General features: G+C 37.5%; 2 protein-coding genes across 7 annotated transcripts in view; both read left to right on the top strand.

Annotated features, from left to right (window-relative positions):
* SALL3 (spalt like transcription factor 3) overlaps nt 1-5314 on the top strand; it is a 21212-nt gene extending 15898 nt beyond the window's left edge. The window contains exons 2-4 of one of the 2 annotated variants that reach the window (XM_086743147.1): nt 1-1720; nt 1937-2277; nt 3266-5314. The exon at nt 1-1720 is cut by the window's left edge and continues 1217 nt beyond it. In XM_086743147.1, coding sequence (XP_086599273.1) covers nt 1-1720; nt 1937-2277; nt 3266-3697 — 2493 coding nt within the window. In that variant the 3' untranslated portion in view covers nt 3698-5314. The remainder of the gene's footprint in view (nt 1721-1936; nt 2278-3265) is intronic. The other variant, XM_086743149.1, reaches the window with a different exon arrangement.
* A 42418-nt stretch (nt 5315-47732) lies between these two features.
* Nucleotides 47733-215095, top strand: ATP9B (ATPase phospholipid transporting 9B). 5 transcript variants are annotated; one of them, XM_086743144.1, is made up of 32 exons: nt 47766-47858; nt 60778-60860; nt 62609-62787; nt 64604-64777; nt 73925-74075; nt 77671-77784; nt 81387-81495; nt 92068-92126; nt 99745-99796; nt 118623-118717; nt 127533-127613; nt 136032-136107; nt 142474-142550; nt 165474-165634; nt 174402-174544; nt 183260-183372; nt 186963-187211; nt 196055-196216; nt 197640-197732; nt 198891-198974; nt 199538-199708; nt 202280-202378; nt 204333-204422; nt 204883-205027; nt 205362-205426; nt 205881-206036; nt 206192-206256; nt 207459-207567; nt 210388-210445; nt 211132-211335; nt 213811-213843; nt 214645-215095. In XM_086743144.1, the coding sequence occupies exons 4-32, from the start codon at nt 64641-64643 to the stop codon at nt 214779-214781; spliced, it is 3288 nt and encodes a 1095-aa protein (XP_086599270.1). In that variant the 5' UTR covers nt 47766-47858; nt 60778-60860; nt 62609-62787; nt 64604-64640; the 3' UTR covers nt 214782-215095. The 5 variants fall into 5 exon arrangements, with proteins under 5 accessions (XP_086599272.1, XP_086599268.1, XP_086599269.1 ...); XM_086743146.1 differs by lacking the exon at nt 60778-60860 and having other exon boundaries at nt 47733-47858; XM_086743145.1 differs by lacking the exon at nt 62609-62787.
* Nucleotides 215096-230431: the final 15336 nt, after the last annotated feature.

The raw sequence follows: 230431 nt of genomic DNA, 5'->3' as shown, positions 1-230431 counted from the left end.
GAGGATCCCTTTTTTAAACATAAATGCCGATTTTGTGCCAAGGTCTTTGGAAGTGACAGCGCTTTACAAATTCACCTCCGCTCGCATACAGGCGAAAGACCTTTTAAATGTAACATATGTGGAAATCGCTTTTCCACAAAGGGCAACCTGAAAGTTCATTTTCAGAGGCATAAAGAGAAATACCCTCATATTCAGATGAACCCTTATCCTGTTCCAGAATACCTCGATAATGTGCCCACCTGCTCTGGAATCCCATATGGGATGTCACTGCCCCCCGAGAAGCCGGTCACAACATGGTTAGACAGCAAGCCGGTTTTACCGACTGTCCCGACTTCCATTGGGCTCCAGCTGCCCCCCACTATACCCGGCATGAACAGTTACGGAGATTCTCCAAGTATCACTCCCATGAGCAGGTCACCCCAGAGGCCTTCTCCTGCCTCTAGCGAATGCACTTCTCTGTCCCCGAGCCTCAACGCTTCTGAGTCAGGTGTTCCAGCTTCTGTGGAATCCCCGCAGCCTGTTCAGAGCGGCTCGTCTCTGACCAAGGCAGAACCTGTCGCTCTGCCTCCCACGAGCACACGACTCGGGGACCTTTCTGCAGGCGGGCAGGTTTCCACAGCTTCCACGTCTTCAATTCCTACTGCTGTTACGGACAGCAGCGTTGCAACAAGCCTCGCAAACCCTGTGCTTCCAGCAGTGTCCGACCAGTTTAAGGCAAAGTTTCCATTCGGTGGTCTGCTAGACTCTATGCAAACATCAGAAACCTCAAAGCTACAACAGCTGGTGGAGAACATTGATAAGAAGATGACAGATCCAAATCAATGCGTCATTTGTCACCGTGTGCTTAGTTGTCAGAGCGCTCTCAAGATGCATTACAGAACACATACAGGAGAAAGACCATTTAAATGCAAAATTTGTGGACGTGCCTTCACTACAAAAGGCAATCTAAAAACACATTTTGGAGTTCATCGAGCGAAGCCACCACTTAGAGTACAGCACTCGTGTCCCATTTGTCAGAAGAAATTTACAAATGCAGTTGTTCTTCAGCAGCACATTCGTATGCATATGGGCGGGCAAATTCCAAACACGCCGCTACCAGAGGGCTTCCAGGACGCCATGGACTCCGAACTTTCCTACGATGAGAAGAACGTTGACACACTGAGCAACTTCGACGATGACATTGATGACAATTCTATGGAAGAGGACCCAGAGCTAAAGGACACGGCAAGTGACTCATCCAAACCCCTTATCTCTTACTCTGGGTCGTGTCCTTCTTCGCCACCTTCTGTGATCTCCAGTATTGCTGCTTTGGAGAATCAAATGAAAATGATTGATTCTGTCATGAACTGTCAGCAGCTGACCAGTTTAAAATCCATAGAAAATGGATCAGGGGAAAGTGACCATTTGAGCAATGACTCCTCATCGGCCGTTGGTGATCTTGAAAGCCAGAGTGCAGGCAGCCCTGCAATGTCAGAGTCTTCTTCCTCCATGCAAGCTTTGTCTCCTGTAAATAGCAATAGTGAAAGTTTCAGATCAAAGTCCCCAGGTCTCAGTAACCAGGAAGAACCACAAGAAATACAATTAAAGACAGAAAAACCAGACAGTCCGCCACCTGCAACTGAAAATGGAGGCGCATTAGATCTGACATCCACCAACCCGGGAAGACCGGTCATCAAAGAGGAGGCTCCTTTTAGCCTGCTGTTCCTGAACAGAGAACGTGGTAAGTTTAAAAGTACTGTTTGTAATATCTGTGGCAAGCCTTTTGCTTGTAAGAGTGCATTGGAAATTCACTACCGCAGCCATACTAAAGAACGTCCATTTGTTTGTACAGTCTGCAATCGTGGGTGTTCCACTATGGGTAATTTAAAACAGCACTTACTGACGCACAAATTAAAAGAGCTGCCTTCTCAGTTATTTGAACCCAACTTTACTCTAGGTCCCAGCCAAAGTACTCCTAGCCTGGTCACCAGTACAGCGCCTACCATGATCAAAATGGAAGTGAATGGTCACAGCAAGCCGATCTCTTTGGGTGAGGTCCCCTCGCTTCCAGCTGGAATCCAGGTTCCTGCTGCACCACAGACAGTGATGAGTCCGGGGATCACCCCTATGCTGGCACCCCCCCCTCGCCGGACTCCCAAGCAGCACAACTGTCAGTCGTGCGGGAAGACCTTCTCCTCAGCAAGTGCACTGCAGATACACGAGCGCACCCATACCGGTGAAAAACCGTTTGGTTGCACAATCTGTGGTAGAGCTTTTACCACAAAGGGGAATCTTAAGGTAAGCGGCCAAATAAAACTGTAAAGGCTCGGGGTGGGTTTAAGGCACTGTACTCGAATTTAGCAGGTTTTAGGGCTGTTGTCCCAAAGGCAGGAGAGAAGGGAGCTTCGAGGAAATGCTTGCTGTATGGTGGTGTTTGTTATGCTTCCACTGTTTTGAAGATAGAGACTGAAAAGTGACTGTGCAATGATGCAAACTTTAAAACTGGTTCCGAGTGCACGTGCACGCGCGTTTTAGTTCGCCTGACAGATGTGATGGCACATGCAGTCAGCTGATGGATGCGTTCTGGCAGTTCATGTGGACCGGTGGTGCAAAATAATCTGACTATAGACCAGAAACAGAGCTCGCTCAGCTCCTTATGTGGCTCTCTCAAACTTACATTTGCTATTCTGCTTTGCAGCCATTGCAGACTAGAAAGCTGCTTCCCACTGATTTACAGCGGGTTACTGCAGGACTGACACCTCTTATTCCCACAGTCTGTTTAACCATCAGAACATAGCCTGGGGAATACATTTTAAAATGTCTTTTTAAAGAATTATTTAGCAAAATAATTATTTAGTGAAATAATTGATGCCTCTGACACGAGATAAAATATTCTGAAAACAGATAAAGGGGAAGGGCAGAAAAAATGTCCATCTCCTAGTGAAAGTAATGCACTTGGTAATCTTCAGCATATAAGGACTTCCAGTTTGCATGGGAAATTGTCTAACCTAAGAGGATATGTGCTCTTTATTCTTGTGGCGCTGCATTTGTTTTCACTGAGAAGAAACAAATACACATTGGAAAATTACTGTGGAGCTGGGTTTTCTTTGTATAGGCTGACTGGGCCTTAGAGCTGTGTCTTAACTGGAACTGATTTGTTTTCAATGAGAATTAAAAGGTATTTTTTAAGAAAGCAAGCAATGCTGCAAGTAGCAGAAATTCAGGCCAGCCGCCTCACCAGAATGTGCTAACTTGGGGGTGCCTCTTGTCCCCGTTTGCTCCGCAGGTTCACATGGGAACTCACATGTGGAATAACGCCCCTGCGCGCCGCGGCCGCCGCCTCTCCGTGGAAAACCCCATGGCTCTGCTCGGTGGCGACGCGCTCAAGTTCTCCGAGATGTTCCAGAAGGATTTGGCAGCTCGGGCCATGAACGTTGACCCCAATTTTTGGAACCAGTATGCTGCAGCTATCACTAACGGACTTGCTATGAAGAACAATGAGATTTCTGTCATACAGAACGGAGGCATTCCCCAGCTCCCAGTAAGTCTAGGCGGAGGCGCCATCCCGCCTCTAAGTAACCTTACCGGTGGCATGGACAAAGCTCGCACAGGCAGCAGCCCTCCCATTGTCGGTCTGGACAAAGCAAGTTCTGAAACGGGAGCCAGTCGCCCATTCACCAGATTTATTGAGGATAATAAAGAGATTGGCATAAATTAAAAGCGTTCGTTTCAAATAACTGTTGGACCACCACTCGACACAACACTTGTCCTGTTCCATGTACAGCTTCTGAAACTAAGCATTAGTTTCCTGACCTAAATGCATAGGTTCCCTTTAAAGTTTCACCCATAGCAGAAATACATAACTTTGTGGCTGCTGAAAAGTTGTCTTGCAAGATCTGCATGGTACTTCTTTCAACAGTGAGTTTGACTGTTACCGAGAACTTTGAAACCTTTTAATTTAACAGAAAACAAACAAACAAATCATGGGATAACTTCATTAGAAACAGAAAGAGGCTAGCCTACGTCCACGTTGCTTCTTACAAAACTTACTATCGCCTGAGAAAGGGGGGCTTCATTACAGCATTCTGTCACACTTATTTGCTAGTTTTGTTCAAATTAGTTAGCAACTTGGACTATGTTTTTAGGAATCTTAATCTTAAATAAGTGATTTAGTACCCCAATGCTGTGTATTATTACAGTATCCTTGTCTGTAGTATTTATAATGTTAAGATTATGCGGGTAACAGACAATATACTAGCCCCAAACTTAAATGAAGCTTTTGTACTGCAAAATACATCTGGCTATGTGATTTTTCTTCTTTTTTTTTGTTTTTTTTTTTGTTTGTTTTTTTTTAAAGCAAGTTTTGGTTTACTATAAGTGGTTTATTTCAATGCAGGCAAAATTGTGAAGTTTTATTGGGAAAGATAGCATGCTTTTCATGTGCAAGTATCTGTCAGTAACAAACTTTTTTTTATTTAAGTATTTGTAGCTGCTATGTGGACAGTTGTTCTATTAAATGAAAAAGAAATGTAGTGTGGACTTTAGCTCAATGATTGGAAAACAAGTTACAGACAAACCTTAGCACCATAAATTATTCACAACATTATAAAGAGTTGTGAGTAAATACTCGATGTTATCAAAGCTGTACAATAAAAAAGTAATGTTTGTATAATGTGGTTGCAAACTCTTAATTTATACTATTGCACTTTTAGTATTTTGTATTAGGGAGGTTTGTCTATAATTTGAAACTGAACAAAGATGTAAACTATTTTATAAATAGTACTTTGACTTAAGGAATAAGGGGGAGAACCCTGTTGCAGTTTCGTGTTTTGTTTTAAGGTCAGACAATGAGAGATCTCGATTAACTAAGCAGAAAAGCCGCAGAGAACTGTCAGATCCTTAGGAAATATGGGGCCTGCCATTTCTTAAATGGAAATGATTCATATAACTTTTCTACAAAGCCCACTTAAAAGCGTGACCACCCCCGACAGAATTCTGATACATTTATCTTAGGAGTGTGATATTAATACAAGCCTAGAATAGAAGGAGGAGAACATTGTGTAGGTTTAATTTTACTGTAATCTGTTCTGTCTCTTTCACACATTACCCACGAGAAAGATGTCGACTGCCTAATAACACAGGAACAAAATAATAACTTTTGGGCAGCGTGAGCAGTAGTAACATACAAATATTCTGTATTTATTTCCAATTCTTGCTGATTATCTTCTCGAATTGCTCCAAAGCACAATGTACTCTGATTAATTGAATATAATTTTATGTTGATTGCGTTGTTTAAATTACACTGAGTCAATAAAGGGAATGGTTCCACTCATAAGCTAGGCTGGGGATGCTGAGGAGACTGGGGCTTAATCAAAACTTGAACAGTAAACGTTTTGTGTACTACCTCATTTTTGTGCATTACAAGCATGGTGGAGTTGACACTATGGACTTCCGTCCAGCAGGACTGCTTGAGGGATATTATGGGTAGCTGGGTAACAGCACAAGGAGTTTTATGCCCCTGAAGAACGAATCAGACAGTGAGGTCTTCTCAGTTGAGACTGAAAAATAGGACAATCTTTCTTACACAACAAAAACCATTACTGTAAGAGGATGGACTGTATCTGCCATCACGTAATGGAGTGAAAAGAGGTTCAAGACTTATTAGCTGTTTGTTTCTATTGGAAATGAACAATGAACTTTATAGCTCCATTTTGTACAGTGATGAGGTAGAGATATATAGATAGATATATCTATATATAAACAAAATTATACATCTGTAACGCCTCTACAATATAACATCTTTTTTTTTTTGCCACAGTGTGTGGGTGATTAGAGGTGTTTTCAAACTTTGAGAAAAAGAAAACTGAGGTGGCTTAATGTTGCTGTATTTCAGCAATTGAATGTTTTTATTTATCTGTGTCATTTTTGGTGTGACTTTTTTTTTGTTAGTATTTGGTACCATGTAGTGTTATCTCTATTCCCTAAAGGATGTGTATAACTTAAAAAAAGAAAGGAAAAAAAAAAGAGAAGAAAAAAATGAAAAAGGAAAAAAGATGTAAAGTGTTGTAAATAAGATGGTTGATGATGGTACAGTAAGACTGACCCCATTTTGTATTCAGGGTTAGGTCATTCCTCTCTGCATGGTGAAGAGAGACACTATTTTTATACTGTGATACCATGTAGGGCTAGGAGCCTCCCTGAACCAGCTGGGAATTGTTACCTAGATCCAATATTTTTTATTATTAAATCTTGTTGGCTTGACACATCTACTGATTGAAATGGATGTCTTAGTCTAGGTTACTATTTTTGTCATATGGAATTGAATAAAATGCAGGATGTAATATTATTTCTGAATTGCGTTCCTTGATTATTCTAATAACAGAGCAAGATATGAGACTAAGGTCACTTGTGGTAGATTGGTGTCAATGACTTCTAATTGTGACATCTGAAAATCGGAATAAGGTCGACACCTTATATTCAAATGCTATTCTAATATATATTAACAGTGCAAAGGGGTAGAATTATAAAGTCTCTTTTCCAATTAAAAGAAATCATAAGAACATTTCTCACAAGACAGTAGAAGAAAAAAAAATATTATGGATGGGGGGAAAACAGCCTTTGGAAGGAGTATGTTTTCAAATTGACTATTTTCTAAACACTTACCATGTACTGTCTACCAAAAAAGCCTCCTTTTCATGTTGTTTAAACATCTGCCTAATATTCATGATACACTGCATGACAAAATTTGAGAACAAATTTATCAGGAGCAGTTCAAATTCTAAAATACAAAAAAAAAAAAGAAAGAAAAGAAAAAAATTGACAACTAGCATCCATTCATTCCAAATGACATAACCTGTATGTTTAAACCCATGGCTTTGTTTCTTTTTTTTCCAAGACCCTAATTTATCAAAGCGTGTCTAACTTTAACTAAATTATTTTTTCATGTTGATTTAAATGCAAATATTTACATTCTTAAGGTTAGGCATGTGATTAAGTATCTCCTGCAAAAAAAGCTGTATGTTTGAGTATCCTTCAAGCTGTTATAATCTGGTGGTGAATGCCTGCTGCATTTAAAACGGACGAAAGATAAATAAAAGAGAAAAATCTGTATTAATCATCTTTCAGTGGCCTTGTTATGAAGATACTCTGTTTTATAAGACCTACCCAAAGATGGTATGAGTTTCCTCTGGTGATTCAATAACAATAGGTTTGTGCTTGTGTTCCTGCACACACATCCCTGAGCCTTGCTGGGAGAAAACATGATATGCAGAAGAGAAGGAAAGCAAAGGAGCACTGATAGTTACCGTTCTGTTCAAAATACAAGAGAAAAACTAGCTGCCTTCCCCTCCTCCCCCCTCAAAAAGAATGAAAGCAGAATGGTATCTATATTTAAATACATATGGGGTGTTTTTTTGTTATTATAGGAAGACATTAAATAACAAAATGTGCTACACAGATAAAAATGGTCAAAGTCTGCTGAATTACAGATGTTTAAAAATAGGGCCATGTAGGAACTCTGTATAATCAGAAAAATTGCTGGTTATGATTTTTTGAGGGGAGGGTTATTTTACAACATGAAAATTCCAGCAAGACTTTCAAGCTCTTCACTTATGTTTTTTCTATGAGGTTATTAGAAAAAAAGCATTCATGACAAATGATTGACATAACTACTTTTTGGCACTTTTTTTTTTCTTTTGTACAAATTAGCCCTCAATATGTTTTCTGTTCCTTTACCTATTTTGTCCTTTCTATCTTGGCAAATACTTTGTTTTTCTAAATCTGCATTTGCGCTGTATTTGTGTTGCCTTTAATTTACTTCTCTGCACGTGCTCTATCATTTGGAAGATACTGCGGTTTATTTTTTTCCTTTTTCTCTAATTCTGCAGAAGTCAAAAGAGCTGCCTGTTTTTTACATCTATGTGCAATACTAGCATAATGAATGACGAAGTCATCAGTGATGTGATCAGGTACGTGCGTAGCTCACAGGATTTGCTAACAAACATGCCGTTCGCGCTCTTTCCTCCAGATGAAGGCATGTTGAAGTTTGTTACTGTTGCTGGTATAGGGCAGCCACAGATGGTCCGGAGGATGAAAATTCTGATCCTAACTTCACTGCTCCCGCTTTTACACCACTGAAAACTCCATGGGCTTCAATGGACGTATTCCAGGTTTATACTGGTGCTAGAGGGACTGCTTTCAGGTTCAGATGTCTTGCTTTACTTTATGTGTCATCAAAACAATGGCTAGCTGTATAGTATATTAAAAGTGTGTTTAGGCAAAAGCATTCTGGAATTTATTTTTAAATAGAGGGAAATATAATACATATATTTTAGTACATACCCCAGGACTATCCCAGTTTTAAAGGATGTCCTGAAAGCCCAATCTCAGAAAAAGATGACTCTGCCCCTTAATACAGAATTCGATGTCATCATATGAATAATGTCTTTTTTCACATGAATGAGTAAAAGAACCTATAACTTTCATGCATAAAAGTAGAAGAATGTGAGAACCTTGTTATGGCTCTGCTACACAAGGTAGGTACTCACAGGGAAATGCCTTCCCTTCGCAGATATTAAAGGTATCAGCAGATTTATGAAAAGAAAAAATGCATGTTTATACATGTCACAGCACTGATGTATAGTATTTTATTTTTTCAGAAGACAGAATGGCTCAATCAATTGACAAAGTGACAAATGTTAAAGCCAACAGCTTCGGGCTGACACTGACATATTTTAGGGATGTGGGCAAGTCGCTAATTAGACTCTGATTCTGCTTGAGGATCAGGGGCCTTGAGGAATCAGGGAGTGAACTCCTCCTTGCAGAGTCAGCTAGCACCTTGTAGTATTAGGATGAGTTGCTCCATCAGTAAAGATGGGGTAATACTTTTGTACCTACCTCACAGGGGTGTTGTGAGGAATAGTTTTATGCTTATACAGTGTTTCAGAGATGGAAAATGCTTGGTATTACTGCTGATTTTAGAGAGTTTACAGTACATGTACTATTATTTATTATTTGTACTCCAGTAGTACCTACAGGCTCCAGTCAGGACTGAGAGGCCTTACCCTAAATGTTGTACACTCACCTACTTGGGGCTGATAAAAAAATTTTACTCAGTAACATTTTCCCATGGAGGTATTTCATTATCAAGTATCTATTTGATTACTATAGTGGGTTTAATTCAGTTATTTAGGTGTTCAGATTGGTTATCGGTTTTAGACAACAACAGAGAATTATCTGGTATCACGTTTTGTTTTGAGCTTGTATTAATTTTCAGAAAAAGTGAACCAATTTTCTATGGATAATCTAGAATCAAATCTTGCTATCAGTGGAATTCTAGTGTACTTTTTGCTATTAAAGCTAAACGTTAAAATAAATGTGTGTGTATATATTATTATACACCTATATATAATATACATGTACCTATAAACATGTATGTTTTAAATTTCTTTAGCCGCTTAGGATTAATTTCAAACTGTGTGTTGCGTATTTTGCTCAAGGGTTATCCATTTGAGATGCAACTAAAACATCATTAAATGGTGTTGGCCCTCAGTAAAGACACAAAAACTGGAAATGATGACAACAAAAGACATATTGTCACTATGATTATATTTATGAAGGCTTGTGAGGAAAGCTTCTAAATCTCAAATATGTTAAAACCTTCACTAAGTCATGAAAATCTTTACTTCGTTTAACTTGAAAGAAATTATTATATCAAGATGAGTCACTCACTGTATATAAATGTGTTAAAATAAATAATTAAATAATTTCAAAGGTAATGCTTGCTATCATTTGGATGTTGAACAGAAAATAATTTGTTTCCCAGATTGGCAATCTATAGTTAATATTTTTTTACAGATAAGAATTCTGTTTTACAGTACTATGTTAAGCAACCTCTTTAGCAACTGTTCATGTGCTAAATATATTAGCTCAATTAATTCTATTGATACTCTTGTCTTTTTTATTTCAAATAAGGAAAGTTTTTGATTTAACTTGGTTTAAGGTGTCCTCAGTGATGTTAGCCTCACTTCAGTCATGCATGTCATGGAGTAAAAGTATGAGTGACCATGGGTGAACCTAGTCTAACTAATCTTTCTTTTCCCTCTGGGAATTACTGACATCTCTCCACTGCCCCATTCTGGTTACCAGCCAGACCAGTCTGTAGGTTGTTGACTTCCTTGTGTGTCAATTAGCACAAGGATTGGCTCAGCCAATTTTGTCAATCAGTTGGCACTTTTTCTGCTACAACACGTGCTTCATATGGGACCTATAACTATACCAACATAAGTAATGTATTTAACATAGGCTGGTCATGGAGGGTGTAAGTGAACATCTATGTTGGAATTCCTATGCCATCACCTGTTGTGTGCAGCAAATAAAATGTACACCTGAAAGGATGTCATCAGGAGATGTGGGCACATTTCCATTTGGTTTCTATTACTTTACGCTCTGAAGAATGTGCCTGATATAGGAGGTTTGGTTTGGGTTTTTACTTTCTTTAGCATTCCTAGTAAGAACAGTTATAAACAGATACCTTGAATAGGGGAACATACCTTTTCAGGTAAGAGGTTTGTAGGTAAAACTTGATCCTGACTTGTCTTTTCTTCTGCCCATTTTCTTTTAAATTATTCTTCCTAACATAGCTTTCTAGATCACTTCTCAGTTAGAACTTAGTCCTTCATCCAGATTTTAGACTGCTGTCATCCCATTCCAAATAGGTTTGCTGAAACCAATGGGATTTATATTAAGACATCAGCTAATGCATCAAATGGATAGTGGAATCAAGTTCCCTGTGCATTTTGGAAATTTGCTTCAAAGAAAATTCTATTAAATCTTCAAACTGATGGTACTATCCCTTACACTGTGCAGCCCAGTACTCCACAATGTACCCTAAGTAAACTAGTGACACGTGCCAACCAGTATTACACACTAAATTTTATTTTTTTTAATATGTTATCAAGCATCCTATTACAGTAGCTGCAATTCCAGCGCCTTGCAGAAGGTAGATTAAATGAGGCTGTTAGTCTCTGCAGCCTACATTTTCCCTCTTCCCCAACCCCTACTACCTTCATGAAGCAGTTTGCCAGTATTTCTTCTGTGATAATGTATCTTCTGTTTCTCTTCTGCAAAGTAGTGCTGCTATGCTCATTTCTTTGTTTTCATTGTCTTCCTGTACGTGGCCATCTTCTTCGTGTTTTTCTTTTAAGGTAGTGTTAGATTTGCTTAATGCACACGTCTGTCCTTCTATATGTTGAGATTAATTTCTTTTTTACTTTTTGGGGCAGGCCTTAAGGTTGTCCTTACTCACATGTCCACCTAATTCCAATTAATTTCTCTCATTGGGACTATGAGTGGAAGATACTGCACAGTATACCAAAATCCAACACCCTGAAACTTGGAAGAATTTTTAAATGTTTGTCTAGCTGGGATTACTGCACACTCAGGTATTGATTCATTCACATTTATTAGCCTTAACTTTGTGCCTGTTACATGCATAACTAGTTCCACTCTTAGTTCCTTTATAGTTGGAGACTCTTTCAGGCTGATCTTGATTTTCCATACTTTTAAAAAAATAGCAGCATACTAGTTTTCCCAAAAACCTGCATCAAAATTACATTTACTTAGTGACTACTGTTTTCTATGCAACTTACAAATTGTAATAAGAAATAATCAAACATTGCTATTATTTCAGTGGAACCACTTACATAAAGTGCTGAGACGGAAGTAAAGCTCAAACGAGTACAATAAGTAGCTTTTTCTTTCTGCCTTTGTATCTCCAGTGCTAAATGGGAGAAAAATATGTGGTCATATACCGCATGAAAAGCAACCAATACAAATGTCATGACAATAGCAGTGTTAAGCACAAACACGGGTACAGTACCAGAATAATACACAACAGAAAATATAAGAATTTGTGATACTAGCACCAGATTTTAAAATTATACATAATAAAGAAGCAGAACCATATTCCTATGCAACTAACACAACAGATTTCCCTAATAACCATGAGCTTTATTTCTTCACAAGGATTCACTTCTCTGGAGTGAACAAGCGCATCTGGGGGAAGCTGAGCAGTGTGCCCCTGGGTGCAGCTTCTTGTTAAACTTTCTCATCAGCTGAGGAAATGTTTATTCTGATTTGACAAGTTCAGTTGTCAAGGTAGGGGAACTACTTAAACCAGAAGAACTGACTAGTCAGTGTGCATGAAAATCCCAACCACATTTCCAGCTTACTCCTACGCCATAGTCTTAGAGAAAAAATGGAATATTTGAGTATATCTAAAGCTTATCATAGGGCTCCAAAATAGGAATGAATATCCGGATAATCACAGCTATAAAAGGCTTCATTCTAATCTGTTTTAGCCAGCACAGATATTATTCTAATTTCTACAGAATCACTCCTGATTTATACTGGTATGAACAAAATCAAATGGTTGTAGTGACTGTATCATCACTTTTTCATCAGAGCAAAACATTTGTCCTTTTCCTTAAACCATAAATCTTTCAATGAACTTTTACTGTTACAATTCAGAGTGCATATTGTCACAAACATACTATATACAAGGTCTATCTATGCTGCTGCATGTAACAGGCCTGGGCCCATTCTGGGCCCCATTGGGCCCAGCAGAAGTTGTGTCCAGACCATCTGAAGCCCTCTTGCTCCCTTGAAAGAGGATGGTTACATCTGAAGTGAATATTGGGATTTGTCCCCAAATCATGCCTAGGTGTTGCCTGGGAGCATGTCCCTCAGTCCATCCCAAAACTGCCCGTGAAGGTGTTGCTGGCTGATGGGGCAACCCCTGGCCTCCTGCCCTGGCCATGGTCAAGGAGACTGGCAAAGCCTGTGAGGGCAACCATTTCTATCCTGAGGAGGGAAATGTGGTTTTAGGTGGAGTCGTTTTCCAGAAAGCTTTTGCATAGCTGTACTTTAAAGTCATTGGAATTAATTCTTTATTGGACCACTCATTTCAATGTCTTTCTCTCCTGCTATTAGGAATTTGACTCGTCTTGTATGGTTTCATAGTTCATGTCTCATGCTCCTGGGAAGCTGGACTTCTTCCACCAACTCCGATGTGTGAAAAGAGAATCGCTCCTTGTTGGTTTTCTGACGGGTTTCTCTAGATTCAGCTGGCAGAACGTATTTAGGATCTGTTTATTCATTGTTGTATCTAGGCATGTTATCTAGCCCATTCTTGTTCCAGCATAAGAATACACAGATGGTTATTTTGGAATAATATTTCCTGAATACTTGTGTAGACAGAGTAGTCCCTTAAGTAATGAGTTCAATTAGGCTAAGATACACTATGCAGCAATTCAATAACAGAAGTCCTGGGAGTTAGGGGGAGAAGAGCTTTGCCAATTGCTCATACACAGTATGCTGGATGACAACTAAAGGCTTCGTGCTGTGGCATATTTGGCACATGCTGGCCTGCAGTTATGCCTAGCAACTCCCGAGGTTTGAGCAGTTCCTTACTAAGGTTTTAATCAAGGAGGAAAAAAAAAAAAGCGTGGTGTGCAAATTAGTAAGACAACAGGCTCCATTTGAAATCTCTTTGGGGATGTCCAATCTTAAAGAATACCAGCATCTAAGAAAATCAATTTATCTTCCATTTTTGCCTAAAAAAATATCAATAGACAGTTTAATTTACCAATTCACTACCCTGAACACAGGCTATTGGATTCAGAACTGTAACTTTCAAAAAACATTCTCAAAACCTGAAATGCATACAGTTTTGCAGATTTGACTTGGGGATTACCATAGATTCAGCATTTAGTCTGCATTTCTCATTCCCCTTGTTAAAAAAAAATAAAGTATTTCTTCTAAGAAGGTTGATTAGCTTCATTTTAAATGGGCTAAACATTCTACCATGTTCTTAAAATTATATACCTCTGCTGTATATTCTTTTGAGAGGATAATACATTGCAAAAATGTCTAGAAATCTTCTTTGGCTCTGCCTGTAGTCCAGTGAGACTAGTCTTTTCAGTTTCCACTTCAAGTGCAATCTTGTCGTAGTTCAGCCCCGATCAGGACCAGACTACGCAGTCTGTCTCTCGCTCCCCCCACCCTCCGAGAGAATAGGAGGAGATGATATAAGAAAAACAGCTCAAGGTTTGAGATAAGGACAGGGAGAAATCCTTAAAGTTACCGTCACGGGCAAAACAGACTCGACTTGGGGAAAACTATTCATTTATTTATAAAACTAGCAGGAGAATGAGACAGGGAACAAGATAACCTCCCCCCACCACTCCCTCTTCCCAAACTTAACATTATCTCTACTACCTTCCCCCCCGAGCGGCACGGGGGGGGAAAGGGAATGGGGGTCGCGGTCAGTTCATCACGCGTTGTTTCACGCCGCTGTATCATCGTCGGGGGAAGAAGTCCTCGCATTCCTCCTCTGCTCCAGCGTGGGGTCCCTCCCACGGGCCACAGTCCTTCGTGGAACTGCTCCGGCGTGGATCATCTCTTCCACGGGGTGCAGTCCCTCTAGAACAGCTGTCCCAGCAGGCCCTCCACGGGCCACAGCCTCCTTCAGGCCTCCACCTGCTCCGGCGTGGGGTCCTCCACGGGCTGCAGGTGGATCTCTGCCCCTCCGTGGACCTTCATGGGCTGCAGGGGGACAACCCGCTCCACCATGGTCTTCACCACGAGTTGCAGGAGAATCTTGGCCAGGAGCCGTGCTACTCCTCCCCCTCCTTTTTCACTGACCTTGGCGTTTGCAGCTGTTCCTGACAACAGGCTGGCAGACGCCTCTCAGGATCCTTTTTACATCTTATTCACTTCTCATCTCCTCTCCACTTCTTGCAGCCAGGCTGGGCCGAGTTGGGCCCAGTCAGCTGCTCGGCGAGAGGCCAGAGGGTGAGGCCTGCAAGGCCCATGAGGCTCGCGCCTCCCCCTCTCTGCCCCCTGCTCAGCTGCTTCACATCTTCTCTTCTCTCTTTTTTTTCTGTTTTCCCATTCTTAAATACGTTATCGCAGAGGCGTTATCACGGGACATTCTGCTACCAATCGGCTCGGCCTTGGCCAGAAGCCCTAGGCCCGGCCGAGTCCACTAAACAAAGGGGAGCGACTTCTAGCAGTTTCTTACAGAAGCTACCACCTTAGGCCCCCCCTCACTAACAAAACCACGACAAATCTCCTCTTGAGTAACCGATCCTGTAAAATGTAGAGACATTGATCATTTTTTAGAGAAAAATCCTTCAAGATTTAAAGCCTACTTCAAATCATTATAATGACTAGTCAAATGAAAACAAAACCCAGAACCTAGAAACACTACACTAAAATAATATGGAATTGAAAAATTGTTCCGCCAATACCTCAGAGTGGTCTGCTCTTCAAGCTTCTGTTTTTGCAATAGCAATGGGATTCTGCCTGCCAGAGCGTTAAGCATTCTTCTGCAGTTTCTGAGGAGGTGGCTGCCAGTCAAACTTCTTGACTGCTGCTGGGGTTAAGTCTTAGGAGGCTTGAGATATTGATATGGATTTCTTAGCATTGATTTTTTATGGAGATTGTTAAAATGTGAAGTTTCACTCAAATGCTTCAAATCAATTGCCTTGTTTTAGTTGTCTCGAGTCACAGAGTCAAAGGAAAACTTTGGCTAATTAAATAGGAGCCAAAAGCAGATTTCAGCTGCTGAAATAATGCCACAGCTACAGAATCTGTGCTGAGATGCTACTCATAGTCTACAAAGGTTAGAACATGCCCACTAGGTTGGGATCCTTGAGCCATATCATATGTGATTGCTGAACACAGCACCCAGTAAAAGAGCAAGACCTTAACAGGGTGCCAGAAAACAGAGAAAAGTCTCTGTTGCTTCACTGCAAGACCGAGATAGGACTGTTCTCATGAGCACTTCAAATTGATGTGCTATTGTTTTCATGATTAGACCGTTACGATAGAGATGAAGCTCTGCCAGTGATTTCATATGGATTTTTCGTGTTTGTTTTTAACTCATCTATATGCCAGTTCATTAACTTGGGTAATCTTTTCTCAGCTTATATTTGACTTATGCTATTGTTATTCTAATAACTGGCTTCTTCCCATGTTATTTTATACCCTGGCAATTTGTACTTTTCTGTTCACAGTACTGAATAACTAGTTGTAGTATAAGTGAAAGCATTCACAGGAATAGCAAGCACCCGTCACATTGCTAGTTTTATTTGTTTAGACATCAGATACTGTACTCTTTTATATTCTTGCCTTTGGTTGAACAGGGTAGGTTTTTCTCCATTTTTTTCTTTCAGAGTACACCTTTAAGTAGGGCATAGCCAGTAAAATGACCTTATATTTGATAGCTGATCCTCTGTTCTGAAACCAAACAAACTCCCACTAGCTTGTGCCCAAGTCTGAAGTTTATATTACTGCTGGCGTGACGTATCTCCATTATATATTCCCCTAGAAGAAATTTTGTGGTTAATATGTAGGAACTAGGAGGGTATTTTTTTTTCCTAGAACAATTCTGAGATTTTAGTCACTTATTAAAACCTTGCTATCAAAATGATCAGAAAAGGTTGTTTGAAGTTATAGCAAAAGTTGGAGGCAATAGCTGGCAGAAAGTGATGCAGACAGCCTTACCACAGCACAGAATTAAGTAAGCAGAAGACAAGAAAGATGCATAGGAGACAGAAGAAGAGAAGGAAGGAAGGAAGGAAATGGAAAGGTGATATAAAGAAGTGATGTAGAGCTATCTAGGCTGTTACACATTTACGAAAAAGTCTCTTTTTATACAATGTCCACAAAGAATACAAGACAGCAAAAGTAATACATAGTACACATACATTGTACGCAGACTGCATGTTTTTTCATTGTTTTTAACTACTTGATTTCGCTTATATGCCTTAAGACAAACCTTACTTACAATTTATTACTTTTCCTCAGTATTTCATACTCTGAAAATCACTCATTCGTAATTATCAGCCCTGGTTTTACCTCCATGTCAAACTTTAAAGCTGTAGTTGCTCCACTGATTGCTATAAATGTTGGCCTATTGCAAGTTATAGTAGTACAATAAGAGATTACATGGCCTCATTCTGAGCATATAAAGTGCATCACAGCTGAACAAAGCACTTCTCCAGGACTATCGGCAGCACTTCAGGTCCCATTGACTGTGTTCTGGTCTCACAAAATTGGCTTTCAGCCTTACCACAAGGCTCAACTGCTGCTGTAACAATGGCAAACTGTATATTTGATGGTTTTGTTGTAATTTGGCTTTATTATTGTTGAAGAAGCCAGGTGGAGTTGCTGGGGAAAGTTCTTGAAGTGCTACTGAACAGGCTCAGGGAGAGACTCGGGATGGGCAGACGAGTGGAGTTCAGCAGAATCAGTGCAGATCTGCTCAGCTTGCACCTTGGAGAGACCAAAAGACTGAAGGAAGGACTGGGAAGCAGACAGCCAAGCCTCAGAGGTGATGGAAAAAATCTCCCTGGGATGTGGGAAAACGTGGCAGAGCTTTCTGCTTCTCAGTTACTGAACTGGCAGGAAGGAAGGACTCACCTACAAGGCTGCTGTAGGCAGAGAGAATTGAGTGGAACGTCATTTATTTTGTTTTGTCTAGATCCTTTAAGGATATTTTTCTATTTAAAAGCTTGTTGTGAGCTTTTATTCAAATAAAACTTTGCTTTCTTGAGCTTAAAATCTGAGTCGGGGAAGAGGAGGAGGAGGAGGAGGCAGCTCTGCCACAAAGCTGTAGTTGAAACAGCCCTGTCACCTTCTGTGTGTGCACAACATTGCAGGTTTCTTAGGCCACTGCCAGCTCTGGCAGACGCTCTTTCTCCTCGTTCATTCAGCCAGGGTACAAATCCAGCCAGAACACGAGGCCTGTTTCTGCACTGGTTTGAACTTCTGCAACTCCCAGTGTCTGCATCAGGTAAGGTAAGAAGGAAAGGAGGAAGGTTAACATCTGTCCGAGAGAAAATAGTAGTAGTGAAGATCTGGGGTAGCAAAGAGGTGGAAAGGGTAAGGAATATAATTCTCCATTAGCTGACATTGCCTATGCTTGGGCAGGAGGTGAAGGCATTTCTTCTAATACACGGCTCATTGCAGTTAACTGCCCCCAGGCTGACTTCTGACTTTCTGACAGTATTTGAAATGAATCAGGAAATGCATGGACGGAGAGCATGGCTTTCCAGTCCTGTAGACCTTCTTCTCATGCAGAGTGGACTATAACTGAGCCTATAATTGCATTTGCTTCCATATGGTGTGCCAGATACAATTTAAAATAGCGGTTGTAACTGATAAAGCAACAGATTCCTGGGGTGCTTTCCTCAGCAAGTGCAGTGGATCAGGTGCTGTGCTAAAGCCATCACAGACAGACCTGAGAAATGGGGGAGCAGGGTGTGGCGAGAGGATCACACTCACCACCTCTGAGCCTCCCTGGGTCTGGACTAGTTTGCTTGGAGGCATCATTCATGTTGCTGCTGTTCTTTTCTGGGGAAGCATGGATGGAGCAGCTGGGAAATTAAAAGATGGACATTGGATGAAATGAAAGTGTTCAAGTCTGGGCAGATAGGACGGATTTACCTATGGGCATTGGCCAACCCTGTTCTTGCAAAGATACAAGCATATTTTGTACCTGTACTCAAATCAGAATGATACATTTAAAAACTATATTTAAAGAATGAACAAATAATTGTTTAACTACCCCATTTCTGAAACACCTGCATTTTCTACAGTGATGACTTGTGTCTTCCTATGCCACCAACATTTGAATTCAGCTGTCTGGGTTTTGCTTTCTTCTGTATCACTTGCTTATGCCGATTTTAGGATTGATCTGCGTGTCTACTGCTATTAAGCTCCTGAATACATGCACATTTTCTACTCTCCTCCCCCACTCGTTTTTTCCCTTTTTGTTACTACCACTGTTTGTGAACCATTGTAACTCCACTTCTGCTGGTTTAATTAAATTTACCTATGGAAAACAAAGACATGAGATCTGGCAGTCAGGGAGTTCAGGGAGACAAGGTGGTCTGTTACTGAATAAAGTGATGCTTGAGAGGTGCTATTCTTTATGCATCGTCATGATCATCAGATAAGGAAGAATCATATGACGCATTGCAAGAATGCTTTGAAGAAAGGGAAATTCTAATCCTTTCCCAACATAATCATAATGATGTAAATGGATCCCTTTATATGGTGTAAAATTGATTTTTCTTTCCTGTTAACAGCTGTACAATTTCTGTTCTGCACACATTTTTCTTCAAAACTGCATCGTTCCCTCTGAGTAATTGTTGTTCTTTCCCTCCTCCTTTCTTTAAACCCATTCATTTTTTATTTATTTTATTTGCCATCCTGACCCCTGGTAAGGTTAAAATGATTATTCAGCAGTTGTGTGCTGTTGAATTACCTGTCTTTTGTTCCATGGTCTATTTTCTTGTTAGTGTATTCCATAGACGTCTTTGACTCAATTATCACTGATATTGTTAATCTCCAGGCTACTCAAGATGAATTCCCAAACTGTATAAAGATGACATTGGTCTTTTCTATTCTTAAAAGACTAATTCTTTTGACAGAAATCCAGGAAACTTCAATCTGCGAATGAATAAGGTAAAAAGGACAGAATAATGATGCGATACCTTTTATCACACTGACATTGTAACTTGATTCTATTATAACTACTCTTAGGAATCTAACTGATACCCTAGCCCAATTAAAAAGTATGGCAGCCTTTATTTTATTTAACAAAAATCTAGCTTGTTCATGTACACTGCTGGACCTCAGCTGTCAGAATTTGGTTAACGGAGTGCAAAGGGCTGTGCTCCGTTCTCAGAAATAACTTCTGTGCTTGGAAGTGTAAGGATTCCCACAGATGTCCCACAATACGTGGAAATTTTAATGATAAAACTATCTTGATTGGGGAGGGGGAAAACTATTTACTCCCGAGTTCTCACGGGGAGGCAGGTATGCTGGAATAGAGGTGTCTTACAAACTCACTGGACTTTTTCAGCAGCTTGAACTGAAGTAAAGCCTATGATTTCCTATTTTTCTTTAGAGGCTCAGTGAAAGGCCTCAACATACTTTTGGGTATATGTGTTTTGATCACTGTAAGGCTAAGGCACATGAAACACAGATAAAAGGCGGATTTTTCCATCTAGTCACTAGGCTCATTGTGGATTTAATACCACAACTCAATGCAAATGTGAATGTTAATTGTCTAAGCCCATCTCTCATCTTCTTCCTCCTTTCCGCCTTCCACTCCTCAACCTCCCCATAGATTTTTTTTTTTCATTTCTGCCTATTTCATGTTTACCTGACATAACTTTCCCTAAACCTTGTCTGTCACCTCACACCCTGCCTAAGCTTTGGCCCAATACTCAAACCTAACATCTGCCTTTCTAAAGGAACACCTCACTCCCTTGGCTCCATGTATACTATCTGCTAAACCAGGAGAAGTTTGGTATCTTTTAGACCAAGATTCATTCCCAGTTGCATCTTCTGAGGCAACTAATTATGGCCTTAGCCTGATCAGGTGGCTCACGTAAGACTTAGATACATAGCATGAAGGAGATTATTCAAAAAGGAGGATTAGTCAGATAATAGTTAAATTGGCAGAGAGGCTAATCCTGTGGATGTGCAAGAGGGACAAGTTAGCTGTCAAGGGACTTTTTCCCCTCTCATCTGTGTGGCTGCTGTGGTAAGATAGATGGGGAGGCCTGGGAGGTGAGATGGATGTGTGGAACCAAGTGGGGATTAGGCATAGATCTCTAACTCCTCCTGACGTACCCAAATTCGGACACTGAGTCCCACTGCTAGCCTTCACAGCACTCCTAAAATGGGAGTGGGCCTAACCTGTTAGAGATTGATATACATCCTGTACTAAGAGTCATCGCTTAATTTTTAGTATTTAAAAAAAATATACATAGATAGATTTGTATGTAATGTAAATATGTATCTGTAGGACCTTGTAAGATGTTTTACACCTGTACAGCTGTTTCATCTGTCTGAAACAAATTTGCCATGCTACTATAAAATAGCTATTTCCTCTGCAAGTGCACGAACAGCCAGGGATGTTTGGGTTTTTTTTTTTTGGTTTTTGGTGTTTATTTTTTTTTTAAGAGGGTGGTGGTGGTGGCATCAATAATACAGAAAAATTAAATTTTTGGCTGTAGGTACCTCAGTCACTCTCAGCAAGGCCAGAACATTGAGGCTTCTATTTGCTAAAAGGATCATAGTTTTATGTTTTTTAAAAAAGACTTTTCAACTGTCTGTCTTTGACTGTAACCTCTTTTTATTTAGTATGACTTCTTCACCAGTTTTTCTGACAGTGTACTGAACAGTGTAGATTTTTTTGTCTAATACTCTTCATCTGTAGTTTTAGGAATTACTATTATTTGGTCCTCATTGTTCCATGATGATCCTGGGTCCTCTTTTTCCCACCTAATTTTTATTCCCTTCAAAGGATGCAATGTTTGGTTTGCAAAAGTCTCTTTGCTATTCGACCATAATTGCCTTATTCTTACTTAACACACAATCATATTTGTTTCATTTTATTTTTGGTTTTGACTTGACAATGCAGAGGTCTCAGGTATCATCATTATTTACACTTTTTCATATTAGAAGGTTTCAGAGATCTTGAAAAATGAATGTTTTAATAGGTAGCCTCTCACAACACTGTCCCAGTGAAATGGAGTGAGAACCTCTCTCCCCCAGTAATACAAATTAGAATTTGCATTCTTTCTTTTTTTTTAAATTAATTTCTGCGCAATCCAATTTTTCAGGGTATTTTAAAATTGCAGCTGACTTGAAATCAAGTTGTCCTTTCCAGATTAATGCCCCATAGATCAAAACAGAGTTTAACTCCATTCAGTCTTTGAGATCCCTGGTTTCCTTTATCTTCTAAGTAGTTGTATTGTAAACGCACTCATGAAGTGAGATATGTTTACACATCATTTACAGCACAATATGGTGCTATTTACAGTTAAACTGGGATTTTGAATTTTTTATACCTGGAGAAGGACCAAACCCAAGATCTCCAGAGAGAGAGATTCATAATGCAGGCACTTGCTCAGGAGGCAGTACTGAACATGGCTCAGCCAAAATAAGCATGAGCAAAGTCCACTAAAGTGACAAAATGACTTTCCATGCATTTAAGCATAAAGATATAACTGCATCAAGAGGTGCAATTAAGATCTTATTACTTACAAGAAAACCAGCAATGAATATGATCCTATGTTAAGCTAGGCTGTCGTCTCAGAAATCTCTGTGTTGCTTGCTTGTTTGCTTCCTTTATACTATGAAGGGAGCTCAGCATCTCTTTCCACTTACTTGTGGCCTTACTTTTGTGCTGGCTTCAAGGGAAGTCAATGACTTGCTAAATAATCAGGACCATTTCCTGTATCACCTTTTTTCTCTAATTGGGTTGAACTCTGTTTAAATTGTGACAGAACTGCAACCTGGAATGATGTTTGCATAAAGATAATTTCTAAAATGTAAATGTGATGGATTCAAATTTAAAATATCTGCCAAATTAAGCACATTAGGTTGTACTCCTTATGAGTATCATTTACTTCTTTGCTATTTTTTCTAAGTCACTAGGTCTTTGCTCACTAAACAAATAAATACACCTAACTATTGTGTTGTGGAGGAGTTTCCATTTTTGAAATTATTCTGACTGACAATAAAACAGCAGTGCTGCTCAGAGAAAATAGCCAAAAGCATTGTACTTATTCTGCTATTGCATTTTCTATGTGCTTTTTTTTGAATTGTAACTATTTGCTTGATATTTAGACTGGACCTACTTGTCTATATTTACTCACACTCAGACTTTTCTGTTTTAATTTGAGTCACATTACATCTAAACATTACAAAAAATATAGGCATAACTTTACTTAATCTACTACTTTTCTTTCTTTCCTAACCAGGCTTTTTTCCTCTTCATTTTTGTGTTTGTTGTTTGCTGCCCTGAACCTAATATAGACTACTTTATATTTTCTCTTTGTCCCCACACAGTCCTGTCTCACTCGTTTTATTTGCTGTGTCCACCTCCATGGTACTGATGGCAGCCAAACTGTCTTCCTTCATGTCTTCCCACTTTTGTCTTAGAGCCACTGAGCTGGCAAAGGTAACAGCAGCCCACCCATCGACTGCAGTGAGAAACAGGTCAGCCCTCTCCATCCCTTGATCATGTATGAGAGGGAAGAAGGACAAAAAGCCACAATGAATTGCTTCTCTGGATGTCTTCTGTGTCCTGTGTTCTCTGTCCACTTCAGCTTTGTGACCTCTTTGAGGCATAGGCTTTGTTTGGGTCATCAAGATAGGAAAAATACTACTTAATGTATTCACAGATTTCAGTGAGAGCCTTAATCTTAGGGTCTGCATGTAAGATAGTATTTAAGTAATACAGATTACCCGAGGCTGAAAGGGACATCTTGAAAAAATGTGTCAAGCACAGGAAAAACAAGCGTTTAGAAGATTATGGTTGCAAGTTCTTAAGAACAGGAGTGTATTTATCCTGCTTAATTTTAAAATTAAAAATATGGAATAGCATTAATAATAATTTCAAATGTTTTTACCTATGATGAGAAAGCAAACAATGCTAAATGAGATGTTTGGTTGTCTAGGACAGTGAGCAGCCACACCTGATTTGATGTAACTGAAAACACAGCTGCCCAGTATCACTACAAAATAACTGAAATAACTAGTTTATGGATGAATAGAGATTCAAAGCAACTTTCATTCAGTACAGTAAACAAATCACCATTTTATGCTTCTTAATAGCAGGAAAATTATCTTGCAGAAAATTACATACAAAACTCTTCTCAGCTGCAACTCTGCAACTGCACTTAAGACTAAGAGGCTATTTGCAATTGTAACTGAGCACGCTTTGGCGTTCTGTGTAATAAATTACTACTTTCTAGACTACCAAATATTTATCATGTTATAGAATCATAGAACACCTTTGGTTGGAAGGGACCTTTAAAAGTCACCTAGTCTAACTCCCCTGCAAGAAGCAGGGACATCTCCAACCGGATCAGGTTGCTCAGAGCCCTGTCCAACCTGGCCTTTAATGTTTCCAGGGATGGGGCATCCACCACCTCTCTGGGCAACCTGTGCCAGTGTTCCACCACTCTCATTGTAAAAAATTTCTTCCAGATATCTAGTCTGAACCTACTGCCTTCTATTTTAAAACCATTACCCCTCATCCTATCACAACAGGCCATGCCAAAGACTTTCTCCCCATCTTTCCTGTAGGCCCCCTTTAGGTACTGGAAGACTACTATAAGGTCTCCCCGGAGCCTTCTCTTCTCCAGGCTGAACAGACCCAACTCTCTTAGCCTGTCCTCATAGGAGAGGTGCTCCAGCCCTCTGATCATCTTCGTGGCCCTCTTCTGAACCTGCTCCAACTGATCCACATCCTTCTTATGTTATTAACTTTAGGCAAATGAAAATAGACAATTTAAGCAAACCTAAGTCAAACAGCGAAGATGGTTTTCATGTATTTTTTTAGTATTAACTTAATTAATAACAATGTTAAATCAAAAGACTGCTCATTGAGAATATACCTGAATATATAGTGCTGAAACAGACAATGTACATTAATTTGGGAATAGATGGTTATCTTAAAATTCTTATTTTTAATTGCTAATGCAAGTTGGGCTTTTTTTTTTTCCCTGCACTACCTATAGGATGCATGTTCTTTAGCCATTACAGTGTCTGTGAAAATGCAACCTGACCTATATTTACATTATTCCTTAATTAAATATTATGCCTTAAATTTACTTATAAATAGGATCAGTGCATTTTTAAAAACGAGAGTTTGGAGCAAAGCTTTCTCCCTGGCTATGAAGCTTACCAGACGATGACTGTGAAGTAAACCATCCAAAAGTAATTCACCAATTTGAATGAAACTGGAAATTAAGGTAGTGATTTGCACCTGCCACTCTTGGGTATGGAGAAAGGGACAAAAGGAAGTATGAGGGAAGATAGAGACCTTATTCCAAGTCAGAAAGCTCAAGGCATTCCTGTCCACATGCAAAAATGTTAAACTCGCAATTCTTACATTAAAACCTGGAGATACATCAATGCTGGTGCCCAACGATTCAGCCCAAGGAATGTAAAGATTACTCAATACATTGTTCAAAAGTGACTGAACTTCATGGGAAACAAGATTGAAATTTAAAATACTTCCTGATCTCAAAACTCCAGGAGAAAAAGCAATAATGAAGAGCAGTTATGAAAGAAAATAAAGCTCTGGGGGGAAATGGGCACAAACTAGTATGCTTAAGCCACACATGAAATGTCGGGGTGGTTGGTGTGCCTGAATATGCAGAGGGCTTAGACCCAGAAGGTTTTTTTTACAAGCTGGCTGAAAGAGTTATTGATACAAGCCAATTTAGCTGCCCCAGTTGTGCTGGCATCTGCCAGGAGGCTTCTTGCTAAATAAACTTCTACTTCTCCCTTTCTGTGTAGTGTGCTGGTGGGTTGTGTAATTGTTTTTGTAATAAACAGGCTCCTTAAAACATCAAGAATTGCTTCTAATCTGAATTACCAAAGTTCCACTCTGGGAATATATATCCAGATTACACTATGTTACTTTTGAAGAGGAGACAGATGTTCATGGCTGTGAAACAGATATTTCAATATATTGTTTTTTCCTTGTGCAGTTCGCTACTCAGCCAGACTTCGGGTACAAGGCAATAGGCATATGGACAGATTTTAACTCCTGATGAAGCAAATATGTTTGCACAGGATCAGTGATAGTGAGATCACTGTATTTGCAGGAATGCAGAAATGAATAAATGAAAAAGATCCTCTTAGAACACTTTATGATGGAGCTGCAAAATATGGAATTAAAATATCTTCATACATAACATAGTGGATATATTTCTTTATGTGATACCTTAATTTAATTCCTAAAATAAGATTTAGAAGAAAAAATGCATACTAAAAACATAACTCAAGAAGGAAAAGAAAGAAAAATACATATGTTCTGGGAGTCACTTCCCATATAATTGTGTCGTGGCTGCATTTTAGTTACCCAGTACAGATATCAGAATACAAATTAAGAAGCAAGAGCTCCTAAAGCACATAAACCAACCATGATTCCTGTTTGCAGCCTTTATTCCTGAGATATGCTTGTGTGCACACAGAAATGTATATGTAGTCCAGTTAACTATAAGTTTTTTCCACATGAATACAATCTGTATGTTAGCGATATGGAAATCTCCTGAGGCAACCACCAAATAAATGGTACAAGAACAAGGCCACTCAACAGCAGTGGTCACCTTCTTCCATTGGGTTAACTGAAGCTAAAATGGTTTCTGTGATACAGCAGCTCTGATGGACAGAATGTTTGAATGGAGGCAAGTGAAAACATTGCTCTAGACATGACTGCTTTTAGAGGGAATGCCTCTTACTTTGATAGTGCGGGTAGTTTTTTCTACATAGACAAACCAGACCATTGTCCTCAGAACCCACGTGTGCTGATTATAATAATCATATTGCACCAATTGCTCTTTCAGGATAGATCAGTTTTTCAAAGAGGAATTAAAATCTCCTGTTCTCTGGATACGGCAAAAGGCTGCCTGGCACCCTCTTAGCAGGCAGGCACGAGGGGTTTGAGTCCTCAAAAGGTGAGGGTACTTTGGTCCCTTACCAATTTTTATTGTAACAGATTAGTAGGAAGTGTTAATATTTATATGCATTTATAAATCCCCTTTGATTTTTACAAAGCATTTACTTCAACAGTATTTTCTGACCTGGAGACCCAAAGAATAGCTATACGATGTAGAAACATGGCCAACCATCTTCAATGTGTTCTTTTTATTTCATAGGGTGTCTCCTCGATCTTGTAACCTAGTAAGAAGGAGTAACGAACTGATAGGCTTTACACTATACTGATATTATGAGAAACGTATCATGCCACCTCTTATTCATCTACCCCACAAACAGACTTAATCTCTCCACAAGTGGAATTATTTCTTGGCCTCTGATCACTTGCCTGTAAGTCCTTTTAGTTTATTGTATTTCTGCTCTGTTTTGTGAGAAGTGCTGACAGACAGTAAGCAAGATCAAAACTGAAGGGTGACTATTGATTTATAGAACCATATGATGAATGTCTTCTATAAAGTGTCTTCTATTTCATCTCTTAATACTTCCTAAAACACTCTGGTTTTGTTGTTTGTGGTTTTATTTTCATTTTTAACTTACGGCTGCACATTGAGCAGATGGCTTCATTTGAGCCACACACAATGCTGTCTAGGTCTTTTTCCTGAATGTTTACAGTTAATTTAGAACAGCCCAAAACTCCCACTGAAGTCAATGGGGAAAATAAATAAGAACTGCTGAGGAAGGCCCAAAGGCTGGCAGGATACTGCAAACTAGCAGTCTTCAGTGTAACTTGGAAAAAAAAAGAAGGCAGATTTTTTTTTCTGAGATACGAGCTTATTAAAGTGATAGCACTAATAGCTTTCTTTAGCTAAAACTGGCAATATGAGATGTAGCTATCTATTTCTCAGAAGAGATATGATGTAATTAAGAGTATTAAACATTATGAAGGTTACAGTATTTTTTTTTCCTCATTCCACAGACCAGAAGGACTTAGGACAAAATTTCCACAGCTGGATATTTCAGCAGTCTTCTGGAGGCACATGGAACCATTGGTACTTAGCATAACTGAGAACCACACACTTATTTAGGTGACTCTGCATGGAATCAGGCTCCACTTTACATACTCAGCTTTTAAGGTCTTTTGCCCTGGGTCTAATGGTAATGTTACTGAGGACAATGACTCCTTCACACAAACCACAGAAACGGAGGAGAGCCCAGCAGTAAGGAAGAGGACTATGAATAGGGCTCTTGCCATTGCTCATCTCCTCCTTCTCCAGCAAATCACACATGGAAGATGTACAATAGCATAGGACATTTTACTTAAATCTAGATGTACAGGTGTAAACAGCGATATCTCAGCTCAATAGTCTCTTGATTCCTTCAGTGGTGGGAAACAGACACCAGTTGGGTGCAATGCCTGACGTTTGGCATCTGTGTGGTCTTGACTCTCTTCATACTCAACTAGATGAGCAGAAAGCGTTTACAATATTGACCTCTACTATCCTGCCCTGAGTTAGTAAGACAGCAACAGTGTTTTAAGAGCTCTAGGCACACACATGTCCTCAGCATTGCTGACCACACACGTAGCTGAAACTCCAGTAAGATGGCAGCAATATTTCAGTAGCTGATGCAGTCCTTATGGGAACTTTGTTTAGAATTTGTGTAGAAAGCATATCATCCTCTACTAAACTCTAGTTTTATTATTGTATTCTGGTGTTTGGTCTCTAGATTTCATTACATTTCTAAAGAACTATTCATTTCTGAAATGCTTTTCCATGGCAATATAAATCTATTCAAAAGTGGTAAGTGGAATTTGCATTAGCTTAACATTTTGTTAAAGTAATCTAACCTGTGCAGTTAAAATACTACTTTTGTGTATTATTGCAGTTTTTGTTGTGCAAGTACAAACTGCAGTTGTTTGTTGGAAATAATTTGGCATTGAATAAAAGTCCTATTCTTTCTCTATCTACCTTACAAGTAATTTATGCTGATTGCTTGAAGAAAAACTACTTATATGCATTATATTCTGGAATTGATATTTTTCTTAAAAATCCATTAGGGAATTTAAGAAAACCATATTCAGTTACTGACTGTTGTGTGAGCTGATGAATAATTTGCCAGATTTATTTTTGCAAGTTAATATGTTCATAGATAATCATTTATGCCTGCTGTGGGTATTTTTGCTGTCAAAATATTTCTTCTGCAATAGGAATTTACTTAGGGAAAACCAGAGAATTCCATGACCAGCTGTCATAGGTCAGTAAATGTTTAAAAAAAGAAAATTTCAGCGAGGCTCCTAAAGACTTCCTGTATGTAGGAACCATTTTTTTTTTTCATATAGCAAAGAAAATATTCTCAGGAAAATTAAGATGAAGGCTACTTCACTGTTAAAGATAAAGATGAGTTAATTTTAGTTTTTTTATATAGAGATAGCTAGCTTGGCAGAAATCTTGTAAAATCCGTCAATAATTAAAACATCAATGAACCAATAATGTTTGCATAATAGCTCAGTGACAAGACCTGTAGTTTATGAGGGGCAAAGTTGAATGATAGAGCTAAGTTCCAAACAATTAGGAGGCTACTAGAAAGATTGGTCTAGTTCCTCTGGTCCTCTCTTGAGTAAGAGCCTTGTGCAGCAGCGTGTCCTTTCCCTTACATTTCTCTGATACATGTACATAGCAGCATGCCTAAACTAAGAAACAGCAGCTTCAAGAAATGTTAAATAACAGGCTGAAGTCATAATATTTTTTTTTTTTTAATGCTGGCATCTAAAGGAAGCAGATGAAACAGCTGGCTGTGGCCAACACAAGAAGTAGTGAACATGTTTATGTTAATTCATCCTTCTGGCCAAGATGAACAGAACTGGCTTTTTACTACAACACGAGAAGCCTTATTCTGTCTCCCATATATAAGAATGTAGTGTCATCTGAAATGCCCTCACATATCTCCCTTGGTTTGCTGGCCCCATGTAGAGGTCTTGGCCATCTTAGGCACTAGACATCTGTGTTAAGGAAAGTGAACTGTGCACGAGGTGACTGTTGTAGTAGTTTTGTTGTTATACAATATTACAGATATAGAAATAGTATGCACAGGTTTTAGTGTGTGTGTGTTTTGCAGTGTGTGTTATGGGGATGTTTAAAAAGTCTGTAAAGGACTGAAGGTAAGAAGTAGATAAGGAAAGAGGTGAGTGACAGTAATATAAACTGCCACAGCTGGTTTTGCAGTGAACAAGTCAGAGCCCCTTCTTCTTTTGCTTAGGGAGAGGAAAGTGGTGAAATTCATGGTTTTTTTTAAATTACTCTAATGTACTATTGGATAGTAACAGCTTAGATCATTACATCTTAACAATGATGCAACACTCAAACATTGTTTTTAACAAGGAGTCAAGGTATTAATTTTTAATTAGGAAAGACAAAGACAGGTTAACAGTTTATGATACTCCTATGAGTTCTTCATTTGGTTAGGCCCTTAGTTAATTATGACCTTATGGACCAAACAATATCTTCTCACCCGAACACTGTACCATTATCCCTAATTATTTGCATATTTTATAATATCTGCATTCAGGAGACAGAAGGCTGAAACATGGGTTCAGTACAAACAAATATTAGCTTTGTTTAAAGAGACAATATTCTCCAATGGCTACTCTCAATTCTATTGACTATTCCCTGTTCTTTAGCCAAAATTCTCAAGTCTACCATAAAGCTCAAACTCGAATTTCTACCCAAGATGTTAATTAAGCCTAGCTGACTTCAAATGCCTATTGAATACAAATTTCTGGCTACCTCATGGAACAGCTTTGGACTGGATTCCCTACCTTCATCAATTCTTTGGAGCTCTAACCTGTTCAGAAAAGTATACAAATCTCAGAAGGCATAGCTGGATGCCTGTTTAATGATGTTGATTAGTAGGTCAGTTTTCAGGACTACTCTCTGCTTCCCAAACAGCTCGTCCAGCACAGGTGCTTCCTGGTCTATGCTGCTGATGCTCAGGCTGGGCAGGTGATTGCTGCTGGGTATCTTCCAACTCCTGATTCTGGGTATTCTTTTTTTTTTCTTTTTGCCTCTTACTAGCTTGTTCTGTATCCAAGTGTTCTTGTTTGCCATCCAATCATCTGATTTCTGGCCAGGACCTCAATGGCTCCCCTTTGACAATTTCCAAGGCTGCAGAAAGCTGCCAAGGGGGTCATTAACACAAATCCATAAACATCTGCTGTGAAAGGATTTTTTTTTTTGCCAAGGATAGTAAAATTGCAAAGGAAGTAGAGCTGCCCCAAATAAGTCAAGGAAAGCAGCACTTCTTCTGTAAATTAAATTGAGCTCTGGTGGGAATAAGGACCTTTCCCTCTGTGTTCATATTGATGGTTCAGCAGTCTGGTGTCTGAGCAGTCTCCTGGAAACTGGAGCTGATTTGGGAGGGATTTGCTGAAGTAAGTATGACAGCTGGAAAGAGCAGTTCAGAGGCAGAAGGACAGGGTACATACATACATACTCTATCTACATACAGGTCAGGATGTGGTCATATTTATGTTGAGGTTTATACAGCTCATCTGCCCATTGCATGGTGCATAATGTTAGGTGATGAGAGTATATAGGTGCTCTGATACAGTTTTCTATCCTCCCTTCTCCTCCTTTTCTTCTACCTGATAAATTTGTGCATGATGAACGCACACAGGTGCTTGTATCTAATCCACACACTATGCGCAAGGCCAGAAAAGCAAGGAGTAGACTAGTTTCTAAGTAACTGGGATGTCAGTCAGCTCAGTACCAGATCAGTGCTCAAGTCTGCTGTCCCAGGTGAAAGACAAAGCTTTCTATCCACCTATAGCACCCAGTGGCTTATTGGGAAAGGAAGTGAATTGGAAAAAAATTATCTGCAAGTTAAGGATGTTCCCTTAACGATGGAAGCACAAAATCAATGATTATGGATGTCTGAACTTGTCCAACACCCTTCAAATCAGACTTCTAACTGCAAAAGAGATTGTACTCATCTCCAGAAGTACAGAGATCACTGAGGAGGTAAGAGAGGAAAATGTCTTATGGGATAAAAATACATATGATGGACCGCTTTGCAGGCACAATTGAACAATTGCATGATTTAGTACAGGTGAATGTAACTTCATGCACAAAGTGATAACAAATTAAGTGACATGATCTAGGGTAAAGTTAGCTTGCAAATGATTTTTTAAAAATCTGTTTCAGAAGACAGCATACTAAAATATCTACCTTTATGGATTACCATTGCTGCTGTCTTCTTTCTGAACAAATAAGTATGATAGGAAACCTAGACAGCAGCACTACCTATTTAAAGATACGCTACCTACAGCTGGAATTCTCCATGCAAGATCATGATCCTGAAATGGAGCACAGCCCAAATCACACTTTCCACTCATCTCCAAGTAAGGACATATCAGATATGTCTTTGGAATCTAGTGATAATTTTTGCCAAAGATTTTAGTATACGTAGAGTTTGTCCCTAAAAAGAATGAGGAGAATATTACAGGATTTTTTAGGTTAGCCTCTAGTGAGGGGTGGTCAATCCACATGGTATAAAGACTCTACTATCTGTTGTGTACACTTTCACTAAACTTTTAATCAAAGACATCCCCCATGGAGAATTATGAGGAGATGAGATTTATTTGCTTGCTCACTGCAAAAACATTTCTGTTGTTTCTGAAAATGAGATTAGGGAAAACATATTGCTTTGCCCACATTAATTGTGAGTAGAGCTGTTTCACTAAGATGTCCTTATGCCTTCACAGTTAGGAACAGGGACTTGAGGCTTGATGTGGCACTGCAGCATTATCTTTCAGGAATGCGTCTTTTGTCATTCTTGCACATTGACTGCCCAGATGTGGCCTCATTATGAAACTTTAGAAAATGTCAGTCTTCATACGCTCTTTGTACAGTTGTTAGGCTGGCTGCTGGAAGGGCATGTTTATAGTGAGGGTGCTCTAGCCTTTTCCAGATGTCCTTCCTGGCTCCTGTGGTAACAGAAATGAGATAAGGCACATCCCCTCTTGCCCTTTCAAGATTTACCACGTACAGAGGAGAAAGATGCCTGAGTGGACTAGGAGGGAGAAGGAACAAGGCCTCGACTAGGATGGCCTAGGAAATAAAATGGGGTTAGGAAAGGTTAAACTGGCAGATCTTGAGGTAGACTTTGACTGAGAGAGTAGAGGAGTCTGGGATTCAGACTGAGGGCAAAAGGATGCCTGAGACTTAGTAATGAATTCAGAGGTGGGCCAAAGGAGAGCATCCCATCCCTATAACCTGGAAGACTAGAACTGGGGCATCAGAGGTTAAGGTTAGCATGGAATGAAGAGGTGTGGAGAGCCTAACAGAGTTGCCTAACTTTACCTAAGCCAGGAGTTTTAAGAAAAAATAGTCTATGTTGTCTATGTTCAGTGTAGCTAAATGACGTCATAAAGCATGCAGAGCTGCATTAAGACTCTGTGGGTTTGAAGGTCAAATGATGACGTTATTTTTGTCTTGCTAAACTAGACTAACAGAGAAATGCTGAGTTTTGGGTTTTTTTACTTTGTTTGTTTTTTCTTCGTGCAACTTTGAAAGGGAATTAATTCCTTCTTTTTTTTTTCCTGACAAGCATAAAAAAAATCCTGCTCCTCAAAGTGCAAGCATTTATGAGGACTCAGTGAAAGCAAGAGCCTGAAAAGCCTAGGAACACCTATAGTGCTTGCCTTGGAGCATGTGTTACACCCTGCACGATACTAACCATCTAGAGGACTGGTGTACCGCAGCACATGCAGTGACACCCTGCAGTGTGGTCGCTTCTGATATTTATACAGCCTAGAAAACACAGAGACTCAAGGGGGAAATGATCACAGAATATAAATACTTTCTGGTAGAATAAGGAGCAATGGCCTGAAACTAAGAGAGGAAACACTTAGCCTTGCTATTAGAAAAATGTCCTTAATGGGAAGAGCAATTGGGCAGAAGAGAAGACTACAAAGAGAAAAGATCAAGGAACTGCTGCTATTTTAGACTGCATTAGATTGAAAATAATAGCAAAAGGCAACATTACCCGAGGAAGTTTACTTTAAGTGTTTCATACTTGTAAAGGGTAGGATCTTTTTATTACAATATATATTTATTAAGGAATCTCTTTTCTCCCAATTATTATTCAAAGCCGTGGATATAATACATAATGATTGCAACCAAAGGAAAATGAATGGGGAGAAAACCATAGGAAACTGAAAAAGTGCCAGAAGGGGTTCTGAAAATTCACCAGAATGAAGATACAGCACATATGCCCATAGTATTTCTTGGTTACCACTTCTGGAAATCTTTTACAGCAATGATAAGTACCATGAACTGAACTACCTGGGAGAGCTGAGCCAGCTGTGACAGGAGGGATGTGTTCTGCAGTATCCAAATCCTGTGCAATCTCAGTCTTCCACTAGGCTGAAGCTTTGCAGCTCTGAAAACTGTCTGATATGCCATGCTGGATACCTAGAGGAGTGGCCATATGGCAAAAAAAAAAAAGACTAGATGTGTTGTAGTACCGAAAATGTGTTCAATAACCGTGTCATTTAAATAAGGCACACCTCGAAAAGCTTTGTAATGTTAATAGGTTTTCTCCGGTTTGTGTGCAGCTTATTGCCTTTTGTACGTGACTTTACATTGAGCCAGATTCTCAGTCATGCACTAACATTAAATTATTACAGTAGTAATAATAAAAATACTACATAGTTACATAGTTTTGGCTTATATGATGTTCTGATATCAGAGAAATAATTACATTATTTGAAATAGAGACAAGTATAATATCCAGTGCAAGATGTTGCAGAAATAAAATAATAATCTCATAATGTTGCTTTGTTTGTGATTTTTAATAGCAGGCAACATCTGGAATAAGTAAATGTTATCTACTTTCATGAAACATTGGAAAAGCTACACACCAAACCCTTTTACTATTGAAAATAATGAATGCCTCTGGAAATATTTTTGAGTTATGACAGGAAGGAAATGTTTAGTGTTCTTAGCTACTCATTTACACTGTTAATCCATCTTTGCACAAACACTCTGAACCAAAAATAAATCATCATTTATTGAGATAAATAATGTGGTGGCTGATTGAATATAACAGCTAATGATGGTACGGGATGCTTCAAAGCCACAGCAGATGTTACGGTTCAAAGAGGATGTTCATAAAAACACGTATCTATATATCCTTTACAAAGTATTTGTGTTTTTAAGTAGCAACTTAAATTGATTAATATCCTTTACAAGAATGACAAGGGAAAAGTACCTATGGAAGTTAATAAGCTGCAAAGGTAGTTCTTGTGCCCAGAACATATTTTTTCAAGACTGATGTTTCACTGCAGATGTGATGATCCAAAGTGCCTCACCTGCTTTTTCTTACATGAAATATATGATGGCACAGGTACTTCAACTGTTTGTCACTCCAAGCAAAGAATTTCATTTCATCTCCACTATCCATTGATCACCTGACATACATTCTTTGGCTGAGCTGAACTATTTGTTTTTATAATTTAAAACCGTATTTAGGAGACACACATTTTAAACAAGCTTTTGTTGTTGCTAAGACTGTGTGCTTAACTATGCAATCACAACTAATACAGCAAACTCAATGAGGATTTCGGTGTCATCACACAAAAATAAACTTATTCCTGTGTCATGTACTCCTGGAAGCTTAATTGATGAAAGTGACCAAACTAATTTGTTCTTATCTAGACTGTCCATATTTTTATTTTGAGGAGCAGGGGTTTTTTAATGTCATTTGAAAGATCTGCTACATTACACTGTGGCTTTGCAATAAAAACTCAGTGTGGGACAGAGGAACAGCTGTGCTATCTCAGAAGCATCTTAGTGAATCTAGAATTGCTTCACTCACATTTTTTTTCTTTTTGTCAGAAACTCTGATAATGTGGCTGAGCACAGATTGAGTTTTCTTTTAGTTTTCTCAAAGCTCTTAGAAAGGCATCATCTCTTTCATCTATGGGAAAGACTTTTCAAAATATGTTTTTAATTGAGAATCCAATTTTCCATCAAAACAATTTTGTTTGCATGCTTTTGATCAGCCTAACTTAGAACCACAAACTGTCATATTTTCCTTGCTCCAGAAAGGGACTAAGGTAGTATTTCCATGTGCAAAGGCAGAACTGTGCTGGCAAGAGGAGTCAAACCTTTCTTCCAGCTTCTTCCCTCTTGCCTGGCCATACAGGGAAGTGGGAATCTGTATGCAGCAGTGGTCTGAGTATACTGCGTGCAGGGAGTAAGATACTTTGGTTTGCCACCTTGCACAAGCACATAAGTAAAAACTGGTCAATTATCATCTTGTCTTTTGATTCCTTTTTCATAAATAAGCATCCTTTCCCCTCACATATACATGTAGAAGATGGGTGAGAGTTCCCTGTAGGCCAGTCCCTGGAGGAAACACTGCATAGCTCTTAGAAGAGAGTAGGTGAGGAGTAGATTTGCAAACAAAGCAAATAGGTCCATAAAATGTGCCAAACCACAGGTCTGTAGGGTGGTTTTGTGGAGAGATAAGAGGCCACATACTAGATAATATCTGCCTTAACTCTTGAATGTGAATGATGGAAGTATTGCTCATGTTAAAACACTGGGAATGGTCCATCAATGATATGGACTGAATCCTATTGGCTCTGCTTAACCTACACAGAGCAAGGAGGGGTGTCCTGGCTACTCATTTCGAGAGGCTGGAAGAGCATAACATTGTGCTCTGCAGAGTTGTGTATAGCAAAAAAAAAGTGACTTATGGCAACATAAACTATAACAACAAAAATTTCTACCAAAACACCCAGTGGCTTCAGTATGGCAGGACTGCAACAGTATACAAGAAGGATATGGTCCACAGTAGCTTGTGAATGTTATCTGCACTTTATGTTGAATAAGATGATAGTTTAAAAATCTTTCCTTAGCAAATAGATATTTCGTTTAAAACAATTTCATTCACAGGGAAAATACAAGAATATAAGCAAGTGTCTGCAGTACAGTGAAAGTCTAAAAATAATAATAGTACAAAATTCAGCACTGCAAAGCTGATTTCTGCCTCCTGGGACCCAGACACTAGAAAATCACTGACTGCCAGATCTGCGCAGCAACATGATAAGTCTCTTTGCTGAACTGCATTAAAAAGAATAAGGCTTTTTTGGGGGGCATGCGGAGCAATTTCGTTGTTGTTATTGTATGGCTTTATAAAAATAAAATTAACACTGAGATAGGCTATACGTATGTGTTTATTATTACTATCATAATAAAATATGAATGGAAGGCTAGATTCCTCTCATTTTCTCTCCCTTCTCTGAGAGGGTGCAGCCCTGCAGTATTCTAATCTACTAATGGGCCCCATTTACCCTGAATGTACAGCATACATATTGATCATGATTCCAAGGCTCCTTGTCTTTTGGTCAATCAGTAGCATAGCATTTCTAGTCTTGTGGCTGACTGGACAACCATGAGTCTATCCCAGTCTTAACTATTTGTTAAGAGAAGGAAATATGGATAATTTTTCTTGTTTGTTACTTCTCCAATGCAATATAGGATGGAGGTTACCTGTACTAATATGCTCCATGAATCTGAGGTATGAAATAAATGAAAATACCATAATCACCCACTTGGAAATGCAGGAAGATTTAGACAGAATAATTACTGAAGCTGGAATTTAGCCAGGATGCCAAGGCTGAACACACTTCCTGCTGCAAATACTACCATGGATCCTTTCCTGACTGCGTGTGGCCAGGGCCTGATTTTTTGCGTGTGTTATAGCAAGCTGTCATCTCTTTTCACTCTTGTCCTAAATTAAGAATGACATATTACATCCAAATCATAGACCTGTATTATCAACAGCTCATAGAACAGTCTTCAACATAATCAGTGTAAGTAATTTACCAGATAAAAGAATGTTAATAGCAAGTACAGTATAATTTATGTGGACACAAATTGTACCTATCTTTCAGAAGAAGAAAGGCACTGCTGCGCACAAAAAGTGGATTAAGAGCAAGGTCAAGTGTAAGCACTTCTGTTTAACATGCACAGCCTGAAAACAGCACGTGGAGCTTTCAAAGACAGATGGAAATTATACCAATAAAGTTATTATAAATAATTGCTGTTTTTTTCTCTCCTAGTGGGTTTGATATGGGAGAGGCAGTTATAAATGGAAGACCTATTCATTAGAAGGCATTTGATGAAGACTTTCTCATTTCATCAAGTTAGAGTTGAAAGTTTACAACTTGTAATAGTAGAAAGAAATGGTCATTTTAGCTAGCTAAGTTTTTTAGTTAGCATATGTAGATATATATGTAAAAAAATGTTACAAGAGATTTTGTTCATGGTTTTTGCCTCTCAGTTATACATGTCCTGAATGCAAACACAGGTGAAATTTTGCCTTTAGATTTAAGGAGCATCTTCTCTTTCTGAAGGTACCAGTGCCTACAATGTACCAGGAATGGGCTAGGCTGTGAAAAGTATTTTCTTGATGTGTATGAGGGTTGGGTATTTGTTAGCTGCACAAAAGACCACATTTTGCCTAGACTTTTTTTCTCTCTCTTCTTTATAACTTCATCTCATAAGCAGAAATAGTGAAAGGAAACATTCAGAACTATTATGCTCTATCTTGATAGTATCTAACCACAAAGCTTCCACTTCTCTTCTCAGCAAACCTGCTCTTTGCATCATGGGGAGTTCTCCAAATCTAGCCCTTCAGCAAGGGAAGAAACCTCAGGCTCTTCACTCTGTGATGGAACATTGACTTTCTCAAACAGAGAAGAAAACGGCACTTTACTAACTCACTTTCTGAAGCCTGCTTGGGCCAGATACACTTTGTAATTGATAAGATATGGAGAATGGTAATCAAGTGTTGAAACTGCTCTCTGTGCTGTATGGAGATTATCCCAAAAATGAATTGTCTACCATTCTGAAAATCCTCATGCTTCAGAGATCAGCAATACAACGTAGTAGATGGAAGCCAATTTCTGCCTTAGGATGCTCCTTGCTGTACCTCCAGCAAGGTACATAAGCCTGGAACAAGTTGTCAGACAGATGATTTTCTGGACAAGATGCAAGACTAGGACTGAGGCAAAGTGGGTTTTGTCACTGAATTGTCCATAGATTTTCTTAGTGTTCATAACTGTTCAGTTCTGGTCCTATGCTCTTACCGCTATAGACAACTTTCAGCTCCATTCCCACATTTAATTGGGAAAAGTAGAGAATGAATGCGGCCAGATGTGTCACAGTGATCCTACCTTGTCAGCACATATAAGTTCAGTTAACTTGCTTCTGTGTTTGTACTAATTTTCACTCCATTATCTTCACATTCTTGAGCCAATACTGCGTCCAAGGGCCTGTGTCTCAGACTTGTGCCTCAGGAGCTTTGCATAGCAGATAACATATCTCATCTAGTCAATTCCCCGACACTGAGAATTTGGATTTCCCCTAAGTCTGTCTAGACTGTCAGTCATGCTCTGACCAATAGCGAAGCTGAACTGGTACATGAATAATAAGAGGTGTCAGCACTCTGCAGCAATCATAATTATTGTAACTCTCCTGACCCCAGAAATACTGCTGGTGATACAAGGGCACTCAGCTGATTTCTTCTTTTTGGAGTACACATCACGGCATGCAACAAAAGCAAACTTTCCAAACTTCATAGATGGAACAGGAATTCCAGTCACAGTACATCAGACATATTCATATACATATATGAACACACACACACACACACATATATACTGAACAAACGTAGCTGAATTAAAGGCAGCCTTCCACAAGTCCCCTTACAGGTAGGTCCCACTACAGGCCCTGTTTCTCACCATCCTCAGTTGTGTTCCTGCCTGAACTATCTGCCAAAAGATTGTATTCCTCCCTGAGATTTCTGCCAAAATCCTTTCCTGCTCTATCCACTCCAAGGGAGCAAAGACATTAGCACAAAGGCTCTTTGCTGTAAGGAGGCAAGGAGCTGACGAGGATGACTGCGAAGAAATTGAATTTCAAATCACCCACATGAACCCCATTCACCTCACAGTTTTCTCTCTCTCCATAGTTCATTCTCTCTGGTAGCACTGAGGGAAACGTAAGTGTTTTCATTGACATTTCAGAGACTCTAGCGGGGTTGAGGCATCTGCTGAATGCTTTGTTGCAATGAAGCCTAAGGCCACAGGCCCATTCTGAACTCGATCTTTTATGTACCACCGCACCCCAATTGTTCATTGTTCAGAGAGGGCCCAAGGATACATTTCTTCTTCATATCAGTAATGCTTCCATCTCAGCCCAATCCTTGAAGGGCAATCTTCCAATAACATCAGTTTTCTCTTCTGACAGAGACTATGTTGCACATTACTAGTACAAAGGGAAACCCAGTGTAAGACAGCAATTCTTATTTTCCAGAAGAAAGGTCTTTGGCCTTAAAGTTAAGTTATGCTTATTTTCTTGAAAATGTCATAAAATTTGCAGGGCACAACCCTCCTCCCCATCCCTACCCCCCCCCGCCCCTACCTTTCGAAAAACACTAATTAACTTGCCTCTATTAAGAAAGCAAACTGGATGCAACTTGAGATTTCACATGCTTCCTAGGAGATTAATATTTAATAGTAATGTAGATAACAATCCATAAATTTCATAGAAACAAGGGATAGTCCAATGATCTGAGCATGACAGCATGACTCAGTCCTAATCCCAACTGAATCTGCTAGTGGGAGGATCATTCTAATCTGTGTTGCCATACTGCACCAAAGGTCTTTGAAATTATTTTCAAGCACCTCTCTTATGTAGTGAAAACTAACCACTTATGTCTTTCTTTGTTGTAAATGGAATTTGTAGAAAGCTAAAAACAAATCAAGAAGCTAGAAAAAAGTATATAATCGCCAAACAAAAGCCCATCTTCAGCTTCAAGAGAAAATAGTCTGTCCTGTGATACTGATAAAATTCACAAAAAGGATTGTTGCTTTTTGTTTTAAATACAAAACTTATGAGAGATGAAAAATTCCCTAAGATTCGCACTTTTCCGAAAAGCTTCTTCCTTGACTCCCAGCTTTTCTCTTGCCAACAACCTTCTGACTCAAAGATGCAATGAACGTATATCTCTCTCTCTTTCCTTTCTTTTCAGTATTAGCAGCCTTCAAAAATTAATTTAATAATTTTTCCTGAAATCTATACAAGACATGGACTCATTCAGATTCCTTCCATAGATAGTTAATTTGGAGTTACAAAAATGTTGCTTTTCACCAAAAGATTGATAAATGGCAAGCCACAGCTGGCTGTCCTATCATCCTTACAGTTGTACATACAGTCTACAAAATAGATTCACATAACATGTTTTATTTCTCTTCCCTGAGCTGCTTGTTTCAGTCTTGTTTTGTCTGTTGGCTTGTCACATGTTGTAACTATAATTTTGGTTATATAACTGTTTTCACTAACATAATGGACTATGACTCCATGCCTCTGTAGACCAAGAAATTCGACCCTAGTGACTTCGGTCTCTATGTATTTCAGACTGCAGGTATTATTTCTAATCATTAAAAATTTCTAACCACTTAACTAATCCAGTTTTTGTGGATAACCTATTCTATCTGCTATATGAAACACATACTCCACTTCAGTCTTAGGGCTCTTCACAACAACATTATCTACTTCCACAAATACTGTTTGGCTACCAGTTCTTCCAGATGTAGATAAGTTAGAACTAGATAAGGATATTGCAAGCTGCAGGTGACTCATGTCTGTAGACTGATCAGTCTTTATCCTGGTACTTGGTCTGGAGACCAAAACTAATGTTCTTAATTCAGTATTATTGAGGGTAACCTGATTTTCAGTTTGCATTGTGGAAGGAAGCCAACCGTTTCCTAGTTCTGTGAAAGAGAAATGAACCAATTTTTTTTTCCATTTATGGGGAATTCACCAAGGAATGGGAGAAAACATTTTCAAATTATACAAGCAGACAAAAACCGCTGGAATTGCCTGTTGATTAGAGATGGGAAACAATCTCTCAGTGAGAAATAAATTAGTTGAGTGGGAATAGATTGCTGTTCAATGCCATACTGGGGAAAAAGCTAGAAGAAGGATGTAGAAAAAACCAAGACATTGGAAGTGATGAGCTGGGAAAATAATCTCTTCAGCTCATGCTGAGTTGATCTGAGAGTAGCTGCCATTTCCAGTACCAGAAAAAGGGTGTGGTAGCAGCCATGAGGCTAAGAATGTGTAAAATTATATTTCCTATATGGATAAGAGACACTATACAGGGAAAATCTGTAAGATTCAAACTGCTGCTTGGAGTGAAATCAGTATTAAAAAAAAAAGATGACACTTAGGTTTTAACAGCTGTGACTGGCTAAAATGAGAGAAAAGGGATTTCAGAAGCAGATCTGAGGCAAGTACAAAACATTTCTGCCATCAGCCTGAGCTGATGGCTGGGACAGACATAAAGAGATATCAGAGAAAGAGGAGATTTAAAGTAATTTGACTTTTGAAGGATATGCTATACAAGACACTAAGTATTTTGTCACTTACCATCCGGGAACTTTTTTCTTCATCTACTTCTGTATAGCTCTCAGAAAAAAAAAGACCCCCTAATACCACTTGAAGCTTTTGATCACTACTGTAACAGAAATTGCAAAAGGAAATCTGATCCAGTGAGTCTGATACCAGCAATCACAACTGAATACTCAAGTTTACACTTGGGCCTTGTTTGTCCTTCCATGACCTTTCCAAAAGCTCTGAAACAACACAAAATTTGTAATTAATCCATGGGTGTATTTTCTTTCAGTTTCAAGGAGCAGTTAAAGCAGCTGTATTTATTTATTTGAAAGATCAACAGTATGGAATTTGTTAAAATAAACCATTGAGAACACTCAAAATAATTGTGTCTTTTCAAAGTGCTGGTGTGCTTTGCTGTTGATTTTGCACCACAGATCATGGAAATATTTTATTGGATACTCTCTGGTTTTCAGAGAAGATCAGTAGTTGGTAATCCAGCTCAAAAATTTTGAGTCCACAGGCTTTTTTCTCTAATTAAAAATAAAAATCTTGCATTGAATTTAGATACCTTAAGAGCTTGAAAAATAGTATCTCAGAAGCTAACTAGAAATGAAAATGCATGGGATTTTTAAATGTATATTGACGCAATTTTTTTAACTTAGAGGTTAACATAACTGAAGAGATTCTGTGAACAATTACTAGGTAGTTCTTAATGGTCATTGTGAAAGTTCAGTAAAATACAATGAGCATTGTATTTTTAATTTTCTCCTTTTGTTTATCCACAATCAACAATTAATAGCTTAAATGAAGGCACGACTGCTATTTGTATCAGAAGTCACCAAAGTGTACCTTTGTTTCCAAACCAATTTGATCTAAGTACCCTAGGATTTGCTCAGATTTTTTTGCCTCATCTCTTGCCAAGTGAATTGGAGAAAATGCCTTTTCAGCCAGATCTGTTATTAGCTAGAAGATGTAACTCTAGCAAAATCCAAAATACAACATATACATAATTTTCCTGATTTAACTGAAGAAGATATTTCTGGTATTTTATTCTAAAAGAAAGCCTAGGTGGAATACAGGTGAAAGTGGCACACAGCTGTTGTGAAGCCGGTACTGCGGGACCCACAGTTTGGTAAGGATAAACTACAAAAGGAGGAGCAGAGATTTAGCAGCACATAAATCCTGCAGAGCTGCAGAGAGTTGACATTTACCAAAGAGAAGACCTTGAAGGAAGTTCTGAAAGAAATGTAACAGCTGGGAGCACAATTAATTGACAAACACCGAATGGTGTGAATATTAAAAATAAAATGTGTAGAAATAGAATTTTCCTTCTTGTAGATAACAGTATTTTTTTCTTAATATGTGAGTAGTGTTTTGTTTCCAGTACCTATTGCATTCCAGTTTGTTTTTATAGTATAGTAATATTTTATATGATTTATTTTTACTTCTTGTTGTGTTTTTAAACTCATTGATTTTGGTGTTTAACTGAATTGCATTGAGCTTCATTGTCTGAAATAATCTTTTAAAACACAGATCTTCTCAGAGAAAATAGTACCTCCAATTTTGTTCTTTCCCCTAGCAAGACAACATTTTGTTACATCCTACTGATATGGATGGAAGGTATGAAGGAATTCTATTAGAATTATTAAAACTGATAACTGTAGCTGGTTAAGCTCCCTCTATTTTGTATTTGTTCTGCTCCCTCAGTCTGACAGTGTAAGAATTTATTTGGTTTAGTCTTCCTTGCTGTGTTCAGCTCTTCCTATCAAGACAACAGGATTCTTTCTGTGTTGCTATGCTCAGGTTTTGCCTGTGATTTTTTTTTTTTTTTAAGCCTCTAGGTGCCTTGGACCAATTTGCAATTTGCTGAAAATCTGAAGACAGATACCAAGCTGGTTCATCAGTGATGAAAAAAAGTTCCACAATTACAATGGAAATGCAAGGCAGCTTGGAGGATGAGGTGAGGAAATACCTAGTATATAAGTAATGTAAATTTTGTAACATGTAACTCATGTGAGACTTACTGAAATGAATTTCTTTTGTTTTATTTTCAACTATTTTAGTATAACTTCCATAGATTTACTCCAGTTTAACTGATTTTATAATTTGGCTCCAAGAAGGATAGTGAAGAATTAACTAGCTTCAAATTGTCTTTCATTTCCCCCCCTTACCCCAGCCCAGACTGGATACATAAACAGGATTAGGAGGGAGGCAGTACCTAACCTTCAACATTTACACCAGAAGTAGACTGGTAGCAAAAGTATAAATTATTATAAAATGCCCTCTGGGGATATCAGGCAGAACTAGTTATAGATAGGTTCTGCACCTGTAGCAGATACATGCAACAAATGCAAAACAGTTTCCATGTCAGCTCATTCTTAGTTAAACCACGAGTTCACGAGATCCACAAATCATAGGTTCTGGATCTCTGCCACTTGTTATAAATGCAAAAAGATGTAAAAAAGAAACATCGAAAGGATGACACGGAAAGTTTATTTCAGAATGGTGTTATATTTACTTATTATTGTAAATGTATATTATCATGATATTTAAGTGACAAATGTTATTTAGCCAGTATATAGTACTGTATGCAAAAATATTAATTTCATGACATGAACAGCTTTTTTCATATAGCAAAAGAACAGCTGCCTGAGATGCCTGACTAGCAAAATCTTGATCAAAAGCAAGTTTATTCTGTGACCTTTCAAGATTTCTAAATAGAAAAAGAAATACTGTTTTCAAAATGCAGGCACATTTGCTACAGGCATCTTGAAAAGTCCCTAAGTATCATATGCCAAAGTCTCAATTTTACATTAAAAAAAAAAAACTTTTATATAAATTTTAAGAATTTTCTTTAAAAACATAAACCAGGATTACATTATAATCTAGAGGCAGAACTGAATGATGACAGATGCCACACAATCAAAGTCCCCGCCCTGAAGAGCTTTTACCGTTTTATGAAAATACTGATACAAAAAGGCAATTAGAGTGGTCTAGAAGATGAGATCCTGATAGATTTCCAGCAACTGTCTTAACTGCAAGTTTTAAACATGTATTCAAAGTAAGCAAAACTGCATGCAATTAAAATTACAGATATTCTATTTTGTTGTTTCTTGGCCATTGATTTATTTAAAAACCATCATTCTCCTCTTCTTAGAAGGCCTTCTGGTTCAAAGCCTCTCTGCACGGGATAAATACTGAAGTATTTATCTTTCAAAACCTTGAAGAATTAATAAATAAAATAATGATTTATGAATCATTAATATATGAATATATGAAACTCAGTAATAAATCAAGACTCTAAAGGTTCCTAATGATTGTCCCAAGCTGGGCCATTTACAAGTCTACCAACAGTAAACCTTTTATGCTAGATATGCTAGATCATGTATTTTTCTATACACATGGAATTTACAAGCACATACACGTAACACTGCGTATTGTGGTGCCTCAGTGCTGACCATTTCCCCTCATTCTAAGGTAGAAAGTATGTTCTAAGGTACAGCAACATTTCAGTCTGAAAGATCTGGGTCATAAGAGCAGCTTCATTTAGCACTGGTGAGTAGACACAGTACTGCAGGTGTGGCGTCATTGCTTGTCAGGCCGCACCTGAAGTACTGTGTCCAGTTCTGGTCTCCACAATTCAAGAAAGACGTGAACAGACTGGAGAGGGTTCAGAGGAGGGCCACAAAGATGATCAAAGGGCTGGAGAATCCACCCTATGAGGAAAGACTGAAGGAGGTCTTTTCTCCCTGGAGAAGAGAAGGCTTGGGGGGACCTCACCCCAGTATTCCAGTACCTAAAAGGTGGCCACAAAGAAGATGGAGGCTCTCTTGTAACAAGGAGCCACACAGCGAAGACACAGGGTAATGGGTAAAAGTTACACTGGGAGAGGTTTCATCTCTATATAAGAAAGGAATTTTTTACAGTGAGAACAATCAATCACAGGAACAACTTCCTCAGGGACACAGTGGAGTCCTCATCACTGGAGGTTTTCAAGATGCAATTGGACAGGGTGCTAGATAATTTCATCTGGGATCCATTTCCCATGAAAAGTTGGATCAGATGATCTCTAAGGTCCCTTCCAGCACAGGCTGTTCTATGGTTCTATGACTCGGAGTGCAACTCTTTCATCTATTTGTTGCTCTTGATTGCCAGTGTTACCATTACCACACCACAGACTTCTGGTGACAATCCAGCAGACTAAAGGTTTCACCTGTACCATGAAGACACTTATGCCATATGGCATCTTAAGAATAATAAGAGGAAAAAAGCCCATGTTCTACAAGACTGAAAGTGGCATCCTACTGGCACCTTTGGCTTGAGTACTTTGCATAATCACCTATACATTGCCAAAGATCTTGGTCTTGTTGCCATCTCGTGCAAGCCCTGTCATTTGTGAAATCTTTTTTCATTCCACCATATTTTGAAATTAGTAAGTTTAAGGTATTTTGCAAAATGACTGGTGTAAAACTAGGCAGTGAAACTTGGCTTCCTACTGTACTATTGCTAAGAGATCTGAAATAATCTGTAATGTAAAAACATATTATTGAAGAAAAGCAAAAACTATCAAGAAAAGCTTTTGCCATGTATCTTGCATTTAATCTTGTGTTCTGCACTTCGGACATGTTTTGCTGTCTGCTTTTGATGGAAATTTCCTTAAATGAAAATTTTTCCTGGTAGAACCTTTTAAATCTTTTATTGGATGTTTATGCTACCTTGAATAGACATTGAGAAAGAAATATATTTTCCTTTTGTGGCAAGTCTTCCATATCCATGATGGTGCTAAGCTTTTTGCTCCCCACGGCATCTGATTTCAGAGGAATACCGAGTGATAAGATCCTAAAGTAGTTCTATGAACACATCTGTCTTCCAAACCAGCTCTTGTTCTGTGGTGACTTGTGTATTAATCTTTCCCCTGCGAGGTCCCATAGGCTGGTTTATTATCCCTGACTCACGGAATGTCCATTTCCGTGTGGCAGTACCTCTGGCTCACAAAACCTGTCTCTTTTTAATGCCAGGAAACAGAGATTGTCAATTCACAGTGCTTTGATTTGTTCTTGGCGATCACGCGAACATTCGCTGACATCCAACACAGGTGACAGCCAGTCCTTGCCATCCAAGAGATGGAAAGGGAGCCCGCTTAGATCAACTTGAAAAACAGCAGGCTAACTGGAGACAACTGCTTTTGGGTTTGTCTCCTGCAATTCCTGTTCAACCCCTGAACTCTCGGGTTCCTGTGAAATGCCTGTGTGTGTGCGTGTCCTGCCCGTGCCGCCAGGCCTGCGGATCCCACGCACGTAGCCTCCGGCTCTTCCTCTTCACGGCTCATCCCGTGTGGTGCTTCAAAAGCTGAAAAACTAAACTTGGCCGACCGTAAGAAGGCTGGGGGCAAGCCCGCCCCGCCGCACCCCGCGGGCACCCCACACCGCCACGCACGGGGCGCTTCCCAACCGCCGCCAACCGCCCGAACGGCCCCGCCGCGTGCGCGACCCACGGCCCGCGCCACCCCCAGTCTTGCCCGCCCCGCCATCCCGGCCAGCCCACTCCGCCGGGCCCCACCTCCTTGTTTATCCCGAGGCCCCGCCCCGCTGGCGCTTCCTTCCTCCTGGCGTCAGGTGGAGGTGGCCGTGACGTCAGGGGTCCCGGCCGCTGCTGGCGGGCGGCGGGGGCGAGGCGGAACGGTGCCGGGCGGGGCGGGGGGAGGAGGAGGGGAAGCGGACGGGCGCGCCGGTGGAGGGGGGGGGGGGGGGGGGGGGGGGGGCGCGCCCCCAAGATGGCGGACCAGATCCCGCTGCACCCGGTACCGCGCAGCACCCAGCGGAGAGCGGCCTATTACACCAGCGCCGCCACGGCGCAGAGGCACAACAGGTACGGGCAGGGGCGGCGCGGCGGCTTCATCACCCCCCGCTAAAATCCCCCCGCCTCCCCAACGGCGGGCGGGGCGCTGTGTGCCCCTCGCCCAGCCCGGCTGTCCTGTGCGGCTCCGGGACCGTGGGGAGGGCGGGCAGGGGAATGTCGGCAGGTCCTGGCTCTTCCAGGCCTCCGCGGTCCTGGCCGCCTCTCTCGGCCCCCGCGCTTCTCCCCTCCGCCCGACAGCGGCGGGGTGCGGGGCCCGGGGCCCGGGCCGGCTGTGGCGGCTGTGGCGGGTGGTGTCGCAGGGCCCCGCGGGGGGATGCGCGGGACGGCCTCGGCCCTGCCGCTCCCGGCGCCGGCCCCGCGCCCACGGATGCGGCCTTGGTTCCTCCGGCTCCACGGGGCGCCGCCTGCACCTCCGCGCTGCGCGGGTCGTTTGCCAGGAGTTAACTTAAGGAGCGGGATGCTGTCCGCCTTGGGTGGCTTATTTGGGCGTCGTTAGTAAATATGCGGTGAGGTAGTTGCTGTGTATTAGCGCGGAAAATCTTCTTGAATGTAAGAATTAAGACAACTCCAAATTTCATGAAATGTACTGTGTTGGGGTTTAGGCAATTTGAAGGAGCCAGTTTAAAGATCTGCCATCAAATTAAGTTTTCAGGCAAAGACTGAATGTTTTTTTTTGCTTCCTGTTATTCTGAATAACTTCTGGGTATACTGTTGTTGTGAGCAAGGAAAAACTTTGCTCCGTAATTTTGGTATATCCATTGAACAGCACTCTTACAGTGGAAGATGCAAGTATGGTTAGTTGTTTAAGGGTCTTTTCTCTTGGTTTTTGTAGAACACTGGTTGTGGACACAAGGACTGGAAGGGAGCAGTTGTAGGATCTAAGTAAATGAACTTTCTGAAAACACAGTAGTTGGTACTGTTGTTCTATTTTAAATACAGTGATAAAACTGTTTTGTGAATAAAATGTGTTTATTTCTTTGTGTGAATGGAATAGCTAACAGAAAAGGTAGTTTAAAACTTGCAAAATAGGTTAGGCTTAAGTTATGTTATCTTGATTCTTAAACAAGATAAAAGTATTTTTTATGAACATTCAGGAGCTTGTAGGACAGTCTGCCATAGCAGAAATTTTCCCCATCTCAGTAATACTTGAATGTCTGACAGGTTTGTCCTCCCTTTTGAGATAGGACAGTGTTATCACGGTCATCCCTATTCCTCGGAGAATTGAAGCAGGGGAAGCTCTTGCTGGAATCTGTAAGCTTCTCAGTAGCTGTTATGCTTTGGGGGAAAAAAAAAAGGGAAAGGGGAGAGTTATGTAGGCAAAAACTTAGTTCAGACTGTGAAAGGTACCAGGTGGTTCTCTTGTAGGTTACCCAGGAGTGTTTTGGTGATTTGAAAAATGCTTATAGATATGATGAGTTGAGTTTGTAAAGGGGGTAGATACACAAGTTTATTGAAGATATGTTTGCAGGCAGTAATTACAGTTATTTATAGAAACTATTTAAACCTAGTTTCACAAACAGATTTGGCAACCTATAAGACTTAACAAGAAACTACCGATTCATCTGCTTCTTCCCCCCTCTCTTGCTTGATCAACATCACCTTCCAAAGACTGTAGATTTAATTATTTCTAGTTTAGATTACATCTCTCAGAATTATGGTCTTTCATAATCTATATCTTTCTGAAGTGCAAAAGATACATATTTAACTTATTGATCCTCTGCACAAATGATTATCTATGATTTTAATTACTTTTGTTCAACTACTTGCAGGCTTATAAAACCATTAAAAGTTGACAGGCATGTTTATTATGTTTATTTTGATCACTTGAATAAATAAATTGTTCCTTTGAGCTCTGAGAGAATACATATACGAACCTCTTCACTCACTTTAATTCTTCATATTTTTCTTAAGGTAAGTTGAATAGTTTGGTCATTCTCTTTCAAGAATTCCATGGCCTGGATTTGTGAGAGCATCTGTTGTATATTTTGGAAGGTGTCCTATAGACCTGTAACAAAAGCATGGGAATGCTTGTGTAGATTGTACCACAAGTGTCTTGTGTAAAGTCAAAGAGGAAATATGGCAGTGCAAGATACTCAGACTACAACTTGTAAGTCTTATGACTTTTTAAGCTTGTAACTGAACTACAGCTCCTATGTCTTTATGAGTGATTCATCTGCTTTTCTAATCTTTATCTTCAGCACAGACTTTGAAGAAGCCTTGCATTCCTGTGGAAACTGCAGCAAAGGTCCTGCTGTTGCAGATACTTATAAGAGTGTTGAAGTGAAGTCACTAAGATCTCTGATATGCAGAAAGTTATCACATGCATGTATACATGTGGATTTTGCCTAAAAGGGTATAATTCATACTTCTGAAGATGTCTAGAAATAAACACCGATTAAAAAAAAATGATAGAGTTGATATCTCAGGTTTAATCCAGTACTGTGGTTTCTGGGCCCTCAAGAGTCTTTGACTTGCTGTGATTTGTTTCTTCAGTGAAGAATTTACAGTCTTTTGGAATTCTTATACACAGATCCTTATCTTCAGTGTGGTAGTGTTTTTATCTCAAATTGATTGCCCTGCTACTGTGCAACATCAGTTAATACAACTAATCAGTTGCTAACCTTTAGTGGCCTCAAAGCTAATTTGTAGGGTGACTTCTTCTTAGCTAAGCAGTCTATAGTAGTCTTTCCCAGTGTTGCTGTAGTTTGCTTTGCAGTGAGAACAAAGACTTTCTATTCAGTGTTTGTCCTTAATGTGCTTTGTGGTTTTGAGATTATTTAGACAGACTTGTAGCGTGTATTTTAAAGCTGGAATATTTTTTTCCCCACATACCTAGAGAAACTTTGATGATACACACCTGCGACTGTACACTTCTGTATAAAATTGTAGCCAGTTAAGAACCATGAAATGTCCCAGGATTGTACTTCATATATAAACATGACAAGATTGATGTACTTTATATATTCACTTTGTATATGTTAAGGCTTGTTTAAGAAAAAATTAAAAAGATCTATTAAATGTTACCTATGGTTCAATGAACACATATATTCTGTTCGGCTTTTATTTCTGATGTTTAAGGGCAACTTATTACTTTTGCAGTAGAAATTCAGGTTTTATATCTTCTACCATCTTCCCCTGCCTCAGATGGACAGAGAACTGTTTGTGTGCTGCTGTTAGAAACTGGGGAAATCTTCAAGTAAAAGGTTGTTCATCTTCAAATTATTAAAAAAAAAAGCCCTTGGTATGGTTTAATATATTCAACTTTAATATCTGTAGAAAGCTTGGGGTAAAAGAGGTGATTGATTTAGAACTTAATTCAGCACTTTGTCCTTCAACACGAAGGATCTGTTACCTACAGGAAAAATAGCTGCTGCTTTTTGTTTACATTTACAAGGGAAAAGAGGACCAGAGAACATCCAGGATCACCTTAAAAGTGCAGTGAGACTTAACACACTTGTTTGTGTATGTTAGACTTTTTTTTTTTGTCATCATCAGCCCCAGAGTAATAAACTGCTGAACAGAGGAAAGAAGTTAACTGTGCTGTGCTTGTGTTGTCATGTGGGGTTGATGGAGGGAAAACAGGAAGCCTGGTGGAATTTTGAAGCTGATAAGGAGTTAAACAGTAGTCAGCTTGTATTTATCCTTAAGCAAAGTACCTGGTTTGTTCAGGTGTCCTGCACTTGCTGCTGCCAACATATGCTTGTATTTGGCCTAATACAGCAAGGTGTGAGGTGTTGGAACTCCTGAGCTGGTACCAAAAAAATCAGGTCTTATTTGCTGTGTCTGATATTACACTCAGTTGCACTCCAGGTATTCACAAAGGTGATTTCATGAAAGACACTCACTCACTGGAAGGAATCCTCTTGCATGATTACTCATAGTATGGGTCACAGCAGTGTACTTACGAATGTCCTCACTAGATATATTAGGTGGTTGCAGTAGTGCAAGTTGTGGAACAGATCAACTACTGCTGCTTGTCTCTGTGTTCTGCTCATTAATAGAGCATCTCAGTTTTAAGGCAATTGACTACACTTTTATTTTTGAGCTCTCATTCTTTTATGTTATTAACTAAAAGGAAAATCCTATGAAAGTGAGGAAAAAAAGAACCAAATAATAGGATAATATATCCTTTGTCTAGGTAAATACGGGATAGTTGTTGCTTAACAGCTGGTGGTTTGTAGCTTATTTCATGTGAAGTATGTATAATAGAAAGAAAAAAAGCTGTTCCAGGAAAAATGGAATGGAAGTCTGCAGAACTCAAAGTTCACTGAGGATTCACATGATTCCTTGATACTTGCAAATGTCAAACAATTTTTCATATTATATAGAAAGTAAGGTGATTTGATGTAGTATTACTCTTCTAATGCTTTTCATTTAAATGAAAGCTATTCACAGTGATCTTGTAGTCCTGGTTATGATTTCTCAAGGTGTTTGGCTAGATTTCGCAGCAAACTATCAAAAATGGAGACATACAAATGCCAACAAATAATACTAGATGCATGTGCAGTAATTCTGTGATTTATTTAATTTCTGATATTATCTGAAGTGAGCTTTGTTAAAATACTTCGATACCTGGTGCTCGCTTTCAGTTTTTTGTAACAAGCCTGTGTCTAGTTCTGAGCTACAGTGTGATTTTCATAGTTCAGATGCTATTCATATTCCAGAGGCAAATTGTTTGCCAAGTTTTTATATTTTAAGTGTAATAATTGAGATTAAAAACTTCCTCAAATAACTCATGTAACAATCAGAGCTAACAGGACCTAACATCTCTTGTAGAATGGTGTTTACAGAAAGCTTATAACTTAGTTTGCTCGAACTTTGGGTCTGGAAAGCCTTGCAAAATGTCCATAATTGTTCAAAAAACCAAACATTGATATGTATCAGTAGTTTACCAGTTGCATGGGTTGTATGCAGTGATAGCTGCTATTTCTTGCAGTTTTTCTAAAATGTTGCTAGTTCCTATGAATCTCTTTCCCTGGATACTTCTGAATGTTTAGAACAAAAGTTCTTTGAATATTTGAACAGACTTTTAGAGGTTTCATTTTAATCTGCTCTTTCCCCCCACACACCTGTTAATTGAGTGACTCTACATATTTCATCCTGGAAAATGAGTTTGAAAATGACAAATGAATCTGAAGGATTGACAATATTGACATTCATTTGAATTTTAGCATAGCTTCTGGGATAAAGCATTCTGAAGATGGAACTGAAGTTACTTCTGAACATTTATGTTTTAAAACTGCTGTTGCAAAGTGACAGTAACTTCTTCAAACATCTGTTGTTTGACCAGAAGCAATAAATTGTTTAGTCCAGGAACATAAACTGTAAATGTTTGTTACTTTTTTTTTAATAGAAATAACATTCTTAATGCTATTCATCCTACTACTCTGGATATGGTCACAGAAACTCCTAAGAGTTAAGAACTGTAAGAGTGTGCAGGAGTAGGTGTTGCTTGTTAATTGTCTGCATGTGTACTGGTACACTTGCTCATGGAGAAAGCTTGTGTCATCATCCCAGTTCCTATGATGTCTTTTTTTAAGTACAGCCCGTGTGTTGTGTTTTGTGTTTGTTCCCCGCCACCCCCCCCCCCCCCCCCCCCCCGCCCCACGACATGTGTATAGAACTGGCAACTAAGTAGACACACCATTACAGATTCCTCTAACCCACTTCTCTGGAGGACAGAAATTTTCTTTGCTGGAGGTAGCAACTCAGAGTGGGTTGAATTGGTTGTTACTGTGATACCCAAAATTAGATATGTTACAGGTTCAGCTGATACTTGCTAGAGGTGTCATGAACTCTGAAAGTGATATTCCTGATAAGTATATTACATTACAGGGACCAATATATAGATGTTGAAGTGTATTGGAAATGAGAATGCATTAAAATACACAACTGCATATTATGTGGATATATTCAAATGTTCATTGAAATACATCTCTATCTTTTCTTGCAGCATAAGGAGGAAAGAGTTAAATGTGATGCAAAGAAATTTCTGTAGAATGGTAGTTAGGAGAATTGTCTATACTGTTATGCCATTCTTACAGAGTAGATAATCGTGTGTGTCCTTTTGTTCTTTTTACGGGAGAACTATTTCCCCCTGTTTTTTACTGACTTGATCTGAAATTCTAAGTGTTTGTCTCTTTTTGCAAAGCAAAACTTATTTTCTTTTCATTAAAAACAATAACAGAAGTTGATGTCTCTGTCTTGCAGAGTCTGTCCTTTGTCATTAGCCTTTCCTGAATTACGGTTTTGGACAGAGATTCACCATTGCTGTTTGGAACTATGTCACTGAGTAATTTTTAGGCTGAATCTGAGGTGCTATCTCATTCTTCAAACTGGCTTGTTTCTGTGGCACCTTTGTACATGGGGCGTTGTATTTGTATAACAGTGGTTGGGTCTGTGTTTTCAAGGCTCTCTGAAGTTATGAAGTACCACTAGTTTTTAGAAAAAGAAGTTATCAGTGATTTTTTTTTTTTTTTTAACTTTCTTCACAATGTATGTTCTATGCCCATTGTTTACATATTCATATTCCTGGATTGTGCGTTGCTTTGTTTGCTGAAGACTTTGTTCATAGACGAATACTGCTTGGTGGGACTGGCACCTGATTTAGGATAGGTGTAGAATCTGAGATCTTTGCCTAGGACAAAGGTCCGAGTAGTTTGATATATAACTTCTGAAAAATGGCCTTGCCATATGGTAATGTTTTCAGAGCTTTTATGCAGGATGTGTTGTCATTTAGTTTCTGTGGCTTTTGTTTTTCAGAGCAATCTTTGATTTAATGATGCAGGTAACCATATTACAGGCATGTAAAGCTGCTCACAATAGCAACTGTAAAATATTTTTATGTACAATGACACTTTCATTGGTGTTATACCTGGGAAGTAGTTTGTAGTGCTTTGTCTACACACATAAATTTTGATGACATAGGAACTTTAAGTGATTTTAGTAATTAATTGCAGTTCTTTGACTTGATACTACTCAGAACTATGTATTTGGAAAAAGTTGTCCTTATGTTTTTTCTGCAGTAGTAATACTCTTTCACACCAAGATAGGCTTGTAGACTGTCATAATCTTTAGCTTGATTATTCTTAGAGTAATTATCCTGATCTGAATCATTTTAATCATTAGGCAAAAAGCCCTCTTCAAATTGCTATTGCAGATGATGCTGTCTCTTGCAATGAGCGCATGTAAATGCGTGTGCAGTAGAATAAACTTTGTAAATGGATTTCTGAGGTTATTCATGTTTAAGCTATTATTTTTTGCCCTGTATTTGCATGACTTCCTGGTTTGTAGTATCTAAATACAGTGATTTGTGTTGTTTGGGCAGGCATTCGGATTGCTAAGAACAGGGAGAGAAAACAATTGATTTGGCTACAATGTCAATAACAATACCCAGTGACAGTGATAAAATGGTCCTGTTGTTGTGATCAATGACGTACCCTACTAATTAAAAAAAGGGTTCTGGTGAATGTAGATGATGTTTCCTCAGGTCCTGCTGTGTATTTAGGTATTTCTGGTACCTATTTGTTAAATACAGAGACTCACTCATCTTGTTATGGGTTGAGAAAGATGTTGTATTAGGATATGTGTAGTGCTTTGTAAGGTAAGCAAAGGGGAATAAGGAAGGGTGCCTTTTTTCATGAAAGCTTCGTTGTGCAGATCTTTTGAATTTGCTTCATCTGTGTACAGCTCTGGTAAGAAAGTGTGAACTAGAAGAGAGAAAAGACAAATAGCATTCAGAATATTTGCTTTATGTAAGTGTCTAGTAGAACGTGTAGTTTGAGGATCTGTGATTTAAGCACTTTTTGATACGCTACTGATGAAAGGGAGCTGCCTTGGTAATAGCTATACAGTCTGCTTTCAGACCTTTATCTCAACAGATATAAGGGTTTTTTCCTTAGTTCTGCATGGAAGAAGATGCCATCTTTTTTTTTTTTTTTTTTTTTTTTCTTCTTGATTTAGTAGTTGATAAAAAATGCTGCATTGTGTTTTTCCTGAGTGTATTTCTGCATCATTTGTAAAAGGCTGGGGGCAACTTGATTTATTTGGTCTTACTGTAGTAAATATTATTCATCTCAGTGACACACTCAGTAATAAACTTGCCTGCATACAGTAGAAGTACTTTTTTTTTTTTGTTATCCACTGGATAAACATGCACTATCATGGAAGTATTGTAATAAGTTTTAAAAGATCGTGTTATGCAAGGACACAAAACCAAAGTTAACTATTGTAACTGCATATAAATGTTTAGCTCTACAGATCTTCAGTTTCCTTAAAAACTGTCCAAACGTGTGGTGGTGTGTTTTTTTGTTACAACTGTTGGAGTTCTGTGGTTAGTGTTGTCTTCCATGTAGAGATCTCTGGCACACCTGTCCCTGATAATGCATATGAATTTGTAATAGGCTTATTTTGTGTGTGTCTAAGGGTTTTTATTTAGGCCAGGACTTGGATTCAGAGACTTCCCAAGCCTTACTGATTAAGGATGTGCTTGCATTAGAGGCACAACTAGAGGGTGACCTTAAAGAGGGTCAAATAGTGGCAAGCACTTCTGAAATAGCTTTTTTTTTTGTGTTTTGGAGGAAGAGGCTAAAGGAAATTACTTAAATTTCATGCACTTACTTGTAGAAGGTTTTTCCATTTTCCACTTCTGTTGTAGTCTAGGAACAATATGATTGCTCTGTAGGTTAACTGTATTTACTGCTGTGTAAAGCATAGAGGTACTTGAAATAGGAGGGGAAGTAGTAACTTCCAATCTTTAGAAATGCAGAATAATATTTGAAAAAATTAAGTATTTGTTTTTTCTCAGGTAGCTTCTAGCAAAGCAATCTGTTTTATGGAGACACTGGATATGTGAATAAGAGGAGCAATTACATGAAAATATGTTGTATACTTATAAACATGGTTAGGATGAACATACATTTCTTAATAATTTTTTTTTTTCCACTGCTGTGCAGAGTTCCCTGGGGTTTTTTTTCTTTGTCACAGGACAGTGTCACAGATCTGAACAGTTACATCAGGGATATAGGCAACCTACAGCAGTTGCTGCTTTGGTGGTTTATTCTTTAAGAAACAATTCTTGCTCTTTATATAAATAAGCTTGTCCCTTTCTTCATTATTCCTCCTACTGCATCTCTACAATTTGATAGTCTCCTTCTTTATCCTATGTCTGGGAAGATGTTCACCTAGGTTAACTCTTGGAGGAATTACTGGAGGTAAAGCAGGATAAGGCTGAGAGAGATTGTGCTGCTTACTCCTTCTGTCATTCCTCTGCCAGAAGCAGAGGGAGTTCTGTGGCTGGCAGCAGCCACTGAGCCAAAGTAGTGGGATGAAACATGGTCACAGTGGCAAGTGGTGGTAGCTCAACTGCCAGTAACTGGTCTTTCTCAGCTTCTCTACTCAGATGCTCAGCTGGGACTTTTTCCACTGCTGCCTCTCTTCTGTGCCACTCGGCATCTTACAGCCATCTCCTGTGTCCGATTCCTGTGTAGACTCATGGCCACACATTCCTTTTCCGTCCCTCACTAGATTTGAGAAATACTGCTTTAAGACATCAACTTTGTTTTTGCTTTTTGTGAATTATGGTATATAGCACAGGTGATAGGCGACAAGGAAACCGTATTTATGCAGTATCTGACTCAGTGCTTATATCCTACCTGGGTCTTTTAAGCAGGCAGATAGAAAATCCATTATAGATACGGCTTCTGCATTTAGCAAGTGAGTAAAACCAGAAAAACACGCAGTCATTATTGCCCTACCCCTTGCACCTTCCTGCTGCACCCTCAAACGCTGCTCTTTTAGAACACTGCTCTTTTAGAACAGAAACCTGGCAGAAAATACAGAAATAATTATGGATTTGGTTAGGTAGGCAGATTACATTTAAATAAATTTAAATGGTTTCCATTAGCAGTTATGGCACCCATGGAACTCTGCAGCCACATCCACTCTGGCAAACTGCCATCAAAGTGGAATGATGTAGGTACAGGTGACTTGAGGCATCATTTTCACAGCAGATGTTTATATCAAAATTTCATTTAAAAGTATTTATTGTACATGGTTTCCTTTCACTTAAATCTGTTAAATGATATTTGTAATATTAGTCAGATTTTGTTGAAAGTTGTTTAATATTAATGTTCCTTTTTCCTTAGGAAACCATATTTTTGTCAAGATAGTTGTCTTCGTAGCTGATTTAGTAGCCCTCATGCTGAGAGTTGTGATGTCTTCACTCTGACTTCTTTATTCATGTTGCTTTCAGTGCTTCCCTATTTCAGTAAAAGTTGCTAGGATTATACTTAATTGATTTGTCACTCAGGGAAAATCAGCACTTCAAGCAATTAAGTACAGAAAAATACTAGGTATCAAAGACATAAAGATTTTTGTCCTCATTCTAGTTATGAAAAATCCATTATTCATTATCTTATTGTTTTTAAATACTGAAGTACAATTTTCCAACACAATAGCAAAATTGCTTTCGAAACAGAATAAATTGCTTGCCAGTTCAGAGGCTGTATTTTGAAGTCAGAATTACTAAACATTATGGTGTTTATGCTCATTATCTTCACTGCTTGGTGAAGCTTCATATTTCAAAGTGCAAACCTAGATACTGATTGTGGGGGGAAAAAAATTGTTTATAATATAATGGAAAAAAAACCCTTAAAGAAATTATGATTAGAACATCAATGTACTCTGCAAATATTACCACACTTACAAGAGTAGAATTAAATATTATGCATGTCCTGTGAATGTGTTTCTCAGCCAAGTTTTTCTCCCATAATTCCCTTGTATTAGCATGTTCCTTTCAAGAGAGACTTTAACCGTGTTTTCTGTGTTACCTTTGTATACAAAGGATATAACCTTCTGAATCGGACGCTTGTTGGCTTTGTACAGAAGGAAAAGGGGTCTGTTACTTTGCAATATCTTGCTGTATACTCCCGTACAAATTGTGATTTCACTGGAGAGTGTTACAAATACACAATTAATTGTTAGGATATCTAAAAGCAAAACACAATGCAATGGCAAGCTCTATATTAAAATTATGATAAGGTAATTTGTAAATTTAACCAGGAGAGATTATAAAAGCATTAGATGTGATTCTGTTTACAGGCCTGTCTTACTGGAAGTCTTAGCATAAAGTAATGCCTTAAGTTTTTTCTAAGCAGTGATTTTATTGTCTAGTGTTAAAATTAGTCGTCTGAGAGTAATCAATATAATTTAGCATAATATACATGTTAACCTGTAATAACTGCTCAGTTTTCTGAAGAGAATTTTTGTATAGTGCTTTTTCTTAATGACTATTGATAGTAATGTGAATGGAAAATGTATTGTGAGATTGCCATATTAAACTAACCATCAGATGCAGCTTTTTGCAAACAACATTGTTTGTGAAGATCAAGTTTTTTGTGTTTGTTTGAAATTTTATTTTCCTTTTTTTTTTTTTTTTTTTTTTTTTTTTTTTTTGTGAGGTGGGTCCTGGTGATAATAATTCTGAAAGCATTTTCCGTGCCATATTTTCATACAACTAACTTTCTGGGAATTCATAACTTTTACCAAATTAATGCAGTTTTTTAGTTTGAAACTCTTGCTGTGTGGTCTGCAGTATGGTTGTGCTTTTGCATCATTTGAAATACATAAAGATTTTTCTTCACAAGTTCTAACATGCTTAAGGTGTCAGTACTCAGTTGACTTGCAGCCAAGGGTGATGAGGAGTGTGTGTTTATCCTATTTATGCATTATTTTCTAATCTGATCTGAACACATTGTTAACATGTTAATGATGTTTGTTAACATGTTAATGATGTCCTATACCAGGTGATTCAAAGGAGGTGCAGAAATCAGAGCATCGCCTGCCAACCAAAAGACAAAGTGTCTAGCTAATGACTGGTTAACCAATAGGGGGTTTGGGGTTTTTTCCTCTCCTTCCTTATTAGATCTTCCTTCTTAACTGTGTTGATACCAATTTGTTACATAGCCAGTGTAAAGTATGTAGTGTACTTTTTCAACAGAATCTAATACTACAATACAGGCTCTCACTGCCCTGCTCACTTTTCTGGCATCCGGAAAGGTTAATAACTGCTTTAATATATTCCCGTATCCAGCAGGGCACAACACAGAAAATCTAGGGAAAAAGGAAATGGTTTCAGACTTTTGTGTGACATGGACCAGTTGGAGAGGGTACAGAGGAGGGCCACAAACATGATCAGAGGGCTGGAGCACCTCTCCTATGAGGACAGGCTGAGAGAGTTGGGGCTGTTCAGCCTGGAGAAGAGAAAGCTCTGGGGAAACCTTATAGCAGTATTCTAGTACCTGAAGGGGACCTGCAGGAAAGATGGAGAGAAACTCTTTGGCATGTCCTGTTGTGATAGGATGAGGAGTAATGGTTTTAAAATAGAGGGAGGTAGATTCAGGTTAGATATTAGGGAACATTTTTTTACAATGAGGTGGCAGAACACTGGCACAGGTTGCCCAGAGAGGTGGTGGATGCCCCATTCCTGGAAACATTCAAGGCCATGTTGGACAGGGCTCTGAGCAAACTGATGTAGTTGCAGATGTCCCTGCTCCTTGCAGGGGGGTTGGACTAGATGACCTTTAAAGGTCCCTTCCAACCCTAACCATTCTATGATACAGAGAGTTGAGAAAATGCAAATTCAGTGATGGTGCTTTTTTTTATGCTTAGTCCTGGTGTTTGTAATTTTACTTTATTCTTTTAAATACTGGGTTTGTCTATAAAGATTTTGAACTTGATAGGGTGTTGTTCTGTTTCAGCAGGGTAGTGTTCTGTTTCAGCTCAACTCCTCCCTGATCAAGCAGGACCACCTAGAGCTGGTTGCCCAGGATCATGTCACACCCTTCCTGGACAACCCTTGCCAGTGCTCAGTCATCCTCATGGTAAAAAAGTGTTTCCTGTTGTTCAGGTGGCACCTCCTGTTTTTCAGTTTGTGTGCATTGCCTCTCGTCCTGTGACTGAGCACCACTGAGGAGAGAGCTTCACTCAGCCTTCTTTGCAACCTCCTTTCAGGTATTTATAGATGTTAATAAGGTCTTGCCTATGTCGTGTCTTCTCCAGGCTGAAGAGTCCTAGCTCTCTGACTTTCCTCATAGGAGAGATGTTCCAGTCCCTTAATCACCTTCACGGCCCTTCATTGGACTCTCTCCAGTATGTCCATGTCTCTCTTTTACTAAGGAGCCCAGAGCTGGACATGGGAGTCTAGTGTGTGGCCTCACCAGTACTCAGTAGAGGGGAAGGATCTCCTCCCTTGACCCACTGACAATACTTTGCCTAACGCAGCCCAGGATGCCAGTAGTTTTCTTTATGGCAAAGGCATGTTGCTGGCTTATGTTCAATCTCATGTCCACCAGGATCCCAGGTTCTTTTCTGCCAAGCTCCTTTCCAGCTGAGTCGTCCCCACGATATACTGATGTGTGAAGTTGTTCTTCACCAGGTGCAGGACTTTGTACTTCTTGCTGAGTTTCCTGAGATTTCTGTTAACTCATTTCTCTAGCCTGTCAAGTTTGTGCTGGATGACAGCACCCCCGTCTGGCCTATCAGACACTCCTTCCAGTTTTGTGTCGTCTGCAAACTTGTTGAGGGTGCACTCAGCCGCATCATCAAGATCACTAATGAAGATGTTAAACAGGACTGGACCCAGTATGGACCCCTGGGGTACACAGCTAGTTACTGGCCTCCAAATAGATTTTGCACCACTGATGACCACACTCTGAGCCTGGCTGTTCAGCTGGTTTTCAGTCCACCTCATTGTCTGCTCATCCAGCCCTTGCATCAACAGCTTTTCTATGAGGATTTTATGGGAGACAGTGTCAAAGGGATTACTGAAATCCAAGTAGATGCTCTCCCCTCATCTACCAGGCCATTTATTTCATCGTAGAACTTTATCAAGTTCGTCAAGCATGACTTCTCCTTGGTGAAGCCATATTGACTACTCCTGATGATTTTCTTGTTCTTTGTGTGTCTGGAAATGGTTTCCAGGATGATCTGCTCCGTCACCTTCTCAGGTCTTTTGTGGTGAGACTGACAGGCCTGTAGTTCCGTGGGTGGTCCTTCTTGCCCTTCTTGAAGATAGGAGTGGTATTTGCTTTCCTCCAGTCTTCAGTCAGTTCTCCTAGTTGCCATGATTGATCCAAAGATTATTGAAAATGGCTTTCCAACGACATCTGCCAATTCTCAGCACTCATGGGTGCATCCCCTCAGGGCACATAGGCTTATTTATATATCCAGTTTGCTTAAGTGTTCCCTGGCCTTATTCTCATCTTCCTTGCTCCAGCCTTTCCCCCTGCTCTCTGAGACTTAGGACTTCTGAGAGCCAGTTTTCTAGCAAAGACTGAGGCAAAAAAGGCATTCAGTACCTCAACCCTTTCCATGTCCTATGTAATCAGGTCCCTCATCTCATTCAACAATGAGCCTACGTTTTCCCTCGTCTTCCTTTTGTCACCTGTGTGCTTACACACTTCTTGTCTTTGACATCCCTGGCCAGATTTAATTCCATCTGGACTATAGCTTTCCTAGCTTTGTCCCTGGATGCTTGAACAATGTTTTTCATTTCCTCCCAGGTTATCCATCCTTATTTCTACCCTCTGGACACTTGCTTTTTGTGTCTTGAGTTTGGACAGGAGCTCCTTGTTCATGCAGTGAGGGCTCCTGGCATTTTTGCCTTACTTCCTGTTCATTGTAATGGAAATCTCTTGGGCTTGGGGGAGCTGATCCTTGAATACTAACCAGGTTTTTTTTGCGGCCCTCTTCCCTCCAAGGCCTTATTCCATGGGACTTTTCCGAGCAGTTCTTGAAAAGGCCAAAGTCTGCTCTGTTGAAGTCCAGAGTTGTGGGCTTGCTTGCTACCTTCCTCCCTGCCCTCAGGATCCTGAACTCTACCATCTTGTGGTCACTGCAGCCAAGGCCTTCACATCTCCAGTGAGCCTCTCCTTGCTTGGTGAGTATGAGGTCCAGCAGAACACCTCCCCTCGTTGGCTCCTCTAATTGCTTGGAGGAAGAAGTTGTTGTCAAAGCACTGCAGGACCCTTTAGGATTCCTTATGTCCTTTTGTGTTGTCCCTCCAGCAGATATCAAGGTGGTGGAAATCCCCCATGAGGACCAGGGCCTACAAATGTGAGGCTGCTCCTTTCTGTCTTTAAAGGGCCTCATCTGCTTGTTCTTCCTGTTCAAGTGACATTGTAATGTCGCCTTTACCTGTCCTCTCTTTAATCGTAACCCATAACCTCTCAGTCGGCTCCTCATCCGTTGCCAGGCAGAGCTCCATGCACTTGAGCTGCTTTCTTATGTAAAGGGAATGGGTTTTTGGTTTTGTTAATTACTATTTTTATGTAGATGGATTTTAGGTTGCTGTGGGGAAAATGGGACAGTCCCAGGATGCACATTGTAAGAGATAACTATACAGTACAGCTTCATAAAAATCAAACGTACTAATTCTGTGCCAAACACTCATATTTTTGTTGTGACTCAATTTTGTTTCCTGTTGTTTTTTTTTTTTTTTCATGAATTCTAGGAATTACTATTCACTACTCCCAGTGCAAGAATAATTTCAAAGTAGATAGTCGCATATTACACAAAGAATAGACTGGTGATAATCTACTAGTCTTCTGAACTGTAAAGTATTTGAGAAATGACATGCAGAATATATTTTTATTTATTCTGGTTAGATACTTTTTTTTTTCATCAGCTGCTCCTATTTAAAGATTGCTTAACTACTATTACCAGTAGTGTCAAGCAATATATTTTATCTATTTCAAAGTTTTTGCTTCGGTGTTCAGTTTGATATGTTTTTCACGTGTTTTGTGTTTGTGCAGCCACCTTTTCTGACCATTTTGTTTGTCTTCTGTATCATGCATTTTTATTGATTAGGGTTATTGTATGTGTTACTGCATACAAGTAGATGATCTTTACTTGACTATAATGTTTAATTCCTGTAAAAATCTTCTTCTTCTATACTTATTAATCCATTTAATAGTTTGTGAAAGGAAACCTGAGTAATAGTGCAGTTTCTTTCAATAATCTTCCCAATGGTATAAAAATATAAACCGAATAAGTTACTCAATTAACATGCGCTTCGGAGAATTTTCTTATAGAATATTCCAGTGTTTTTTCTTCAAGTAAAAAGCATTCCAGAAATGTAAAACTGAAGTGGAGAATAGTTTCTGGAGAGGAAATGACCATTGTTAGCTTAGTGTTTTGACTTGATTAATGCTTTTTGTGTAGAATTATAAAAGTAACTGTAATGTTTTAGTAATGAAAACTAAGATACTAATGGGATGAGAGAGTGTGACTCAAACAGAGGCCCCGCACACACAGGAATAGACATAAGGAAAGTAAGTTGAAGAAGCTCTGTGGAAATCTGAAGTCTGTATTTCCATGAAAACTCAGTCATTTGCATCTGCTATAAACTTTGCCAAGTAAATTCTGTTTAACAAAAGTCTTAGAAAGAACACTTTTAAAAGGATGAAGTTGCAGCTCTGTATCTACAAATTATATAAGAAACAAGAATTTCCCTAGAATGATTTGTACTGTGATTGACAATGATTGGTTGCAGGCCTTTTTGCTGTATTACACATTTTTAATTCAAATCGGATTTCTTGTTGATGTATTAGCACAAATACAGAAGTAGTTTAGGTAAAAATATCTTTCTAGTAAAATACCGTATGGCAAAAATTAACTTGTTACTTTAGGAGATTCCCAGTAATAAGAAATGATGTATTGCCTATTTATTTAGTGGTTTTATTTCATTTTGCCAGGTACCAAGTGGAAGATGAGTCCTCTCATTTGGATGAAATGCCACTAATGATGTCAGAAGAAGGCTTTGAAAATGATGAGAGTGATTACCATACTCTACCAAGAGCCAGAATTTCTCAGAGAAGAAGAGGCTTAGAATGGTTTATCTGTGGTGGCTGGAAGTTCCTTTGCACTAGGTTTGTGCATACCAGTACTTTTTATTAAACTGTTAAATGAAATAAGTGAATGGTAACGATGTATTTTGTGATATGTGCAGAGCATGGGAACACAGTAATTTGCTTATCATGCACCTTCTGATTGCTTTGCCTGCATTTTTCCTACTAGGACATTACCAGCTGTTAATAAAAAATTTCTGAAGAGCTGCTGCTCTGTACTTCTCCTATCTGTTTTGCTGACTTGCAAGAAAAAGAGAGGCTTGTAATAAAACCAGCTTGTACTAGTCTGAGGTCCACAGTATGGCATATAAGCCTTGTCCTCACTTCTACTCAAAATCACATCAGTGTAGAGGAGTTGAAACTTTCTTTTACTTTTGAGAGTGTTAGTGTGACATTAAGTTGGCAATATATAAATTTTATTGATGCTGCTGAGAAGAAAAAGCACATTCACTAACTGATGATCAGTTAACACTTCCAACTTTAAAGAATACGTGTAACGGGTGGGCATAGGCTGAATTGCAGCTGGAATTAGCTCTTGTGATTTGGTTCTTATTTAGAAACTTTTTGTGATAAACTCTGCTGTATGCAGTTGCCCTGGAATAGTAACTTTCTAATGAATTGCTAGCAAACTTCTGAATACAGAAATTGCTATTAGGATAATTAAGGATCATGGGGTTTTTTTATCTTTCATGATAAAATCTCAGAGTCAATCAAGTGAAGTGAGTGGAGCGTTTTCATTGAACTTAAATGATTAATGCTTTTTTTTGGCATATTACTTTAGAATTGATTGAGATAGAAATCTTCACAGATGGTTTTCATGGAACTTAATAAATACCAAGAGGCCTGATACTGTTGTTTTACCTAAGCAAAGCTGTATTTTTGCACCTTTTTTGAAATAATTCTGTTATACAGCTTTACTATTTGCAGAAAAGTATAATTTGTTGATTTTTTTTTTTTTCTATAATGATTTAACAAAAGCTTATGGATTACTAATTTTATTATCTATCATGAATAAATGTTTGGAAGTACCAGGAAGGAAGTAAGGTAGCAAAGAGTCTGTACTGGGACCAGTACTGTTTAACATCTTTATCAATGACATAGACAGTGGGATTGAGTGCACTCTCAGCAGGTTTGCAGATGACACCAAGCTGAGTGGTGCAGTCAGTATGTCTGAGGGATGCCATGCCATCCAGAGGGACCTGGACAAGCTCAAGAAGTAGGCACACTGGAACCTCATGAGGTTCAGTAAGGCCAAGTGCAAGGACCTGCACCTGGATCGGGGCGACCTTGGTTATCAATACAGGCTAGGGGATGAAGGAATTGAGAGCAGCCCTGAGGAGAAGGACTTGGGGGTACTGGTGGATGAAAAGCTGGACATGAGGCAGCAATGTGCACTCACAGCCCAGAGGGCCAATCGTACCCTGGGTTGCATCAAAAGAAGTGTGGCCAGCAGGTGGAGGGAGGTGATTCTCCCCCTCTACTCTGCTCTGGTGAGACCCCATCTGGAGTACTGTGTCCAGTTCTGGAGCCCCCAACATAAGGAGGACATGGACCAGTTGAAGAGGGTCCAGAGGAGGGCCACAAACATAAGAGGGCTGGAGCACCTCTCTTATGAGGACAGGCTGAGAGAGTTGGGGCTGTTCAGCCTGGAGAAGAGGAGGCTCCGGGGAGACCTTATAGCGACCTTCCAGTACCTAAAGGGGGCTTACAAGAAAGATGAGGAGAAACTCTTCAGCAGGGCCTGTTGCAACAGGACAAGGGGTAATGGTTTTAAAATAGAAAGAGGTAGGTTCAGACTTGATACAAGGAAGAAACTTTTTACAATGCGGGTAGTGGAACACTGGCACAGGTTGCCCAGAAAGGTGGTGGATGCCCCATCCTTGGAGATGTTCAAGGCCAGATTGGATGAGGCTCTGAGCAGCCTGGTCTACTTGAAGATATCCCTGCTCCTTGCAGGGGGGTTGGACTAGATGACCTTTAAATGTCCCTTCCAGCCCAAACCATTCTGTGAATCTGTGAATTTGTATACAATAAAGAGTCCATTCAGTCTTGTATTTATACCTAGAGGCATTTTAATCATATTAGTGTTTTCTGTAACAGAACATGGTAGCAAATAATTTTAATTTTTCATGAAAAAAAATCTTTTTAAGGAAAAAAAAAAAAAGATGACCAGCAGATCCTAGCAAATGCTTGAAATTTCAGTAGGATATTAGCAGGTAGAGGATATTCCCACAAAAAAGATGCAGACATCTGCTTGGATGAGGCCGGGAAAATCAGCTGGAAGGAAGGTGAATCCCATGTTATCTTATCCACTAGTCCAGTTAGTCTGGATAAAACCTCAGCTTGGGAGAGCACTTCTGAGTGAGTATGTAAATACCCATCATGATGCCAGGGAGGTTTCTTCTGGGCTGAGAGCACCATTGAGGCTTTGTTATTGATAAAAGTCAGGGATATGCGGTCAGTGTTAAGTTATTCTTTTTGATGTTTTTTTTTTTTTTTTTTTGGTGTAAAGTATCAGTTTGGGATAGAACTGGATGTTGATGCCTTCACATTTGTACCTCTCTGTTCCATGTGAGAAAACAATTTTCATGTGTGTGGATGGTGGATTATACATGTTATGCAAACAGCTGAAGCTTATTTCCAGAAGACAAACTGCATTCTTTTTGGTGTAATGTGATGTTAAATACAGCATAGCAGTCTTAAACCTGTTCGGTTGAACAGAATTTAAGATTTTACCCTGTTTTTATGGAAACTAGTATCTCGTACCTGAGACTGGGTGAGGTTGAAATCTCAACTTACACATCCAGGATTTCCTTTTGTGCTTTAAACTAAATTGTAAATTTTTCAAAGCTGTGACAGAAAGATGAACACAATAAAAGACTAGGCATTTGTCTGGAGCTGAGCTCAGATTTCTTTTGGGTTGTCGGTGAAAGTCTTGTATTTGTGTTCAAAATCATTTACTTGTTGCAAACAAACAAACCCCACCCCCACCCCCTCCCCCCACGCACTAGGGTTGTTTTCTGTCTTGCATTGTTAGGGTTAATCTCATTTTTGTGAGAGGAAGTTTTCCATCTCTTACTTTGCAGCTTTATCATTTTATATTCAATAGATTTTTTTGTTGTGACATCACAAACTGTTACTGTTTAGTTGATAAAAGTTTCACCCTTTTGGCAGGAGCAAATGTGGAAGGTTTGACAAAGTTCACTGTACATTAAAATTGATTTTGCAAAAATCCTTTATTCAGTTTTTAACTTCTGTTTAAACAGTAGTCTTGATTGAAACTGAATGGTGTGAACTTTATTTGCAAAACTTCAGCTCTTCAAACAGATCTTACATTTGCAAGAAAAAAAATCATAATTAAATGAAATGTTGTCTTTGATTTTGAACAAACCGAAGACTTAATTTAACCAATATAACTTTTAACTTCAGAAACTGCTTATTTCTTGCTTTCATAGCACAGTTAAAAGAAAACTTTGTGATATAGCAGCTGTTTTGTAGCTGTAATCATTTCCCCTTTAACTTACAAATTCTCTTCAAGCTTGTGAAATTATAATGCACATAGATCAATACTCTGGAGTTCTTTGGGCTGGATTGATTTCTTTCTCATGAGATTTACATTCCACTTGTTATCAAAAAACACTTTGTCCCTATGAAAATGGTGCCATTGAATGGCATTTCCATATGAAGTGAAGGGGATATCAAATGCTCGGATTAATTTGGGCTCTAAGATGGCCTGTACGCTTTCAATTAATCTGCAATGCATTTGTTATGCAGAAGCATGGGAAAATGCTGATCTTTTAAGAATGACATGACCACTGTGTTGCTTTTGGCCCGATTACTGAAGCTACCTGTTGAGTACAATAATTACAGTATGTTTTCTTTGCAGAACTAGTTTCTGCTACTTAAAACCTAATAAGGAAAAGCTGACCCTTGCAGACAATATAGAGCTTTTATATTATCTTTCCATTCTGATGAAAATGCTGTTTTGTGAAAGATACTGGCAGTTAAGCTTGTAGGATAAAAGTAATGAAAAGAGAAAATAAAAAAAGCCTTTATTATTAGAGCAGCACAGTCAGTTGAGACTTTTACTTTAGCTTTTGACTTGGAGAGATATGCTCTATTTATGAAAAAGTTAAGGGTTCTTATTTAACAGTTACTTCAGTTTTTGAGGGTTTTTAAATATGGTATCAATTACTAGTATGAAGAGTGTGGTTAATGTTCTTTCAAATAAAAAAAAGTACATTAGGAAGCAGGTTGGTAAAAAGCCATTTAATAAATACACCTTAAAGTTATTTTTATCAGTTAGTTCCTTTGTTCATGTATACCATCTGTTGTATTAATATAGGCAATATGGCTTATAGCTAGCTTAAGAAGAAAGCTTTCTGTGCATGTGTTACGTTTTCTAGGCAAGGGCACTTGAAAGAAATGCTTAAATCGATAGACAAGAATGTGATTTTAAATTGTTGTATCTATAGCATAAGGTGTGGTTTTTACATGAAAAATTTCAGGAAAATCTAAAGTGTGTCTTAATAATCTTGCATCATGTTTTTAGGATATTTGAAGCTTGGAGAATGTTATTGTGATTTATCTTCTGATGTTTGTTTCACACAAATGTAGTGGGTACAAAAAGCCCATGAAAGGGTCCGTACCCTTGCACAAAGATAGGTTCTATACTGGGGAACATTACTTTGAAAACAGATTAAATATATGTTGAGTTTTGATAATTTGAGTTTCAAAAATATCAAGTAGCCTTCATTATTCTTAAAAATCTGATTTAATACAAATTGATTAGGATTCCTGAGGCCAGCAAATTCACCTCTTCTTCTTCCTGTGATATAACAGTGATTACTGCTGAGACTATAAATGGCAGAATCTAACTGATTTTTACTTTTAAAATAGTAAAACTCATCTGAACCATTATGATATTGATTTCATCAAAACCTGTAGTATTTCCATCACCTGAGATTTTCTTATGTCTGAGAACTTGTGTCAGTCAGATCCCTTTTATCAAAGGTATTGCAGTTGTTTCCCTGTTGGACATCATTCTTGTGTCTGTGCTTTTTGGCATTTGCTAAACTGATGGTCATTATAGCATCTGTTTCAGCTTCTCTGTCGATCTGTAATGGAAAAAGTAGTTTCAAGAAGGAGAAACTCCATGGCAAGGAAGGCAGCGTAATTAAGTTGCTTTAATCAAATGTTTAATTTTAGCAATAGAAGAGTCCTCTGTGTCTGAGGAAATTTTTCTCAAAAGAGACTGTGCTTTGTCAAATATTCAGTCTGTTTACAGTTTAGATTAAAAAACTGATTTAAGCGATGCAAGATTTCAAAGGCTGTCAGGAAATTTCTGTCTATGGGCTTGTAGACAGAAGCTGTCATGCTTGTTCACTTTCCCCAGAAAAAAATTATTTTCCTTGGAACTTTTTTTTTGCTACAGATCTGCCTCAACACTTCTTAGTATACAGTTAAGCTGTCTCTTCCATTTATATTGCCCTCTCCACTCCCCTGCCCTGGAAACTAATATGTTCAAAGCTTTAATTCCGTGAGTAGTTTTATCAGGTATTAAACCAAGCTGGCCCTGAGTGCAATCATTCACCTTCTCCTGCAAGCATGTAGTCTGCATTGTTTCAGTTATTTTTACATTTTGATAAATTTTAAAGATCAGGAGTGGATATAACTGAAAATAGTTCCCCTTTTTATTCTGTGTTAGTTTACAGATAGATCAATTTGTGGGTCCGGTTTAGCCATGCAGTTGCATGAGCAGTTGTGTCAGCACAAGGGAAGGGGCAAGAATCCACACCTTGGTTGTGGGAGGAGGGTGGTACTAGCCGTTTTAGCAGCAGCAGGATAGCTTCACAGACATTAAACTGGTTGTGGAACCGTGACATGGAGAGACTGCTGTTCATTTTGTTTTAAAGACAAATTTAAGTAACGATCAAGGTAACTTGATTTTTCTGACTTGTATGTTACTAAATGACAAGGCTGAATTTTAAATGTTGAACTAACGCAATTCTTATGCTAGAATAATTCTTTGTCACTGTTTAAAAGTGAAGGGAAAAAGTTGCTGAATGGGCTTATATTTGTAACAAAAATAAAACACATTTACACAGGATCAAACCAAATTGATGTCCATCCCACAGTGAAAAGTGAAAGCTTCAGAGAGGAAATCTTGAGAATCCAACATGTAAAATTGAAATGTTTCAAATGTCAGCTTGTGAGTATTGGTGTAGTGGTATTTCCATAACAAAGTAAACGTTGCTTTGAATGCTTTTCCTATTGCATAACTTTTATTTTTCTTTACAGAGAGCCTGCAACTCTGAATTCAATTTATTCTGTGGCAAAATTAGTTGTAATAGGCCTGGGATAATCTTGGCTACAGACAAGAACATTTTAAGTGGGACTGTGACAATGTTAGCTAACTATCAGCCTTCCTTCCCTGCATATTTATATGTACCATGATTTTGTTGTGGAAAAACAGAATAGGAAAGGACCTTAAGAGATCATCCAGTCGATTCCTTGCCTGTACAGCTTGAATGACACCTGTCAGTTATGTGATCTAACCAGATTGTAGAGACCAGCAGGGGTAGTGATTCCAGCCCCCTTAAGTGTTTATTTCCACCATAGTCATTAGAACATGTCTGTCCCCCCTGCCTTACTTATTTGCCACAGTGGAAGTCTGTCATTACTTAATCATGGTGAACCTAGAGAATAATTGTCCCTTTCCTCTTTGCAGCTGTTTCTAACATACTTGAAACCGTATTAAATCCACACTCGGCCTTCTCTGAATAACTGTATTTCTTTCGGTGTATCTGGTAGACAGGCCTACCCCTGCTTTCTAGACCTGTAACTGTTTTGTTGCTCCTGTGTGCGGTCTTTGTTTTCCCAGTAGGTTTGTTTGTTAAAATTTGGTATTCTAAATGGTATTGTATGCAACAGAGATCTTGCTAGCACTGGGTTGAGAAAAAGGAATACCTTCATGACTTGCTAGCAGCATGCCTGTCCACACTCACCAGATATATGCCTTTTTTGCACATGTATGTCATTCTCACATAGTAACTGAGTCCTTCTGAGCTAATATCTACTCTTTTCCAATTCTGAATTTGCATAGTTGATTATTTCTGTGTAAATGTACTATGTTGTGCTTTTGCCTGTTTAACTGTGTTCTGTCTCTTCCAGATAGTTCTTCCAATCTGTCAAGACAGCTTTGCATTCGAGTATCTTTGCATGTACTCCTGTCTCTTCTAGCTTTTTGTTGTCTGAAAAATGAAATATTTCATAGTCAGTTATACAGTAAGTTCTAGATAAGGCTTTGCAGAACTTCACTGAAATTATTATTTTTTTTTAACAAGCTACTCTGCAATTATGATTTTTCCAACTGTGTCAGTTCCAATATGTTCCTTTACTTTCCTTATGAGAAATATCTTGAGAGCTAAGTTTTGTTAGAGACAGAATCGTAGAATGATTTGGGTTGGAAGGGACCTGTAAAGATCGTCTAGTCCACCCTCCTTGGCTATGGTCAGGGACATCTCTCACTAGATTAGGGTGCTCAAAGCCCGAGGAGTCAAGAGAGGGCGTGTACTCTCATGCAGTAGTGCATCTGGTTCTTCTCAGAGGGAAATTAGTTCCATTTTAGATGTTGCTCTTGACACATCGGTGTCGGTTATGACTTTGTTTCCTTTCAGGTGTGTATGAATGCATACAAATAGGCTGACTATACAGAATTCATTCAGGAAACAATGCTGAGGTGAGTGGATTGTAATTTTCCACTCCTGTTCTCAGCAAAATCCTTTCTGTTGCTTTGAATACAACTTACAAGAGTTTCCTAATGGTTACTTTTTTTTTTTTTCCTGTATCAAAAACATTGTCAGGATATTAATAAACCATACTAGAAAATGTGTTACTTGCTTTCACCTTCAGATTCACCTGCTGATGTAGCTGAAACGCACTGTGACCAGCTAGGCCTGTGCTTCGGCTGCAGTAGGTGCTCACAGTCCTGTCTGCTCAGTCTTCCTGATTCAGTTGCCTAAAAGACTCCCAACATGATTAAAGGCACTTCCCCCCACCCCGTATTAAAAAATGCAGAGAAGTTATCCTTTAACATACAGGATTGGAAACCAAGCATATGCATTGTGTAGCAAAGCTGCTTTTCTTTCAACACTACCAGTTCTTTTCAAACCATCTGTACTCATCTGCATTAATAATCCACCTCTGTGGATAGTCCTAGCAAGTCTTAGGCTCGTTATATTATGTGAGTTGAGTCACATCCATATTTGGTTTTTTTACTGTTGTTACTCTGCTGAGCCTCAGTGGCATCATTCCATTTGACAGCCTTTTGTTCCTGCTACACTGTGATCTCATCCCCTCATACCTGTGTCCTTGTCCAAATTGCAGTTGTTCAGAGGTAGCTGTGAGCTCTTCCTGTCTGTCTCATTGCTCGGAGTTTAAACCCTCTTCAGTAGATTTGTAAGCTGATTAGGCAAGGATGCTCTTCCTTGCCTAACTGCCTAACTATGCTCTTCCATAAACTGAAGTTCACCATTGCAGATTGTTGTGCAATCTGCATTTACATCAGTTATTTTTTTTCCTCAGTTTAAAACCTCTGACACTGTGGCATTAGGTATGTTTCCCTGTTATGTCTGCTATAGGCAATCTTATGAAGGAAATGAAGATTTACAAATTTTGTGGTGATTGTACACGAAACTGCTGAAATTTTTCCAACTTTATTTAACAGAAGCCTTATTTCCTCTTCAATCATTAGCATAATTTGAGTATCAGTAATACAAGGTAGAGTTTGGCCAAAGGACTCTAAGGTATGATGGATGAGTTAATTATTTGACAATGGGGGAATTCAGTCAATGCTAATGGAGACTTGTATTAACTAGAATTTTTTGAACCTGTGTCAGGGTAAGAGGTAGTGAAACTTGTCATTATTTTATTAGGATTTCCTGTAAAGATGTGCAAGTGTTTGTATAAATATACACCTGAATGAGTTGAGTACTGTGTAATTGCCCTAAATATTACAAGTGAACATCATACTTGCTTATTTAGATGTGGCAAAAAAAATTAAGCCTGTTTTTCTTAGGTAGTTGCCTTTAGAGTTCCAGATTTGGAAATAGTAATCACATATAGTAAATTTTTAGTTTTAAAGTAAACAATTGTTTTTCTTTTCAGTTGTTCTGATTGGCTCATAAACATTTGTCGAAGAAAGAAAGAGCTGAAGGCTCGCACAGTGTGGCTTGGGTGTCCTGAAAAGTGTGAAGAAAAATATCCCAAAAATGCCATAAAAAATCAAAAATACAACATCTTTACCTTTATACCTGGGGTAAGGCTACAATTTTCTGATGTTGGGCTAAGTATATATTCTGTAGAGTTTTTTGACAATTCTCCAAAAATATAATTTTATTTGCCCAAATTCTTCTTTTTCTTTTTACACTTATCTCAATGTCTTCAATTAAAATTGAAAGTTATGCTGCTTTTTAAAAACATGTTTTGTTTTCAAAGGGACATTTACTAAAGTACAGTGTGTATGACTGAGTAGTTGGAATTCAGTGAAGCTTCAGAAGTTTGAGATGGGTTTATTTTCACTTTTCTGTTCATCATTAGAAATTTGTAATCCTCTTTTTAAAACAGAAGCACTTCACACAGTCAGTTGTGAGAATACTATAAAGCACTGACTTAAATTGAGAAATAGTTGAAAATCGCAATATACTCCTCCAGATATTTTCTCACACTCTCTGCCATTGAAAGCATAATAAATATTGTATTCTGAAATGGGCAAATCCTTAATGGACAAAAGCAACCCACCTCTTCAATTTATATGACAACAATAAGGCCTGATTTAGTAAACTAGCACTTTCCAGAGTTGTATTTCTTATTGCATTACCAAATAGTGATGTCTCTTTGATTTTGAACACAATTCTTCAGACAATACTTTCATTGTGGAGTGGAAGGAGTTTTTTGTAACTTTTTTTCCCAAGAGCCATATTATATCTTAATTTCAGTTTTTTTGCCTATAATGTTCACAATGTATATGAAGACAAAAGAGACATTACAGTTTTGTCTAGTTCATACTTCTGAAAAATATTGTTGTTACAATGAAATATAGCAATAGAAAGGACAACTTCTGAATCTTCAGTAGTTAAAACCTAAAAATGTATGCTGCTGTGATATTATAAATTTTACTAATACGCTTTTACTCATATTTTTACTAATACCATCCAAGAGCCCTGTGTTCTGTTGCAAAAACTGAATGTCTCTGACATTTGAATACAGACATGCTTTGTCTTAAATTTTTTATTTAAGTGATCATGCTGGTTTATAACGGTATTGATTCTATTCTTCTGGCCTCTTTAGTCCAATGACTGACAGGTGCTTTCTAATACATGTCTTTATTAAAACAAAATAAATTAATGGCTTTGCAATTAAGACTGATCTCCTGTCAAAGAAATAAAATGTCACTTACCACAGGCGGATAAAATATTCTTATCTCTATTGAATGAAGAAAATGTTTTCTTCTGAAGTTTAAATTATTAAATATACTGAAATTGGTTAAGCCACATATGCTTTCCTAAAGGTCACAAAATTCATTAAGTGTATAGTATGCCATTGATTATTGTGACTAGAAATCTGCACTGTGGATTACAAATCTTAAACTAGATTCATGTGTCCTATAGGGATCAACCATAGTTTGCAATTACCTGTTGAAAGAGAGAATGTTTGTTCTTTTCTGATCTTTTGAAAGTCTTGGGTTTTACAGTGTAGGCAGTCAGATTTTTATTTCAGTGGTCGTATTTGAAAACTCAGTAGTAACTTCAAAATGGAGTGAGATCCTAAATGTAAAGCCCAATAGTTGGTGAAAAGAAAATGTTTCTAGATTTTAATTTTTACACATAAAGTAACGCTTTTTATTGATTAGAAATACTTCGTAGCTACCTGATTTTTTTTTATGTTGTTCCACTAGAAGTAATTTACAGGGAATATGGTTGTATTGATTCCCAACCCATAAATGTAACTAAGGTATAAATATGGATTCCAGTGATTTACTGTGGTTGAAATTTCATCATGTGAAGTTTTGTCTTCTGTTTAGAGTTGTATCTTTTTTTAAGATTGCAGCTGACAGTGGGTAATATTCAGTGATTTCATATCAAAATACAAGCTTAAAATAATGTTTAGATTAGTAGAATTTTACTTACTGACTAAAAGCTGTAACATTTCCAAAATATCATCTAATTTTCTAACATTTTTATAAATACTGCTTTTACCTTTACACCAGTTTATTCAATTTCCATTTTACTATTTCATATACGTTTTGGTATAGCTGCTTAGGAATTTTGGGTAAATTTCCATAAAGAATATCTTCTGTGATGGGCAGGTTTTTACGATACCTCTCCTGAACCTCAAAGCAGTAGTCTATTTTTTTTCAATCAGTTTTAACTAGAGACTTTCAGTAACTACAGACTTGCCAATTTGCTTAACTAGACTGAAGTGTTTAGCTTTGCACCGAATGAACTGTCAGTGGTCTGCCAGGATTCAAAAGATTTGTAAGAGGGTGCTTTTTAACTCCTGCCTTCTCCTGCAAGGTGCTCTTGAAGATTTGCACCTGAGCAGATCTGCTCTGTGGACTTTTCTTTGACCTGGTATATCAAGTGTTTGTAAACAGTTAAACATACTCCTAGAAATGAGTACATTAACTTCGTAAGTGTTAACATAATGTACAGGTTCAACCTGAATTACCTTCGTTTTTGAAGAATGTTCCAACTTGCCCTGCAAATTCAAATTTGACTTGAATAGAATTTCATGCTTTTGAAAAAATCTTCTGTTTTGAGGCTGTTTAGGTAGCCTTTAGCTGAGCAGTAGTGTAGCACGCTTGGAAGAATCTGGCAGTTTTGAGGTAGTGCTACTTTTTTGTGCATGCCAGAAAAACACTTTGAAATGAACTCCCCTGAGTATTTTTTTTTCTAGGGCATAGGTTTTTACATAATTGAGAAATAATGTTGGACTGATAAGAGCAATAAATATCTATCCAATAACTTAGATTTTCATGCAGAAGTCATTGTAATATTAACTGATTTGTAAGACAAAATATAGAAACACTCTTTAAGTGTGCCTTTTTGATCTATTATGAATCTTTTAGCTTTGAAACAATTGATCTCAAAGTGTTCCAAGTTCAGTAGCCACTTCTAATCATTCTGCCAGAGGTGCCATGTCATCCTGGCTTACTAAAGAAATGTGAAATCTTTGAAGATTCAAAATTCTATACAATTGTCATTATAACTAAAGCAATGTTGAGAATATGTGTTTGGTGAAGAATTTATGTATTGGTACTTAAGGAAAAATTAAGATTTACTTTTAGTGCTGTATTTTTATCCACAAGAGTTTTAGCAGTTAAAAATGAAAACTTAATGCAAGCAATGAAAGGTCAGACACTCACAAACTTTTTTTTTATTGATAGTATAAAAAAAGAAATTTTTTCAGAAACTATTTTAACTCATAAAGGTAATTACTGTGGATGTAAAATTATTGCAAGATGCTTCTACAAACGTCTGAATTCTGTTTACTGTTAAAATTTCAGAGTAAATCTTGATATGTATTTAATATTTGTAAAGGTTGATTGAGTTCACGTAGTCCAGTTTTCAAAATATAAAAAATGTAGCAAATGGCTTTTTCAGAGTGAAGAGGCATTAATATCAAAGGATTTTTCTCAACAAAAATAGCAGGATAATAATAATATAACTTATAGTGCATGTAGTAGTTCTTAATTATATATAGCATATTGTGCTCTATAGTACTATCATAGTACCATATCTAATAGTATGCCATATAATGATTTTATATCTACTGTAATGAAAAAGTGAATTTTATTTATGTTATGGGTACAAATTTTCAGGCGTTTATTTATTTTGTATTTTTCATTTTAGGTTTTATATGAACAGTTCAAGTTTTTCTTGAATCTCTATTTTCTCGTCGTGTCCTGCTCACAATTTGTGCCAGCATTGAAAATAGGCTACCTGTACACATACTGGGCTCCTCTGGTAAACAGAAAAATATTCTTTAACTAGAAGTTCGTGTATACATATATTTCATAAATTTGTATCAGGTAAACTACAGTGATTAAAGTATGTAGCAGAAGTAAAAAGCTTATTTGAAATTACAGTATTTTACAGTAGATACCCCAAAAGCTGTTGTTTGGTAGCCGTCTCTTCTACCTGCCTACCCACTCCTCCCCCACAGGCTAGAAAATGTTTTTGTTAACCAGCTAGTCTGAGGGAGTAGTGCTCCTTTCTGGATGCTGGTCACTTGAGAGGTTTTAAAAAAACAAACAAAAAAAACCCTACAGCTGGTAGAGAACCTTATTTGGTAACATAGGTAACTTGTGTGTTGAATTTCTTTCAGTTTATTGTTATTTGCTCACTATTTTATGTTCTTCTGCTAGATCAGAATTGAAAGCATACATTTTTTTGCATTGCTTCTCTATCAGTTTTGATTGTGTCTTTTTTCACAAAAATTGAGATAAAATATTTTAAGCCATGGATAAAACAGGAGGAAAATGTGTCCTGAAAATAAGTTCTTCATTAAAGATGCTTTTCCTAATTGATTGCCCTGACAGTTGTGCTGGCTTCCTTTCAATATGTCTTTTTATTATTGAGCCCTCGGGAATCTGTTCAAACCAGTTGCTTCTGACCCAGGTTTCCTAAGGTTTTAAAATTGTATTCTCTTCAGAGACAGTCCTTTTGGTAGTATGCCAGCTATATTCCCATGATTTGGAATTCTTTTCTTGTTTGTAACCGGATCATTAACTTCTCTTTCATCTTCCTCCTGGCCCCTCCATGCCAGGTGTAAAAGCAAGGCAGGAAGAATAAATGCTTTATTTTCTAAATAGATTAAAAAATCATATATTTCAGTAGCATTTATTCTCAGTGGTATTCAAGAGGAACAGTGACATGCTGACTGCTTGAGTAAAGGTCGTTCTAAACAAGTCAATAGAGTAAATATTCTGGATTGATTTCATTGTTTTAATTGTTGCAACATGTGTTCTTTTAAGTATTGATAAATGGAGAGACTATAAGACTATAATGGAGGTTCTTCACACCTCTATTTCCAGACAATTTTGGGCTTCTGCTGCAACAAAAAAAACACTTCTAAGGCAGAAAGCTTCTTCAACAGTGGGATTTGAAATGGATATTTACAAAGGTCTTTGTCACTGACCCAGTAAGAAAAGACAGAAGTCAGCCTTGTCTGGAAGTTGATCACTTCAGAGTGAAGTGCTATGTGCAGCTTTATACCTTAGTGGGATAGTAAGGAAAAAAATCACTTAGCATCTCAGCCCTCTCCAAAGAAGGGAGAAAATACTGTATTTTGCAAACACTAGTAATCTGTTCTGTATAGACATGTTTGTATTAGTCAGGGATATTTTTAATGGCATTTCCCAGTTTTCACATACAGCTTGACAGTATCTCAGTTAGTGCTAGTGGTACCCTTTTTTGCTAAACTCACTTGTAACTACTTGAATAGCCTTTGTGCTAATGATTAATGTCCAGGTGAAAGAGATTAATTGGATGTTGAGTAAGACTTAGTATGTATGATGAAAATATAAAACATTTAAGTCAGTCTCGCTGGGCTGTCTTTGTTGCTTGACAGATAAGTTTGATTTTCTTTGAAGAGCATGTAAATGCTCATAAATTTTCAGTAATAATCGGAGGAGTAGCTATGACTAGGCCTGTATCTTCTCTTAAAATTTTAAAGGAAAAGAAAAATTGTTCAACCTGATACTTAAAAGCAACTGAATAAAAGTTGACTATGTGCTCAAAGCTTTTTAGTTTTTTTTGGTGGGATGTGTATGGTTTTTTGGGTTTGTTTTTTTTTTGTTTGGTTTTGTGTTTTGGCTTAGTTTTGTGGGGTTTTTTGTTTTTGTGGTTTTTACTTAAACAGTTTTTAAACAGACAGACATAATTCACTTAGGTTAAGCGCTAGAGTTCTTCAAACAAGACTGTATTTTACTGTTTTCTTGTCATTTGCGCAGTAGGGAACACACTTCTTTCCAGTCCAATGTACAGAGAATGTAAAGCATACAAGTTTGATTGTAAGCAGTATGCTAAAGATATTTAACTGTTTAGAGGTAAAGAAAGATCATGGGGTGTTTTGTAAGATTGACTTCACAATTTCAGCTCTGCTTTGGAAGAGTATCAAGTTCTTTTGAGCAAATGAGTAAAAAGGGAAATGTCTTTATTAATTGTTCTTCATAGTCACAGTCAGCTATACTGAGCTGTCCTGGCAAGATGGTGACTGTCAGGGGAAATTCTTGCAGTTAACACCTTGCATTCTGTGCTTTGATTACTGTCTAGTTAATGAGATGTGTGCAAATAGCAAATATATTTTAAGGTGGTTCAGGATTGCCTTTTTTATGCTGCTAAAGTATCTATACTGCCAAAGCTTGTGAAAGTGCTGCTGCTAGAAAAGGAGAGGACCCTAATGCTTGTTCAGTTGTGCTCAAGGAGTGAAAAGGAATGCATTTTGGAAAGGCACTTTTTTTTTTGTTCTACATAGTTCTAATGTGATTATTTTAGCTAATGTAAACCTGAACAAACAAGAAGAGTTTAACTATAAGGTCGCCACAGAATAAGCCTTGGAATTCTGGGCTGAAAATGCAAAACAGCCCTTGCTATTGAAAAGGAGAATTTTAGTCAAGATTCCTTTAGGCAAACTCTACACCTTAACTCCTTTCTGATTGCTGGGAGGTTAGGAGAAGGTTGGCAAACTGTTGGACTTCTGCAAGAAAAGACGTCTAATGGTACAAATTTTCTTCTACAGGAGGAAAGTATTGGTGGGTGTCTGAAGCTAGATAGATAATCTAAACTTTACTGTTGAAAATTTTATTTCCCTTTCACTGATGGAGAAAGACTGAGCACTTGATTTTAAGAAGCCAGAAGATCATATCTTAGGAGATTTAGGAAGGGAGAGAGGAAATGTTTATGTACTTATCTCAAAACTGTTCTTTATTCTTTTTAGCTTACCATCTTTTGTGGCCAAAGACCATCTTAGTTGCCTGTAGCGCACTCTGTGCTTCCAGCAGAAGCTGCAGTGACGTTCTCCTGTGAAAGCAGCAGGCAAAGCATTTAGTTTTTCAGAACAACCTCCCTTTTTCTTTCTCAATATTTGTCATATATTGGTAAATAACTACACTTAAGATGGCAAAATTTATTAAACTAGCCCTCTCCGTTTTCTGTCTGTTAAGAAAAAGGCAGTGACCTCCAAATTAGAATTGGAGACTTCTTTAAAAGTTTTTGGTAAAGCCCTAAAACTTGTGGAAGATAGGGAAATATGCTTACTGAACTATAAAAGTTGTTATTAGCTCATCCAAAGCATTTTAATTTTTTACATTTCAAATTATATCTAAAGTACATGTGTTTCGAGATGCAGTTACTCTAATTATATTTGTGCCATGTGCAAGTATGTTTTGTTTTTTTTTGTCTAAACTAAGATATTGTTTTAACAGATTGAAGAAAACACTAAGATCCAAATTAGGAAAAAATGACATATTCTAAGCATGCATTCTTACTCTGTATAGTGTTCCTACTTGTGTATTTCTATTCTAGCATTTTGAGAATTCTGAATTGCATAATTATATCTTTAACAGGGATTTGTTTTAACGGTCACAGTGGTACGAGAAGCTGTTGATGAATTTCGACGTTACAAGAGAGACAAGGAAATGAACTCACAGTTGTATAGCAAGCTGACAGTACGAGGTTAGCAAACACATTTGTACAAATCCTTAAAATATTTCATCTTTTTCTTTTATATACATTTACAGACTTTCAGTTCAAAGAAATAGCTAATAGTCTCAAGCTGCACTATTCAGAATGAAACATTGAACTACTGAAGTAAATAAAGTGCTTGATTTCCCTTAGATAATTATGACTGTTAAACTTGATCTGTTTAAGAAGTGTTTTAAATCTTTTGTTTGTAAAGGAAATGGGGGGGGTGTGTGTATATATATATATAAAAAAAGTATATATTTTTGAAGCATTCTGCTGTTTAATACTATTACTTCAAAGTGCAGTTCTCTTCTGAAATTGATACCAAACTCAGCAACACTGTCAGCTATATATCAAGTACATATAGGAAATAAGAGATCAGTAACTAAGAAATATGATCTAATTAAAATTCACTAGAGCCTTTCAAACTTGGTGGATATATTTGTGCTTAAGAAAAGGAAGATGTATTGTGAGTCAGCTTCAGTATAAAAATACCTATTTCAGTGTTTGCTTGTGCTTTGAAATCTATATGTTCATACAGTAAGAACAGCTGGTTTTCTTTCCACAAATTAATAAAAGGAGAAATCACAGTTATGACTTTTTTTGGACTCAGACTATTTAACAGTTTTTCACCAAGACTTTTAAGGAAATGAAGCACTTCAGCTGTGAAGTGACAATTTAATTTTGTAGGATATTGTGAATTTTAAACATGGATGTAAGAGAACTATGCACTCCTCTCCACTTTTATGTTGCTTGGTGCATTTTACTGTTTAGATTCAGAACAGAGTGACACGTAGAAAGGTACCAAAAAACAACGAATAAACTATTGTAAAGTCTAACTGTAATAACTGATAATCTTACAAAACAACATGATCTTACTATTACCCTTGAAACTTATTTTGCTACAGTATCCTGGGAAGTCTCTGTTAAAGATTTTCCTTGGCATAAAAGCTTTAGAAAGTGGAAAGTTTTTAAGGAATGTGAGTTTGTGTCTCAAGCAGTTAGAGTACATGGCATACATTGTGCCAAGTGTTCTATTCACCAATTCCCAACGTACATTTCACTGCACTTTTTAGTATATCTTTGTGAGTCTCTTCTGAGAGTCAGTGGGAAGAGTAACCTCACCAGATCTGGGAGGAGTCTTAATTAGAAACTAAACTCTTGGAGTAGCTCTGGATAATACTATCTCCAGAAAAAATGCATGAAAAGCTTGTAATGTAATGCAAGCACGTTCTGTCTGAAATCTTACTCAATTTTTAAAAGTAATTGGAAGGTAAGTAAACAGGGCAACAGTCTCATTAGTGATGAGATAACCTAGCACTTGGGAGGACTTTATACAGCTTCCTCATGGTATGGAGACTTGCATTATTTTCTGGAGTTTGCATACTGAAGGGAGGAACATTAAAGAATGTTTGCCTATTGTTCTTCCCTTCATTGTCAGCCTGAAATAGCTTTATCAACATTTAGACATACCACTATGGAAATTTGCAAATGAGATAGCTATCATTTGTTTAACAGAAGTAGTTGCATTGCTGGCCTCCTGATCTTTACAGTCTTTAATACAATCTGTAAAGAAATGGACTCTTAATGGCTTTTCTTTCAAAGTTGTAATTTAACCTGCTAGTTGGTTTATTAATGTTTTAGATCTGTTATGGCAGGCCACTGAACATTCACCTTTCAAACAGCACAATCCTACCCTATTCAATGCTAGTGTTAGTAATCTGAAATTCTTAGTTCTGGAAGCACATGTATAGTTTAGAATTACCAGTGTGATGTAATTGTCAAGACTGATATTTGCTGTTTTAAGAGTCAAGTTTGGTGCCTTTTGTACTTCTTTTTTCACTTAACTTGTTTAGAGTTAATATTGGAGTTTCTGGTAAATTGCTAGGCATTTGAGTGGCATTTAAGCATCGTTTAAGTAGAAGTTTTGGAATCCTGATTTCCTCTTTCCCAGTTCATGAAATATTTCATGAGGTCATATGTATTTGAGCAACTTTTCATTTTGTAGCTTCTCCTAGAAATAAGGAAGTTGTCAAATTAAAATTGGATTTGATCACCTTGCCACAGGTGTTTTCTAGATACGGAATTGAGATTTTAAATAGCATACAATAGTATATAGGTGAAGCCCACCTGTTATGTGAGGAACTGACATATAAAGAACTGTGATTTGTTCAAAAGAAGTTTTAAAAATGCACTTTTCTTAAAAAAAAGGATATCAACTTTTACCCACAAATGTGTATGTCTGTTTTGACTTTCAGGTTTTGGTGTCAGTGCCATCATGAATTCATACTTTGTTTTTGTTCTGCTTTGTGGGGTTTTTCTTGAAGACTGCTCTTCTACAGAAGTAAAGATTCAAGATCTTTGCTTACAATGAACTCTGAATCCCATGTTGACAGTGGTGTGATCGATGAGTTTTGAGTTGTGGCCAATTTTAAGAATGAAAACATTATTGCAGTACCCACGAAAAATTAAGCTGTACTAAAATTTGCCACAAACACATATATAAAATAATCGATAGATGACAAATTGCACCTTTTTTCATTATATATGGTTCTTAAATAAGAAGGCATTCTGAAACTGAAAGGTATAGTTTTTAGGAAAAAAATGGGACTTCCTGCTATTATAAAATTAGACCAAGATTTTTACAGTTTTTGAGAATGATTTAGGTATTTATCTGTACAAATTAATAAAGTCAAGTACTACACTTCTGCAAACTATTTTTATAAATAACTTTCAGTATAATCTATCTAATTTTTAATATTGGCAGTACTCTTCAAGTGGAAAAATTCAGTTAGGCTTACTATACTAACCTACAGGCTAATGGTTTGGAGAAAGAAGGCTTTGTTACTTGTGAATGAACAAACTTGGTACAGACTTAATTAAAAGCCTGAAAATCGATGCCACCTTAAGAGTCACTTTTCAGAGTGGAACTGCACTTTATACTGCTGTAGCATTCCCCCCCCCCAGGGATTTTATGACTTGTCTAGGTTTTACAGTCATTTATTTGAAATAGGTATTTTTTCAGTCTTAAGGATGGACAAACTGACATAGAGAGGTTAAGCATTTTGCCGTTGTTCAAATTGGACAGTAGGAAAACTTAAAGTTAGCAAGGTTCAGGGTTACCCTTGGTTTAATTGTACCATTTATGGAAGATACAAATGACTATTTAATTGCTTCTAGTTAGTTGTTTTGCAAAAATGTTTGTGTACTACAGGGAAACAAACGTATTTGTGGCAAGAGAAGCTACTGGGATTTGAATTGTGATTAATTACGTGTATAAATATCGTGTGGGTAGGCTGTTTTGTAAGTTAAAATCTTTTTATACAGTGTTGCAATAGATTAAAATGAGGAAGTCTTTTGACTAGCTAGCAGTGTTGACTTTCTGTTAAGTCATTCTAAGCCCCAGGAACCCCTGAACAGGTAAAATATGTGAATGTTGTCTTATGACTTGCATGTTGCTCGTGTAAGAAGTACCAGCATTTTGAAGATGGTGGATTCACATTAGTGACTCCTGAAGACTTAGAATTTCTTTTTAGTAATTCAAGATCTTGAATAAGTATTTGTTCTAATCAGTACATCTTAGCTTTTGTAATAATAATGAGCTGTTCCAAGCAGGAAATCAAGGAAGAATGAGACATCTGTTTGAAGTGTTACTTAATTGTATTTAGGCAGCAGTGGCCAGCTTAATGTTCATAGGCTAATTCAGATTCATGAGATATCCAGTTTTCTATTTGTCATGTAACATGGCAAAGCTCAGTCTTCAGTCATCCCTTGGTGAATTTGCTGTGTAACTTTGCACTTGTCAAGAAGATGGACCCACTGCAAGTGAAGTTTGAATGGTTTCTACTTTTTCAGCCCTTTGTGGCAAGTGATGAAACATGCAAATCAGTAAATGTATTGAATTTTTTTTGTGAGCACGTCAAGTAAGTCTACCCGTATCCATGTCTTTCACATGAATCTTTTCCCTTGTATACTTTCCTAGATTATGTTATTGAATCTCTTAAGTTGTTCAGTCATGATGCATTCTGCTGTCTTAACCTTTTTATTGAGCTGTTTGTTGCAAAATCTGTCCTTTTTTGCATAATCTGCAAAAAAAGTCTGCAAATCCTTAGTAGACAGTTTTCAGTAAGTATGCAAGTTAAAGTTGGAGAGTATCTGCCTGTAGAACTGAAATTATCTTGCTGTTGAAAATCCTGTCAATTTAATTGCCTTTTTCTGCTACAGAGCATCTCAGCTGCCTTTTGTAGAGCAGAAACTGTAATGGAAAAATATTTTAGACCTGTGTATGCAGGTTTGGGAGGACTTCTGGTTTTCTTTCTTAAGGGACCATTACAATTTTGGCACAGCTTCTTGTCTTGTGCGCTTAAGTACCTATGAAAAAATGCTGCTATTCTGCGGAAGAATCACCTCAAGTTCATAAATAGGCTATTATTGCTTTCATTAAGCTGCCAAAAGCCAACTGGATAATAACATTGTAAAGCAATTTTAACTCTTTCCCTTCCCATTCTTGAAGTGGGCAGTTCTGCCCTGAACCTTTCCTACTTAGGTGTACCCATGCAGTGTTACTGAAGGTTTGAAGAAAAAAAGATCAAGAAAAAAATAAATAGCTATAATAATCACAACTGTGAGTTGCAGAAGAGGCATGCATGTGTCACTTCACCTCAGGATGTCTAGCATGATATATGAAGTGTTGCAGAACTCTCACTTTGCAACCTGCAAAGCAAAAGAAGAAATGAATATCAGGAGAGATGAGATTAATAAAATAATTCCTTCCAGACTTCAAATGTGAAAGACTTATGTCTTTACTGTATCCTTTAAGGGTTTTTAAGAATGTTGTGAAGTTGAAAATATTTGCCAAAACTGTGTGAAATTGAGAAAATAACCTGTAACTGCTATACATAAGAAGATAACGAAGTGTGAAAGCTAACATGTTTCCTTGAGAAGTCTGGTTTAGAGAGCTATAATGATTTGAATTTTTTTATTTTTACTTTAGAACTTCTCTTTATGCAGCGAGAGCTGCTCTGTGCCTAAAATACCACCTGAGTCTCTATCTCAATTAACCTTTTTTTTAAATTACAAAATAGTCTCTGTCAAGAGGCAGTCAGTTTTCAATAATTTATACCTATGTTGTCTGCAACTTTAAAATAAGGGGTTTGTCAGAATGTCTTGATTATTGTAATATTATTCTTTTGCAATTATTTGAAATCTGTGTTGAAACATAACAATAGAATTTAAACGCTTCAAGAACAGGTCGTCCTTCAGGTTTTTAAAAAGCCACTGCATTAAAAAATCCAACATTATTTCTGAATCTAGAGTTGCAACATTAGGTCTTTATTGCTTGCAGTACTTCAAACCTGCCAATGACTTTATTCCTGGTATTTACACCATTTGGAACAGATAAGTTTTTAAAAAATTATATCAATTTAATCTATCTGATTAGGGAAGCAATAAGCAACAGCTGAAACAGAACTTGAAATTTCAATGTAAGAAATAATTTTAAAAGATACCAGAAGACAGGAGATATCAAGGGGACGGTTTTCTTCCCCATTTTTGCAGCATTCAGGAGATCGGATAAGAAAGAATGAAGGCTTTTCACTTCACCCAAGAGGAGGTAGTACACAGAGAGAGGAGCTAGGAAGCTCTCAGGAGTTTTATATTGGTGACTGAAGTCTAACCTCAGTTCACTATGTAAGATGAAGTTTGAAAGAAGGACCCAAGGACAGTGCTTGCACTGAAAGATCAGCATCCTCACCTTAGACTCACTGTAGCTTTAAGCTTTCCCCCCAACCAGCTCCCCATTGTATTATCTATACTCTAGTTATGCTGACAACTAAGGCTAATAAATGCCAGGTAAAACTTGCAAATGATCTATACTTGACTCCTTTCATTCAAGAGTTTTGTATTTGTGGGTTGGAGACAAGCTCTGTTACCAAGTACAGAAGCAGTATTTCAAACAGTACTCAAAGTACCATAGGTAAGATGTAGTAGTAAATTAAAAAGAATTTGAAAATGTGACTCTCAGAGGTTACAGTTCTTTCAGAAGTTACTTGCACTCATGTAGCAGAGACACTTTTTATTAAAAAGAAACAAAGTTATTTCTGATATAGAATTGTTAGAGTTGGAAGGGACCTTTAAAGGTCATCTAGTCCAGCCTCCCTGCAAGGAGCAAGGACATCTCCAACTAGATCAGGTTGCTCAGAGCCCTGTCCAACGTGGCCTTGAATGTTTCCAGGGATGGGGCATCCACCACTTCTCTGGGCAACTTGTTCCAGTGTTCCACCACCCTCGGTGTAAAAATTTTTTCCTTATATCTAGTCCGAATCTACCTCCTTCTAGTTTAAAACCATCAGCTCTCATCCTATCATAACAGGCCCTGCTAAAGAATTTCTCCCTGTCTTTCTTAGAAGCTCCCTTTAGGTAGTACTGGAAGACTGCTTTAACGTCGCCCCGGAGCCTTCTCTTCTCCAGGCTGAACAGCCCCCAACTCTCTCAGCCTGTCCTCATAGGAGAGGTGCTCCAGTCCTCTGATCATCTTTGTGGTCCTCCTCTGGACTCTCTCCAACTGGTCCATGTCCTCCTTATGTTGGGGGCCCCATTCCAGGTGGGGTCTCACAAGAGTGGAGTCAGAGGGGCAGAATCGCCTCCCTCCACCTGCTGGCCATGCTCCTCTTGATGCAGCCCAGGATGCGGTTGGCCTTCTGGGTTGCAAGCACACATTTCTGGCTCATGTTTAGCTTCTTGTCCACCAGCACTCCCAAGTCGTTCTCCTCGGGGCTGGTCTCGATCCATTCTCTGCCCAGCCTGTATTTGTGCCTGGGACTGCCCCAGCCCATGTGCAGGACCTTGCACTTGGCCTGGTTGAACTTCATGAGATATGCATGGACTCACCTCTCCAAGCTGTCAGGGTCCCTCTGGATGGCATCCCTCCCTTCCAGAGTGTCGACGGCACCACACAGCTTGGTGGTGTTGATGAGCTTGCTGAGGATGCACTCTATCCCACTGTCCATGTCGCCGACAAAGATGTTGAGGAGGGCCGGGCCCAATTCCGACCCATGAGGAAGGCCACTCATCACCGGTCTCCGCTTGGACATCAAGCCGTTCACCACCACTCTCTGAGTGCAGCCATCCAGCCAATTTTTTATCCACTGAGTGCTCTATCCGTCAAACCCATGTCTCTCTAGTTTAGAGAGAAGGATGTCATGCGGGACAGTGTCAAATGCTTTGCCCAAGTCTAGATAGATGATGTCCGTTGCTCATCCCTTGTCCACCAATGCTGTAACTCCTCATAGACGGCCACCAGACTGGTCAGGCATGATTTACCCTTGGTGAAGCCATGTTGGCTGTCACCAGTCACCTCCTTATTTTCCATGTGCCTTAGCATGGTTTCCAGGAGAATCTGCTCCATGACCTTGCCTTGCACAGAGGTGAGACTGACTGGCCTGTAGTACATAACCACATTTTGTTTACTTAATTTCTTAAATTTTTATGTGAAATACTTGTTAGCACATATGAGATATTTATTAGTTTTTCAAATCACTGCAATTCATTTCAAAAGGCTTTATCTTGGGAGTATAATGAATTACTACAGACACATTTCAATGTTCCAGTTCTGCATAATTCTGTGTGTTGCTTTAGGCAAAAGCCTTGCGCCTTGGTGGACTATAAAGTCTAGATGCACAGCTACTTCTGACAGCTTTGGACTTTTTATTGGTAATTACACAGATGGTGAAGAGTGTTTTGCTGCGGAGATGTTTTTAGAGAAAAAATAGTTTGCAAAAATAATTTATGCAGTGAATAACGTTCAGTGTTTTTTTTTCCCCCCTGTAAGTGCATCTTCACTAAGATGTAGTATTGCATTACTTTAATGCTTTCTGAAATGGCATCTAATGATTCTCATTTTTGCTAGTCTAAAGGAAAGTGTTATTTGTTGACTTTTCAAAATTAAGCCACTTTTTGAATTGCTGCCACGTTTTAGCATTTAGTTTTTAATGGAATATGTCGTGCCATTCAGACTGTAGAATTAATTGTCTTGTATGTCACAGGCCACTTCTTTATGTGTGGGGATATACAGGATGCTCTAACAAGACGTGTTTGTGTGTATTAAAGATGTTATTCTGTAGTGTTATACTAAGCCAACTAGAAAACAGTCTGATAAGGAAACTTTTAAATTTGTAATGTGAAATTGCCAGGACTGAGTACAAGCAAATGGGCGGTTGGTTTCCTGTTGGTATGCTTGGCACAAGGAGTCTTTCCTTTTTGTCTGCCCTACAACATATTGCAAATGAGTGTTCTACCTTCTCTTGCCCTCTGAGGCTTAGTGTCTTTTGATCTTTAAAGTAGATGATATTAGAACATGACTGTGGAAAACTCAGTTGTTTAAGCTGATAAAATTGCTAGTGGTTGCTTTCAATTGGTATCTGAATGGTTTTGGTTATATGTGACTGTGTAGGTGGCGTAGACCTGAGACTTAATGCAGCAGATACTAGGATTCTTGTGGCTGTTACTACTACTATAATCCATTGATTGACTTGGGCATCACACTGATAAACTGATGAAAATTGCTAGTGGAGGAATTCAAAACAAAATAGGAAATACTATCCTTTTGGTAAAGCTAACAGACTTGGAAAGCCTTATGATGTTTTTGCAGTATATACTATTCACTTACAGTCAAAACTTGAGAATTTATAAAGAGAATTCACAGGCTTGTGCACTTAAGCGGACTAAATATGTTGATTTGGTATTAGACTGTTCTTTTAGTGGTTGAGCTTTAGTATGAGTTACTTTAGATTTAACAAAACAAAAAATTGCTGAGAGATTGACACTAACTTAATTTCTGTGGGTATCTTGAAACTCCTGTAGAGAACTGCTAATCTTTCTTGCTACAACTCTTTATACCTTGGTCTTCTGCTACTCCCTTCCTCCTTTGAATGTGTTATGGCAGAGTTAGGAGTCAGATTGAGGATATAATTTGTTTTATATTTGGGGGTTGGTGGGAAAGGGGTTTTTTGGCAACTGAAAAACTGAACTGGTGTGAAAGACTGGCTTTCAGAAATAACTTTGCAGATAGGCCAAAGAGAAGTTCTGATTTTCCTCTGACATGGCAAATTTTACAAGTGCTAATGTCATGGAAAATGTATTAAAAATTAGCTATAGGAGTATATTTGTCATTGACTGAATTAAGCATAAAACAACTGTTACTTTTGCATTAAATGCAATTTTAAAGAGCAAATAGTGAAAATAATTACTTATAACATGAATCTTACTACTTTTGACTAAATGCACTTTAAGTATAAGGAATTTTTTGAGGTTAGCTACCTGATCTCTCTTCATTGAGTTATTATTAGGGGATCTCATGGATTTGGAACTTTGGAACTCAAAGTGTAATTTTGAGAGATGATAGAATGCATGTTGACAAATCTACTATTTGCAATACTTTCGATTAAACTCCAAACTGATTGCTGCTCATTCTGTGCTTTTGTGGGTCTTTTCTAATTTGTTCAGTCTAATTTTTATTTAGAACCCTAGCACCTTACCATATTTTGACATACTTGTCATCTGGTACCTGCTGACCAGATACCTGCTGTTTGGAATCATGACAGTGTTTCTGATGGGAAAAGATATTTTGTATGGGTGTGTGTGTTTCAGCTCATCAGGCTGTGTAAATATGTGTTTATATCCTGAACTATGGGTTCTGAATTTATCACCTGTTATGTCTTGGAAGAGGCCATCCATATGTCATGACTTGTTTGTAGCAAGGACCTGGGACTAGAACTCCTGAATTCTAATGAGATCAACAATAATTCATTTAGGGCAGTAGCTTAACCTCTCTGTCTCAGTTTTTCAGTCCAACAAATAAGAATGTTTAAACTCAACTGTCTTACAAATATTAACACCCTACAGAACATACAGAAATTAAATTGGTATATGTGCACTGTATATTTTTGAATGAGTTGTTCACAGCAGTTACTGGGCAGCTCTAGAAAATGAAAACCTGTATTTCAGCTTTTAGTATTTTACTTTTCTAAAATGAAATCTTCAGACATTTCTTCTGACTTACCTCTTTTCTACTATAATTGCCACAAGTGTCAGACAGTGCCAATTACATCAGTAACTTCAGTGGCCAAGCAAAGCTACCTGTTGGGAATTGGGCTATGACTAACAACTCACATGTGTGAGAATGCTCCATGACTGTAAGCCTAACAACTCTTGACTTGTCAGAAATAGGAGTGCTGTCTAGTAGGAGATGTGAAAGACTCCTTTTTCCAGTTTTACAACTCTGATACTATAGATCAGACTTGAGCTTCTTCCATATATATTTTTTTTGTCTAATACTTCTACAATAGCTAACTGGTTATGAAAGTAGACTTTTTTAAACCAATGAATTACTTATTCGAACAGATGAAATCTACTTATTAATATGTGTTCATCAGAGATCCATTTTGTATAAATTGTAACATTTTTATCAAGCAATAATGTCTTTAAGTATAACTTGCATTCTGGGATATATTTTCTTGTGACTATTTATGTCTGCCTAAGTTGATTACATTTCTTCTTTTTTTTAAGGTAAAGTGCAAGTTAAGAGTTCAGACATACAAGTTGGAGACCTCATCATAGTGGAAAAGGTTGATACTTTTTAAATATATTTTAGAGACTAAAGATTATTAACATGCTTATTATCTTCTGAAGAAAATTATATCAAGGTACTTATCTGTAAAGTACTAACTGGCCTTAATTTAGTTCAAGTCTTATTTGAGAATCTTCAAGGAAGTATATTTTTTTATTAATTATAAGCTTAATTTAATGTATGAATTGGTATATGCTTAAATTTATCCAGTGAAAGGAATACAATTACTGAATTAAATTCTCTGGCTTTTGCTGCAGTAAATGTTCTAAGCTGTCTGATTACTGATACCTTCCTTGTGATGCTCAAATCCGTATTTTTCTATGTCTGAAGCCTTCAAGGATAAGTTTTTTTTATATATATATAAATATATGAATATTCTGTAATTATAATATGTATATAATATTATATCATTAAAGAATATAAACATTTATATATTTTATAAAGGAGAAAAAGCTTTCCAGTTTGATTGCAAATGGTGAGTGAGAGCTATGAGCTTTTTCTCCCTCTGTGTTAGTACAATAATAAAGACAGTGTTGCTTATTTCAGTTGGTTTTCTAGGGTACTATGAAATCATTGTGACTTTTGAAAGTCAACTGAATTTTCTTGTCAGAGGAAACTATTTTGACTTATGTTCATTCTGGAAAGGTGACTTGCTTTCTGGGTGCCAGCAAGTGATGCCCATCATGCTTTGTATTAGAGAGCTCATCCACGGAGATGCTGGGATGAGGCACCTCACGTTGAAGCTTTTATCTACAGCTTTATTTGAAGTGTTGTGTGGCAAGTTGCAGCTTGGCAGGACAATCCTTAGTAGAACCTAGTCAGTTACTAGACTCTTCTAAACTTCTTGATGGTTTTATTCCTATTTAGTGGAGTAAATTACTTCTGATAAAAGAAAATCCTTCAGCAAATATTCCATCCTGATAGATTTTGTGCTTTCTTGTTAACACTTCTCCTTTTACTTGGAGAATACAGAGAACTCACAAATTGTTAGTGGATAGAGATTATTTTCTCTTTTCAGCCATATGTAAGAAACTCCTCTTCTTTTTGTTTTGGAAATCTTCTGTTTCTTTCCTTTTTGTTTCGTCTGTCATCCAAAGAAAGAACAATACAACCCAAGTCTGATTTGGTTTGCTGCTTTCAGCTTACAGTATATCTATTTCATGTAGTTTGTACTATTTCTTCCTTTTAAAATTTTTTTTTCTTTTGCCTGCTATCTGTACCTGGTATCTTTTTGGGCCTGTCTGAGCAGCATATACTAGCATAGACAAGTACATTAGTACTAATGTATCTGGCCTTTACATCTGTTTCACCTTAGAGCTTGCTATCTTAGAGTGCAGGTGGAGTCAGCTTGCAGCTGCTCACTTGTGCTTACTCTAGATCTTCTAGGAGACTGAGAATGAGATATTTGCCTTGATTTTTATTAGGAAACTTTTTGGGACCTTCTTAATCTCTAACTCTGGAATTAATTATTATGGAGTGTAGGGAAGACTCTAGTAGCTACACAGGTAATCTGCATTCCCTGAAATTTACTGAGATCCATCAGTCTGTTGGATTATGGTAGAATTTGGAAAACTGGAATTACTTTGGGGATCAATTTGCCTTGAATGAGGTAGGTCATTAGCATCTATTTCAGCATTATTTGCTGCAGCTTACAGATCATATGTTGTGAATACCTGAAGTTTCTCAGGATTTAGGGAAATAATGAGTTCTTTTTGATGAAGATTTTACTCTTATATCTCAGTAAGATGCATATAACTGTTTAAGTGTTGTATTTCAGCTTCAAGCTCCCTCTTGCACCAGCAGAGGTTTTTTTTTCCTTTTGGCCTAGCTGGGGGTGCTTTCAGACTAATGACATTAAATGTTTTCTGGTTCTATTGAGAAGTGTATTTTGTTGGAGCAAGCAGTTTTCGAGTATGACTCTTAAGCCAAAGAACCAGTCGGGAGTGAAATGTTCAATTGCTCACTCTAATGGCAAAGGAACAAGTTAACATTGTATTTGAGTGGAAGATGCATCAATAGCATTTCTGCAGTGAAATTAATGACTCATTTGAGCTGAAGATCCATATGTTAACTAGTGACTACATCACAAATACTAACAACTTAAGTGAAAGGCTTTTCTGTATTTAAAACTCGAATGTAGTCTGATTGTTGTCTTTTTTTTAATAGGCCTGATTAATTTCAAAGCACCTCTAAGTGACTGCAATGTGCTTGAAAGAGTTTAGTTCCAAATAATATATCTGTTGTTTCAACTGAGAATTTTGTAGTGCACTAATATTAGGCCTGAATAGAAGAAAATATTGCCTGTTTTTAAAAGCTGAAAGACATTTGTCTATGTTAGGTGAAAAACAATCCCCTGCCTTGAACAGACATGCTGCTTCCTCGATATTCTCCTTGTTTTTTGTTAAGATGCATTTTTAGTTTCCAATGGGAGCACAGGTGTGCATAGTGTTCCTAAATAAGGCAATTGAAGGGATGAGTTGATGAGTTCAGCTATTATTTAGACACTGTAGCTTACTGACAGTTTGGAATACATTTCGGAGATGTGAAGAGGGCATAAAACTTAATAACACATTTAGGTAATAATAGTAATAATACATTTACTTAATAACATTTAATAATAACACATAATAGTGTTTTGAAACGTGTGGAACACTAATGCTTCATGTTAAAAGCTTGAGAGCTTTTCTTGGACCCATAAAGGGACACAGTTGTTTTTTCTTAATCTCAGGTTGTTGTGGTTTAGCCCTAGTCACCACACGGTTCCTCGCTCTCCTTCCCCCTCCCTAGCAGGATGGGGGAGAGAATTGGGAAGAAAGGAAAACCTGAAACCAGGACACAGGTGTAAAGTTAAATTAGTCCAGTATTTTTAAGGATTGCTGTTAATGCTAGCATGCAGTATTGCACAGCATGCAGATGCAAGAAGACAACTGTGAAGTGCCTCTTCCATTTGTAACTCAGAAGCAAGCAGGAATATGTTAGTCAATGAGAAAAGCACATGGTTCATTATATGAATGGAGAAGAAAGGACAGTAAATGCAAAATTCTGAGGGTCTGTAGCTATGGAGAGTTGTAGGGGAATTGGAAGACTGAATAGGGAGCTGGAGAAGCTTATGTAAATAACAATGTCATGATAATAATGAGAAAAATGAAAAAGTAATTTGAAATCTGTTAGAAATGGCGTTTTTCAAGTGAATATTGTAGTCTGTGTTGCAGGGAAATATAGGTGTGTTTGTGGGTTTTTTTTTGTTTTCCAATCTGTCTTGTGTTCCTGGATGGCATGGAATTAGCCATGGGAACCCAGAAGCTGGGGAAGTACTTACCTTGTGTTGACCACTGTCTTGCCACAGTTAGATCTCTAGCAATTCATCTGTAAGCATAGACAAACACTGAGAGAAATGGAAGCCCTCCTTTCCTGGAGCTCTAAATTCTGCCAAGACTTAAGCAAAACAATGTATTCAAGTAATTTTCGTGACTTCTGTATTCAAATTTCAGTATATATCAATAAACATTCCTAGCTTCATCTCCGTGGTAATTGAGATTACATAGTTTCTTCATGGGTTTCTGAATGCTTGAAGTTGTATGTGTTGTCATTTTAACTTGTTCCACTTTGATAAATATGACATGAGAAAGCTAACATGATTGATATATTGCTGTTGTTTGTCTGTGACTATGTACAACAGAACTTAATTTTCTCCATAATGAGGTGTTAAAAGATTTTTTGTAGCATACTCGCCATCTGTTTCTGTGTAGTCACTCTTTTATAGTGACTAGGTATGTCTTTGCAGGGGGATCTTTGCTCTCCAGTGTCAGCAGTAAAGGTGACAGTGTTTTTTGGTATCTAGGACTCCTGCAGTACCTTTCTGCCCACTTCCAAAATGTGGAAAACCTGATCTAAATAGAGATTTTGATGTTAAACACTGTTGTGATTTTGGTGTGGTGTAGGTTTTTTGGTTTTGTTTTGATTTTTTTCTTGAAGGAGAAAGGAAAGACAATCTCTAGCCTTCCCTACATGGAAGGATACATTCAGATACGTTAATGCAGAAAAGCTTACATTATTTTAGAGGAAAGAAAAAGAAGCAGAGAGAACACATAAAAAGACATAAAATCAAGATGCATTTCTTCTATTAAAATGTGAAAATTATCACAACTGATCTGATCACAGTCTACGACTTCCTTAAGGAGGACAGCAGCAGATAGGTAGGTGCTGACCTCTTCTCTCTGGTGACCAGTGACACGACATAAGCAAATGGAATGGAGCCGTGTCAGGGGAAGTTCAGGTTGGACATTAGGAAATGGCTCTTCACTGGAACAGGCTCCCCAGGGAACAGGTCACAGCACCAAGCCTGTCAGAGTTCAAGGAGTGTTTGAACGAAGCTCCTAGTCAAATGGTTTAGTTTTAGGTAGTCCTGCGAGGAGTGGAGAGTCGGACTCGATGATCCTTATAGGTCCCTGCCAACTTGACATATCCTATGATTCTGCCCAGTTTTGTCAGGCAAAAATACTTGAATCTTGGATAGCAAGTACCAAGTGAATGTTTCATTTACTGAATGTGAAACATGCGTTCTCTGTGGAAGCTGGTAATGATTTGCAAAAACCTGATAACTCATTTGGATTATTAGAACTTCTATTTAATTCAGTATTAGATCATTTGACTGTTATTTTTGCAAAATTTTGAGGTGTTGGTAAAGCGTTGTTTACAAGTAACTGAAGTTTGTAGGCATGAAGCCAGTAACCTGAAACTTGTGTAGTGGATTTATGTCAGAGCTGGCAGGGAGGCTGCAAAACTGTATAGCTAATCTATATGAAGACTGGATATCTGTTTAATTGTTATTGTCATTTAAGGAAAGATTTATTTAATTTTGAAGTTGCATTTTTGCTTTTATCTTTTTTTTTCCTTTCCTCTAATAAGTGCATAATAATGTATATTAAGGTTAATTTTCTAAGGCAATTTTTTTCCGAATGTGAATATGAGATATTCCTGGTTGAACCTGGGCTTATGATGAATAATAAATTCCATTACATGTTTAATTATTTTCTGTTATAAGGCAAGATTGCAAAAAATGCTGTACTAGCTGCAGTTGCAAGTGAGCAGCCTCTTCAAGGTGAACACTGTTGACTTATAGACAAGCAAATTAATTTTTAACTCTTTGTGCTTTTACAAATAAATGGTAATTCCTGCAAATCAGGAAGTATCCATGCATGAAAATGCATAATTTTAAGGTATGAGCATCAGCTTCTTCAGTGATGTTGTCTGGTGTAAATACACATTTATTCTCTATTATGACTGAGACAATGTGAATTTTTTCACTCTGAACTGATTTTTGTAGGTAGTCAGGCATAGTATTTTGAAGGTCCTACACACTAAGTGTCATACAAGGCCGTGTTTAATTGTCTTAATGGATGTATTTTGAGCTGTTTTATTGGAGAGGTCTATTTGAGTGTACATACTTCTAAGTTTTTTATTTTGAAATGCAGTGATGAAGGGGAAGTGCTGCCTTCAAAAAAAGTAGAGGGTGGAGGGTTAAAAATTATAAACTATGTGTCTGGTTTCAAGTCAAACCAGTTTGAGAATGCTGGGTTTCTTTCTGTTCATAGCAGTCTTGTGTCCTTAAATGTTGAGATGGAGGACTGGCTTGACTCAATGAATGAAAGTACCCCTCTGTGTTTGTGTTGATTATTCTAGGAGGTTTTTGAATGTGTTTGCTGATCCTTTTGGGATAAGAGTGCTGAATGCACTTGAATTTCATGTAAAGATAATTTTGAGCCCATTAAACTTTTCTTTGATAGTTACACCTTTTAATAACCCATTGAATTTGTATCTTCCACTTTGATACAGTGAATCAAAGTATTGTCACTAGCATTACCCTTATAAAATTTACTGAATGCAGTGTACAGAATTCCGCCTGTATGTGAGATGTTCCATTGCTTAATGTCTTGAATTGAAGTTTTCAGGTTTACTTGACCCTATCTTAATTGCTATTTCTTCTGTAGAAAATAACTAACCAGTTTTCCATAGCTGGTAGTTTATGGACAAAATACAGCCACAATTGAATTATTATTGCTGTATTAATTTTGCAGTTTGATTATAATTGAAGTATGAAATAGGGAATAATTTTGTTATTTTGAAATCCTCATAAACGGAACGTGTTTCTTAACTTTTTATGTTGAGTAAATTCAGTCAGGTTTTTAAGGCTGAAATCTATGAGGTTCTCATGTATGCCATGTGGACGGCTTTCTCAGCTACATTTATTTTCTTTTCCACTCAGACAGATAATTGACCTCTTAAAAAATAAAAGATGAGCCTTGGATATGCAGTGGCTTTCAAGGCGATATCAAGCCAAGTACAACAGGAAAACCTGAACTTTATTCTCAAAGGGAGATACTTTCTATGTGAAAAATATTTGTGTTATATTCTCTTAACAACTAACCTGAAATTAAAATTAAGAAATATTTTTTTAGCATGAAACTAGTTAAAGCCATTGCTAATAATCAGCTGAGATTTCTTAATTGGTTAAAGGTAGTCTGTAAATGAAATGCAAATGAATCTTTGTGTTTAGTTTCAGTATCAAAGAGTACAGCATGTGGCATACTGGACATAAGTTGTGATGGAAGTAACTGCAATTCAGTATGGTATCTTTTCTCACTGCTCTGTCTTCTGTTCGCTCTGGTCCCTGTCAGCTAGTCTGTCACTTTTTTTTCTTTCCAGTCCTGTATCTCTTTCAAGTTTTGACATGTTGCTTATTTTTACTTTCTCCAGTTTTTCATTCTTAAACCCTACATTGGCAATGTGTAACTGGTGCTGGTAGATGCCTTCTGAACAAGTGGTGGGAGAGCTAAGGATTCGGGTAATCATGTAGCAGGTAGCGTGGTGGATGGGAGGGCAGTATTGTTCATTTTGTTTAATCTGCAAAAGATTAGATTGGCCTTTCTGTGGTCAGCAAAAAAAATTGAAAACATGATTTGATACAGATAGTTCTGTGCTTGAAGGGGAAATGGCAGAACAGGTGTGCAGATGCATCTGGCTGTGCATATGGCTCTATGCCTTTAGATACTAAGGAAGACATTCTACTCATTTTTGTCTTTGTAAAGGAGGGGTTTATACATATGTGAAATAGAAAAATGCTGTTCCCTGACTTGCTGTTTCCTCTGTGTGTTTTTGTGTATATTGGGAGAAGAATACTTGGCATACATAATGTTTGCAACTTGACTGCCAAGATAGAAAAAACAGTGAAATTTAAAACCACTCTTATTTATGCTGAGTATCAGAGTTTTGCTCAGTGAAATTATTTTTTAAAACATTTCAATTAGATATTTATATTCTCGAACTACTGTTTTCAGACAAGAAAATGTAAATCTGTTGTAGTTCTTCAGGTATTTATGATTCATTTATAAAGAGCATCAGAAAGGATTAGCTGTTGTTTGCTTATTGTATAATTTTTCGAAAATATTGATTTCTGAATTGCAAATGCTGAATGTAAAGTACTGTGAGAAATCCTATTTTAATTGAGTTTCAATCCAAGTGTGACCTTTTGGTGATAGATCTTACTGGACATTTGATTGGAATACACTTTTTTTTTCCTACTTACAAAAAATATACTTTTTTTCCTCTCTCCTCAGAATCAGCGAATCCCATCTGACATGGTGTTTCTCAGAACATCGGAAAAAACTGGTATGTTTTGATAATTTGGATTGGTTACATGATAAATTTGTGGTTGCAGTAAAAATTTAGATTGTGCATTGTGGCCAGTTCGAAGTGGTAAAACAGATTGATGGTAGGAGATCTACTTTCATCAGATTAATGAGAGAGGGTCCATATGTGAGAAATACAGTATATTTGGACTGTAAAACAGGAGAAATCTTACTGTGAATATATGAGACCTTTATGGATATGTTCCTCTAAATAGATTATTTTTATGAATTGTTGTAACAAAATGTTTAGGTAAAGCAAATATTAAGACTACTTTATATTTTAAAGACTGTACTTGTTTAATATGACTTGACAGTATTTTAAATTATTTATGACTAATCATTACCTTGCAACACACATTTAAATGTCATGTGACTGTATTTGAGTATTGCTGAAAAGCACTGAGATCTGAACTTACTAATATATGATTAAAATAATTTTTAAAAAGAAAAAAATTACAGTGATCTAAGCCCATGAAATAACTGATTTTTTTTTTCTTAGAAATAATACTACCTTTTTGGTTGGTAAAAAAAAAAAACCCAACAATTTTCTTGAGTGTGAGAAAGAAAAGTACTTCTTATTAGGTCTATTTCTCTTCACGTGGTGATAGGGGAGTACTCTTAATCTTTGAGAAACAAATATCTACTTTATAGATATCATCATCCACTCCAGCCAGGAGTATGTATCAGTTGTAACTTCTTTAAGTGATGTGCACACAGTAGAAATGTGTGGGGAGCTCAGTATGTAAAATTGTGCAGTGTTTGCTGTTGTAGGAGCATCAAGAACTGTCCCTCTGGTGAGAGCTAACTTGCTGTCCTTAATTAGGCTTCTTGCATCAGTTTACATTAGATGCATTGTCACTGCTGGAATAAATGAACAAGAACAAGATGAGACAGTTGCCTAGCTTGCAACAAAAAAAGTTCTTAAATTACGTATTTTGCATATATGCACTATTGTTTGTTTTCCTCCCTCTTAAGTCTTACGTTCCTGGATTCTCTTCGTGATGTTATAGGGCTCTGTGTAGTCTTCCTTCCCTGCAATACTATTAGATGAAGGTATGGTTGTCAATTAACAATATAGGCCAGAAATGTATCTGCATATGCAAATGCATCTGGATAGTAAATCTTGAAGGACCACAGTTAATGCAGGTTAAACCATCTCTTTATCAAGGTATAGGTGGGAGGTGGAACAGGGTGAATCCTTATGTCAGAAATGTGTTAAGAAAAACATTTTTGAAAGTAAAATTCATCAAGTCTACTTCAATATTCTGTGTTAAAGTTCTACTTCAGTCAGCTTTCTTAGAATGTCATAATTAAAATATTCCTGTAAGAAGCCCCATTAATTTGCTATCTAGAAATTAAATTTACTTATTGTAAGTTTATCATGTTGTAACAATAGACTTTCCGTAATTGATATTAAAAAAATGCTTGTGAGCACTTTGAAAGAGTTGTGTACCTACTATGTATATGTTCATTATAATGTAAAGTTAGTAAAGAGCAAATTGAGTGAAATCTTCCTAGAAGTCTGATATAATTTCTTTTATATACACTTCTGCTAGGCATGGAATGTGATATTTAACATTGAAAATGCACTTTGTATAAGCATGCAACAGGTTAACTAGTTATATTGGTGTTGCACTTCTTTAAAAACAAAACAAACAAAAATAAACCACACACAAAAAAATAATCCTCTCAACTTCAAGCATATGGCAGTAATTGTTTTTTGAGTAAAGAGTGAACACTTACATCTGTAATTGTTTCTTCCTGGATGTTGCAGTTTTGACTGATTTATGGTTTAATTTATAGTTGACGCTTTAAGTACTTTGTAAAACACATTAGTTTTTGCATGGTTTTGTGTTCTATATGTAATTTTATTTTATCTTCTTTGCAATAAAACAGTTTAACTATAACTTGTTACTATAAAGCTATAAACAGTAAAGCGAAGAGTTTGCATAATCTTAAAATCCAACCCACCCTGTGAACTTCTTTTTGGGGCAAAGTACTAATTTCCAAATTCAGTATTTACACTACATATTAATGTAGTCTGCAGCACTGCAATATCCTGTATCTTCTGTCAAAAAAAGTAGCAGTTGGAGTTATAAATGGGTAGCTTACAAAGTTCAGCCTAAAACTATCCTGGCTTCTTTTTATGCAAGTGTGGTATTGTGGAAGAAATGAGCCGGTGCCATGTGCTCGTTGTCCTCCGCTTCCCACCCCCCGCCCAAATGCACTTTCAGGAGTGCTTAGGTTTAGGTTTTTAGGATACTTTAACTCTACATAGCAAAAGCTGAATTTCAGGGAATCACACTTATTTTTATTTTTTTTTACTTTACCAGATACATTGTCTTTTAGCTAGAATGATATCTTAATATAATCTGATATGACTTGATGCTAATTCTGTACATGTATCTAGTTTCTAAGATTCCTATAGTTTTTTTTTTTAACCAGACTTTTAGAAAAGTTAGTCTGAAGACTAATGTAGGTCAGTCTTTCTTTTGTATTCATGTTTGGCAATCTGTAACATGGATGTTCCTTTCTTTCATTAATGGAAGTAGCTAGATAGCTGTTTGAGTTTAAATTTAGGATTACTCCCCAGGGGAATGGAGCAGGTGGAAATCACTCTTCAGATTTGAATTCTTTGCTGCTGTCAGGCTCCCAGTGTAACAGAAGTTTCCACAAGATCTTCACTGGGTTCCAAAATAAGGAAAAAAAAAAATAGAGAGTAAAAAATCTCTGGAAAAATATCTTGGTTTTTATATATATTTAAAAAGAGAGTTGGGGAAGGTTAAGACCGAATCTTGGTTTTTCTCGTTATATATGGCAGAGATGACAAGCAGTTTGGAAGATCTGTTCCATTTGTCAGCTTTCCACCAGATTTAAGGAAATGCTCATGCTGAGCTGACTGCAAAAGATGGTGTAAAAGTTATTTTCATTTGGTGTATAAACAGGCATCATGACTGACTACCATAATGAAAGCTGTTATGCAAATGTAGGCAAGATCTATGTTACACCAACAGAAAGGCTCTCTTACTGAAATTAAGCTAGATCTGAAGTGGCCTTTAACATAGTTTTCAGGTTCTCTTTTAAATTGTTTGGCACCCTCTCTGTTTTATTTGTCTCAATCATAGATAAAAAGCTAGACAAGGTATTCCAGACATCACTGTATAACTTTATAGTTGTCCACAGGAACTGCCAGCTGAAGCAGGTGTTAATAACTTCAGCATTATGAGTGTGTTATCAAAGATACTATGTTTGTAAAAGAATGAAGAAACGTTTCAAAGATAAACTCTTTCCTTCTCTAAGCTAAAATCCTTGTCTAGTACCTTGGTTGTGCCTTGTGTTGGTACCGTGGTTGTGCCTTGCTTCAGTGACTGACTTCTGATCCAGGTCAGGTATTCCTGTGCTAACACACAAAGGTGTTCTGACATGAACTGGAACTGGTCCTTCATGAAAATCTTGTGTGTGTCTTTATAAGACTTGTTGTCTCTGGAATATTTGTGCTCTGTTAACTTTCAAATGTGGAATTCTGAGAGGAAAACAAATTTGATAGGGTGGCTACAGTGTCAAAATAATGAATGAAGCTTATTTTTTTTTTCCTTCAAACTTTTCATTTATCCACCTCCAGTAACCTCAGATTCTTAGTATTCATGGGGCAAAAGCTGGCATATGCAGTAGCTGGTTCTGAGCTAAGCACATGTTGATTTTTGCTAGGTCCTAGAACAGATGACTGCTGGAGTTACCAGCTTGGCTTTTCTCTTGTTCATGTGGCTCTTTCATCCTCTCATTTTTCGCAAAAGTTCAAGGACGTTCATATCCTTGAGATCTTTGGTCTGCTGTACTTGGTTGAAATTGGGTAGAAGTTGAAAGTTACTGAGAAAGACAGCATGGCAGAATAGTATTGTACATGGAAACAGGGCTAAACAGGCTGCTTACTAAAGTCTCTGCAGCTGGAAGAGCCAAGGGATAACTACTTTTTGGGCTTGAGACATGCTCCATAGATGCTAGGACTAGGAAGAATTGTTTGTATTCTGTACTACTGCTAACTATTTAGGCCTATGACAGACTAATCACAACAGAAAATAATTTATTAATCTTAGTTAAGCCCTTCTTTTTGTTCCTGAGGTCGCGCTTGCCACAGATAACGCTTTGTGATGATATAAAAAGTAGAGCTGGGTTTTCTCTTTAGCCTTTTCTGGTAAGAACAGAACTTCCAAAGGGTAAAGGGGAAGTGCCTTTACTCATCTACTTCAACTTTCCTGACCATGGTATTTGAACCTTGTCCACCTGTCTTTTGCACAGAATTAGAATTTTTGTCAGATACTTGATTCTATGTGGAGTCACAAGCACTACTTCTGGAAAACAGTACTTTTCCCAAGAGACAGTACTGCATTAAGATACACCTCTTCTAACAAACTTGTAAAAGTTTGTAAAAACTGTAAAGGTAGAATAAGGTCCACAAATGCATTTCAATACATTTTAATGCTGTAAATTTATCAGCAGCTACTAAATTACAAAAGATTTTTTTTTTCTTGTATTGTTAGAGGTGATACTCTAGAGAAAGCAACATAGCAACTCCCACTGGCTGATCAGTTCCATTGCTGTCAAGCATGTTGTAATGCACAAATCATCATAATAAAACAATTTTGTTATTGTATGTCTTTAAATACAGTATATAGTAATTTACTGGTGTGGATGTTCCAACATACTATATGTCTACCACTATAGCTGTGCAATGGAAGCAATAGGGAAATAGGAAATCCATTTACAAATTCTCACAATTCTTTGATTGTGAAGAAGCTTTAATTCCTTGCAAGGTAATGGCAGTTGCACAGTTGTTACATCTGGTATTTTTCAGGCCTGCATTACATTGTTTTGGTCTTACTTACATGAGTGATTTAGATGGTATCTCAGAATCACAGAGTGGTTGAGGTTGTAAGAGGTCTCCAGATATCATCTGGTCCAACACCCCTGCTCAAGGAGGGCCACCACCCTGCTCAAGGGTTGCCCAGGATCATGTCCAGACAGCTTTTGAGTATCTCCAAGGAGGGAAATTCCACAGCCTCTCTGGGCAAGCTGTGCCAGTGCTCAGTTATTCTGACAGTTAAAAAATAATTCTTGTTTCCTTATGTTCAGAGGGAACCTCTTGTGTTTCAGTTTGCGTCCATTGCCTCTGGTCCTGTCACTGAGCACCACTGAAAAGAGCCTGGCTCAGTCTTTGCACGCTCCCTCCATGTATTTATAGACATTAATAGGATCCTCCTTGAGCCGTGTTCTCTCCAGGCTGAACAGTCCCAGCTCTCTCAGCCTTTCCTCATATGTGAGGTGCTCCAGTCCATCATCTTTGTGGCCCTTTGTTGGACTCTCTCCAGTATGCCCATATCTCTCTTGTACTGGGGAGCCTAGAACTGGGCACAGGACTCCAGGTGTGGCCTCACCAGTGCTGAGCAGAGGGGAAGGATCTCCTCCCTCAGCCTGCTGGCAATACTTTGCTTAATGCAGCCTAGGAGACTGGTAGTCTTCTCTGGTGCAAGGTCATGTTGCTGGCTTATGTTCAAGCTGGTGTCTACCAAGATCCGCAGATATTTTTCTGCCAGGCTCCCTTCCAGATGGATGGTCCCCCAGCATATATCTGGTGCATGTGGTTGTTCCTTGCCAGGCATAGGATTTTGCATGGTTTCTTGTTGAACTTTGAGGTTCTTGTAAGCCCCTTTCTCCAGCCTGTTGAGGTCCCTCTGGACATCCCCCACTGTATAGAACAGTTTCTTGAATTTCACTTATGAATCTCCTTAAAAGTGTTAAATTTACTCAGCTGTAAATTATTAGTTGCAAACATGTTTATATTTTTCAGGATTGTAACAAAAAGAGCAATCTCACTTGTATTAAAATTTGTAGTTAAAGAGTTTTCAGGATTCTTTACTTGTAATTACTTGTAATTAACAACAATGGTATGAGTAAAATATGGGAATAAAACAGGAAAATAATTTTCCTTTTGAGGCTTTGTAGCAATTAGTTTCTGTAGCAATATAAGAGCCTCAGATGTTGATGGCTTTTTAAGATTTTAATGATTTTACTGGCATAAACTAGGCAATGGAAGCATAGGCTAAGTCATCGTTCATATAGCTTGATTTACTGTTGGAAGGAGCTCTGAGTAAACTAGTAAAGGCTTACTCCAGAGTATACTTTCTCAAACAAAGTCTGCTAGTTAAAGAAAAGAGTTATTTTGAAAACAATGAATTCTTAAGCATTTACCCACAGAAAGAGAGCATTGTGCTGGCAAATATGATTTTCTTGTTTATAAGGTGTGGTTTTGTAGATCTGAAAATGCAAGTATTAGTAGAACATTTGTGTCTTAATATGAAACCTCAAACTCCCCACAAGTAAAAATATTACAAAGTTGATGCAAGTAGTATCTATTTATTCTGGGCAGTTAGGAATACATGTTTTACAAACAACTTAATTTTCTGGGCTCCAGCCTGTTCTGGAACTTCAGATATTTGAAAATCAGACCAGAGGAAAAAATGTCACTTTGGAATTCAGTTGTGCAACTGATGTCACTTTTTATCTCTTTATAAAACTAACTACTGCAGAATAATAAGGCTGAAGGAGTTGCATTTGTCACACATTCTGGATTTTTCTATTATGTTTAGAAAGCAAGCATTATAAAACCTACCTGTCTGGGAACTAAAATGCTTTGAAAATCTATTGCTATAGAGAATGATAAATGACTAGAGTTACGTTTTGCACATACGGCCAGATAAAAGTTTATCTTCAGGGCATGAGTAGCTGCCAACAATCTGTCCAAACTACTTTAATCTGTTTCTGTACTTCAGTTCCTATTCAGTTTTTAACATTTGATTTAACTCAGGCTTGAAATGTTTTGGTATCTACTTTAAGCCACTGAGTAATACTGATTCTATGTGATCAGCTACTTTTTAAAGATACAGTCAGATAGTCTGAGTGTTATGTGGTGGAAGGAGGAGGTCTTGGCAAGCATCAAGCTCCTAATAGTATTACTCTCTCTGTATTATTAATGTAAAATTGCACAGTAAAATGTTATTAGAAGACATGATTATATATTTCATTTCTTAATTATTTTATTTTATTTTCCATGCATACTTGCATGACTAGCATAATGCATGTGTTTCACTAGATCTGCAGCAAAATAAACAGTAACAAAATATTTTACTATTTATTTATTTTTCATATTTTAAAAAGTACTAGTAAGAGTTGAAAAAGTTCATCTGTAAGGAGGCTGTGTATTGTTAGGCATGAATTTGCCTGTTCCTACTCTCCAGTGATAATGCATTTCCCCAGAATTTCAGGGCTTTTGGTGGCTTGACTGAAATGGCAGTCTGAGTGTCTTGAAATCTCAAACAATTCCCTCAGTTTTGGGAAACAGATTACAAAAGCTGAAGATGAGAATCATCAAAGCAGATCTCAGAGGCAGGGCAAGTCAGGCAAAAAAACTAATATGTATATTTATAACTAATAGACTGTGGATAGGTTATCAAAGGCTTTGACAATAAAAGACAAAGAAATTACTCTTGCAGAAGTTAAGTTCCAATAATTCCTTCCATAGAAGCAGTTTATAATACGTTTCCATATTGATTCCATGCATTATGTTTTTTTAAAGATACTGTCACCTTTTTCTTCTTGTTAGATGGCTTAATTTTGAGGTTTTTTTCTTTTCTTACTTGAAGGCTTTACTAGGCAAGCTGTTAACAATAACTTGATCATTCTTTGAAACCATTGGAAAATGTCTCTTGGTCATCCTCATCTTTATGATGAAAAAGAAATTTCTGCGTTGCCTATAAAGTTCTGATTATTAGGTCTAATGAGGAGTTATCTTGCAGTACTTTTAAAGTTGTCTCACTAAAAATTTAGAAGTGATCCTCAAAATCTTAATGTATTCATAATGAAAGGATAGCTTGCACATGTTAATCTGTTCTGACTTTCATATGGGGCTTGAGGTGTGTGGCTGGTTGGAGCTGGTACGGAAGCTTGCGTGAACTTGAGCTAGTAGATCAAGTAGCTCTCTTTCTAGTAGCTAGTGGCTCTCTTTCCAGTGGTAGAAAACCTAATGGGGAGCAACCTGCCTTGTAAGGAGTACACAATTGAGGGCAGCACTGGGTTCTCCATACAAGTGCTATGGCCCATGTTGCCATACTGTCATTGCTCTTGGTATATATGAAGGGTCAATGAAATTTAGCTCAAATATTTAACTGCTTCAGTTACAGCCTTCCTCTGCATATCAATGAAGAAGAAACTGGAAAAAATATAAATCCTCTGCTTTTTGCTGTAATGAACTCCAGTGAAAAATCTTTGCAGTTGTGTCTGTTGCTTCTTCACAGGTTCCTGTTTGGTAAAGGAGAAAGTGCTTTTCCCTGCTAAATTTTTAACCAAAGATTTATCCTCTTGTTTTTCACATGCTTATTATAATATGATGGCTTTGTCTGCTCCTTTGACTTCTACTTTTCTGTGTTTAAACTTTATGGGATACCAAGGCTTTCATTCCTGTTCCTCCTAATTTAGTTAATGGTATGTCCTTCAAGTTGATTACTGTTGCTGCTGCTAAAATCTTTGAGACTAAACTTGCTTTCAAATGGATTCTGGTATATTTGGTCATATGCTTTTCTCAGCCTCCTCTGTTTGCTTGTGAGCTGTGCTTTCATCAAGAGAGAAAATGCTCCTTAAGTCAGCCACAAGCATTCTTCTTTGAGGTGTATACACATATGTGTTTTTTGTATTATTAGTCTTTAGAAATATGTAAGTGTATTAGGGAGGTTGATGGGGAAAGTGAGTTCTGCTGTACTGTCAGAGCTCTCAAATCAGGGAGCTTGTTTAGTCAATATTCTTAAAACATTTTTGCGTGTTTTGAACCTTTACTTGTGGCATCAATGTTAATGTGTGCTTTGCATTAAGATCAGAAAATTGAATCGATTTTGATATTTTCCACTGAAATTTAAGCCAAAAAAAGAAGGGGAGCTAGTTAAAAAGTCCTAATTCCTGATTCCATTTCTGTTATGATAGGCAGCAATGTAATGGTTGTCCTGTATAATGTAACTACTGTTTACCTGACTGTACTTTGTAAGAATCTTTAAGCAAGCATGCAGTACCTGCACTTAGAATAATTCTTATAATACATTTTAAATAAGAACTTACTTTCCAGTTTTCAACCGGAATGTTTTCCTGTGAGGGCCAAATGAGCACTGTATGTTAAGGACACATAAATGGAAAATGCCAGCTGAACTCAGGACTTAGATCAGAATAATGATTCAAATAATTATAAGATATCAAAATGGATAGTGTTTATGGAATAGCACTTTAGGAATAGTATCAGTGTTAGACAATTTTCCTGTTTTAATGGGGCCTTAAAATGGTTTGCAGTGGAGCCACTTCTGTGTTAAAAAACTGTAACCTCTCTGGTCGCAAAAGGGTCGGTTTTATCACTTTTACCTATCCAGATGCACAGCGTATTTTGTATCAAAGTAATCTGTAATCTCAGTGAAATTAGGTTACACTAGGTAGGGTTTTTTTACTAGTGTGTTACAATTACTTCTGGAAAATATTTTAATCCTTGTATCATTTGAAGGAAGATGTACCATCTAGTGCTTGTTGAGAAACATGCTTCTAATACTAACATATATAGTAAATATGACCAGTATCTTTGTATGTGACCAAAGATGTGCGCAAAACTGGTTTACAAATGAATGAGCAAGGCTGAAAATATTCTGAAGATTCTTGGATTTCAATCAGGCAATGTGTTTGGATCATTGATGGGACAAATCACCATAGGTTATTCCAGTTCTAAATGCTAAAAACAACTAGAATAGCAGTCTGAGCAAATGGACAAACAGGGAGTAGCGTCAGTGAAAAATACACTGGTGATTGCAGAAAATGTAATGGTAAAGCTGACGTCTGCCAAGTACAGTACTGATTTTCATACTATTATAAAGTGGTATTCTGGCCTCCTTCACCTTTTTGTGATCTCAGAAGCGAGAACTTTTCAGTGTCCTAAGCATTCTGTATGGCAGGGTTTTTGATTTACTCATTAAACTAAGAGATGTAAATAATTGACATTATCTTTTTCTGCATCACTGGGTTTCTCCAAAAAGAGATTACTAGTATACATCAGGAGAATAATGGAGCAAAGTCGTGCATCTAATCCTACTAAGTTTAAAAGATAAAGTAATGCTTTTGAGTATCCTTCTGTATATCTCAAATAATATAAATCAGTAAGTTAAATTTGAGAATGTTAATATCAATGTAGATGCTTTTTAATTTTTTTTTAAACTTGGAACATTGTTTGGTATATATAAGACAATTCCATAATATTTTTTATAAAAATAGAGATAAAAATTCCTAAAGCATACCGAATCAATATAGCAATTCAAAAAAAGATGCAGTGTGATCAAGCTTGGATTAAAAGCATCTGTGTGCTTGTCAATAAGGAACTGTGATGAGTTTGGGGGTATCATATTGACTGTGTATTAATACATGGTATCCTATAAGACCATCAGCTGATTGTTTAGAATGTAAATGAATCTGTTGATGGATCCAGTGACTGATGGCTTAAATTCCAATTAATCAATTGCTTCATCGGTTTCTTAATTCAGATCAAATATCTCAAGTACACACAGTTCTTTCATGGTCTTAAGAGAAATTAATGCTTTAGGACGAATTTAATCAGTATTGTATAAATGCCACTACATTTTTCAGCTGCATCCTGTGTGACGGCATTTTACCTTAAATGTTTGGGATGTTTCAGGTGTCTTGGTTTTTTTTTTTCCTCCTTAAAAGCTATCATAATTGAAAGCTTCTTGTTATAGTGGTAAATGAAACTCTGTACTCCGGCATGTCATCTTGGTGCTGCTATTATCTTGTCATCAGCTTAAAATGTTCATGCACATAGTCACTTAAGTAATATAAATGATTTAAAAATTAAGTTGTTCGTAAATGATCTGGTGTTAGGACTGTGAAGTCACACAAGTCCATTTTTCTTTTGTTGGTTGTATTCTAGTAACCCATCTCTTTCAATGCTTTTGACTTAAAGAACGAAAGCTGGTAATATTACCAGACAATATATAGCTGTTTATGACACCACAGTTCCATGTGCCCTATTTCCCCATGACCCATCAATTAATTCATCAACACTTGACTCAGGCTCTTCACTGTGACACTTATACCAGTTGATCTTAATTTGATTGCCGTTAAAACCTTCCTTTCCTGACAACTGTTGTCAATTATACAAAATAAAATCAAGTATTCATAAGTATGCTGTAATAGGATATAGGCAGACAGATTTAATAATTCAGTTTTGCTGAGGCTTGAAAGGCATTAGTTGTAGCTGTTGTTCTCATTTGTAAAAAATTCATTGGATACAGCTCTTGAGAGAGAAGGCAGACATAATTTTATTTATTTAGATTTGACTGAGAAGAACCCAGACATGTAGTGGTGATGTAGCATTATCTCTGTTTAAGAATAACTGACATGAATTCTTATCAGTTACATATTATAGAAAGTAAATGTAATTTAATTTTACTGTCCTTTTTTTTTTTTTTTTTTTTTTTACTAATTTAAGTGCACACACTGTATGGTTGTTTTTCAATTATACCTGTAATGGAGTGTGGAATTCAACCCCGCATTTATGCAGACAAAACAATACCTGCTCAAGACTGGAGTGCTTTGTCTCTAATATGCTTGAAAGTATGCATATTCCTGCATATCTGCTACATACAAGTAAATTACAGTTGCTTCCCTCTGATGCATCTTCAGCACAGTATAACATTAAAATGTGTGCTATGGCATAGTTAAATTATACCTATAAGTTCTCCTTAGTGCTTACTGGCAAGTCTCTTTTTTTTAAGCTTGCTGATATTTGGCAAAAACTTTGCAAGCAGAAATATGTTAACTTTCATGTTCTCCAAGAGAAAGATAAATACAGTTTTTGGAAATTCTGTTTTGCTGATTGGCTGCTTATATACTATTCTTTACTGTGTATACTGACATTTGTAACAAGTACCGTGTGTGGGTTGACTGTTAAGGCTCTGTAGGAGGGATTTGAATGTACTTGTGAAACCTAAAAATGGAATATTTTAAAAAATAATTTCACTTGTAAAATGCTGATTAAATAGGTGTAGTTGAAGACAAGATCTGCTGTAAGTGATTGCTCAAAGCAAGAGCAGAAAAAGTGAAGTACAGAGATGTGGAAGTATTTTTGTAATGATGTGTCATTCACTTGACTTGTTATTCAGAATAATCTCTTTTACATCTTATCTCATGACTTACAGCTTCTTTCTCAGATCCTTCTTCCAGGCTGGGAAGTGGGAGTGGGGAAATGAAAATTAAGTTCTGGATACAGGACAAGTGGGATAGTCTAGTTTCTTACAGCAAGAAAACTATCTTAGTTTCTCATGTTGCTATTAGTCAAGAAACCTGGCCAGTCCTAGAAAGCAAGTGATTTAAGTGTTAGCATACTTTCCTTTGCATACCTTCTCTTTGCAAAAACAAAGCCAGTAGAATTCATGATCAAGAAGGAATTTGGGAAGAAGCTCTGCCACTCTACCTACATTTTTCCTTGCCATTTTCAGAATCTGATTTGCAGGTACTTTCCATGAGTTGATGCATGCATTTTGAGATATTTTGTTTTAATTATCCAGTCTTGGATTATTCAAGAGTATTATTGATTGACAAAGAACATGAGCCCATACTTGTAGGATATTCTGCTTCTGTCTCATTATTTTAGGACACTATTAGGCCACTAGGAAAAGTTCTGTTGCAGTCTTCTAGAGCCTTTGCCTAAAACATCTCTGAAACAACAATGTATGTAATAGACAGGAATGTATGTAATACACAGGAGACACTACAACTGATGCAGTTTTGTTTCCACAGCAAAGTAAACCAACTTCTCTAGGATAGTTCAGATTTTCTTTCCGCAGTTACGGCAAATGTTAAATCTCGATGTAATTCAGATAATTGGAATGATTTTTTTGTTTGTGTGTTTCTTTATTATAGCCTTCCATGAAAATCAGATTATGCAATTTTACGAAGAAAAATATAATTTTTATTTTTGTTTTGCAAAGTAGATTGCTCTTAGTCTGTTCATACTGCTATTTTGGGTTTTTTGTGTTAACTACACTTTCTTTAGAAACTACTTGGTAAACAGGCTTAATAGTAAGCTAATTGTTTTAAGGAGAAATTATCCATCTTTCTACTTATCAGAAACAACAACATTTCCAAATTAAATAAAATAGGAATAAATAATTTAATTAATACACAGCAATCTTTCTCTTTCGAGTGACTTATTTTTAAAACCCTGTAAGCTAGAATACATTTAAGAAAATATGTAACATCCCAACTAACAGTTTGTTTTCAGAAGCCTATATTAAAAACTGTAATTAATATTCAGAAGTGCATATATCAAAATAAAAGTTGAGTGCTTGGTGGAAGCCCAAGTTTATGAACATTACTGTAATTTCAGGAAATTAAAGATATCTACACATAAAGAAATTAATGCATAAAATATGAATAGTAAGTTTGGTAGTATAAAAAACCCAAGATTTGGGTATCTGATAATGATGCATAGTATTAATGAAGAGAAAGCTTACAATATAATTGGGTTTTACTTCAAGAAGCTTCTTTTTCTGGTTCGCGAGTGGGTGTTCCTCTTTCTATTTTTTCCCTCTCATTTTTTTTTTAAGTTTAAGACTAAAATATGACCAGCATTATCTAAGCACAACCTGTATTTAGTTTGGAAATATTTGTTCAGGGCCTTTTTCTTCAGAATTTCTGAAGGTAGGCAGGCCCACGAAAGAGGTCACTGATGCACATGTAAGTGTAAACCGTTCCCAGAAGCATTTGACATGTATGTGTCCTGCATGTATGTTGTGAATAAAGCCTTAAGTCCAGCACACACTCAGTAAGGAGTATTCCTCGTGCTTACTCTGTATTGAGCACAGTACCTTTGTTTGACAAATCTAGGTCAGGCATACAGTAGACCAAAATTAGTGCCTTTGTAGATGAGCTTTTGTGTATCTATTTCAAAACTGTATAAAAGCTACTGAAATAAATGTTATTTTTGTTCAATATGCTATTGACACACAAAGTAACTTTTAAATAAAGAGGATTTTTTTTTTTATCCATATGTTCTGGTTTTGTTAGTGAGGGGGGGCCTAAGGTGGTAGCTTCTGTAGGAAACTGCTAGAAGTCGCTCCCCTTTGTTCAGTGGACTCGGCGGGGCCTAGGGCGGACCTGCTGCTGGCCAAGGCCGAGCCAATTGGTAGCAGAATGTCCCGTGATAACGCCTCTGTGATAAGGTATTTAAGAAGGGGAAAACAGAAAAAAAAAAAAAAGAGAGGAGAGAAGATGTGAAGCAGCTGAGCGGGGGCAGAGGCGCAGAGGGGGAGGCACAGGCCTCATGGGCCTTGCAGGCCTCACTCTCTGGCCTCTCGCCAGGCAGCTGACTGGGCCCGACTCTGTCCAGCCCGGCTGCAAGAAGTGGAAAGGAGATGAGAAGTGAATAAGATGTAAAAAAAGATCCTGAGAGACATCTACCAGCCTGTTGTGAGGAACGGCTGCAGACGCCAAGGTCAGTTCAGAAGGAGGGGGAGGAGTAATGCAGCTCCTGGCCAAGATTCCCCAGCAGCCTGTGGTGATGACGATGGTGGAGCAGGTTGTCCCCCTGCAGCCCATGGAGGTCCACGGAGGAGCAGAGATCCACTTGGAGCCCGTGAAGGACCCCGTACCGGGGGAGGTGGATGCCTGAAGGCAGCTGTGGCCCGTGGAGGGCCCGCTGGGGCAGCTGTTCTAGAGGGACTGCACCCGTGGAAGAGATGACCCACGCCGGAGCAGTTCCACGAAGGACTGTGGCCCGTGGGAGGGACCCCACGATGGAGCAGGGGAGGAATGTGAGGAGTTCTTCCCCCGACCATGAAGCAGCAGTGTAAAACAACGTATGATGAACTGACTGCAGCCCCCATTCCCTCTTCCCCCCTGTGCTGCTCGGGGTGGGGGGAAGGTAGTAGAGATAATGTTAAGTTTGGGAAGAGGGAGGGGTGGATGGAGGTTATTTTGTTCTCTGTCTCATTCTCCTGCTAGTTTTATAAATAAATGAATAGTTTTCCCCAAGTCGAGTCTGTTTTGCCCGTGATGGTAACTTTAAGGATTTCTCCCTGTCCTTATCTCAAACCTTGAGCCGTTTGTCTTATATTTTCTCTCCCTGTTTTCTCGGAAGGTGGGGGGAGTGAGAGAGAGACTGCGTAGTCTGGTCCTGATCGGGCTGAACTACGACACCATAGTACCTCAAATAACCATAAACAAGAAGTCTGTTAATAATGAGCAGAGTATCCTTATATTTTAAAGTTACATAGTTTCTTCAGGTTCTTAAAATGGTTTTCATTCTTAGTATTGCAGGTACTGCTTTTCCACAGAAAAGCAGTCTTAGGGTAAATTCTGGACAGGTTGCAAACAGTTGAGCTTTTGCTACAACATAAAAAATTTAGTTGTAGTTGTAGGACTTCCCTAAGCACAGAAGTTTCACAGACTTAAACTGAAATGGTTTTAAAAGTTAGTTTAGTTGCGCTTGGGCAACACATTGTATGGACATGTTCTTAATTGATTTATGCCTGTTTTCAACTGATTAGGCTAAATGAATATTACATAGCCATAAATTAGTTTAAATGTACTCATGTGAAGTTTGCACCAGTTTCGATAGATGATTAAACTCTTTAAACACAGTGTAATTTCCTTAAATCAACCCTTAAATTCTAATTCAGAACATTTCAAAACTTTCACTATAAAGACAGAAAACAGTCAGACATGTACACAAAGTTCAATTTTGTCCACTAATCTTGAATGACTGTATATTGTTATGGGAAATGAGCATATGAGTGCTCTCACTGTATAAAGTAAAAAATTTAATTGTTTTCATTTCCCTTTATGAAAATTCCTTATGAAAATTTCTTATTTACAGTGTGCAGTTTTTTTTTTTTTCCTGTAGACAGCTATACTTTGGTAAATATTTAAAACACTTTATGCCTTTTCCTATAAGCAGTACATTCTTTGTGTACTGTAAAATGATTGTCAGGTTCAAGAGTTATAACTGAATTCAGAGGGAATAGCAATTCCTGATGTTTGTATATATGTTTTTCCTGGCAAGTCATATTCAGGTTAGAAATGTAAGAGATTTCTAACACCTTCTTAAAGCATTCTGTTGAAGTACAGAAAATGCAGTAAAAAACTGTGTAGAGTTGGTTTTTTTTTAATTTTGTGATTGGGGGACGAGGGGACAGTGCTTTCAAGCGTTTCAAAATGGAGCAGTTACAATAGCTCTTTTTTCAGGAGACTTTGATTTTTAGACATTTTTATGTACTGCTGATGCAAATACCTTCAAAAGGTAAAGTACATGTGACTTGCATGGAAGGCACAGTGGGGAATATTTAGGTTTTTAAAGGTCCAAGGTCTGTATAGGGGTGAAGAGTTATTTTTACATGTTGTTTCTAATTACATGTTTAATTTCGCATGTAACTTACTTAAGCCAGGTTTAAAATCAGTATTTCATAGTATAATTAAAATTACTTAGTCAAATCTGCTGAAGTATTTGAGGTAGAGAAGAGGATTGTATTGCTTCAGTTTTGCTGTTGTGATCACTATTGAAAGCTGACTTGGCAGAAAGCAGTCCCTTTTTCTGGATAAAAGGGAAACAGGCTATGAGATAAGTTATTGATGAAATTAACTGCTGAAGTGGAGAGGAAATGCAGCTGGCCAATACATGTCATAGTGTGAGCTCTATTAAATGAATATATGTGCAGTCAACCATTCACAGGAGCCACACTGGTCTTGAACTGCATTGATCTATAGTATAATTCTAAATTAAATTGATGGAAGAGAGCAACCATTGACAGGAAGGGTAAAGAGAACCATGAAATGTCTTGTACAGGAAAAGTATGATGGAAAGTAGGCTCATCTACGCCATGGATCGAACGTGCTGTGAAACCGTGGTATTTCTGGGTGTTCCTAGGTACCTCACCCTTAATTGTAATGCAATATATGTCACTGGACTCTTCAAAAAGTGCTTTATAGTACTTTATTTATAGAAGAAAATCCATAAAAAATCCTGTCAAGAATTTAGAAGCCTTTCAAGAGCTTTAGATACAGCTTTGCAGCTTGTCACTCTGAGTTTTGGGTGAAATTTAATTGTCATAATGTGTTCTGAGAGGTGCTTATATTAACATTTAAAGATTTGTTTACTTACTATGCAGTTAATATAAATGCAGCTGTTACCTGAAGGCTTGTAAGCTTCTTTCAAAACTGTTGTGCAAAAGTGCTACCTTCTAGTCAGGTATCATTTCACGTAGCTTCTCTCTCAAGTATGTCCTTTCAGACCGTGGGCTCATTGAATTGCTTAATTTACAGGCGTTGATGAATATAACATTGAGTTCTGTTAGATTTTACTTACATTAGGGTCCGTATGTCCTATAAAAGAATCTCTTCTTTTTTTTTTGTGTTCACTCATAGGTACCCTTTCTCTACCCTGTTAGATTCAAAGCTTCTAGCATGTTGTCTTCTTGTCTGTGTAAGATGAGTGAAACCTGGATAAATTCCTTTGCCAGTGTTTCCTTCAGTTTACTTGCTACCATATCACTTCTAGTGATGAAACTACTTTGTTAGGTTTTACGGGATTGGTTGAAATACAGAAGGAATTATGGGTATATCTGCATGTATATCTGTATACATTGTTTAAAATTTAAAAATAACTAGAAAAATCTATTTCTATTTCACACTCACGGCACACACTAACAATAATGTATACAGTTGTTAGGCTGTAGCATAGTGGAAACAGTAATTATTACTTCAGAAATATTTAAACTTTCTTTAGTGTAGCAATTGTGAAAGAGTATTGCTAATTTTTTTCCACCTTTTTTTCAAGGCTTCAAACTAGATGGAAATTCTAACTAACTGAATATTCTTTAATAAGTTTGCAATGTTTGTATGCAGTCTTTTTTGAATCTTACATTAGTAACCTATGTAATACTCCAGACTCAGTGATATCTGTCAAACTGCTTACTGAGGCCCGGGAAGGCTCTGCACTGGTCTTAATTTTCTGTTTCTTGAATATTAGTCTGCTGTCTGTAAAGCATGCTGATTCTCTTCAGTATGTATCAGTCTTTATCTTGAGTTTCCCTTGTAAGTACTGTGCATGTGTTGACAGATTTCTTTAGCCTTGGATCCTTGACAATTACAGGTCATTCAGAATTATTTCTCTGAAGTATAATACTTTGAGACCCATACTGTTTTGAATGGTATCCATGTTAAGGATTTATTTTAAATTTTTTTTTCAGAGAAGCCAGGAGACTATAAGCAACGGAAGTTTGTGATGTCATACCAGCAAGGAGACAAAAATCGCAGGCATCAGTTAATTATTCTATTGTGTTGGAATTGTACAAGTGACAATTCTAAAAAGAAAAAAAACAAAAACCTGTTAGAACTTCACTGGCTGAAGCTGAATCTCTTGCTGATAACATTTGGAAACCTGTTTAGAAACTATTAAGAAACCTGTAAAATAGGATTTCTCCCCCTGTTAGTAAACAGGCATATTGCTAATTTTATCAGGAAAATGGTGCTATTGTGTGGTATGTGCAGCATTGCTGGAAGAAAGCACACAGGCATTCCAAATAATGAATCCTTTTAGAAGTAGCACGTTTAGTTAAAAATTATTGTAAATTGCTTTATTTTCACACTTCTAAATTTTTTAACCCACACTGAATTTTTGAGATCTAAAATACAGTTTGATGTCTCTTTATAATTTCAAGGTTCGTGTTTCATTCGAACTGACCAGCTTGATGGAGAAACAGACTGGAAACTAAAGGTTGCTGTCAGTTGCACACAAAGATTGCCAGCTCTGGGGGTAAGCATTTAATCTGTTTGCTTTTAAGATATCTTCCATGTATGCATATATATCTCTTATCAAAAAGACTTCTACAATTATTGTAGTATTGGAAAACATCTGTTAACACAGTCTTAGTTTTTGCAATAAACAGGAGATAGGTATTTCACTGAATGCTGAATGAGAAGTTGGTTGTGTAAATATTCTTGCTTTTACATTGAAAAGAAACTGAGACAGAATTGAATTTTATTCTTTCAACTTGGTGATTTTCATTGTGGTGCCCACTGAGATCCATACTCCGCAGAAGCGTATCACAGTTGTAGTGTTTTCAACTAAGTGTTCCACTGCAAGAGCAAGCCACTCTTGCCTCAGGAATTGTTGCTTTAATCACTAACTTGTAAGCTTAGGAAACAGCAGTGCGCTCTTGGAAGGTAAAGTGCTATTTGTAGTCAAGATGCTTTCTAGTCTGACTAGGTGCAATGTACAAGTTCGTGCAAGGAGAGCTCTCTAGGAGTTGCTGAATGTTGGTATTTTTTGAGTGCATATGTGCCTTGTCACAAGTAACACTATTAAAATTGTGAAAAAGGACACATGTTTGCGTTTGTATATATGTATGCATTCAAAATAGACAGATTTCTACAAAAAAAATGTATGTAGAGTTGTATAAATGTCTCTTAATGAGAAGCTGAATTTTGTCCCTTGTAGTGGGGAAGCTTGCTATTTTACAAGAGAGTTGGCTTGGTATTCAGAGACTTCCTCTGAATAATATATTCAAGTTACAAGCTTGTGGAAATTTATGTTCACAGAATTTCTGGTGTTTTGAAAGGTGCTTTATTAAAGGCAACATACCTTAAGAGGACTGTTTATATGCCACGTCAATAGAAAAAGTAGGTGTTATATTATCTGCCAGATCTTAGCAGGACTTCTGCAGTTATTCTTCCAGAATTATACAGTTGGTGCCACAGTGAAATTAGCAAAAGGGAGAGATTTCCTGTGTTGATAGTGCTGTGGCTACTGGCTTCACATGTGACAGGAGGAGGGAAAAATAGCTAAGTTTGAATTTAGAGGATTGCAAACAAGGGATGGAACTGAAGGTTGGTCATGCCAGACAAAGTTGCCAAGTCAGGCTCCAGGACAGTTCTGGTGCAAGGACAGGCTTTAACAAGGATTCTGTAATCTGCAGTTGAATTTAGTATTTGTAATAATGCCTCTCCTGAAAGTTTTTTAACATTTAATCATTGGCATGTCCTGTTTTCTCATTTAAAAAAAAAACAAACCAAAACATGTCCACATTTGAGACAGATGCATGCATTTGACTAAAATCCAGTTAATTTTCTATCTTGCCTTTTTTTTTTTAATTAAAAAGTGCTTTTCAGAAAGTTACAGCTGTGTCCAACTTGTCTATTATTTTTCGTTTCTCATTTGTTTTGGAAGCATCATTGACTGCACTCAGCAAATACCACTCTTCATCCAGAGCACTGCTTCTCTAAGTTCTCTTTGCTGGTTATAATTTTGGTGTTCTGAGCTTGGCAGTTTTGGTGTTTGGGGGCTGGTGAAGTCTGCAGTAAATGTACAATGCAAAGGTTCCTCTACACTGTCCTTTGGAAAGAAAAGAAAAGTTTTACATAATCTTTTCTGTTTGTTTTTTTTTTTTTTTTTTTTAAAAAAAAGACCAAATCCGTGTCTGAAAATTTTCCTCCTTGATAGGAAGAAATAGACTTGGTAGAGCAGGGAATTATTGCACCATAACTTTTATATTATGTTCTTTTTTTAAAAAAATAATCAGTTATCAGTAGGCTTGACAAATTGTTAAGTTTCTGTGGAAATAGTATAAAATTATGGTTAAAACTATGCATTTGATTTGAAAGAAATAAATATTTGTATTGTAGTTGTTTACAGTGGAAAATAAATCAGAAATGGTCGAAGCTGAGGAGTCTGCATTTGAATGGTAGTACTTGCAGCCTCAGCTTTCTGCAGAAGTTAAGGTTTGCTTCAGGTGATGGTTGTTTTGAGCATGCAGGGGAGGCAAAGGCAAGATATCACCAAGAAATTATTAATGAGCCTTGGAAAGAGTATACAAGAGTCAATTGCACAACAGAGTAACCATTCCTTCCTTAGTTGTTTCCACTTACTGCTGTTAATGTACCTTCAACTGATCTGTGCTTCTTGCAAGATTTTTATATTCTCCCTCATCTTGAGCTGTAGGTGACGACCTGAATTGCATCATTAGGTGGGGTTAATCAAGGAGCTACATACACTTAACAGGCCTTCCCTGGCTACCAGCAGCAAATGGAAGCCACCAAGCAGTTGATGTGCCTCTACCGGTTCTCACATCACACGGCTATTGGTGTTTAACCATGCTAGCCAAGACTTTCTCTGCATTAAGCTGACATATCAGCCTGAAGTAACTGATGCTGGGTATAATATTTCCTGCCAACTAAACTAAACTGTCTCCCAGTTTCCTTACTATCTGGTTTGGCCAAACCATTGACACTTGGTGGTTCTTTAATGAGATAATTTTAAATGGCTGCTTCTCAGCTAGTCTTGGACTGCTTGCACAGTGATCATGTCATATATCTGCATCACTCCCAAGCCCCATTTGTCTGTGAATTGTTTTGAGGAAATAGTAGCCTAATGCATCTGAGTATAAACGCTTTTTAGGGGATCCCCACGTCCTTCACAGAAGGTAATGCTCAGCGCACATTGCAGAAGGCTGTTTCCATTTCTGTGGGAAGCATGCTAGTATTTCTTTAATTTCTGTGAGGACACTTTTAGCTTTACTGGGATGGCAATACTACGCAAGTGCATCAACCACCTAAAGAAACTCTGTGGATGGACAACTTCCTAAGATTAGTTTGAAGTTCTAAGCAAGATGTTAATCTCAAACTAACAAAAAATAGCATATGGAATTATTGTATTCTAAGTCATAATTTTTGTAGTTCCTAATAGACTCATAAGCTGTATAAGTATATAGGCCCTACGCATATTCATTTATTTTAAAGTTAAATTAAAATGCACTTGGCAGAATTATTTCTTTATAGTTACAGTAAAAATAAGGGGTTTGGAAAAAAGCTGTAAAAATAGGGTACACACTTTAAACATGTAGAGATAGCGTTTGGCACCCTTTGAAACATTAGACCCAACTTATCTAAAAAGGGATGCTTAAAATACGTAGTGAGGTTTTCTTAGCAAACTATTCAAGCTGTCTTGCACACACGGTGGAAAAAAAATTGAAGCAACTTGGTTAAAAGAAAGGTTCATTTGAGAAATTAGTTTCATGTAGACTTTTTATCACCTTAGGCTTCTACAGTATCCTCTGCTGCTGAAATCTTCTTGTAATAAAACTGAAAAAACTGGAAGCTGCTTTCCAGATATAAACTTGAAAATGTCTGTTGCTTTGTAACATGTCCCTATGCCTTGCTTCTGTCCCTAGCTCGAGAAATGACAGCTGTACAGCAATTGTCTTGCTAACCGTTGCAGTGTGTAATAGAGGCATACGCTTTTTGATAGGCTTGAAATTATATTGCAGAAACCTGTTGGGGTTTGAAGCAGTCAGGCAAAGGACCGAGCTTTGTGCTCCAGTTTGGGATCAACTTTGGTTTTCTTTCCTCTACAAAATGTTAGGAGAATCGGGCAGCGATCCTTCCTTCTGCTAAAAGCAGCTGCCGGGACGCGGTGGTCCTCTCGTTCTGTTTGCATTCCGTGCTGCACAAGGTGAGCAGTGCATGGTGTTTGCCCCCAAAAGAACTGACGTGGCGAAAACAACGCACTTAGCGGAACACCTAGCTAAATGCTTTGCTTTAGCTTTTCTAAATCGACGCCTGAATTCGGGGAGGGGAGCTGCCTGCCCCGGCCCGGCGCGGCCCTCCCGCACTTCCTGGTCGCCACCTGCTGGGCGGCCTCGGGCACAGCGGCGGGAAGGCGGCAGGCGGGGCCCGGCCCTCCCCTCCCCTCCCCTCCCCTCCTCTCCCCTCCCCTCGCCGCCCGCTGAGGAGCACTGTCACGCGGCGGGGAGGAGGTGGGGGTGTGTGGTCGTCCGCACAGCCGGTTTTGGATTCGTTGAAAGACGCGGTAAAGAAGATGGGTAGAGGACGAGATATTCTGTGCCTGCGAAGGATTAGGTAGAGAAGTCGGGAAGTCTTGTGTATTAATTCCGTACTGCCATTAAACCGCATCGAAGGCGCGTATTTGTATGGGTGGCCACAGAAACGGAGTAGGTTCCCCAGGTGCGGTTTAGATGTGCTTATGACAAAACAAGAGTTGGCTGTGGGGTCCTCTCCAGGCAGGGGGGTGCAGGGGGCCCTGGGGCTCAGGCTCTGGGGCCCAGCACTTTGCCCTTGCTGTCTCTGGGCTGACGTTCTGGGGATTTGCTGGAACAGATCAAATCGTTTCAGCTCACTTTCTGTCTGAAGCAGCAGTTATTCATTGCAGTAGTGCTTTTCCTGACTTCCTGGGACTCTCCACACCTAAAGCAACATCTGTTGCTGTGTCTTCTCCACGTGCTTCCAGCATGTTTTCAAAGCTGAGGCTTAAAGTTCATACCTACATACTGAAATATATTTTCAATAATTTAAAAGAATGTGTGCAAGTTGAACGTAAAATTGTCTATGAACAATTTGATACTGTGTTTGACTGAATATGCTCTCCGTAATTGTCACTCCTGTTGGTTTCTTCAGTGGTCTGATGTGAAGGTGGTATCTCCTGTTGGCATGAGCTGCTGGTCGTGTCAGCAGAGTGGCACTGTAACCCTACCTGCGGTGACACCCAGAATAAACAAACCTTCAGGCCTTCAGAGCTTTTCTTGAGGAACAGATGACACCACCGAGATGATCAGTACAGATTTTGTTGTCTTTCTAAAGCACTTAATGTGATCAGGGAATTAAAATTTCAACAACTCATTTAGTGATAGCTGAGCAGCAAATATTGTAACACCTAGATTAGATTTCTTGCACTTTCATTACAGGTTACAGGTGGGGCAGTTCTGGTGATATGTGTGTTGTGCAGTCTTCTTCTCTAGCTTGTGTGATCAACTAAATTTATTAATAGCAATGAGGTCACTGTAATTTTCAATAAATGATGACTTGCTGATTTATATCAGAAGATCCATACAGCAGTAAACAATACCATTTACATTTAATTAGTTTTATTGAACCAAAGGCAATTTTATTTGTAATGAACTACATGTTATGATTAAGAATGTATTTTAATGATCTTTAAGTAAGGTGAACAAATGTTGCCCTTGACCTAATAGAAGATATTTTTTACGTTATCGATAACTTTACAGTGATTTTTAAATTGTGAAATGCAAAAGAGGAAATTTTCATTATTGTACCATCATCAAGTCATTTTCTTACTTTTGGTGTAGAAGGATGAAATGCGTTCTTCTGAAAGATTATTTTCAAATATGAGATAATTAAATGCATATAAAGTGTTTTTTTTAAATTTCATGTACTGTTGTATGAAAATAATTTAATTTTTATTGCTTGAGATTCAAGTCTTTCATGTAGCTTTTTAAATCTAGAACTGTAACAGTCCCTCTACTCAAGTGTTTTTTTCCCTTGAGTAAGAAAATAAATGAGGTCGTTTCCCCTCACCATCTTCTAAAAGCAATGTAACTTTAGATGTAGAATACAATTTCCATTGAACATATCAGTAGAATTGTTTAGCTTTGGTGAGCCAGGAGTTCAATGCTTATGGTATGAAAATGATTCTTTACTGGAGCTGAATTTCACAAAGATTAAGTCGTCTGTTAGTTAAATTCTTAATAACAAATAGCTGTCTTTTTTTTTTTAAAAAAAAATGAATTAAATCCTTTGTTTAAGGTAATTTCCTTTCTCACTGCTTTTATATAGGGAGGAAGCAATGACATAACCAGGTAAATTTTTCTTGCTCAGTGAGCATAAGTTATATTTACATGTAGTGTTGTGTACAGATCTTGATGTCTCCTTGTTAAATTCATTATTGTGACTTCTTTCAAGACATTGAGATGAGGAATGCACACCTTCTATTACTGGGAAAGCAGCACTAGGTCAGGGAACATCTTTGTACTTTTCGGATAACCTTTACTGTTGAATGCAGTTCATACGTAATCTGTCTTCTATAACTATCATCTTTTTATTTCTCTTTCTTTCCCTTGTATTATAAAACTTCAGCTACTGAATTTTATTGGCCTGAGAATGATGTCCGTCTGAAGTACAGGGCATTGGGCTACAGAAAAAAAAGTCCTTATTCCTTTTCTTTACCCTAATAATGAAAAAATACTTCAGAAAGTTACTGAGCGTGTGTAATAATGCTTGTATGTCTCTTCTTTCCACTCTTCAGAAGGAAATGCCAGTGAACTACCACCTTGTTCTCTCAGAACACAGGTTGTTCTTATGTTTTTTAGTTTTAGGAAAAAGCATGCACTTCTGGAATATTCTGCCAGTTCTAGTTTGTGGCATTTTAGAGTAATGCCACAAATGTGTAGGGAATGTGCAGATCTAATTTTTTTCGGAAAGATAAGTGAGTTTGTTTCATAGTTGAAACATGAAGGCAGAAATACAAAGGAGAAAACACAAAAGGAGAACTAAAACATAAACAGAAAAGACACCAAGAAATGTGGTAGAAATTTTTACATTTAAATTGTAACAAAGGAGAACATCATGGTAGAAGAAAATAGGAAGATTAGAAACCAGGAAAATATATTACTGTATGAATGCTAGTGTACTTTAAAATATGGATATTTCTGCTTCATTTTATTCTAACGTTGCTTCCCACTAACACATTCTTTGAAAAGAGAGAAGTTCTTGGTTGACGCATTTCACTAGCAGTTTTTATTGTGTATACGAGTATGTGTGTGGTATTAGTTTTCTGCTGTGCTACCCACTACTGAGAGACTCTTTATTTTTCTTTGCATAATAAAGCACATAATAGCTGGGATTAGCTAAATTGTAGGTGATAACAGATTGGAAAGAAGTGAATGATGAAGATATAGGACACCACATGTGTATTAGTTTCATATGAATTATTTCTTGTGAACCCGATGAAAGTTGGTTGGAAGAACAAGGGTGCAATGAATGAACTTCATGTGAAAGACTACAATAAATGGCTAACGGTTTAAGATAAAGATAATTTGTGAGAGTTCAGGTTTGATTCACGTTTTAAAAAGCATATGAAATACAAAATCTGTGGTTTTGCAAGGCATGAAGAGAGGGATTTCTTATCTGGAGAATATAAATAGAAATACAAATTCATTATGTATAGAGTTACACATTTTAAAACTAAAGTCAAACATGTTTAGTAAATGTACAGTAGATTTAGAAAAAAAGTATTCATTTTGATCTGGAAAAAAGAAAAAAATTTGTTAAAAAACCTGAAGCGGTTTTATTGGAGAAACAGAAAGATACAAATGTGTCAGATTTTAAAACTAACACAAGTGTACAATTGTGCCTTTAGTTAATTTTTATAATGTTCAAATTATGTGATATTCAGATATAGTTACTTTTTCTTACATTCAAAATTACTGAAAAAGATAATGGCATGCTTTTAAAAATAGCTGTGTTTAAGCCAAGGTGTGGTTGTAAGTCCGTGAAAGAGACTGTAAAATTAATTCCACTTTTGAAGATGGTGCATTCTAGCTAGCATGAGCACTGTTGTAGCCATGTGATCTGCTCCCCAGAGATGGTGTCTGATCAGCCTTTTGCAAGATTCATCCAGTAATCAAGGATGGAGATAACCTAGATAGGCACTACGTGTGGTGAGAAGGTAGACGCTCTTGCATTTCGTCAGAGGTTATGATTCTTAGATCGATTGGGATTTAGTATCAAACATCTGCTCCTCTCCAGAGTAGAAATTGGATTGTGAATCCATGCATGAGTGGTCTACTTGTGTTGAAATTTCTTAGCTACTGTTGGTCCTGACGATCTAAAAAGCACCAAAAAGTTTGCTTTTGTGATGAGAAGAAAGTCCTTTGTATCAGGTTTTTGATAATTAGTCCGTGGTATTCTTTCTGTGGGAGATGGATGATTCTGAACAGTAACCTGATGAAAAAATTGTTTCAGAATTTTAAGGTGACCCTCCCTGGACCTTCAGGGACAGCACTTAAGATCTAACACTCATCTGATTTTTTTTTTTTTTTAACTTCCCCTGTTACACCATACTGCCATCTGTTTATAAAGCCTGCTGCTGTAGTATGTAAGAGTCTCTTCTTCTTCTTAGTTTTAGGGTAGGAATGTTCATGGTTTGTTTGCCGTCCTGTGTAGTAGTACCACATATATTAGACCCAGTTTTGTCAGGGTATCCCTGACTTCAAGCATTTGAGTAATCCTGTTGATGTATCCAGGCTTTCTTGAAGCTGGTGGAGTTTTCTCATGGGTTGACTGTGAGCATTTCAGAGAACTTGAATCAATTTCATTGTTTCCTCTTGTATGCAGTTAGCTTTGTCCTTGCTGAAAAACTATTTTGTTTCCAATTTCATTAAAAACAAACAAAAAAAACCAAACCCCACACTTCATGTTAAAAAGAAGAAAATATATGAAAAATATTTTAAGATTATACTATTATAAGTTAAAACAGAGCTGTTAAGAGAAAATAAATTAGATAAAATTTCTAACTCCTAAGTGTAAAACAGTTTAGTGTTCGAACTATCAACACATTAAGAATATCATCTTGGATCTGGCTCCTTTATAGCAAGATGTACTGAAAAAACAGTGTGTGTCTTGGGTAAAAATTTCATGAACTTAATTTGGGGTGGAGTGGTGTAAATCATAAACTGGAATCTTTACCACTAAAAGGTTCTTCAAAATAAGTGATTAAATTTAAGTTCAAATAATACTAAGTACATTAATCTGTTTTACAGGATCTCTTTTCAATCAATGCTTATGTTTATGCTCAGAAGCCACAACTGGATATTCACAGTTTTGAGGGTACCTTCACACGGGTAAGTAGTGTGTGTAAATACAGTTCTACTTCTCTCTTCCATTTCTCAATGTAAGTGAAACTTCTACTTAGTGTCAAAGTCAGATCAGATCTTTCCTTAGCTTTACACCGGTATTTTTTCCCATGTTCGTGTCATGACAATACTTCATATAAAAGATATCCTGGTAAATATGTATTGCAGAAAACTGATTAAAAAAGAATATCTGAAAAAAGCAGAATCCAAGAATTGGGTATTTGTTGACATCACTACAGTCTTTTTATATGAAACTAGTGGTATAGTAGTATATATTGCTTGTCTCTGGATATCTAATGTATTGTTCATATATGTAGAAAGAGTGTCAACTTGAACATACTCAGTAGCCTGAGACAATGCAACTGCTAGTTTATGTGCAATAAAAATGTACCTTGTTTAGCAGCACTTCTGTTTGAGGGAAAGCTAGTACTTCCAAAGTTCAGTTATCTCAAAAAAAAAAAAAAAAACCAAAAAGCTAGTTATGAGGGCTTTATAAATCATTTTTCCAGCTCTAATTATATTCAAAACCAATATGATAATAACAATGCAATAATTCAGTGACTTTTTTCTGTTATTTTCAAAAGGTGGCTTGCTAAAGTTAACCCTTTAAAGTAGGGTGTCCTAATAGGCAGTGTTTTTTTTTTAACTTGCTTTACAGATTTGTAGCAGTATATTAGCAGATATAGTGATTGTTTCATTTATTTATGCCAGACTCGGTATTAGTAGACTCATTCCTCTCGATAGTTTGTTTCTAAAATAATTTGAGAGAATTAACTACTGTGGAGGTAGAGGGAAGGGTTTTTTACTCAAGTAACTCAAATTGGCAGTAGATTTTGTTCAGTAATTGGAATTCCACTTCACAATTCTAAGTAGACTGATGAATAAGATATTGCAGTTGTTGACTCTCGAAGACCAATTTATACCAGTTATATAGTTCATGCTGCCTACAAAGAAAATGTCATTTGCCCACACCTTCTAAAGCTGTAAGCAGCAATGTTTACTTAAACCTTGTATTGACCAATTGTCCAAACGAAACTGCTATTAACAGCTGTAAAATTCATGTTATTCCTGTCCCAATGGCTAAGTGTATACTTTTCTAAATATAAATTGAACTCCTCAGAGCCTTTTTAACAACTCTGGTACATGTAATTGAGACATTGGGAAATCATCACTAAACAGTTGTCCCCTGTTGTAGGTTCTGTTTGTACGTGTAATAAGAGCTGTATGATTCAAGGATCCTTGATGTGTGTAAATAACCTTGATGCATTTTATGCTTTCAGGTTTACATACGAGTTGTTTTGACTGCTTCAGTAGGAGGGGCAGTTTAAACTGAACTTTTGTGTGCATGCATCTGAGGGCAGTGCCCTCAGATTTGGTTCGCAGTGGATCACACTGTAGATATTTTTAGAATTTTTTTTTTTTTGTTAGTGGTGTACCTTCTTCATAGTGAACTGTTATGTTTACTGATGTTATGTTTACTGATTTATCTTTACTTCTGCTGTGAGCCCTTACTTCTTAGACTAAATCAGTTTTTGCGTCTAATTTCTATTTTATGTTAAAGTAAAAAAAAAATTAGTGTGCTTAGTGATGCTAATGCATACATTTTTTCTACTTAAGCATTGATGTTCAAAGAATTCTTGCAAGGGTAAGTTGACAGGGTAATAGCACATTGATTTTTCTTTTCTTTTTTTTTCCCCATTATGAAGACAGAGTACTAACAATGTAGAAGACAAACTTAGATAATTTCAAAAAGTGCATGACCATAAAATGAAACAGAAACTTAAGTGTACAGCTTTGGAGTTTTTATGAGGGAACAACTTATTTTAAGTACTTGTATGTGAGAGAGATATCCACAGCAAAGCTCATAGCTGACAGAAGATACTTTTGGCAGTACACCTCCATAACCACATCAGGAGAAGTTAAAGATCTGCTGTACTCTGTCAGCTTCACATGAAGTCATTTTCCATTGTCCTCCGTGGATTTCGGTGCGTTATATGCAGTCAGCGCTTGAAAGTGAGTGTATGTCCTTGCATGGGCACGTGAGAAGGATCATGTCTGGCCTTTAAGTAATGGCATAAGTTAACTCCTCTCCTCCTCTCCCCTTTTCTAGACATCCTACCAAGAAAAAAAATAAATGAGCTAAATTAGCGTTCTGTAAAAATATATGAAATTGTTTTATTTTTTCACAGGGCATTGTCTGTATCTTGGCTCAGGTTATTTTGAAATAGTAATGCATAGAACAGGGATTTACACATACTAGGTTTTCTCTTCTGTCTAATGCTCCTATGTAGGCTTGATAAATTAGGAAACTATTTCATCAGTTCTGAAAAAGCATGAGAAAAACACGTCTGTAGAAAGAGGATAAAAGGTAGCCATACTTCTTAACCCAAGTTTTACCAGTTGGAGCCCCAGAAGTACTCTAGAGCATTACATCAGTATGTACTGGCATGTCCAGTATTGTTTACCTTTTACTTACAGCTTCTGTGCAGAATCATGGCAATTCTCTCTTCTGCTTTTGACCTTGGCTGGTTTTTGTTTAAATTTGTTTCCTTCTTCCACCATTCCCTTAAGAATATTTTCCTTTAATTTCTCCTGTATTGCAGCTCTGTTCTTTCACCTCAGTCTCTTCATTTACTTTGGGAATATATCTAGTATTTTTAAAATTTTATTCCATTAAAAACCTCAGAGAACTGATTGCTTTGGGTTTAGTTCATCTGCTGTAATAAGCTTTTTTTCCCTATGGTACATAATCATTTGGTATATTTTTTTCCAATATAGCACCTTGTCAGATGTTTAAAAAAAACTATCTTGATGAAAAACCTGTTGCGTGTAGCTGTTGATACTTTGGAAAAATACATATTGAGATGTCAGCACTGAAAATTGTGTATTCATATATGAGTAGAATCTCTGACTTGGGGCTACTTATACAGATGTTTTCCTGGGCAAGTTTTGTATAGGTCTTAGGAGAGAGAATGTTGAGTCCTTTTTTTTACTTCATATTTGCTGTTTGAGAATTACCTCTTTTGAAGCAATGGTTGTGTTCCCTTCAATCTGGCTTAATTTTATGTTGCTGCTGAAGGGAATGGTATGTTTTGTAGCTCCTTTTTCCTCACCTTTCTTGTGCTGGCACCAGCAGCCATATGGACAGCCAGACTACAGAACTAACGTATGCAGAACCTAATCTGACCCTGTCCAAAAGGCATGTGTCTGTAAAAGGAACATAGTGAGTATAATTAACTGTGGGATAGGGGTGGGGAAGGAATCTCTTTTAGTGATGCAACTACACTAATGCATATTCTTCCACTTTCCTAGAAAAATTGGTGGGAGTTGTTGTGCTACATCCTGTCCAGGTAGGAATAGAGCTAGAAAAGGTCAAATGGAAGTGGTACACTGGTTCATTCAAGGATTAGGTATTTAGTCTCAAAGGCTTCTGTCCTTATCTGAAAAAAAAATTCCAATAAATTGTAGCTTTGAAACCTTTTAAATGGCTACTTGAAATCATGATCCGTGATCAGCTGTATTAGGGATTCAGGACTCAAAGCAGGATATGTACAATTTTTATTTCACTGCTCATCTGTTCTTTTTCTCTGCACATGCAAGAGCTACAGACTAATTTTCCAGAATAGAAATTGTAGACATTTAAACCTCTATGATCAATGCTGCACATGACTTCAGAAACTGTGCCTGAATATGAAGCTTGAATCCAATACTGAACTGCACTATTCTGGTAATGAACTTAATTCAGAATTTAAAGACCAATAAACATACAGCTGCCAAATGAAATTCAACCCAGCAGACCTTAAGTGGAAACTTCATCAGCTGGACAAAGAAGCCCTTGTATGTCAAATTTCTACTACTAGAGTGAGTGATGGATTTCATTTACCCCAAAACATATATTGTTCTGTTAGCTGTAGTAGTGTCAGAAAAATTGCAGAACCATTTCTCCTTGCCATAGACCTCATGGTGGTGTTCAGGAATCAGAGTCCTCCCTTCACTGCTTCATCTATCCCTTCCATCTCGCCGAAAGTAGAAATAAAAATAATGTGAAATAGCTAAACACGTAACCTGTAAATATACGTTTTTATTTTTATTTTTTCCTAAGTTAGTCAAATGAAAAATAAGTTAAGTCATTATGCGCTTGGGCATGGAAGGTGTGGTATTTGGTAAACTGAATGAACTGTAGAAAGGTGGAAGTGTTAGATGAGGGTGTAAAGACATGAAAGGATCGTAATGAAATAAACAGAAGCTAACTGATTGGCCAAACTGTTGTGTTGATGAGCATGGCGTGAGTGGAAAGAGATACACCTCATTAGTTGTTTGCCCACTTTGAATGACCTAAAAGGAAATGTTTAAGTAAGTCTTGTAGCAGGTAGACAAGTGACTTTTTCCTGGCTGTGTTGTCAGCTCTCCATAATCACTGCAGAGCTTTCAATTTCTTTTTGTAGTGTGGCAGAGTTTCATAATTCATTGTCTTAAAATCTACTAACTGAAGAAAAAACTAAGGCAAAAAAAAAAAAATACTTTCCCAGCTTAGTATCTTATTCCTGACGAAATAGCCAGGAGGAGGAGGCTGCTGGGAAAGAGAATAAGACTAGAGTAAGCAGGTGGTAATGCTTCCTCAGAAGGTTCTTTTGTCTTTTAGCAACTTGTGATGTGAGGACTTCCTGAGTCAGAGTTGGTCTCTGTAAGTAACCTGCAGTGAATTTTCCTTCTTTAAACTTAACCAGTTCCCGCCTTGAACTCATGTCACCTTAAAGCACTCAAATAGAAAGAAGTTGTACAGGTTAATTACATAGTTTATGAAGAGCAATTGCCTGTTGATTTAATTTTGCTGGCTTTATTTATGACTTCTTTCTTCTTTGATAAGAGACAGCAGTATATGTCCTCCCTTTCTAGGTGCCCCTTTCACAGATGTCTGTTATGTTCCTCATCAGAGTTTGGGTTTATTTAGTTATATCTATTATGGAAGCTGCAATGACCACCCTTGTTGCCCTTTTTAAACATTTTCCACTGCTTTTAATTTTCTGTTTGGAATGCAGAGAGGAGCAGAGGGATTTAGAACTACATACCTAATACTTGGGCAAACCATGGATTTCTTTGTTGTAGCATGATTAGTTGTTGTTCTTTCCTATTAATTCTAAGCATGAGCTTGTTCTGGACTATTAAGTTAGTGTTTTGGTAGATTTGTAATAATCCCAGAATTTGTCTTCTGACCAGTCATGACAATTTCTGGGTAGTTTTGATCAGCTCGGAGCTCGAGCTCATCACTCTGTGAAGCTGGGGTGTTTTTTTTCTTTGTGTGCTTTACATTTCACTGTATGGAATTTAATCTGTCCACTTTTTTACAGGATTTATTAACCTACAGTATTACTGCACTACTAAATCATAAGCAGTTTTTTCTATAGTTATTTTGTTCTGAAATCTTACTTTAGTCTTATCTCAAGTTACAATTGTTAAGGTAGGCAAAGATACAGCAGCAAACGTTTATTTGAATTAGACAGCTTTTCTGTATCTCTAATTCTGTACATTAATTCTGTGCTAATGGCTAGCTCCTGTCAAAATTTAAATTCTTTCTTCATGCTGGAATTCAAGATAATGCAAAAACTACGACTTCAGTGTAACTGCAGTTTTAGTAAGTGGTAGATGGGGAACTGTCTCTTTCAGTGTTTGGGGGGAGATATTTGGAGTCCCACCATGGATAACAGATATTCTGTATGGAACTTCTGAGGGCAAAATACAAAAACTTTTTCATTTATTGAGACTAAATTCATTGCAAGTATGATATTAATGTCTATGTCCTGTCACTGTATGTTGATGATTGTAAAAAACTGACCCATTAATTTCCATGAGGCTGCAGTGTTTGACTGAAATGTGGGATCTTTGTGGTCAGCTCTCTGTTAGTGTACATCTTCCTATGCTATGCCTACTGAGGAGTCCTCTGACAAACTCTAGCATGACTTGCTCTTTGAGGTACAGTAGTGAGTTCTTATAAATAAAAGCATTTTCCTTGTACACCTATACATTGTTTTCAGTTGACCTAGTGATGAAGTGAGAAGCTCCAGAAATTTCTTGTTCAGAATACTTGAGCAGAATTTTTTCTTTTCAGTGTATGATGGTAGGTAGAATTAGAATCATAGAATGGTTAGGGTTGGAAGGGACCTTCAAAGGTCATCTAGTCCAACCCCCCTGCAAGAAGCAGGGACATCTCCAACTAGATCAGGTTGCTCAGAGCCTCATCCAGCCTGGCCTTGAATGTTTCCAGGGACTGAGGCATCCACCACCTCTCTGGGCAACCTGTGCCGGTGTTCTACCACCCTCAGCATAAAAAATTTCGTCCTTATATCTAGTCTAAATCTACCTTCTTCTATTTTAACACTGTTACCCCTTGTCCTGTTGCAAAGGCCCTGCTAAAAAGTTTCTCCCCATCTTTCTTACAAGCCCTGTTTAGATACTGGAAGACTGCTATAAGGTCTCCCTGAAGCCTTCTCTCCTCCAGGCTGAGCAGCCCCAACTCTCTCAGAGTGTCCTCTTAGGAGAGGTGCTCCATTCCTCTAATCATCTTCGTGGCCCTCCTCTGGACTCGCTCCAACAGGTCCACGTCCTTCTTATGTTGGGGCCTCCAGAGCTGGGCACAGTACTCCAGGTGGGATCCCATGAGAGTGGAATAGAAGGGAGCAGTCACCTCCCTCGACCTGCTGGCCACGCTCCTTTTGATGCAGCCCAGTGTGTTGCTGACTGAGAACAATCTGTGCATCTTATGGCAAATTGTGTGAAATTAAGACTCCTGGTTGATATCAGGCCAACCATTTGGGTTGAAAGTGGCAGCCTTCTGCTCCTGTCACAAATGGCTAATCAGTGTTGTCCGTATAAAATAATTTCAGGAAAGTTGTCCTGTTAGATTCAGCAATTCTTGAAAAGCCCATGAAAGAAATGGCCAGTTCATGTCCTATTTCTAGCCTTGTAGAAACAGATTATGAAACCTCTGAATAAGTTCCATATGGAAACTTACCGCTGGACATGGTCATGTTCAACATTATAGGTGTAGGTGGCAACCTCTCTGCGAACTGCCATGCCCTAAACAGCTACAGTTAGTATTTTGACTATATTACTAGGATCTTCCTCTAGAAAAACTAGTATTCTTGGATAATTTCTACTTAGACTGACATGTCTAAGTAGACTGCTTCATCAGGCTTTCAGAAAGTTGAAATAATCACAGAATCTGAATCACCCAGGAACAATCATAAATCAATCCAGGAATCTAAGCATTATGAAGTTAGGAAAAATTATCTAAAAATTTAGGCTGTAGATGAACCCTATCAAAGGCACTAATCTCAGAAATAAGTTACCAAGTGTTACAAAAATGATTGGTAATTGCCACAAATGATGCTTTTTTGAGCTAGATCAGAATACTCCTCTTGTATTTAATGTTTCAGTGGTCAGTTGTTAGGAGTATAGCAAATAATTCTTGCAATATCAATTCCTTAGGTAAGAATCAAAAAGTATTTCTCCTTTTTCTTAATGTCAGGCTAATCTTACAGAACATTGATAATTCTTGACAGAATTTTTACTTCTTGTGTGAGTCTTGATTCAAAACTTGTGGTTTTCTTCTTATGGCTAATTCCGTATCCTCCCTCTCTTCCCCTCCGTTTTTGACAGAATGGTTCTCTATACCTTTAAAATAATTATTTTGCTTCACTTCAGAGAATAAGAGCTATAGTTTCCCTACTATGTAGGCATCTTTTGAAGTACACACAAAAATATGTCTGTTCAGTTTGAGATTTTTGTTTTGTATGAACAGAGGTTTCTAAGCAGCTCATCCTTTGCTTGGTGATTGTTTCAAAATAGAGATGAAAAATGACATAGATTTTTGATTATTGACATTAAGTAGAATTTGCGTACTTTGGTAAATCAGTGGTCCCCTTTTTCCTGCAAAGTATTTACCGCAATTTGTAATTCAATCAAATACAGTTGATTATCCTACCTCCTGAAGTTTCCTTTAGTTGTAAACAGCACATTTCACAGTTGCTAATGAGTAACAAATCTGTACATGCTCTAAATTGATTATGAGACATTAAGTCTGTTTACAATCTGTGGACTGTTATTGCTTGAGAGGAGAGAAAAAAGGAAAGTTTAAAGTAATCATGGAAGCCATTTCCTATTGGAAGTATTTTTCCATTAGATATGTATTTTGTAAGTATGTAGTAAGACAAGTGTGCATTTCTTTTTAAAAGTCTAAATATGTGTACCCAGATAAATAAAGTATGTGCAATGAACACTATTATACAATGATTGATACAAGGGTGCAGGCATCCTGTATAAGTTATTCTTAGTCACATGGTTTGGCATTATTCTTAACTATGACTGTTTAATGTTGGTTTACTTACTAGCTGTTCATATTTTTAACAGGAAGATAGCGATCCAGCAGTTCATGAAAGCCTAAGCATAGAAAATACATTATGGGCAAGCACTGTTGTTGCTTCAGGTAAGTGTTGCAATAGCAAAGCTGCTAACATATCTAAAAACTTCTGTGGAAGTGTATCTTTTCAATGTGAAATATTAATGGCTTTTGAAAGTCTTTTTGTCTTCCAGGCTATTCCCATTGCTATCATCATGCTACTTGCAATATTTTCATACCTTTTAAATCCTTCTTAATAGTGTTTTGTTGTTTTGTTTTTTTTTTTTAGTTAAATTTTGCTATTTCAGTAGTGCTATCCCTTGTACCTCATTAAAGTCACTGACCTTTTTGTTTAATTAAGAACTTCAGTTTGTAAAGTGCTCTGTTCAGCTCACTGTGTATAGGGTCCTGCTGAAAAGTGGGGGTAGTTTTGCATTTGTTAGCAGTCTTTCTTTTATGTATAATCCATGCTTCAGGTAAAGTTTGCTTAAAATGTTTTATCAGGCAAATTCTTAATCAGAAAGTATAGATCGGTTATACAGTTATGTAATTTTAAAATAATGGGATCTAAACATTAGTAATGTTTCATATGCCTCTCAGAAATTACAAAGAGTTCATGTTATCTAGATGTTATATTCAGGCTTTAAGCCATTTTAGCTTTCCTTTTTTGGAAAAGGAAAAGTTTGCTATTTCCCAAATTTATATACGGGGGAAAACTATACTCAGAGTATACATTTCCAAAGTCAGTGATTCTGAATCAGTAATTTTGAATTTTAATTGAAAACTGTTCATGTTTTCATCTCCAGGGTAGATTATTTGATTTTGTTTACAAATTTAGCTCGTGTCCAAGGCCTCTTGATCTGCCATCTAAAATTGGCACCCAAATTACTGGGAACAGTGCTCCTTAAAATTTATGCCTTAGCATATGTTTGGGTTTTTTTACTTCTGAAGGGTCTTGTGGAGATTTAATTGTTTATGAAGGACTTAGGTTCATTATTGATGGTGGCAGTAGAAGAAGATAGGAGAAGATAATTCTCTTGTTGTAACATGGTTTTGAATAGTGGAATAAGACTTTAAGGGAGACTCAGGGCAACTCACTGAATGATACAAAGTGAAAAATCTTGAATGGCTCTTGAAGACCACAGGCCCTTCTGAAGGGAAAAATAACACAGGATCAAGTAATTAAAAATGATGAAATGATATGCATACAGAATTTGGCTGAATTAAGATAGCAGAGTGAAATAATTTCCTGCAGTAACTGATTTTGTGACATTAATTGTATCTTCTGAATCTTCATTTCACTTCTGTCATGTCATGGATAAACTACAATTTAATACTGTGATAATGTGCTCCTCTCATGTAAGTAGTGCAGCTGTCAAGCATATAAGATTTCTCTTTGGTTGTTTGCTTGTTGTGTATGGCATCATAAATCCAGATCTTAAGAACTGCTCAGCACCTCTGTGGAGGTAATGGTAGCATTTTACAGGATTAGACCTTCAGTGAAGAGTGGGAAACTGTTGCCTTCAGTCTGTTGCTTATCTAACGTGGAATGTATAAGGTTTTATAGGTGCGCTGTGCACATAGTCATGAAGAAGACCATAAGGCAAAAAATTAGCGGATTGTTAAAATTAAGATGTTCCGGATATGGTTAATAACAGATGTATCATTCATAAAAACACTTCTTACTCTCTGACTGCACATATAAACACATATAAACTGTCTTGCTTTAAGCCTGCCATGGCAGGATGTCAGAGATGGACTCTGCCTTACGCAAGTTTGCAGGCACCTCTGCATCCCTTCCCCTACCATGGCCTGTCACAGTCCTTGGTTATATCTGGAAAATTTAGTGGAAGATCTTGCTTGCACACAACCTCTGCAGACAAATGCCACTCAGATTCCATGAAAACAGAAGAATAAACAGCCCGTAGCATGTGAAAATCTGTACTGTTTTTCTGCTCTGTAGATAGCTACTTCACCTCCACCACATCTGTATCTTATTTCAGTCTCTTTACTGTCTAGGCTCGCAGTTCTGTTAGATGCAGGTATTTTTCACTCAAAAGTATATGATGTCTGTGTGCAAGCCTAATCTTCTATTACTTTGCAACTTTGATTCAAGAAAGTGGGTTTATAGCCTCTGCCCACATGGTAGGGAGTAGAGTTCTGCCCTGCAACATTGGCTGTGTAGCTCTTCATTTACTTTAAGACTCTTCAATATGGCAGTCTTTAAGGTTATCCTGGCTTGGAAGGCTGCTTCCTCCAGTGTTCTTTAAGCAGCCTGGACATAATCTGTTACTCAGCCAAGCAAATACGTGACCTGTTGCTCTTGGGACTATGTTATCTCCTTGTCAACTTGCACTATTATCTTGACCTATTACTGACTGATGCTGTCAGTCTCAGAGGTGGAGACAGGGAGGTACATCACTGATGTCCAGGACGGGAATATGTAGTAGAGTTGCAGATACAAAGCCGTATTTCATTTTAAAAAAAAGATTTTGCATAGGACACACAGGACAACTGTTGGGTGAGGAGGAGTTCTCCTTCTCATTTTTCTCCTTCCAAAGATTAAATATATGCTGAATTTCCTGATAATCCATTCGACATATTGCATAAAACACCTTGCATCAGCTAGGAGAGCCCGCTGTCTCCAAGACACATGCTGTTGCTCTTAGTCAAGGTGATATAGAGGGTCAAGGTCAGGCTAGGAAAAGTGTTTGGGGAATTATGTGGGGAATACCTCAGAAAACTTGAGCTCTCATTGCTGATGTTCTGACAGCTCTAGAGGAGAAAGACCACAAATCAATCATCTTGCAGATCAGTAACAGTAAATGTAAGTGTATAAAGGTTTCAGGGAATCTTATCAACCACATATTAAATGCAGATTACCAAAGCTCATGAAAATATCAGGATACTACAATAATGGATTCTACAGGAGAAAAAAAAAAAGCCTACTGCTAGAGCAGTATAAGTGACAAGAAAAATATTTGCCATAAATTAAGACTATTTTTATTTTCTTTTTGAATTTTGGGAGCAAAAAAATTGGTTCACCAAAATCATGTAGTGTCAAATAACTCAGTAATAAACCATTCCACAGCCTTTTTATATCAACGAATAAAGTTCAGGAGAGTGAGATTCCTTGAATTTGTACATTTGGAAGGTGTTTACTTTCCTTGGTTTTAGTACATCTCCTTACCCCTTAGAACAACAGTAAGCTGAATGGAAAAAAAAAAATACCATTTTGTCACATCTAATATATATTACATACCTAGATGTTCTAGTCTCAGAATTGATAGTTTAGATATCTAAGTGGAGATTCCTACTGCTACCAAATCTGAAGTGATTTCTGCCCCTTACTGTAGAGCTCTGACAGAGAACTGTGACTATGTGTAGGATGTTTATCCTAACCACAGAAGGTATAAAGACTAATTTCCCAGCATCACACTGGAAGCCTCTGGCAGGGGTGGAACTCAAAAGACCCTTTCTCAAGCCCAAAGCATGCAGCTATCCTTTTGTTATTCTTTAACAAGTGAGATAGGAGGAAATATTCTGACTTTTTCCACTTACAGGCAACATCCAAGTGAGTTTCAAAAAGGTAGCAGCAAAGTACAGAGTCTGTGTGCTATTCTTAATATCTATATTATTGCTGTGGAATTAGTAGTGTCTGAAGGACAGGAAGTTTTGGTTAGTGAATACTTGAAAAACTGCTATCACTGAAGAAACAACTTTAAATATAACCAAATAATTTAATCCACTAAGTATTTTGAAAACCTCTTAGGTTATCTTTAAATTATTTATCTTTCAGATCATTTGTGTTCATGACATCATTGACTGTGATAATTGTGTTCATTGAAAGCTTTGGTAGATTTCCTTTCAGTAAAGGAGAGAGGAAGGTCAGCAGTTAAGTTTTAAAAAGCCACAAAAGGCTCACTGTAGTGCAGACTTTAAGTTTTTGCTCTCCTTTTACTGTAATAATCAGTGGTTCAAACTCTAAACAAGATAATGCAGTTTTCTGAGATCTGCTGAGATACCTATTAAGAGGAGGTTTGTATTGATGGAATTTTGTGGTCATTTTGGCAGGTGTCAGTCTTGCAAAGTCACTTTAGATAAAATCAGAACAATTTTTGTAAGTGCACAACTCTAAAAAACACTTATTTTGTGCCAAGTCCTAGACATTATTTTCATTAATATTAACGCACTCTTATTTTTATATGGTTCACATAATGCTTGGAAAATACCAAAAGTTAGTATCGTCACACACCGGGTTCAGAATATGCCTGGCTGTTTGTGTGTGTTAATTCTGCACAAGTCCTCTTTTATCTCTTTTCCAGGCTCACATGGTTGTTCTGGTGGTATCTCCTGTAGCTTCTCTTTCCTTCGTTAACCAGTCTGCACTTACCAATCAGTCGTTGCCCAATTTACCTGAGAGCCAGTTTGCATAGAGGCTCATAGATAAAGATACTTGAGTCATTGCTTTTAATAAGCTGAGGCTTGTAGTACAGCTATGCTTCCAGGAACCCAAAATTGGATTCTGTTCGTTCTACCATGGGCCAAGGTGGAGTTTAGTGCAAGTAGGCATCTTTCTTCACAACTGGTATTAAGCTTAGATTTGCTGAGGATAATGAGGGAGAACAGTGGGTAAAACCACTTCAGAACATCAGAACTGTCCCTGGTGCAACCACTGTGGTACAAAACTAAAATTAGGCTTGTAGTTCCCTACACTGATGAAACTCGAGTCTAAGGAACCCTAGATTTACTAGTGATAGCATGCTAGTAACTAACAGCCCCAGAAGTTTAAAATCAAAGATCAATGCCTCAGTAAAAGCAGCAGCTCAGTCAGATTTAGCCAAAATTATGATCAAAATTCACTAGTCAGGATTTATTTTGTCTGACTTTCACCTTTGAAACCAACTTTTCAAAGAGCAAAATACAAGACAAGTAGGACAGCTTGTTTTCCTGAGCTACAGCAGCCTAGCCAGGTGAAAATTAGTGGAAAGGTGCCAGGTGGAACGGGGAAGTTCTCCCCAGCTTTTATTGAACTAAGGAGCTACAGAGGCAGAGATTGTTGGGGTAGAGTAGAGAATTCACTACAGGATATTGTCCAATGTGTTCTGACCATTGGATAGAGGTCAGCTCAGAGGATCACTCCCAAGTAAAGTGCCCCAAAGGGGTATGGGCATTGGTTGGAGACCAGTCGAAAGAATTCAGAAATTACGGATCAATGACTGTTCTTTTACAGAAGTCGGGAGGAATTTGGGGGTGTGTTAGGAGCATGTTACCTATATACTAATGTGCAGATTTGTATGTGGAGCAGTCAGCAGAGGCGAACTAGCTTTGGGGAAAATGTTATATCAAGGGAAGTCTTAAGTCTCCAGAAAAGTATGGAGAGGAAAATAAAAGAAAAACTGATTTCTAATTGTCCAGAAGATGTAATGTATAATCACTGATGTTTTGTATGTGGATTCAAAGTTTTCGGTTGCATTCTCATTTTTGAGTAAATGAAACTTTCTTTACTACCAAGATCTTTAACTGTGGTCTTTTTTTCTTTGTGTGTTCCTTCAATTTTTTTTTTTTTATGACCTGTTGTGCTGCAAGAGTAGTGATAGCAGATCTTGCACATGGTCCTGATTGCCAAAGACAAATTAAATCATTTAGTGTCAGACAAATGTGTAATACTTCTACAGTTTTTAAAGTTTTCTCAGCAGGGTGTTTCTGACAAGTTATGTTAATTATTTCTTTATAGCATTAAGACATTATTGGTTGTACTGCCATAAAGACATTTCAGGTCATTTGAAAAAGTAATAGAAATAAAGATTTTGTTTTGTGCTAGGAAGTGTTATAGTGGCATATTAATAAAAACCTAAATTTTTATTTAATATATAATTTATTTAGTGATGCTGAAGCGAAGTTTTCCTATACTATCCAGTAAAAGTTAACTAAGATAATTGGAACTAGGGAATCATTTTTATAAGTTAATGAACAGGATAATATTTTTGTATGGGATTCTATCAGAATAATTGAGTGAATTAGATTTTACATCATTATAGATAATAGAGCTAGCAGGCCATTTGTGTATGATGCGTTCAGCACTGTTGTACTCATTTTTATATTCCTTGTGAAGGGGCAGTTACTTATGCTATGTGTTAACTTGTTAAAACAGTGGGAGACACTTTTGAGTTCAAATACAAGTTTTTAACCAGTAACGTAGAAAGTATTATTTCCATTAAAAAGAAGGAAAGCATGTTGTCATTTTTATGGATGTTATTTAAAGAAGTTATAATGATCCTTCATAGTAAATTCTGAAAAACAACATTGACAATACTATTTACGTTACATAAATGTTTGGGCTTTTTCATACTATTATTTGTTTGGGGACTGTAAATTACTGCAAGTTTTAATTCAGACAATTTTTCTCTTAACCACTTGACACCTCAGTTTTACCTTTGGTTTGTTTTTCAGGAACTGTAATTGGTGTTGTCATTTACACAGGCAAAGAAACTCGAAGTGTAATGAACACATCCAACCCCAAAAATAAGGTAAGTTAGCTTTAATGTGGGATTTCCTACTTGTATTTTCAATAAACTTAAAGATAGATGTACCTTAAAACAGAAACCTAGAAGCTCTTACCCTGATGTATTTCATGTGTGCTGGACTGACTTGAACTTTGGTATGAGAAGTGAATTATGACTCAGTCTCATTTCAAAAGTAAAAATATTTTCCTCTGGCTATGAGTGTTACAGGTACTAATGGAAACATTTGTCTTCAAAGTATAAATGCGCGTCTTCAGACTTGTATACTTCTTTCTCACAGCTAAATATTAATTCCCAATTCACTTCTATCAGATTATTTTACTGTGTAGTGTTTGACCAAAACTGCACAGTAGTTTTAAAGACGACTACTAAAATTTGTTTGGTCTCCCAGAAGAAGTAGAGCAAGATAATTGAGGTTCCAGTCAGTACCCAGAACACTCTTCCAGGGATTTTTGTAAGCAATAAAAACATTGTCAAGAGATTTATCTGTTGAAAATATACCAGAATTCAAGCACTTCCCTTTGTACAAGATTCTTTCAGTTCAAAACAAAGCAAATAGCTATTCATTTCATCAGTTATGTTTCTAATGTGAGTTGAGAAGGGCCCTCAATTATAAAAAAATAAAACTTCAGTTGTAGGTTGTATCTTACAACCTAGGCCTTTGTTTAGTAAGAAGATAATTGTATTAAGAAAGGAAAAAATTCTTGCAGGAGGTTTAGAAAAAATCAATTGTGACAGGTTGCCATTTTCACGCCATTCATAGTAAGTTGCTCTGAGTAGGATCATCAAGAATGAAATGATAATACAAATTGCTTGAAGTGGTTATTGCTGTCCCCTGAGCGTATTGATTTGTATTTCTAATAAAGAGATGCTTTTAAATCTCTCATTGACAGACAGGTGATATGTACTATTACGTGCATTAAAATGGCCTTTTATTATTTTAATCTTTATAACATACATTTTAAAATAATAGAGTAAAAAGGAACCAGAATGTTTATGGTTTCTATTCCATCCAATACAAAGATGAGCCCTTTGATAACAGAATCTTTCTCTAATAATTCTGAACAACTTCTGACTAATAAATAATTCTCACAGGTGTTTAAAATGAAATTAATATAGTAAATTGATACTAAATACTTGATATTAGTAAATTGAGAGTATGCATAAACGTAACATGCTTTACTTAAGTTCAATAGATTCTGGAGGAGTATCAGATTTTTAGTAAATCTTTGTTAGAATTTTTCTGGAGTATTTCACACAGAAAACTATGAGAAAGGGTAAAAGGATTTGTGTTTAAAATTTCCCTGATGTTTTCAAAATGACTTCAATGTTAAAATACTTGCTCCAGATTTTTGTCAGCAAAAGATTAAGTAGCAGATAAACCTAACAAAAAAGAGATCCAGCTGCAGCATGGTTTTTACTACTATGACAAGGCATGTACCACCTTTGCTTGCATAATATTTTAATGCTACAGCTGCTAACAATTAAATATTATGTTCTTTTATCTACAGTGGGAACCTAGATAAAGTTTAATTTTTATGGAGCACTAAGAAGCAAAATATAATATGTACACTTGCACGTGCATGCACATACACAAACTAACAGAGCCAAATCCTAATAATATTATCTGGCATATATTACACTATCAGTATATAACACTATCTAAAATAACTAACTTAGGAACAAGTCAAGGAAGGTTTAGACTGGACATTAGGAAGCATTTCTGTACCGAGAAGGTGGTCAAACCCTGGGCACAGACTTCCTAGGAGAGGTGGTTGATGCCTCATGCCTGTCAGTGTTTGAGACGTTTGGACAACACCCTTAATAACATCCTTTAGCTTTCGATCAGCCTTGAATTGGTCAGGCAGTTGGACTAGATGATTGTTGTAGGTCCCTGCGAGCTGAAGTAGTCTGTTCTAGTAGTCTATTTCTAATTAGAAATCATGCTTTTAAATAGCATTTTATCTGCCACTGATAAAACAGTTCATGCTTCTATAACTAAACTGTAGTCGTGAGTTGTTTGAAGGCCTTTCAAGGAGTCATTGACCTATTAAGATGTTCAGTATTCTGAATATGTATATTAATTTGTTCCTTGGAGGTGCTTAGTTCTTTGTACCATAGTTAGCTGATAGGAATCTACTGAATGTGAAGAATGAGGCTTAATGTAGTATATGTAAAATTACCTGCTTTAAATATCTCTGCCTTGGTAGTTGCTCTATAGAATATTTGAAAATTTAAAAAATTATTCTTATCCTGAGCAGGTGAAGACTTTCTCTAGAGCCTATTTTCTACATCAACTATATCTGCTCCGTGTCAACTGTCGTTCAAATTATTCTGTAAATGTGTAAATGAGTATTGTGTGTACCAATTTCTCAACAATAATATCGGCGTGGGGTTTTCTCTCTGTGGACTGAACAACCTTTTTTAAAGCCATAGCCAACTAGTAACATGACCAGTAAGGATAGATTTGGGAACTGAAAACAAAAACACTTAAGGCTGTCACAAATGAGTAAGTGATAAAATGCAGTACTTCAGTGTAAAAAATAGTTGTCAATACTTTTTAACATGTAGTTTTAACTCTGTCTTTCTGTGGAGTTAGCATCTTACTGTCTCTGTATCTTCTACCATGAGGTGAGATTGGTTTGCATACTTCTGTAAGATAAGACACTTACTGCCTGTAGGTGATATTCTTTGCTAGTTGTCCTTGCAGCAGGTAAACAAGCAGTAATCAGTTCATTCCTCATTTGGGAGGGGAGTCTTCCTGTGTTTTCTCAAGCTTGACAATAATGATTATATGTTGGATAGGGTATGTAGCATTAGGAGCCAAAAGGAGGGCAAAGGGAGTCTATAATAGTCTTTGAGATTAGAAGATATATTACAGTTAAGAGAGTAAAAATTCGAACATCTAAAAAAAAAAAATCTGCACCTAATTGTTGCTGAAACGAAATGAAATTGATTAATTGTGATATTGCTGCAAACTCAAGAAGAAGTAAGTCTGCCTCCTCTTCTACTTTAGAGTAGAATTATTCCAAATACTATTTGGAACTGATTTTAAATTTCAGAATGTCTCTCTCTGCTTCTCTTTGAAAACAGATAAAAGTAATATTCTAGAGATTTTCCTGTAAAATGTATTGATATGCTCTTGTTGGGAATATAGTTCAGTGATGCTCATGTCTTCTGGCTTTGGAAGAAAGCAAACACTAAAATCTATGATTCTCAATTTATATTGCCAAACTGAAACTTCTATGTCCATAAATAAGCAAGAAATTAATGGGCTTGACTCTTATCAATCCTGTCTTGATTGAAATAGAGATAGATGCTTCGGTTGTATTTCTTAGAGGAGTATAATATTATAGCTGTAGTTTGTGCTGGAAACTGGGTTTTTCTCACGGCAAATTTTTAGTTTTTCTGCTTAAGAGTAGATGCTTTTTGACTAAACCAATGTTAAAATTTAGAGATGCGGACCTGCTCTTTAAACACTGACTAGAAGACTAAAGCTGAAATAAGTTTAAGCAAACTTAGATATGAAAAATTTTGAAAAGTATGTACCTGTTCCAGCATGTGGTTTATCTGTATGTTAAACTTAGAAGGATTTATTGTGTTTGCTGAAGTATTTAGTCATTCAAGCAACAATTTTAAGTTAAAGTCAACACTTTGTTTTATTACAATTACAAAAATTGTTTCATTGCCTAAGGATGCAGACGCAATCTGAAAAACACAAAGATAGAGAGACGGGAATTTTCTTAATGGATCATTTCAATATGTTTTTAATTCCAAACAATATAAAGAAAAAATATTTCTGACAAGGTTTAATTTCAGTCTAAAATTATATATGTTCTGTGCTTTAGATAAATGTAGAAATGGTAACATCAACATTATTATAGTGTAATGGCTCTCTGCATTTTACCTCATTGGCAGTCACATCAGCTTACTCAGGAATGCAGTTCCAGCCTTAAAAAAAAAAAAATCAGATTGAATTGTGCTCCTTACAATGCTGCAATCAGTAATCAATCCTATTTGGATAGATATTCTTAAACCTTGTCTTTCTGGATGAAGTTGGACTTGTCAATGCTAAGGGTCATTTATAGATGTTAATTAACCAAGAGGGAAATTAACAAACTGAGGTTATTTTTTTTTTCTGGCATTTTGCAGTGTTCTTATTCTTACCTATTTAAAGTGCAAAATAGATTTTTTTTGTTGTTGTTGTTGTTAACGAAATTTAGAATTGCTTTTGTACTTTTGGTCTTCATAGAAAGCCAGATTGTTAGCACAGCACTTCTGCAAATGTGACTTGTTTCCATCAGTGGCAACAGATTTTAGGGGTAAAGTTAAAAAAACCACAATATACTGGGAGGGAGATGGAAATAACTTAGAGGGAATGTATTTTGTGTACTAAGATTGAAACATTAAAATTACTTGGACTGGGCAATATATATATGCACTCAGAATATGCACAGTAATGCAACAAAGTGAGTAGAAATTATCTTAAGCAGAACTCCTGAGAAATCAGTAGCCTCTGTAAAGGAGCTCCAGCATGTAATCTGCCTAGTGTGCTTCAGATTAGTACAAAAATAGTTTTTATATTACTAATCCTTACAAGCAGCATTCTAAACACTTGATTTTTTTTCCTTATATTATGGAATTCTACATCTGCTGTTATGTTTTAACATCAGAAGTCAAACTTCATAGTAACTATTTGGTGTTCATCCAAGTAATATTGCTTTTTCCCTAATTCTTAATCAGCATGAAAGCTAAACACTGTGTCTTGTGCTTGGTGCTTTGCTGATTTTGTAAATGTTGCTTGGTTTTGGTTTTTTGTTTGTTTGTTTTCAGTTTTCTTTCATATATAGAAAACTAGAAGAATGCTAGATTTATGCCACTATATTAAAATAATAAGAAAACAATAAGACTGAAAGTCTTAATTAACTTCTTTGAGTTCATATGTAAACAGAATTTACTTCATGCAAACTAGTATGTTGTACGAGGTCTATATTTTATTTACAGCAATTGATTCTTTTCAAAGACTTATTAGGGCATTTTTATCCATTTTACCAGTGCTTCTCAAAGGGCAGTGTACATTTTTTAAATACTCTTCTTCTTTACAGTCTTCTCTCTAAAACTAATAAAATGGTAATATTACAAATGGGAAACTGGGACACGAGATCAAGGGTGGGGGGGGGGGCAGGGGGAACCCAAACAAAAAGCCAGTAACTGAGAGTGGTCAGTTTAAGGTATTGGACTTCATTTGTCATACAATTAGTGTTTCATAGTACTGTTATATCTTGAATACTATTGGGTATGCATGTCTGTAGCCTTAGAGCAAACTTGATCCTAATGTATTATCTTTGGCATCTGGAAAATAATATTAGATCATCACTTGTTTATCTACTTTGCTGTTATATCCTTGAGCTAGAGAATAAGTTGTTCCATGATGTGGCCTGCAATCAATTCACAAGTTAAAGTCCCAGAATAACCTGTGCCCTGACTTTTAATTTGTTCTGAAAGCAACAATTAAACATATTATGCAGTTGGTATACCAAGTCATGTGATAGATCTTTTCTGGCTACAGGTAATTTAGCACGCTGCGCTGCATGGCTGTGTGGCGTCTGAGTCACCGAGCCTAACTGCCGCTCAAGTACTGAACTGAAGAGATTGTCTATGCTGTGTTACAGTACTGTGCTATTTGGGACATGGATGTTGAATCAACATTTCTACTTTACCTCGTACCACTTTCTGTTTGCAATCCTACTGTAAGGCAAAGTATGAGCAACAATACACAATTTAGTTCTAAACAAAATAATTGTTATATAACAGTATAAAAAGCGTGCAAGGGAATGGCTTTTTGATAGTGAGAATTCTGTCTGTACTCTGGGCAAATTTCTGGGTTTACTGTATATTTCAGAGTTAGTGGCAGACTCTTCCATTGATTTTGCTAAGCCAAATAATTTATTCATAGCTGTAAAATTCCTACAATGTTAAATTCATTCCCTAGTATAAGAATATAGGAGGATAAAAATTTTCCAGAATGTGAATGACTAGCCATAAGCCATGTCTAATTCACAGTCTTAAATTTTTGTGGTTTTCGCCAAGAACTTTATTTGATGATGTTCTGAGATGTATCGCTTCCCATTTTAGAGACTCCCATTAAAAGTTGCTTGGAATTTGTTCTCTTTTAGTAAGTCTTAAACATGAATGTGTTAGAATTTGACTCAGCAGCTCAATGTCATTTCACACCAGTGTTTGAGGAAGGATCAATGGTGGAGTACACCATTTCTGCAGTAGTCCATGAAACAGATTAATCTAACAAAACAGTCAGAGCAACTCTTGAAAAACAGAGTTATGAAATAGCAACAACTTCCTGCTTATCCACTGGACATACAGTGTATTTTACCTGTAGCGAATGAGGCTAAATGAATTATTTTTGGTAAAATATAGAAACCATTTGAAATTTTGTCATTCTACAGAAGACAGTGCAAAAGGGAGACTCCTTGTATAGAATCATAGAATGGTTAGAGTTGGAAGGGACCTTCAAAGGTCATCTAGTCCAGCCCCCCCTGCAAGAAGCAGGGGCATCTCCAACCAGATCAGGTTGCTCGGAGCCCCATCCAATCTGGTCTTGATCGTTTTCAGGGATGGGGCTTCCACCACCTCTCTGGGCAACCTGTTCCAGTGTTCTACAACTCACATTGTAAAAAATTTCTTCCTTAGATCCAGTCTGAATCTACCTCCCTCTATTTTAAAACCATTACCCCTCGTCCTATCACAACAGGCCCTACTGAACAGCCTCTCCCCATCTTTCTTATAAGCCCCCTTGAGGTACTGGAAGACAACTATAAGGTCTCCCCGGAGCCTCCTCTTCTCCAGGCTGAATAGAATCATAGAATCATAGAATGGTTAGGATTGGAAGGGACCTTCAAAGGTCATCTAGTCCAACCCCCCTGCAAGGAGCAGGGACATCCCCCACTAGATCAGGTTGCTCAGAGCCTCATCCAGCCTGGCCTTGAACGTTTCCAGGGGTGGGGCCTCCACCACCTTTCTGGGCAACCTGTTCCAGTGTTCTATAACTTGCATCAAAAAATTTTTTTTCCTAATTTCCAATCTAAATCTACCCCCCTCTATTTTAAAACCATTACCCCTCGTCCTATTGCAACAGGCCCTACTAAACAGCCTTTCCCCATCTTTCTTGTAGGCCCCCTTGAGGTACTGGAAGACAGCTATCAGGTCTCCCCGGAGCCTCCTCTTCTGCAGGCTGAACAGCCCCAACTCTCTCAGCCTGTCCTCATAAGAGAGGTGCTCCAGCACTTTTATCATCTTCGTGGCCCTCCTCTGGACTTTCTCCAACTGGTCCATGTCCTTCTTGTGCTGGGGGCTCCAGAACTGGACACAGTACTCCAGGTGGGGTCTCCCCAGGGCAGAGTAGAGGGGGAGAATCACCTCCCTCAACCTGCTGGCCATGCTCCTCTTGATGCAGCCCAGGATGCGGTTGGCCTTCTGGGCCGCAAGGGCGCATTGCCTGCTCATGTTAAGCTTCTCATCCACCAGCACTCCCAAGTCCTTCTCCTCAGGGCTGCTCTCAATCCATTCCCCGCCCAGCCTGTATTTGTGCCTGGGATTGCCGTGACCCAGGTGCAGGACCTTGCACTTGGCCTGGTTGAACTTCATGAGGTTGGCATGGGCCCACCTCTCCAGCCTGTCAAGGTCCCTCTGGATGGCATCCCTCCCCTCCAGCGTGTTGACGGCACCACACAACTTGGTGTCGTTGGCTAACTTGCTGAGGGTGCACTCTATCCCACTGTCCATGTCGCCGACAAAGATGTTGAAGAGGGCCGGGCCCAGCACGGACCCCTGAGGGACATCACTCGTGACCGGTCTCCACATGGACATTGAGCCATTGACCACCACTCTCTGAGTGCGGCCATCCAGCCAACTCCTTATCCACCGAGTGGTCCGTCCATCAAACCCATGTCTCTCTAGTTTAGAGAGAAGGATGTCGTGCGGGACAGTGTCAAAAGCTTTGCACAAGTCCAGGTAGATGATGTCAGTTGCTCGTCCCTTGTCCACTGGTGCCGTCACCCCGTCATAGAAGGCTACCAAATTGTTCAGGCACGATCTGCCCTTGGTGAAGCCATGTTGGCTGTCACCAACCACCTCCTTGCTCTCCATGTGCCTTAGCATGGTTTCCAGGAGAATCTGCTCCATGACCTTGCCAGGCACAGAGGTGAGGCTGACCGGCCTGTAGTTACCTGGGTCTTCCTTATTCCCCTTTTTAAAAACTGGGGTTATGTTCCCTCTCTTTCAGTCATCGGGGACCTCACCAGACCGCCACGACTTCTCAAATACGATAGCCAGTGGCTTGGCAACTTCATCTGCCAGTTCCCTCAGGAGCCATGGATTTATCTCATCAGGCCCCATGGACTTGTGCACCTTTAGGTTCCTCAGATGATCCCGAACCTGCTCTTCGAGTACAATGGGCGGTTCTTCATCCTCGCAGTCCCTGCTTGCAGCTTCTACAGCTTGGGTGATGGGACAGGAACTCTTGTCGGTGAAGACTGAGGCAAAAAAGTCATTGAGAACCTCAGCCTTCTCCATGTCCTGGGTAACCAGGACACCAGTTTCCTTCTGTAGGGGGCCTACCTTTTCCCTGGACTTTCTTTTGTCCCCTAGGTACCTATAAAAGCTGTTCTTGTTGCATTTTATATCCCTGGCCAGATTCAGTTCTGCCAGGGCTTTGGCCTTCCTTACCTTATCCCTGGCCACTCGCGCAGCCTCTTTGTAGTCCTCCCAGGCTACCTGTCCCCACTTCCACCCTCTATAGGCTTCCTTTTTTACTTTCAGTTGGTCCAGGAGCTCCTTGCTCATCCACGCCGGCCTCCTGGCCTTTTTGCCCGACTTGTTTTTCATCGGGATGCACTTCTGCTGAGCTTGGAGGAGGTGCTCCTTGAATATAGACCAACTTTCCTGGGCCCCTCTTTCCTCCAGGGCTGCCTCCCATGGCACTTGGCCCATCAGGTCCCTGAAGAGGCCGAAGTCCGCCTTCCTGAAGTCTAGGGCAGAGACTTTGCCATGTAGTTTCCTTGCTGCCCCATGGATCTTGAACTCCACCATGTCATGGTCGCTGCAGCCAAGGCTGTCCTTTAGTTTCACATCCCCCACCAGCCCCTCCGTGTTGGTGAGCACAAGGTCGAGCATGGCACCCCTCCTTGTCGGCTCCTCTATCGCCTGCAGGAGGAAGTTGTCATCCACAGATTCCAGGAACCTCCTGGACTGCCTGTGCCCTGCCGTGTTGTCTCTCCAACAGATGTCAGGGTGGTTGAAGTCCCCCATGAGGACCAGGATCTGTGACCATGAGGCTGCTCCTATCTGCCTGTAGAGCACTTAATCTGCTCTGTCCTCCTGGCCAGGCGGCCTGTAACAGACCCCCACGGTAACGTCCCCTGTCCGTCCCCATCCTCTAATCTTGACCCATAAGCTCTCTGTCAGCTCCTCCTCCATCCCCAGGCGGAGCTCTACACACTCTAGCCGGTTGCTGACGTAGAGAGCAACAGCTCCTCGTCTCGCCTTCCTGTCTTTTCTAAAAAGCCTATACCCCTCCATGTTGACGCTCCAGTTGTATGTGTCATCCCACCACGTCTCTGTGATGCCAATGAGGTCGTAGCCCTGCTCGTGTGCAAGCATCTCCAGCTCTTCCTGTTTATTCCCCATGCTGCATGCATTGGTATAGAGACACTTCAGCTGGGCCCCCAACAAAGCCGACTTGCTGGCTGGAGTGACAGGGGTGCATAGCCCCAACTCTCTCAGCCTGTCCTCATAGGAAAGGTGCTCCAGCCCTCTGATCATCTTCGTGGCCCTCCTCTGGACCTTCTCCAACTGTTCCATGTCCTTCTTACGCTGGGGGGTCCAGAACTGGACACAGTACTCCAGGTGGGTCTCACCAGGGCAGAACAGAGGGGGAGAATCACTTCCCTCGACCTGCTGGCCACGCTCCTCTTGATGCAGCCCAGGATGCGGTTGGCCTTCTGGGCCGCAAGGGCGCATTGCCGACTCATGTTGAGCTGCTTGTCCACCAGCACTCCCAAGTCCTTCTCCTCAGGGCTGCTCTTGATCCATTCCCCGCCCAGCCTGTATTTGTGCCTGGGATTGCCGTGACCCAGTATAGTTGGCTTGTGTTGAGTATCCCAGGAAGCTGTTAAAAGAGTCCGTCCCTGATGGCTATTTCCTCTCAGATGCTGCCTCCACTGCTGCTAATCAGTTGCAGGAATTGGCTTTTTCACTTGTGTTGCTACTTACAGCTTTGTTAATCATGCTGTTGGCAAAATGCAGCTTCTGGGAGGTGGAGAAAGTGGGGGCAAAGGGCACTGCCTCTCCGATGATACTTGTAACCCCATCTGATTGCTTAGAACTGTGCCACCTTCATAATGCTCTGCCTGCAAGGCCGTGCTGGCAGTGTGTGAGCCAAAGCAGTGGTAACCGAAATACTGACATTGTGCAAATAGGGGGTTATGTGTTTTCCTATGTTAGGGTTATGTTCTCCGTATCGGATTTTGTTAATAAGAGCAATGTTCTGCAGTTGGCACTGATTTTTATGTGTATTTTTTTTCTTACTGTGTGTATTGGAAATCTGAAACCTTTAACTTAATTGTGGAATTGTTCTCTATGATTTCCTAAGTAAACATGCACGCACACATTTCTGAAACTTAAAGATCTAAAAACTTGAGACTGCAACAGGTGTGCCTAGTATCTTTATTTAATAGCTCTAGTGGTTACTCAAAAAGCCTATGTAATTTTTCTTTGCATCACTTCCTGTAATTTTTACAATTCTTTTTGTATTTTTCTAAATGTGTTCAATTTTTTTCCAATATGGAAAGGTATTGTATAAGGAGGAATAGAGAAATTAGTTTTTGTGGTAGGTATGTTCAAAGTATAGTAATTTTTAAATTATTATTATGAGAGAGGGTTGTCTTTCATGCCAGGAACCAGGATCTTTCAGAGACCTGCAGAGCATTCTTGAAATAGACACTTATCTGGATGTTCACATCTTTTATTTGGATGCTTTACAGGTATTATTGTTCAGCTGGCTACTGTGTTTTTATGTAGAGCAAGTACAGAAAAACAGATCTTTTGTCTGTTTTAATTTATGAGACTTACTAATTTATGCAGCTGAAGTCTGATGTATTTCTTTAAGTACTAGAGGCTCAGTAACCATCATGATGCACATAACTTGAAATCTTAGTCTACAGTGGTGAACATCTAGAGGGAAAGGAACGTTCTGTACATATCAGGACATAGTATTTGTTTTGATCTAGGCTGAACATAGTGATCATAACTAAGATAATTTTCTTAGTCCTGTTTGCACCCTGAAAATAACAAGCTTGTCATATTCTTAACAAATATGATCTTTGCCTTTCTTTTTACCTCAGCTTAGAGTGAAAACCTGTGGATAGATTTAGCATTAAAATCAGCATTCCAGCTTGTAATGGATGAAAATAATGCGATTCAGATTGTGGATTAGTTTGCAAAGAGTGGATTGTTTTTCATATTCTTAAAGCTAATTCCTTTCTCATCATATCTTTTGGAATGTATCCCGAAACACTGTTTATACAAAACAACATTCAGTTTCATTTCTTTTATGATTTGGAGACTTTGTGGAATCTTTTGTTAATCTCATAGCCTCCAAGGAATCCACTAAAGTATTTTCTTTTACAAAAGCAAAGATAGATGACTTCTGACTCAGCTGAAAGTAAGTTTCTTACTGATGCCTTCAGAATTTGAGGGATAGGCTTTTTTTTTTTTATTCCCCCTCTTCCCATCACATAGAGCTTTTTTCTAGTTTAAGTTTCAAAGTGACTGGGCGGCTGTTTATTTCCTTTTTTTTGAAGGAACTGCTGAAATTTTTTTTGGTTCACTGTGTTTTAATTGCCTACTATATGTATGATCTCTGTTTCTCAATGTAACTCTGCCAACATCAGTCCTGTGTTTTGTATTGCATGTGCCGTTCTTCTGACTACCTTCCCCCTTGGCTTGTTCTGCTCCCCCTGCCCTATTGTTATGGTGTCTCTTAATATTTCTAGTAGTTCCACCTACCCCTTTCTTTCTTTCTTTCATCTCCACACAAATCACACATATCCTTGTTTTTCTCTGGCTATGCAGCACCTTTGTGAAGAAGAAAGTTTAATTCTTTGATAAGCTGAAATTATCAAAGAATATTCTTCGTCTGTCACAGTTCATTTACCTTGAAAAATACTGTGTTGGTTAATTTGCATTCATTGTGCAATGATGATCATCATGATCCTGGTCCACTTCTTCAGCTCTGTCTGTGTCCTTCCGTGTACTGCTTCCTCAGCCTATTGAGCCCTGTCACCTTCCTTTTAAAGCTTCTTTCAGTGCAACTCATGTGCCTGTCATCTGCTCTGCTATCAAGTTGTTGGCTTCAACTTGTGAATCTGTTCTGATTTCTTAACTGTTTTATGCATGGAAAGAGATTCACCATAAGCAGCTAAGTAGCCATTACACAGACCTTCTCTAGATAACCTTGAAATTCCCTGCTGTCATGTTTACCCAAAGGTTCTCTCAGTGTATGGCCACCTCTTATTCTTGTTTCTGTTTGTTTTTCTTTTTTTTTTTTTTTTTGTTTCAGTTGTTACTGTATCATTACTTTCTCCTTTACACTCAAATCAGCATGGTTTGTTCCTTGGCTTGTTGAGGTAGTTTATGCGGTACCTAGTACAGAGGTGTGCTCCATGTAAGGAGACTTCTCTCTGGATTTGCAGTTTAAAAAAAATGAAGCAAATCTGTGTTTATTTACAGATTCAGGGCTGTGGTTGAGGGGAATTAATTTTTGTGAGTGAGATGCACTTAACTTGCTTGAGCTGTGGAACAATACTCTTGAGAGCAGTAGGCAGAAGTGTGAAGGGGTACACGTTGAGGCATTGTATTCCATGTATGCATCTTCCCTTGGCCTTTTTTCCTGTTGCATCAAAGCATGCGTTCAGTCAGCTTCTTACTCTTGCAATGAAGAAAAAGTGTATTTCTCTAGCCCTTCCTGTGTGACACAGGTTTGAATTGTTTAACAAATACATTAGCTGGTGTTCTTATGGTTTTGTAATGACTCTCCCCATTGTGAGGTTAGATTAACTCTGTATGTACTGTTTTATTTTCAGATATATTTAATTCTGTAAACAATAGGTGAGCTCTTAATGCCTTGCATAATATTTTATATTAAATGTTGACTTCAGTTTTCTTAAATTATTCAGGTTCTTAATTTCTAAGTACTTAGGAGTTTTATGGTTGTACTACACAACAGTTTCCTTGTGGAAGGTTTGCTAGCTTCCAATGACCCTTAGCTGCCATCTGGTACAAATTCAAAGTGCTTCTGTCATCTGCTGCTAATTGCTGTCACCTGCATATTGCAGTCACTCTGAGCAACTTTGATTGCAGTAAAGCAGGAAGCACACTGCTTTATATAGCTGCAGTCTGTCAATAATACCTATTATTGCTTTATTCATATTAATTTAATAATAAATTAAGTACATGCATCATGAAATGGCATGAATTAATATAAATGGCATTTCCTGTTTCTTTGCATGACTTTCAGGGTTTACTCTGACATCCAGAAATGTGTGTAGATTTGTATTATGAATATATTTGTTTTTTCAGTATTCTCCAGCCTGTTTATTTTAGTAAGATTGTTCCAACTGAATCTTACAAAAGAGTTCTCTAATCTTTTTTGTAAGCTGATAAGCTTTAGTCAGGGCACTAGCCTACAGCACCATATTATATTAATGTATTTTACTTGTAATTTAGAGAACAAGAAGAATATCCTGATCTGAAGGCTAAACTGTCCCCTGTGGCACTTGCACAGCTGATAATCGTGAACTAGAAAGATGTGTATATCAAATAGTTTACAAAATGAAGCCAGCTGTGTTTCCCTACATACTGTGGCTTCCTGACATGCATCATTAAACCTTATTAGCTACTTCCTTTTACAAAGATTCTTGTAGTCTTGAACATTGCATATTAACATTTTCTGCCCCTCCAACTGGAAATTATTTGCTTTATTGTAGAGTGTCAACTTGCTCTAGTTTCTGATGCGTTCTAATTGGTACTTTAGAGGATAATCATAGTGAAATACCACTCCATGCATTTCTTTATTTGGAAATTAATACAGACCTTTTCACTTTATCTGTCAGTCTGGGCAACTTTTCACACAATTCCCAACTGTTGGGATTGCTTACAAACCATTAAGTATGAAATGTTTCATAAAATGCCTTTAAGAATATAAACATAGAAAGCAGGAGCTCACTTTTGTAGTAAGATTTTTTTGTTGTTGTTGACCTAATAGTAATAAGGCTATTTCAGGTGATAAATTTAACAATGTCAAAAATCTCAAAAATCCAGTGGTATAATAAAGTTCATTTTTTGCAGATGAGATTTTATTTAAAGAAACCACCACCCCACACGCATGCATACACACACACCCCCCCACTTGATCGCTGAATCCTGATACTGGGATTAAGTCTTACAAAAGCAGAATTTTTTTAAGTGTTAAGCTCTCTGTAGATAAAACCAGATTTGTAATTATGTACAAAAATCAAAATATGTATTATGTATATGCATTTGAATGTGTTTACACCTCTTTCAGGTATTTGAACAGAAAGGCAATGAATTAGTTCTGATCTCTATGAATAAGTTTGCAGGCAATATTACTGCAGAACCTTATTTGTTTGCATGATCTCAGTAAGAATTGTTTCAAGGCAACATGTTCTACTGAATTCTCTCTAAACATACTTTTTTTAATTTACTCTAGGACGAGACACAAATAGCATAGAAATTATATACATTCTGAATAACATATAACTGTATAGAGGGAAAAACTAAGAACCATCTTAATGGTCTTTTTGTTGATACTCATCTTCTAAAAAATTTGATACTATTCCAGAAGGTCAGTTTTATTAGTAAATATATCAGTGCATTAAAAACATAGAATCGTAGGATGATGAATCGTAGGTTGGAAGAGACCTTAAAGATCACCTGGTTCCAACCCCCCCCTGTCCTGGGCAGGGACACCTTCCACTAGACCAGGTAGCTCAAAGGCCCATCCAGCCTGGCCTTGAACACTTCCAGGGATGAAGTATCCACAACTTCTCTGAGCAACCTGTTCCAGTGCCTCCATTGAGCTAGAAATTCTAGATTTCATGTCATGATTTCTACTACATAGTTGAGTCTCAAAATTGATGTTTTTACGTAATACTAGTGAAAAGTTGCACATCAAATCTGATTTAGAAGTCTTAATTGAGAAGAGTTGGTTTTCCTGTTCCTTAAGTGGTTGTGAACATTTACTCAGGACATATTTTGAGTATTTCCACTCAGACTTTAAGAAGGCTTCCCCCACTCCCTCTTATTTGACATTTTCCACTATATTCTGACATGTAATTAATCTTCAAGGAGACTACCGCTTCTTTCAGTCATATTGAGCAGGCTTTCAAGCTCCTCCTGTTTAGTTGTAAACTGCAAATAAAAACATGTACAACTTTTTCTTCCAAAATGCAGCTTAGACGTTTTTAAAACATTTCTTTGCAGCTTGCATACAATCAAGATTTTATACTCAAGAATAGCTAGGGACAGAGACAAGTTTGATGCAGTCAAAATGTCCTGTCTTTTTCTTGGCTGGGATTCTCTTAGAAGTAAATGAACTTAAAATTCCCTTCTCGTGTTTTTTTTTTTTTTCCTGCATTCTTGGATGTTATATACAACTATATCTTCATATTCCTTCTGAGTAGCATTCAGATAAAAATGCTTTGAGACAAGCTCTGAGATGCTTTGTGATGTGTGAGGGTTTTTTTTTTTTTTTTAAACTTGATTTCTTGTAGAAGAAAACCTAAGTGGTTGTATTTGTATCTGGGCCTGTGCTGAGATAGGTTGCATGATGAAGTTGAGGTATACACAGCAGAGGAGGAGGGAGATTCCAGAAGTGTTCCACCAATGAAAGAATCACTGCATGCTGCCAATGGAGATCATTTTAATTCCTCCTTCAGTTTTTCTTTATTCACTTGCATTCATTGGTGAATCTGTCTTCAGAATGTTGCCTCAGTCACTTCAATAATGTGTGTATTGTATGTACCATATTACTTCAGTTACACTTCCATGAAGAAAGATTGGAGCTCTGATCTCCATATATTCTTATGGCATAAGCACCAGCTTAATGCGTGCCAGCATTTCCTGATGAAGTTTTTTTTTTTCCAGCTTTCTTGTGCTTTTTAAAACAGCAAGATGTAATGAAATAAAATGTCTGTAATTTACGTGGAAATAAATTTTCAAATGCACTTCTCAGTTTAACCTTTAGTAAGATGGAAGGGAAAAAAAAACTTTTACCTGTCTTTAAGCTTACTGTTGATTTGAGATCAAAAGAAGTGGTAAAACTTAAAACAGGCTTAAATTTCTTGGGTTCTTGGCTTCATTTATTTAATTAAATTCTTAATGGAAAAATTGCCATGTGTGTTTTGATAACCTTAGCTCTGACCTCTTTTCCACTAGCCCTGTTGTGAGATAAACTCTTTAAAAACTGTAATAATCTCTGCTAATAGCTTAATCTAGATAGTCTATGTGGAGCTGAGTTACTAACACCTTATTTTTAACATGGAGTAAGCAGATGTTGGATTTATTTAGATACATCTCTTCAAGTGTTTGCTTAATTTCAAAATGTCTTTGAAAATGCTACAAAGTCTGAATGTATTCTGTATGAAAACTTCTATATCTAGGTTGTATTAAATTGAAAAGATGGATGTCTTAAGAGCTTCACTATGTGAATGCTTCTGCTTGTTGAAGGCTCCAATATGACTAGTTAGTTTAGATTATTGAACTAATTATTCTAAATTGATGGGTGGTCTTGAGAAAACATTTTCAATTGATAGCTTCTAATAGGAGGAGGGCATGTTACTAATGCAGCACAATCCCGATATGGATGCCAGAGTTTAAGAAGCCATTAACCTTTTCGGTTTCTTAATGTGCTCCCTGCATCTTTTTGTTGTTCTTGTGTGTGACAAATACGTAACGAAACTGGAGAACAGACGGTTGCACAGCATCTGACTGCTGGCACCTACAGGTGCAAGTCTATGACTGTGTGAAGGTGTATGAAATGTAACTTTTTGCTAAGAAGGAAATATAATGGTTTCAGTACACAGTCTGAATTGTTAGGATCCTTGGAATAATGAACTCCGAACATTTCAAACTAAATGAGGTCAATGCTGTCGACCGAGGAAGATCATACAGAAATACAGGTCGCCGTGTAAAGGTGCAGTGCTGTGCTGGGTACCGCTTTCCTGAGAGAGCTTCTGAAAACAGGAGCAGGCGCCAATCTTGAGCACCCTCTGCTGACCAAACTGTACATGGCATGTCTTTAACTGCCGCAAGTCTCCGTGTTAGCCTTCAGTCGAATTGGAGCTAAATACTGAAATAAAGTAGAGGCAAATAGCAATTATTTTACTTCACTGTTGTATGTAAAGACTGATTCTAAAAAGAGACATCAGATGGAAGAATATTTAGAGATATTAGGATAGCTGAGCAAACTGCAAAAGTGTTAATGAAAACCAGGTTTATAGTCAACTGGATATTAAGAGTGGGTCACCTTCAGTTTCTCTTACTTTGCTCTTGTGAAGCATAGTGTTTTACTACAGATATAGTAAATCGTTGGCATTAGGATAAATCAGGACACAACTGAAAAAGAAGACATTTAAGAAAGTTATGAAATATGTGGCCAGTATTTGTTAAAATGTGAGTGCCTTACCTCAAGCAACTGAGTCCACTATTTAAGTACAGTTGTGGTTATAGCTCACTCACAGTTTTATTGAACTAGAGAGGGCTAAGCACCTCAAAAAACTGATTCTGAGCTTGGAAAAAGCAACAATATAAAATGGACAAATAAAGGAGGCAGAGAAAGAAAGAAATCTTTGAGTCTTCCTTTTCTTTAGCATCATAGATATGATTAGGTATGAATGGAAATTTATTTCTGAAGTGATTAGTTTATTTCAAACATAAATACAATGCTGTTATTAGTAGCCTGTTAAAGTAAAAACAGGCAAGTAAGAAAAGTAGTTTCAAAATGTAATAAACTTAAATTTAAACCTGGTTTTGAATATGCATCAAAACATTCCTAAAACCATTACCTGCTTGCAGTTTTCTCTTCTTCCTTTGCATGATAACCATGTATTTCTTCTTAAGTTTTAAATCTACTGTTTTAAAGGCCTATCTGTTGGATATGGGCTGTTTTTTGTAAAAATACAGACAAGTATTTTGTAAGAGTACAGATAAACAATTGCAATTTTTTTCTTTGGGGATACAAATTGTGCTGAATATCTAAAAGCTTTTTTTTAAATCAGTGTAGAATAGACGTAATTCAGTTCCATCAACCTGCAATGTTAACATAATGCCAAATATTTTAGTTTGGTCAAAGTGATGTTGAGTTGCATTAAAGCTCACATGAAGGATGTATACTTTTTTGCCAAAGGAAATACAGAAAATGCTGGACTCAACTGGATTGTTTTCTGCTTATTACTTTTGTATAGCTCCACTGGAATGGACTAAATAACTAAAATTTGTTTCAGTTTTATTAAGTCAGGTAGAACTGACAGACATACCACCACAGTTATTGTAAAATTAATAAAACTTGTAATAGGTTTTCAGTGTTTCAGAAAATGTTTTCAAGGTTTGCCATTGTTGCTTTTGCAGCTAAACAAGTGATTGGGATGTTTGAAAATAGATCTGAGGAAAAGCAGAGATAGTGACCATTTAGTGAGAATAGTCACCTGTGTATTTCAGTGTTTTCTTTGCTTTTCCTACGGTTGAATCTACTGCTTAAAAGAATGAATAAGATATTAAATTAAAACTGTTATATACCGTATGCAAGATTTGGTGGTTTTTATTTTATTCAGGAGAGGCTTATAGAGAAACATATTTGTCAGACCGTTACTTGAGCACAGTGAATTAAGGAAAGATGCTTCCTAAACTTGAATTCACTTGCTTTCCTTGTTTCGATTCATAGTATGTTAGCTTAATGTGCTTACCCGGATTGTTGAGCAGTCAAGAATCCGAATCATAGGAATAACATTAGAATTAGGAGACTTAACAAAAAAGAAACATTTACAGATTCCAAAATTGCTGTACATGTCTTTAGTGTCAAAGATTAAGGTAAACAAATCATGATGTGTCTTTATATTTAGCCTTTAAACACCAATTGATAACCTGGTATTCCTAGGGACTATAGGAAAGGTTTAACAGATTACTGAAGAAAGCCGCAGGGATTCAGGTATATGCAGCTAATGGCATGTAGTAGTCTATATAAAAAATATTTTTTTATACATTATGAAATGGCATAAATCATTTTTCTTAGGCAAAGCTTGTTTTTGTCAGCCCAAAGAAGAAAGATATGTTATTTGAATTTTAGTAATTTTAAATACTTACTTTACTCTTTGCATAGCTGTTATATCTAAGTTTAGACTAGAATTAATGAGAACATGAATAATTGCTTGGTATTCAGGGTTTTATAAAGTTACGTTCAGAGCATACATTAAGAATAGGAAAGAAATTTCCTATGTTTATGGTGCAAGTTAAAGCCAAAGTCTCTCAAACACACATACCATGTAATTTCTTTGTAGTCAGTATGGTGTTTGTCAGTGCAGAACCAGAGTGATTACTGAAATATAATTACCTTTGTGCGGGAATGTGGTTGCAAGGGGAAGTTTCTCCTAAGATAGTGCCTTAATACTTAAACAATATTAAAGTGGGGTGCTTAAAAAATGGTAATTAGGAGCAATTATTTCTAATGTATTTTATACTCTAACTGAATAAAAAAATGACTGCGCTAGACTATTTTCTCAAATCTTTACCATTGTGCAACATTTAATTGTCAAATTTTGCATTTCCGTATTCTAGCATTAAAAAAACTCATTTTCCAAGTAATAGACTTTTTATAACATTAGAAGAATTGTTCTATTACTACCATAATAGCTTCAGAAGATAACCTTTCCCAAAAGTTAAACAACTAGGGCAGCAATAGCAATAGTGCTGTTCATGTTTTACTTCAGTAGTCAGAAAGGTATTTTGTTGCTTTCAACTTTGCTAAAAAAATTAAGATTTTTGTTGTAAGATAATGATTTCTACCTTGTGGTGCAAAACGTGATGTTTAGACCTTTAATCATTCCTTCATTCAAAAATAAAGTATTTTAAAAACTTGTAGGCTTTTTTTGGTGCAAGTAGACAATGCCATACTTTTTACTGATTATATAAGCTGTTACTGTACTGAGAACCATTAGCTATTTAAAACTTTGTGTATAAATTAAAGAGGAGCTAAATGGATTTGCAGTTGTTGCCATTAGTGGCATTTTAGATTATACAGGCAATTATTGTGTTCATTATTGTAGAGCAGCCCCTTTGCAAAACTATTGTGGTTGTCTTAGATGTTATGTACAAATTTTCCCTCAGAGATTAAAATTTCCAGTGGTGTGTTTAATTTTGTTAACACAGTTGTTTCAAATAGAACAAATATTATGACAAGTAGAAGAAAATTTGCTTTTCTAATATGGGAAATAGCAATAAAAGTGGAAGATTACTCCAATTCTTAACTAATCTATTTTTTATATTGTCATAATTATTCTGGTTATGATTATTTTCAAAAGGAAAGAAATCACTTTCTATTTTACAAAAGCTTTGATAAAATCACAATGTAGCTACGATGAAGTTTACCTATTTTTCCAGTATTCAGATGAATTTTAGCGAACGTTAGTGAATTTCTACATTAAATGTATCTGGATAATTCAACAATGTTTCATCAGTTTGAGTGTAGAAGTTGTTTAAGTGGAAAGGCACAAAATTAAATTAAGTGTATTTCGGTACTTCATAGTAACTGATGTTTGAGAAACGGAGAATGCATTTCTATTAAACCTTACTTTCTTTGTTTGCTGTCTTAAGTAGGGTTTTGCAATTGCCTTCGCTTGCTATGGCAAATGAAAATATTAAAATTTACTATGGCCAATAGTATGATCTATGTTAAAAAGGATTACATTATTAGTAGCAAACCAAATGTTCTTGAGTGAGAGATTTCTTCTGTGAAAATTTTTTATCAAATACTTTTATTCCCTTCATATCTTTCCAAGCAGATTTTTCTTGGATTCCAAACTTAAATTCACATCTATCTTCATCAATTAGAAAGGTAGTAATGCTTTGAATTAGCTACATATCAGTGTGCAGTGGACTAAATTTAATGTTTCTGTCCAAAAAGTGGCATTCTTTCCAAAGAAGCTCTTTATTCATTTCAGTTCTGGGGTGGGGTTTTTACGGGGGGCAAAGGGGGGAGCTGAGGGGAGAGATAGGCTTTCACTACTATGATGCAGGAAAAAAAAGTGTGAGGTAGTGGTTATGCATATTGCAAGACAGTGATTCTTTATTTTATTACAAAAAAAAGACCAACTCTAGAAGGCCAGATTAAATCATTCCTTTCACTTTTTAATGGGATTTGGATGAATAGAGTAAAATATGCACTTTGCATTCATTGATAGCATCTTTAGGTTGAGGTAATTGAGTCTTTTTTCCCTGACTGAATGAATAATGACTTCATCTGATCCTCAGCGAGGCCTGAAACTTAGGCTGCCTTTGTCAAGGCAAAAAGATCTGGGCTTTGAAACATGCTCTACTTCCCTGGCTTAATTTTTCTTCATTTTAATCCAAAAACCTATTTTTCTCAATAATTCAAGCATAAACTATGTAGTAGTTGAAGCAGCGGAAATTGCAAGATATTTGTCCTCGTTGTGCTGCTTTTTAAATGCAGCTGATAAATCAGCCGCTGTGGTCTTCAGCTGCCTGGTTCTCTAGGGAAGGGACAGCCCATGTATAAGCAAGATTGCTGGAATTTTTAAGAACTATATTTAAAGTGGGTTTTTTGCAGACTGTTTGTTATCTAAGGAAGTGTTATGTTTTACTGGTCTTACTGGCAAGACTTGCAGATAAAAGGGGCATCTGTGGTGGGGCCAAGGAAACTCTTCCTGACATAATTTTCCCACATATTTTACTGACTACAAGAGCATCCCAAAAAGTGGAGTATAAATACTTAGCTTACAGCATACATTATTGAAATGGTGAGAGTCTTAGTTACATAGCTTAAAAATATTTTTTTCATGAGAAACAGTGGATGAAAGATAACCTCTCTTAATGTTTTTGATAAAATGTTTCTACATCAGGTACCTTTTTACTCTTGAAAAGTTAAAGCTCTGTTTTACTGTTTTGGTTCGAAAATGGATATTCCACTTGGTTGTTGGTTTTTGTTATTATATTGAATAACTGAACACTTCATACAATTAAAAATTATTCTATTAAATTAGTTCAGGTTTGCAGATCAGTATGGAAGTATAGTTACAAGTTACAGTACGCTAGTTATGTGAATGAGAAGGTAACTTGCATTTGTCCATTGATTCTTGAATCTTACACATTATTTTATCTTCTAGCAGTAAATGAGCAGTAGCTACCCTGCAAATATGATATACAGTGCCAGTATTTTTGCTACCTGCATGACAGAATAAAATTGTTCCTGCTTATTTGTGTATCTTTAATTGTCTTTTCTCCTTGCCCTTCTGTGTTCCTATCCTGGATCAGGGGATGGAGGAGGGATATGTCACATGTAAAGGCATTTGAAAGGCCTGGCTGGGACTGTTCATACTGGTTCTCAGAGTTGTTATTGTCCTGTAACCAGGGAACATCTATTGTATGGAAGCATAGGAACAATAATCAATTCTGTTATTAAAATGCAGTTAATTGTTACAAGTGCATGGGTTTTTTTTAATAGGTAGGAATAAAAAAGCCAATAATAGCTAATTGTTTGCAGTGATTAAAAAAAATGTCAAATTAAGGAAAAGTCATGACTGACTTGATTTATACTTCTTCCTCCAGGTTGGCTTGCTGGACTTGGAGTTGAATCAACTGACTAAAGCCCTGTTTTTAGCTTTAGTTGCACTTTCAGTTGTTATGGTAACCTTGCAAGGATTCGTAGGCCCATGGTATCGCAACCTTTTCCGCTTCCTCCTCCTGTTTTCCTATATCATCCCCATCAGGTATGTATAGGAATTGAAAGAAAAACACAGATGTCTAATTTCACTGAATGTGGCTTTCTTGAAATTTATACTTGCTTCTCATTGTGAAGGAAATTGATCTTATCAGGAAGCTGAAGGAGAAGGTGCCAACAAATCTGCTGATTCTTGAAGGATCACTGTACAGAAAACAATACTGTTGTTTGGTTTTTTTTTTTAATGTTCATCTTGCTGGAGTAATCAGGATATCTAATCCTTTACTAGCATAAATGTATTAATAAGGATACAATCTTCATATATTTGAGAACGTAGTTTGAATGAACTGTTAAGTGTGTTTTGGAATTTTGTTTTTAATGCCTTAAATACTGAAAATGTTACATTTCTCTGGTTCAAATGCAGCCTTTTTACTGCAACAATGATTAATTTAAACTGAATGGCTGAATAATGTAGGTGCACTTCTACAATGAGAGGACTTTTAAGGTGTAACCAAATAGAGACTTGCCCTGAATTAATTAATTCATTAAGCATGAGTACTGTATATTCAAATTGCAGAGAAACTGGAACAGGATATAATATCCATGTGTGTAATCAAGTCTTCTGTAGACACAGAAGTGAGAACACTGACTCTGAAATGAATTATTTTCCTTGAATGGGTATTGCCTTTGCAAAATTGGAAATACTCTCACCCGTTAAAATACCCAGTGTTTAGGTTAAGATGACTGTTCATTTTAGATGCTCTCTGGAACTCTTCAGTTTGAGACACGTTGTTCACTAAGACCAGTGGCTAGCCGCAGACTTAGCAGCAACTAAACTGTAGATAGGTTTAAGACCTATCCCCTCAGGTTTGCATACAATATTTAAATCTTTGCAGTATAAGGTTAAAAAAAAAAGCCAAACAAGCAAACAGGAGGATTTCATTAGGTGCGTTAATCTAAGCTTGCATGGCATATGTGTTACTGTGTTCGCATTTTTTAAGTCCATGTCTGTGCAAAGAGAACTGTATCACATTTGACGAATTTGATAATCAGGAATAATCTGTTCTAAGGTTTAATAACTTAAAGGACTTGTATTTCTAGACTACTTTTGTGTTGCAAAAGCAGCTGATTCTGTTGGGAAGCTGAAGGAGAATGTTCCAGCAAGTCTGCTGGGGAATTGAGGAGATCACATTGTAGAAACTGGTCACCTTTAGAATCTTTAACCGACTCTTGCTTTTTATTTACACATTTGTGTTTCAATTTTGTGATATATTTTTAAACACTGTCATTGTAATTCCTTTACTGCTTTTGTGATGCTACTGTTTAGGTTGTGTCATCATTCCCAACATACACATGCATTTACTGAGTATTAAACAACTTATCTATCTGAAGAGGCAAAAAGTGCTGCATTCTAGTGATAAGTAAAGTCTGCATATTGCTGAAAGATGCACTTAATCATCAAAGACACGTAGGGGAAGGGAAAAATGAGCTAAGACTATAAAGAATCACTTGTCAGTCACTATGTTCTTCCATAATAAACATACTAAGCCAACACTTATTAAAATAGTTAAAGGACAGGTATGGATGCAAGAGGATAAAGAGAATATGGGTGGTGTAAGTAAATTTGACTCTGCATTGACAGTTCAATATATGCCACTGAAAAACATGTTGATTGAGCAGCTCATTTTCAACTTGAGTTGTTTAGTTGACTTGTGGAATAGTCCTTTTCCAAAAATAATTTCTAGGATACATCTAATCTAATTTTTCAATTGTGGAGGATAATATATGAAGCAGAAGTATTAGAGAATGTGATTGATTTAGTACTGGAATGGACCATATAGTTACTCCATGGAAGATCAGGCATCTGTCAGAGAATGCTTTTCTTGCTAGAGATTTATCCATTTCTATACCAACTTTTCTTCGTCTTGCATCATTCGTATGCAAGGTCACTTCCCACACTGTCAGCAAAATGAACAACTCCGGTTCATGCCGATGTTCACATATAACTACACTTTTCTTCCTCTCTTCTGGATGTTAAACGTGGAAATTACTATTCTTTGGGCTGTATTTGGAGTGTAAACTCTTGGAGACTAAAATTACCAAATGAATGACACTGAAGCACCAGGTGTCAGATCTATTTGAATTTATTAAAATGTATTGGGAAAGGAGGATAGAAAGCAGTCCTTGACAGATTGTCTAAAACTAAATAAATCTCTCTAGGATTATGCTCACACATTCTCTTGAGTTTCTCCATCTTCCTCGGTATTCTTAGGCTTTTTTTTCAGTTGGCTCTAACCAGTTTGAGATGCGTTAATGCCTATCCATAGGTTCCTCCAGTGTCACTGAGACCATTTCGTTACCTGTTTTGAATAAAGTAATTGACTGAAATACATTCTCTCTTAGTTGACAAGATCTTGTCTGACTGTGTCATCTAGTGCAGTTATCACATAGCAGGCTGAGGGGAGCATGTGTCATCAGATATGTCCATGCTGCTGCTCTTTGTGATACCAGCGTGGAAGTTCTGGAAGTTCTTAGGCTGACGAGGTTTCCTTTCTTTAATTCAAATAGCAAGGTCCTTTTGTTGAACAACTTGGTTTTTTTGGTTGTTTGTGGGGTTTTTTTTTGTGTGTGTTTTTTGATTGTCTGCTTTCTGAATGAGAAAGGATAGAGGGCAAAACCAGTCAGACTGTTGAAGAGTCAGCACCTCAGGCTTACATTTTTATGAGGAGAGTTTAATTTCCTTTTGTGTGGAACTGAAGACATTTATCATAGACATATAAAATATCGATACAAATCATGTAAAAACTCTTGAGGAGTTTTAGTTTTCCTTTTTTTTTTTTTTTTAAAAAAAAAGCTGTCAGAGAGACAGTAACCAATATTTCTATTTTTATATACAAAAGAATAGAAGAGACTTGAATCAATGTGGGATGCGAGATATTTGCTCTTAACTACTGAGCTGAAAATCCTGTTGTGTGTATGGGTACAGGAAAGATGATTGAGCTGTTAGAGAGCCTCACCAAAGCAATTCTGTCCTTTACCCTGGCATTTAGTTGTAGTATCTCTTCATCAGCTCACTTGAGCTGCCATGGTAATTGGTTCAGAAATTACAACCAAGGCCAAAGAAAGGGCTAGACTTGGTGATACTGCACTACCAAACTAGGTGCCCTCCACCGCCAAGTAATAAGACTTTATTTAGTCGTTGTGCAGTTCTCTTCAACATGTTGAAAGACAAAGTGAGTTGCCCTTTGACTTGAGTCCTTTTGTTTGTTTATTTGTTTGGTTTTTTTTCTCTCCAAAATGTAGCCAGGAAAGTTTTTCAAGATAATTTAAGCTTAGCCAAGCAGTGTTTGGTGAAATAATTGCCCTGCGTATACAGGCATCTGAATCTTGTAGCTGTACGTGCTTTTGCTTAGCTGTTAAGAAGTATAGAGGATTTACCATAAAATGCTAAGGTATTGACTGAGCATGTGGTAAAAATGTGTATTGTCTAGGCTCTGTATTTAGTAGCAGTTTAAAGATGAATTGACAGGGGCTTATTCAGGCATCTTTTTAGGAGGATCCTTTAGTTTTGGTGTACAGAGAAGCTGAAATGTCTTTTTGTCCTTTCCTTCAGACACCCCAAGGCTCCTGGACAATGAGCCGTTCTGCCAAAATAAGCTGTCTCAAACATCTGGAAGGAACTGCTTTGCACTTAAGTAGTAAAGTTTTGGCACACTACCTGTGTCCTGGCTGCTTTTTTTCTGGGTCTTTAAGAGGAGCATGTAAAGGAAATCCTTCAAGTTGTGTCAGTCTGTTTTTAGTGGCAGTGAGGAAAACACTGCTAGGAGTCTGTATCAGTAATTCATTAATATCCAGTCAAATCCCAAAACATACTAATATGAAAAAGGAGGTTTTATTCAGTGTGCTTCTGTATTCCCAAGAACCAGGGATCTCACACCGATGCAGGACTGTAGTGTCCATCTAACAGCAGTGAGCAGCGATAGTGCTTTCAGTCATACTTCTGTCTGTGTTGGAGCTCTAATCTGTAGAATGTATAGATGTGAGAGTATCAGTATATGTAGTCTCACATATACGAATATATGTTGGATACAAGATGAAAAGCTTTCAGTGTGGGAGAGCTAAAGAGCTACTCAAAGTAGTTTAAGCAATCCGTATAAAAGTGTATTATGCTCCTATACTGTAGCATGATATATAATGCAATCTGTACAGAGACTGAAAAATATTATGTGGAGCTTCTTGGTATTTTACAAAATAATTTTGACTTCTTCATTCAGCAGAAGCTATGGTGTGTATCTCTCATGCTAAGAGTAAGTCTTACTCTGCCCAGTATGGTTCTGTACTACTGCCTAAGCTAGCTTTGTGCTTTTCTTACAGTGTCTGATATTCAGGCTACATAGAGAAAGCACAATCAGTTTTTTAAAAGTAATTTTTTAACTGACCTGTAGCAGTAGATCTTTTTCCTTTCTAACCTTGCAACATTGCCTGTATGTTTCTAGTTGTATTTGTTTTAAATCTAATAGTATTACAGTAAGTAATGCCAAATTTGGAACACATTAAAATATTAATGTTTTAAAAAACATTTGTATTAGACATCTAATGTCAATATTGTTGCCATTCTATAAAAGGTTTAATGAAAGAAGGCATCTGACCTGATAAATGTGAAAATAATGAAAAAACATTTTTAGTAGGAAATAATTATTGTTGTTCTGAGCTGCATATGCTACATCTCTTGTGCCAAGGCACTGGTTTGACGTGTCTTCTATTTGTATTTTGCACTGTACTGTGTTTTCAGCCTGTAAGAAATTCATAGATTAATTTTCTCATTAATTATTCCCCAGATTTCCTCCTGAGGTTTTAAGTTCTACGTATGTTACAACATCTAATTATCTGTACCTAGGGTGCATGTGGCCCTTGAAAAACTGCATGTGCCACAGTCGCTCTAGCAGTACAGGGTTGATAGGCATTCTGTGCCACACATATTTAATGATAAATGTGTGGGATTGAGTTCTCTTTAAAAGTTAGATTCATTGCCTGGATTTTATGTAAAGTGCTGTGTGTACCTTCTTTCATTTCCTTTTATAAGCTTACATAATTGAAAAAAATTTAGAAAAATTACTCCAGGAGAACTAGTGAGACCAATTATGAAGCAAACAAGAACCCAGATCTGAGGCTGTTCTTGGAACTATCAGATATACAGCAGGAAAAACTAGATAAAAATGTATATAGTGGGCTAAACACAAAAGAAATAGTATATTTAAATTTTGTCTCAAATAAAATATGGGAGATGAGGAATTAAGGGAAATTAAAGGGATGAGCTATGGGTTGATTTTTATTTATTTAGATCTTGATAGAATATTATGTTTAAAAGAAGTAACTTCTAGAGTTTTTTTCTATTTTTATTTGTTCGGTGCCTGTTAATAGAAGCTGTCAGCCTCCAAAAATAACTTTTTGTGAAGGTTTAACCTTGCAGGCATGTTGAAATTAAACACTTCTGGTTATTTCTTGGCCCATAATTTAAAAATTATTCCATATCATTTTCTAGATTGTAAATAATCTGTGTGTAGTTTGTGACTGTTTCAAACAGGTAGGGATATGGGAAGCTTAGGGGTATAGCCATAGGAAGCTATGGTACAGTTTTAGGTACTAACGTGACCAAATATGATCTTCAGTGTTTCACTTAGATGTCCTAAAAAATAAAAAGAATACATCTCAATTACTTCATTTATTTTAAAATTGGACATTCTGTGGGTACTGTATCTACTACTGCGGGTTCTGTATCTGGACTTTCGGCAGGGCTTTCGTTTTTGCTATAAAACTTCTCCTTATATACAGAACTGCTCAGGAAGTTCTGCCTGCCTGCCAGCCAAAGCTCAAGTAAGACTATTGTATGATTTTGATACAAATTCATACTTGAATTTTATTAGGCAGGGTATCACTTTGTTCACAAAATTGTCTTTGCTAACTTCATTAGGTCTTGATTGCTTTTCACTGAGTCATGAAACAATGTTTCTGGTGTTTCTAAATATATTTATCTGCAGCTTTCTCAGTGAAGGCCCTTCCGTATTGACAAATGTGTCCATTTTGACTAAAAATCAAAATCAGAAATCTTTACAAGGGGACCTGATGTCATTACCATTTGGGAAAAAAATGAAATTTAAACGTCCTGTAAATGTGAATTTGTTTAACCTTGAACACTACTGTCGTTTTTTAAGGAATAAAAGCAAAAGTATCTGTTTTTTAACTTGTAGTAAAAAGCAATGTGGATTCTGAAATATTGTGTTATTGACTTGTTCTGAAGCTGAATTGCAGAGAAATGCCACTTTGGCTTTTAGTGAAATTAAATCCCGAAATCGGATAAAAGTTGCCTTAGATTTGCCTGCTCTAGAGTACCTAGTGCTAAGGTTGAGAGACAAGAAACTTCACGCTATTATGTTCACTAAATATGCCTGTTCTCTGCAACAGCCTTCAAATACGTATTTTAACCTACTGTGTCTAAAGATTGCATGTTAATTGCTTTCTGAAAATTAGTGTTACTGATGCAATAGTATGCTAATGCTACATAGGATGCTGTTGTCTGCCTTTTCATAAATAACTGATATGTGTGGAGTTTTTTAAATTGGATGAATTGAGAACGATTTAAAAATTGGTGAATTCAAAATATTTTTGGCTATATAATGAGGTTTCTTGAAGTCCACAAAGGCTTTTTGAGAAATGATAGCTAATATTGTCAGGCACTGAAAGTAGCTTGGTGTTGAGTTAGTATCTCCTTGTTTTGTTGTGTAAAAATTCTTGAACTGTTCAGTCAGATATTTCTATCTATTCCTGTGAGGCTCTCTTGGAGAGATTTCTAGTTTCAAAAACAAGAAATGCAGTATTAATAGGCCTCCATCGTTTTTAGTGTCATAGCAGTGTCCGTAAATGATAGCTACAATTATTTCAAAGACAAAAATTTTCTCTAAGACAACAAACACAAAGTGAAGGATGTCAGAGCAGGGTACAGTGTACAAATTTTAGAATTAAAACTAGAAGTGTGTCTCACTTTTTGTTTATTTTATTCCTGTTTAATTCTTTATTCATCTTAACAATTCAAGTATGTACCCAATATCTCTTGGTGTACCAGAAGGCTGTCTTGGCCTATACTAGTCCTTGGGGAGATGTTATTTCTCTGGAGGCCGGTGGTGCCAGCTTTCTCTTAGGTCCATCGGCGTAAAGGGAGTACACTCAGTTTCACTTAACAGTGCATGCTGGAAAGCTAGGGTGACTCCTAAAATGCCTTGATGCTTTGAAATACAGATTTCTCCTCACTGCTCCGCAAGAGAAGCTGTCTTTTTTTTCCTTACCTTGAAATTATATTTAAGTGAGATTATAATTAAACGCATATGGAGAGTGGTTAGAATGTCAAAACGAGGTAACACACATGCTTATAAAAGATACAAGTGAAGATATGAACTCCACTTCAGCTTTGAGAAGCTTTTCTAATTTAATCTTACTGAAGTACAGTTTTGCCTATCTGGGTGACTTTGTGAGTCTCCATTGGTAGTGCAGCCATATGGATTCCTCTCTTTGTGTGCTGAGATTGCAGCTCTTAAACAGAGTTTTCATTGCAGAATTCCTGTCTCGGTAGCCCAGGCAGCAAAAAAACCGTATTTGTAGCCCAAATGCCTCTTTGAAGTTGGATGATGACCAACTTTCATCCTTTACTTCCTCTACTTACTCCTGGCTAGAGCAAATGTCTAGCTGTTCTTAAATGAAGTGCGTGCGCTTATGTTTCTCTTCTCAAGCTAGACAGCATCCTTTGTGCTTGACTGGCTAACGAGCAGGTTCTCAGCCCTAGAAGGAGTAAATCTTTTGCTGTTCCTTCTGTTGACCAATACATATGTCAGTGTGAAGAGTCTTAGATTGATTCTTACATTCTCTCTAACTCTACATGAGTGAAGACTTTTTTTTTTTTATTATAACATAGGAATGCAAAGTGGAGAGCAGTTAATTCTTGTATGATGCAGACATGGAAATACTAACAAATAAATATGCAGACATCAAGTGAACTGGAAAAAAATACTTTTGATTTTGCACTTCTATGTATAATCAGTAAAACTCACTGCAGATTACAAGTTCTAGTACAGACCTACCCAAAGGTTCCTTATTGCTGCTGACAGTAGCAGCTCCAGCCCACATGCTATCATGTGAGGGTGCATTTCGCTGCTTGAGCACTGTTCTCTTTTTACAGTAGAGAGACTTTGTAACAACATTTTGGGAAGATCAGCAGTGTTGTTGATTGGTTATGGTGAGAAGGAGAAGTTGACAAACATAGTTACACTTTCCTAAAGAAAAAAATAGGTTTTTTTAACAGCAATGACTTGAAGAGGTACAAAAATATTTATACTTTCACATCATAAGGAAAACATAGGTGTTGGTCATTGTTTTTTTTTTTTTAACAGATAAAAGCTGTGACTTGAATGGTGATCTGGTCTTGTTGATAAAGTGTATATAATATTCTCATGTGTGTAAGTGTAGTAATGTAATTATATCGAGAATCTCTGCAAAGTGTTGTGATTTGTCTCATGCAGAAGGCATGGTATTGCATATGTTTCTATTGCAGTAGCTTCTGAAAGTCTGGGATAGAGTCTGAATTTCTAATGCAATATGTAGTACAGAAACACGTAACAAAGGCATTGTTCCAAAATTTTTGTTGCGTATAGTTTTAGGATCTTTTTCTCTTCAAATATCTTAAATAGATCTTCTAGTTTTATTTTTATGGTTAAAACTTTCACTTTGGCTAATATTCACACTGATTATGGTATAAATTTCCTTTGCAGTTTACGTGTGAACTTGGACATGGGTAAGGCAGCCTATGGGTGGATGATTATGAAAGATGACAATATTCCTGGAACAGTTGTTCGAACTAGCACCATACCAGAAGAGTTGGGACGATTAGTTTATTTACTAACGGATAAAACAGGTATAACAGGTTACAATTCTGAAATATGACTTTTATAAAATTTCTAAACTTTGTTCTGTGTTTGAATTTGTTAATGTAAGAGTAGATTTAGACTACTTTTTTTTATTTTTCACTAAAATTTTAAGCATGTGCTTGAGGGCTTTATACCAGTACCAGTAGGCTTAGGTAGGCGGGTACTTACATGTGAAAGTCAGGATTTGGTAGTAAACTGATTTATTCCTGTGGGAACACTCCTGCTATCCAGGCTATCCAGGACACTGGATAGCCTTAGTAAGAGAACTGTAGATCTTACTTTGAAAAGACTCTGGATTAGCACTCAGGACGCTCTTTAATTCTGCACTTCATTTCTGCTGCAATTATCTGTATGATAATAACAGTTAAAAATGGCCTTTGGGAGAGCACGTCGTTTCCAAAACAAGTCATAAGATCAGCCTCTAAAATGACATCTGTTATCCCCTTGAAGTTAGTTGCAATTTGTGTTACAGAGGCTAGTTCTAGAGCTTCTGTATTATTTCATCTTCATGACTTTAACCTGTTACTGTTCCTGACCTGGTATACTGGAAAACCCAACCCTTACAAGGATCAGAAGGTAGGTAAATGTGTGAAGAAATAATAGCTTGCACTATGCTGCTGTCTGCTGTTATGACTGAAACTTGTTACAGTCTTAACCATATTCTTGGTTTAAGATTTATTTAAGGAACCTTAAGGTTTATTTTGGAAAAGATCATCATAAGTTAAAATCTGTAACAAATACAGTATTTCTTCTCCTTTCTTGGTTCTTTCTGAGATTGAATAAATAAGTTCTGATAGACACACTGTTTTTTTAAGAAGCTGAAGTTTTGAGCAGAGAAAGTTGTTTCTCAAACAGCTGAAGAATTTTTTTTTTTTTTGTGGTTTTAAGTAAACTGTAGTTCCAAATGGTGAGAAAGCTTTTTAGGGGGGCATAGGGGTTGGCCTCTGTTACACGGTTCAGAAGGCATAATACATTGTTTACATCTTTTTCCGCTTGAAATAGTTCCACGTTCCCTCCCATGCTGAACACTTCCATTTCTGCATTTTTGAAATAAATATAAATTTAATATATTGTCACATTTTCAAAACACAGTTTCATTTTTTTTTTCTATGGGTGTATGTGTTACCCTGTACACTTTTGAATGCTGTTCTTCTCTTTCGTAAAAGACAACTGCCACCTTCTTTCTTAGCATGTAGAAAAAGTGTATTGCTAATTATGGTGTGGTAATTCTTCAAAGCAACTGAACAATTCTTCTTTTAACAAGTTTTATTTCAGTTAGCTAATGATTTGTATGCTATTTGAAACTGCTTATTGATTTTAATTGCACCCTTCATCACAATAATTTATGTAACTTTGAGTGCTGTCTCATCGAAGGCTTGAAATATGTAATTTACAGCATATGTTTGCTAAAAGAGAAGTATGTTCAAAAATAATGCATTTTCGAAACAATGCAGTAGAGTTCATTTGCCCAAAGCACTACTCTGTAAGCAAAAACAATGTGTGCTTTTCTGATAGAGAATCCATTTACCATACCAAACTGGAAATACAGTTCAAGTGTTGGGGTATTCTGCTTACAGTTAGACTGCACTGAAAATTTTAAGCTTGCTAAATAAAATGCTAACATTACATTCAGCCAACTCTACAATGCAGGAATTATATTCAGCTTATGTTCTGAGGCACAAGGATCAGTGTACTGTCTTCTTTTCCTCAAGCTGTATGTACCTACTACTCTGTTTGAGAAAGTTCTTTGAAAAAGAAAATAAAACCTGGTGCAGTTCTACTTCTAGAATGACAACCAATACACTTAACCTAATACAACAGTAATTAAAACCAAAGTTTTCTCCTTACAATTTTTTTAGTTTGCAACATAAAATTTAGTGGTAGTGTATTTTTCAAAGCAAAAATACTGTGTTACATGTATAAAGCATTGAAAAGATGCATTTTATTGACTTTCATATACAAAGAGAAACAACAATGTTTTGCTTCTAACCAGTTTTGGTTTTTTTCATCCTACATCATGCCACTTCCAATCACAGTAGTTCTCTTTAATTTTAAGAAGCACCACCTGTATTCTGGGCTTTCAGAGTGCAGACTTAAAAGAGGCTAATAGCCAAATGTTAAAAGCCTTTTACCAGCAAATGTGTTCATGTATATTATGGAAGATGGCTAGCATTCAACTTCAAAAGCTTTTCAGAGCACTGAAGTCTGTTGAGTTCTGGAGGAAGTTCTGAATCTGTAAGTTAATGATGTAAAAATGAAAATAAAAGCAGTGTTCTAGGGCAGTAGTTCCAAAATGTTTTGGATTAACAATCGGCAGCCTCACCTTATCCACTTTTATCCAAATATTAGCTGAAAGCTGATGTAAATGAAAATAAGCCTAGAGTCCAGCAGACATCTCCAACTTCAGAACACAGACGGTGGCCTTGCAGACCACATTCTTCTTCAGATCACAGTGGGGAACACTGCTCAGTTTTTTTTAGTCATAAATGTCCTGAAAATTGTAAACTATTTTAAATTCTGGATAGACCTGTAGCCAGTGTACCTTTTACCCGAGTATATCGGTGGCTGCTTCCAGTTTCCTTTCCTGAAAACATTACGTCTCATTCTGCATTTTATCGTAAATGCGAAACTTACTGTTAGGCAATGAACAAAATCGGTACAGTTAATCCATAATTTCTATCATGTGATTACATGCTGCTCATGAGAGCTGGCTTCAATACTTTACTCACTTGAATTTTCAGTTCTAGTCATATAAACCAGTTGATTCTATTCTTCTGCCCACTTAAGGCACAGCCATCAGAGGAGAAAGAAGAGAGCCAGTTTTGTAGCTATCCCTCCAAGTAGGTGCTACTAAAAGGCTGGTCTAGTTAAATGTAAACAGGTGAAGGTTTTTTCAGTATTGGAAATGAAAGGGGATCCAGAGAACGGTCTGCAAAAACCTTATGTTGTGGTCCAAGCTTCACTGGAAATGATTGAGAATTAGTTGTTGAGTCTAAGGAGCATTGCATTACTAACATAATTGCAAGGTAGTCCTTTGTATGATTGTAAATTGGGTTTGTGCTTCATCAATAAGCTTTTTGACAAGAAGCGTCCATCACAGTGGCTCTCTCATTTGCTGCAGTAGAATAGAAAATGAAGTATCCCAATAATTGCATTATAGTTTCCTTATTGTGGGACAAGAAAGCAATGTGGTATAATTAGGTTTGATTGGAGTGCATGTTTCCGGTAAGATCTGAAATTAATGATGTTGCTATAGTGACACATCTGCGGCCACCAGTGCGTGAAACATAAAGTAATTCATTCGACAAGAGAAGACATCTGTTAACTGCAAGGATGCAGAGCATATTGACACTGACCAGAAATACTAGACGTTATGTGATAAATGAACAAATGATGCTGAAACAGGAGGACAGATAATTTGTACTTAATCTGCTGAGAGAACTTTAATCTTCTCACTGGTTGCATTTGACAATGCCATTGTTTAAAGAACAATGCTGCAGAGAACTCATAAATTTTAAAACTTAACTCAGGGTGCAGCCTATTAAAGCAATACATTAATTCCTTTGTTAGGGAGTTTTTATCTTCATGTAGAACAAAGCCATTACTAAAAACACCCACTAAAACAACAGGTTTTTTAGGACTCACATTTTAATTATAGCATCCATTACCCAAAATGCCATGTTGTTTGGACTTGAATCACATATAAGTTTGACAGAAAGGCGTCATCCGTTATGGCGGGGAGGGGGGTCAATTGCAGGGGGGAGCAATTTCCAGCATTTTCCAAGGGCAGCTGAGCATGATATCTCATCCTCTCCAGGGTACAAAAAGATTCTAATAATGAAAGAAAAATAAAGATATTTGGCAATATTTATTGAACATTTCTGTGGCTTAGGATGTGAGATGGCAAACCTTCTCCTGTTCACAACGACCAGAGTATTCAGCTAAAACAAACACATACGGTTTTCCAAGTGCAGTTATTTACTAATGCATACACTTGTATTTGAGTTCTGTAATTAACATTTTAGCGGGTGTTTGGACCAAATGAGATACTTAACAGATATGATAGTTGAACAGATGCATAGAGCAATGGGATTCTTGATTTTCTGGGAAAGCCTTGTGTTAGAGGTTGGTGTATATGGGCTTTTTCATTAAATGTGCCTAATGTACTATTAGACTAGTGAATTTCAGTAATTGTTTCTGAAAATTAATCTTTTAAGGTATACTTTAATTGGGACTTTGTCTGTTCAACATAAGCTACCACAGAGAGTAATTTAAAAAGATGCTGATGGAATAACATCTCCCCGTTTCTCTTTGATGGATATACAGTCATGCATGTAAGTCATGCACTTACACTTCCTCTACGTCTGTGATTTTTAGTACCACTAAGGTTGTAGGGTGAGTAGAGCAGACTAGGAATGGAAAGTTTTGATGGAGAGATCCTACAGGAAACTTCCAGACATGCACTCGAAGTAGATCAGTCAAAGGAATCCTTACTTTGTGGCTTCTGTTGGACTCCAATCAACTGAAGATGCACGGTATTTCCAATAAGCTCTGTCATTCTTGTGGGAGGCAGAAGGCGGAGAGGAAGTAGCTAGTGCTATTCATAACTGTGTTAACTGTTACCTCTACTGTTACCTTCTGCCCAGGAAAGAATAAACATACCTCAGCTCTCTTTGTCCTCTGTCCCCTCATTCTTAAAGGGTTGTACTGGGATTTGTTTGCTTTCAGTTTTTTTGGTGGTTCTATTTATGGCCTGTTCCTAAATGGAGCAGCCAAGTGAGCAGAGGTATTCTATATATGTTTACCATGAGTTTTTAAATTTTCTTTTTACATTCTATACCAGGTTATATTTTTTCCAAAGTTCATAGAAAGAATTTGCATCTGCAGATTGTTGCCAGCAGTCTAATTATTAAGAGCGTTGGACCTAATCTCCCTTAAAGTTTCCATAGAAATGTTCACATTTACACTGACTTTGTATCTGTTTAAGCAAATAGCTCAAACAAAATACTAATATTTTATAAAAAATTACTCATTCTCTCAATTTCTTACAAAGTTATTAATTCTTTGGCTGTACATATTTTCTTGCTTTTGTTTTGGCCTTTTTAGATTGTTGGTATTGATCCAAATTACCATCTACTAATATAGGATCAGAAAGATCTGCATCTGCTTCTCAAAAACAAAATTAAAAAACTCTACTGCTCTGTTGTGAATCACATCTGTTGCCACCCAGGGAACGATGCCTTCAGGACTTTTTCCTCAGAAATTAATTTCCTCTTTGCCTGCTTTACTCTGTGTTTAATGATACAATTGTAGGAAGAAAAAAAAAAAAAAAGAAGCTTTTGGCTTCATTTAAGAACATACTAAATTTTTCTTCAGCAATTGTATACAACTTTTTGTCAGGATATTTTCTTTGTGTGGTACCTGCATTCCAGAGGAACGTTTAAGAATATATAGTAGTAGTAGATGATCATGTATTGACTAGCATGCTTTCTGGAAGCTTTTCTAAAATAAGCTTTTTTTAATCTAATAACTTCATATTAGCAATGTCCTGGAAGCGTGGAATTGATAAGTAGATCTTGAAAAAGCATTATTAAAAGTAGAAAGCTCTGTCACTGTTCTTTAGTACTTACCACCTTGAGCAGAATAGAGAGCTCAGTTTTGAGTTGTTTCTCATTTCTGAAGTGGGCTCTATTAGAAAATCTACCTCTGTATATTTGAAGGGTTTTCATTTTGGGGCATAAAGTAAAAAATATGTTATTTTGTCCGGGTGTATTAGTCTTCAACTGAAAGACTAGAATTTAAGACAGAACTGCTACTAAAGTTATTATGTGACTGATTGGCACCATGTAATATTTGAAACAACTTGCTGGGAATGTTTCTGTCCCATTTTGGTGTTTAATTCATTAGGACAATTTAGAAGTTAGTTCTTAATTTATACACATAGTGAAACTTAAATTCCATATGGATAACTGAAAAAGTTGTTTTATTTTTTGGAGACATTTTTGGAAGCACTTTCATAAATGCGGCTTACCCATGTTTGTCTAATAATATGTCAAGTTTATTGTGACTATTATTGACAGCCTTACACTAGTCTTCAGAAGCATAAGCAAACTGTAATTGTTGTTTATTTTCTTTCTTTTTTTTTTGGTTTTGTGTTTTTTCTTTTAAATCACAGTTTTGTGTAGTGGGCACAGGTGTTTCTGCAGCCTCTTTTTGTATGATATAGATGTTTTCTATTACTGTAGCTGATTAAAAGGATTATACAAGTAATGTATAAGATGCAAGTATTGAATCAGAATTGCTGGAATGTTTATTTCAGTGTTTTTATAAGTTGATTCATTTTCCTTGCCCATTTTTCCTCAACCTCCTTCCCTGGCTCCTGATTGTTGCAAGATAGGAAAATCCATGCTTTTCTGCTCAGAAGCTTTTCTTCTCTGCTTGCTGAGAAGGGATTGTGGGGGGAACGCACAGATTTTCCACCTGTCTACCTTTCCCTCACCAAGCATGATTTGGAGTTGGACTCATTTAATGGTGTCAGAATGGTGTCTTTCCATTTCATAATCATGAGGCTAATTTTGTTTCCTGCTCAGCTTTCCCAAGCAGCAATTACAGAGCTAGTGGGAAGCGGGTTTGACAGTTGCCTGCTGTCTCAAGTTTTGAGTAGCATTTAGTTTCACAACTCCTAGGGAGTGTTTATTTTCATTCAAAGGCTTGGCAAAGCTAAGAGGAGTGAGAACATATTAGAATGCCTGGAAAGAAAGGAAGGTGATGAAGATTTACTTGGAAATTTCTTGCAGTAAACATTGTTGAACAAAGTGGGTTGGGTTTGGTTTGTTTTTTTGGGTTGGTTTTTTTTTTAGAAATTGAGATTTTTAGATTCTCATGTTTATTAGAGGAAACTTTCGTGTTTCTCATTTGCAAACTGGAGATTGGATTTTTCTGGTCTATAATTAAAGGAAAAGATTTAATCAACAAATTTAACAAAAGATCTCAATAAAACTGCAGCTTCCAAAGGCAGAAGTAATTTCTTACAGTTTTATATGATTACTGTAAAAACAAAACAATCTTCTTATCCCTTGTATAAAAGTAACCAAAACTTTCTGCTTTGCTAATTCTAGAGATCAGGAACTTTATCTTCCTGGGCCACTATCCAACATTGGGAATATTCTATTTCTTATGTGAATTTTTGGTAATGTGATGCATTTTTGTGGTGAATTTATGCATTTCACATAAACCTTCTTTTACATATTTTTTAAAATACAAATAATATGACTATAGAAAAAAAAAGTCCTCAACAACATGTAAGGAAAAGCCAATGGGAAGTTTTGGTTTTTTTCATGGTAGAGGGGGAATTTGGAATGATCATCTAGTTCTAATAATACAGGAAGATGTAGTTTGATAGTGCAGTATGATGGTACAACAATGGAGAAGTGTCACTGTACAGATATTACCAGGGAGTTGGAGTGGTAGACATCTCAAATATAACTGAGAAAGACATGAGAGTGTTATAGCCTTGCCGAATCTTTGAAGTACACTAATGGTCCCAGCACTGTTAGATGCATAAACTGGATGCTAACTGTCCAAACAGTTCTGTTTTCCAGGCAGTAATTATAGCATATGTCATGCTTTTCATCTTCTCGCTTCCTCTGGCTTACTGTGTATTTTGACTTACTGGGACAAAGACAGGATATAAAAGTAGTTTAGATAAATAAAATTAATATGAAATATTTTATTCTGCAATTTTTATTATAGACAATTATAATATCCTCCATATTAAAAACATCGTAGAACCTTCAAGAATGTAACTTTTGGTACCGTGTTGTGTTTATTTTTTTTAATTATTGTATTTACATATTTTAATGACCCAAAACTGTGTGGTTAAATATAAGAATGGCTTTATGCTATATTGATTGCACTTTGGCTGAGTAACCATAGAAAAAATGTTTTAGGAAGGGACATGATCAAAATAATCTTTTTTGAGCGGACGATGGAAACCTAGGCGATAGTGACCTCTTTTTGCCTGATGTGCCCCGTCATGGAAGGCTGAAGCCCCCACCCCTCAATTAGAGCTTTTCCAAACCAGAAGATGGGACTAACTGGCAGAGGTGGATGCGAAGTGTCAGTCTGTGACTGACACCCTGTAGTTTCTTAAAAATGTGGAGTGAGCTGTGAAAACACTGATTTCATTCATTCTGGCTTATTCCGGTTGGAGGCTAAATCTGACAAATTTGCAAGTGATGTTAGGTCTTAATGACTTACTCTAGATAGCTTTGAACGAGCCCATTTGCCAGAATGCCTTCTTAAACAAAGGGCAGTATATCTGTGTGAAGTTGGTGGGGTTTGGTGGGGGTTTTTTTGGCTTTAGATTTTCTGATACATGGTGTCAAATCTTGCATTGGCTTTTGAGAGTCAGTTCCATCCAAATATTGCCCTTTCTATCTTTCATGTGAAGGTGAAAGTTTTTGTCTTTTTTCGAGCTTGTATATTTAATTGTGTAGGAAGAATCAGCTTGAAGGTGAAACCAGTGTTTTCTTCCAGTATGACTAACCTTGATCTTTCTCCACAAACATTCCTTTAATTGGCTAAACTGATCCTAACTCACAATTCATTTCTTCTTTCAAAAAGAAAGATTTTCGGGGTTTTTTTGTGGCCTTCTCACCGTATTTTTTGCTACTTTGTGATACACTTCTTCTTTATTACAGGAACACTTACACAGAATGAGATGATATTTAAGCGCCTCCACCTAGGTACTGTGTCCTATGGAACAGACACAATGGATGAAATTCAGAACCATATTATAAACTCTTATTCACAGGTATCTCATTTCATAAATTATTTACCTTTAATATTGTGATTTTTTTTAACAGCATTGAAGCACTGATGTTAATGATTATGTCTAGAAATTTGAGATGCCATGAAAGTTCTTTCATTTGTAGGTATCTCTTAACAGATACGATGAAAGGGAAAAATGTGAGACAGTACACAGTTCTCTTCTGCTTCTGAAGTTCCTCATAATACCCACTTAAAGGACTTTACTTTTCTGTTCCCCACTAGCAGAAATCTGTGTTAATCTGTCTGTGCAGTGCAGTCTTTCTCCTGCCAAATCATCTAGGAGTAAGCTATTCATTACTAAGACTACAAATTACAAGTAAGTGTCCAGAACAGGATGAACAGTAATTGTATCTTTGAAGATATTCATCAAGAATAGATATGGATAAGCCACATTAATTGGTATAACCAAAAAGTTAAAAAATAGTTGTCAAAATAAAATTTATAAAGGCATATCTAAAAGTGTTTTTTAAAAAAATAATGTAGTTGCAAACAGCATAAAACTGGAGTGGGGGAAGAAAATGGAAAAGTCCATATTGCTTGAGAGCAAAGTGTTCCTGTGATATGTAAGAATGCTTGGTCTGGAAAGTGTACAAGAGGACCATGCCCCCCTGTCTGTTTGTAAGTCAGTTGAGAGATGGAGGAGGAAGATGGAATTCTACAAGCATCACTTGCTTCTCCCATGTATGTAAACTATTTGTGTACTTTCTGCAAACCTTTCTAAGCAACTGATCCCACTCTGAGATCAGAAAGGATTTTTTACTTTATTTCTGTTCTTGAAACAAAAAAGAAAAAAAATTAGAGAAAATAAATGATAGGTTAACTGATATTTCTGAATGTTGCATACAGTATGATAATAAAACTTTATATAATGTTGTTTTCCATAGTTAATTTGGATACACAAACATGAATGGCTGACACAGTTAAGTTTATAGACTGACCTCTTTGTATGTGTCCTCATTTTCTCTTGTAAAAGGATTGTAGGTTCAGCAACTGAATTGAATCTTTAGTTGTGCTATACTTTGAACTGTGGATCCCTTCTGATTTGCTTAAAACAAAAATTAAAAAGTAGCTGTTTGACACTACACTGAACTCAGTTGATACCGTGTAGCTTTTGGGGAGAGACACAGGACGGAAAGTAGTGAATAAGCAATGTATGTTTTAAGTTTTTAGTCTGCAACTTCAGTTTCTGTGTTATTTCCCATCTAAACAGATAACAAATCCATTTCTTGAGTTCCTTTTCCTTGAATAAATCTATTTCAGCTTAATTCTTAGTAGGTACAGCCATGAATATTAACTGAGATGCCGTAAAATGCCTTGGAAATGAGAAATGGAACTGATTTACCTAAAGATTGGCAGTCCAAATTTGGTTCAGAACCTGAACCAAACATTTGGTTTTGCTACCTGACTATGTTTATAAAAATCACCCAAACGTAGTTCAGTTATAATGGGTTGTTTGGGTATTTACAGTAACAACTGTAGCAATAAATAATATTAACTGACGTCTTGAGCTGACACATGTAGGGCTGACTGAGTTTGATGACTAAGCACCAGTCTTCTGGAGGAGGCATATTCATTAACACCCTTTTTGTATTTTGCAGTTAAATATGCTGTCTGAAAAGAATTGCATGATTCCTGGAATCACTTGTTTAAAGCTTTTACTAGTGCGCTGTAAAATTTAATGACTGGTACCCATGGTTAGTTAAGTTTTTAATAACTGTAAGATATTTGGCACTGAAATTTTTAAAAGAAGTAAGAAATGTGAGGGAAGCTTTTTTTCTCAGTTGCAGGAAACATTTCCCAAATCTAGATTTGCTGGTAGTAGATGATGAAAATAACTTTCTTGAAACTTCCTTGGTTTTCAGCTTTATATAACACTACTTGAGGTTTAAATAATGCTTTAATTATGTCTATCAACTCTTTAAAACAGAAAAATGAAGGATTATTGGTAACAAAACAAGCAACTATTAAACAATTGTTTCAATCTGAAAAAGTATGGTGAGGTTTTTATTTAATCTATGATAATAGAAACTGCCAGTTAGTTAGGCAGTGGTTCTTGTGTGACATTGATTTTATCCCTTGTTTGTGTTGTTTTATTATTACAGTGGACCTACTAGACTATTGTCATCTTAATGCAACACACAAATCTATTATAACCTGATTATATTTCCCCACTGGAAGCATTTTGTGATAGAGGGCATAATCTTTAATGGAATTTGTGTGAAATTAAATTATACAAGCATCAATAAACATAACATAATTCCGAAGGAGTAAATCAGCTTAATTTATTTGCGGCTGTAATGGCATCAGCGTTAGCAGAATGCAAATGCAGAGGTTTAAAGCAGTAGCTGAAAAGCAGTGCCAGATGAGCAGAAAGTTAAACCCTTTATTAGACAACACTGTAATTTGATGGGCAGAATGTTCACGGTTCAGCAGATTGCAGTCAGGAGGAAAAAAGCATAGTTTCTGAAGAGGGTTTGTGAGTTACCCTGGAGTGAACATAAGAGCGTTTGGTAGTACTGCTGATATATTTAATGTACTCACTTAAAAAAAAAAACAAATCAAAACAAAAAAATCCCAGTAAAACCCAAACAAAAAAAAACCAAACCCACTTACTTTCAGTAAATTATAAACATTAAGTACTTTCTATTAAAAGATTAATTCAATCATGTACTTGAGAAGTCCTGAAGGATAACTTAAAATAGTACTAGTTTAGTGGTTATGCAACTGTAATGTGATCTTCAAGTATGTGTTAAACTAGTATTTTGCATGATTATTTTATTAGACTATTGCATTCTTGTAAGGACAAACAAATTTCAGCTTGCAGCAAAAGCATACAGACTGTATTAATTCACAAATAACATATAACCTACACAATTTCTAAATTAAATAAACAATATTTGTATTTTAATGGCTCTGAATATTTATACTTAACAATGATACTTGCATTTTTTCTTTTGTTTATCCATACTAATGTGGTGGTCTTTAAAACTAAAGATTTAGGTGAAGATTTAAAAGAAAAGGTTTTTTTTCAGTTTAATGGCATTGGAGTTTCCAACCTCTGAATGTACACAGGTGACAGAGACTAAAGAACAACAATGACAAAACACCACCCTCGCAATTTTGTTTTGGTGTTTCTGAACTCGTCGAATTGGTTCCTGGCGTAAATACCTTTTAAAAAACAATTTGTAGAAGGTAAAGGACATTAAAGAACTTGTGACAGATCACTGAACATGGTAAATTCTCAAGTCAGGAAGCAGGGGTTTCTGCAGAATCCAGTCAGGCTATTCGCCCCTTTTACTGCATACTTGTTTTCATTTCACATTTTTCAATTGTGTGCAGGTTCTGTTATTGAAATCTTACGAACCCAGATATTTATCAGTTCTACTGAATAGTGGATGAGGGGTTTATGAATCAAAACTGAATGAGTTAACAGTAGGTTATATAAAGTAGATAAATGATTACTATCCTTACTTATCAACCTTTGTAAAGGAAACATATATATATATATTAGTATTCATGTTTTGTTTCTATTATTGAACTTCGGTGTACTATTCATTGTGTTGGTCTTAAAAGGTGCACTCTCAGAATAGTGGAAACAGTACAAGTTCAACACCATCTAGGAAACCTCAGTCATCTGCACCTAAAGTCCGCAAGAGTGTCAGCAGTCGGATACACGAAGCAGTGAAGGCCATTGCACTGTGCCACAACGTGACCCCAGTATATGAATCCCGGGCTGGCGTGTCTGGAGAAACAGAATATGCAGAGGTGGATCAGGACTTCAGCGATGAAAATCGAACTTACCAGGCTTCCAGCCCTGATGAGGTTAGTATGCAAGGGTGAAGAAATTACTATCTCATAAAGAACAGGATAAGCTAATTTAAAAAGAGCAGAACTGTGAAAGAAGAGTGTTTTGGGCTGGGATTTCTTTAGTATTAGCAGTGATCTGGTTTTATTTCTTCTGCAGCTGTAGGAAAGTTCTGGTGGTTTTTTTACATGAAAGTGTTTTCAACTATTTGACTAAAAGGTCTGTGAAGTCAGTGCTTTGGGATCGCAATTAAAGTGATTAGATATATTCTCAAAACATTAGTCCATGTATGAATCATAGCATATACATGCAAAAAGGAATATGAAACTGCTTTCAGTGATGGACAATCAGGTACATTAGCTAGAGACGCTACCAGTTAGTGGAATGTATAGATTCTTAACAGGAAAAAAGAAAACCCCAAACCTCAAATACTCCTATAGAAAAGCTTTTGAGCTTCAAGCTGTAGGCAGCTTCATAATCTTCAGGGTTCAGTCCTAATTGCATCAAGTGTAGCACAAATTTAAAACCCCATTTCAGTAGAAACGTGTGTTTGACTTCCATTGAAATCCAAATTTTAAACAAATCCCACTGCTTTCAGTGGATTTGAGTTATTGTTCTGAATAATCCTGTTTTGGGACCTAAATAGATTGTCTAAAATTCAATCTAAAAAGACACTAGAGAAGAGAGGCAAAGCTCAAGTTTCAAGATGCTGCAGAGTAAGCCTAAAAAATAATCATAGCCCATTCACATTATGAAAACATACTTCATACAGTAAAATACAAAAAGAGAGTATTTTGAGGTTAGTTTGCCTCTGAAAGTAAGCAGGTTGAGGAATGTCTTTGTTTTAAAGAGATTCTAGCAGTGTCTGAAGCTTGGATGTACTGTTGATGGTGTGGCCGCAGTAGCTGAGTTATAGTCAAAGCAAGGTTGTTTTAAGATGTGAAGAAGGGACTGTGTATCTGAAAGCCTGTATATTTTTCTGGCTATACAGTTGATCTAACACAAGGTAATATTTCTTCCACAAACCTCATCTTGCCGCAGTATAGCCCGTTATTCTTGGTATACGTTTGTTTTGCGTGTCTAATATATCACCATATGTAATACTGACGAAACCTTAGCAATTCAAACTGCAAGCTGTAATTGCCAAAAGTAACAAATCCTTAACAAATATGTTTAGGAATGCGAGAAATAAGATTAAGTCTGTCTTCATGTAATACCGAACTAGCAGGCATTACATGTATTTCAGATGCTATAAACATAGTTCATAGTGTCAAAGGATTGTAGAATATAGTGTTGTCTCTGGGTCTCAGTCATTAAAAAGCGACAGGCAGAACATTTTTAAAAATAAACTCTAGGCTGGACTTGAGACACTGCTTTTTGGCTAAAATCAATAATCCATAATACTATATGTGTTGTTACATAGTGTGGGTTGATTTGCATTATAAATTGAGAATGCTGGAAGTACGTTTGTTTATGCCAGAGATACACTGTAAATATAATTTGTTAGTGTAGTTGTTTAATGTTTGGCTTGTATTATGCACATGTGTACAAATTTTCATAGGCACATATATTCATATTTTGAAATAGATCAGTGTAATGAGCCTGTGAGGTATAACTAAATATAATGAAAGACTGCATGAGCAAGTATCTACCTGTGAAGATATGATGACAGCTGTGGATTAAGTAAACATTCTGCTTTAACAACCGGAGGTATTACTAAATCAGGTGAAGAGACCTGCAATTGAGAGAGACTGTGAGTTTTCTCCCACTTGCTTTTCTCTCCCTCTGGGCTTTTCTATAGTCATTCCATTGTTTGGAACCTGAAAATATTGCCATAAAGAGCAGTTCTCCTCCCATATTTGCTAAAGGAAACTGCTGTAAGACTTGAGAATTATGCAAGGGGTGCCATGAGCAGATAGTAGGGAATTTGACCTGGGAAAGAGGAAAGGAGAGTTGATGAAGTGCTAATACGACAGATCTGGGACTCAGGGTGGAAAGGGAAGTGGAAGAGGAGATCAGCAACAAAGAAGCTGTTAGTGTTTCAAGTAAGAGAAAGCACAGGTATCCTTTTATTTGTTTTTTTAAATCATCTCATACTCAAACATTCAAACTATATGACAGTGAAATGAAAGTCTTACGTTTTAGAACAGATAGCATTAAATTTCTTTTTCATTTCTCAGATATAGCGCTTGAAACACTAGTAAAATTATCATATTGAACAAATATACTTTAATATAATGAGAAATTGATGCTAAATGGAGTCTTATAAAAAGATAAAGCTCCAAAAAGCATTTAAACAGCATAAAAATTGCAGCATGACAGCCAAAAGCCTAAGAGTTGAAAGACTAGCAGGTCTTTATCATAATTTTTTAAAGAGTTCTATTGATGCAATGTTTGCAAATCACTGGAGCCTAAGGAAAATAATGTAAATGGTTCATTATTTAGCTTATTGAACTTTCCTGCAGTTAGGTTGACGGATGATGCCAATGTTTCCCAATCACCAAAGTACCATTTTAAAAGCATTTTTTATTGAATAAAGTGCTTTGAATATTGCACCCTGGAGCTTTATTTAGGGAAATGGTTCAATTGATGTTTTCTGTTTAACCTCAGCACTGACCTATCACAACATATTTGGTTAATAAGCAACATTATCATTTAATAGACTTAACCAGTTTTATGAATTGTACTTCCTCAACATTACAACTCTGTTCTCCTAGATTTTGTTTATGGATCTGGCTTGATTGCAGTCTTTTGAAAGAAAATGTTATTTGTGCAGTTATCTCTTGTGTTATATAATATTACATGCTATCACCATTGCATATAAAGAGCAGAGAACAATGTCAAAGTATATATTCTTCCATGTAGGAAAGTATACGAAGTAGTTTAGTAATATGCTGACACACTATACACTTAATGAATTGACTTGAGGAATTCATTTGAAATTCTTCACATCTGTGTGTGCATGTGTGCATCCATATACAGATAAAATATAACCATAACAAAGTATGCACATTTAGAAGTAGGTACATTCATCATAAAAGATGTATTTATCTATTGTTAGAGTAACCTGAGATAAGTAACTGATTTTGTATTCATAATGTGAGCCCTACTTATGCCAGGCTCTTTGTTTCTTATGATAAGTGATCAATATTTCATTTTCTCTGGAAGAGTGGAAAGTTTCATTTGTCTGTCACTTGTCCTCTACAGCTGTAGCATAGCAAACAATAACATTCACTGAGAACTCGCTGAAAAAAATGAAAACGTCTCATACTTGGCCATGATAGGTGTGGGTTCAGCTCATCTGTGGAAAGCCAGTACCTTAATGTAATGAACAATCATAAAAGCATATAAGCTAAGTAGGTAGAGAAATGGAGTTCAAAGGTCACAGACCCAAGCAATTCAGGGGCATGCTATGAACAGGAGCCTTTGAAGACCTTTGCTCCCCTTGGTCAGAAAAGATTGATCAGTCACAATTTTTAATGACTGCTTACTCGCATAAACCAGCTATTTATTGGTTATGCTTTTTCCTGCACTGTTATATTCTCAAGCATTTCTAATTCCAGGATTTTGAATATTTAAATACTACTTTAAAGTGTGGTCAGTTATTTAATTCCAACGTTTCTGTCCAGAGACAACACAGTTGCTAAAATTAATTACAAGGATACAAAGCCAATAATTTAAAAAGAGACAGGGAAATGATATGCCCTTAGTGAAGCAGCTTTTGTGTTTACAAAAGTGAAGCTGTAATGTATGAGACGTGTTGTATTGTTTAATTCATTTTATTGTGTGTGCTTATTGAAGCAAGACTAATTGTGTTGTTTTGTCAATGTATTGTGAAAAGCAAATCACTCAGTAGCATAAAACCATCACTTTCATGACCTTCGAGACCCACAAAGAATAACTACTCCATAGCTTGTCTTGAGTATTGATCGGCAGTTTTTTCACATGATCAAGCTATATTTTTTAGGTTAATAATTTTATTTTAATTATAAAGTTTCTTGATGAAAAGTGATGGACTGCAAATGTTAGTTATCAAACCCTTGTTTATAAATATAAACAAACTAGTGCTGATTGGAAACATATGTGAGTTGTTGAACAATCCAAACAAACTGTTGGGAACACTTAGGCAGTAGAAAAAAGAAATCTCACTGCTTCTTCTCTGTTTCCAAACCAATAGCCTTAACTTCAAAATACTGCACATATAATCTCTGTATACTTTACACGGCAGCCTGATTTTGAAAGTAGATCCTATTGTCTGAAGTGAAGATACTCCTAAATACTCTGAAATAAATGAAGGTTGGTTACATGAGAATTCTTCTAAGCAGCAAAACTAGCTTACAAAATTTCCATCCCTAGTCCTTTTTTCTCACCCTACGAATTGCTCCCTCATATATGTCAGAACCTTCGAAGCCTTTGTTTGTATGGGTCATATCTCAGTTTAAGTGGTCAAATTCATAGTATGGCTCCAGAAAAGCTGTCAGCACAACTGTGGGGGAACCCCCACACTGCTGGATGGGATGGAGAAGAGCTACCAACACCAGCTGTGAGGTGGTGGATCTTTTTCTTAAACTGGTTAGCTCAAAAGGGAATATTGTATGTTAAAAGTGACAATTTAGTTGGTCATAAACTATTTTGAGCAACACTTTGTAAATATTGAGCAGTTAAATATTTCTGCTAGGGAGCAACAATGACAGGCTGGCCCACAAGGAAAGGGAAGCCAGGAGCTGAGCATGATAGCCAGGCTGCTGGAGGCAGTGGCGTCAGTGATTAAGGTGTACAGCCCCACAATATCCAAGCAAGGTGAAAAGAGCATGTCCCATTGTGGAAACCAGAGACAGTTAAGAGTATAGATTGTTGTACTGGTCTGTGGTGATGAGACACATCTGAATTCAAGCCAAGTCAAATCATGAAGTCAGGATCAGGTCCTGAGACAGTAACCAGTATTAGCAAGGTGATTGCAAGAAAAGTTCGTGGCAGTGAGGCAGGTCCGAAGCCGGGAGGTTGTGTCTGCCTGTCAAGGCCAGGTCAGCGGGGTATGTGGCCATAGCTGCAACATGACTGCAGTGTAGCTCTCGCAGGACCAAGAGAGAGCCAAGTGAAAAGGGGAGGGCAGCCTCCATGGATGCTTCTTTGAGCCGTTTCTTCATCACAGCTGTTAACAGTGAGCTGGCCTTGAACACAGCTGATTAAACCTCTAGGAGGGAGAGTGCACTTAGGGCCTTGGCAGTTTCAGTCAAAGTAGGGTTTAGAATATTTTTTTTAAGAAATAGATTGCTATTCTGCCTTGTTTGATAAAATGTTGAGTCCAGTAAGTATCCCGTCTCTGTTTCAGTTTACCCAAGCTGAGAGTGGGATGAGTTTTTGTTTGACTTGTTTTGTTGGGTTTGTTGGTTTTTTTTGCTTCTGCTCTCTTTCTCAAAATATTCTATTATAAAAAACAAAATTAGTGGATTAGGTTCATAAGACCAGCTAAGATCCAAACTTGCTATGGGGTTTATGAAGTCCTTTAACTATTCATTTTCCTGACTCTAGTAGGCTTAGGTTTTGTGACTAATAAAATAGGTAACTGCATCAATGTCACTTAACAACCTTGTATACTTTACCGAACTGTCTTAGAAACTACTGAAGATATTTGTAAGCTGCTTGTTTTGATTTAGTTCTGTAAATGAACATTTCTAAACAAATGAGATTATTATGTCCCCGAAACATATAATTAGTATGCAGGGCTGCCATGGTCTGTAACAACAGTGCTTCTGAAATTTCCCCTCTTCATGCCCCTCTTGAGACACACACGTTCCTCAGGCAACTAAGCTTAGACACACCATCCTGCTCAGAGAAGCTGCTTCCACCCCCTGAGCTGCTACTGCTGTACGTTATGTTGTGGGTTGCACAGTTGCTGTTTGAGTTCAGAAAATTTCCTTATGAAATCTCTGAATTTGACTTTGAATGGAAATCGGTGCTGTGATAATTGAAGTTTGATATTTGAGGCTGTGAACTATGGAAGCTCTGAGGGTCGGGTGGCCTCTAGTGGAGAGACACGGCTGACAGAGGCAACCAGAGCTCAACAGTGAGCATGTGGTACATAGAAACATCTGAAAGATTTTTGGGTAAGAAACACTAAACAAGAGGTGTTTCTCAGTAGCTTTTGTCAGATCTCTTGCATTTCTGTTTCATAATGCAAGTGTTTGCTACCTTCATTCCTAATTTGGAAGTTGCTACTTTGACGTGAGAGCTGGATGTCTGTCTTTACCCTTTGGATTGCTACTGAGGAGGAAGACAACTAGCAAGTTAGAAACCATGGTTCTCTTTGACTCCACCTACATCACCTGTCCTGGGAGCACTACAAAGTGGTTTCAGGTGCACACCTATGGCTCGGTAGTGGGATGACCCTGTATCTACCAATGTACTTCTGTCTCCCAGGCAGAGAGTTTCCACAGAAGGGCAGTTGAAGGGAAGGTGATAAGCCAGACAAGATTCACAAAATATTCAAATAAATCCCTAACCTGAATTCAGGAAACTTGACAGATTTCACCTATGTGTGTTATGAAATGAATAGTTATCAGCAAATAAATATTATAATGAGAATGTATTTTTTTAAGACCAAAGTGGTAGCATCACCAGCAAAGACTTTTGTGCTTGTCCAGCCTTTGATTACTTTATCTGACTCCATCCAATATGTCAAGCTCTGTAGAAGCCACAGCTGCTGCATTTACCTAGCATTCTAGGAGTTCTTAAGGTATGCACACTACATTGCAAGACCATTTTGATGTAAGGATTCAGAAACATTGAAGCGAATATACCTGTAGAGGGGACACCTCAAGGAGAGAGACATAACTAAGAATCCTTTTTCTGAACTCTGTGTAGCCAGTCATTCAGTATATATTTGTTTGTTAATATTTGTAATTTTGATTTTAATGCCATTTGTGAAATACTAGTTTGTCATTGTTGTTTGTTTTTTTTTTTTCATTTGTGTATTCTAAAAGCTTCAGATATTTAATGGTAAGGTCTGGCTGTGTTGTGCTGAATGCTGTTTAAGGTCTAGCTACTAAGATTCATTCTAAATAACAAGAGTCAAACTTAATGTCTTGTTCTCAAGTTTGTTCAGTTGTTTTTAGACTCTTGAGCCTTTTTGACCACTTCTGCTGTGGTATTTGCACTGATCAATTTAAAAGAAAACAAAACAAAAAAATATTATATGCAGTTGTGTGTAGGCCAGGTATAAGAACCCAAAATGACTGTGCTGCAAAATGCTAATTCAAATGGTAGGTGAAGCCAAGCATAAACGAAATAATAAACAGATGGGAGTCACCAAATATAGAACACTTAAGTCCTAGCTGCAGAGGGACACAAATGAGATGATAGGGTATTAGTAGAAAGATGCAATTTACAGGTCAGAACGTAATAGTAACCTTTCACTGTGAAAATTGAAAATTAACCTTGGGAGTATTGGATCATTTAGAGCTTATATGGCACTTTTATTGAAGAAGAAAAATCTCTGAAAAGACTTCCTGTGATTTTTGAGGTCTTAAAATGGTGCTTTTCAAAGTGTTTTCTTTTTTCTTCTGTAACTGCATCTTGCTGTATTTTCATTTGGTGATGCCTACACAGATGGAATACTAGAGTTTCTTAGAGATTCACGCAATTTTTTTTCCAATTTTAATTTTTCATAGAAACTACAGTGATTTACTTGCTTTGGGTGAATTTCTTAGTGAGCATTAGTCATCGTGTCTGTTGAACTTATCTAGGGATTTTACTACTTGCATGTCTTTTATCAGGCTGCTTTATTTTTATTTTTTTGTCTTACCTGAGATTAATAGCAGAGGCAGGTTCCATAAAAAAAACATGTGAACTTCATTATAATTACATTTCTAGTCATTTAAAAATCTGGTTTCCAAAAGTGATTAGCATTTGGAAAAACAAAACTAGAATTGAGGAGGACAGTTTTTTTTTTAATCTGAAACTTCCCATTCAGATATGGAATATGGCTTGTATATAAACTAACAGTAAAGCAGTTTTCCTACAGTATTAATTTTTTGAAATTAACAGTGGTGGTGATCAAAAAATATCATGTTATTTAAAGCATAACATAGAAGAAAGTAGAAGCTAGATGTCATGCGCGGCAGAATTTTTTAAAAAGCAAAACTCTAACGCATGCATTTAAGATGCTATGTAGTGGTAGCTAATAGTGAGTACTGTATAATGCAGCCTTTCTGGGTTTGTAAAAGGGACTTTCACAGGCATGTTTGTGGGGTGCAGTATGGTAAGCTTGGTTTCCATCTCATTTGATATGGTAAGAACTCAATTACATTATTGTTGAAACAAAGTAATAAAATGATACAAGTGAACAAAGTAAATTAAAAACAAGATCCTTTGCTTATCTGTTTACTACGTATTAGAGTATCTCAACTTGCCTGTAATTGTAGATCTAATAAAATGTTTTATTTGGAAATACTCCCAAAATCTTTTACTTACATAAGTGTCATTGGTACAGAAATTGAATTCTGGTTTTGCATAATTTCTACTGCATGGCCTTTAAGTATCGTTGAATACATTTTTTTTTTATTAGAACTTATTTTGGAACAATATATTCTAAATGCCTCATTTGCAGGAATAAGTTCAAGTAACATTTTATATTCTTCATAAGAATTTTTGTAAGCTTTCTGAAGGAAAATACTTGTTTAAAGTATTAAGATTTTGTACTCAGTCTACTGCAATTCACTTTTTTTTTCCTAGGTTCTTGGAAGAATTTAGTTTTACTCTAGCAACAGTAGTTTGAGTTTAGCCTAAGTTATTTAACAGTATAATAGACCTTTCACACTTAAACATGTCTCTTCTTTCCCTTTTTTTTTTCTTTCTTTAGGTAGCTCTGGTGCAGTGGACAGAGAGTGTCGGTCTCACTCTGGTTAACAGGGATTTGACCTCCATGCAGCTGAAGACCCCTGGTGGACACATTCTGACGTACTACATTCTGCAGATCTTTCCCTTCACTTCAGAGAGCAAGCGCATGGGGATCATAGTTAGGGTAATTTGGGGGGGTTCTGGGTGGTTTTTTTTTTTTTACTGAATGTTTATTTTTAACTGAATAGAAACTTGATTCTTCGGGGAATGCATTTCACAAGATTTTCAAATGGAAAGTATACCTTTGACACAGGCACACATGAAATACTAGGCAGGCAATGGTAGAAAAATCAGGCTAACCTGATGTTGCAGAGAGCTTTGTAAAGGACAAACTTTTCTCTTATATGGCAGCATACTAATTTCACTCCTTCATGCTTAGCCTCTGATGTTGCAAGTTGCCTTTAAGCCTTTGTTTTTAATGTTCTTTTTGTTTCTTTCATACAAAATATGTTGCCTTTTTAAGGGATAAATTAATGGCTGAAATTTCTTTCTATACTACTTGTGCTGCTGCTTTTTCAGACCAAGTATTGGTATCTGTACTGGCGTGCATACACAGCACAACCCACATGCTCTAAGATTTCTGAGGTATGTGCTTAGTTGTCTCCTAGATGCCCACTTTGGAGCATAGTAACAATCATTAAAATCTCAGGTGAAAGAAAGCCACAGCACCATGCTAAAAGGACGGTTTAAACCTCTGCAAATGTTAAGCCATCTACGCTGCATACTTCTGCTTTTTCCCTACCTAAAATCAGACACTGAGGCAAACCAGCTTCAGACAGCATTGTTAGATGGTTAAATCAGTGCCAAGTCCCAGTTAAATAGGTGTCAAACTCCTCCCATTTTTTATTTGCCCATGATGACAAGCCAGGCATGCCATCAAGCTTAGGCAAGGAGACTTCAGGCAGAATATATGCATGCTCAGGTCTGGAGAGACCTTGGCAAGTCTATATTTCGTAAGGTGAGGTTAGCACTAAGAGCCTGTTTAACAGTGACTTGTTCAGAGATATTCTAAGCAGCTTGCAGATCAGACTAATTCATTTCTTCTGCAAAAGTCTGTACCTCAAAAACTCATTTGGATTGTATTTGCCTGCCTGTGTATTCTCTGAATATGCAATGAATGTTTCATCATTAAACCATCTGTAACAAGCATTTCCGTGAAGTTATTTGTAAATATTTAATTACTTGGGTATTTCAAAAATACAGAGCAAACTTTCTGTTCTGCATTAGGTAGTATATGTCACCAAAGAAACAAAATAGTAGTTAAAGGGGGCATAACAGTGATTTAGACAGGCAGTTTAGCGATGCTGAGAATCTGTTACTCACATTTACTGCAGTCAGAACTTATCCTCTTATATAAGTAGGGAATATGCATCTTGATGGAATTGAAGATGTTGTTGCCCATCTCTTGGCAAGGTGCTTTATCTTTTACAAGCTATAATCCTTTGACTACTTCAAAAGACAATTAGGTTATTTATTGGTAGGTAATTCTTTTAACTGCATAAACAGATTAAATTTTTCCCCCCTCTATTTATTTTGTAAAATTTTAGGATGAATCTTCAGGAGACATTACATTTTACATGAAGGGTGCAGATGTTGCAATGTCCGCTATTGTACAGTACAATGATTGGTTAGAAGAAGAGGTAAGAAACAAAATAAAAATTTATAAAAATTAAGATTTTGTAAAAACTAAAAATTTAAAATCAAAATATCAGATATTATTGGAATAGGTTTACAGGAATACCTGAGCCAATGCAGTAATGGGTTTTGAAATTCAGTTACATATATCCTCAATGGGTTTTAAGGGATTAGAATTATTTCCAATTCTTGAATAACCCACAGGAAAAGCAAAGCTGATAGTCATAGCAGAACACGTTCCTACTTAAAACAAGGAAATTTGTTTTTCATTGACTGACCTTTCACATAAAACCTAATTACTACTGAGAAGTATTCTGCTATAGACCTATTTATCCTGAAATGCCCTTATTTTATCAAATTCTATAGTGAGGTATGATTATGAATTACAAAGTTTAATAAGGGTTGCAGCCAAATTGAAATAGTTTTTCGCCACATTTATTCAACTTAATATAAAATAGCTAGTGACTGAATTTCAAAACTGATTAATATTTTTCACTGTGTGGCTCTAGTAGGTACCAGCAATCATCTTATTTTGACCCTACATACGGACAATATGTTAATACAATGATTACACCATGTATGTTCATAATGGTATTGGCAATATGAATCAATATCTGCTGCAGGGCAGCTTGATTTATTTGGGGACATGAATAAATTAAACTCCCTCAAGACCTAGCAAAATGTCATAAAAATTACTTTTGGCGATAATGATGCACAATTAATTGTAAAATACTTGTTTAATTTATTTAGCTTTATGAGGTCAAATCAATAAGTGTTTTGCACTGGACAGCCTTGTTTTTCATTAAGATGTGCTATTCCATGGCTATTTTAATGTGTAGATATTTTTCTGATAAGAGATGCATTCAGTGGAAAAAGAAAATGTAGCTCTGTTACGTGCCTCAAAAATAATTTTAGTTTATTTTAAAGCTTCAACCTGCAAGAGATTTTCTTTAGGCTGGGAGATTGTTTTACCAATAGCATACCACTTAATTTGGGGGACCTGAAGAATAATTGCTCTTTATTCTGTTTATGGCTTCTCCGAAATAATCTGAGAGTCTGAACATCAAAAATTATTGTACAAATATCCACTGTTAGCATAGAATATAAAACATGTACATATGGTTGAATATTTGCATAACTGTTCTGTGGTTTGGTCTATTTAGTGTGGCAATATGGCACGAGAAGGCCTGCGTACACTGGTTGTTGCCAAAAAATCACTGACTGAAGAACAGTATCAAGATTTTGAGGTATGAAGGGACAGAGTGATCTTGCGCTTCACCATATTTAGTTACTTCAAGGAGAACATACCTCTTTTTTTAATTCTATTAAGGTGTCAAAAAAGATTATTCATATTTAAAATATCGATAGCTCAGGTATGGCACACAATCTGTTAGAGATTTTGTCATTCGTTAGTGATTGTTCTGCAGCCATACCTAGGATACTGTTTCGCTTTATTATGTGACTGGACAGTGTTTTCCCAGAAGCTTGTGTAATGTTAATTCTGTAGTTTTAGCATGACCTGAAACAACCTACTTGTTTTCAAAGATAAAGGCAGTTCCTGCTTAGATGCTGTGATGCCTAATTTTTAATAGGTCTTCAGAAGGCATTCTCTTGAGGTGATTTGTCAGGAAAAAAAACCACATATAACATTGGGCATAACGTAAAATTCGCTCTTTTAATCTTGTTTTTCATTAAAGATATTTAAAAACAAACATTTAACCTAATGAATCCATATTATAACTGGTTGGTAGACTGAATGTATACTTTATGAGTCATAGCAAACTAAGTGGTTTTGTTTTTGTGCAAACAGAGTCGATATAACCAAGCAAAGTTAAGCATACATGATAGAAACCTGAAGGTTGCTGCTGTTGTAGAGAGTTTGGAGCGAGAAATGGAATTGCTGTGTCTCACTGGAGTAGAAGATCAGCTGCAAGCAGATGTCAGACCAACTCTAGAGATGCTAAGAAATGCTGGAATAAAGGTACTAAATGCATACTGCTGGCATAACAGGACGTAATTTATTAACTTATTTTTTAACAAGACATAAATTGTATTTTTCTATATTCAGGTTTGCTCAAAGTAAGAAATATACCAAGTCCTAAGCACATTCCGGACATGAGCTAGCAGAAGCAAACAAGACATTGTGTGTGAAGCTCCCTTGTCCACTACAGGTTTCATTGATATTAAGCTTGCTTCTGTAGGAAAACTATTAATGGATAAATGTATGTGACTCCCAGTCCTTTATCTCCTGATTGTCTACAGTGAACTGGCCTAGCTGACACTAAGTGAGTTTGGCCCATGATTCATATGCTAAAAATGTTTTCAGTCTTGGCACTGACAAGAAGTCTCAGCAAAGATCAAAAGGTGGATTGTTTGAGCTAGAATTCTGAACTCCCCTTGGAGTTTGTTCAAGTCATTTTAAAGGAGCAATGTCAAAAGCTCTGTAGAAGAGTTTGTGCTGTGTTTTGTTCATAGGCAGGCTATGCTAAACAGCTATATTACACATTTAGAAGTAATGCATTTACTTGAGAGCCAGTTGGTAATCTGTGTGTTAGAATTAATGGGCAGACCAATGTGGACAATATTATGGTGAGTGTCCACTATAGACTGCTTGGTCAAGTAGCAGCAGAAGAGGCCTTTCTTCTGGAAGAAGTCTCACATTTGCACGTGCTGATCCTTGTGCTGGACTTCAACCACCCAGTATCTGCTGGAAGGGCAACACGGGAGGGCACAAGCAAACCAGAAGAATTTTGGAGTGCAATGACAATAATTTCCTGACACAGGTGATTGAGGAATCATCAAGGAGAGATGCTCTACTAGTCTTCATACTAACAAACAAGGAGGAATTGGTCAGGGATGTGAAGGCTGGTTGAGAGGATGGCCTTGGCTACCCACAGTAGGTATTAGAGGGTGAAGTTCAGCAGACTCAAGAAGATCTTATTAATGTATCTTAATACCTGAAGGGAGGGTGCAAAGAGGACAGAGCCAGACTCTTTTGAGTGGTGCATGGTGAAAGCATAAGAGGGAATGGATGCAAACTGAAATAAAGGAAGTTCCACTTGAGTATAAGAAGAAATTTTTTTACTGTGAGTGTGTTCAAACACTGGAGCAGGTATCCCAGAGAGTTTGTGGAGTCTCCATCCTTGGATATGTTAAAAACTGCCTCGACATGGTCCTGAGTAGCCTGCTATAGTTGACTCTGCTTTGAGCAGGGGAGTTGGGCTAGATAATCTCCCAAGGCCCCTTCTCATGTCTGCTGTTTTGTTATTCTGTTTTTAATTAATCCTTGTTCCCCAAGGGCTTTCAGGTGAATTAGCTGGTAATGCAGTGGTGTACAGAATTAGAAAAATATATGTCTATATTAAAGCCTTATGATTACATCAAATCTGGCTTTAGTGTGGTGTGACTAGTGCAAAGGACTTGTCTATTAGTACTACATGTATGGTATTTTCTGATTTGTTCTTGATATTTCTTCTCTCTCTGGTCCTTCTTATGACTAGGTATTACAAATAAGTATAGAACAGTGTCACAATTTTTAGGTTTTCAGGTTTTTTAATGATTAGTTCTAGGATTTCAGAGCATTAAAACTGTTCTGGCTTTAATTACAATCAACATTATAGTAGGCTGGAAACACAATAGTAGCTGTAGATAGGTCATGAAATTATAGGTTACTTGGGTGCTGATGAGAAAACATCAGTCTTTTGTCCATTCATTGACCCACATGGGACACTAATGAAAAGAATCTTAGCTGAGAGGTAGAGGAAAAGGGGGAGACAGACGCTTACAGTTTAATAACATTGCGACTGTTAACTTAGTACCTATCCAGTAATAGCTCCTGCAGCTTAAGTCATTCTTCCTGTGTGATCTGTTCTTATGTGATCTGTTCTGTTTAGTGTAGGGCTAATGGTATTTCATCCAGATGTCCTTCGACTTTCTTGATGTTACGGGGCTGAGGGAGAGAGAGCTGTCTCACTTTAAGAGCAGATGGACCCTCGACCTTACTCTTTCAACTTTAATACCTTCATCCCAGTTCTGCGTGGTCAGTGGGCAGGATCTCTTTGGAGTGTTGGGACTGTAACTCTTCCTCCACGATATGCTATCTCATTGCTTTGCTGCTGCTTTTTGATAGATGTTCACTAAGGTTGCAGACTGTTGTGTCGCATCATTTTGCTGACAAATGTGATCTCTCTTGTAGCAGTCTGCAGCCTCACTGGTTTCATCAAGGTAGCGTCAGTGCCATAGGGAAAGGCTTTCCCTGCTGTTTCACTATGCCAGTGGGTTTCCTCGGAGTTTCACCTTGTCTTCATGTAAATTTGAGACACTGACCCTTGTGAGAACAGAAGGAGAATAGAGCTTGAAGTAAAGACAGTTCTTTTCTGCTTTGTGTTATTGCAGTAAAAACCGCTTTAGTTTAAAATGTACATGTCAGTATATTTTCTCTAGTAATCTAATCCCAAAAGGTACTAGAAAAAGATCGGAGACAACTGTCATTTAGATTTGGAGAACAGACACAATAATGTCCAATGGAGTAAACTTTTACACTGTTTTGCAGATATGGATGTTAACGGGAGATAAACTGGAAACAGCAACTTGCATTGCAAAAAGTTCTCACTTAGTGTCTAGGACTCAAGATATTCACATTTTCAGACCTGTAAGTACAATTGCGACTTTTTTTGTTGGTTCATCAAAGGACAGCTAATAACAATATTGCTTTATTTGATTAGTAGTTGTCTGCTTGTTGAAAATTGGTAGGTTATTGTACTGTGTCATAGTAATGGACAAGAGAATAGTACTTAGGTTGTTATTCAAGGATGTAGAATTACAAAGCATTGCTTCTGTTTAAGAATGCTTATTTCTAGATTTGTTGATATGCTGCAGAAATGTTTGTAGCCATGTTTGTGTGACCCAGGTTCAGCATGCGTTTTACACTCTTCATTTATACAATGGACGTAGTAAGGAATGATGGAGAGGGGTCTGTATGAGCTGCTGAGCCAGTATGAAAGAGTCTCCAGGAATTTAGGCTATCTGAATGTGGTTCTTGTTTGTTCTAGCATTTTCATTAATAGAACTCTTTAGACTCAAGCAGAATTAATCCTGAATTAAACTGTGATGCCAACGTCCTCTGTATAGCCAAAGTTCAAATCAATATGAGAAAATTTGAAATTTTTTGTGTATCGTGATATATGTTTGCATTTCATTAACAGACTGTTTAAGGTAATTGTTAGAAAGGTAAACTGAATATCTTTTTCTATACATTTTGGTTTTATTTGCATAGCATCAACTCTACTGAAGCCAAACAAAAATAGATTTTCCAGACCTTGATTGATGCTTTGTGATCAGATGTAGTATGTCTGTGTTTGTTCTAAATGAACCACTTGCACCTACAGAAATAATTATATGAATATAATTTACATGTAAATGTAGTTTCTTCTGAAGCATCAGAATGGAAAATTAGGCCCTGCAGACTACTATTTGCAATTAAATTATTAATGCTTCTGATAAAACTTCAGATCAATTTTTTTTGACCTTTCCATGTCGTAACACCACAAATTAAGTCTTCCTGAACAAAATCTATTTAGTTGAGTCAGATTTTTATTTTCATTACCTCAACTGGTAATAAGAGATCAGCATAAAACTATGTTAACTTAGAGTACACAAAGTTTTAAATTAGTTAAAAAATGGATTCATACGGGATTATTTCTGTGGCTGTATTTGTTGCAAAGAAATAACTACTGAATTAATGTAAGAAGCCCTCTAACACTTCTATTTTAGTTATAAATTAGTAAATAAAAAATTATTTACTACTTAGACTTCCCAAAAATATGCATTTTGTTTTTAACACTCTTCCTTTATGTTCTTAGAAGTCTAAACTTCTTCATTTTGTAATGTAATTAACTGATACATTGTTCTAGAGGTATTTACAAATAAAAAAAACCAAACCTCTGTGTTCTAGCTCAAAACTTTCCAAAATCCATTTGGTAGCCTTTGACCATTTTTTGCATTTCACAGCTAGGCCTTTCTGAAACAATAATTAAAAAAAAACAACTAATGATGTAGTTCTTTTGTATTGTGCCACTTGATCTTGCTTTGCATACCCATGCAAGATCCAGAAGGATTGGTGCTCGCGAGCATTTCTTTGTGTTTTGAAATCTGTGTGTACCTACCCAAACTGAAGAAAATATTAATATGAACATTTTCCATTGTTCTAATAACATATTTTACTGGTTAATAAAGAAAAATTTTGGAGTTTGCTTGGTTTTTTGTCTGTTTTTTTTTCGCTAGCCCTGCCAAGATGGAAGGGCTCAGGTCAGCTTGAACTTAAGATATTTTAATGTTATTAATTCATTAATCTTTTAGCCCTGGTCTACTCTGGTGAGGAACCAGTTAAGCTGACTACGTAGATTTTCCTTGTTGAGGATTACTTTTTCACTCCATAAGATCTGAGGCTTGTAGTCGCATCCCATGGCTATTGGACTTGCACTAGGTAAAAACACTTGTTGAAGAACCAAAGGCCTCCTGGGTGCGAGTTCTCAAAACCTAATTTATTTGGGCAGGTTTTTTTAAGAATATAACAAAATCTCTTAAGTTCCTGTTGTTTGTTGAAGGTTACCACTCGAGGAGAGGCTCACTTAGAACTAAATGCCTTTAGGAGGAAACATGACTGTGCCTTGGTGATATCTGGGGACTCACTTGAGGTAAGAACTTCATTTCTGTCAAATTACATTTATTTATATGCTTATGTTCAAAAAGTAAATTATCGACGTCTTAAACTTTTTTCCAACATTTGCCCATGCTTTTAAGTTGTCCTTAGAGATACTTCTGTATTTTGCTGAGTGCTAATTAGAGGATATATGCTGTAGATGGGCAAATGTTATTGGTTCTCTGGTCTCCTGTATGGTAACAGAATGGAATTTGTATGCAGCATACTTTAGCATTGTCTCTTCTCTTAACCCCACATCATGTTGGCTCTCTAAATGAAAGAGAATGTCAGTTTAAAGTGGTAAGCCACAGTCAAGAGAATGTAGCTTTTTTCTCCCAGATGGATGTTGTTCAAGCAAAACTTCATAAAATAATTCATTATACTATGGTTTTGTGTTAGACTACATGTAGTAATAGTTAATAATAAGTAAATATGAGTGTATTTTTTTTCCTTAGGTTTGTCTGAAGTATTATGAGCATGAATTTGTAGAGTTGGCTTGTCAGTGTCCTGCTGTAGTGTGCTGCCGATGTTCTCCCACCCAAAAAGCTCATATTGTGAAACTATTACAGCACCACACTGGAAAACGCACCTGTGCAATAGGTAATTGTTGACACAATCTTCATTTGCAGTAGCTAAAATCTGTAACAAACCTAAGCAGTAGATGGCACCATTGAGAAACAGTTGAAAGAAAACTAAAGAGATTTCTTTATCAACAGCCTGGCATTATGTAGCTGTACCAGAAAATGCCATTCCATGAGAAAGGTGTGGATATCTTCTTTATTCCACAGGAAAAAAGTCTTGATTGATGAAGTAATTAATCATAATACATAGATTAATTGTAAAAATTTAAAGATATATAAGAGATTTCTAAAATACTGTAAGACCAGGAGAGTAAAACCTCTGAAGAGCTGAATATTGCAGTGACATTTTCCAGGTGATGGAGGAAATGATGTCAGCATGATCCAAGCAGCAGACTGTGGAATTGGAATTGAAGGCAAGGTAACGTTGACAGTTTCATTGTTGAATATGTGCCACGTAGTAGTATAGTAACATGGGATTAGAAGCCTTATCTTAAACAGTAGTGAATTGATAATTTCTAATTAAAGAATGCTGTAAGATGACAAAAAGGATTAGTCTTTGAAATTGTACTTTCTTTGCTTCTATGTCATCTGCTTTATCTTTTTAAATACAAAAAGCAAGAAAAGCAGAAAACACTGTAGTTATTTCTCTGTAGCATTTACTTGAAGCAGCAAGATAGTAGATTAAAGTTATTTGTAGTAGCCGCTGCATCTTAAAATATGCACAAAAAAATTGTCCTTTGTCTCATTGCAAGGTTGATTTCCGAAGTAGGAGCAAACTTTACTTTTAAAATTAATTATCACTTAGAATTTTGAAATTGAAACGCATCTTTTACATTGGATTTCATATTTGGAATATTTTTGTTTTGTTCTAGGAGGGAAAACAGGCTTCCCTAGCAGCTGACTTTTCCATCACACAGTTTAAACACATAGGTAGGCTGCTGATGGTACATGGTCGAAACAGTTACAAAAGATCAGCAGCACTTGGTCAATTTGTCATGCACAGAGGCCTTATTATTTCAACTATGCAGGTATTTAAAACTTTGTTTTCTGAATAGCCAAAAAACATTATGTCTGTCTTTGAAATGTCACAAAACCTGAATCAACCAGTATTGTTATTTTTCTTTATTATAATGCTTTGTATAAAGAATTATATTAAATATGTGTAATTATTTACTCTTTGTAGGCTGTATTTTCATCAGTCTTCTATTTTGCATCTGTTCCCTTGTACCAAGGATTCCTAATGGTAGGGTAAGTCAAAACCAACACTTACAGTATCTGATAATAGATATAGCAAACACACTTGTTAAGTAATATCATGTAGTTGGTGTCTGCCACGTTTTTCATACATTTATCATCAGTGTGCTACCAAAACCTGGAGTGAGTCTACAAAGAAAAGTCAAACTAAGTTGAACATGCACTATGTGAGAGGGAAAGTCTCACTTTCAGCCGTCTGAAGAGAAGCATCTGCATAGCTGTAGAAGATGATGCCATGTAACCTTTCTCACATACGGGGTGAAAACAGTAGAGGAAATCTCCCAGACCAGTTTCAGCTATTACACAGATCTCCACACAAGCCTCTGTGAGAATCACAGGTTTTTCTGTTAAAAGTGGAGCTGAAGCTACCAACGATGAAATTTCCTCTGAGAGTGCACTACCCAAGTGTGCCACATAGATTTCCATTCAAGTGAGTGTATGCAGGATTAGGAGCACCCTGGTCTTGTTGCAGAAGCTACTTTTGCAATATGATTCCCTAAGTCATACAACTGAGGGATATGCATATATTTGTGTTTGTCCGAGCCCTCTCCTCTTCTATCCTAAGAGCTTCTTTTGATACTCCTTGTAAACAATAACAACTTAAATCAGTAGTAACGTAATAGTCCAGTCAAGGTCTGATTACACCAAACTCTGCAGAGGCAGTAGATGTCTCCAAAATATTTGTAAGTTGTTGTGCTAAGTTCTGAGAAAGTACATACTAAAGTATATGTCTGGCATGTGCATACTAAAATCCAGAGCTGCTTACAGAGCTGTTGAGACTTTTATTCGTCCACCTACCTTTACCATGATGTCCGGAATATAGCGCTTCTTTTTTCTCTTCAGTTTTCATGCCATTGTCTGTGAATGAATTTAAATGTCAGGTCTTTGTACTGGTTCAAAGTGCAAGTACACAGGGAATATGGTAACAGGTGATAAGCTTGGGTGATATATATTAAAGAAAGAAATGTGTTTACTGTTTTTGAATGTATAAAAGCTCTGTAACTTCTCATGACTGGCAGCTCTCAGAAGCACAGGAGCAGATTGCATGCATAAAGCTGTATTGGTAAGCTGCCTCAGTACTAGGTAGAAAGACCCAGTTTCATTCCACTTACGTAAAAAGATTAATTGAGCTCAGTAGATCACTTTAAAATCCTGTCATACAAAAGTGTCAATTTATGTGTTTTCCCTTCACCTAGGTATGCAACCATATATACTATGTTTCCAGTCTTCTCTCTAGTATTGGATCAGGATGTGAAGCCAGAAATGGCCTTGCTATATCCAGAACTTTATAAGGATCTCACAAAGGTATGAATGTCCTCGGTTCTTAGATATGAACAAATGCTGAATCTCTAGTGTGCAAAACTGGGAATTCTTACAGTCATTTTCTTAAGGTATTCTGTGCAAGACAGATGCACAACTAATGTAATGCAGACTTTTGTACTATGAAAATCATATATGGTACCAAATGTTCCGCTCAGTTTTATTAATACTGTTTGTTAAGTTTGTTAAGTCACCAATGATTGGACTGAAATAATTCAGACATGAAGGTATATTGATATAAAAGTTGCTTTCAGTCTGGCCCCAGGATCTCTGGTCTGGAGTTATTTATGCTTACTTTTTCATAGCTCACTTTTCCTTTTTAACTGATTGATTAATTTATAGGGGTGATATTTTCCCTGTAATGCCCAGAAATTACTACTAACTTCTCCAAAAACTGACTTTCTTTAAATAACAGGTGTCGATAACTGATATACCTTAACTGAATCATCTGTAGGTACTGCTTTCTGTGTGTTTACACATGCTTGCAAACAATGAAAGCGTATAATTTCCTTACCTGCAAAAGTGAACCGAATCTCAAGATTCTATTTTCCTAAGTTTTTTGAAAAGCACTTCTGCTCCATATTAAACTGTCAGCTAGAAAAGTTATGATCCAAGGCAGAAGGAGATAGTCTTTTTAGGGACAGTAGATTCTTTGAAGATGTGTCTAAAAGTTCAAAAGCAGACTGTAGTCGAACTTTTCAGAGCCTTTGTCTTTTTAATTGTATTAATTCAGCTATTAGCTATGTTAGTCTGGGAGAATTTTTTCATATCTCTTGGAGATCTTGATTCTCTCTTTCTCCTCTTCAGAATCTTTAGCATTTCTTTGTGAGATTTCAGCCTATGATTAATCTTTAAAAAGCATGGCCTTACACCTGCTAAAGCCAATTGTAAGCTTGCCTGTGAAAGCCTGCTCATGGAACTTCGAAGCACCTTATTTCCAAAGATAAAAATGAACCTATACTCGCATGAGTAGATGAAACCAGGCTAAGTTTTTTGTTTAGGCTTAAATGACAGTTCTTGGAGATGCTGAATCACTGGCTTGCCCAGCTGTTGTTGCACCTTTATGAATATTAAATAAGTAGAACCCAAATAATTCTGTTCAGAAGGAAAAAAATGAGCATGTGGAGAAACTGGAGAGTACGGTTCAGTGCATTATAAGGGGCAGATGATCAGTGAATGATTATGGATGAGTTGTACAATAAGTTATTTATGTGCTACATTTGACTTCACTATTACAAGGTAATCTTATTGTGAGTGTTTATTACAATTTATGATCATACTGCCTTAGTCATAAGACATATTTTTGCACATCATTTTTCAAATTATGGACTCTAAATGCAAATCTCTACCAATGCTATTCAGTTAGCGTTATTCAAACGCATGTTGACGTGGACTGTAATTGTATTCATAGCAACTGGTTTATTTTCAGGGATATGCTAGTGATGAAAATACTTTTTAGATTTTTAAAAGGATAAGATTGGCAGAAGTCGTTGGCAGACTCTTGCTGTGGTGCAAGAAGAGGAGAAAATTAGCAAGGTTCAAAGACAGATATGGCCACATACCCTGGAGGACATACAGATTCAGTGTTACTGTTACTGTAGCTCCTATGGAATTACAGCTAGAAAAGCTGATGAAAATTTGAAAGGAAGTACAAGTAAGAGAGCTCCCTGCGTTCATCTGAAAATGATTCATGACCTGTTATGCAGCATTCCCTAGAGATTCAGGAGTGACTTACCACTTCTAGTTCCATAAAGGTGAACCAAAACTCAAGCTCATTCTTGTTTCACAAATCTCAATAATTGGGAGCTGTGGTTGCAGATGGAAGCAGTGTCCAGTACTCAAAAGGGAAAATGAGTAGGCACTCAAAGGGAGGGGGGGAAACTAATGGTTTTCTGTGCCTGTACGAGATTTTTTTCCCTGTATGTTCAGTCTGTCATCAACATGCTAGACTATATACAGAATTATAAAAATGTCTTTAGGACCTTGCCATAAAACATCCAAGAAAATATTTTAGCCTCTACTGAAGTAATAGATCTAATTTCTCACTTTCTACAGCAATGAAGCACGTTTCTTTGTAAAGTGTTGATTCTTGCCTATTCCAGTGATTGCTTCTTCTGTGCCAAAATGGCTGATTGTTTGCTGTTTTATCCTTTTAGGCGTGTATCCTTTCAACTTTGCAGTTCTAACGTATTTCATCAGTACCTTCACAGAATGCAGGAGCTGTATGCATATATACAGCATTATTCTTTGATTTATGCATATGTTTCAATCTGTAACATTTACAAGCACAAGATGATTTAAAATGTATTTGGCAATAGTTACTTGCTGAAAACTTATAGTAGTCATATGTTTATTCTATGAATGCAAATAGGCAGTTTATCCAACATTTAGAAGTGGCTAGGAACTACAGTTTTGCTTGAAGTTTAGGTCAGTAGGTACAGAGTGCTGTTTTTCTTGAAGATTACATTTTACAAAACAGACATAAAACCATTTTCAATAAAAATAACCTAATTTTACTGTAATTATCCCTCTGAAAACCAGCCAGAGCATTGCAAGGTAAAGTATCTTTGCTGTTTAAGACCTTAACTGTCCTACTCCCAAATTTAGACCTTATGCATTTGCTATACAAGTTTGCAGTCAAGAATCGTAAAAGCAAGTAGAAGTTTTTTAGCCTATATAACTTTAGAGACTGCTTATTTTACTTGTAAAATATCTCTCTAGTGATTAACTATTAAACATTTATTAAATGCATAGATTTTTTTTTTTTAAGTTGTGTTTGATTGTCCTCTCACTTGTTTTCCATAGGGAAGATCTTTGTCGTTTAAGACCTTCCTCATCTGGGTTTTAATCAGTATTTACCAAGGTAGGGGCAAGTCCTAATTTTACTGAACTGAGAATTTTTTGTCTGCTATTAGCAATATTGTTTTTCAGCTGCGGGTTGAATTCCCAAAGCTTAACGTTTCATCAGCAGTTATATATATTGCTTTCTGTTTATCTCGTAAATCGATATTCCTGTAGTGTGCCAGGCCTATTCAAAACCCAGCGAGGATTGGTATTTTTATTGATGCATGTTGCTTAAAAAAGGACGTCTTTTTAATTAAATGCTAATCCAGAAAAATTTTGATGAGTCCTTCTCATATTGCATATATTTACACAGTAGTTTTCTTTCATGGAATGACAGAAGTACTGTTGAAGAAATCTGAATTATGTAATCAGTTAAAAGTAATTACACTTTCAACAATATCTCATTTATTTGTAGCACTTGACAAAATGAGGTTAATGAACAGTTCATCAGATATATTGCACTAAAACATGTTTAATTTCTAGTAGTTTTATTTCTTTACAGCTTTACTTTGGTTGGTTTATTTCACGGGCAGAAAGTACAGTAAATATCACTACTGTTCTTTTAGAAATATCAATGTTGTTACCTTATTAAGAGAAAAACCTGGGCAAGTTTTCATAATAAGCAATCAAATGTTCAGTGTGCAGTTGTAAAAACACTGCAATTTCATTGTTCGGTGTATTGTTAACTTTCTGTGCCTTTCCTAGGTGGTATTCTGATGTACGGAGCCTTGCTGCTTTTTGAATCTGAATTTGTACATGTCGTTGCCATTTCCTTCACTGCCCTAATCTTGACTGAGCTCTTGATGGTTGCACTGACCATACGAACATGGCACTGGTTAATGGTGGTGGCTGAATTCCTCAGTCTTGGCTGCTATGTGGCCTCTCTTGCGTTTCTAAATGAATACTTTGGTGAGTAATAGTAAAAGTATTTTAGCAAAGAACTGTGCTTTATATTTTTAGTATTTTTTAATCTTTTTTTTACTTCATTAAAGTAGCTGGTGTTATGCTTTGTGAAATACAACTTTCTCCATAAGAAATATGACTGAGTTGAAATCAGGCTTAGTTAATATGTTGGGTTAAAATATTCTCTCATCCTTTTCTCCTAGAGTTTGACGATCTTTATTCCTGTTAGTATCATTTATCTAGATTGTAAACTTTAATCCAACCATGAATGCTTTTCCCATCCTTGAGCTGATCTTGACAGTCCAAACATCATACCTGAAATTGGCTTTGAGATTTGCACTGTTGAAATGGATACGTTTTTAAAAAATCAGGGTCTTCCACTGAGTCAGTTAATTATTTTGTATGCCAGACCGAGTGGACCTCATTAGATCTAACACACAATCTTAAAAGAGCTGAAGTACTGCTAGAGAGTGAGGCAGAAGGCTATTCGGATAGATACTTTATGTAAGAATAATTGTTTCATAATTATGTTAAGCTTATATTAAGCTTGCTTTTCTTTAAATTGCAGTATGCCATACTGTGTCTTAAGGTTCTGACTGATTATAGTTCACAAGATGAAAGAACACATTTTAACTGCAAATCTTAGCAGTCAAGGATCTGAGCATCAAAATAATACATATTTCTTTTTACATCAAATTATTCTTCAGTAAAAAACCTATCTCAGTCTTAGTGTGATTTTACAAATGTAAGTTTTACAGAAATATGTGTAACAATTTTGATTATAACTCACAAAGAGTAGAATCCAGCTCCTTCTTTATCTGTTTTCCAAGAGCTGATGAGTTAGGAATTGGCCTTCTTCAATTGTCACTTCTCGTAGTGGAATTAAATGCTATATGGTAGTTTGTAGGAGTCCATAGTTCTGCTTTCACTCTCTCATGTCCCAAGTGTTCAACATTAGGGTAGTGAATTTTTATTGTATAATTATTTTTTTAATCAGGAAATGCCTCACTGCCTGTCCCAGATATTCTGTTACTTCCCAGATTTCTCAGGAGTCAGATTTTAATGAAGAAACAACCCTACTGGCCTTGGTACTTGTATTGTATATTACTTCAGGTTTGCCAGAGTGCCTTTTTCTTATTTCTGACACTGATGCATGGACTCTTTAATAATCATTGGGTGGATTCCTGAATCTCCAGAGCCAGATTACCAAAGAAATTAACAAGCAAGAACAGATACACAACTGGCTCTTTAATCCAAATTTCCAGGAACTTCATAAAGCAAAACTTGCTGCTTTACTTTTGTAAGTCTTCAGTATAGGCAACAGCCAGTCCTTACATCCTTTGTAGGAGTTGTTCAGTGAGAAACACCTTTAGGTCGTGTTCACAGGTGTGTAAAAACTGCAGGGACTTTGTTTCTTGCAAACCCTTCTGTAAAGGAAAGCGCTTTACTATCCTCATGTAATTGCTGGACAAGTCCAAGCAACTAAATGAATATTTACATTGTTTCTTACAGCCTGGGGACTTCTGTATTTTTCATCGTTAGGGGCACTGAAAAGGCTGCAATTTCATGGGCTTTTGTAAAGATTTATTTTACTCTGTGTTATTAATCAGCTAATCTGAGAAAATGCATTTCAGTTAGTCTCACTTCTGCTTAATGCTTTCTCTTATTTAATCTGTCAAATTATAACTAGGGGGACGGAGCCTTTTTTTGTGCCTGTAATGTAGTATAAACCTAAGTGATGGTTACAGTTCAAGATATAGAACAACTTCCATATATCAGGGAAAACAATCCAATTCAATAGTGCTTGACTTCATCAGCAAATAAACTGTTTGTTTCAGTGATATTACTTATGGGCATCATCTCCTCCCAAAGAAATTGTATCATAAGTATGACAGGGCACTCAAATTAGAAAGACAAAAGTATTTTTACTGCTCTACAGGTCTGACTCATGGAAGTAAATAAGATTTTAGGTTTCTGAGTTAATTGCACACAGTGACCTTATTAAGCATGTCTTTATGATGTGTTATGTAGGCTTTTAGTATGTCTAAGCAGGCTTAGGCTAAAACTGTATAACATTGAAATCTAATATACAAAGTATTTTTAATGAGTAAAATTGGAGCTGTGAAGTATTTCTTTACTGCATTTTCTGAAGTGAATTTTCATTCACGTTGAAACATTTCTGATCAAGGTGTTTGTACAATAAATTATACCTTGAAGTCAAATATAAGAAAACTGTCTACCTACTTAAAACCGTAGAAGATGACCAAATGTAAAATTTCTATGTTTTCAAAATGTTTTGGTTTAACTGCTGTTTAAAATATTCTGATTTTCGTGTGAAGGGCAATAATATTCTAGTTAATACTACTAACATATTTTTCATTTCCTTTATGTATAGCTAACCTGTTAGGGTTTTTTTCACATAACTTTTGTATTTTCTGTAAATCTATCCTTTCATTTTCATTCTCCCTCTTTGTGAAACAGGTATAGGCAGAGTGTCTTTTGGAGCTTTCTTAGGTAGGTGAAGTTTACCTTTTCTTGAAGTTTTTCTTTTAAGTCTTTAAAAATTCATTAAAGAGTAGTGAATTATTTAATATACACATTTGTAAATAACGGAAAAAAAAAAAGAAAAAAAATCCAATTCTTCAGGTTACCTGGGATCTTTCCATTATAATTAAGTACAACCTGGCCATTGCAAATATGGTTAAAAAAAAAATTCAGTAGCAAGGGCAGAGTGTCACCATTCTTGTTAAAGTTTGTCACCAAAAAAAATAGCTTTTCACTGTGGTTTGTGGCAATATCACTACATTGTTTTCCCTTTAAATTTTTGGGCTCTAATTTAATCTCTGAGGTTTTAAGAATCATTCAGTCTAGTTGTTGTCACTGTTGCAGAGAAAAATAATCTGAATATGGAATAAAGGATCCAAAATGGTAGCAGAATGTCTGGTTAGGAACTTGTATTTTAGTGAGTAAAATCATTCTTAGTAGTAGAAAAATAAACTAGCTTAACTTTTTATCTTGTGTTTAAACTGAGATTCTGTTTCCCTTAAAATTATTTTGTGCTGCAAAACAGTGTAAAGACCATCAAGGAACTCTGAAGGTCCTATCTAAAAAAAAATACTTGTCAAAACCAAAATGTTGAGGTTAACTTTCTCCTTCTGTTGTTTTGTTGTCTCTTTTTTTTTTTTTTAATTTTGCATGATATTGAACAATAACATAAGCAAAGAATTAAGAGAGTTTTATTGACCATGCGCTATGGAAGTTCCAGTTTCCATTTGATGAGCTCCCACAACTTATTTTCCCTTTTTGTTTCTGCAGATGTTGCCTTTATCACAACTGTGACCTTCCTGTGGAAAGTGTCAGCAATCACTGTTGTAAGCTGTCTTCCACTTTACATTCTCAAGTACTTGAAGCGCAAATTTTCTCCTCCAAGTTACTCCAAGCTTACCTCGTAGAAGTTATTATATTATTAAGGTTTTTCACTCACACCAGTCTGCAAATTGCACATTCATTGTGCTTTAGTGTCTTTGGATTTATGTTGGACTAAAGAAATTTTTTAAAAAATAATAATAATCAAAAGTGATAGAGTGAATAGAGCACAAAAAAGAGGAGGAAATATCTGACAGGTACAATAACACTATCAGAGATAAACTAAATTTTTTTTTTTTTTTTTTACTTTCGGTTGCTATGATTATAAAATAAAACTGAATTACCTTTGATTTCACAATGCTTCTGAATGGTTTCATTGTTACTGTAAAGAATTTTTTGCTACTGTAAAGGATTTTTTCCTACTGTTCTAATCTTCTGCAAGTTAAATGGAAAGTTTTGTTATTTATTACATAACTTCCCTTCTTTAATTAGTACCTAATTTAAGTCCTTTCCTTTATATATGGAAAAGTTCATTGGTCCATACTTACGGTAACAAACCTAACACCTGTAAATGCCTATGTCTGTATTAGCAGCTAACTGTTATTCCTCATCAGACATTGAGTAATATGCACTATTTGAATTATGTACAGATGTCTGCCTAGCCAGTATTATTTTAGGAGCTGTTGCCCTATTCTGTACTCTCCATTTCTGGCACCAGTAAATATTACAGATCTGTGATGTTGACAGCAGTTCTTTAAATGCACATTACAGCCAGGTTGCACAAAAGCTGTTTAAAAATTAGATGATAAATTCTGTACATAATTCCACTGCACCTACTGATCTGTACAGGTAGCAAAGACATGGCTGCTCAGTAAATATGTTTTAAAATTCCTATTCATTTTGTATTTGTAAAACTGCAAATAGTGTCAAAGTACATTTCTATGTATGGGAAGTCCAGTAAACCTTGTATTAGCTAATATGTTTAAATTGCCTTGTAATCTGTTTACTTTAGGTTACTCAGGTAAAAGAAAACAAGATGAACACATGATCATTATGGTAGGAAAAGCTATCATCTTCCAAGTTGCAAATGTTATGTTTTTATAACTTAGTTTGGGTGCAAACTTGTTTAAACAACAAAAAAAAATCAAAACGTTTTTGCTTGTTCTGAACTGCTGGAGTTGAGCATCTTGGCTGAGTTGTGACACTTTACAGTGGCTGAAGATTTGTTCCAGAAACTCATATACTCTGATACAATCTGAAGGGTCCAAATCTTGCATACTGTACTGGAAAGTAGGATATATTATTTTAGTTTTCCATTGTGATATAACTTTGCTTTCTCAAGAAGTACATACAAAGAATTTGGCATAGTCTATTAATTAGTGGAAAGAAACAGCATATTTATCCATGCTTTATTAAATATTTGTGTGTGTTTTTGAAAAACACTTCATGTGGATGTCATTTTTATGTTTGACTGTATGCCTTTACAACATAATTACTTGTTTAGTCTCTTATAACTTTGCCCTTATGCCATTATTATATTTGATGAGTAATACTTAAGTGATGAATATAACTACTTCCTGGGAGAGCAGAGGAAACTGCTGCAGAGCTATTTGGACTCCATTCCATTAATTTTTGTTTTGAAAATTTTTCCTACTAGCTATTTATCTGCTTTTTAAAATTATTTTCATTCCTCATTATAAAAGCAATAAAACCTGATTTCTAGCAAATATTATTAATCGTATATGTATTAAATGAACTACTGAAGTAGTGTTTCTTTTAATTACACAACATTGCAGACGAGTTTGCTCTGTTCCTCTGTAAACTCACTTCTGTAAAACCCCCGCAAGATGTCACTGTTCTTGCATACTAGCAGAAACCTTTCTTCATGTTACGTGGTTTTGGCAAGATACTCATCGTTTATATTTTTACTTTAGTCCTGTGATATTTTTGTTGCTGATTTACTTTAATTTTCTATTTTTCCCCAGTAAGTGGTAATTACATTGAATCAATCACCAGTGTGCTGTTATTCTGAAACATTATTTTCTTCAGACCTTTTTGTCTTACATATTATGAGCTTGCAACCATATGCTTACGATTCAGTAGATAAGAAAAAGCTTAGAGTTGGTCATCCTTCATTTATACATCACATTTTTGACATTAGGCAGAAAATGAGAAAAAATCAGAAATTAAACTAGCAGTGTGGAAGTGATATACCAGAATAGAGCTGTATGAGATAGAATTGTAGCCATGTGTACAGAATTTGTAGTGTACGTATGTTAATCCTCAGCATTAAGACTGTGAGGTTAGTGTGACAGCAGATGTACAGATCCTACACGCAGATACAAGCCTTCAATTCTCTAGAGTGCCTGCTTTCTTAGGATGTTTTCAATACATAGCAAAGGTCTAGTTTCAGCTAACACTTTATTTTGAAGACTGCAGAAGTCTGATTCAGGTGACTTACCTTCTTTTTGAGGTTCAGTCACTGCAAAATTATGTATACCATTAAAGTCTGCTTTCATGTCACTCAGCCACAGCCCTGTAAAGGGGTAGCACTGCCAGTCACAGTGGTTTACAGGTAACAATATCAATACAGAATTTAAGTATTGTAATATGAAATCTTTCAGTAGAAAGCTTTAATGTATTGTGGGTTTCAGTACAAAGTAAGCTAAGTACCATCACAATCCCTGGCTCTTAAAACAGACTAGAATGGTAACATGTCTGGTGTGCAGGTAAATAAATTAATTTCATAAGAATCCCATTCTGTTGTCATTTCACATCAGTGTATGTCAGGAGTAAGTCTGGAGCAACAGATCAGCTTGCATAAATACAAATGTAGGCCTTGGATCTGCAAGTTACACCCAGAATGAACTTAGTTTTATTTGGTATTAAATAAATGTTTACTTTTGTGAGCTGCTGTGTCAGATAGGTATTTCTGAAATGGTAATCATGTCTCTTTGAAAACATATTTGGAAACAATTTCAGAATTGGGATAGGATGGAGGAGCAAGACGTGAACAGGAACTCTGTCTTCACTGAAGAAACATACATAACAATACTGACCGATTTGGACTATGTTTAATAAGCATATGAGCTAAACATATGCTAGATTTCCTATGTGGTTTGATGGAAGAACACAGGAAAAAGGAGAGATCCTGCAAAAAAAAAAGAGTGCTAGTAATTATTACGCTTGTTTCTTCTGCTGCTATTCTAAACTTACGTGTTCATGTAACTGCTGGAAAACACTTTACTACACAAGGTATTAGTTTGCAAATGGAAGCCAAAATTAAATCCTTTCATACTTAATATTAAATATGTAGCACTATTCCATAAATGCAAGTGTTTACAACAGTGTTTTTATCTTCAAACTGAGCTTGCTGACACATACCATCAGAATTCAGCTGTGTGATAGCTCCTGTTCTCTTCCTAAAATTTCTGAGTGGTTGTCCAAAAACACACCATTGCTTTTGTACATAGGAGGTGTGTATTATCTTGATGAGCAGCATCCACTTGAGCCAGCCTGTATTATAAATGTCCTCCTACCCTGTGTCCAGAAGAGTGAGAGCCTAAACATTTTTCAGTCTCCTTTTAAAACACATCTGCAAGAGGAGCTCTGCAGTTGGGAACCTTTTCAGACTGGACACCAGTTCTGCAGGTATTTAAGCAAGAATTTTAATATTCACATATGTAGTTAAACTGCTGTTAGTCACGGAGGGTCAACGTCTGTAGAAAAAGAGGAGATGATTTCCCTTTGTACTGCTCTTACTTATGCCCATTTGTGCATGTTAGAGAGGAGGCCTCAGCAGTATAGTCTCCATACTCCTCTGCAACCTTACTGCTGTCTTGAGGCATCCAGATTACTTTGAGGAAGAACCAGCTTCAGATCTTCTGGTGAGCTAGGCAGTGCGTTCCTGGGATCATCCTCCATCCCTACACTGATGTGCACCTCTGCCTTGCTCATACAGGGCACAGCGGAGGGTTCCTTTGTTGCTGGAGGTTGCGCCTGTTCGTGCCTGAACCACCTTTGTTTGCATATTTACCAGATGAATGATGGTCAGGCCTGGGGAAGGGCTTTCTGTTTAAATGACCGTACAGACCTCTTCAGAGGCTTTGGAGATGCTCTGTTGACAAAGATACTCTGACATCACCTCTTTTTTCCCACTTTTGCAGAGCTCTGTATCCCTGGGTTTTATATTGGCAAGATAACTTGAAAGACCTGCATCTGTTTCATACTTGCATCCCTTCACAGGTCCCCAAGTCTTAATGTGGTTCCAACAGCACCTGCAGGGCAAAGAAATTTAGTGTGAAGCATGTGCCAAGGGGCACTCGAGCTTGGGCAGACGCTGCTCCTTAAAAAGTGAAAGCCATGGGAGAAGAGGTAGCTGTTCTGCTCTCGTTACTGGTGCAGAAGCTGTTCTTGTAGGTCCTGCTTACTCTGACATCCATTTGAATTTTAGCTTCCGTGGAGTTTCTCCATATTTCTGCTGGCTAGAAAGGAAAGAATTGGGCCAGCAGTCTCTTAAAACACTCCATTTAATAACCTTTCTGTATCTAGGCTGTTATTATTATAACTCAATTGAAACTTGAAGGCAATCAAAAAAGCCCTTAGATATGTTAGCCCCCTGCAGGGAGGAAAATCAGTATGACTGAACAAAGGCAACATGGATTGAACATTATGTGTAAACAAACAGGAGGTGCAATATCTTTAACACCGTGTTAAAAAGCATAGGAATTCCTTTTGTAAACAAAACACAGTTAAAGCGAGATACTTCCCAACAAGTATTAACTACCCAAACAGATGCCCTCAGCAGGGTTCACAGCTGTTACTGTGAGTGGGGAATTTGCTCAGCCAATTGCTAACAAAATCCTTCTCAAATAGCGAATTGCACTGAAAGACCTATTTGCTACTTCATAGACCAAAACCATTGTTTTGTATAAAATATTTTAGAGCAGAGGTTGTGAAAACTGGATGCCTTGAGCAGAATAATGAGAGAGCGCTCCACAGTTGAGTTGATAAATGCTACTTTATTCTCCCATTCCTGACCAGGTTTCAGCAAAACTGCAGCAGAGATTTCTCCTTACTGTAGTCTCCTCCTGTCCTCCGGCATGCTTTCAGCTTAAGACTGTAATTGGCAAACCTCTAAATTGCGAAGAGAAAAATGAGGATGGAGGAATACTTAGCCGTTGTGCATTACTGAGCAGTAAGAAAGATCATCTGCTCTAAGAAGAGGAGATAGTATTTTCTGTAACAATGATGCATGGTAAGTATTTATGGCCCTGCCTTTATTCCTCTAGCAGTAAATGATGTTTATTTCCTCTTCTCTTGACAGTAGGAATAAAAAGGGCTTTGGTTATAATGTTCATGTAGCTTTAAGCAAGCAGTACACAAGTCAACTACTGTAATTCTCATTTGTAGAACTACTTTCCATTGTTTCTCTATAATGTACACATGTAGTTTTTTTCCATGGGCCCTCTCTGTTTTGCTGTGTTTTGCTCTGGGTCCTAAGCATGAATTTGCAAAGTACACATGCGTTGTGTGGAAGCACATTATAGGTAACTACTTCAGAATTCTGTTGAAAATTAATTCCTGGCCATTTGGGCTGGAAGGCTGGGGGATGCTAATGGATGAGCAGACCTGTAAGGGATAAGTGCACATACATAGGTTTTGTATTTATCGCAATCGTGTATTGCCTATTTGAAGGACAGACCTGGGAATTCTCAGTCAAGATGCTCCCTTGGGGAAAACCTCTATGCTGCTGGTGCTCAGTAGAGGAACATGAGCTGTTGTCTCCCCTGCATGTCATCTCTGGATGCTGCCTTCGCTTCTCTGCCATTGAATTCCAAATTCCGTCTGCAGGAGCACAGCTACGTATGCACTTCCTCTCACAGCTTCTAGTTCCCAGAGTACCTCCTCCCTTTATCAGGATACTGACTCTTCCATGACAGTCCTTTGAATATGAGTCTGTTGCTTATCTTGATCCCAGCTGAACAGAGTTTATTCTAGTTGTAGGAGGTGATTTTTCCATCTGAGTGTCACGAGCAAGATAGATGACACAGACGTAGTCTAGCGCATATTTATTCCTATCCAAATGCAACTAAAGCAATTGCAGGCAATCTGTAACTTAAAAACAAACAACCAACCAGACAAATGTAAAATTCTATCAAATTCTAGGAAAGCGCTGAAGGAAAACAAGATTTATTGGCTTTGAGACTTCTACCCTGTGGCTGTAGTAGTTTTGCCTTGCTTATAGGTGCCTTTCAATTTTTGGCATAAACTTCTTCACTGTGAGGAAATAGTAAAATATTTGAAGTTATTAAAAAAGTAATAATAATATAAATTTTTTAAATATCAATATCCTATCTGGAGGCCTTCACATTACCTTCCTGCCTGTGCATGGCTAGTTATAGTTCTGCTAGGTCCTTTAAAATTATTTTTGATGTTAGAATAGATGGAGGGTTGAGAGTTGAAAGTGATGTATTAAGGATATCTGTGCATTTGTTAGGAATTGGATGTTATAGTGAAGGATGCCAAATTTAAGAAAGAAGTATCTTGAAGTGTTCTAAGCTTATGTATATTGTATAAGCTTAGAAATCAAGAAGAGGAGGAAGAAATCTGCTTACAGTAACTTAGGTTTGTGATGCTCTTAATGTGTGTGGACTTCAGAGCAAAAAACCCCACATGGAAATCTTATTTTAAAAAAAAACAACACTCAATAACAGTTTCAGAAAATAAACCTTTTAAGACGACTCACACCTGAATGCTTGTAACGACTGAGAGAAATCACATTTTTACCAACCCATCTCAGGAACAGAAGCCTGAAACATTTCAGACAGCCCAAATGCCATGCATTTCTGCTTAGCTCTGCTATCGGGTCTGGCCCTGCTTGTGTTAGAAGAGATTTTTCCTGGCCAGGATGGGCTCTGCCAGTAGCATCAAGCAGGATCCCTGCACGTTTGCCTGTTGTCGTGGTGCACGTGCATTGTGGCATTATCCTGAGAACAGCGATCATACGAAGGTGCCTCTGTGCTTTGGTCCAGCTGTGACCACTTGCATATCGAGAGACACAGGCGTAAGCAGTCCCTAGCCAGAGAAGTTCTCCAGTTGTTGAGCAATCAGCTTCTGTGTAAACAGGTTTGTAATGCTGGAAGGGAAGCAGAGCAGAGAAAAATAAGCTATCTCTGTATAACCTGAAGCAGATTTCTTTTGGGGGGAGCGGGAAGAAAGCCAAGCTGCTAGTCACATAACCATGCTGTAGCTTACCATCTGTCCAAAAGCAATTACTTGGAAATGGCAGGTGAGCAGGAGAAGGAGGTTATAGCTCAGCCGTAACGCAGCGCCAGCCCGAGTCACTGATCTAGTACTCGGCAGTGTGAGAGTCTCTCTTCTTGACACACAGGTAACTCACTCTGCCAGTTCAGGCGTCCCAGCACGGTGAGTGATGGAGTTCACTGCTGGAGAATCATGGAAAGGCTTCTGAAAGCAAAGCCTGCCTAAAGGCAGCAACCTCACACATTCCAGTCAGCCCCAGAAAGTGTCTTCAGAGGCTGAAGGCTGGTGGAGAAAATGAAACCACTTGGGGAATCTTAATTTTGCCTGAGACCCAAGAAAGAAATCCTCTCTACCCTCACCCCCCAGCCCTGTACTGCATTGCCCGGTGCAGTGGAAAATCCAGGCTATGCCATGCTGTGGGGTCAGTGCAGCTCTCTACAGCTTCTGCCTTTGCTTGCCCCATGTGCCAGGAAACGGTTTACTGTTTGAAGGTCTTGAATTCTTGCTCTTTGTTTTACCCTGTATGCAGCTCCTTTGCTACCTGCCGTGGTTAGCAGAAGGAGCTAGTGACTTCCCAGTCCATCAGGGGAAAAATCAGAAGGCTGCTTGCAGTTTTCTTGAAGGAGCCCTAAGCCAAGTCTGTGAGGCTTGTCCATTCGGTCCTGTGCTACCCACTGCTCAGCATGGACGTACCTCCCCTGAGCACAACGTGCTGCTTTGACAGAGGTTGAAACCAGACTCTGCACTTACAGGGAGCCACCCTGGGGACATCAGGAGGTCTCCATCATGAGCTGGTCTTCCTGCAAGCTGTCCTGTAGATCATTTCAGTGCCCTAACCATTCCTCAGTGCCTTCCTACCATTGCCGCTCGTGTTCTCCTCCTCTGAGTAACCTGGGTGTCTAGACCCTCTTTGAAATGGAGCCTGCTGATCTTTGTAGCTGCTGACTCAAGCACAGTCACATCTGCATGTGGGTCAGCGTTGGTGACTATAGTCCAGCGTTCGTTTCTTTGTGTTGTACTTATTTTTAAAGATGGGACACAGATTCCATGAGAGGCAGACTCATCTGGTGATCATGTGAAGAGGGTGACTGAGCAGCTGCTCATGGCTGAGCTGCTTTCAGGCAAGCTGGATTCAGCGCATGCACTGCCAATTCATGTAAGGGAGAAATTTTGGAGGGAAGAGAACAGCAACTCAAGGAAAACATGAAAACAAAGGCCTCTCTGTAGTCTTTCTTGTTACCTGCCAGTCCTGTTTGAATCCCAGACATCTCCTGGCTCTTCTGCTTTGCATCCCTCCTTTTCTGGTTTGGTACTTTTCCACAGCATAAAAAATGTGGGAACTTTATCTCTTCTGAAGAGAAAGGAAAAACAGGAGCTGCTTGCGAGTCTGGAATACAGCAGAGTTAATCAGCTTCATACTGCGCAAATTTCAATGAGAATATCAAAACTCAGGGCAGGAACTAAAAACTTAAGAGACATGAGGCAAGTGAAGGGGGAAGACTAATAATTTCCATGTTTGTCCCATACAACAATTTCTGTCCCCAGTTGGCGGGGGTTTCCACCAGAAGTGACTGATGATTTTTAAGATGTTTGCTTTGTGAGCAGGAGCCTGCTTTCAAAAAAAAAAAATGCTAAGTACTCACTGTACAAGCCTACAGTCTCCTGATAGATCTCAAACTGAGCAATCAAAATGATCAGTCAGAAAGGCATTAAAAGAAGTGAATAGGAGCAAAAAACAGATAATTATTACTGGTATCACATTATGGGCCCCGAGCAGGATGCTGGAGAAGATGATACAGGTTATTCGAAGAGAGGGAAAGAGCCCCTTTACCCATTAATTAAGAGATTGACAAGAGAGAAGGTTTTTGTCATCACTGAGAATGGATGGAAGTGAGGAAAGATGACAAGAACAGTGAGATGGTGCTAAAGCCAGTGTGTAAGGGGGAAGGTCTTGGGACCTCCCCAAAGTGACTTTGGAGGAAAGAAATGGTACATTTCTCTTACAAGGAGGCAGAACTTACATCAAGGTGGTGAACCTGCTAACTTAAAACATTGGGTATATGAGGACTTGATGGTGTCATTTACGCAACAAGGAGGGACTTAACTTTTAACCTGAAACTTGATTGTCCCACTTTTGTTGGAGTGGCACTTCACCTTAGGGGTTGCTTCGTTTGTGTTTTAATTTTTGTCATGAAAATAGAGCATTATTTTTTTACTATATTCAGGAGCAGTCACTCTAGAAGTTAGTTAACTTCAGTGTAATTCTATACCTGTCACTCAATTTTCTTCTCATCTTCCTGATTACTGCACTCTTACACAAATATGTGCACTTCTGAGTGCAGGAAATACATCTATGGGGTCTTCTGTCCTACTCAAAGCTCTGGCTTGGTACTGGTTTGAACGGGCCCCCCTCCTGCTCTGCCCCCTGCATTGCCCCATGGGTTCCCCTTGCCAGAGCCTGGCTGTCAGGTCTTTGCTTTGCCTGTCTTCCAGCGGCTGAACTGCTGCTTGTTCACCCCGTCGATGGAAAGCACGGTCGCGCTGCTGGAAGTGATTAGCGTGGAGCTTAATCAATAGAACTGGAACACAGCGTTATGATTGAAACAGCTGTAAACTACTGCGAGGGAGTCAAAGGCAGAGAGGGAGGATGACTACCGCTCTCCATGCCAGCAGGGTTTCACACACCACACGCCCTTTCAGCCCAGCCGCAAGCAGCACCCGCACCCTTTCCCTTCGAATTCAGCATCCACACTTTCCAAAAATGATCTCGGGCTCTGTTTGAATGCCTGGTGCGTTTAAGTAGGTCAGAGTCAACACCAGTAAGCATGGGGCATTTACCTTACTGCTTCATTGCGCAGGGAATTGCAGGAACTGTCTCGTGAAAGCTGGTGTTTTTACAGCAGCCAGCAGGGGGCGGTAGAAGCTAACAAATAAGTAAAATCCCGCCTCCATTGTCACAACCAACCAACCAGCAAATCCCCTCTTTCACGGTGCGCAGCGCCCGTGTTCTAAAATTGTGTTTCAGTAGTATGGGGCGGGGGGCGAAGTAACACTTTTTCGTAAAAAAAAAAAAATTCCTAATGTCTAGTCGGAATCTACCTCCTTGTAGACATCAGGAAATCTTTTTTTTTACACTGAAGGTGGTGAAACACTGGAACAGGTTGCCCAGAGAGGTGGTTGATGCCCCGTCCCTAGAAACATTCAGGGCAAGGTTGGAGATGTCCCTGCTTCTTGCAGGGGGGTTGGACTAGATGACCTTTAAAGGTCCCTTCCAACCCTAACCATTCTATGATTCTATGAAAGAAAACTTTCCTAAATGGCTTAGTCTTAAATCTTCCAGATGAGACAGAAATCACAGTTACGGAGAGGATTTATTTCCAGGCCGATCATTGTCAAACACCATCCTCCAAGCGCCTGCGGCTGGGGATGCAGTCTCCACCTGCCAGGCTAATTTATCAGTGTGGGTGTTGAAAGGCAGAGGGGTTTCTGACAGCAGTCCATCTAGGCTGGCTCCAAGCAAAAGTCTTGGGCATTTGGGGCCTTTGCCCTCTGAAGCAAGTTTATGTTTTCTATTGAACTTTTCCTTGGGTGAAGGGAGGAGAAAAAGCCTGTAAGAGAAAACAACCCTGGGTAGAGTTTACTTTGATAACCTGCGAACAGTGCTTCAGTAGCTGTGGAGACAGCTGGGTCAGGACAGACTTCACATTAAGACCCTCATTAACCACTTTTTTCCCACTTTGCCAGCCAGTAGTGCTAACTATCAGAAGCCACATGTTCCTGTGCTCCTAGCAGGGCAGGATGCTTCATCTCAGCAAGACGTTCCCCTCCTCGCCATTTCTGAATCATCGAAGCCCCTGGAACTGCTGTGCCAGACCCAGCATTGTGGTTGGGTCTGTGAATCACCATCCTGGCAGGCCTACCCCTGTCCCACTCCAGAGCTTCACGCCAATGTTCCTGGAAAGACCCGCATCACTGAACCGGGCGCTTATGCTTTGGCCCCTCCATACTGACCCAAGCTGATCTCTTACCACCTTGCCTTTACCCTTCTCTGAGCTACCACTGATACCAGCCTTAAACCCTGACTTGGCTGTTCATCCAAGCCAATTCCAGAATATGAGTGACTCTTACTGGGCTGTGTAGCCAGGCAGCCGTCACCCTGAACAACCTTCAGATCCTTCCTCAAGACAAATTTTTACCCTGGGGTCACCACGTCCAGCCAGCCATGAACTCCAGATGGAGGAGAGAGTTATATATGTGTGTGTATATGACCACGCGTGCACAATTTCTGGGGCCTCTTTCTGTCCAATCCCTTGGGTCATTCTATACTTGTTGGCATTCAGAGAGCAGTGATCGGAGACAGGAGCCTCCAGACAAGGTGCTCCAGAGCTCCGTGCAGCACTGGGCCTCTGCAGCTCAGCAACGAGTGGAGGAGCTTTCCAGGGGTGGGAGCAGAGGCTATGTGTGGGTGGGAACGGCCTTTCTTTGTCCTGCCAGTTGTTGGCCGCTTCTGTAAAATCAGTCTGCATCCCCTTATTGGAATGCAGCCAGCAAAACTTGGAGCCAAATCCCAGACTTCCAGACTTGACAGCTTTGACTCAGGTAACCTGAGAAACCCCAAGAAAAGTATTTCATTGTGGCTCAGCTCTTACGGATGGCTCAGTGCATCAGTGGTGGGCAGCAGGCAGGCAGCAGACCTTCGGCAGGAAATGCAAGTGGCTTTAATAGCAAAGACTCACCTCTAGTGATAGATTCTTCTGCAGAAGTCCCAAAGTGTCCTGTGAACCAATTTTCAGCCCTAGTCTCTGGTCTGTATTTTCTCACCTGCCTGCCCCAGAAGCTTGGTGGCTAGATCCAGCCTGCATCTGTAGGTCAGAGCGTTTGTTCTGCCGTTGCTCTACCTCTTAGCTCAACAAAAGTATTCCTGTCTGCATGTATCCGTCCATGTGGTTTGTTTTCCCTTGCACCATGTGAACGTCTGTGGGGAGCCTCCTCTTCACACACCATAGTTGAGAGGCTTCTTTAATTTTATCATTCACTTAGTGTGCTTAAAAAGGAACCTGAAAATAAATTTAATTGGACTCTTGAGAGGAAAGCTGTAGGGAGAGGAAAGTCCTGGAAGTAAAGAAAAGGAAAGGATTCATTTGTATCATCTTCACGGCTTTTCTTTAACTGTTCCAGGCTTGCACTTGATACATCTGCACTAACTTGAGGTGGAACGCTCTGCTGATGAGACTGAACCACAGAGCAAACCCAGTGCCTGGTGTCAGGAGGTTGTGTAGTCTCATAACCCTTGTACTGTCACTGTTGTGCTGGAGGACGGTTTAGAGCAGAGGAATCGTGAGGTGCTTCCTGGGACTTTTCTTAAGGATGAGCAAAATGACTCTCTGGCTTACAGAGCGGAGAGTCTCATGTTTGAACTGCTGGGGCTGAGGAGTTCATCCTGAAAAGCTTTTGCGTGGCCTTTGAAAAGTCCTGCTCAGCAATGCGTGCCAAACAATTGCAATGGCTTAACACATTTGGTTTTCAGAGACTTGACTGAGGGATCCTAGAGAGAGGTTTGATCCTGCTAACGTTTGCAAATGTGTCTTGTTCTAGTCGCTAGTGAATTTGCGCTCTCACATACAGCAACAGATGCAAGAGAAGAGATGGGGTTCTTCCTGAGACTTTCTGGTTCTGCATACTCATTTGGAAATCAATTTAATGCATTTTAATTGCCTATTTTTCTCCTTGGTTTTCTCCTTACAGCTACATACCAGCAAAAAATAATAAGGTAGAGTCTAGCCAGGCAGGCTGCTAATGAGGAAGCTTGACTCAAGAAGATTTTAATTGTCAGCATTTGTTCTTCAAGATAGCTATTTCAGCATGCAGGGATGTCACAAAACAGGAATGCTGCCATTAGCTAATGAACAAAGGCATTGGGCTCGTACGTCATTTTGCTACACAAAGAACCAAACGCTTAAGTCCTTGACCAAGCTATAGGAGCCTGGCAATCTATTGCAGGATGCTGGTCCTCTCACCCAAATCATCCCCATAAAGAAAACATCCATTGTGCGTGAAATACAGTTGGAGCAGAAAGACGGAGATAAAATGTAACGTGTGAAGAAGAGAAGGGATGTGTTAAAAGCCCAATCTCTTGCCAGCCTTTCATGATCCTTCTGGTAAAGAGAAGCTTCTGGTTCTGACAAGCTGATCAAAGGGCTTCTTAGAAACCCCACATCCGTGGGGCATTTCTGTGAGAAATGGGATTTAGCTGAGGTCCGTGGCATTCCTGGACAGACGGAGCAGGCGGGGTTGCACAAAGTTGGACTGGGAGTTGGGACCAAAGCCAGCCCACCTCTGAAGTGCCCCTGACTCTGCAGCTGGTGCAGTTCAGCAGTGACCCAGGTACCCCTGAACACTGTATCTGAAACTTGCCATCGCTATTGAAGGAGTACACGGCAGGCAGCTGGAGACACCTGTGTTCAGCATCTCCATTGTAACCCTTCACTTCCAATAGCACGCGGTTTCCTATCGTTTCACCTTTTAGGCTGAAAAGCTCCAAGTTTCATCCCTGTCCAAGGCCACTGTCTTTGGAAAGACTGAGCAGCACAACGTTTGGTGAAAATAAGAGGGGAGGAGAGTATATTGCTTTACACCATCGGGCTGTATTTCGTCATTACCCACTTTACGTGAAATGTAAAGGATGACCCTCAGTAGCGCGTAGCCACAAGTGAGTGAATAAAACCTCAGCACCTCATTTCATCACCTGGAAAATAGTTCCTTTCTCCCTCAATACTTCTCATCCCCAGGACTGTCCTATCATCCTGAAATTACTGGGGGAAGGGGGAGCAGGGACTGGTGTTTGCAAGCACCTGGCACAAGGGGTCATATTCAAAATTGCTGCTGGACTCATCCAAATCCTGTTCACAAAGTTTGTGAAGATGAGCCCAGAAAGGTTTAAAGCAATAGTTTTGTGTTTGCTGGAGTTTAACAAGGTTACTGACTCTGCATCAGAAAACGAGGTCAGTAAAAAGTATACAAGTACTGGAGTATTGGTATTAGAAGGATAAACTTGGGTTAGAGAAGAGAGAAGGGCCATAAATAGGACCGTGCACACGAAGAGAGCTGGTAGGCCAGATCTCCCAGGGCTTGGGGCTGGGACTTGTTCTGTTTAAGTGCTTTGTAGAAACGAGCCCAAGGTTGGCGTGATACGCTAGGTGTCCAGATGCAGATGACATAATGATAGGAGGGGAGGCTGCTGATAAATTTTGGGAATGCACCAGACTACAGGAGGATTTGGAGACGCTAGGGGAATGAGCTGGGCTAGTACCAAGGAATTCAGTATTACACAATGGAAGGTTATTAATTTAGGGAGAACCAATAGTACATTTAAATGCAAATTTAACGAACTAGAGCAGGAGGAAACTACTGAGGGAAAAGACTCAGGCTGGTGCTCAGGAGCAGTAGGGATAGCAGCAGCCCGACAAGTACATGATAGTGCTGCTGAGATTTTGGAAAAGAGGGCTCATGCTGCAGCCGGGGAGTTCGGGACTCCACATTGGGTCGCTCATTTCATGCAGCAACCAGAATGCTCTCAGCATGGAACCCGGAGCCCAAAACAGGCTGGCCCCTGATGACAGAAAGGGAGAATACAAAGGGTACTTCACCACTGCCAGACCTGTTCTGTGCGTTGGGATGTGGAGCCTCGGATCCAAAAGGAGATGCTACTGTAGCACGCGTCCTTGGCAGAGATGACTAAGGACATGTTCAGGCCCCCAGTGCACTTGGTTGTGACCACAGCTCAGCAATACGTGCCGCCTTTAGTGTAAATCGGATGGGTCTGGATCTCCCCTGTGGGCTGCGGGGGGAGACGCGCTCGGGGACCAACTCCCAGCAGAGGGGAGAGGACGAGAAGGAGTTACAGGGACCTGTCGCTAAAAGCAGGCTTTTCTGGGGAGCTTGCTTATGGGCTTGCCAAGAGGCAATGGAGCCCCTTTTGCAGTGGAAAAGCCACGCACAGCCTTTCCTAACTCCTGACCATCACAGGCTCAGCGAGGCCTCGCGTCCATCATCCTGGATCGCTGCTACCATGAAACCTCCTGCAGCAACCCTGCTCCTACAGATGAAACACAGGCATCTGGAGAAAGCTGCTTTACACTGCCTGAAAACGAAGTTTCCAGAGGATGGATGAGGTGAAAGCCACCATCCTCGCAGTGTGTAGGAACTGATACCTACCACGGGTCCCAGTCTCCGGCAGACCTCGTAAATCCGATATTTCCCTTCTTTCCCTGAAGAAGGGTCTGCTCTGCTCCCAGCTTCAGTCCCTGGGTACCCAACCAGCCTTTCTTTCATTAAATACTTTAGGAGTGAGGCAAAAAACTTGTTACCACCCTCAGTACCAGCAACTAGGGAAGTCTGAAACACATGGAATATTTCCAGAGCTGAAATACATTGTCTGGTAGAAAACTTTATCACTGTTCCTTTGCAAGTC

The sequence above is a fragment of the Chlamydotis macqueenii genome, chromosome 2 (assembly GCF_036417535.1).
Source record: "Chlamydotis macqueenii isolate bChlMac1 chromosome 2, bChlMac1.mat, whole genome shotgun sequence".
Taxonomy (NCBI): Eukaryota; Metazoa; Chordata; class Aves; order Otidiformes; family Otididae; genus Chlamydotis; species Chlamydotis macqueenii.
The sequence above is the reverse complement of the archived record's forward strand: the minus strand, read 5'-3'. Positions and strand labels throughout refer to the sequence as shown.

Bases quoted from the DNA above. Each gene is read 5' to 3' on its own strand.
- ATP9B (XM_086743142.1), top strand. From the start codon at position 47,764: ATGGCGGACCAGATCCCGCTGCACCCGGTACCGCGCAGCACCCAGCGG. The intron at 183,373-186,962 runs GTATCTCATTTC...TGGTCTTAAAAG, and splicing joins TTATAAACTCTTATTCACAG to GTGCACTCTCAGAATAGTGG. The intron at 210,446-211,131 runs GTAGGGGCAAGT...TGCCTTTCCTAG, and splicing joins TTTAATCAGTATTTACCAAG to GTGGTATTCTGATGTACGGA.